A 255,646-nucleotide genomic window follows, 5' to 3' on the forward strand; every position below is an offset into this window, starting at 1 on the left:
TAAAAACAGATTTCTGACCATGTCTATGTTTTCATTTATTGCATGTATTTTTTTTTTTTTTTATCCTTTTCCTCCTCCAGAAACCACACAGTGACTTGATGAATTATCAAGACTCAAGAAGGATTTCTGTTTGGCCACGGAGAGTCAGGTGTCTCTAAAGGTTAGAAATGTGTGACTGACAAAAATAACCCTGCCATAATGTTTTATTTCATTATAATACCGTATTTTCTAATTGTTAAAATATGTTATTTTCTTTAGTTATTTCAAAATAAATGTCTTGATACATTCTCAATCATCCAGGTAAGTAAACCTCCAAAAGTTAGTTCTGTTCATCTGGACGTAGCGTTTTCAGTGGGAGAAAGGTTTCATCACTCATCCAAGTGACTTCTTCAGTCTCAGCAGACTGCAGGTTTCCCCAGTCTGACCTCGGTTTCAGTCATTATGCAAATGTCCTGTTTATAAGACCCGTTGCCCTGACTTCACACCTGATGAAGACCATGGAGAGTATCATACTACACCACCTTCGCCCACTAGTCGGGAGAGATCTAGACCCGCTGCAGTTTACCTACCAGCCGAACATCGGAGTGGATGACGCTGTCACCTACCTGCTGCATCGGGCCTTCTCTCATCTGGAGAGCACCAGGTGCACACTGAGTCATGTTTTTTGATTTCTCCAGTGTCTTCAATACAATCCAACCCTCAGTGCTAAGGGAGAAAATCCAGGGAGCGGGAGTGGACCATCAGCTGTCCTGGTGGATTATTGACTACCTCACCAGTAGACCCCTGTATGTGAGGCTGCAGGACTGTGTGTCTGAGGTGGTAGTCTGTAGCACGGGGGCCCCACAAGGAACAGTACTCGCCCCTTTCCTCTTCACCCTGTACACCGCGGACTTCAGTTATAACACAGACACTTGCCATCTCCAGAAGTTCTCAGACGACACTGCCATCGTGGGTCAGGTGTCGGAGGGAAACGAACTGGAATACAGGGGGGTCATCAATGACTTCGTCAACTGGTGCGAACAGAATAGATCTTTGCATCAATGCCAGCAAGACGAAAGAGCTGGTGATTGACTTCAGGAAGAAGCCACCCCCTATTACACCAGTGAACATGCAGGGTTTGGAGATTGAAACGGTGGAGGAGTACAAATACCTGGGTGTTCACCTCAACAACAAACTGGACTGGTCCACAAACACAAATGCCCGTTACAAAAAGGGTTTAGGTCGTCTCCTCCTGCTACGGTGGCTGAGATCCTTCAGGGTGAACAGGACACTCCTGAGGACATTTTACGACACTGTGGTGGCATCTGCTATTTTCTATGCTGTGGTCCGCTGGAGTGGTGGAATGGCAGAGAGGGACAGGGGGAAACTCAACAAACTGGTCAGAAGGGCCAGCTCTGTCCTGGACTGTCCGCTGAAGTCCATCGAGCAGGTTGGGGAGGAGAGGTTGTTGTCTAAGCTAACATCCATCACGGACAACACCTCCCACCCCCTGCGTGAGACTGTAGGAGCACTGAGCAGCTTGTTCAGCAGTAGACTTTTACACCCACAGTGTAGGAAGGAGCGCTTCCGCAGGTCATTCTTACCAGCAGCTGTCAGACTGTATAATGCAGCTTAACATTCTTTTGGTCATCTTACTCACCAGCTTGTTTGTTTACTGTACATTTTTTCCATAGCTCTGTAGATTTTATACATAACCCTGTACATTTTATACATATCTCCGTACAATTTTTCAATTTTTCTATACATATTCTGTACGTTGTTACCTGTATATACCTGTATATACGAACTTCGGTTGCTTATGTTTATAGGACCACCTTGTGTCTTCCTTTTATATTTTATTTTCCTTTGCTGTAAGAGCTCTTTAACACCGAAATTTCTCATCCGTGGGATAATAAAGGTTTATTCTATTCTATTCTATTCTATTCACACCCCCGTTCTCTGTTTACCATCGGGGCGGGGGGCTGTACGGAAGAGTTGGCCATCTGATTGGGGTCTGGATGCAGGGCCTCCCTGCTGCTGGGGGCGGGGGTGGCCTGCCTGTTTCCACCCCAGGGAACAGGCAGGGCCTCCCTGCTGCTGGGGGCGGGGGTGGCCTGCCTGTTTCCACCCCAGGGAACAGGGTACCATCTCCTGGGTCTAGGTACCATCACCCCTCTGAGGGTGAAGGTGCCTGGACCTAGGGTATAGAATATGTTTAGGGATTGTGTGTGTACAGTGTCCATTTATGTTTGTCTCCACGTTTGGCGAGTGACAAGTATTTGTATATGTGCGCATGAGAGTGGGAATGTACGCTTGTGTCTGTGTGTGCCTGTTTGTCTGTGTCTATATGTCAGGTCAGGTCTTAGACACCACCTCTCTGGGAACATCTCAGGCTCTCCCAGGTGTGGGGGCCTATCTCCCCCACCACACTATCTGTCGTTGGCTGATGCCCTCAGACATTGGTGCATTGGTGGTTCTGGGTGTCCGGGGCCGGGCGCTCAGGTATGTACCAGCTCACTCCCGGTGGCTACCTGGTGCGGCCTGGCCCAGTTGGGCTCCTTCCGGGACGTGGGGGGCCTTCGGACCTCAGGCCTCTGGGCTTGGGGATTGGTCCACTCTGTACCAATGTACCAGAGAGCTTAGGAGAGCCCCAGACGTGGGGTCACCCAGCAGCCATGGTGCAGGAGCCACAGGGGGCTGTGGTGATGAGCCCGCAGGCTCTGCCGGCAGCCGGTCGCGCCAAAGTGGACTGAGCCTCGGCCCCAGAGGTCCGAGGGCACCCCACACCCCAAGGGGACCCCAGCCCATACCTTAGCATTGGTTCAAAATTGTCCTATTGTAACTGATCCGGTCCATTCGCACCAGAACGTCTCGCCATAAGAACAGTTTCTTCCCCTGCTGTTGGACTCATGAACAATAACCATATGACTGTTCCCACCAATAACACATGACCCTACACTGTGTTCACTGCATCATTCCATGTCTGGCACTGATCACCACCTGCACTCATGTACATATCTATCCTCTTAGCACTTTTAATTCTTATTTTTATGTCTATTTAAGCATTGTATAACATTATGTTTGCACTAAGTACCGCAGCAATTTCCTAATGTTGTAAACCTGCTCAACATTTGGCAATAAAACCCTTTCTGATTCTGATTGATCAGGCAACAGCAAAGACGTTGAAAATTCATGGATTTAAAGTTGACCGGGAAATTAATACTATTATCAGTTGGACTGTTCCATCGCATCCCTCTCAAAATGGTGCACTCCATCCGTCCATTATTAAAAATTCATTATCTATGGCTGACCAGGAAATTACATTGAAATGAGGTGGATTTATAGTTGAACAGAAAATTATAAAGTCGTGGCTTTATAGTTGACAGGGAAATCAAAGTTGATATCACTTGGACTATTCCATTGCATCTCTCTCAAAGTGATACATCCCATCTGTTTAATAATCATTTATGTCCTGTATTAGTCGACATTACTGCACCCCAGAGAGCTCTTCTGTGAAAACATCAGGTAAGCCTTCACTTATTTTCTAATATTTGAATTGTGTCAAATGTAAATTTAACCAATTGATTACATTTTAACATTCTATGAGAGTTTATTCATTCATTCAAGTGTTAAAGTCTATTGTGAACTTCAAAGAAAGTTTCATTAACGCTCGCCAGCAGCAATTGACAGTAGCGTTTAGCAACTGAAAAGTTAAGGATATCCTCAACAACTTTCCTTGGTACCAGAAAAGAGTCATTTTCGTTGCATCTTTGTGCTGCCATCCTGCCCTGGTTAATATATCATGATGACCATGTTATCTTGCCATTTTTGACAAAAGTTTCTCATTCAACTTGAAGGTTTTTTTGTCAGAAGATGCATGATTCTTTGGGTTGTATTCCTCCCCGTCTTTTCCAGATACCTCCTCATCTTCCTACTTAATTTTGCCTTGCTGGGGAAATGAAAAAAATCAGCTCTACAGGCTGTTCAGTGGAGAAAAGTGGACTCATGACTTCAGTCTAGAGAAAACTGCGGGTCCTCTCATCTGCAGTGGATTTAGAGTCTCTGAATACTACTATTAGTCAGGGCCTTGATGGTTGTGCCTGAAATTGTTTGAACCTTGAACAACGGTACACCTGCACAAGAAAGTTGTAGTTCTTTCAAAGATCAATCTGTGTGTGTGTGTGTGTGTGTGTGTGTGTGTGTGTGTGTGTGTGTGTGAGAGAGAGAGAGAGAGAGACCTGGGCTGAATCAGAGAAGAAATTTCTGTCGGAAAAGCTACAACTCCCGCTGGAGATTGAGATGGAGAGGACCACTTGCACAAGGAAGCCTGGCAGTCAAAGCTCAAGGCTCATAGTGGTGAAACGCCTGGGGTACAATGACAGAACAGCCATTCTCCAATGTCTCCCACTCAAAGGAACTAAAATAAAGACTTTAGATGAAAGCTGTGAGAGCGACAAGGACGTTGCCTATTTGTGTTATGATAAACTGATTATTTATCCCTGCCATCCCTGCAGCAGTACACCAAAATCAACAGATAAACTTTAATTGTCAATCAGACATGACAACTCTTCCATGGCAGCTGATATTTCACACACATGGTCTGGAACTGATTAGTTTCAAATACACTGCACAGCAGGAACTGCAAAATGACACTGACCCTGATAATAACTCTTTCTTCAACATTAAAATCTGTTTTTATTACTCCCTGGACGACCAGTTTAATAGCACCATCAGGACATAAGATAAATTTTCAATACTTCACGCTTTTACACTTTAATAACAACAGAAGCCTGTAGGCCAACTTTCACAACATCAAACATTACCTCAGTCACTTTGCACATATTTTAATACAATAGCTATATCATTTGAAATGTGTCACAACTGAAATTCTTATATGAAAAAAGAAAAATGTTATTGTAATTTGTAGAACAACAGGCTCTAGTATAGTTGCATTTAATAGTTGGAAGAAAGACCTGGAATAAAATTTTACCAAAAACACCCCCCAAAGTAATGTTTATCTATGGCAATTTCAATACTGATTTGTTGAATCCAAATCAGCACAAATCAACAGATGATTTTATCAACATATACAACATATACAGACTCAGCTTATGTCCTAACCTCATTAGACCCGGCTGAATTCCTTCTCATTGTGTAACATATATTTACTAATAAAGAACATTCTAGAGAATAATATACTGAGTGCATTATTTAAAAAATGATATCAGTTACAACGTACCAGTATTTAAATGAACTGTTTTTATATAGCAATTTTCTACTGTGCTTGAGCACTCAAAGCACTTAGTACAACACATGCACACATCCATATAATCTAACATTCACTCACACTCCAGTGAATGCATTGCGGTTCAGTATCTTGCAGAATGATACTTTGGCATGATTTATTGGCAATGATTTATTGAATCCAAACAAGCACAAATTGACAGCCAAGCATCGAACCACCAGCTTTCCAATTGGCAGTCAACTTGCTGCTAATAAAATAGCAAATCAATCAATCAACAATCAACATTTCATAATTTATGTATATCATGTCAGAGCTTCATTGACTAAAAAAAACCCTAGCATTTTATATATTATTATTTCTTCTTTTAATTCATGCTACCTGTAAGAGTGGCATGGTGGTGAACACTGTTGCCTCACAGAAAGGTTCTGTGTTCAAATCGACCATCTGACTGGGGCCTTCCTGTGTGGTGCTTACTTTTTCTACCTGTGTCTGCATAGGTTCTCTCTGGGTATTCCAGCTTCCTCTCACAGTCTAAAGACAGGCAGTTATTGGGGTTAAATGGTGAATCTAAATTGTGTTTGTGAGTACGAATGACTGTCTATCTCTATGTGTTAGTCCTGTGACAGGCTGGTGACCTGTACCCTGCGTCTCACCCTATTTCAGCTGGGATATAGGGTAAACCTGAATTGGATAAGAGGAATAGATGGAATAGATGGGTATTAGGTGACCATGTCTTTAAAGATTCAGGGTAGCTACGATGTATTTCTAGTGTATCCAAATGCTTTTGTTGCCTCTTTTTACCCTATTAACCTCTGTTCCTCTTCAAGTCTTTCCTCTGCCAAATGCTCCTGTACTTGTGTGACTGGAGCATTTGGCAGGTCAGTCTGTAGGGCAGCTCTGAGGTTAGCCCAGAATAACCTTTGTTTTGCCCTGTCTTGAGGCCACTCCAGATATGTGTGGCGGTTCATCATGGACTTCAGCTGGTAGTACTTGGATGGGATTAGGTATTGAGGCAGAGGCTCAAGCAGTACCAGCACAATGCTGTCTGAGCCCAGAGTGAGACGTTGGTGGGTGGCGAAGTAGAGCTCGTAATGACACCACTCGCTCTTGACAAAGTGAGCAGAGAGGACAAACACAGAGCGCCTGCATTTCTCCACACAGCTGATGATGTTCTCAATGATCGTCTTTCCCGGCACAAAATGTTTCTCGTGATGACAGATTCTAAGCCCTCCTGCGGGGCTTGAGGTTGGGAAGAAGGAATTGCGCACCCAGTCAGCATCGTGCTGGCTGTAAGACACAAACGCGTGGAACTCCAGGCCCACCAGATCTTCGGACCGAGCTTGTTGCATTCTTGCACGATGTTTGGCTCTTGTCCACTGCCAGATCATGCCCATGTACCAGGGGACATCCAAACAGTGACACAAAATCACAACTGAAATAATCAGTGTCCCTGCTGGGACCAAAATTGCGACCACTAGAAGGCCAATGCTGCAGGAAACCTCTGGGATCGAGATGTCTCTTAAAGTTGAGTTTCTAACGTCCTCGGGGTATGTGCAGTAATAGCCCTGTGGCCAATTCAGCAGCTCAATTCCTGATTGGCTGTTGTTCTTTTCAGAATTGATAGCGAGCTTTATGAAACTTCTGAGAGTGCAGATACAGGTGAAGGGGTTAAAACTGACATCTAGGGTACGCAGTTCGGGACAGCTTTCCAATATGTTCACAGATGGGGCATGGAGAGAATTTGACCTGAGCAGAAGCTTGTGGAGTTTGGGGAAAGTGTGACACAGCGGCAGGTCCCGCAGCCGGTTAGCATTTAGATTCAGAGATGAAAGGTTCCTCAGTTTGAAGATGGATTGCGGAACCACAGAAATCTGGTTGTTCTGGAGGTCCAGTATCTGTGTCCCATTTGGTAGACATTGAAAAACCGAGTCAGTCAAACTATTAGAAGACAGATTTATATTGGTGATGCTTGCTGGCCAGATGCACTCTAATGAGTGGTCATACCCTATGGAGTTGACGCTGAGGTCCAGATGTTGCAGGGATGACATATATTGAAAACGTTTGCTCAGTATCTCAAGTTTTTTAAGACTGTTGCCTACCAGAGTCAAGTTCTTCAGGTTACGCAGGTTCTGACATTCTACAAATTTATCATCCACCACACTTGAGAAGATGGTGTCAGACATAGCACAATTAGAAAAATCTAGCTGGCGTATTGGACTCTGTGACTTGGGACAGGTCATGTGTATTATTGGCGTGTCAGTAATCGCAACACTCTCCACTGGCATGCTGATGAAAAAGTTGTATAAAGCCTCCTGTGAGAAGAAAAAACTTGTTACCACTGCCTGTCTGGCTGTGAAAGAAATCACCTGTGATGTTTTGATCACTTCTGTTTCCTTTCGAGGAGGCTCCATTATGCGCACATCAGAGGCATCAAGATGTTTCAAAGTTGTATTTAGAGCCACATTTACATATTCAGTTAAGTCCTGCCATTTAATTGTTATGTTGGTGAGATAAAAACTCGTTGTGTGGATTTTCACTGTCTCTCTTAGCTGCTTACTTAGGTCTCTGTAGCCATCTTTCATATTCATCATCTCCACTTCAGCAAACAGGGACAGAGCATCAGCAGTCAGATTACGGTCAATTTTCTGATTATGTCCAAAGGCTATCTGCAGCCTTTGAGCATGAACATCCTCCAGGCTGCCTGCTTCATAATAAAGTCCATCCTCTAGTAATAACGTCAATGTGCGTAGTTTCACCTTAGCAATGTTCTTGAAGTCACCCACACTGATGTTTTTTGCTCCAACTTTTAATCTCTCCAGTTTTACAAGAGAGCTGAACTCACTCCCCAATGTCATGGTAAGAAATCTGTTAAAGGCCAAGTTTAGCATCAGGAGGTTCACTGTGTGTAGCAGGTATTGTTGACCTGAGAGGTTCTTGAGATTGTTGTGCGACAAGTCCAGATGTTCCAGGAGAGGCGTGTCAAGAAAAGTCTGTGGATCGATCTCCTCCAAACCGTTCCATGACACATTCAGGAACCTAAGGTGAGTGGTCTTTTCAAAGTCTCCATTGTGAAGCTGATGTATGTAGTTGCGAGAGAGGTCTAAAAACTCAGTCGTCTGTGGCAGGTCAGTTGGGACAGAGGAGAGGTTTTGGGATGATCGGTCTACAAAGTTGTCAGGTGATGAAGCGCTCTTCTGAAGTCCCACCAACACGGCTGCTGTCCAGAGTACGGCTGCTGTGACCCTCATTGTTGCCTACATAAAAGATATAAGTATTAGCTTTCATAATATTATTTATTTTTACCATCAGTTGTCAGACTGTTGGATACATCAAAAACAAATGTTCAAAACTCCTACAATAAATTCTACCTTTGTGGTGGGTACAATGCTCAGTAATTGTTGTAGAGAGGTGTGGATTTGACATAATCATGTTAAAGGATTCAGTGTGCAATGCCTTTGAACTTAATTAAACACTTTAAGTTTTTAATCAGGGTAGACAAATTGATAAATGTACAAATTAGGTTTTTATCAACTGAATAATGCAGAAGAATTGGAAACCGAAACCTCAGTAGAGGGTTAGAAATCATTGTTATGTCTCAAATTAAAACATTTTAATTGGTAAATCTGACTTGCACTGTTAGAAAAATCTGTAATTTCAGAGATTTTCATATAAATTTTACAGCATTTTCCTGTTATTTTAAATACATGAAATATCAATAAAATTACAAGAAATATTCTCTGCCATAACATATCTGATTTAATAAAAAATAAATAGAGAAGTGTACTCATGAATAAACATGTTTTTTTTACATGTATTTACAAAAAATGTATTCATTTTTACACACAAAAAGAGTGTAAAAATACAGTTGCAAGCTTAACATGATTCATAGACTAGACTAGAATAGAATAGAATAGAATAAAATGCCTTTATTGTCTCTATACAGTCATAGGATCTCCTGCTCAGTGCAAACATGCTGGGTTGTTTTTTGTGGGGTGGTCATTTCTCTCCTGTGTCTTGCATTTAGTTTTGCTTCCTTTGTATCATTTCCTTTATTCATTTTCAGGTCATTCTTTAACCTCCACTCATGTGCTCCCTGTTCTCCAGATGTTTTTATTTTTTCCTCTGTGGATATTCTGCATACATCCTAATTAAATTGTAGTTTTTTTACTTTCAGTTGAAGTACTGCATTTCCATCCCTCTCACTCGACACTTCATGACAGATCACACATGCATATGCAAATGCTCACCCTGTTACACAATATAATTAACTGAGACTTACCATTTAACCTAAACTCTTTACATACACACTACTCTAGTGCAAGAATAACTCTACAAAAACTTTGCAACTCTCATTGTTTTGCTAGGATATATATTTAAAAAATTATATTAATGTCAGTATCAGTGTAATTAAAGTCAGTGTTTACTTACTAACTACTAATTGTTTTTTTTTTTGGTTTGTTTTGTATTTAACTCAAAAGATGCTTCTTGAAGATAAATCCTAGCACAAGATGATATAGAGAAGAACACTTTCAGCAGGTGACTTGCAGCCATCTTCCCTGAAATTATGTGAACATTTTCTCATCTTTAAGTAGAACTGGATGCTAGTCTGGTTCTGATATTCTTTGGGGAATGTCAGATGATTTGCATGGTGCGGTACTGTGAGCACGAGTCCCACTAAAAGGCTGCCAGCGTTTTTTCTGTTCCTTCTTGCACAAAGAGATAGGTCCTGAGGCTCAGTCCTGTCCTGCTTCACTCATGTAATAACCTCTCCCCTGGTATCCCCTCTACCACACGCAAAGCTTTTAAGAAAAAACTACTAAAAGCACAGAGCTGCAAAAAAAAGAACTTCTTAGCTCACAGGGCTGGCAATACCAAACCTTAAAATGGTGTACATTCACATGCATCTGAGGGAATTTTACCACACGTGCCTAGCCTCCACAACAAGCGACTGTGCCGCCACTAAAGCAAAATCAAACGTAGAAACTGTGGCATACAAAACACCAAACAACTCAGGAAATAAGATATAAAGGAAACAAGAACAAATACACACACTTTAAAGTGCAACTCCTTTTAAAAGCATAATTACAATATAACAAACAGTTAAGATGAAAATACCATAAAACAATGAACCAGTCAATGCCAGTCCATAAATGGCAGCAAAGCAACAAGGCTACAACAAGACAGCAGCAGTGTGTAGGCCTGTAACAAGAGAGGGAAAACAGTCATCCAGGCTCCACCCATGAGGATCCTACTTACCACCCTTTAATAGTTATACATATTAACCAGTTGCCAGGGGAAATGAATCCGGTCTGCAATACTTAACAACAGGCTGTGATCTTTGCCACAGGAACAGGAATGAGTGCTAGAGCTCAGGAGTAGACTACAGTTGTTTCTTATAACCAACCTCTGATTAACAGCTATGGGAGGGGTGAATGTTCATGCTGCATTCACAGACAGCATGTTTAAACCAACATCCACCAAATCTAACCTGCTACATTTACTTTTACAAATTGTTAGAAGTTTTCTGTATTAGTATTGCATTACAGCAGAATTATGAAATTATTACACAAAGTAAAGTTAGTAAAGTTAGTTTTATTTAGCTCAACTCTTTCAATATTCACATCCATCAGTATGTACTAGATAAGATCTGTAATTAACACTATAATGTAATTACAATAACATTTTCTGTATATTTCTAATAGGGTAATTGTAGAATAAAAGTACAAGATTTTAATACAGTCAAACTAGTAACAGTACTTTAATGCAATTTTAGGCCTAATTAATTGTATTAGAACGGTTAATGACTATATTATTATTATTTATATTATTATTATTATTATTATTTAATCTCCGTTTACACCCAAAAGAACTGTATTTTAATGTAATACAATGTAAAAATATGGACTTTTTTGGGTATTTTAATTATAGACAATTTCTGTGTTTTTACATGATGACAAATTTCAGCTATTGTGCAATATTTTTCTGCTGCTAGAATATTACTTCTTTTTTTTTAATAGTTTATGTAACACTTTTTGATTTTAGTCAGTATACTAAAAATATGCCAGACATGTGTAATAAAAGCATCATGGCTTAAAAGAAATTTGGCTGAGAGAAAGTTGAAAAAAATTTAAGGAAGAGGCCAGAGTGATGTGAAAACATTATTTTGAAAGGAACTCACCTGGAACAACACTGGTTACTTTCTTTAAGATCAGACTTACTTTTAATTTTTTTGAACTGGTTTAATTCTAATTGGCTTGGTTTACCCTTTTTTCTGGTTTTTCCTTTGTGAATGTGGCTTGCTATGTGCTTATCTTGGAATTGTTGCTCTGTTTTCTTTAATTCCCGTGGTTTTCTTGGTGTCAGTTTTGTTGGAATCTTCTATCTATCTATCTATCTATCTATCTATCTATCTATCTATCTATCTATCTATCTATCTATCTATCTATCTTGTTGGGGACAACAAAGAAACACAAATAGACATTTAGAAAAACTGCTTTTTCTAAATATCGAAAAACTGTGTGAGCAAAAAGGGAACATCAATACTGTCATAAATATAAAATACTCCCATTTTAATGAAAAACTGATTACATAGCATTAATCATAATGCACTGTAAACCTAAAATGCAAAACAGCTATGTATTGTGCAATGTGGTTGTTATCATGGTATGAGTTTACGATTATTTATGCATTCATAAATCCCACCAAAACATTAAAAGCAGACATTTGAATTTGCCATTTTCATCATCTTATTTTAGATTACTTTCAATTAAGTGTTTTTGTCTTCACTCATGTAATCTAAATATTAAAATAAAAAAAAAAATCCAAAACCACAATAAAAAAAACCCATTAGTTCATAGACGGATAAAAAAGAGAGCACTAACCTGTATTGTGGTCTGATGGTCACGGTTTTAAGTCTCAAGTACAAAAGCATCAGAGTTACAATGGTTCCAAAAAAAGGAAATTAGTAAGACAAAACTGACTGATTGAGAAAGGTATACCACCAAATAAAATTTGGATTAAATGTGACCAAAAGTCATGCGTCAGCACTGCTCCAGCAGTAGCTGCTAATAGTTTTTAAGTTACAGTAAAAACAACATGAAACTGAGCGGAAACAGGCATAGAAATGAAAGCAATTCCCAAACTACTTATGCTTTTCTCACTTCAACATCCTCTTTTCACTTCCCTTTTTATGTAACAGTGCATTTTATAGAAGGAAATTGTGATGAAAATGTATAAATAAGCGGAGCTAGTGAAAGTACTGAAATCAGTTCCTTGGATTTAGTATACTTTATTGTTTTAAGCAAACTAATACTTCATGTTTTTTTTTGTTTTTTGTTTTTTGTTTTGGCACCCTAAAAGACATTGGTCTGTAGTTTGAGAAACATGAACTGATTTTAAAATAGTCTAAAAATCAATGAAATAGGCCTTTACTAAGGAATGCCATGACTATACTGTATCTTTAATTTGTTCTACTATGCTGTGAAAACTATGAATGAGAAGGCTAAACTACAGTGTTTCTGAGGTAGCTCCCTTGTAGTATCATAGCGACCACACTGAGGTCACCTGGGTAGTACATGAACATTTTCCAACTCAATTGACTTAGCCCACTAATGCCTTGAGGCAGAGTGGCTTCAGGTCCACTGTGTTGTTTACTCTAGACACTGTGTTAATGAAGGATGATGAGAAAGGGTTTCTTTTAAAATGGCTTTTTATTGTGATAGGGAAGCTATGTGTTTGTACAGACAGATGGGGCAGACACACACACACACACACACACACACACACACACACACACACACACACACACACACACACACACACACACACACACACACACACACACACACATATGCATGAACCCTCTTTCCAGCAGTGTTTCTAGCCTGGCAGTGCTAATCTTGCCTTGGGTCAGTGACTGCTACGCATACAGCAAGTGGAGCTTAATTGAATATTGTCTTATAAGCCAGTGTCACTAATCTCACCTGGCACAGTTTGATCAAATCCTAAAAGAACACAGCTGATTCGATTAGAAGCTTCTGGCTGTAAGAAAACAGAAAACAGCCTGTTTTTTCAGCGTCACGCTGTAAGATTACCTCTTATTTAATAAATGTGTCAAAATGTGACATTGCTGATTTGTTAGAAAGCTGAAATCCCCTAACGCAAGTGATTACAAAATACAGTGTGTGTGTTTGTAATGTGCAGTAAGTCTTACTTATGAAGCTAAGATCAGAGTACAAGCTAATTATTGACACAAATGTTCTTTACAGCAAAAACAGCATGTGCCTGTGAGCTCTGAGTCAGTCTCTATACACCCTTGGAAAGATAGCTCACTATTATCTTTATTAGCTGTGTTGAATTATGACTCTTTCTTTTTTATTAATTTGGCTGAGATCCAAGAATAATCAAGCGCTTTTTGAAGGACAGGTTAAATTAATCAGCCGGAATGGCCTCGGTAGTAAAACAAGCATGTGAGGACATGAGTCAACCTTTGTATGTGTGAACATTATGTGGTAGGGAGGGGTTGAGTGGGAGCAGAAGTACACTGGGAGTGAGAGATAGGGACGCAGGGTGTCAGATGGAGAGCGCAAAACCTCGAAGCTTCAAATGTTCCACTCTGCTCGCTTTGATCACTTCAGCCTCTTCTTCACCCACATTATGGATCTCTTATCAGTCATAAGGGAATGCATTATTTTCAAACGCGCGCTGACGGACTGACATCAGCTGTCTCATTAAGGTGGATTTTGGAATCAAGGTAGAAACCTTCAGTATGCTGAACCATCCCAAATGTCACTTCCTCTTGTCTTCTCTCCTGTTTTCCTTATATTGCTGGAACAAGGCAACCTGCTCTCTTGGGAAGGGCAGGGATATTTGGCAGCACCCCAAACCGGATCCCACCCTCAAAGGGCAATCTTTCCTACATGACACCTTCCCTCCAGGCTTCCTTTGGGGCTCTGGAACTTCTGCTTTCCAGACAGAAGGAGCCTGGAAGCAGAATGGGAAAGGTGCCTCAATTTGGGACAGTTTCACCCACTCCTTTGTTAGTGGCAGCTTGGACAGAGAGGCTGCCAATGTGGCAAGTGACAGCTACAACAGATGGGAAGAAGATGTGAAAGCATTGGAGTATCTAGGTGTAAGGTCATACTCTTTTTCTCTCTCCTGGCCCAGACTCTTTCCTGATGGAAATGCCAGAGGTCAGCCCAATACTGCTGCTGTGAAGCATTACAGCTACCTCATAGAGAAGCTTCTGGAAAAGAAAATTGAGCCCATTGTCACTCTCCATCACTGGGACCTGCCACAAGTGCTGCAAGAGGATTATGGAGGCTGGAAGAACGAAACTATGGTGGAACTTTTCGAGGAGTTTGCTACTTTTTGTTTCCACACTTTTGGGAGTCATGTTAGGTATTGGCTCACAATGCATAATCCCTACCTGGTGGCTGTGCAGGGATATGGGACAGGCGTGCATGCTCCTGGAGAGAAAGGGGGACCTGCCACCTCGCTTACTGTGGCACACAATCTGATAAAGGTCAGTTACACATGGGGACATGGCAGATTTTGTCAAATTTTTCATGAGAATGTAATTTTTACTCTTCGTGTTCCTCATCTGTTTTGGTTGCAACACCAGCGATATGAAGAATATCTCCAGTTACACACACAAACACAAACTGTGTAAACTTTGAACTCTCACAGCTTTATCATTTTACGATAGACAGTGAATCTTTATATTGCTCGAGTGATTTTAGGTCAGAGGACAGTGACGCGAGAAAGCCCTGATATTTCATTTTAATATAATCAAATTGGTCATGGCATAGAAAACTTGTGCAACCAAGTGCAAAACCTTGCTGCATGCTTTTTTGTTTTTTGTTTTTTTCTCCTAGACGACACGTCAATTTTATTTATATTGATTGGCTTGTGATAAACACGACAGTTAAAGAGACATTGCGGTCAAAGTCCACCACATCAGCACTTGTCTGCTGGAGAGAAATGGTGTGTGTCAGGAAGTCGGGGAGACATGCTTAATTAATAATCACTTTCAGTTTACGCAAACAAGCACAGATGGTGTACCTGCAGCGCCCAGTGAGCAAATAAAACCAAAAAAAATTACCATTTATATGTAATTGTTTTCATAATTACTCTCTTACCTCTCATTTTCCCTCTCCTGATCCAGAATTAACTGTGTTATGTATACCTGTGCTTTTCATAGAGACACATTAAATTTTGCCGAGTCAAACAAGTTTATTTTACAGTGAATATGTTCAGGAAAAAAAAACAACAAAAACTAAAAACATCACACGAATGTATCTGCTGTTATTTCCAGGCTCACGCAAAAGCATGGCACACCTACAACACCAACTTCCGCGCAACTCAAAAGGGTAAAGTGTCCATTGTTTTGGGCTCCCACTGGGTGGAACCTCAAAGAGGCAAAGCCATTGATGCAAGTGCTGAGCTCTGTCAGGAGTCAATAGAGGCAGCTCTGGGCTGGTTTGCCAGTCCCATCTTTGGTGAAGGGGACTATCCAGTCTCTTTAAAAACCAAGCTTGGGGCTCTTCTGCCTGCATTCACCCCTGAAGAGAAGCTCTGGGTGCAGAAGACAGCTGACTTTTTTGCCCTGTCCTTTGGGCCTAACAACCTCCGTTTGGGGCAGAGTGTAATCGGCTATGGGCAGACGGTAACCCCAGACCTAAGACGACTCCTGGGCTGGATAAAGCTGGAATATGGGAATCCAAGTGTCCTAGTAGCTGAGGGAGGCTGGTTCTCTGAAGCCACTGTGGGAAAGGAAGACACAGTGGGCATCTATCTGATGAAAAGCTTTATCAACCAAGTCTTGCGAGGTAAGCAGAAAGCAGGGAAGAACAAATAAATATGAGTTAGACAATAAAATCATTGAGACACAAACATTTGTCCATCTTACTCTATTATACCTTGTTTTCTTTCATAGCCATTAAGCTTGACGGTGTACAGGTGTTTGGATACATGGCCTGGTCTTTAGTGGATGGATTTGAGTGGAATTATGGGTATAGTATTAGACGAGGCCTTTTTTATGTGGACTTCAGCCAACCAAACAGAACTAGGAGCCCCAAGAGCACCGCTCAGTACTACAGACAAATAGTTAATGATAATGGCTTCCCAAGTGATGAAACCTCGCAAGAGGTGAAAGGCCATTTCCCCTGCAAATTTCACTGGGGTATTGCAGACTCCACTTTACAGGTAACAAGACTAAGATTATTTCCACAGCTATGGAAAACGTACAATAATGCTCTAGACACTTAAAGAACACATTTTAATTGTATTTTTTTGTTTTGTTTTTGTAGGTCCACTTCTACCCTTTCTCCCCACAGTTTACTGACCCTCATTTGTACAGTTGGAACCTGACAGGTGACGGATCTTTGCATCAGGTCCCAGGGGTGAAGCTCCACACCAGGCGAGCACAGTGCACAGACTATTTGGCTATCCGTGATCATCTTAACCTACTGGAATCGACACGGGCATCTCACTATCGCTTCGCTCTAAACTGGTCTCTGATTTTACCCCAGGGAGACCTTTCTAATGTAAATACAGAAGCTCTGAGGTAAAGATGCGTGCACACACAGTGACAATTCAAATAACACAATTCATGTTATAGCTGTAACTTTACCTGAGTCACACCCCAGGCTATTGACAGAGCAATTTCGAGTTCATACCCACTTACTTTGTCTGAATCAGTCTCTCTGTGTCTACACTCTTGACTTTTACAAAGGTACTACCGCTGTATCATGACCGAACTCAAGAAGCGGGATCTCGAGGCTCTTGTGGTTATTTATTACCCAACACACCGATCTCCAAATCTGGGTTTACCTATGCCGCTGCATGCCTCGGGTGGTTGGCTCAATTACAGCACAGTGAACGCTTTTCAGGAATATGCAGCACTTTGTTACCAGGAGCTGGGTCCCTGGGTTCAGAACTGGATCACCATTAACGAGCCAAACAGACTTGTAGATGTTTATTCGAGTGGGGAAGACAAGCATCTGGCAGCTCATAACCTTCTTCTGGCTCATGCAAAAGCCTGGAGGTTATACGAGAAGGAACATTACGGTCAACAGCAAGGACTGGTATCGTTAGCACTACATGCTGACTGGGCCAAACCTGCTAACCCCTTCCTGGAGTCACACACATTGGCAGCAGAAAGATTCCTTCTGTTTGAACTTGGTCGCTTCTTGGACCCATTGTTGGGGACTAGACGTGAGGAGAACCACAACATGGGGGACTACCCACAAGAAATGAGAGCGTACCTGGAAGAGAGAGCTCGAGTAATGGGCCTTCCTGGATCACCTCTTCCTAATTTTACTGAGACTGAGAGAGAGGAACTGAGAGGGGCCTTGAGTTTTATCGCCATAAACCATTTTACTACCCGTTTGGTTTCCCCACGTTCCCACACACAGGACAGTTTTCAGCAGAAACCACCTCCTGATCATGATTGTCTGACTCTTTCTGATCCAACATGGCCCTCTTCTAGCCTGCGGCAAGCTATTGTGCCATGGGGCTTGCGTAAGATGCTAAAGTGGGTTAGCCAGAGGTATGGTGGAGCTATACCTATCATTGTCACCGGGAGTGGGATTGATGATCAGGCTCCTGTTGAGGATAAACTCAGGCAACACTACCTAAGGAGTTACCTGCAGGAGGCACTTAAAGGTGGGCAAACATTTTAGACAATTTTCCTCCTCAGTCCAGGATGTGTTGAGTAACAATATTTGGCAAGAATCAAAATAGAGTCTGCAGTGTTCAGGATGTTGAGACAGAGATACAGTTCCACATGTGATACAGGCTTAATGACCGTATTGCTTCCTACTATAAAAAGCTTTATATACTGAGAAACCATGAAAACCATAAAAACAGAAACGAGGGGCGAGGAAAAACAGTGCCATAAAGGCCATATTGCCCTTTATGGCACTGCCCTTTATGACTCACCTGTATTTGCACATGGAAGCAGTGTAGTTTTCTAACACAATAAAAGCTGTGTTTTTTAGATAAAGTATTCATCTTACTTTTCTGTTGTTATATTTCTATTTCTTTGCAGCTTACCATCTCGATGGAGTCAACTTGCAGGGCTTCTACGTGTGGAAACTCCAAGATCGACTCGTACCGCAGTATGGCCTCTTCACCTCAGCCCAACACCAATCCAAAGCCAAAGCCTCCATCAATGTGTACAGAGAAATCATTGCTCTCAGCGGATCCCCTAACAATGACTCAGTTCAGCCCTGCAGGTTTAGCGAGCTGCATGAGCCTTGCTCTATATGTGCATGGATGTTCACAAACAAAGCAATGCTGGTTTTTGGGGGGTGCCTCCTAATAACAGCTGCAATGCTGGCAGCGCTGGTGGTTTTTGTCATAGTCACCAAAAGAAACCAAAGACGTGGCAGAGGAAAAGGGAAGGTTGGGTTGAGCAGGAGGAGAAGAAAGGAAGGAGTGTGTTTGTGTCCACCTGGTGTAAAGCGATAACACTAGGAAAGACTGACTCATTCATGTGTCATAGAAAAAAACCTGTGGCTTACTGACTGGGAAGAGCAGCGACTTGTGTACGCCCCATTTGTGTCTGTTTCTGCTTGTGACGAATGTGTGGTTAGTTGTGTAAAATGTAAATAAAAGCAGAATGCAATGATTTGCAAATCTTGTAAGTCTGCATTTTATTCACAGCAGAGCACAGGAAATATATTAAATGTTTAACTGAGATGATGTACATTTTGAGGAAAATATTATTATTTATTTTGAATTTGAAGCCAGCAACATGTCTTATAAAAGTTGAGACACCATCATGTTTATCACTCTGTAGCACTCACTCTTCTTTTAGTAACAGTCCATTAAGATCTAGAATCTGAGGAGACCAGCTGCTCGTCGTTTGGGAGAGGAATATCGTCCCATTCATGTCTGATATAGGATTGTAGAGGTGCTACAATCCCGCTGGGTGAAAGGTCTAAAATGCAGGCAGATTCATTTATTACACTGACTCTTCCACTAGAAAATCATCCAGTTTAAAGTTTAGCATTGTCTTGCTGAAATATGCAAGGCCTGACGTCATCTGGACGGGAGCATATGTTGCTTAGTGCGTATGTACTTTTCCATATGCACTAAAGCACTTCCATACCATATGAGATGTAGGCTTTTTAAACTGAGTGCTGATAACAATACAATACTATTGGATGGATGAAGCTCACAGACCTTGTCTCTTGTGCATAGAGATTCCTCCAAATTTTCTGAATCTTTTGATGATATTATGTAGTATAGATCAGTAGGTATTCCAAATTTTCTATATTTTACCTTGAGGAAAATTATTCTGAAATTGTGCCACAATCTGTAGACAGTTCTTTTGCAGAATGGTGAACTTATGCCTATCTTTACTTCTGAGAAACTGCCACTCTAAGATGTTCTTTTTATATCCAGTCATGTTACTGAACTGTTGCCAATGAAGTTAAACAGTTGTATCAAGTTTCTCTAGCTGTTTCTCATTAGTAGCACTTACTTTTCTGGCCTTTTGTTGTCACTGTCCCAACTTTTTGGGACATCTTGCATTTTCACAAAATGTTAAAGTGTCTCAGTTTAAACATGGTTTCTATGCTCTATTGTGAACCACATCGGACATTGCCAAATCATTACATTCTGTTTTTATTTACATTTTACACAACATCCCAATATTTTCAGACTTGTTTTTGTGAAGCTATTTTGTTTTATTGTTTCTACATATTTAAAAGACTGTAAAATGGCAACAGATTTAATGAGTGTTGGAGTGAGAAGCTAGAGCATGTGCCAGTGTTTTATAACCTTACATAAGTGATTACGTGAGCTCTATGTTTTATAATAAACAAATATTAGAAAACACATCAATGCAAAACATCTCATAATGATAAAAGCTAATAAAAAACACGATCTCAAATCACCAATCAGTTTTATAAAAGTGTCTTTCTTTTCATAAGACAACATTTTAAAGGCATTCATTATAACATGTTTTTCCATAGACTGATGTTCATGGGGCAATGATGCCCCCTAGTGTGACTGTTTGCCGGTATGATGAAACACTATGAAAGACTTCTCTGTTATTTGTTTAAAAAACATGAATATTTCTCATGTGGGTGCTGTCCTGTGATAAAGCAGCGTGGCTACAGAATTGGGTTTGTGTCTGATTTCTGCACAGTGCAGTTTAACTGACGAAAAAGTCACAAATGTACAGTGGGGTACTTTGGTGTTATTACATATATATATATATACATACAAATTCAATATTATACATGAAGGTTAAAGATAAATATTCCATCCTGATTACAGCATTTAGCCCTTTTAGTCTGTAAAGGTTTGCTGATGCAGATATTTAAGGCTATAAAATATTAGTTTATTTTGATCTGATTGTACTTGGGTTTTGACTCTTTTCTGAAGACATGATGAAAGTCTGATTTGACCAAAAAAGAGCATAGCATTTTCCTTTTCATTAATAAACACAGAGATTTTGTTTAATTTACTTTTATAAAATTTTTTTTATATTTTTGCATTTCTATTTTCAAACAAAAGATTTAACGATCTTGTTTCTGGTAAATTATGGTCCTAGGTACTACTAGACCATTAGGTGGGCTCATTTCAAACAAGTTACATTTGACTGATTGGTTTATAACTTTGGTAAGTTTTGAGTTACTAGTAAAAAGAATATTTTCGATTTTCCTCAGATGAAGCGAAAGATTATTTTCTTCAAGCCACATGTTAACAGATTCTAATTTCTGACACAATTTGTTATCCTTAGGATTTCTTACCACTAACTATAAAAGCAGAATTAGAATACAGCTAAGCAGGATCACATCTGAATGGCCGAAGTGGCTTTTGAGTTGTTTCATTTTTGTTTTGTTTTTTTCTACACTTTTTCTACGCATATGTTTGTGTCATCAAAATGCATATAAGGCCTTTGGTCTGATCATCAGATGAAAACGCCTCCTCGCTTGTCTAAAGTGTTAGAGGCAGTTTTCACAGTGGAGGTGGTGCTTTAACGGCAACAATTACCAACGGCAGTGGTGGCAATATTTAAGTTTTTGACCAAAAGCAAGTTATTACATGTTACTGATTAAATGTAACCTTAAACGCACAACCCCCCCGTACACCTTAATGTATTCATTGTGAGCCGATGAACCAATAGCAGAAGGGATTCGGGATGGCAATACTGATCACATGACCCCTCTCCTCCAGACTGCATGCAGTTTGGTATTAAAATGTTTTCAGTAGCCCCAACCATTGTGTTCTTATACATTTGAGATGACAGACAGACGTTGAGACATTTTGGCAAATTATAACTTTGTATAAATAGCGAGGACTGACGGCGCTCGGCGGCCAGCAGCCTTCCTGTTGTTATTTTTCAGAGTGTATTTAAAACGTGCAGAGCTACTGTAGGCAGAGCAAGCTAGCTTTAGCTTACGTTAGTCAGGTCGGACGGGGACGAGGCCCAAGCCGGACGGGAACACGGGTGAGCCATGGCTAACATCGCAGTTCAGAGGATAAAACGGGAATTCAAGGAAGTGCTTAAAAGTGAAGAGGTGGGTTGTCATGTTTGCCACTCGAAGCTGTTTCTTTAATTTTTTTCCTTTCCTCTTTCCGTGACTGCGGGGGCTGAATGAGAGTGACGCGTCGCTGGCTCAGCTGTCAGATTGCTAATCACCGAACTGCTAGCTTGAGCTAACAGCCTCGCCGATAGCTGTTAATATACCACAGCATGGAAGATAAAGCCAAGAAATTCACTTTTTGCTCCAATTTGGAAGCACGGCCGCATTAAATCATCCACAACTTCTTGTTGCTAGCACTACTCGGTAGCTTACCATGCCTTCTGTGATGGTAAAGCTAACCGGGATAGCCATAGCAAAGAGTGTTAGGTGGTGTCCGCGTGTTTTATTGAAGGTGTTCTTTGCACATTTACCCTGTACAGGCTTTTCCCTATTCAGATTAGTGTTTATATCAAATATGAATCAGTAGGATTTGCGCAACAAGTTGATCAACTTTGTCTAACGCCTGCGGGGGGTGTTAACTTGTGCTGCATAGTCTGGTTTTGTATTTGGTGACTTAAAACCTTGCGTTCTCCTTTTCTACTTAAGCCATAACGCACATTTGGTCTTCCACCTTTCAGACTAGCAAAAACCAGATAAAGGTGGATCTGGTGGACGAAAACTTCACAGAACTTAAAGGAGAGATAGCAGGGCCACCTGACACGCCATATGAAGGTGAGGAACTCTGGGGACACGCTCCCTGCTCTCGTGACTACACGGCTGCGTAACTTTTGTGATATTGATAATCACTGAGAAAAGGTTGATCCTAAAGCCTGACTAACTCTTTAAATGCTTGAATTGTTCTTTATGATTTTCCCTTAATTTCTTCCAGGGGGTAGATATCAACTAGAAATTAAAATCCCAGAGACGTATCCATTCAATCCACCCAAGGTAGGGCTCAATGTCTCCTCCTTCTTATTAATGAAAGAATGAAATACTCTTGAAAGTACTTCTGTACAAAGTTCTCATTTACCGTAAGAATCCAGTAATGCTTTTCTTCTGCATTTTTCTCATCTCAGGTTCGGTTTATCACGAAGATCTGGCATCCCAATATCAGCTCAGTCACAGGTGCAATATGTCTGGACATTCTTAAAGACCAGTGGTGAGTAAATGTGTTCCAAGATTCTTGACATTCGCCATCTGTCAGACATCCATTATGAAATATTTTGTGAAATTTTAAGCCAACTACAGGTAGCTTCTAATGCCTACATGATCAGCAATTGAACAATAGCACAAAGCTTTTAGGTGGTAATTTTGGGAAAATGACTAGATATAAATAGGAGTAAATAAAAGATTGTGTAATGCATTTTGTTTGGTCATAATATTTAGGTTTTCTAAGTAAACTCGCAAGTGTCAGAGGCCACGGTGTGGTACTATGAATAGTGGTTGCTTTAAAAACAGCGTGTATGTGGTTTCAGGGCGGCAGCTATGACACTGAGGACGGTTCTCTTGTCATTACAAGCCTTACTGGCAGCCGCAGAACCAGATGACCCACAGGATGCTGTGGTAGCCAATCAGGTGGGTGTGTATTTATGTTTTCACTTCTTTTCCCGCTCGAACATGATGCATCTCTACTAGCAATTGTTACTAAATGTGTATTTACATGTATACCGTACTACAGATGTGCCTTATTGTGACTAACATTACTACAGTATTGCTATAATCTGTCTTATATATATCCAGTATGTTACATTGGAAATGGGAAAAAATGTGGGGTCATTGTGTAACTTTGTAACAATCTGTTTAACTATTTAGCTACTTACTTTGAAGCCTGGTTAATTCTGCAGCCTCTGATCACTTGCAGTGCAGAGTGTATTCAGAATACATCAGAGTTTTGTCCTTAGCCATTTGTGTTAGCTTCACAGTTTGAGGCCCTGGATTGTTCCCTCAAATGGCTATAGACAGTTTGATGTTTTCTTACTGTTCAGTGGTATACCAATACTGCATGTAGGGTTAGTTTCTTTTTTGTTTGTCGCAGTAAATAAAGTTTGTTACCAAAAACAGATTATTATATAACATGATCATTTTTGGAATATAGTCAAAATTTTAAGTAAAAATGAAATTCTTTCTCCAGAAAAGAGTCAAAATGTGGAGATTTTGTTTATGTGCTAAAAGAAAATAATTTTGTAACTAAAACCAATTCTGTAATATGATTTCACTAACTCTCTAATCCACCTTGTACAGGGTATAGCAGCCATGCTCTAATCTCCACATTTAGACTTTTTCTCAAAATAGTATTTTCTTAATGTGGCCCTAATACTCTGTAATTTACTGAGGTTTTTTAGAGAAAAAGGCATCCAAAGCCTTTGCACTTTACATTATTTTGGCTTTGTATCAAATACATTCATTCTTCATATACAAGGTAAATGGCAGCCAAACCCTGTAAAACTTGGCAGTTGATCCCTTCAACATTGATCGCAGTTTGTTTTTGTTTTTTTTAAGTGTAGGAAATGCATTATTCTGTGATCCTGTGAGAGGTCGGTGGGCTGTGTCTCGTCTTTTCATTTTAAAAGATTTCATTTTCTAGAAATCCGTGTAGCGATGGCATCCAGCCTATAATTTTTGGAACGTATGTTCCTTCACCAGCTATTCCAATTTTATAGTTAATAGCTTTTCTAGTTAACAAATGTAATCTTACTCTGAGCATATTATTAAACCTACAGTTACTAATCACTTATAAAGTTGATTTATCCTTTGGTGAGCATCATGCACTCCAGTGAAACACAAAGTAATGAAATGAGGTTAAAAAGGAGGAGTGGTATAAATGTGTTTGATATGCATATCACAACAGTGAGTTTTTCTTTTAAATTTACACTAAAACGCGTTTCAAAGTTGATCAGCTCTTATAATACATCAGTTTCAGTGGCAAAGATTAACTTCTGTGATGTACAGTAACGGAAGTATCAGTTCTCTGAAATTGTGTATGACCAAAGAAAACTTCTAAAGTGCATTTGGGTAAAGTGCATATTACCATGTGGGATACGTGACCCGTCATAGCGTGTTAAAAGGATATGAATGCGCTCCCTATATGTATTTTATTCCCCGACCCATCTAACAGCCACGATTGCATCAAAAGGACATTCACCAGATGTGAAGTTTGTGGTCTTGTGTGTGGGTTTTTTTTTTTTTTTTTTTTGTTTTTGGGGTTTTTTTGTATTTTTTTTATTTTATTCATGAGATTAAAATTATGGTAATCCTTGAAAAAAGCACGACATACTGCACTGCTTCGTCATGACTACACTCCTGCCCCCTTCACCTTTGCACTATGGTGCATACTGAAATGCTTCTGTTTTGATAGAGCAGCTTAACCTTCAATTTTGAGGAAGTGGAACTGGCAGAGAAAGAAGTCTAGTAAGTAGAGCTAATGGCAAATGATTATGCTGGTGGCCCTGGGGGGCACAACTTGGTGAATGTCAGTACATACACCTAAGGGACAAGTATCCTGATCATACTTCTGCTACCCTAAATCTGCTTTAGAAACTGAAACTTGAAAGCTAGGGACCTGGCTCTCCTCACCAGCAACAATCCTCTACATGTTAGTTGTTTTCTTGCTGTTTGAGGTAAAAGGCGAAAATGCATTTTTGCAAGTCTTGATAGGGAACCTCTAGAGAGCAAGAGATAAATGTCCCCACCATTGTTGGGTATTATCAAAGTTTCCAATCCCCCAAAAAAAAAAAAAAATTGTATTAACAGGAATCTGCATCTAATGTCTTATTCACTCAGCAGCTTCATTGTTAATAGTTTATAGTGATGGGAAATCTACACTCTAAATTTCAGCTGAATAATGCCTAAACAGCATGGAAACCGAGCGCTTGGCAGAAATGGCTACCTGGCAAAGTACAGCTCTACCACTTCCTCTGGCCCTGTTAGTAATCTGTTGTGTACAAAATGGTACAGAAGATTGTGTTCCACCACCCCCAAAAGATATGTTAATTGTGACCCTGAATACTTAATTTCTCAACACAATGCCAACATTGTGCTTTTTAAATGTTTCAAATCTAGATCATTTTTCTCTTGGCATTGATGACCTATATACAAGTGTTTTTGTTATGGAGGGTGGTGTACATTATTTTAACACAAATGTAAAGCTGTTTTTTTCCCCCATTTGTTTTTACCGCGCAGTACAAGCAGAATCCAGAGATGTTTAAACAGACAGCGAGACTCTGGTCTCACGTCTACGCAGGCGCTCCCGTCTCCAGTCCGGAGTACACACGCAAAATAGACAAACTCTGTGCCATGGGCTTTGAAAAAGTAAGCGTCTCCAAATCTTCTCTCTCCCCTGCTTTGAATTGCGATGTTAAACTCTTGCAGAATAAATCAGCATGTGTGACTGGTTTTGTTTTCCTCCGCAGAATGCAGTAATAGTGGCATTGTCGTCGAAATCCTGGGATGTGGAGACGGCGACAGAGCTGCTGCTCAGTAACTGAGTACTTCTGGCACCTCCTTCATCTTCCACTTAATCACAATCTCTCCCTCATACCACACGCATCCTCTCTCTCTCGAATTCCCACTGTCTGAAGGCGTCTCTTCCCTTAATGTATCCTCTGTTTCAAAGTGGACTCCTCACATCTACACTCGCTCTCTTCTCCAGCCCCGCCTTTATCCCCTCTGTGTTGCATCTCTCATCTGCACTCGTCACCGTCTGCTGTACAACACTCCAATCAGCTGCTCCGTGAGCTCTAATCTCTGGTTTCTTAATTCATTCAACATTCCACTCAGAGCTACAATCAGAAATCCAATCGCACCTCACCACCTTTGAAACAAATGCCAGACTTAAGACCCCACCCACATCCGCCAAACTCCCAGCTATTTCTGGCTCTGTGCAAGAAGCAGCTGACAGCAGCTTATCCTTGCCTATGCAGTGCATTTTACTTTAATTTGTGAAACCCTTGGTGGGAGAGAGTCAAGCCATTTAGGGGAGGGGCTCTTTTGAACCTGGTCCTGATTTAACACTTTTGGGGCTGTTTTTCTGGACGGGGATTAAGCTGAGATTTTGAACTTTGAAATTGGAGACTAGGTCAAAACCTTCTTGCACTGTTTCCAAACCATACCTTAATCCCTTCATTATTCCAAAATAAAAACTTAGTAATGTTGGCGTCATTTCTAACAGCATAGATTGCTAAATAGAGAATTTATAATTTGAGATGTAATATTAGGAATTTTTTTTTTTTTTAATTTCACAATGATACATTACTGCAAGTATCTGTCTAAATCCAATCCTAGACATATTTGTTATATTGTGGGAGTTTTCAGGGCAACAACAGTGCTTTAATTGGACATAAAATTGAGGGGAAAGTCAAAAAATGCAACAAAGTAAATCCAGAACTTGTGCATCAGCTTATTCTGTGCTCTGGAAATCAGTTCATCAAGTGTCACAAAGGTGTTCACACAGTAGCCATATTCATTTTCATGCCATGTTTCACCCTCTTCAGCTGTTGGCAATTGACCCAAAATCCAGGAAATCTTCAGTTACTGTCCTCACAACCTGTTCTTCACTTGGCTTACTTCCTTTCTTCCTTTACCCCCACATTTTTAAAAAAAAATATCATGTTTTATTTGGATATGACTTCTACAGGAATACATTTTGATTCTTGTTTTTAAACGGAGAGAAAATAAACACATTCAGCAGTAACACAACCTGTCACAAGTCTGGATAAAAAAAAAATGGTTCAAAATGATAGAAAAATATTGCGTCAACCTACCTAGGCCAACAGATAAAATGTCAATGATTCATCTGTAAATAAAATATTGAAGTCTGTGTAAATTAATCCACCCTCTGTCCTTTCTGTGTTGCCTCTCTCACACACGCGCATACACTCTCACGCACACTACTTGACAATAATGTGAAGTTCAGTTTTTAATGGATAAACATATATTGAAAAACAGGATTTTTGTTTTCCAATCATTTGTGGCGTTTCGAGCATTTGTTCTTGTTTCGCTTTGTGTGAATTTGAATAAAAACTAGACTGAGCCACTAAAATTGCTATACTAATGTCATATAATAGAAATGTAATCTATAGGGATTTAAGTTCCATACTGAACTTCAATATTCAGTGTTTTGAGCTTTCATATTATAGATTATATTTAAGTCCTTGTTCAAGAAGGCAAATTTTCTGTGCAGTCAGAGCTTCAACAAGCAAAAGATGCAGGGATTCTGATAATATTCAGAGCATCTTTCTCATAGTGCAGATAACAGGTGGCCTGCTTGGTACCATGTTGTGCCATGTTGAACCCATCCAAGAAACCCTGGCAGTAATCTGAGGGCTGTTTCAGCCTGCACATTTGCTCCGAAAAGGCAAGAAAAAAAAAAGCAACCTCTGATATGTATGTTTTGTAATCAAAAGAGGATATTGTAGATTTAACTGTACAGCATTCACTGCATAATAAAGCAGCCTCAGGCAAGTAGCTAAAGCTCATTTTCGATCCTTTCATTAAAAGCTGACGTGTCGCTCGCATCTACCATCTGGAACTCTTCATAACATCCCCTAATCGACCGAGCCGCTCTAATCTGAATACGTGACACAGAAATAGTATGCTTCCTTGCTCAGGTAATGGCACTGAGATAATCATTGTGTTATTAAAATGACACAAAATAAAGTAACTTGCTGCATTATTAAAGTCCCGAAGGCTTCAAAGTGGCTGACTTCATCGCAGCTGCGTCACTTTCTGTCAGCCGCTCTGCAATAGATGATGATTGGTGTGATATTCAGGTGCATTGTTAAATATTTTATCATGGCAAAACTAAAGCGCACAGCTCTTAACATCCTGACGGGGTGTTTCAGTGAGTTAAGAGTAGTGTTTCCACTGTGAGCATGTACTTTCAGCAGAAACTGCAGGGGTTTTTCTGTGGTGTATAAAAGCCCTGTGCTGTGCTTTGTGTGGCTGCCATCTTTCTGGAAAAGGGCCATGTTGCATCAAATTCCAATAAAACATTACCAGTGTGATATATGAAGCTAAAGGAAATCCCTCAGCTGTAAAGTGAAAGGTGACACTTTATTAATTGTGGGGAATAGATGCACACTAACAGCACCCTTAATCACAAGCATTTCAAGAGTGTTATAATAAACATGAATAAACATACATATGTTTCTCTAATTAATAATGAAAAATGTATTGTTATATTTGTATCATAAATAATTGTTTAAATTAAAATGAGTATGCCTTTCCTATTTAAAAGCCTGGGCTTTACAAAACCTGCTACTTCAGGTTCAGTCAGCTGATATGAAATGTTCATTTTTTATGAAGTCGATTCTAGTTGAAAAAACACTACTTCTCACTTTTTCATTATGCCTTTCATTAATTTCAACGTTTTACTGCCAGTCTGTCCCTTGTTTGATTGAATGATAGATTTACAATCCCCTGAATTTCAAATTCCCATCTTTCCTCGTTGACATAATGGCAGCATGTTGCAGGAGCAGACCAGTTCCCCACCTGACTTCACAGGCGAATAGCCCCATGTGTGGCGAGGCGATGATTCGTGGGCATCCTGTTTCTCTTGGTCTGCTGCTGCTATGTGATAGCTGGAGTTTTATTCCGTGTCTCAGTCAGCAGACATGCTGCCTCCCCTGCCAAACATTAGGAGCTGGCCTTACAGCAAAGACAGCCAGAGGAAACAGCTTGCTGCTATCTGCATCTGAGTTCAATTGGGGTTGAACGCTCATCATGTAGATCTCGAGGAATGAAACCAAGACCTGTTAGATTACCTGTCGAGGCCACCTTTAATTTCTTCTTTGGAGTTATTAGTTACCAAGAGGCTTGCTAGCAATGTTCCCAATAATCTTTCTGGTGATGCTGCTTCCCAAAGGTGAGTCAAACTTAAGCCTGTCTTCTTTTGGGAAAAAAAGAGACCTCTCCATTTTGCTTTTAATTAATTAGACTAGATTATATCATTTAACTTATGCTTACATTATTTTTCATAACTGTATAAAGTCACAAATGCTTGCACTATTACCACCTATAATAGTTTAAAATATTTTCTTCATGTGGCCTTAAAATGTATTGTTTTAACAAACAGCAAGAAAAAGGAAACCAATCATTGAGACCCTCATTAAAATCTGTGACTACAAGGAGCTATTTTAGCCTCCTGCATGTTGACAGACCGCTTGTGTCTCCTCGCAGTGATTCACTCTGCTCAGGGTCATTATGCCCAGAAACTCCTGAATGATTTGATGGAGAACTACTCCAGCGCCCTGCGGCCTGTGGACGACACAGACCGAGCCCTCAACGTCACCCTGCAGGTCACCCTCTCTCAAATCAAAGACATGGTGCGTGCTCGCTCATCAGCAAGTCTTGTTTCGTGTGCCACACATTCTGGTTAGAGGCGAGTTATAAATGGAAGAGGTTAATTATGTCCACAACTAAAATTAAACACCTCACTGAGAGTCATAGCATTTCTTTTAAATAGTCTAGCTGCAGAAACTTAAAAATACACTTTCTGTTTAGCTGTTAAGGTGATTCATGCACACAAAAGGGGCAACAGCATCTGATTTATGTATGTTGAATAATATGTGGTAATCATGAGTAGCGTGTTCTGCTTACAGCATTACTGTGCAGTCAATAGTTGGCATAAAATGTATTGGCCAATACATTAGCCACAGTGCAGTAAAACTAATGACATCGATTTAGCAGAAAACATGCAAATGCAAAGAACTGAGTTTTTTTAACTTGACGCTGAGCCCAGCATGAAGGAAAACATGGAGGTGAACAGACCTTTTATTCTGAACGTTGTCCATGACTTCCTATTGTACAAACCGACCGGCTGGTGGCTTACTCGGCCGGGTCAGGTTCCCGTTTGGGTTCGGTGCTGCGTCACTCCACAGTGAATTGCTAATTCACTGTGGAGTGAGTGTGCGTTTGGGCGTGCGTAGTTGAAGACACAAAACCAGCTGCTGAATGTAATGTTTCCATACAGTATCTGGGCATTTGTTGTCGTCACTCTGTCATACTTTGGAAGAAACGGATGCGAGCCAGACAGCAAATGAGTGTGTGTGTGCACCCTGGAGTGTCCTGTTACCAAAGCGGTTATGTGTTCCCCCAACCTCCTTTGCTGTGCTCATCCACCTGATATTGACAGACGGGTCTGGATTTCAGCCATTGTGAAGCTTTGTGTTTGTCCACCTGGTGTTGATGAGCAGTGAACCGAGAAGATCTAGAGGGTTTTTTTCTTACTGTCTGTTGTGTGTAGATATACAGTTATAAGACACAGTAACAGAGGCATGTGCAGAAATTCATAACCTCTTATAGACCTTAAAAGTTTTTAGCAGTTGTGGATTTGACATTAGGAATCTGGTGTTAACTGATACCTTAACCAATCATCAAAAATGAGTTCTTCTAAGCATCTGAGTGAAGATGCTGCGAGAAATTCAAAGTTATCTTTCAAAGGTATCTTTGAAAAAAAGAGGAAGTTTTTAATGTTAGGCTTTGGGTTATATGACAGCAAGATGCACATGCTGCAAAAATATGAAACTAAAATAAGGCCATATCCTGTCAGAGGACAGTAACCATAAACAGGCCTTAAAACTCACCACAAACTACTAAAGGAAAACCAAGCTGTAGCTGGTGTTTTTCACAACTGCCATGACATGACCATCAGTGGCCATGTCATTCTTGCAGATTGCAAGCATGCACTATGTCTCATGGTTTAAAAATATCCCAGAGTTCTAAGCAATGTGTAAATATAATAGAGAATTTTTAGATGAAGACGCTGGCAATAACGCTTCTGCAAGGTGTGATATATGTCAATGAGACAAATACCACAGTTCCTCTTTTTTCTGTCAGTGTCTTATTATTTTCATACAGTATAAATTATAAATTGAAATGATCAGTGCAATAACATTTATTTAGCATTGTGAGCTGCAGGGATCATTGTGTGTGTTTGTGTTTTTGTAATATCTTCACACTTAAAGTAATCAAAAAAATAAATAATTCTTCCAGAGGCACCAAAATGGTTGCATGCTACTTTGTGTTTGCATACATTTGCAGGTCCTTTTTTTGTGACTAGTATGACTGTGACTGTGTAGGATGAAAGGAACCAGGTGCTGATTGCCTACCTGTGGATTAGGCAAACATGGCATGATGCTTACCTGAAGTGGAATAAGGAGGACTATGATGGACTGGATGTGATCCACATCCCTAGCAGCCTGGTGTGGAGGCCTGACCTCGTTCTCTATAATAAGTATGCCCACATAGATTAATTTTCCAGAAACACAGAATGTGGACAAATCTTCTTGCTGCCATTAATGTCTTTTATATTATAATTCAATATAAAGTTTATTCACAATGTTTAAAGACTACTTGTGAGATTATAAATACTAGAAGACACTGAATCTGACCACTGTTTAACCAAATCACACACATGACTTGCTAGTTGGTCTCAACTTGTTTTCCTCCTCTAGAGCTGATGATGATTTCTCTGGGCCCATGGACACCAATGTGAGGCTGCGCTACAATGGGGAGATAACCTGGGATGCTCCTGCCATCACCAAAAGCTCCTGCGTGGTGGACGTCTCCTACTTCCCCTTTGACAGCCAGGAATGTAACCTCACCTTTGGTTCCTGGACTTACAATGGCAACCAGGTCTGGATAAATACTCCCCATACTACCATAACTTGTTTAACACAATGTATATAGAACAGCATGCTGTGGAGGATAAACCCATATTGATTCTGTGTAGCTTACATTTCTTTTCAGGATAGGGGCAATCTGGGTCACCTAAATTTACCAGGCCACCTAAAATGGTTAAATGACACAAGACCCAGCTCTTGCTGTGACTCTGACCTCTGTGTTAGATCAGAGAGTAACTGACATTGACCTTTTTGACATGTAGATCAGGTACACATTGCTCATTGTATTTGTCGTCATACATGTGTGTGTACATACTTTTTACTTGGTAAATGTGTCCCTTCTCTCTATTTCTAGGTAGACATCATTATGGGCATGGACAGTGGTGACCTGTCAGACTTTGTGGAAAATGTTGAGTGGGAGTGCCGTGGAATGCCGGCCACCAAGAATGTCATAATGTATGGTTGTTGCTCTGACCCGTATCCAGACATCACCTATACAGTACTCCTGCAGCGCCGCTCCTCCTTTTACATCTTCAACCTCCTTCTTCCCTGCTTCCTCATCTCCTTCTTGGCCCCTCTGGGCTTCTATCTGCCTGCAGACTCTGGGGAAAAGGTTTCCCTGGGGGTGACAGTTCTTCTAGCTTTAACAGTGTTCCAGCTCATGGTGGCTGAGAGCATGCCACCCTCAGAAAGTGTGCCTCTCATAGGTAAGAAGGTTGTTTGGTTTTTTTTAGAAATATATTTAATAGCTTGTTTTTGTTGCATGGTTTATGTTTCTGTCACTCTATAATTTCAAAAAATATACCAGAAATCGTACAGGCATGCATGGTCCAAAAATGACCTATGATCTAGTGATGCATTGGTATATTTTTAGTTTTCAAATTAAATGTACCCTTAAGAATTTTACTGTTAGAACTTGGGCTATATTTGTCTAATGTAGCATAGCTAAAGGTTACACCTTTAACCTTTAAAAGGGTCACAGGGGCAGACACTGAATGAGAGGCAGGTGTACATGCTGGAGAAGTTGACATTCCATAAGTTACAGGACGAACATGTCCAAATAGTTAAAGCACACCCTATAATCTGACCTGGAGTAGGGAATCTTAAAATGTGAACAAAAAGTATTTGCGCGTCTGCTTTCATATGCATATGAACTTGAGCGACATCCCAATGCTAGTCCATAGGGTTTAATATGATGTCGGGCCACTTGCTAGTACCTACAGTGTCTTAATGGTCGCAGACTTTTCTTCCATCTTTTTTTTGTTCCTTCCTGTTACACAGGGAAGTACTATATTGCCACTATGACAATGGTCACAGCCTCCACATCTCTCACCATCTTCATCATGAACATTCACTTCTGTGGTGTGGAGGCCAAACCAGTTCCACACTGGGCAAAAGTCCTCATCATTGACTACATGTCGAAGATTTGTTTTGTTTATGAAGTGGGTGAGAACTGTGCCTCTGCCTCCTCTTCGTCTTCTCACTCCACCCAGGACGAAGTCCGTCACCAGCAGTTCAACACTCACATTCATTCAAATGGTAAACCCGGGAGGCAAAGTAGCCGAGAGGACCGGCATAGCGACAAGTATCCCAGATCCCAGAGCTCCAAGCTGCAGCAGCATCCAAGAGTTCAGCACCACATCACCAGAGATGAGAGCAGCCACATATCTACTTTTGAACCCGGAAAGTATGAAAGCTCTAATGGTAACATTCCGATAAACGACTACTATAAAGAAGACCATAAGGTCCCGTATTGTTCTGAGGACCAGAAGATTCCCTGCTGCCCTGAGGACAAAAAGCCTCTACCTCAGGGTCCCACTGTAACCTTTGGCCCCTGTGTCTTCTGCACCCATGGCAGTGGCTTCGCTGGTATGGACACTAAGCTAGTGCGCAATGTTGAGTACATAGCAAACTGTTTTAGAGAGCAGAGAGCCACGTGCGCCAAGGGGGCAGAATGGAAAAAGATAGCTAAGGTCATGGACAGATTCTTCATGTGGATATTCTTTATCATGGTTTTCCTCATGAGCATCCTCATCATCGGTAAGGCACCATGACCAAACTGTGGTTCTCCAGATTTTTTTTTTTAATTTGCATATTTATACAGAAGGTCAAATGGGACCATTTTCATTTTTTTATAAACAAATGGGACAATCAAACATACTTGAACTTTGCAGCTTTTCTTTATTAATCATCAAAAACAAATTTCAGCTTTCATTCGCTGGTTTGTCCACATGCATTCAAGCCACTCTGCATTCCTTACCTTTAAAAATATGTTTAACCTATTATGTCTTCAACACATAATGATTTCATGTACTGTACATAGTGATATGAGTTTTTTGTTGTTGATCTAAAACACAACAAAATGAGCCAGATCATGACACATACAGTATGTGCAGGCAATGCCAAATAACGGATCTATTGAAACCACAGTTCATGAATCACTGCTTTCAGTTTACTTCATCTCGTTAATACATTCGATTTTACTACTTTGTCAGCTATACAGTCTATAGCATCTCAATGTGTAGCTCGCTACATCCTCCATCAATCATGCCTTTGATGTAGGAGTACTTCATCATCTGACCATTGAATACATGTGAGGGGATCAGCTGTCAAGTTAAAATATGACCAGTGGAGACAGCACATGTCTTATTCACAACTGTGTAATCAGACGCCTGGGGCCGAGAGACGCAGCGTCAGTGCTAGCTCCTGATCGGCAGAATCATTTTTCTGTTCAAAATCATCCAGTGAATAGTTAATGAGCAAGCTTTGTTTGTAGCACAGCCAGGGCCGTCAGGATGTAAGGTAATATGGAGCATCAATTATGTAACACAATGTGCGCACTCTGACACCCCCGTTCTCCCAAAGGCCCATCCCTTTAACTTTGAAAGTCAAGTGAATGTGTTTGTGTGTGTGTGCATGCCTGAACACTGGAAAGCCAAGTAGAAAAGGAAGAAATAAAAGAGGTAAGGGCAAAAGGAATGCAGGGAGAATGAAAAGGAATCAATAAGAGGTTGAATGCAAATAATTGTATTAATTTTCTGAGCCTTGTATAATTGAAATTATTTGCATTTTTGCTGAACAATATAGTTACTCATACTACATTTTACATGGAAATAGTCTCCCAGAGTTCTCACCATAATAAATAGAAGAAGTTTTATGGCAATTCTATAGTTTAATACTTCCTTAAATCAATAACTGGTCTATCTCAGTTTACTTTATAAATGTCCTAGTCTGTCTCAGTTCAGCTCTTCACTATGTGGGATGAAATTAAAATACACACTACAACACTCAAGCTGAATGCAGCGATGCATTATGTCAAATTAATGCCCACTGATAAGTTTTAATAACTTTGGACAACATTAGAGCCTTGGGCCAACACTTTGAAATAAACTTGCACTTTAGTAAAATTACACTGTGATATACTTATTTAGGCGTGTAAATGATGGCTGCTTCTTTTTCAGTATGCATTCTCATAAGTTTTCATTATTCCCACTAGGAACTGCAAATATGAAGAAAAATGAGTCGTATTCTTTCATTTCACATTACCCTAAGCTCACAGTAGAGGGCGCTCACTTCCCACATACCACTGTAGTGGTGGTGGATGCCCCAAAGCTTACTGTTTGAAGCTGCATGTGGCAACAGAAGTGTACAAGATTTGCAGCTCAGAAGCATTCCCACTCATTTTTCCTCTTCTGCAGAGATCTGCTCACATAACTTCACTACTGAGAGGAGGCAAAAAATATTTGGAGAGTATTCATTCCTCTGGTACTCTGGGGTATTGTATGGCAAGTGGCTATAGCTCTGTGTCTTACTCACTTCCATTCTGTAACCAGTTCATTAATTTTAATTGACCTGGAGGCTAATAATTAAATTAATTTTCTAAGTAAAAATGTTTTAGCAGTAGGGGGCATAACTTTTGATTGTTCTGTGGGCTCTGTTCGACAGAATTTGACAGAGGTGGTGAGATAGTGTTGTGTTTTTTCCCTCCACCTCTCCAAAGTGATTGTCATGGTGAAGCGGAGAGAGAGGTGAACCATGTAATCTGGGCAGGCTCAGCAGCTCAGGCACCCTGGGAAACATTGCTTGGGAAATTACCAAGAGCTTGGCACAATTTCACTTGAAAGCATTATTTATCTTTAGGTTGTTCTGTACAAAGCAACAAAAGTATAAAAATGAGGATCACTGTGATACGGCTATTTCACCAGTGAAAAGGAACTACTTTCATGCCATTTTGTACTACTTTGAGACACTTTACAAAAGTCTTATGCATCTAATGCATTTCAAAGACTGCACCATTTTTGTTTAATAGAGCTTTACACAAATTACACACATAAATCCATCCATCCATCCATCCATCCATCCATCCATCCATCCATCCATCCATCGATTTTCTTTTACTTATCCAATTCAGGGTTGAGGGGGGAGCTGAAGCCTGTCACAGAGCGAGAGGCAGGGTACACCCTGTACTGGTCATTAGTCTTATCACAGGGCTCAGTAATGACATATAATAAATGTTAATCATTATTCTTTGATGTAAATTCATCATTTACATCAAAGGAAATAGAAAAGACCAAATACCCCACAAATACATTTAGCAGTTTACATCCTATATGGGCAGCTTTTGGAAAATAGGAGGATACTTTTATTTAATGTATTTGTGTGTAGCAGGGAGGATCTGTTCTGGGTAAATTACAGTAATGTGTCTTAAAATGTTTGATAATTGTGAGGTGTTGTAAACTTGGACTTGCTCTCAGTAGATTCAGATTTAGTGTGTGATAGAAAAAAAATGGATTCTGTCATTGCATTTAAATACAACGGTCCTCTTGGTTATTGTCAGAGCTATAAAAATGAATGGTGTGGACTCCTGTCCTACATGAAGTGTGGAAAGCTCCCTGGATGACAAATGAATGGGCAGGGAGGGATGCTGAGGCTGAGGATCTCTGATGGATGTTCATGACCTTTGACCACAGAGTTTGAACTGGAGTGCAGAGAAAGCGATCAGTTGAATTTAGACAATGCTGACATGTTACTTGTGACCCATCTGGTGCATTTTTTGGGCATTGTCAGCTGTTCATTTTTGTCAAAATACAGAATACTATACAAATCCTTCAAGATAGAATCTGTCTGGCGCCCTTGTAGGTAGCCTATTTAAATTAAATGGAGAGATCCAAAAGTTTAATGGTCGCAGTAGATAAAGATGTCAAGCGCAGATTCACCATTCTAATGTAAAAGAAATAAATAAATAAACTAATAAAATCTTTTAAGTTTGATTGTGTTTGTTACAAAAAAGCTGCATTTATTTGGCATACGACAAAGAGTACTGTGCCAAAGTCTTGATTATTTCTTCATATATTGCAAATATAAACCACTGCACAGGAATGTGCAGTGGTTTAATTGAAACATGTATTCATAAATAGAATGCAGCATGTAAAAACTTGCTGCCATTCTAATGAGCTTGAAAATCCATAATTGGTATGAGCATCTTCATTCTCCAACACAGCCACAACTCTTTTTTTGGCAAGCTTTCGTATCATTTCTTTAAGTAGTCTTCAGGAGTAGTTTTCCAGCCTTGAAGGACAATCAAAGCTCTTCTTTGGATGTTGGCTGCCTTTTGTTCTGTTCTCTGTTAAGATGATCCCAATAATGCTGAAGTCTGCACTCTGGGGAGTCCAGTTCGTGACTGATAGTGTTCCTCTGTGTGTGTTTTCTAACTAGATATGCTTTTTCTGCACTTGTCGTGCATTTAGGAACACTATCATGCAGAAAAAATTGATTCATTGGCAATCAGATTCTTTCCAGATGGTATTGCAATCAAATTTTGGAAAATCTGACAGTACCTTTCTGCATTAATAATTCCATTAATGTTGACAAGATCCCCAACACCAAACTCTGACAGAGCCTCTGAGTACACACTCACTGTTTGTACCTTGTCCAGACTTCCTCCGTACATATTCATGACGATTTGTACCAAAACTTTGCAAATTTGCATCATCAATCCATAAGACCTGTTGCTGCTGATTTTCAGTCTAGTTCTTGTGTAATTTTGAGACAGTGACTCACCATTAAGATCATTCACTGATGAGTTTTCAGAAAATGAAGACCAGATGTGTCTCTCAGGTCCTGTTTCTTCTCTAGAATTTTTTTCCTAATTCTTAAGGCCATGACTTTCAGGTAATGCTCATCTGCTGTAGATATATATGTATATATATATATATATATATATATATATATATATTTTTTTTTTTTTTTTTACGTCTGCCAGATTTTATTTTGTCCTCTATTTGTCCAGTTATTTTAAATTCTTTAAGCACACACTGCATACCATGCCACTAATAGCTCTTTGGGAATTTCCTTGTGTATGTAAATACTGTTTTATGTCTCTCAAAGGTTTTGTGTTGGCATTTTTTGTAGATTCAACTAAACAAATGGGAACAAATGATGTGTTTTTGTGATGAGCTGCTGGTAACAAAGTACCAAAAGATTTACTAAGTTGTCTGTTATGTGTAGACACAACACTTGATTTGAGTGTCTTTTTGTGCTTGAATGAGTCTGTGTTAAGTGCCGTAACAAACAAGCAAAAAGAACGAAAAAGCAGTCAATATCCAAAGAAAAACTAAAAAAAAAGTCCAGCTTCTTGGAAACAAATATAAAGAGATGATTGTACAAAGTTCCCCCCCTCAAGAAAAAAACAGTATACAAAAAAAGCATCATATGAGTTATTAAGTATTAAGACTTAAACGCAGGGCAGCACAGAGGGAAATTGAAGGTGGCAGAAAGTTCCCCCCACCACCTCCCCAGGGGGCAAAGGAACCAGGGCTTTTTATTTACGCCACTGCTTTTCTATTAACTTCCCTTGGATGAAACAACAGCTGCGTGCCATCTGCAAGCGATCTAATATTGTTAGCGGTTTTCTGACATAATGCCCTGTAAAATTTTAACAAGCCCATATGCTCCAGATAGATGGAGGGCATCCAGCGTTAAGGAGACTCTTGATCCGTGAAGAACGGGGCATTAAAATTAGCATGCTGTTGCCCTGGTGACGGAAGCAAGCTAACCCGAAGCTGCACCGTAATGTTGACGTTTAGAAAGTTTGTTTGTAAGTGGAGACTCTGCGGTGTAGCATTTTTATAAATTACACATTCAAGGCTGCCGGGGGGCTAGCAGTAAAACCCGGGGAAACCCCTGTTACTGCTTGGTAAGGGGTCAAGGTTTGTGTGTGTGTGTAGCGGGGAGTTGGCAATTAAAACTTGCTGAGCAGCTAGCAGCAGCGCCACTACCGTTAAGCTTCCTGCGCAGGAAAATACGGAGAATCTCGGATAACGGGAGGTCTTCTCACAAGGTAACGAATAACAACACGAATTTTCCAGCTCTGCTACTACAGAAAGTGAGGTCTGCTTTGTGCGAAACATGCACACGTGTTTTGAAAATTGTAACGGTGAAACATGATGACAATTACTCTATATTATTTATTGGTTCATTTAGGGTCATTTTATTGATAATCTAACCTGTAATCTTTTTATTTAATCTGTTTTAAACGTTTCTCTTTTTAAGGCTAACTGAAACTATTATATGTATTTATATATTCTATACATTATTATTGTTACTTAAAAAACTAAAATAAATTAATAAATTTGTTTGTATTGGCTTACAAACTTTGCATTTGCAATTTAATGTTGCCTTCTTACACTGCAAAATGTCGTGTTTAACTATTTAATTCAACTAAACGTAATATCATCAGGGAAAAAAAGTTTAAATTGATACACTTGTGAGATCATGTCAATAAATCTTTAGTTTAATCATGTCTTTTATTCTGGCTTTATTCTGGCTTTTATTTACAGATATCCTGTTTCACTTAATTAACCATCATATGTACAAAATAAAATCACTTTTTTAGGTAAAGTCGAGTCCATTATGTTTATAAAGCCCCAAATCAGAAAATCTCTGAGCCTCAAGTTTAAAATTTTCAGTGCATTTTTTTTTAACATTAATATAAAGAGAGTCCAGCTTTGCATAAAGACTTCAGAGATAAGACTTAGACAGAAATAGAAAAGGATTCTAATCTATTTTCTTATAACAGCTAATATAACCATAGTCCAAGAGTGAGTATTTGAGTAGGGTAGGTAAGTCTAATTGCCTGAGGGTAAAAGCTCCTCAGAAATCTTTCTGTATTGGCCGCTGGTACGCAGGAGTATCTTCCTGATGGGAGCATATGGCATGATGTTTTTTATAGTGAAGAACTAAACTAAAAAACTAAAATCAGGGGTGAAAAAGTCATTATAGTTAGCTTTAGCTTCTAAATATAACACTTTAAAATGAAACTCTGGAAGTGACTGGAAACTTGAATAAATCAGAAACAAAAGCAACTAAAAATAAATGCTAATTTAAAAAAAAGAAACTACGATAACTCTGCACGGCATGCTTTCAGGTGTGCAAGAGAAAACCTGACCTTAGAAGATGGTGAAAAAAAAAAATGCCACCGGGCGTCACAGGTGCCCTTGCACAGACAAGACACAAAAGTCTGTTTCTCACATGGCAAGCAGCAAAGACCTGATCCAGCTGGATGATGAAGCTGAAAGTGACACCTCTGCAGCTCCTCCACAGCCCCACATAACCATCCAAAGCCAGCAGGGCTTCCCAGACAGAGTTTACCTACTGGCATCAGTTATCTATCAGAATAACCATCTGGAAAAGCCTGCTGCACAACGGTTAGTGAATTATGGCAAAGAAAGAGGACTCCAGTTACCTGAAGTCAAAGATGAGGAGATGCACCGTGCAGCTTATGAGTTGGCCTTCAGCACGCTAAAATGTAAGTTGGCAATTAACTGTTAGCTCAGGGTTATTTGTCGAACCTTTATTATTCCTTTTTTGCATTTCTCTGCCCGCCTGTCATATAAACATAAATCAACAACCTCATATGAGGAGCAGGCAAGTAGCTGCCTGATGTTTCCATTCATAGTTTGTTTTTGCCTTGAGATGATTTTTCACAACACTACCGAAGGGAAAATTTCTTAATAAACATTACTTTCTAGCATCTGATTGTTAGAACCTGACTGGCATTAGATCCTAATGTGGCAGTCTAATTGAGACCATGGGATGAGTCGTTTAAGGGCCCGAAACAATCAAAGTCTCATTTAACCATTAATAAAATAAGTCACTGTTTGTTGTGGGTGGATAACCAGTCTGTTACCTAGAGTGCAGCACAAACCATACAATTTTTTTATGATTAAGAGACTGTGATTGTCCTTTGATATAGTATTAAAAGTCATAAAAATCAATAACAAAATACCAAGATTGCATCTTCTCTGGGCCTCTGCCGACACTTGGCTTAAAAGTGTTAAAAAAACAAACAAACAACAAACCGACAGATTAAAGTGATTCCTAATTTTTGATTTATACCTTTTGGTAGTGATCCGTGGTTTGGGTGAATGTGAAGCGACATCAGGAAACGTTTTCATCAGCTCTCACTTTAAATCATTTCTTTTTCTAGAAATTGCTAGCAAAATTGATTTGATTGTTGGCAAACAAACAGCTTTGGGCAAGTTAATTGACAGGTAGAATTGCATATAGATAGATTGATGAAGGGTGAGTAGAAGAGGGGAAAAAATGCTCGAGTGGCCATGGGGGAATTCTGCGTGATGCTACAAATCAATTTGTCCCTTAATCTGTTTCCTGGGACTAGGGTGGGGTCGGGGTGACCGAAGTCACAGGGGTGTGTAATCACCATGGCAATAATGCAGAGGAGGCGAGCCAACAGCCAGGGCAGGAAGCCGGCTGGAATCGATTTAACGTGTTTTCAGTGGACGCCGAGGTCAGGTTGCTAGAACACCCTCATAGCCATGGATGATTTTTTTCCATCTTCTCACTGTGTGTCCACTGAACCTGGATGAACGTCAGACCTACATGTTAAACAGTTAATGCAGATCAGCTCAAAAATATCCATCATCACCAGCTCCAGCACCTCATCTGAGTAACTTATATTAGATTTGTAGCTCTAGGTCATCATAGCCTGCTTGCATTACCAGGTGAAACTAGGAAGATTGCTAAGGATAATAGAAGAGAAACTAGCAAAATTTAAAGAAAGGAAGGGTGGCTCAAGACTTGTTTTTTTAATCACTCCTTTCTTATTATTTTAAAGATAAATACTGTTATAAGTTTGGACTAGACAAGGTAAGATCATTTAAAGAAGCCATGGAGCCTCACCTCCTTGTGTTGAGTACTTGAGATAGATCAAGTCATTTTTACAGTAGGTGTGTAATCATGTATGTATTTTGGATTCGTGTTCGTATTTTTGTGACGTTTACTGTGTAGATGAAGTGACACACCCTCGAAGCGTCTTAGTCGTCTTTCACGCCAGCTTTTCATGCAGAATTTGATTTTCTCCTGCTGGGAATCACAACAACACACATGCTTCTTGTAGTGCCATTCAATGACTGATCCAAAACTGAACAAAGGTCAGATGTTAACCTAAAGAAGAAGTGCTTCACCAGAGAAAAGCACACATAGCAAAATGTCAGTGAGTATGAACTGGTATTGATCTTTGTGATTATAACTCTTATCTGTTCTAAACAAAAGATTCAGTGAGCTCCATGTCGGTGGCGGAAGATTCCCTTTTGGGGCTGTTGTGAGGAGTGTCGAGCAATGCTAAATGTTATGGGGCTGGTGCTGAGGATGATCTTTACCCTGGTGTAGAATTGCCATTTCATAAACAAAAGACAAAGCTGTTGGGATTTTCTCCACATCTTCTCCTTCTCTTACACTTCATTCTCACTCTTTTCTTCTTCTGTGCCTTCTTTTGTCTCTTAAAAAAAACAATTTTCCAGTGTAGCTCTGCTACATCACTGACCTAAAGGCAGGTTATGTTTTCAAGGTTTCATATCTTATTCAGTGGTCATGCAGTGTGCTGTCATTGCTTGAGGAATACGCTCGTGTTAAGCTGTGTAAAGTAATTTTTGTGGGAATGTAGTAGAAATTCAGTTGACCTTGTCGCTAGCCATAAAAGCCCCCCCTCCTCCTCTTTTTGCCTCTTTCTACTGGCTGCTCCTCTGAGTATTTCTGTCTCATTGTCCACTGGCCAACTGGGCTGCCAGGCTGTCAAATGACTGAGGCTGCTCTTCTCTCTGTGCAATGAGAAAGGGCCACTCTGTGTGCTATGCTGGACTTGGAGCGTGAGACAAAGAGAGAAAGATTTGTCTTTTTTTTTTGTCCTTGACCACAATCAGGGCAGTTATCACCACTATGCCTCAGCAAATATTAAATTGTCCAGGTGCATAATACGTAAGATAGATTGAGCATTTAGACCAAAGGTGAATGTATAACTTACTGCAGGTACCTTCACTGGCTGTTCCAATGTTAGATTAATGTGCAATTGGGTGTACTGATGCAGAACACTGTGAGACAAAGACCTGCTGAAGAGGAAAAAGAGACGCCATTCAGGTCTGGCTCTTGTGCCGCATTTGTTTGACTACAGTCACCATCAGTCACTGCTCATTGTGTAACACCTGGATGGAAGCCACACGACACATAACCTCACTTCTGCATCCTACAGTGCCTCCTGCTGATTGAGAATGCATCATATTTAATTTAATTTTTTTTTTTTTGTTAGACTAATTTTAAGCGGCTTTTGCTTGTCAGACTTAAGAAATTTTCCATCATCCTCCAGGTAAAAACGCAGCGTGGCGTCTGCTGTGCAAAGATGTCTCCTGTAAGTGATTTATAGCAGAATTCCCTCTGTGTTTTGCTCAAATTGCAGTGTGTGATTTATAGCATGTTAAAGACCATGACCTCTGCAGAATCAGGCGTCATGGCCTCCTTAGAGATCTGTTTTGCAGTGTACACTGAGCGGTTATCTCTTAAGAGATTGTCTTTAAGGACTTCTGCAGTAATGGGGACAATTCTCAACCTTATTCGCCCACATCTGCAGTAAATTACACCACTGCTGATGTTGTAGAGCTCTGTTTCCTCAATTAAAGATAAGCTCTATCATGTGAAAACAGTTGTTTGTGTAACCGCTAGTGTGTGTGTGTGTGTGTGTGTGTGTACCTGCATGCAGATGCTTGCCTTGCCCTACACTGTATAGGGGTGCCCAGTGTGAATTTGTGATGTTGCGATAAGTTAACAGCAGTATGTGGTTTCTGTGGTGTCTCGGTGGATAGGGTCTGGGTTTAGATCCTGTTTGCAGTCTTAGAGGTGTGTCTGTTAGGAATAGGAATCAACCAAAAGGCAAACCACCCTTGTGACAGACAAAATTTCAAAACTGTGGTTTCACACTTGAAGAAACACATGCATCTTATTGACAGCTTTCGCAGTTGTCTGTTTCTTCACTAGACGCGCATTCATATTAGAGAAATTATCCTTTTGCCCTATTCACTCAGTGTGCAGAGAGCAAACGCTACCTGCAGAGAAACTTTGAAAGCAGCTGTTCTGTAATCCTAACATGATAGACGGGCAAGTGTTCCTGTCTCTCCATCTCATGCATATCGAAAAGGAGAACCTGCTGTTCACAGATGGGAATGGTAAGGATAAGCCTGTTGGTTTTTATGTATATTTTAAGAGAAAGAATCCTGTTGGTTAGCGAGGCAGTTGCTGCTTTTGTGATACGATAGCGTGGGTATGGGGGTGGAAAACCACTATAAACCGAGGAAAGATATCTGATAACGAGCTCTCACCTTTTAGCAGTTTAAAGTCAGCCCTTTCACAGTTCTGTCACCTTTTTCATAAAGAAGGTCAAGAAGAGTTTCCCTGGACTAAAATGACAGAATTAACTTATTGATTGCACCATAACGGTGTGCAAATAATTTTTATAGGACATCAAAGTATAGATGAGCAGGTACCTCTGTAATATTCTGTATACAACAAATTACAGTATCTCCATAATCAGGGTGTTTTTTAAAAATTCTTTCTTTTTCCTGTTAAAAATTAAATATAATCAGAGATCTTGCTGTCAAAATGAGATGCCTCATTAAGGAATAATTACTATAAAAGCAAAAGTGAGCAAAAGTAATGTTATGAAAAAAAATATGTCCCCACACTATCTTGTGTTATCCTTGCCACATTGGTAAAAAAGTAATAGGAGAATTAGACTAAAAATGTCATAATGACATGCATATAGTTAGATATGTTTGGGATCATAAATTACTTGGTTACTTGAGGGTTAATTAATGGTGTGAATAAAATGGAAAATTGAATCATACTGGCACATACTAGCCTGGTATGAAAAACACGCTCGCGCTTTATGTTTGGCTTCACTGATTATGTCTCGATCTGACCTGTTCATTATTTTATATGTCATCGGTGTCATTGTTCCTCCAATTAAATGGGCTCTCATAGCAAAGACACACTAAGTGAAAGAAAAGAACCAAATGAAGAATCAGATTAGGTCTAATTAAACACCAAATAAGCATTTAATCACGGGAAATTAAACCCCCGATCTAATTGAATTATCTTTTGAAATTAAATTGCCATCATTCGGGGTGCCTCTAGGAGCCTCTTTTGTTCTTTGTCTTCATCTCTTTTAGCTCTTTTTTTTGTGTTTTCATGTTTTTATCATTAGATGTGGATTCATTAATGGATAGGAGTAATTTCTTGTGCCTCCGTCTCCTCCTCCAAATGGAGGAGTCGGGATTGGTTTCGAGGGATAATTAGACATTGATATAAAAGATGCATTAATATGCATCATCGTTACTCACTCACAATTAGTTATTGAAACCTCTGTTATTACATTTCTATCCTTTTAACCTTGTTTTATTATTCCTGCGCAGATCAAGAACTGCTGGAGGACATGATGATTGACAGCTGCTGTTATCTTACTCAACCAATGGTAAATCATTTCATATAATTTTATATGTCTGTAATTTCTCAGTTTACCTTGTTATCCCTCTGTGTATAGTTTTGTTTACCTTAGTGTTTCCACAAACACTCTCCAGTGTTCATGTCTTGCTGTTTACACTCCACATGTTGTTTGTTCTATTCTCTCTGATCTTATAATCAGTAACAGTAATATTGATTTATTGCACTGACACGCTCCTCTCACCAACTCACAAAGCGCCTTGTTTTGTTCATATTCCCTCCTCTAATCAATGACAATGTCTCCCTTTGGAGTAAAAAACATCTAAACGTTACTATGTGGCAGAACATATCTGGCTGTGTATTATCCTTTATTACACCCCATTAATTAGCAATGAAATCAAAACAACCCAGGGGCAGTGAGTTTGTATGTACCATCTGAGTGTATTCTGCACAGTGTGTATGCTGCGTCTGTCCTCTAACCAATTTTTATTTTGTTATGATGCCGTGTACTCGTAAAAGAAAGCTTTGTAGCACAGCCGTGAACCTGCAGCCTTCTTAAATGAAGAGGTATACTCTGGAGGAGGCTGGCATGTACTTTTGCCCTACTTTTAACACACCACATAAAAGATTCTGAGCAAAGAGGAGGGCTGCTTAAGCTGTTTTCTCCGACATTCTGGATGGTGATAAAACATGGGCAGAATACAGAGCGACTGCGTGGCTGGTGAAGCTGGTGAAAGAGACGCGTAATGAAAGCGAGCGGCGATGAATGTGCAAACAGAAAACAGAGCTGTCGTGGAGTTTACACATCGAAGATAGCCAATGTGTATTTCAGTGAAGGCCTAAGCATACATTAATACACATGAATGTATGTGTTTGCAGTGTAATCCCCACAGGCACACAGATGTACACTTGCATCGTAGCCTTGTGAAATATGGCCCTGGGTGAAATGAATGGCTCTCCCTACGGGATAGTGGCAGGTCGTTACTCTGCATTTCTCTAGCTAGACAATAAAGCCCAGACACAATGAGACAGTCTTTAGAGCTCACTCTTACCTTCTTTTACACTCCTGGCATCTATAAAGTTCAACCTTGGTAGAGAAAGAGAGAGACGGGAGAAAGAGGTGAATGAGAGCGAATAGACTGCATGTAAAAAGGGGGTACATGAGGGTATTGGATAAAAAAAAAGAAAAAGAAAAAAAAAGTAGAACGGAAAAATGAGGGTATACATAGGCTTTGAGCCTAAAGCACATTTGATCACAATGGAGGAGGAAAATGAAGCCTAAATCCCACGGAGGATGGCAGTAACCTGAATAAATTCTAGTCAGGAAGACAGAGAAGGTAGAAAGCGTTTGACATGACAGAGTTCCAATCCACGTGTAAAATGAGGCATATGAAACTTTAATCACAGCTAATGTAGTACATGCATTCGGGATATTTCATCTTGAGTTTGTTCGGTTGTGTTATGTCAGTAATACACTACTGAATTGAAATTAGCCCTGAAATTAAACAGAGTGAGATGAAGACAGTCTCAAGAGACGGGGATAAGAGTTGCTAAGCAGAGCTGACATGTTTACTGTTTCCCACCATGGGACACTGTTTCCAGGCAAGCTTAGTGACTGGGAATTTTCCCACACCCAAGTGTTTAACCTTGGTGAAGGACAAGTGGAATTTGAGGTGATGAGGGAAGTCGAGTGAGCTAAAAAGCAAAGCGCCACAACCTGTCTCAGAAATCGACCTTTCAAAAAAAAAGAAAAAAAAGAAATTAAACGCCTCTGTACCGAATAATAAGGACAACCTAATTCCTCGCCCAAAACAGAAACCTTCGTAGCGTTCTAACTTCTCTGCCCATTAGCCCAGTTGTGAGGATGTGGCAAGCTGTTTCTGCAATGGAGCACCATCTGCCACTAATGCGGCTGGTGCCCTCCCACCCTCAGGGGGAGAAAGGTGGGGTTAGAGAGAGGAAAGGACAGGGATATGGAAAGAAGTGGAGAGAGAGGAAGATAGTGAGTTTAAGGGAGAGCGATAATTGTAGGGGAGTGCTGGAAACATAACTCAGACTTCCTCCTAGTTTTAATTAAGTAGCAAATGCTGGGTCATGGCAGGACATCCTTGAGCTACTGTGTGTGTGTCAGTTGTGTAAATGAGAAACAGTTCAGTCACTGAATCAATACAGATAAATAGTATCAGTCCACAGTTCTCCTCATTATGTAACCGAAATAGGGCTATTTAAAAACCACCGAGCTACACCGATGCGGGTGTAAATACTGGACATGCAACATATGCTGACTTTTGAGCCGTTACCACTGAATAAAAACAAGGTTGTTCCTCAAGTTATTAAAATGAGAAATATTTCTATTAGGCCTCTGCTCTTGTTCTTGCTTTTAAATGAAACACGGTGCCTTTTGCTCTTACACTCTAGCCAGACGAACAGATGAGCCTTGTTGCCGTCATGCTCTATGACTTCCAGAACAGGAAGTTCCTCCCTCGGGAATGCAAGGTGGACGAGATCATACAGGAAGTTAGACATGTGGAGGACTACCTCCTCAGGTGAGGAAAAAAACAAACCGAAAACAAACCAAAAAACAAAAGCACAAAAAAGATAAAATCACTGCGGGTGAAATTATTAAAAGACAAACACAAAAAAACATGAGGAATTTTAGATGAAGTATTTTAAATCTACACAGCCTGGCTGGTATTGTCTTCATGTACATCTGCCTGTGTGTGGGTTTCTTATCATATGTTTCTGTATTTTTTCTGTTTTTAAACAAAATCTGTTTCGTTGTCTTCAGAGAGATTTTATAAAAACAACCCCCAAAACAAACCATGATAGCTTTGCAGCTGTGCAAAACACAGTGATAAAACTTTACAGAGCTCAAAATGAAGGTCAATTTGGCAGATGGAAGTAGTCCAACCCATGAGTACTGAGCAAGCGGAGTCAGAAGAAAGGAAACCAAGAGCTCACTGGTTACCATTCACACGTTCTTTTTAATCTGTAATGTATTTGTAACTTTCCATGTAAGGCATCTGGTGGATAAACATAAAAACATGTTCAAAGTTCAAAGTGAAATCTGGCCTGTGTGCTGTCATCATAAGGATACCCCTAGTGGGTTTTTTTTGTTTGTCTTGTGTGCAGGTTTAAAACCAAACTGGCTGCCTCTCTGGCCCGCTGCAGGATCAAACATGATCTCTTGTCCATTGAGTGTATCCTGCCAGAGAGTGTGAAGAAGAAGCAGGAGAGGTCGAGCAACCTTCCGCTTTACGCATGGGTCAACACGCTGAAGAGCAGGTCAGCTGAGCATGCTGAGAGTACACGCTCACCTCCCCAGAAGCAGATAGTACACACTTACACATTTACACCTGTACATAAACACAGACGTGCACTGTAAGCATACCCAGGATGTGTCCACACGCACCTGCATTTACACAGACCTTTAACTTTGGGTGCTATCCAGTGTTTTATGGGCCAGGTACCCGGCTGACATCCAATTAAATGTCCGCCCTACACACTGTGTGTGTGTGTGCGCTAATGTGTGTTCTTGCCTGGGCCTGACAGCCTGATTCAGTTAGGTGTAAATCCTGCTGCTGTAGACAGATTCAATCAGCAGCAACCCTCAGTGAGCTCTGGGTCTGTAAAGGTCACCTGTTGGGACTAATGGTGTGTATGTACATGTGCACGTGTTTGTATGTGTATGTATGTATGTGTGTGTCTTAATGGCTTTTATAGCCCATATTACTATTAAAGACTCTTAAAAGGCCAAATAGCAACTCTGCACACTATTATTATCGAATAATGAGAGATAATAATAAGGAAAGGAGAGAGCCTTCCTCTTTCTGCTACCTCTGACCTTCGTCTTTTATCCCTTCTCTTGGGCTTCCGCTAATCTGCTCTCTCCTCTCTCTTCGCCTTCTTGCTCCTCTCCTCTTTTACTTCCAGTCTTGATGAGATCCAGGGTGTCCTGAAGAGTGCAGGTTTCTCACAGGTCAAATCGATTGGGCAGTTGGAGGGCCAGACCTTCTGCCAGGATCCCCACTGTGGGGATATACTGGTGTTTCCTGCACAGCTGAAAGCTCAGCTGTACTCCACCAAGCTGCTCAGCGATCACAAACTCATCATCCAGGTACTAGGTGCACTGAGAGACGAGGTTTCTGACAACATCAGCCTCCTCTCTAAAGACTCTAATATAGCTGTGGAATCTCTTTAGCTCCATCAGTCTTCTGCGATATTTATGATTTCACTTTGGTAATGGACTTTCTCAAATTGATTGTAAGACTGAAATCGCTTATGCCAAGAAAGATTAGTTTGCCCAGATACAAATATTTCACATCACTTCCACTCATATAGCTGTGCTTCACTTTGAGCCATAAAGAATTATCCTGTTTGGGAGGATTGGACAGTTTAATCATTTAATTTCTGCTCCATAAAAGTCAAGCTGCCACATAAACTGAACAGTACACAGCACCACAACACAAGTAAATCAGATTTTTGTGGCCAGATTCAATCAAATATTCACTGCCTCTCCCTAATTAATCATCTCTCCTTTAAATTTGTTCACTGACTCTCAATCACTCTTTTCATCTTCTGTTTTTCTGCTTTTTCTCCTCCCTGGTTTGCCTCACAGCATTGCTGCAACAAACTAATACTTTCACTCCCTGTGCCTGTAGGATAAGTCATGCAGCTTGGGCCCAAATGCTGTATGCTCCCTGCTACCAGAGGAAGGAGATGTTCTCATGGTGGGCTCCTTCTCCGGCCTCACTGTCTCCCACACTGCCGCCCTAATTGCAGAAAAGTATAACGCCAACAGCATCAATCGGCCCAGCGTCTACGTTTGTGTCAACAACTGCACAGATGCTCAAAGGGAGGAGCTGGAGCTCACTGTCTCTGCAATGGGCTGCACAAGTAAGACAAAACGAGTGTATGTCCTTGAGTGGGCTGTCAGTATCGGTTTGTGTCTGTGTTAGAGACAAAAGAGGCGACGGAAGAAGATAGAACAAAAGAAAGCACCTGTCTGTTACCCGTCTTTGTCTTTAAACGAAGTGAAAACTTGATATAGACCAACAAAGACTGGGTGAGTTCTAGTGAGAAAAATGGATGTTGCTGTCAGCAAAAATCCTAGGGACTCATATAAACTCAGTGTGCTTTAAACCAGGTTATTTTGCTGATAGTGGCTGCCACCTCAGCTAGTCATTAGAGAAATAAAAATGGGGAAGGAACAAAGTTGACATTTTTATGATTGCAAACGATGCCTTCAGGCACAGAATTTTTCTATAAAGAAATATAGTGGGACATCATGCATTTAAGCACGGAGAACATGTGCGTGCCTGGTGCTGGTTATCATTATACTGTCTGTGTCTGGCGCTCAGATGTGAGACTGATACTGGAGGAATTCCAATCTTTGCACACCGGTGACAAGCGACTTCAAAGAGTGCGCGTTATCCTGTTGACCCCCAAGTGTTCTGTGTCTGCAGTCAGCAACCCAGTTGATTTCATACTACAAGAAAATGGAGGTAATGATTTAAGCACTGAGCACTGGGCTTATTTACTATACTGATATAGAGCTGGGTACATGCAGTTGGTTAATATGCACAAATCAAGATGTTGTGCACACTGGATATGCTGTAGGATGTGATATTGCAAGCTTACATTGTTTAAATGCAAATTATTGCTGTTGCTATTCCTGTGCAGTTGTTGCAGTTGTTGCAGTTGCATTCATAAAAATTCAAAAACAAAAGCATGTCCTTAATGTTTTTATGCAACAGCTTTTAGTGAAAAAACTCTAAACTAGCCTTAAAATTAAACATTGAACATTTTCACCTTGAACAAATATCTGATGGAAGTTTTTCTTTGTGGCATAACAATGAGTGGATAACATACTTACTTAAAGATGCTTTTATACCCACTCGAAGACAACAGTTAATAAAGTAAAGATTATTCTCTTCTGAAGCTCCTCTTTGTTTTTTCAGACACAGACCTGCTGCAGGACCTGTCCCAAGGCTCCATAGCCCAAAGCAAACTGGAATCCCTGGTAGCACAGCAGAGGAAGGATATTGATCATGCCTTGATGTGTGAGTGTACAACCACCTGCTCTCATGCACGCACCACATAATCTGAGTCTCAAGCATGCAGCATCTCTGGCACGATGTTGCTTACACTTCCTAATTATCTAATCTCCTATGCCATTAGGCTGAAGTCTGTGGTGGTCCTTGGAGATTCTCTGAGTTTTAATTAAGGACCCTAATGTTACACTGTGCTGGTCATTCGCTGTCTTCTGCAGCAGTCTTTGCATATTTCAAAGTGTTTCGGTGTCCCGCTTTGTGTTGTATAAATTGTCTAGAGGTGATCATGATAGAAGTATTCTGTTTTATGCCGATGCTACTCTTTTAATCTGCTGTCAGTGTGTTTTTGCTCAGTTGTATTCTACTGTATATATTTATATACTGCATTTTCCTCTGTTCAGCAGATCTGTATCAGTGAGTTATGCTCATTAGCTTCAATCCATCTTGTTTTGTTCGGGGATCCTTCTGTCTCTGCTCTGGGTTATGTTCATTGAGCAGGTGGAGTCTGTAGGTTGGGGGAAATGTAAACTAGCTTCTCTAATTAAGCAGCTATTGATCAGCCCTTGTCTGTGGTTTTGCCAGTGTAGATGCTTTCTAATAGGACTGGTAATTAATGGCGGGTATGTATCGAGTGCTGTGACTCAGTTGTGTCGATGGTCTCATTTCAGCGTCTCTCACACTCACACACACCTCCAAAGCCTTTGGTGTCTGTTGTGGAGCATCACATCGTAGGACACCTGAATGACATTTTGGCCTGGTTCTAATCTTTTTGTCTCTGTTTCGCCTCTCTCCAAGTTATATTTCACATTTGTTTGGAGCCGATTTGCCACATCTGAGCAGGTTTTCTTCTTTATCAGCCGAGTGTTAATTATTTCTGTCTGGCTATAATTAGTGCGCAAGAAAGAAATCAAAGCTCAAATGAAGGGAGTCAGACTGCCAGCAGCCAAACAAATCTTCAAGCCAGTCGCTGTTAAATAAAATGAGCAATGTACATGCATAAGCAGCGCGAAGAAATTAATATTCAAGAGCATATTTCTTCAAAGCGAGCGGTTGATGAGGAGGACGGCTCAGCTTGAATAATCAAATGTAATTGTTGTAAAAAGGGATGAAGGGACGCTTTTTAACTAAATGTGTGTGTTTTTGTGTATAGTCCCCAAAGTTTTGGCAGTAGTGTACTCCACATGCTCGTCATACCCAGAGGAAAATGCGGAGGTGGTTAGAAAAGCATTGCAGCAAGCCCAGGCCCGTGCAGACCAGGAGGGGGAACCAAAACAAGCAAAGTTCAGGTCAGCCTCACTCTCTGCACCCCGTTGTACTTTCTGCTTCTGTCTCCATCATTGCCTTTCTTTGTCTGTTTGCATTGCTGTCTGTCTGTCTGTCAGCTTTGCAAGTTGTTTGTCTGCTTACCTTTAAACAGGCTTCTGTCAAAGCCTCAGCACACCTCAGACAGGAACAGAAGGAAATTCGGTGAAAATATAATCAAAGGTGCCATTTCATGTCTCTAAATGCTGTGTAAAGGCCACGGAAGAAACGATTTTCAGTCAGCTCGCCTTCCTGCTTTTTTTTTTCCAGGATTCTTTTCTTTGTTTGTGGGGTTAAGAGCTAAAGTCTGGTTGAAGTTTTTCAGTCCTGTTGACTTGAATGCATCAAGGCTGAATCCTCTCTGCAGCAAGCTGGCCTGTTGTGCTGGCAGTGCCTTAGGCTAGCGTAAATAAAACAAAGGTAGTATTTCTGGTAGGGATCATACTGGTTTTACCCAGACACCTACTCCTGTGTGCAATGTTTGTGGATTTCAAATAACAAAGTAATAAAAAATATTAATTAGAAAATGTTTATGTCAGTAATCAGAAAAAAAAATATCTTCAGCTGTTATTCCAATGTGTTTTCTTAATGTCACTGGTTATGTTTTTTAAACTGTATTTTCCTGTTTTGCTGCGTATGTGTGTGTGTTTCATTCAGGTCAAGCCCTTCCCCATTCATGTCCTCTGAGTATGCAAAGGCCATGGATGAAACAGACAGTTTCTTCATGCTGGAGCCAACAGAGCACACCAATGGCTCCTTTCTGGCTGTTCTTACCAGAGTGGTAAGCATCACTTTAGCAGATGAGCAAAGGAATTCTCTAATAAGCCACAATATACGCACCCTTGTTAGTAACTATATTATTTAACCTGAGAATATACTGATGTACCACAGGACCTCAGTTTTAATAATGTGTTAAGCAGAGTTGTGACCACACAAAATTAATGTACATGTACACAGAAAACACTTGTCATCACAGAGCAGTGCTTATTGCTCCTTGATGAAGCCAGTATGAAATCTTACTAAGCTGCTGTTTCCTTGTTGATCTCTGAGTGCTGCATCAACTGTAAAAAGGTGCATCTGTCTTCGGATGCAGAGTCAACACTTTGTAATGTTAGCTACATTTTGCTTCTTACATGGGATCAGTGATAACTAAGCTCTGTGAAAATGAAATTCCTCCAGGCCACTGCTGCTGCTACTTTTAGGCAGTGCAGCCAAAGAGTTAAGTACAGGCAAATTTAGCTCATTTACAGTACTGTGTAAATGTCTCCAGTCACCCATCATGTCTTATATTTTGTTTCCAAGGAGTCAGACTTTTTTGAGGAGTAAATCTGGAAGCTTAATGGTTAATGTTTTTGGTTCAAATCAATGACCATAAAAGGTCAGGAGGCTCTGTCACGATTTGGGGCTGCATTTCAACCGGTGGTGTTGGGGATCTTGTCAAAATTCATATTAGTATTAATACAGAAAAGTAAAGTCAGATTTTAATCCACTATGCAATACGATATTGAAAGAATCTGATTGGCAACAGCTTTATTTCTCAGCAAACACACACAAATTTAACAGGGAAGGGAAGAAAAGTAACCAACACCCAAAGAAACACTTTGGATGTCTTTCAAGAAGCCTGGAGAACTATTCCTTAAGACTACTTAAAGAAATTAAAGAAAGCTGCCTAAGAGAGCTGAGGCTGTGTTGAAGAAAGAAGGTGGTGATAACAAATATGATAAATTGACTGGTTCTTATGTAGTGCTTTTCTGCTCTACCTGAGCACTCAAATCACATTATACAACATTCCACAATCACCCATTCACACAAGCACGTTTTTTCTATGCTTAGGCAACTTGGTGTTAGTGTCTTGCCCAAGGATATTTGGCATGTTGACTGGAGCAGGCAGGGATTGAACCGCCAACCATTCGATTAGTAGTACTGCTCCGCCTCCTGTGCTACCGCTACCCCAATTATTGGCTCTGAAGCTCGTTAAAAAAATGTCTGTTTTTGCCTTATATACTCTATTTTCTTTGTACATGTTTCAATTACTTACTGCTGCCTTTTCTAATTTTACTAGCAAACCATAAAGAAACAAGGAATGGCTCAAGACTTTTGCACAGCACCATGAAATGATAAACTGTTTAAAAATAAAAGATAAACAGATGAATCAATAATGATAAAAGGAGATGCATGGTGTGGTAAATGTCACTCTGACATTTATGACTGTCTCAGTATCGTGTAATGGACTTTAACTGTCTAAGTATTAACACATACTTGGCCGTATTCCCAATAAGCCACTAAAACACACAGATGAATGTTTTCCCATTCAGGGTTAATATAAGAAACAGTAGAGAAATGGGAACAGTAAAAAGAGGAAATGATAGCTTCCTACAATCTCTACATATATTTCTCATTTTCCTAGCAAACTATAAACACATGAAGGGTGTCTCAATACTTTTGCACAAACTGTAGCATCCGTCACTGGCGAGCTGTCTGGTTTCAAGTGACAGATAAGTTCCATCATTAGTCCTGGACCTGACTGTATGCCTCGCCAGTATGATACCAGGGTGTCATGCTGCTGACTTTTGTAAGACCGGCTGACAGTTTATTCAGCCTTCAAAATGAAAATGCTGTGTACCGACAGAGGTTGTGTGCGTGTGTGGTTTTCACAAGCACAGACAGAATAGATTGGGTGATCCTTTATTTATGTCTGCAGAGAAAATATCTTGTTCTTCTTCCCCTGAGTCAGTCGGCTCTCTCGTAGATAAACACAGACAACGGTGAAATAAGTTTAATTGGCGAAGCTTATTAGTGTGGGGAATTGTGATCAAGTAGATACACTGAGCTGGCTGCAGTCTGTCAAAAACAAGCAACTACCGGGAAACTGAAGCATGAACCATTTGAGTTGTTATGATATTTGGAGAGAAGGCAGGCGGTGCACAGGGACAAAGCAGCAGAAGCTGAGATTGGGTGAAAATGAGGATCACAGTGTGTGACGGGCACTTGGTGAGACCCTTGAGGAAAGGGAAAAAGAACGGGTGGAAGGAGGTCATGGTGCTAGAGGAAATGAGAATGTCGGGTCACAGATGCAGGCGTCTTTTCCTGGTTTACGCGGCATCTAGACCGAAGGTGTGACACGTAGGTGAAGAAAGAGAACATTGCCTGAACACAAACGCATAAGTCTGAACATGAGAGGCCAAAATCAGTTTGAGAGCAAGTTGTTAAGAGTCAAATCTTGGGTTTTGCAGCCCAGAGGAGAAGAAAAAAAGGGCAGAGAGAGGGATTTAGTTTTGTTGCGGGAATGTGTTTGAGAGCAAGCTTTGATAATTTTGGGACTTTTCTGTGAACACTGGTAATTGGGATGCACTCTGTCTCTCTCCAATTCTTTTGTGGTTTCTAGTCACAGGCTTTGATTGCTTAATAAAGACTCTCCCTCAAACGCATCTGCTCTCCAATCCACTTTCATTTTCTTCTCTTTGCCTGTTCTCCCCGTCTTCCTCGCCCTCGTTTATTTGTGTAGGTGTCTCTTTAGAGAGACTCTGTCCAAACTGGCTGCAGGTGCGTTGTGTTGCACTGGATCTTCAGGGTTGTTTTGGTAAAGGTGCATCAGCAATTCTCATCAAGTGTTTGTGACCGTTCTTCCCCACGTCCTCATAATTCACAATATAGACCCCCCCGCCCCATTACCACCACAACATTATGAAATCTGCTTTCATGCTTTTGATGCCAGCGCGAGGTTATTAAGCCATCTTACCCCCACCGGGTGTGACGGAGCTCTCCCGCACCGTTTCCCTCTGACCATCCATCATGTTTTATACCTCCACAGATAGGAATGAAAAGATAATCAAAGTGCTGTAATGGTGCCTCAAACATGATTTTTTTTCTTCTCTCCATACCTGCAATAAACTCAGCTAATCAAAAGTTATTGTGGCACACTGAAAAGCGTCATAAAAATAGCAATTATATAAGTGTTTGAATGCTGTCTGGCATATATTGGCTGTCGTAGCAGTGCGCAGTGAAGTTCTTTATGAGCGGGAACAGCTGGGGACAATAAAGACGTTCAAGTGATGCGTTTCTGGCCTAATTTCCCGAGAAAGCGACCCACATCACAGGTGGACCTTTATCTAAAAAAACAAAAACAAACTGCTGCTGCTGACGGATTAATTTGGACAGTATTAACGGGAGATCCAAAGCCCTCCACTTTTAACATTGTCTTTATTTTCTTTTTTGTTCATAAATTTGGAAGCTGTTGACGAGATTTATTTCGGACGTAAATGTTAACAAAAGAGTGAGTTCGGATCCAGGAACTGCTGTGGCAGCTGAGTTTGGCAGAGAGTAGACGGAAGCGAGAGATTTACAGAGTATGGCGTAGTTGGTTAGTGGAGATGGAGGAGAAGTGAGATTTACAGAGGTGAGGAGGAAGAAAAGGAGGCGAGGGAGAGAATCTGTTGAATAATTCAGCGCCCCCTCCGTCTGTATGAGTTAACGTCAGTGAAGTTCAGGGCGTCCACCAAAGACTGCATTACTGAGGTGCTTCTAAAACTATGTTTACCTGCCTAGAGTGGATCGAAGCACGCGGCGTCACACAGGTGCAAGATTCCCCACCTTGACACAGTGTGTATGCACACATACAGAGAAATGATGTAGACTTATGGACAGCTTGTGCAAACGCCTAAATACATTTGCATTAAAGCACAGGCAAGCGCTCAAAAACTAAATACACACAAAGACTCACGCAGGCTGCATGTCCCTGTAGTGTGCACTGTGCTTGTGAATAATTCAGGCATTGAGGAGAGCAGTGGGCTGCTGCTGAGACAGCAGGTGACCCTGCAGCCAGCAGCAAGGACATGGTGGCTTCCTTTCCTTTCCTCTCTCCTTTTTCTCTCCTCTCGTCTCCAAATATTTGTTTTTACAGTTAAAAATGTACCATTCAGTGCAGTTTCCTTTCTATGCTAATCACTTAAAAGAACAATGTCCATTAACAAATTTTCATTCAACTTTACATTTCATGTCCCTATGCTTTTGTCAATTCTCAAAAGCCTGAGCCAGCAGTCAAAGAGGCACCAAACGAGGTAATCGCCAGGGCAAATGCAAAAGGCATACTGGACAAACTGGGCTCCAACCACCTTACCAGAAAAGAACACCACGAAAACAGCAGCAGGTTGAAAAAAGCAGCCAGTGTTCGCACCACCCAGTCCCAGCTCTCTGTCAGCATTCAGCCCAAGCATCATCAGACCAAGAGGAGTGACAGCGCTGTACTCTGTGGACATCAGGATTTTACTAACATGAAGCAGTCTTCACAAGGTGGGTGTGAACCCAACAGTCATATAACTCAAGTCAGCTGAATGTGCAGTGGAGAGAAAAGATACATACCAATCTCATGTGTCCATTAAAACTAAGCTAATGACATCTAACTTAGAATAAAATGTGGAAATGAGGGCAGAGCTTGCCTACATCTCTAAAAAAGAAAAGAAATAGGCTGTGGATAATTAAGGCTCACTGATTGGTTGCATCATCTATATTTAGGGATTTTTTTTTCAAGCTGGGATTTACAGATGTTGTGTACCAGTAGTAATGTTTAGTTTGATTGGAAGGAGTTCAGCCTTATCCCCTTAGCCTCCTACACTTTATTCCAAAATAATAAATTCCTTTTTTGTCCCATCTTATTGTTTTTATCCTTTAGAAAAACCCAAATCACTGCGCTCGCAAGCCACAAAGGGCACCACATCAAGCTCGTTCTCTTACTCCAGACCAGAATGCAACAGCTCCTCCTGTTCCTCCTCCAAACTAGAAAAAAGCTTACACACTGCTCCTGTCACCACCACTCTGCGTTATTCTTCTTCTTCTGCCACTCCTGCGGTCCCAGCGGCCCGCTCACGTGGACCTCAAAAGGAGGTGCTGAAACCTGTGCTCTTCGTCCTGCCTCCCGTTCACTTCCCCAACTATTTTCCACCCCAGCACAGCCGATCCAGATTCAGCCCCAGCCTCAGCTGCAAGTGGAAGAGACAGACTCAGATCGTTTCCTCCCGCTCCGGCGGCAGTCTCTCCAAAGATGCTCAGGAAATTCCCGTCCTCACACGTTTTGACCTCACAAACACAAAGATGACCATAAAGAAGAGCTAGCCTTTGTATCAAAAGTCTAATAAAATAAAGCTAGCAGTGCCTAAAACCTGCACGAGAAGTTCCGCGTTGTCAATGAACTGCTTCATGACACACAGCATGTGAATGTTGTCTAACCCTAAACATTATTACTTATCGTAATTTCAGTGTCGTTGTGTGCCATAAAGAACAACCTTGCCAGAGTCAAGTCCAGTCAGACTGTATATATTTATATTGTTGTGTCGTGTCGTTTCAATGTCAGTACACGATGAAAGCCTATATTTCTGCACTTCTACTGACCTGAAAAATAAAAAAGGACATAATTTTTCTTTTCTTTTGGTAATGTATTTATTGTCACAACAGCTTACATTTACATGGTGTGGAGATGGGTGAAGAGCAGAAATGAAATGATTTATAGCATCTCTCTAGTTTGTTTAGTGTGGTTTTCATTTAGATCAGACTGCATTCACAGAGTTCACACTGAGTGCAGGTGGTGGCCCCGGGCCAAAAGAGCGCCGTTAAAAACTTTTGACACCAGTGACAGCTGACACTCTTGCTCTCTTTTTTTTTTACTGCTATGAGTGCATATTTGTGTGTGAATATTTGTTTGTGAGTGGGAGTACACTGGCTGGATTTACTGAATTTCTCCTCACCTTATGGCACAAATCTGATCTTTTTTGGTGTCCAGCAACATGAACACGCTTCACATCTGCCAAGTCGAGTTTCTTGCTTCTATGTAAATTTTAGGTATATGCGGTAAAGTTTCCTGAGGAATTTAAGTTGAAAAGAAGCAATGTGACATTCTTTTTCGATAATGTATGCAGGAAAAAAACTACAATCTTAACTGATTTTTAGCTGCAAAACACATTAAAAACTTTCTTTTGCTGATGGACCCATTTGTTAAAACTCATTAAAATACAATCCTTATTTGTGTGTTTGTAAATTGGGCAGAAAGCAAGCTTTTAATTATGTTTGGTAAAAGGCCGGATTATTTTTATTATTTTATTTTTGTGCCAGTGTGTAAATCCAGTTATGGTCAAGTGGAAATGACTTGTGCTGATAGCATCTATTTTTCTTTTTTTTGTCTTCCCAAATCATCAAGATAAAACAAACCCCATCAAGAAAACATGCAAAATCAAACTCCGCTTCTGTCTCATTATTTTTGTCACCAAAATCTTATGTCACTCTAATATCCACAAGCTTTATACCCTAAATGATCTCTTCCCCCATACAATCATTTACATATGCTCGATTATTACAATCACTTCATTCGTCGTTAAAGGAGATGGTAAGTTTTTGCCTTTTCTGTTTTCTTCAAGTTTCTCATTCATCGAAAGGATTGAAACATTTTTATGCCATTTGGTGGGCAGCTGCCAGCTGCAGGATCTTGGTGCTTTTCTCATTCATCTGTCAGATATCCGTGACCGCAGTCCTGGGATGCTACAGCAGCTCATCCAGTTGAGGAGTTCAGAAGGAGACAGAAGTGGAAAGAAAAGCTGGCGAGGGCTTCCGTTACTAGTCTGTAAATAGAAATGTGATTTTTGTTTTCATCTTCTTGGTAATCCCGTATCCTGTCTGTATGATGCGCGATCGAATAATCCATCTGTCTCAGAAATCCACATACAGGAGGAATTATGTTCCACGTGGACAAAGTAGCGTCAAAGTTCAACTGTTGACACCAGCTTTTCCATTCTTTCACACAAAACAGGTGAATTTTCTTTTTTCTTTTTTTTAAATCGTCAGGCATTTTCAAGAATGGTTTTTCTTTCCTTTAATCTGTGTTGATGTTTGTTATACTGTATGTACATCGTTGGTTACCATGGCTGGTACTGATTAAGTGCTATTGTGGCGAAAGTGTGAGTGGCTTCCAGGCTGGGGAGGGGTGCAGTGGTCAGAGGTGACGGTCATTGCTGGGGGAGTTCTGATGGCTGTTTCTTGGGTTTCAGAGTGTCTATGAGAGACTGGACGCCGCGTTTCACGCTGGTGGTCACCCGCCGGGTCACTGAGTCTGCAGACGGTGAGGAGGAAGAGCCAGCACGCTGGGAGGGCGGCCGTGCTACCAGGCACTTCTGGTACCGAAGCTGAGGAGGAGGAAGAGGCTTTTGTGAGTAAGTGTTGGAAAAATTCCAACCAATGACCAATGTCAAAAGTGCTAAACAAAGAAGAAAAAATGTGAAACAAGCTGTAATAAAATCCAACACATACACTTATACACTTCAGTTTCAGTGCTTACCACACAAGCTGCCTGGACAGCCTCGGATACACTGCCTGCATTGGGTTCACACCAGAACACGTGACACTGGAAATGCTGGCTTCCCGTGTCCATAATGAAGGCAAATGAATGAACATCCCGTCCCACGCCCATGAAGGACAGGAAACGGACACGACACTCCACCAGTACCTCCTCTTCCTCCTCCTGCGCAGCCATGAAAGAGGACAGTTAGACTTTGCTCTCTGCCTGACAAGTACATTCACAACAAATATTCCCTTGCCTTTTCTTTGATGACTGCCACCGTGGTATCAGCGATGCTCAGTATAACAGGAGTCCAGTCCTCTTTGCCTGTAGAGGACACGAGGCTGTCTATGGCGCCATTTATGATATCCATACCTGGTGACATAACACAGGAGTCTCAGCGGTTTAGGATCTAAGAATCTACTACACGAGGTCATCCAGTGTGTGTTTGGATTTCAGTACAGGTTTGAGGTTACCTATAGGTCGAGACACAGACGTCATGCCCAGATAGTGCACATGAAACTTTTGCACCAACTCGGTCTTTGGCATGGGAAACTCTGCAGAAAGAAACACAAAAACACAAATTTGAACATTCGCACACACACACAGATTGCCCCCAAGAGATTTAATCACATGACAACATCTAAAGCAAATTTTCAAAAGAGTAGTCCACACATGATAATCGGCTTAAAGTGCAGAAATAAACAAACACTGCTGAATATTTTAATATACTGGGGCACTGTTGACATGATTAGAGCACAAAAAATACACAGAAGCATGCAAGCTTAAGAGAGCTGGAGTGGTTTCTCTATGAAAACACAGCTTTGCCTGCTTATATGATCGCCTGTAGGCAGAAAATAGTGTTGTACACAATGTTGATGTATCACCTGCATCTCAGCTGGCACAAATGTTTGCATCATCTATCTAATAATGTGCGTAATTAGCTTTAAAAGTTATGGAAAACTCTTTGACTGTCAGTACAGACGGGGTTTACATTTGTACACACAGAGGCTTTAATGTGCAGTACTGTACAAAAGTCTTGAGACATCCCTCATTTCTTTATATTTTGCCAGGAAAATGGAAAATATTTGCAAACATACATGAAAATACAGTATAACAGGCAAAAACAGACAATACTAACTGGCTTAAAAGTCAATATTTGGTAAGAGCACCTTTATATTTCTACACAGTCTGAATTCTCTCAGGGAAGGTTCCTTCTAATTTCTGTAAGTAGTCTTCAGAAATAGTTATCCAGGCTTTTTAAAGGACATTCAAAGCTCTTCTTAGGATTTTGGCTGGCTTTTGTTCTGTTCTCTGTCAAGGTGCTCCCACACTGATGACCTGGGGAAGCAACTCCATGACTGATAATGCTGCAATTTATGTATTCCAGTTATGCCTTTACTGCATTGATAGTGTGCTTTTATCATTATCGTGCTAAAAAATTATGCCATTGTCAGAGACTTTCCACATAGTATTGCATGATGGATCAATAATCTGATGATACTACTCGTACGTTCATAATTGCATCAGATCTCCAAGAGGAGCTCAAACAATAATGGATAAAATAGCCTGCATTGTGTTTTACACAGTCCTGTGTCAGGTCTTTGCTAGATATTTCGCTTAATGAGATGATTTTCACATACACGTAACTTCTTTTTTTGTTCTCCCCTTGTCCAGTTTCCTCTTTTTTTTAAGGAGATGCTGCACATCATGCAAAGATATGCAAAGTTTTCAGCTAATAGCTCTTTGGGAATCATGTTGGTGCAAACGTACTATTTTATGCCTGTCAAACCATATTATTTTTGGCATTTTTCACAGATTCAACTTAAGAAATGGGAAGAAATGATGTGTGAATTTAAATTGCTTCTCACATAAAAATTCTTGCATAATCAGGCCCCATCTTATCTTAAAGACCTCATCAGCATATCACCCCAATAGAGCACTTCACTGTCAGACTGCAGGCTTACTTGTGGTTCCTAGAGTATTTAAATGTAGAATGGGAGGCAGACTCTTCAGCTTTCCGGCCCCTCTTCTGTAGAACCAACTCCCAGTTTGGATTCAGGAGACAGACACAATGAATCCTCCCTTAGTTACGCTGCAATAGGTCTAGGCTGCTGGGTGTTTTTCTTCTTCATTCCCCTTTTTTCACTTATTACATGTTTATACACCACTCTGAATTCATTCATCAATTATTATTAATCTCTAGCTCTCTTCCACAGTATGTATTTTGTCCTGTCTTCCTCCCCTCACCCTCAATAGCTTGCAGCAGAAGGCTGCTCTTCCGTGAGCCTAGTTCTGCTGGAGGTTTCTTCCTGTTAAAAGGGAGTTCATCTTTCCCACTGTCAACAAGTGCTAGCTAGTTCATAAGTGGTTGCCTGATTGCTTGGGTTTTCTCTCTATTATTTTAGGGTATTTAAAATACAATATAAAGTGGGCCCCTTGAGGCGTTGTTGCGCTATATACATAACACTGAATAGAAATAGAAACTTTTGTTTCTATTTTTAGGCTGCTAGAAACAAAGTGGCTAAAGATATCATTTGAAATTGGTTCTTTGCAAACTGTCCTATATGTAGAAGCAACACTGGTTCATCCATGGAGTTTGTTGTATTTTATGTTTATAGTTTATGCTTGAATGATTCAATAAACAAAAACATTCCTCTGAAAATGAGTGAAAAACCTTCACAAAAACCTGGAGAACTACTGCTGAAGACTGCTTTTAAAAAAACTACAAAAAAGCCACTACTGGCTACTTGGAAGCGACACAAAGAAATGAGTGCTGACTCTGACGTTTTGCACAGTAGTAACGATAAAAAAATAGTGTTTTAATGGCCTTTGGTTACATGTGACCACACTAAGCAAGCAACTTAATTACAGTAGGAATCAGATAACATGGGAAGGTAGTAATTCAGAGTGTATTGATTTACATAAGCTTACGTTGTCTGTTCCGTTGGGCATCTTTCTTCACCTTTAGACAATAATTCTGATGGCAAAAGAGCCAAACAGGACAGGCAAAAAAAAAAAAAGCTTACGTTGTCTCACCTTTTCAGGGCGCTAAAGCTCTCCGAACTGTACTTACATGAACAATGAATTGTGAAAGGTTTTTCTTACATTAATTCTGTTTTAAAGCAGAGCTCAAACAGGCCTGATCCGATGAGAACAGCGGGGCGATTATCCTAGTGCTGGTGCTCATCCCAAATCATTTGGTGCTAATCTCCTCAATTGTGTCCCAACACAGGATCGTGCGCTACCAGCTACCCTAAAAAGAGATCTAATCCAGGCGAAAAACTATGTTCCACACACAGACGGAAAAATAAAAACCCAGCCAAGTTTTCAAGCTAACAGGCCGTTCTATCCATTTCAAGGGCAACACCTTACACTGTACCAACATTTTTAATGAAAAGTGTATGAGTTCAATCTATGAGTTCACGCAAGTTACAGCTACAAAAGATGTGAGGGATCTTCCACCATGAAGTTCTTTGATCCTGGGTTTGGGATGGGAGCTGTAGAGTACCAGGCCTCGCCTCAAAGAAACACTAATTGGGTTTTAATGAGGTCGACTGCCTCTGCAAGTGAAGAGCCGATATAGTTCTTTTATATTCTGATGCCAGAGCATCCCCCCCCCAACCCTCATGCTCAGCAGATACGCATGGCAGCTGAAGTTATAGCAAAGGATGAATTGTGTCGTGGCTTTTTCTGCTGTCTTCCTATAATTATTTGGGACTAAAAGGAACAAGCAGTGGGAATTAGTGAAATGGAAAACAGTGAATAGAATTATTGTGAGGATAAAGCTCTGTTTAGTGAGGGGTTTATGGCGAGGAGTTATTCTGGTGTCAGCGTTATCTGAATGTAAGTGAACCTAACACTGCTGTCTTTTCTTTTAACAAATGTTCACAGTTGATCCTCAGGCAGTGAGGCCAATTTTAAGAAGCATATACGTGGTTTCAGATGTGGATAAATGCTATAAGACAAGAAATGACAAGCTTACAATTCCAAATGCACATAAATCTCCTTAGAGAGTTACATAAAGTCATGTGGGGACTTTTTTCTCTCTTCTAAGGACAAAAAAATCCTCATCATGTAATGTTTATGTTGAAGGTCTTGGCATTATGGTTATAGTTACCCTAATTCTTTTTTCTAATGGCCTCTGAAGTGATAAACACACGACTGTGCATGCATGTACCTTGCAGGGGTACGTCGGAGCCGTTCTGGGAGGAGCTGCCAGCTGCAGCCTTGGCACTTTTCCTCTCAGCCATGATCTAACGAGGAGAGAAAAATTGAAGAGTGGTTGGGTGAAAACAGGGTGAGAGGAACAGAGTGCAAAGGAAAAAAAGAGGAATCTGAAAAAAGGGAACACAAGAGGACTGCAAAAAAATGGAGGAAAGTGATGAAAAAGGTTTGGTTTTAAAACAGGGACAGGAGTGATAAATATTAATAATAAGACTAGAGCATCTGACAAATCTATTTTTATCAAAGACTTACAGTTTAAACACTCCAGCAACAGACTTGGTATTAGTTAGTACTAGCAGTAAATGAGTGTTTCTACCAAAGACTGTATAATAAAGATGGCTGTAACCATCATGTTTTTGCCGATCAGTTTGTGAAGACTTGTTAACATCAAAAGCAAAGGGATGATCTCAGTGGAAAAAGATAAGATGCATTTCACGCTCCTATTGTAGCTAAAGGTCAGTCAGAAGGTAACCACTCCCTAAATCATAGTTACTTATTTTTTATTCTAAATGTGATCATAAACCACAAAATGAACATCATGCTGTGACAAATAAATTTGAAACCACCAGCTGAGACCCTAAATTAAATGAGAATACGTTCACTAAGCTCATGAAGTAAGTAAAACTTTGACTATTTGAAAGATTTTAAAAATGCATTTGTTTCTGCATTAGCTTCACCTTTGCAACGTCCTTCTTTTATATACAGTCTGTGCTGACAATATACCATGACTCCTTAAAAACAGGCTACAAATATGCAGTTTCATGTCCTTCAAAAGGTAAAAAAAAAAATCTCACAAAACAATGAAGCAGCCAATTTTTTAGCAAAAGGAGTAAGAATGCTATTTGCAAAGGACTATTTTCAGCCTTATATTTGGTGCACTATTCTGAATATTTAGGTAAGCCAGGGGTGTGTGTGGGACTGAATCCAAGTAGACTGCAGTGCTCATTTGATTGCAATGAAAAACGTCACTTCAAATAATAGTGCAGCATATTCCTTCATTATGTTAAAACATAATAAAGGAATCCGCAATGTCAGATTTTTGAAATCAGTATTTTACACGAGTTATATATATATCAGCTGTTTTGTCTTCTCAGTGACATCACCTGTTACTTCTTTCCCAATTACACTTCAGTTCTATACTTAAAGAATGGTCTTTTCTCTCTATTTCCTTGCTTGATCTTGTGCTGCAGTGGACACGCTCTTTAAAGAGTGTTGAATATTTTGCATGGCCCCTGCACTCGAGCTGCTGCAACTCTTTTCCTGCTACAGATACTTGATTAATTGGAGGTGTCATTAATCAAAGTCTGTGGTGAGTCTGCAACTCTGCTCACAGGGGAACATGCAAGAAGGCACACTCACTCCCACCCTCACACACACACACACACAAAGGAGGGCCATTGAGCGTGCTGCGCAGCTGCAAGGCTCAGGTCACCAAGTTTTTCCCCTGCAGTGAAGAGAAAACTACCACTGTGTTTAAAATAGGTGGCGTAAAGGTGTGAAGAGTCATGGTCACATCCAGATGCACTGATGCGCACACTTCCTTCGGTTTGGGGTTCGAGATAAGAAGAAATTAAATCTTCTCTCTAAATGGGTCGATGTGCCTCAAAGGGAGTAGATCTGTTGTTCCGGGTACAGTCATTCTTCACAAGGTCAGCGCTGGCCTGAGGACACACTGATCTCTCTTTGTACATAAAACATTATGAGTCAGTGTGTGTGTCAGTGTGAAATCTAAAGTGTCTCTAAACAAGTGAACTATGTCACTGACTAGGAAAAGTGCTGTGTTAGTGTTGAAAATAGTATTTGCTCTTTATGCATTACACTGCAGTCCACATTGCAAGATAACACACTACTCTCCAACCATACACTCCCTTGTGGATGAGCACACGGACACCTTTGGACATCACAGATGCGCAGTTGTTCTTATTATACTTCTTTCTAGTTGGCTTGGGACACACTTGCACTTGGTGCCCTGTTAGTGAAACAGCTATGCAGGCAGCTGAAAGGTATGCGGACGTCCATGAGGAGTCACTTATTTACCCTCCGAGCTAAAAGTATGATATAAAAAGAGAATTTAGAGCTCTATAAAGTCTCACAACTGTATTGTGTGACGATGGATGTTTACGTAGTCATGACTATGACAGTTATAAGCAGGTTGTTCTTTTTTAATATTTATTTTTTGGCCTTTTTACTTTGTTTTACTGACATATCGGCAAGCAGCAAGCAGGCAGGTCAAACCTGGGCCACTGTGATTGCATGCAGTGCACGTTCTAGAAGATGAGTTAAGTTTTTGTGTTTTTACATGTAAACATTAGCATCCATGGAGTAGACTAAGAGCAGGACTTATGTTAGGCTTTAATTAGGTATAGCTGAGGTATTTATCACTCTTTTATGGACCAAAATGTCCATAAAAAATGTCCATTCCCATCCCACACTTTAGGGACATATATTGAAAACTAGCACTGCACATACTCTGCAACTGCAATCTTATCATCTCACTGTAAAGGCTTTCTGCTATCTCTCCTCACAGGCCTACTTCTCAGGAAGAGAAATCAGAAATCTTATCAGGGCACTGGAACATGCATGTGCGAATATCATCTACGATACAGGGTTTTTATAATGACTCCCCCCCCTTTATAACATCTGAGCTGATTAAAACTTGTAGCTTGTTTCAGAGCAGGAGATAAGGAGGCAGGAGAGGTTATGATACAAACCTTGGAACAGATTTCGTGGAGACTTGTGGCGATGGCTGCGGCAGGGGTATCACATCGGAACACGTGGCACTTCAACACCCGTGTGTTTTTGTCTCTGGCCACATAGGCAAAATCCCTGAAGCACAGACAGAAGACACATGCAGATGTGACACTCAAAGTTTATCTCAAGGCACCCTAAAAGCAGGTGAACCAAACTCTTGTTAAAGGGACAGTATTTAAAAATCTTTTAAGCTTTTTTACAGCTGCTCTCTAACATTTGTGATTATAAGAGAAAGGACAACTTTAAAAAAAAAAGAAAAGTGGGACAACATAATGAAATGAAAAAGGAAGGAGCCACATATCATGAGGTGAGCAACAAAGCCATTAGGGGAAAGAAATAAACCGTGGGATGCAGAATCATTGAATTAATTTCACATGATTCCATCTTTTTGTTTATTTACATTTTTGCTGCAGTGATATTTCAGTCTAACGTGTCTTAATTCCAGATATTTGTATGCAGGAGAGTAAGGTTTTATCCACTTAGGTTTAATGCACTTAATAGCTCCTGCAAGATGGATTTTTATCAAATAGATGATATTTTTCCGCTCAAAGGCGCCTGGTATTATTCCTTGGAGACCCATGTTTGAAAATTGTTGAATATTGTGATCAAACACTCTTTAAGGGCTTCACACATCCCGCTACAGCCACTTAGCTCAGGGACAATATGGATTCATGATCGCCAATTTGTATATTACAGTTCCTTTAGTCGTTTTTGTTTTGTTGTTTCTTGGGTTCAATTTTATCCTCGTCTACAGTGTGAAAATATTTGGATTACTTGCAACATCTAACAGTGTTTCAGCCAATTGTTTTCTCTCATTGTTAACAACCGCTTTCTACTGAACTGGGCTTTACATCTTTTCCCTGTTCTGTGTTGTTAGGAGGTGATGCCTGTCCTTGGACCTGTCCTCGGTTCTGAAACAAAACCTTTTCAGCCCTCTCCCTGCACCTGTTTGCTTTATCTTCTGTTCAGCGATGTAAAAAGGAGCTAGAAAAGTGAACATGCACAAGAACAAAAATCCACAAACGACAGTAACATTATTATCCCCATTTTGCATCATGATGTGTTTACCTCTTCTCTAAGAACTTCCTTTTGGGGCTGTGCTCTAATTAGCTGAGTCACAAACTGCAGCTTCATTATTTGTGTCATTTACATGTTGCCTCGAGCTGTGCAGGCATTCATTGTACAGTATCGGTTTTAATTTAAGAAAAACATAGTACAGCAGTTTTAATGTGAGACATGTGATGTTAGGACCCTTCTCTTCATAGCAAAAACTGTATATAAAAGATGGGAATATATTATGGGGTCTTAAAAGTGAAGCTATTACAAGAAGTGCTTTAAATCTGCATTCTTTTGCAGATTCCGACCCCTTTTGCTTAATGTGTTACATCAGTAAACAGCTTTTGATGAATTTATGATGTCATTCAAGTCTAATTTAATACAGTATATTATGATTTCTGTAAATTATTACTCAACTAAGTGTTAAATTGATGCTAAACCATCGCAGTGTGGCTACCTTGCGATTGACTAGTTGCTACCAAATGCACATGCAGTGTCCACAGTTTTGCTGATCATATCCACACCCTGCTTATAATATCTAGCAACCAAGATGGTGACAAGCAAATAGCTTGCTGTGAATATGTCCATCTTTTATATACAGTCTATGGTTCATCTCCATTCCTGAACTGGAGGTGGTAGTTGCCAATAGGGGCTAAAATGACAAACACTTGGGCTTATGCAAATATTTAGGCAGACGTGTGTATGTGTGTGTCCTCAAGGAAACTTCATGGCAAGAGCTTCTCAGTGGTGTCACTCTGCAGCGTAAAATGAGGAGTATGAGGGTGATATTGAGGGAGGAAGCTCGGCTAAGAAAGAAACTTTATTCAGTGTGGGTGGCAGATGAAAACCAGCCACATGTGGGAAATGCTACATACACACACATACTCGCACATATGCACTCAGACAAGATGAAAGACACATCTCTTCCCCATTAACAGGTGAGACAAGCCGAGGAACAAAAGGTAGGAGGATGTGTTTCCAGCTAGGACAGAAACGAATGAGTAATCGGTGAATACAGAGTGAAGAGGAGAGAAGCCAAAACAGATGGGAGTGTCACCAGACACACACACATACATTAAACACTTCAGAATAACCACATAACCACAGACACAAACAGAAATATGCCAAACACAGCTGGCATTTATCACAGCAGGCTCTTTGTGTTTATGAGTCCATTATCTGGCCCGTCTCTTCTGCTTAATTGTGTGCTCACACACTATAAGTCGATAATGCTCTCTGATTGTGGCCACGAAGGAAAGTGCAATATGATGTGTGACTGAGTGTGTGTGTGTTTGGTGTCCAGTACACTTCATTCAGGGACATTTGAGCAGTGCGTCACCAAAGCAGCATGAGTGGCCTTGCCTCGCATACTACAAATGGTTCTTTTATGACTTCTGTATCCTCTCTCAGGGATCAAAATGCTATAAAACAGCATGCAACTCTTAATAGGAAACAGCCCGTGGCCAGTCTGGCTCGCTGACGATTTGACACCAGTGATTTAGACTTTCAGTAGTTGGTGCTGCACTCTTGTAAAGAGCAACAGTGACTCTAGGCGAAGCAAAGCCACTGATTTGAAGCCTGAAGTGACAAATGTGATTGCACACAAGGGCGGGAGCCCTGACACAACGATTACAGAAAACAGCTGAAGAGCAAGATCGCATGTGAGCACGGCACAAAGAGCAGTTACCTTTCTCTGTGTCCCCGGAAGCAGAAGGAGGTAGAAGGAGGGCAAGAGGGGTTGTTGAAGAGATGGTGGTTAAAAAAATAGAAAGAAAGAAAAATAAGATGATGGTTGTAAAGGAAACATAACATAAGGAATAAGAATAAATGTGTTAAAGGAAGAGTGTGGGACATAAAAAAGACAGAGAGAGTGGTGGGATGGGAAAGTTATATTATGGCAGAAGATGAAAACCAACAAAAAAGTAAAGTGAAAAAGATGGTGAGGATAAGGAAGGCAAAGACACAACAGCAGCGTTAATACACAAAACATACAGAGTCAAAAACAGAGACAATGTTCTTTCGCTTCAGTCTCCGCCTTCCCGTTAGGTGATGTATGTGTGTACTTTTCATTTCAGTGGATTAGCATTCTGCAACATTATAACACAGGAAACCTTTCTTGTGGCTGCATACTTGCATACCACACACACACACACACACACACACACACACACACACACACACACACACACACACACACACACACTTTCATTCAGCTCTTTGCTTCTGCTCTTTAATCTTGCTTTCGCTTCCCTCAGCTGTCTCCATCTCTCACTCTTTCACTCACTTTTTCTTCCATACCAGGAGACATCCACCTCCCAAAAACCCCACCCAAAACAAAACATGCAACATAGAATGATTCCCATCAAGAGCGTAACTCATCACAGCTGCACGCAATATAGGCTGTGATGCTCTACTATCAGAAACACTACAAAGAGGCACAGGCTGAATGAAGAACAGAGGGCTAATTCAAACATTGACTGCCTTTGATTCTTTGATGATCCACTTTGTAAGACGCTGTGTGTGTGTGTGTGTGTGTGTGTGTGTGTGTGTGTGTGTGTGTGTGTGTGTGTGTGTGTGTGTGTGTGTGTGTGTGTGGAGGGTAGAACAGCTGGTAGATTATTTCAAACAGGAATCCTATCTTCATTGTCAGAGCATCAGAACTGCCGCTGCTCTCCAAACAGCCTTTATTCAAGCAGACCTACTAACACACACACACACACACACACACACACACACACACACACACACACACACACACACACACACACACACACACACACACACGAGTAGAGACACATGGAGACTATATCAACACTTGTAGATACTGCCTAAAAGCTCTAACTCACCACATGTAAATGCATCTGCACACGTTTTAAAATGCATTGCTTTCTCGTTGTGTTTGAATTTCATTCATGATTTTTTTCCCTACCCTGTTCCCATTATCTCCGATTCTCCGGCCTTCTGTTCCATTTCAAATTCAGGCTCCCTGCTTTATTCGCTGTCTGTCACTTTGGAATTGCATTTCAGAGTCAGAAATTGTGAATGGCCCAAAAGTGACTGCTCTCCATTTACCTCAAAAATGAAAGCCTGTTGTTCTCGCACCAGAACTAATTCATGTGTCAGTCTCAACTCGTTACAAGTGTTTTATGACTGATGAAAAAACTACATGAAATGCCAAATAGAGTCTCACATTAACAAAACCTACAGTACTGTCACGATCACACCACATATATTTAGACTTTTACAGCCAGTCTGAGGATAATTCAGCTACATCTGGAAATAGATCTTTTTCTTCCTGCGGTGTAATTTCATTAACACTCAGCTGCATTTTAACACACATGTGAATATGTTTTTGTTTTTTTTTAAAACATGTTTTGTTTTTTTAAAGAAGAAAAGATGACATTTTCTGATGTAACTTAAGCCTTTCTGACCCGTAGTGGGTGTTTTTGAGTTTGGCAGGTGACTTTTGGTAACCTTTATAAGCTGTAATCACAGCACTAGTTTTAAATTACACATCTGTTAAACTGTATGACAAACAGAGACAACTAACATGTGAACTTGGCTTTCCTCCAACACTGTGTGAGTTTCTAAAGCTAGTTGCAGCTGACTTTAATTGGAACCCAGTCCCCAGAATTAGCACCTCCAAGTCTGAAGCCGTGGTTCTCAGCTGTTAAATCATGAGTTCTGCCCTAAATTTTAATCACAAGTTAGGAATATGCAGGTCACTAATTAATGCAGTATCTATAATAATGAGGATGTTTAACTAGTAGTGGTGAGGATAGAGTTGGGCGTGGCCAAAATATCTGGGTAGTGACCAAAAAAACAATAAGATTGTGGATTCAAGCAGCAGAAATGAGTTTCCTCCAAAGGGCTTCTTGGTTCGAAGCTCAGTCATTAGGTAGGAACTTAACAACTACTCCACATCGAAAGCTCGGGTGTTTCAAACATGTCAAACTTAGAGGAGACCCCAGGATAGAACTAGGACATACAGGGGCGTCTGGGCATGATAAGACTTTTGGCCCTGCAACCCAGCTGCAGGTAAGTGGTAAAAGATGAATCAGTCTATCCATTTATCTTGTAAAAAGGAAAAGGATGAGGATTGTTGGCTTTTAACTGAATGACACACAGATTTCATGGACGTCGGAGGGCATTTTGGCGGGAAAAGTTAAGCGAGAGGATAGAGAAGTAAGCTCTCAAGAGAGGAGAGTTATTGGCCAGAAAGTCAAAATGAAGGTGGGAGTGGAGCAGAGAGGAATGGAAATAGGGCTGGATGGTGAAGGAGGAGGTGGAAAGGGGAAGAAAAAAAAGAGGTAAAAAAGAGATACGAGATGAAAGGTGTGAAAGCACCAAAGCAGAAAGATGAGTTAAAGCAAGCCTCCCACCACTCGTGCGTTTTTTTTCTCTCTCTCTCTAAGCCGCACACACCTTCAGAGCTCAGTAAAGGATGACTGACTCACTACTACCAATCGCTCTTTGATCCTGATGGCTGCGAGGCAGCCTCGGCTGAAGAGGATGCGTAGAACCCAGAGAATAAATGAGGTCACGGCTGCAGATGTGCGCTGAACCGGGTTTGAGAAAGTCACAAAGAACCATCAGTGTCTGCAGAGATGACAACTGTCACCTCCATCATGGTTCTAAGAGCACGATGTGTAGTACTAGTCTACAGCCGAAGGAGAATCCCATCCTGCCATGGCTAAACATGGCTTAGGTTTGTCATATTAATACTGGGATCATATCTTCATTTTATAAGATTCTGATTATAAATGTAAGGGGAAAAAAGGGGGATCAAAAATTTATAATCCACAACAGTCTAGATCTAGTTCCAGAGGGTGGATGCACAACTCCTGTCTTAGGATACATTTGTAATGGGTAAAAAATTTGCAGTCAATATGGTTATTAATTGGAAGTGTAAAAGTCATACACGTCATTAACCATATTTATTTATTTATACTAATGAGTAAATTTAATGCGACTTTGCAAAGTTTGTGGTTTTGCACACATACGCACACACAAGTGAGGAGTAAGGATGGCGCAACAGGACACATGAAGCAAGAGAAAGATTTCAAATAGAAATCTGCACATGCACAACTTTTGTTATCTCCACACACACACATAAACAGTAGATCAAGTATTGAAGGTAAATTAGCAATAACTGCTTTCAAAAGTGTGGCTGGGAGTATAATTTCTTTAGATTTTTCGTCAAACAGCAATCAAAATGCTCGATAATTTTGTTTTCCCGCTGACAGCAGGATATTATTTAAATTTAAGTAGTTTTGAAAACTTTACAGTAAGCAGCTTCACAATGCATCTTGGGTTGCAGGAATGGTGTAATAAAACTAAACTGTCCCAATCCTGGTGCAGTAAAAGAGGCTGTTTAAGAGGCAGTCAAAACAGCACACATGTAACTAGTCCCCGACCAGCTCTGCAGCTCTTTCTTCTGCTCTGTAGCTCCCAGTATCGCTCAGTAGAGACTCATGTCTCCTCCAAACCATCTGCCACACACACACACACACACACACACACACACACACACACACACACACACACACACACACACACACACACACACTCAAACGCACAGAGCACCATGGCATCACACAGACTTCAATTATCAAACAGCTTTACAGAGTGTCTGCGTACTGCTGGCCGCTATGCTAATGCACTTACATATGCTAATTGCAAAGCCAAATGCTGATTTGAAACGTCTGGGAGGAAGCGCTCCTGTCAGCAAAAAAGTCCACCAAGAGCCAAGGTCCACACCGAGGACCAGGTGTGTGCGTCGCATGTATGTGTTGTGTTACTCTTCCTATTGACTGCAACAGAAAAACTTCCTTTTATTATTGATACTGTTGTGACGTTGGCTGGAGTCCAAAGCAGACGTGGATCTGATCCATTTTCAGCCCCGAACTGTGACAGGTGTGCGACACTGAAACAACAGCTAGATAACGATTTAGAGGATTGCCCTTTCATCATGCTGCAAAGAGAATAACAAAAGAGCTGTCAGGTATATTGATATTTAGAAACAGTTTCCTTCCAATTATTCTACTTTTTTTGAACTGTTGAGTGAGTCTCTTTGTTTGCTAGCTTACTTAAAAATCTGATGCAAGATGAAATCATCCTCAGTAAAGAAATGCACAATTAAACCTGACTAATTCTATCAGTGCGATGTAAGTCTCTGAGCGTTTAAATTTATAAAAATATTCTCGACTTCCATAAAAAAATTGATCTTAATAACTGGAAGACAAATTTAGAGATAACAGTTCTGTTTACTGGTCTACAAATGCTTTCATAGCCATTCTAAGCTGTTTACAGACCATTATAGTCTGCACATATTAGTCAAAACTCAGTTAACTTTCCAGCACAAAAGCTGTTTTTTTTAAATTTTTTAAATTGGACCCCTGAGTGTCGATAACTGTGTTTGCCAAAAACAGAAAATGTGGCTCATCATGGCAGTAAATCGTAGTTTATTGTAATGGAATGCAGAATATGGTGATAAAAAAGGGCATAAAAATCAAAGATAAAAAGCAGATACATGAGGCACAAAGTGCACACTTTACAGAGCCATTAATAGGACTGTACTGAGCTGCTGACAGTAATTAGCTTAGTTTTATTGCAGTATTGATGCTGTGTTGTGGTGCGCAGTCAGGTATTTACTGCACCGACTTAACAACAGAACATCAGCATCAGCTGATATTCGCCTTGTTGACTGCCATTTACTGATGGCAGAGGCCGCCATTTATTTGTTGTGTGTCATCGGTTTTGTAGTCCTCGTGTCCGTCCGGTGTTTTAAATAGTCACAGTCACGTAAAAAGGAAAGTACATCCTCTTTTGATCAGCAGTGATCTTAGAGAAACTGTTGCTGCCCATCAGTCTGGGTAGGGTTATAAGGACTTTTCTGAACAATTTGACTGGAGAATTTCCATAATTCTACAGTAAAAAAGAATTTTCACAAGTGGAAAACATTCAAGACAGCTGCCAAACTTCCCAGGAGTGGGTGTCCCTGGAAACACACCCAAGGTCAGAGTGCAGTGCTCAGAGAAACTGCAACAAACCCCAAGAACTACACCTCAGACTCCACAGGCCTCAGGCAGCATGTTAAATGTTGAAATTCATGATGGTGCAACTGAACAGGTATCGCTTGTTTGGAATTGTAAACAAATATCAACACAGTGTTTTAAGTTATGTGTTCGTCTGAGGTTGAACCATATTTTTAAACCTAGTATGGACTAGATAAATTATTATTATGTCTTGATACATAAAATCTTAGAATTTCTTTTTCACATGACACAATTTATGAGTCGATGAATTAGTTGTGATCAGGATTTGTTTGTTTCACTGCACAAAATGAGAAAAATGGGAAAATCCAGTTGTTGAAAACATGCATCTCCAGTATTTTTAGTTGTATATAGAAGATTACTTAACTGAGTCAAAAAAATCAATCATTGCCCATTTACCCCTTTGATAATTAGCTGATATAATTTTCCATAATGACTTGGATGAAGTGGCCCATTAGATATTTTAATTGGAAATATGTGGTTAATAGCAGCAGTTATATCAGAAGTTTTTTAACAGAAAACTTTGTGCTGAAATATAGCGGAAAATAACATTTATAACGCTCGATCTTATAAGTGTTAAAGCTCCCAGTACGTTTTTTGTTACTACTTGTGTACTTTTCCTTTGTCATTCTTTTTCTTTATGTTGGATTTCGCTGCACTTTCCGCCTCATCTTACCTACAAAATCATATCTCTCAGTTCTTTGGAGAAGACACAACTGTGATTTAGGACAATGTAACTAAAGTTGACTTCCTGATGTGTAGCTACCTCATATATGTTGTTGGCATATGTTTTTGCATATAACTGAAATATCTGAGGTAATGAGCAAACACTGATATACATGTAGCATCGGTCTCCTTATTCCAGAAAACGTGGAACTGCTCCTTTTAATACCAGGCATCAAAGTGATAAAAAATACAAAAGAGAGTCCATGTTTTGAGCTAATTTGGAACTAAGTGAAAGCAGCATCACTTAAACCTCTTCCACAGTTGCACTCCGACACTTAAACCTGTATGCGACAGCTGAACAGGGTAAACCCCTCTGCGACCTGGTGAATTAGTCATGACCCACAGCCATTAGAGCCTAATGTAAAATGTCTGCACGTAATTACCATCCTACACCGTAAACTTGTTTACAGCACCAAGATGAGAAGCAAAACGAGCACCCGGGGCTTGAGTCCCCCCCCCCTCCAACCTCCTCTGCATCAGAGGTACCACATGACACATACTCCTTGTTTCTCTACGCACACATATACACACTCACAGGCAGAGAGACAAGAACACACTATCACCAATATTGCCAGAGGCGGCAAAGAACTGGGACAAAATCAAGTCGAAATAAAAATAAAACTCTTGTCTACGGTGTATTAAGCAGCGAACGTGGCGCACGACGCTGCCTGTGCGAATTGAGCAGCCAGTTGATGTTGTTTACAGCAGCAGCTACGCCTGCATTTGATTCATCCTCAAGCAATCTGAACACATGTAAAACATTTTACAAATGCGCAAATGACAATCTGAATGGTTATTAATATTTTACGCGCAGAACGCCAACTTCACAGATCTTCAGACGGCTTTCTGCGCATACAAACGTCTCAAAATATTTGAGCGTCTTCTGCCTTGGCGGATAAATATGTGCACGCTCACACATATCCAAAAAAGCTGCGTTTAAGTGCTGAATAAAAATCAGGTCATATAGAGTGGATTACAGAGGTGTGTAATTTCTAGGAAGACTTTTTTTTCCCATCTAAATAATAAACATTTTTTCCCCCCTTGATTAAAGCTCAGACATTTCCCCCCTGTATACACTCTATACGGCACTATATACAGTATGGTTTTAAATGACTGAGCACAAGGATAACTCAAAATACATTTGAGACCAATTTCTCTCCACAAAAAAAAAAAAAAATGTTATACTGAGAGGAAGGAAAACACGCAACCCCAGTTTATTTTGATGCAGCTTTGTGACCCAAATCCGAGCACTCGTTGAGGCAGAGAGGCAAACGAGGGAGGGAGGGGCAACATGCAGAGGAAGCACACACAGTACCCGTGTGTCAACACTCGTCATTTTTCATTACATATTTAAGAGTAGAGTTAGGTGGGTGGGTGAGACAGAGAGAGAGAGAGAGAGAGAGACAGAGAGGGGAACAAGAGATGAGTGGGGGCAGGCAAAAAGAGGGATGCTGGGTGGGCGAGAGAGCAGGGGAAAGATGATGTCCTGCTGTTCTCTCTGCTCTTGATCATTTATACATCACAATGCACTGGTGTGTGCAACTATGTGAGCGCGTGCGTGCGTTTTCGTACATGAGCACGATATTCTCGACAAAGCTTCAGTGAGATGTCACATCAGTGAGACGCCCCTCTTCATGTACCCTACCAACATGTGTCACAAAGTGTGGGAGAGAGCGCAGGGATTCGGTGACGAGTGGAGTGGAGTTACTGTGCCGTTTGGATCATTTGCATGTAACCTAATTAGCTGCATGTGCCATAAATCACTACATTTTCTGCACATGCAATATAGTAAACTGGAGTACACTGGATTTGTTGAATTCCTCAATGGAGCAAATACAATGCAGATAGTTGTTTTAAAGATACAGGCTGCTTGTTCAGCTGGAAAGAAATGCTGCTGCTGTTGAATTTTTCAAGTGGATTTTTTTTTTTTTTTAAAGAACGGATCATCACTATTTCATTCCCATCTTTTTTAGCTGCAGGCAGAAATATCTGAGACCTAGCTCTTTAAATCATTGGTTCTCAAACTGTGGCGTGGGCCCCACTGGTGGGGCATGGAGCCACTGCAGGTGGGGCAGGGAAAACCAGAGAAAAAATACAGGAGTGAAGCTAGGTAGTTCTTCTTTTGTTGGCTGTTTCCTTAAGGGGTCGCCACAGTGGATCATCTGCCTCCATCTCACCCTATCCCTCGCATCCTCCTCTGTTACATCAGCCCTCTGCATGTTCTTTTTCACTACATCCATCAATCTTCTCTCTGGTCTTCCTCGTTTCCTCCTGCCTGCCAGCTCCATATTTAGGTTTGGCCGACCTAAGCTGTCCATCTGATAAATTGAATTACTAATCCATGTCCATTCTGGTCACTCCCAATAAACACCTTAACACCTCCAGGTCCACCTCCTGCCTTTTTGTTAGTGCCATCGTCTCCAAACCATACATTATAGCAGGTCTCACTTTCCCTTTCACTTTTACTGCTATCTTTCTGTCACCAGTTACCCGTTACACTCATCTCCGCCCACTCCACTCAGTCTACACTTTTCTTTACCTCTCTCGTGTACTGTCCATTGCTTTGGGTAGCTGTCAGCCTGTCAATCACCACTGCAAACAACAAGAAGCTCAGTAGGGAAAATGATCGATATTCTCTCCATGAAAAAAAAAATCACCTGGATGCTTTTATCAATAGCAGTTGTGAGCAGTGATGTTAGACACTAATACTGCTATATTTTTTGTAATTTAACTAAAAGGCCTAATAGAGGATATAATTGAAATGATTAGAAAGTCCATCTGAAATTGTTTCATATAATATTCAAGTTGGTTTGTTTTTTTGGTTACGCATTATTGGCAGACATCTGAAGACGTCACTGTGAGCATAAAGAACATTTTCCAGCGTTTTACTGGCACTTTGTAGATAAAAAGATGCATTTTAGAAAATAATCAGAATTTTTCATTCATAATGAAAAGAATCGTTAATTACAGACCCGCTGAATTATTTGAGCTGTACAATTAAATGCTGTTACATTTTCAGAGCAATTAAAACTATACTTGATTAGGGTTCCTTTATAGTTGGCTTGTAAAAGTCCACACAAGCAACAAGGGAAACAGACTGTGAGCTTTCAGAGCCGACCAATTATCCAGTTAATGTTCAGCTTAGTGCAGTTAGCGAATCAAGTGGACCGCAAACACGTTTACCAATTAGAGGTTTTAAATCATTTCTTTGAGTTTTTGTGATTAGAGGGAGTTGAGGTAATGTTTCTGAGAAACATTAAATGTGTAAACTTTGAAAGTAAATGACAGGAGGTTAATTTACCACCTGATATAGTCATCATTGTAGACATGACTGCTGCAGGCCGGCTGAAAATGTAATCAAAAGCCTACACAAAACAGTGTTAAAGTATTCAAATATATTCAGCTTAAACAGTCTCTGTAGTCTGAATAAATGGAAGAGCTACAGGCAGACACTGACTGCACAAGGGTCCCGCTGTGTTCAGCCTTGTATGATCAGCTAACATCAGCTCACATCTGTGCCCACCACGGCTAGGACCAGGGAGGGTTTTATCTGTGAGGAGATTTATTGGCTGGCGGAGCCAGGGAGGGAATCTATAGGGGGAACAGGAGGAGTAATCTGTCAGGAAGACAAGGATTACAGCAGGTGTGCCTAACAATGCTAATGTAAGACAGAGAGTGAAAAAGCTAATGTGAGAGAGAAAGAAGGAAGCTTCTTTTGTAAAGCTTATTGTTTGTAATTCTCTGTCTGTGTGAATGCATGCATGTGTGTGTGTCTGTGTGTGTGAGACATTGGACTGTGGGTTGGAGAGAGATGAGGGGACACAACATCATAATGACCCTTTGGAGAATGAGGGTTTCTGGGTGGCTGGGTGGACACATCCTGACAAGGGCTCCGTGTATGTGTGCGGAGAAGTGGGAGTGATGGATTGTGGGTAAATGGAAGGAGCTGACGCAGAGGAGCGATGACTTGCCGGGAAAGAAAGACGGAGGTATAGGGCTCAAATCGGTGCAGGACTGGGGAGGAAAGGTCATCAATCACTCTGGCGTCTATCGAGTGGGTCTAGGTGTTCGGGCTCTGTCCCTGTGGGCCATCAGTGGGGTCTTGCATGTTAATTAAAGCCACAAAGGCCTTGACATCAGCAAACAGGCTGCGGTTACACTGGGGCATCATGACTGAAACAGCTCGAAGAGCGGATATGAAAAGTCAAACACGCACATGCAAACTCATTTCACTGACATAAATGGAGGAGAACGCAAGAGTGTGTTCAGCATTAAAACATTTATGATACACAGGCTCTCCTCTTCTCTTCTCTTCTCTTCTCTTCTCTTCTCTTCTCTTCTCTTCTCTTCTCTTCTCTTCTCTTCTCTTCTCTTCTCTATGCCATGCCTGTCCATAGAAGGTCAAGCAGTGGGGGGAAATAAGTGAGCGCTGGAGGGAATAGGCGAGCAGGGTCTCACTGCTGCCCACTAATGAATATGAATGAAATGTGGAATCAGTCTGCATTTGTTGGAGTGTGTTGGTATTATATGTTTGTGCTTGTGTGTGTGGGTGTGAACTCGAGCATCTGCCGTTGAGCCATTAGTGAAAACAGGTAACATTAGTTCATTTAAATAGTAGTAAAAAGGGACATAGACAGCAGGCTGGTGCAAAGATACTATTAAAAACGTACATTATTGGGTTTTCAACAGCGTTGTCTCAATCCTAACAAGTGTCACATGCCAAGGACACGAAAACAAGAAGACAGGGCCTCTCTGATGCTATAAATCATTTCTCTGTGGCTTTTTGTTCTACGCTTAGTGCTTCCCTGCTCATCCCTCATCCCGCTTTCTCCTCCTCATCCTCTGCTAGGAGAGAGAAAGGGAAATTCCCTGTATGCATATAGTAGCTCCTGCTATGCACACACACACACACACACACACACACACACACACACCTAGGTATTTAAACTAATTAAGGTGGAAGCTCGTGATGTATATGTCTGCAGAATACACACACACAAGCATACACACCCATACACACACATATCAAACAGCTCCAAACAGCCGTGACAGACACTTTAAAAAATCCCTGCAGCATATCCAAACCCGTTAATCCTGTCTTTCTCATCCCTCCTTTGCCTACTTCATCTTTTTCTTTTCTCTTTCGCTCTTATGCCTTTTCTTTCTCATCTGACTCCCTGAATGAATGTCTTGCTCTTGTCTCAGTGACTCTGGCTGCAAACCTGCTGCCAACAGCCTGCATGCCTACACCTGCTGGCAAGCCAGAGAGACAGAGAGAGAGAGAGTGTCAGAGGGACAAGGTACACAGCTTGAAGTCAAACACACAGCAGGAAGCTGAGACATAAATGAGTGAAAAAATCAAGGGAAAGCTAATTAGAAAAAGTAGGGCCAAGAGACGTGTGCTGTGTCCTTTAAACAAACGGAGCAGTTAGAAATCATCAGAAAGGCTAGAGAGGGTGATAGTAAGGTGGAAAGCGAGGTGGTAATGGGTCACTGTAAGTGTATAGATGGCTTTGTGGATGGATGGATGTATGGATGGACAGATGGAGAATAGAGGACTGAATGAACTACAGATCAGAGTACTCACACAAGCAGGCATCCTCGACCCGTTACCGACAACTACTTCTCTGCCTCGTTAGCTCCTTCGCCGCGGTGACATTGCTACAGCCCCTTCGCAGCAGTACCCCAGGGTAAATCTCTTCCTGTCTGCCTCCTCTCTTTTTCTTCTTATCCTTTTTTTTAATCCTCTGGGGCTTCTTCCCCCTTCTCCTCTCCCTCTTTTCTTCCCCTCCCCCTTCCTTCTCCCACTCCTCCACTTTTTTCCACTACACCTTTTCTCTCTCTATCTTCCTCTACAGCCGGCTTCCCTCGCTTTGCTTGCCTGGTCCGGAGAGTCTCCTGCGAGGTCCTGCTGTGTCCAGTGCAAGCAGGGAAGCATGCCTCTCTCCCTTTCTTATTGGCTTTCCATCACACTGATCATTCCCGACACACTCTCTCAAAAGCAGTGCCGCGCTTTATTCCCCGTTCTCTCACTGTGTCTTGAGTATCGTCTTGCCTTCGTCCTATCTTTGTCTCTCCTTCTCTTGCCTGAGTGAAACTGAGAAAAAAAAGGGGGAGGCTTCAACCCCACTAAAGTGCAGCGGCAGGACAAAGAAAGAGAGGCAGAAAGAAGAAGTAGAAGAGGCAAAGCTGTGCAGCCAATGGCACGAGAGGAAAGCAGAAAGAGCGCTGGAGACAAAGAGTGGAAATAGCACAGACAGAAAGATGGGATGGGAAAAGTGGGGGAAAACACATGCACACCCACTCATTCACCATCACACACAAACAGAGCACTCCGGATTTAGACCTATGACTTCATCAGTTCAAGTCCGCATGCATACACATAAATGCAAACAGCGTGCACGCGCAATTCGGGCGTGCACGCGGTCAGACTTGCTGAGTGCTCCAGATATAGCCTCATGACTTCATCGAAGCGCTAACCCCTCCTCTACCATCGTCCCGCCCTGCTTACGAGACGGGGGGACTCATTCATATTGAATCAAGCTGAAGGAGAGCGCGAGAGCGAACATTCGGGACAAGACTGGGAATATTCCACAGATAGATGGTTAAAGAAAGAGACAGCTGATGGAGAGAGAGCAAAGTGCGAGCTATCCTCTATGCATGCTTTCAGAAACAGCCTTTATCCTTCACCTCTGCCTCCTCCTCTTTCCCTGCCAATTTGTGGCCTTTTAAACATAATTAAGAAAGACATTTCTCTTCTGCATGTCTTTCACCGCCTACCAGCTTCAGTCAGTTAACGACATTACCAGTCTGACTTTAAATAAACACACACACGGTGTTCAGGCAATTGAGTGAACCACTTAGGCAGCACACTGAGCTGCCAATCATACAAAACATAAAGTGGACTACCAAAACCTGGCTATTCCTAAAGTTTTTGCTATTACAATCTCAGCTGTATGGAGACTTTTCAAACCTCCCTGCAGGAGTTGCTTCTATACAGAGGTACCCTAATCAGACCTGGCTCCAGTTTAACCACAAAGGGATTAGATGGGGTTGATGTTAGGGTTTTGTGTGGGTCAGTCTTTTTTTTTTAAGAGAGAGCACATAACAATAAAAATAAGAAGAATAACCAAGCAACACATGACACGAAGAAGCTGGCGTCAGCACCATCTCGCCAACGCTTCACAGGATCACAGTATCACTCCAAGACTGTCACAAAATAACTGAGCAAATGAACAAATGCAAAAATATTAATGACTCAGTAGTGAAAGAAAAAGCACACTCATACAAGAATAAATAAAAATCACAGCCGTAAAACAAAATACAAGTTTTTCATTTATCTATTACTGCTGTTTAACAGGCACTGTTTAAAATAATCAAAACGGGAGAAAATGATCATCACAGTCCACAGGAGCTGGGGTGCTCACATATACTTTTGAGGATTCGGCTGCATGAGCAGGCTTTGATTACAGTGCACTCTAGTGGCAGTGACTAACAAAGCAAAAATTCCACCCTGTGGCAAAATCATCTCAGATACGATCGCACACACAGAAACTGTGATGCAGGTTGCTGTAAAACAATTTGCTGCATACATGGAAAAGCTCCATGTGGCTCCACAGCATCAAATATCTTCTGAGTCACCTTGTTTGTTCTCATCTTTAACACCCTGTGTTGGTTTGAAGGCCAAGCTATCCAGTTTTTCACATCAGGCCCCAAACAACTTATCACCATGAGAGCAGCTGCACAAAAATCCCAGCGGATTCATGCTGTCCCCTGGACGACATGCTAAGCACTACATCTTAAATGGATATCGAAAGTATTGCAGAAAATATTCTTTTAGTTATTTATGTATGAACATGTATCTAACAGAGTGAATGTAAATGTTCTGTTTTTGTGATGTATGAGAACAAGAGTCTTTCAGAGTTTTTCATTCTGATTGTAGCACATAAAAAGTCATGAGCCTAAAACCAAGCAGAGGAATGCAAGACTGCACACTGCAGATTTTAAAGAGCTGTTGGGTGAGGTGGGGTGGTGGTGGTGGTGGTGGTGGGGAAGCTGTAATGTTATAAGTGAGAGAAAGAGATGCAGTGAGGGAATAAAGGATAACAGGGAGAGCTATCCTGAGATGACCCTCCCCTCTTCTTTCCACTACACGCTTTATCCATTACCGCTGAGAGAGACAGCCACTGAAAGTTTCTCAATCCTCAGAGATGGAAGAGGGTGGAGGGACTTTCTTTCTTTATTTCACTCTCTTTATCTCACTCGCACACATACAGCTAATGTTGCTGTAGTGTTGTTGTTGAGGGAAGTCAAAAAGGAGGAAGACAGGAGGGATGGAGAAGAGTGGGAGGATAAGAGGGATGCTCTGAGAGAGAAAGAGAGAGAGACTATAGTGGCACTTAAAAGAGAAAGACGGAAATAAGATAGACAGAAAGACACCGAGACAGGAAGAAGAAGGAGAGGGGGTAACAAGCATGGCTGAGTGCGAGTGAGCATTTACACAGATTCTATTTTAAACTCCATTTTCACCCGATTCTTTAACAGCTGATTACACATGTCAGGACCTGACTGTTTCTTGGACTGAAACCTCCAGCCCCTCTTCTCGTTTGATTTCATTTGACACATCTTCAAAGTAAATCCTCAAAAAAAAGCTTTAAAGTACTTAGATTTTTAGCATTTCATGTTCACAAGACTTTTGCTCTGTCTGTGCTAAGCTTCCAAATACACATACGTGTCTCATACACATGAAATTCATGCATGCCATGCATCGGCGCTAACGTTTCCACACGAGTGTATAGGTTAATATGCAGGTTAATGGAATCCCGGAGCGGCTCATATCAATGAGGGCTTGGCCAGCTCCCCTCATTAGCAGCTACGCTGCCCTCAGCACACTGTCAGCTCAACAGTGAGACGTGAAAACCAAGACTGTGGGATATTGTCAAATGACTAAAGGCCCCATAGGTCCTCAGTGTGGAAGTGAAGCATTAGGAATAATTGTGGAGTTTTAGGACAGTCTGTGAACATACAGACTGAATAATAACGAGGCTGATGCTGTTCTCTGATGATTAGTTAAAACTCCTGAATCCGCAGCAAATGTTTTACACACATGCAGTTTATAAGGTTCCCATTTAAAACTGTGTGTTTGCTCATTTACAGAAGGATTATCTGCTCAACATGTATGTGTGGGTTCTTGTCTGTTTCATTAAGAATGTCAGTCATTAACTCTTTACTCATGTCTATTAGGAGTAACCCTTGAAGCTCTATTTAAATGAGCAGTTTCTGTCATATTTCACGGCTGCTTATACAACAAAATGACTGGGTTTGCATCAGAAGTGAGTGAGGGTGGCCCTTGCCTATGCAGCTACCCTTTGAAAAACCTTGAAAGTATTCCAATGGCTGTTAAACCACATGTTTATTGAAATTCATCATTAAGGGTACAGGGAAGGTCATCAAAATATCGCCTCCACAGGGGAAGAGTTATAAAAACAGAACAGCAGCAGCATGGTTTTAGTAAAGATTTCTGTAATGTCCTCCCTACCTGTCATGGTCTCTGCCAACACCCCAGACACGGATGCTGCTGATTGGCTGAGAGTGGAGCAAGCTGCGATCATCAGGGTCAACAAGAGTTAACATGCGATCCTGAAGCACTAAAAGCATCCCTTTGCCCTGCAAGATAGCAACCAAGGATACATCAGTGCTGTCATCCACAAGCCAGCCAGAGGTTTTTGTGAGGTAAGTTATATAACTTGTTGCGACATGATTTAAAAAAAAACAACTTGACAGTACTTTGAAAACTACAGGGAAATATTTTAAATGAAATATAGCCAGGAACAACAGTTCACTGACTTCACATATACATCAGAGGTTGTGCACTCATAAACCTTCTTCCTACATTTGTATGGCTATGTGTGCCTGCGAGCCATTTTCAGTTGGACTCAAGGAACTATTATGATTTCATGGTCAACAATCACATCACACACACACACACACACACACACACACACACACACACACACACACACACACATCACTATAATTTAATTAATGCACTATTTGTGACATCATTTCAAGCAAATGTCTAATAGCACAAAATTATAAATTCATGGAACTTGATGTAAGCAGCCGGCAGTAACACTGGTTCTCCACTGACACGCAGCAATACTGACTCATAAACATGTAAACAGTGGCATACTGTATGTTGAGCTGATCTCTTTTGGACTGACCTCTCCCCAGACACCGGCTGAGTCTCGTATGTCCCTCCTGCAGTAGGACAGCTGTCTGATACAGTGGTGGACAGCCACGCTGCTCCTCCCTTCACACAAATCCTGCTCGGCCATCTCCACCCAGCCCAGAGATCTCACTGGAAATGACTGAAAGAGACACAAACACTATCGCTAATAATCAGCACAATAAATATGTGTACGTGTGTGCATAACTAGAGCACACGAGTCAGGTCCAGGATGTCACTCCACAGACTGTCATGATCGAGTTTACTGGATATGTTTGGTGATCATTTTAAAATAGGTTTAAGCACCCTGGTTGTTTATTTAAAACCTGCATAAGTGCTCGTGTTTCTTGTTGAATGCTGCCATGATTAAAGATCTCAGAATGTAACATGATGGTTATAATCTTATTATAAATACAAACAAAGGTGCACAAAACACTTCAATAATTGCTGTTATCATTTATTTTTATTTTAACCAAGGTACACGAGCCCATCCAGCGCATGAATATGAGACACACACAGAAGTTTCACTTTTAATTTAATAATGCTTACAGTGGGAGAGCGTAGCGTGCAGGAACAACTCGCCACAAATGAGCCATCAGAGACGTAACTGAGGGTTGTTTGACGTGAAAGGCAACACATGAACTATGAAAGACTGTGTGTGTTTGTGTGTGCGTGTGCGATTTTGTGTGGACTGCCTCAGGTCAGCAGCTATCACCATCCTCTCTTCTCTTCCTCGCTCACTAACATATCAAGGAGTTTTTTTCTGCTGAGAAGAGGAGGCATTTCTTAAGCTGTCACACACACCCACACACACAATCTCTTTTCCACTGGCCATAATATTCTCTTTGGGTTTCTTCCTCAATAAACTTTCACACTTTCTAAGTTCATATCTGAATCCCCACAATTCCCTCTGAGATATCTAAATGGAGTCGGGGGGGATCCAGACAATACGAGAACATGCACACAATATAAATAATTTTGCTGTAATATACTCAATTTTGTTCCATCTAAGCGAACAACTTCCACTCAAAAGACTGCTCTCTCTGTTGTTCTTTATCTGAATGTTAAGTAGCGTCCCCTTCCATTAGACCATTAGGCTGCCTGCTCTTATATTCAGTGATCACAGCTACTCTATGCTTAAGCATGTGTACATAAAATTCGTCCACAGGGGGGCAGTTAAAAATACTTTTGCTGTGGATGCATTCACCATCTGTCAGTTCACAAAGTGACCACTGTGTGGCACTGCAGCAAACAGAAAGAGAGCGCAAGGAGCAGGTGCATTACATCATTGCATGAACTGCCTGGTGACTTCCTCTCATCAGCAGTATTTTCTTTTCTTTTTTTTTTGAAAGGTTAAAGTTTTTAAACTGTATCATAAATGCCGGTAACTTTGTCCCTGCTGGCTATAATAAACCACAAGAAAACAAATAATCAAACTATAAAGAATGCTCTCTATTCAGTGAGCACTTTTATTTAGTAAAAATCCCAGCATATTATAGTAATTTAAGATGTCATTATTAAGCCTGTGTTATTATATGTTGTTGTTTTGAACTTACCATTGCCTCCGGATCAGAGAATGTGCTGTTAAGGTCCACTGTCTCTAGCTGGGCAGGAGGGCTGCAGAGAAACATCAGGGATTAAAATAACAGCCACATTAAAATAATATTTTACACTTGAATACATGCAAAATATCACGACTGAGGCCTTGCTACACAAGAAGAAAGTCTGTAGCACTGAGTGTGAGTATGTCTGTGACTATTACTTGAGCTTGAGTGAAGCATAGCGGAGAGTAGCTCCTTCAAACGCCTTAAGACTGGGATCAGGATAGACTGGATAGTCCTTCAGATCCTGGAGCATGAAAAAAAAAACAGATATTCAGAAAGGAAATAAATCTTTGTTTGTATTTTTAAACAACCCACTTCTCCTCAAATAAAAAAAGAGACAGTTTCAATAAGTGCGACTTACGTTGGCTGTGCAGGTGGTGGTGGTGTTGAGACTTTGTACAGAAGAGGTGATGTCATTGAAAGGGGTAGAGGAGGAGGATGAAGGGGAGGGGGAGGATCCAGAGGGCGAGGGGACCGGCTCCACGGAGCTGTCGGATATCAGGCTGCTGGGGCGCTGTGGGAGAGACAGATGGGTGACGACAGAGAGACCGTGAGCTGCACAAACAGACTGATGATGGAAGGTACATCATTGATCATCAGCTGCTTTCAGATATGGAGGATTCTTTCTGAACACAACACAGAAGATGGTAAAGCCTGTCTTTTCATTTGTGTTGGGGTTTTTTACAAGCCACTTCGTGGACTTTTTCGATAAAGCAACATTTTTTTTAAATAAATTTGTAAATTGAAGGTTTTTCAGACCTTTCAACCACATCTTACTGTTCATCAGCATCTGCTTGTTGTTATGTAGAAGGATGTGGATCGACATCTCCAAAGGAAGAAAATTCCACATAGCGAACATCTAAACATAAATTTCTCTCAAAGAAAATGCAGGGAACCTTTTAAAAGTATCTGTATTAATACATTACTTTTATACATCTGCATCTACATCTGTTTGCTGCGGTTAACATTCAGCAGAATTAAATCCTGACTGACTGGGGACCGAGAGCATTAAGATACATAATGCTGTGAAGACCTTATTCATAAAAGATCTCATTATACTTTTAAAGGTGCTTTTAATCTTTAGGTCTGTTTAGTTCTCTGGGTCCTCTCACCTCATTGGGTGGCTTAAGCGAGTCCTGTGTGACCTGTTGTGGGTCATTCTCAGCATCATTGCTAGAAACGGTGTGTTGGTTGCTTGAGGCAACAGGTCGGTCGTACTGCGTAGTGCCGGTGGGCACGTGCCAAAAATAGACCTCTGATGAGTCTGAGATCTCCCGCCAGCCTGGGGGCAGCTCCCCTTCAACCCATACATCTGCTGCAGGATGACAGTGACAAATAAACACATACTATCATTCAGATAGTATTACACAGAGATGGGCTCTGCAAAAATAAAGCAAACAAATAAACAAAAAACAACAAGATAAACACACATATATAACACACAAACTGCTGTGGCCAAGATAGATGTGGTCAGCCTGTCCCTGAACTTCTCCTTTATCCTCTACAATGATACTTTACTACAGCCAGCCCTCGTCTTCTCTTCTTCTTTTTTTCTCTTCCATTTTCACAAACTGCTATCTGCACTATCCTGCCCTTATGCCCATCCTAATCACGCTCTGCACCACATGGGGCTTACAGGGGGCTTAAAGGTTCCAGCAGTATTTCACTGGAGTAAGTGACTTGCTTGCTTAATGTGATGCTTTTGGTAAATTTCCAGATCAGACAGTCTGTAGGAGGTAGAGAGATGGAGAGAGAGGAGGAATGAAAGGAGGGTGTAATTGAGGCATGATTAAAGGCTGACACAGATATGCAAATTTTTCAAGGGAACGATCAGATGGAAAGATAAACACACACACAGATATATATACTGAACCTGTCTCTTTTGGAGTCTGTGGAGAGGGTGACTCCTGAGATAGGGTGGTCCAACTGGAGTCTTCATCTTCTGATGGAGTCTCGGGAGTCAGATCCATTCTTAAGCCCACTTTTGGAAGGCCGGTTTCTGGCTCAGGCTGAGGAGGGGGCGCCCGATTCCTGGTAGGCGTGGTCTTCTCTGCAGCTCTGGCCTGTTTAGGTGAAGAGGGTGGGTACTGCTGAAGAAACTGGTTCTCGTTGTTGGGGTGTAGCTCCACCTTGATCACCCGGGGCTGGGTGCTTCGGGGAGGCTTTGCAGGGCTGCGTGGGCTAGCCTGAACCTGGGCGCAGAGCTCCTCTTTGACCTGGGCTGGAACTTGATTCTGCAGGTGGTTGTGGTTGTCTGGAACCCACTCTGGGCTGTTGCTAGAAGAAGAGGAGGTGGAGGAAAGAGGGGCTTCGACTACCACAGGTAGCAATGGCTGTCTTGGTGTCGGTGTGGGCTCATCATTTTCTTCATCCTCCTCCGCCACCGGCTCAACCTCCTCCTTCTCTTCCGGGCAGGTTTGCTTGCTGCTGGCCTTCTCCTCCTTCTGACTCTCCCTTTCTTTCACAGGACTAGCCTGTTCCTTCTCTGGGGAGGGCTGCTGCTTCTTTTCCCCCTTGTCCTCTTTGTTTCCCTGGTTTAGGTCCAGATCCCAGCCCTTTCCATGGTACTCCAAGAAGCTCTTGGTCCTTCTTCGAAAGGGCGGAAGCTGCGAGTTATCTTTCTCAAATTCTAGCCAGTCTGAAGTGGGATTATTGATGAGATCATTGTCAATTTTTCCCTCTGTATTGGCCCTGCTGAGCTCCAACTGCTGGCTCTCAGCTCGTCTCTGCATGTTGGCGCCATTCTTCGCCAGTTTGGGGTTAGTTGTATTAAACAGCGAGGAAGAGGAAGAAGAGGAGTAAAGGGCGGAGCTGGAGGAGGACTTGGTGGGAAGGCCGCGTCCTCTGGTTACAGGTTGGTTTTTAGACAGCAAAGCCAAGTTGTCGCTTATCCCCATGGCGCTGCGCACGCTGGTCATCGCGTACCTCTGGCGGCTCTTCGGCAAGGTGGCCGAACTTCCGGTTTCCATGGACTCCTTGATAACATCTCGTCCAAGCAGCTGATTGTATGATGAGCGAAGGCTGAGAGAGGTCGGAGGGGTGGCAGAGGCCCCACTGCGATTCGCTAGACCAACGGTGGAGGGCGAGGAGCCAGAGCGGGAGAGGGGAGGAGTTTTTACTGACATCATGGCTGACTGGAAAATCACTGCAGAGATAGAGCTGATGGGAGAAGAGATGCCCTGTTAGAGGTTATGTAACACATTAAAACCTGACCTGCAGCTTTATATCTAATTATTTTTTTTGCCAGTATTGATTAAGCATGAAGAGGAGCTATTTTCGACTTCTGCCATGTTTGCCACAGCAGATTTTTAACACCGGATGCTCTTCCCGACCCAACCCCAAAAGGGTTCACTGACTATACTACCTTAAAAAAGTCTTGGTGATGTTTTGGTCTTTCCAGATGAGGCACTTTGAGCTATGTAGTCTAATTTAAAAAAGGTTTATTGAGTCAAATAATATATGGATTGACAAAAACATTACATAAAACCACATTTATTGTACACTTATTTAACAAATGTTTTTAAAATGAAAGATTTATAAATATCAACCAGCCCTGAAGCCTTACTGCTCACTCACTTTATTCTAAGAGCTTTTTTTGTGGTTGCAAGATTATTTTACGCCCACTTACTCTACAACTGCCTATTGTTTAGTCACTGGGTTATTATATTTTTAAAATCCTTGTTTCTCTGGACTCTCCTGCTTGCATGCTTTTCCCAAATGATTACTTTTACATATTACATGATATAATATTGCTTTTTTAATGCTGCCTGCTTGGAATAACTGCTCCCTGAAATCATTCAATGTGCAACATTATCAGGCTGACACATTTCCCCAGCCTCACAACTGATCATCTCTCTTCCTGTGGCTTGACCAGTCTCAGAGGCTTTGATCAATGCACGATGGTGCAGATCCTCTTCCAGCCTCACACCCCTTTTAAATACAAGGTGTCACTTCTGAAGTGTTAAAAAGAAACACTGCATCAAAGTCATGTAGCTGGAATGCATTTGTATGATATCTGGAGTGAGTCAGACCCTCAATGTATTCAACTAGGACTGACATTCAAAGCCCGAGCTGAGCGGTAAGCTGGTCTGTGGGGAGGAGAAGTGCCAGCCAACTCCTGCTAACTAGCTAGCTGTGTCTCTTTTATCTCTGGGTGGATCAGCTTTGTGATGCAGAATGCAGACAGATGGATAGAAACAAAGACAGCGGCAGAAAATCACCCTGCTCTTAAGATGTGACACGTAACACGGCTTTTTAGATAATTTAATTAGGCTACCACCCTGCAGAAAGCTGGTAAACAACTAATAGAGGCAGGGAAAAACATGCCCAGACACGCAGTCTTAATGTATAAACATCTTTTCACAAATGCACGCATCTCAAACAATGCTGGAGTCATCACTGGCAACTCTACTTAGAAACATGGAAAAGTCAGACACAGCAGATTTCAAAGCCTGACAAGATCTTGGGAAAAGATGGAGGCGGTAAGTTAAAGAGAGCAGATTCCCAGGACAGTGCACTTTTGTCCATGCGGGGGCCCCTATCTGCTCTCCTCCCGCTGGGTGGCTGTTGTCGCCTCTGTAACCCAGTTTGTGCTGAACCTGCACTCCTCTCTCCACGCCTGTGACTCAGACATAAACACAATCAAGTCAGGTCAACAGGTGCAGACTACCTGTGCCATGCCATGTCTCAAGCAATGCTCTTTTTCTACTGTCATGTAAAGATCCTTAAAGTCACATTTTAATGCTATGTCCTAAATTCTGTTGCCTGTAGTTTCACATACAGACGCACTAATTTATGACTAAAACACACAAAATGGGACATCTGAGCAATACAAGCCTTAAATTAGATGGCAACAAAATATGCTGCAACCTACTGAATATAAAAATCCTAACAAATACACTGATTGAATCAACACAACTCCAAATCATCCCTTTCACCCATATTTGTGTCGGGTATGAGCCGCAGACAAACTGGATAATCCTAAACAGAGATAACGGCCTTTTCTTTTCCTTCTCCTCTTCCTCTACAACAGCGCAGCCAGGTCTATGCCGCTTAAATAAAAGTGGAGCAAGGAGAATATGTGAAGGGAGTGTGTGGAGGAGAAAGGATGGTTATAAGAGGGATAAAGCGGGGAGGATGACACAGCAATTTGCTGGACAGTGAGGGCACAGTTAACGCACAGAGGTAGTGAAACTGTTGTCCTCAATAAATCTGTTGTGCTGTGTAACAGCAGAGGTCATTCATGAGATGCACAAGATGTTAGCAACGTGGATCCTTATTAAACAGTTGAGTCTCAGTCTCAGTTCATGCTGCTGATACTTGGCAGGCGCTGCATTGTCTGTTGTGATGATGCAAAATGTGAACGTGACACCAAAGTTAGTGAGGAAATGAGCAGATTTACATGGAGACAAAGAAGACTGCTAAAAATTTTAAAAAGGTATTGACAGGAAAAGCATACTAGTACTAGTTTTGGAGGTAAGTGTTAGATTATGACTCTTTTTTGCTCATTTGTTGCCTATAGTGGGGATTACATAAAAGTATTTTCACCTAAAGGTCATCAAAAAAGGAAAAGATCAGTTTCTTGTGTGTTATAGCTTTAGACATTAACACATAATTTCTAAATATATATATATATGTATATATATGTTGGGAAACCAACTTGTTATGGTGGGCCCTCCTTTCCTCAGCGCAGAAGCAAGTGCAACAGATGAAAGCTCAAGCAGGAGGGGAAATGAACTTGAAAAAGTCGATGATGTCATGGGTGGAGTATTCTAGCTCCCCGCTTCTTGCTGCCTCCTTAATAAACTCCCCTCACTGACAAATCGGAGGCACCCCATCTTTAAATCTAGCGAAATGCGCGGATGGATCGCCGTAAATGCCATTATTGCGGAAGATAATCTGTCAATACGTGAACAGACGCAGTGAATCTTTAGCATCCAGCCTCCCCTCCTCTCTCTCTCTAGCCCCATCACCACCACCAGCACCACCGCCGCCGCCGCACTGGGAGGGGAGCGCATCCCATCGAGAGCATCTATTTACATCCACTCACCGCTTCGGTCAGCCTCCGGGGCTTCTGCGCTTGCCTTTCCGCCGACGACACAGGCACACACTAGTGAGCAGGGCTGAAGTCAGCGGCCGCTTTTTAACTGCCGAGTCCGCCCGTAACAGCAGCCGGCCGCCCGTATTATCATATCACATCACATCATAAACCCTCCCAGCCCGGCTCCTTGCTCGCAGGCGGCCAAGCTGCGCTTTCTCTCTGCGCCAGAGGATCCCGGAGTGGCGTGGCGCTGTGGAGCTCTTCAGCCAGCCGACCAATCGGAGCCGAGAACGCAGGACGCTCGGGTGCACGGAAGGAGACGCAATCGCAATCAATATACCGGTGTTATTTTGCGACTCAGGTAATGGAATCACACATCATCCGACTCTTACGTCATACAGAAGTCTGAGGAAAAATGCATGGCTTCTGGTGCTCGAGCACACCTGACTGTGATTAAAAAAGAAAAGCCATTTCCAAGTCTGACAAATGTTGTTTTGCAACACTGAATACAGAGAAACTACCATTTGAAGCCAGTTTTGTGATGAGTGAGTATTAAAATAATGATTAAAAAAAAAAGCCAGGCAGCCTTTGAGATCGTTTTTTTTATTTAAATGTGCGCGTTTGACAACACAACATCCTCCTCACAGTGCATTCATTTTCCCTTTGGTTGGTTTATCACAAGCATGCAGTCTTTCTTTTACAACGGCAAGCCACACTGAACCGTTTAACCTAAAGACATAATTATATTATATTATTTAAGGTTAAAATATAACATTCATGTGAAACACTTTCTCAGTTTCAGAGGTTTAAAGTTGGCATTATTGTCTGCAGTAGACAGAAGATATCAGATACCTCTCTGTGTGTGATTAATTCCTTATTAGCAAGGAGGGAAACTAGTAACCACCTGATCCACCCAAAAGGCATATACTGGAGAACTTAGCAGAGGGAAGCTTGTAAGAAACAAAACTGTAGTGTACAAAAACAAATGACAGATGGCTTCTTCTCCGATTCCAAGACCTTTTGCTCCACAGCTCTTTCTGACATAAAAAAATAACTCACATCTTTTAAAAACTAAATAAAACTTATTTCTTTTTTGAGTATAAAAGCAATTCACTCCAATTCAGACCTCACACACCTAACACACTTTGACCTTTCCCAGGTTTCTGAAAACTCATTCATACTTTGAAATACATTCCTCAATCTGTCATGCGGCTGGCTCGCGGTATTTATCCTATTCCTACAGTCCACTGGCAGCTTCTTCTCTCAGTGCTCGGAGAATGGAGATGGAGGGGTATGGAGGATAACGATGGGAGCCCGCTGAGGTTCCCGGTGCTCCAGGAGTGAGGCAGGGGAGGGAGGGTGGTGGGTTGACTTGTGGAGGGAGGGACACAGCTTGGCAGAGGAGAAAATGTCTTTGAGAAACATGGAGCTGAATGGATGGACCGCAACACTGATTCTTCTGCTACAGATGGAGACAGAAAAGGAAAAATAAAAGTATTATCACTGTTGTTTGGCTCACTGAAACTGTACTACAAAAATGCAGTGATTAACACTAATGCACATTTTTTGCATCCTTACTATAGGTTTCATTAGGAGGCCTCAGTAATCTCTCAGCTTGCTTGTTGCCCGCTCGAGCGGCTTGTTTGTAAAATTTGATAGCTGTCCTCAAGTTCTGCTGCACAACAAAGCCGCTCTCATAGCAATTTCCCAAGAAGAGCTGGGCAGTGTCATCCTGAGAACACAAGGAAACATGCGATTCAAGTAGGTAAACCTTCCAGGGCAAACTTTAAATGTACAGTCAGCAAAACTAGCCCTAAATGAATTGTAAAAACAGTAACTGATTATAATCTTTAACACAACTGCACCAGAAAGTTGCAAAACATTTGTAACTCCAGATTCTTTTAATTATCAAAAACCAGGAGACTGTCGGGATCTTTTCCTATCAGATATCCCGACAACCTCCAGCATGATTGACTCTAAAAGGGGAGGCGATCTGTGAGATAAAGCCATTGATTAAAGTCTAGAAACATCTAAAGGAAGCACTCACGCCACTCTCTGCCGCCATCTCCAGGTTCTGGATGGACTTACAACCATATTTCACTGTATCCTGGGCGTAGATGGAGGCCAGGCAGAGCTGAGCCTGAAGAGGAGAAATGGAAAGTTGATTTAATTCAATAAGGAAGCGCCAACATCAGCAAAAAAATAAAAAAAATAAAAAATAAACCTGATACATGCTGATAGCAGTGAATGTGCTTGAATAACAATTAAGAGATGCTTAAAGATAGAAGGAAAAAAGACTCCAGGTGGAGTTTGAGCCAGTTGTTTGATGCTTTCAGCTTATTTAATTTTAAAAGGCAAAAATCTTGGAATGTAAAAAAAAAAAAATATTATCTCTCAGTGCTGAGATAATAGAGGTGGAGAGAGCCAGCAGAGGTATCAATAACAGTCTGTAAACAAATGCTTTACTTTCTCAGAGAAGTTTTGTTCCAGGGAAAAAATATGAATGAAAAATTGTATTTGCATGATCAGCTATTTGATTTCTACATTTTTCAAATGTAACTCTAGATAACTGACTACTTTTCCAAATACAACATGCTGAATACTTCCATATTGAATTGTTGTTTTTTTCAATTACACAATATATAAATGTACTAGAGTTGCAATGGTACTCTGGGAGAAACTGATCATGACTCTTACCTTGGTCAGCCCAGCTGCAGCAGCTTGTTCCAGAAGGTCGATGGCTGTGCTCAGCTCCTCTGGACTCTGGTGCCCTCTGCTGGTCAGGAGCAACTTTGCACAGCGGTACTGAGCTTGTCTGTGGCCACTCACGGCTGCCTGCCTATAATAGTGCAGAGCCTTAAAGAGACATCACAGGAGATATTACAATAATGCAATTAGGAAATTAATATAATAAGAAGTAAATAATTAATGCTTAATTTTATACATTTACATGGTTCACAAAAGCAAAATTTTGCTATAAAAGTGAGGGCTGGGGTCTCACCTTCTCCTTGTTCTTGCTCACTCCTCTTCCTTTCTCATAGCACACTGCCACGTTAAACTGGGCTTTGCTGTAGCCCTGCTGAGCTGCAGCGAGAAAACAGGTGAAAGCTTCCTGGTGGTTTTCCCTCTTGGCATTTTCTAGACCTGTTGTACACAAGGAGATATAGAACAGGAAATAAGGGAACATACAGGAGGAAAAAAATAACCATGCAAAGGTCATTTCATTTGACTCCAACAGCAGTATGTGTTAAGTTTATAAGTGCGCTGATAAATAATTACCAATTATGTTGAGGACAACAGGAACGGCGACGTCTTCCACACGTCTGAGGTTCAGTGCTGCTGCTGCCAGCCTCTCTTCATCAGACAACATTTCCTGGAAACATTAAAGAGGATAAAAACAGAATAATAAACATAAGACAAAAGCTCAAGTCTGTTTTTTGAAAGTACAAAAAAAAAACAACCTTTCTTTAAAGTTGACAAACTAAATGATGAAGATTCACCTCATCACTGGTGTCGGGTTTCTCTGCCTTGTCTTGGCTGGCGTCATCCTGCAGCGGACAGGAAGCTGACAGGAGTTCATCCTCTACAAGTCAAGAAGTACTTGATTGATTTTTCTATTTCATAAAATATAAATTAATAAAATGTATTTTTTTTTAAAAAAAAAGATACTTTTAAGCAATCTTTAAACTATGACAATCACAGAACCAACCTGGTATAAGTGCATCGTGGATCAGGAGTTCCGTCTGGTGGTCAGAGATGGCAGTCAGATGGTCCTGTGTGCTGCTGCTGCTGTCACTGTCACTGCTCTGAGTTGGGGACTGATCTTGGTTCTGTCTCTCTAGCACCCCCTGCAGACACAGCACATTCCTTCCTCTGGGCAGGACATCATGTCTTGATACTGCGCAAAGAGAGCAAAAGCAACAAAATAACCAGGACACAAGTTAAAAGATAGAAGTGGTTTTTTAGTGGAAACAGTTACATGTCCACTGTATGAAACGATTTTGCCACGTGATCTGCTTCATGTACATCTACTCCAAAGCTACAACAATGCAGAAGAACTCACAGATCTCTAGTAGGATGTGGTAGCCACACTTGTGTAGAGTGGAGGGTGCTGACAGGGCTCCAGGGCTTGGACTGGGCTCTGTGCTTGAGGAGAACTGGGAGTGGATCCTCCTGCAGAGCTGCATGAACAGAACTGCTGCTGCACCCTGCAGACAAACAAATGAGAACATCTGATGTAGGAGTAGTGCACCCTTGCCTGGAACGGCCAACCAAGTGTGACAGAGAGGTTTCTATTTCAGCTAAAACTCACAAGTAATCGGTCCATGTGAATAAAACATGAAAATTTCAGAGATAGTGGACATCCGTCTTATGACAAAAGCATAGTGCAGCTATTGTTTTGCTTGCAGCAACATGAGAGCAAAATGTCCTCTGGGGTAAATAGCTGGGTCTGACCTGCTGGCCCACTGATGTCTGCCCTTGCTGTATCTTAAAAAGCAGTTACAAAGTGAAACCACTGAGCTGTGCTAAAGGAGTCAGAACACACTGAATGCAGATACTGTGGATTTCAGCAGTGTGTGCAGCAAACTGTGCAGCTCTTGTGTTGATGATGTTGATGTTTAGCAGTCATTTTAGTGGCTTTTGTCTTGAAGAATGTTACCATCTGAATATATTAAATCAATAGCAGCCGTCACATGTGTCCTGACAACTTTCTTATTAGAACATGAAGGTAATTCCTGATAAAGTTAATGACACAGAAAAAGTGATGCAGGACATGATAATAAATATGTTTGGTTACATGTTTGTATTTCAAATGCAACAACACATTACGTACCCATCCCACAGCATCCAGGGCCGTGTAACGTGGAAACTCAGCATACTTGGACTGAAAGGACCTCTGCTTCCTCCTCCTCTCTCCATCCTCCTCTTCCTGAGATCTGCGATAAACAAAGCAGAGAGTAATGAGAAAAAGAGGATTTGCACAGGATTCTGTGCAGCAGTCAGGTGAAAATATTAGTACACCCTTTCAACAGCTAGTACAACCACCTTTAGCAGCTGTAACTTGAATTGTTTTCTGTATGACTTTATCAGTCTCTCACATCTTTGTGGAGGAATTATGACTCACTCTTCCTTCTCCTTCTGCTTCTACAGTTCACTGCATTTATTTTTGCACACCTCTCTCACGATCCCGCCACAGAAGCAGTTAAGCAGTTAAGGTTTTTTTCCATAGGACTGCACAAAATCCTGTGAAAACTTTCTTTTCCACATGTCTGTATTTCCAGTCTACTGTATTAAGCCACTGCATGAATTCTGTGTTTAAGGCAGGCAGCTTTGTTTCTGTTCCCTTGACTTGCACTGTTCATACACACACACACACAAAGCAGAAGCTTCTGGATGATGCAACCAGCTGAAAGGGCAGCAGCAAGGGCAAAATAGGTTCAAAGTGGGGCTAAAGAAACAGGAAAGGACAGCAATGAGGGCAGAGTCTGAGGTTTTACCCTATTTCAAAGGTTCTTTTTTCGTAACCTGATGATATGGCCTGCATTTTGAGGGCAATAAAGTTTGGACATCAAAGGGAGATGCTCAAAGCTCGCCTTGTATATTTCTTTCCCCTTACTTTCTAGTCTTCCATTGTCCTATTCCACAGCTAAAGTGAACAGGTAAAAGAAGAAAGGAGGCGTGGAGAGGAGGAGTACCTGTTGTCAGGGGGGTGTCGAGAGGTGGAGAGGACAGCTGAGCTGTTGATGACCTCGTCCTCCACATGGTGGTTTTGGGGCAGTCGCAGGGTGCTGTTGCCATGATATCGATGCAGAACTGAGCAAAAACGGCAGAAAGTTAGACAATGTAATTAGGAGACAGCCTCCTCAGAACTACAAAGCATTCTCTGTAACTTACTTATCACAGCCTAATTACTTCAGTTGTTTATAACCATTGAGAGACAGAGATCATTTTGCACCGCAGCTGGACCGCTATGCACTGCAACCACAATAACAATAACAACAACGCATTTCTAAAGAACCGACATTGCCTTTAATAATTATTCTGAAACCTTTTTTCTGAACATTTAGATCCAATAATGAGCTAAGACGTGGGCAGTGCAATCCAGAGGGGAATCCAGATGTGTTGGCGTGTGGCACACACGACAGGTAGTGTTGGTGTATGTTAACTCTGGACTCTGTGAAGTAGGTCTCCGTGCCATTGACAATGAATGGATTAGCAAGTTTTGCAACAGGAGCTAACCCTAGCTTTTAGCTGCGTACAACAGATTAGTAACTTTAATAACCCGAGTTTTCTGTTAATAAACGCGTGGTAAACTCCGAAACGTTGATAATAATTAACTTCAGTGTAGAAAAAGAAAAGAAAAAAAGGGGCGTTCTCGACTTTTCTCTCACCTCTTCCAACAAAACCGTGGAGCCTCCACATGGTGTGTCTCTAACGGCTCCTTTATATGAAAGGTTATGTCCGCACTGGCCTGTTTAAGTTATCTGGGGTCCGTACGGCTCCATACCGCTAACGGATTTCTTCCAGTTCTGGTGGTAAATAAAAACCCGTCACGAGTTATGCCGTAAAAATACCGACCCGGAAGTGGAGGGTGGCGGGTTTACGCAACCGATGCATCTGCAGTTGCATCTTCACAGCACCCACTTGCGGTGTATGAGGGTATTACACGTTCAGAGCACTTAGACGCTTAGGTTTCTGGAAATTTGAGAAGTTTATTGTCATGTGATAAGTTATTTCATTTAGTGAAGAGAAAAACAATGTATATATTTTTTGTTTTCATGAACTGAGTCACCCACAGTTTTTTGTATTGTAGGAACTGTGCACTGATGTTATCATTATTATTATTATTATTATTATTATTACTGGATATCTCCTAGGTACTACATGAAGACTGCAGATTTGTATGAGGCCATATTATTGTTCTTCTTTTACACCATGTGAATATACTGGATTTTTTGCGCATTGCTGTTCTGTGTGTCTTAGTAGTTATGGACCATCTCTTTATTTCTCCTGTCGTTCCACAAACAACGATCGCTTTTTATCTGGGGATACATGAAGATAAAATTGAATTACATTAAGTGATTTTAAGATGTTTAATGCCAAGGCAAAATTATTACTTAAACAAATGCAAATCTGTGATCACTAAAAATGATCTTCTGTTGTTCCTAACAGATGTTTATAAAAGTTTATCATTTATTGGTACTAGTTACTGTTGTTTCTATTGTTATAATTATTTTTGTTTTGTCTTTTTTTCTTTCTTTTACCTTTTTTTTCATATTTTTATTGATACGTTATGACTTCAAAGCCTAGCTATGGTCAAGATCCGCATGTGAACTGTGGCTAGAAGTCCTGTGTACAGTGCAATGCTTGATGGTATATTATAGCAATCTTATTATATCCTCACTGAATACAATGAAAAAAATGTTTTGACACTGTGGGTAAGCGAAGAAGGCTCAGGAGTAATCTGAACAGATCTAGATCTGTTCTACTTTATTTAGCTTTAGATTTGAGATGATTTTCTGCACAAAGACAATGTAGATTGAGACCAGCTGCAATGTTTAATCCTGGTGACAGATGACATTAATGCTTTTCTTGTAGCAGATCATAACACCATCCAAGAGACAGAAGAAGAAATGTTACTGCAGAATCCAGCCATTAGTGAGTAAATGAGTTAATCATTTACCACAACTTTAATTAAAACGCCTCCAATGAGTTGTGAAGTTAACTGACAGACCAGAGAGGACACGGGGGGAACACAACCAACAACAAAAACTCAATTGAAAGACACCCCCCATAATGTCACAGTTCTTGGTAAAGTTTTCTTTAATCTTAAGGTTCAGTGGCAACAAGACTTTGTAGAAAGACTATTATCTTTGCAGTACACTGGCAAAAGTGTGAGCTATATTTCATATTGCATCCACAGCAACACACTGCTTGACTTTTAAATACGAGGGCACACGTTGAGATATTGACTGAATAAATAAGCAAATGCATGTGATACAGTCCATACTTCACAATTTATTAGTTTATTATTGCAGCAGGGCTTAAACAGTTTTTAAATAATTCTAAAAATTACAAGTTTTTTTAAAGAGTCTGCTCATTAGGAAAGCAAAAACTGACTTTTTAATGAAGTCCCTGCATAACTGATAGTATCTGATTAAGGATTAACTGCACTATGGGCCTTTTTTAATATTATTATTATTTTTGCATCTGTAGCACTTCTCTCACACACATCAGCACTCGTAAGACCTGCTTAAGATTTCCAAGGATCAGAGTGCCCACTTGGTAAGGTGGTCTCACGAATAAGGAGAATAAGATGCTCCTGATCTGAATCATTGATGAATTGAGGGGCTGATCTAAGCAACCATCCAGAGCTCATCCTCATCAGTCACTCTGCTGGAGCGTTTGGCCTTCTCTGCCCTCCATGTTGATCAAACGGTGACGCACACCCCTGTGCTTTACTGGAAACCCACATCCTTCCCGTCAGATGGGACTAAACAAGGGGCGGGAGGTAAGAGGTCTGCAATTGTAAAGACAGATTAAACTTTGAATAACTCACTCCCTGACCAGTTGCCATGGTGACAAAGGCATCATGTCTTTCATTTACGATCCTCCTCAGGCAAATAAGTCTAGCCTGAAGTAGTTTGTAACGTTAGCAAGATCGCTGCACAGCCAGATAGTGTTTGCTGCTTCGCCTGGGGCCAGATTTGTCTAGGCAATATGGAAAAACATCAGGGTGAGCTGGAAGCACAGTCCCACAAGTGCTGACTAATTGAGCAGTTTGTTTTTGCTCATAATACAATCTGCACTTCAGCTCTCAAATGTGAGACATTTAAAGCTGTGAGGGGACTTAATAATAAGTGCTAAACAAATTCAGAAATCTCATTTGCTCTTTTATTTTGTCCATTTTAAGCAGTTTATGACAGCAGAAACTCACTTCACCGCTGTTATCTGATAGCTACATTTATTTTTAGAGATTCATGCTTTGTGTTACAACAGTCCTTAGTATTTGTAGTGGTTCAAAGACTAATCAGAATCCGACTCATATGAGTAGCTAATAAAGAAAATACAGCACTGTGTAAAGGTTTTGAGCCACCCCCTCAATACTTCATATTTTGCTTCCAGTGAGCCAGATTTCATTTTTTTCCAGGTGTTTGACGGTCTTTCGAAGTTATTCTTTGAACATTGGCTGCTATTCCTTCATTTTCAGCCTGATCCCACTTGTTAAGCCACTTAACACAGACCTTTGACTCATTCGAGCATGAAAAACGTACCTAACCAAAAAATGAATAAAGATTATTTCTATACATAACAGACAGATTAGCAAGGAAGCTTTTTTTTAAACTGTATCTTTAGGTTTGTCACAAAATCACATAATTTGTTCCCATATCTTTAGGTTAATCTTTGCTAAAGGTCAAAGATAATACCATTTGACAAGCATAAATCAGTAATTTTACACCAGCAAGGTGATTCCCAGAGAGCTGTTAACTAAAATTGTGCCATATTTTGGCATGCTGTGCAATATGTCCTCAAAAGAAATTAGGGAAACAGTATCTGAAAGAAAATAGGACAAAATCCAACAAAAACCTGATACATGATCTGAGAGATACATATGAAGTAGTTACAAATGTGTTACCTGGAACAGTAAATGACACTGCTGACACTACGATGTGATCATACTTTGATACAGTATATATGTTTTCATATTTTACAGTATTCGGTTGGTAGGGTTACAGATAGTAAGACTTTTTCCAGTACAGACAGGAATTGAAAGCTTTTTTTTGAAAAATCGCTGCATTACACCCCTCTGATCGCTTTCACCCCGACCTCTGGAATCTGAAGCCCTCTGTGTCTCATTTAGAGGACGGGGAGGGAGTGCAGACATGATCTGAGGTGGCTGGAAGACCTGTTTATTTTGTTAGCTGTGTGTGCTGATGTGAAGCTGAAAGTCAGGATGTGTGCGTGCGCGTGTGTGTCTGTGTGAGTGAGTTTTGTGTCCTGACTTATCATTGGACCTTGACTATCAATCCAGATAATCTGTGGACACTGAAGTGAGGATTACTGAGGATTTGTTCTGAGAAAAGTGAGCCTTACTTGAAGTTGTATTGTCTTAGCCTTTCTGCAGTCACTACGATAGAGAAGACACTGTGTGCCGGTGCTACTTTTATCCATCTGTGCAATGAAAGCCAAAGAGGCAAGTCCTTCAAGGCTCCTAAAGCTTGAACGGGCAGAGAAAGAGTTAGATTTGTGTACCAAACTAAGTGAAGGGGGCGGGGGATGTTTTTTTAAAGAAAAAAAAAAGACGCAGGGGGTGTTTCTTGCCCCTCTCTCCCTTTTTTCTGTCCCTGCTGGTCTCCTTGGTCACACACATGCACACATACTCCTCAGAAACACACACACACACACACACACACACAAAACCACTGACAAGGGCTCAGTCCTGCTATGGCCACCACTACCACAGAGGAAAGCTCTCCAGTCCCGACCACTGTAGCACCCCAGCAGCCTGACTTGGAAGACAGCCTAAAACCCAAATCTGAGGCAGAAGCTGAGCTGGGCGAGACCCAGTGTGACAGAGAGGAAAAAGAGGATGAGGAACATGAAGAAGTGGGAAGAAGCTGTGATTCGGAGCAGGAGAATACAAAAGGGAAGAGTTTGGACCCAGAGTGGGTGGAGGAGAGGTTCAGGATCGATAGGAAGAAGCTGGAGACCATGTTGTATGGTGAGTTAAATGCGATTATCAATTTTTAAGGATGGAGCTGTCAGCGCTATGTGCCTGAACTTCAGGGCTTTCTTATCGACTTCATTCTCACAGTCTGCCTTGAACTCTACAACATCTGAATTTTGTGTTATTTTGATACCTATCCTATCCTGTGCTCCTCATTGACCTTGTTACCTGACCCTGTGCGCCTGTGGGGCCCTCCAGCCGCCTGTGCCCTTGTTGTCGCCATCAGTAACTGCCATCCACTAAACCCCTGTTGCTGCATCATTGTGATTTATGGCCTGCAATTGCTTATGCATTCGCAGGTCCTTTTGGCTATTATCATTCCCGTCTGTGAAGCTGAGGTAACTGCCTCTGTTAGTTATAGCTGCTTGGTGGGTTTATGACAAATGCCTCCCCTGTGTCGCCGGGGAAACTCTTTCTGACAGCGTGCCACTGCTGTAGACACAAGCTGATGTTTGCGCTTGATGGGAAAGTGCTTCAGCTCTGATAACTGCGGCTTGGTTTTTAATGCGCGCGCAGCTGGGACTTCTGCTTTCACTGCTGTTTGAGCAGCCTCAATCAGGCAGTAAACATCCCATCTCAACCCTTTAGGTAATAATCTGTCACACCGTATTCAGGCCTTCACACTGATTTTTGTACACCCCCCTCCCTCCCCTTGGTTTTGTACTTTAAAACTTTTTTTTCTTTTTGTTTGGGTAAAGTGGGAGGTATTTGCGTCAGCAAATGCCATTGATGTGATTAGTTGTCTCCAGGCTAATTTGTGGCTGCCTTTCCTAACCACCACCTTTTGCTCCACCCCACACTGTTTTCTTCTCATTCCTCAGCTCTGGCCAGCGTAACCCGTAGTGATAAAAGGAGGGGGTTGAAGGCGTTCCTGGGGCTCCCCCTGAACCCTGTAAATGTCACCATGGAGCAATGGCCTTTTAAAATTGTTTATGTTCCCAGCAACCTCTTGTTCCACTGGCTTGACAAATTTCAGCCAAGTCAACATTGAAATGCAGACTTTGTGTTCACATGCGTCATATTGAACATTGCGTGGCGACCAATACAACCTGACAAATCGCTCTGCGGGGTTTTATTAGGGGTTTATTTTATCTTTATCTGCCTCATTTTTAACATGCCTACTGTCTTTCAGCTCCAAAGCATGAGGGTGTTGAGACGGGAGAGGAGTTTTTTGAGAGAGTAAGTGGCTCTCCACACATTCAAGCACTTTATTCCTAAACCAAACAACTAATAATATTTGGCTGTTTTCCTTTGTAAAAACCACTGACAGTGTAATCACTAGTGTTTTAGAGCCTCATGGTTAAATTTATCTTTGACCAGTGAAAACGTCCCTGCTGCAGTTTTATTACTTGTTGGATGCTCTTCATTCAGTGATTACAGATTTTATGGAGGTGATAATTGAAGGTGGAGGCAGCTTTGTATCCTAAGATCTGCTGTCTTCTCTGAATGTGTGTGTTCTCATTGTAACTGTTACGATTTGCCTGTGTGTATCTTTCTTGCATAGAGTGATAGCAGCTTCTTTGTTTCTCACGCTCTTCTATTGTCCGTGCTTTCACAGGTAATGAGAGAAACTAACACTCAGGTGAAATGGCCATCCAAACTGAAGATAGGAGCCAAGTCAAAGAAAGGTGGCAAATTCTTCATGTTCCGTTCACACCAAAATCAGTGCTCTTTGTTTTGTGCTTTTCCCACAGCTTTGTGTGTGTGTTTGTTAACAGAGATTTATCATTTTCCATCTATTGTTTCCACCTAGATCCACACGTGAAGGTGGAAGGGAAGAGAGCTAATGTCCTGGAAGCCAAAAGGAAGATACTAGAAGTGTTGGAAACCAGGGTGAGGTTGCTGGTGCTTCATATTTACAATGTCAAGAATCCATAGAGGAATGCAAGCTTATAATAAAAGTAGTTTTATGTTTTTTTTTTTTATGTTAAAGCCAGTATTGAACTGAAATCTGCTCAAATAACCAGCGTTTATATAAAACCAGGTAAACAAGGTGACTCTAAAAATGGACGTGGCCTATACGGAGCATTCTCATGTGATTGGAAAAGGCGGAGGGAATATCAAAAAAGTGATGGAGGTCACATCCTGTCATATTCATTTCCCTGACTCCAACCGTCACAATGCTACTGGAGAGAAAAGCAACCAAGTGGGTGGCATTTTAATTCCACTAACCGCTGCCACTATGACAGGAAACTGAAAACAAATTCGTTTACATGCTATTTATTTATGAATTATCAGGTGTCCATCGCTGGGCCCGTAGAAGGCGTAGAGGAAGCCAGGAGGAGGATAAGAGTGAGTTGTCAATGTGTAATTTGAGCAAACTGCACAGAATAGATTTTTATTTGTCTCAACACTCAATATTTTCACTCCTGTCAGACGCAAAGATCAATAGAGTGATTAAGAGGATGGCTGACACAAAAAGGACAGGTATATCTGTCAAAGCACTGCCTGTCTTGTCTCTGTCTTTGTTTCTCTCCCACCTCTTCATTATCCCTCCCTTCTGTGTCTCCTTCTCATCGAACCCTTACCCTTCTTATCCCAGGACCTCCAGCCGCTATCCTTGACCTTTGACCTGCCAGTGAGTCTTGTGCCGCAGGCGCTGCCAGATCCAGGTTCACCACTTATCCAGCAGGTAGTACAGACTCTGGGGGTCAGTGTGAGCTTCAGGGCCATGCCACCCCAGCCTCAAGCCCAGCCGCCCTTTTATGGAAGCTGCTGCACCGTCTGGGGTCTGCAGGGCAACGCAGATGTTGTCAAGGTTAGCATTAAAGATTAAGGAGACTACTGGGTAATGAGGTTTAAGTATCATGTCGTGACTATATATATCATAACCTCACAGAAGGCGACCTGCATCTTGATGGACCTCCTGCTGGGAGCAGAGGTTGCAGGTGGTATAGTCAGCAGCCAGCTGGACGTCACCTCCCAGCAGCACCTATTCCTGCTGGGACAGAATGGTGCTCACTTCCTGAGCGTTATGCACCAGACCCAGACCCAGATCATCCTACCGGACCTCAGCGCCCCTCAGAGTCCTCCCTCGCTGCTCATTCAGGGCAGCCCTGATGGGGTTTGTCTGGCTCGGCAGCAGCTCATGGTACAGCAGGGCTGTTTATTTTGTGTGTGCATAATTGCTAAAAAACAATGCTGAGAAAACTTTGCTGCTTTTAATGTTTGATACTTTTACAATCTGTGTGATGTTTGCATATTTGTGTACACAATAGGACTGTCTGCCTGTGTGTTTGATGTTTGACATGCGTGAAGATGGGGAGGCCGATCCCTGTAAGCTGGCTCAGATGATGCAAAACCTTGGAGTCTTCATTAGTGTCAAGCCCAAAGTAAAACAGACCAGCAAGGTACATTTTACCTCGCGGCTCTGATGCTTATTGTTTGAGACACAACTGAAAAAAAATGCTAATTAGATTGTTTAATTGGCTGTCAGTCCCACCTTTCCAGGCACTAATCCAGGACTGCACTGTAGAGTTTGTGATTGTTTATTTCTTAGGCTTTGTATTGATAAAAACCTGCCCTGAAATATTTCTTTGATTTTGAATGCAAATTATTCTCCCTGTAGTTTTCTGCTGAGTTGAGTACTGATCTAAAAATCTGTGTTGGTTTATAATTGTCAGTCAGTTGTGGTGAAAGGTCTGGAAAGGAATATTTCCTGCCTCTATGAGGCCCGCTGTCTGCTCCTGGGGCTGGATTCCTCTGAGACTGTTAAGATAGCTGAAATGACCCCTGGCTCTCTGCTACCTAGCAGTGGGCTGACCAGCTACTGGCTCAATATGTTGCTGCAGCAGCTTCGCCTGTCTGAACAGGGTGAGAGCATTAACACGTGATTTGTTTTTGCAATCAGAATAATTCTTTTTTAAAGTTTTCTGCTTCATACTGATTCATTCATATCACCCTTCTTCTTGCTGATCAGGCTCCGTGACTGTTCCTGCTACAGAGATGCCAAACAGTACAAAGCCACGCCCCTCACCTCCACCAGGCCTCACCTCTCCCACTGAGGAGGCTAGGGCAGGGCCGAAGGGAACAGATGGTCGACCTCTGGAGAAGGTGTTTCACTGTTAATGTTCAAAATGACAAAACACAATGTGAAATTCTTCTGAAAATTTCCAATTGTCTTTTTCAGATTCTGGAAAATGAGGACCAGTTTGGTCAGCATGAGAGCTCTGAGGTTGTGGCGATGTCATCGTCTGAGACGTGTGACGCTTTGAAGAGCAGCATCAGCAGGATCGGACTGAATGGTCGGAGGGGGAGCCTTCAGGGTCCTGAAATTGCCAAGGTTTTCAGCCAGGGCAGGCGCCATTCAACAGGGCAGGTGTTAACATACAGGTGAGCGTTTTGCAGGTACACACACCTACTCTCTGATGACTCTTCATAATCTTTAAAGTCTTAACTTCCGGAAAATTCTCAGTCTTTTGTTGTTGTTTATACTTGCTCCGACTTTGGTTTCTGTTTGTTTTGATATAAATCAGCTCTACAGAGCGTGCAGTTTTAATGATGCAGCTCACATTTAACACACTCTATATTTAAACTGCACGATGACACTTTGAAATCCTCCCGTAGAACTGCTGCAGCCAGGTGAAAGACAGAGTTAATAAGAACTCAAAGATTGCACAGAGCCATCACATTTTCACCTAACCTTGCTTTACCATCTGTGTGTGCGTGCGCACACGTGCGTGTTCCTCCTGACTGTGCCAGATTGCTGAACGCAGACACTGAGGGGGGGAGGAGTGAGCGGAGGAACAGCCTGAGGAGAGATGTGACTCTAGCTCAAAATGTTCGCGCTGACTCATTCAAGGCTGAGGTGAGAAAAACAGGAGCTGCAGGTCTCTTCCTTGCTTGTTTCTTCACAAAGTTATGCACAGAGTCTGTGGCAGACATTTTGGTCATGGATAATGCTCAGTGGACAGATAATCACATCTCTGTAGGACAGTGGATGAGCGAACGCTGAAAATGTCACGTTAAACTGAAAACGGGAAGATCGTTTTCTTTGTCACGGTCTATTATCTATCGATTTGCAGTTTGATTTTGAAAATTGAGTTCTTTGTTTGTTTGTCTCCCCTCTTATTTCCCCCCCATCTCACATTCGCAAAGGTTATGCAAAGAAGGATTAACAAGTTTACTGCCACGGCAGCAGGACGTGTTTTCTTATGCAAGTGTTTGTTCCTGCTGTAAATTAGGTTCCCGCTATCCTCCTATCTCTCAGTAACCAAAGAAAAAAATTCAATTTCATGCATTATTTACCTACTCCATTTCCTGTTTGTACTTTGTAGGATTATGACTATGAAAAGAAGAAACTGCTGGCAACCAGAGGTTAGTCCTCCTAAATGTTTAATATTTCTTCCTGTCTTGCTGCGGTTTCAGAAATGTTCTGCAACAATGATTAGCACTGCTAAGCAAGCATTCCTTCTTTTTTATTGATTCACAGTTGCTGCGCTGCAGATAGTTGCACGAAAATAGATTTTGGTGAACTATATTGTTGTTTTGCTCATCAGCACACTTTTTTGTTTTGTTTTTGGAGCTGAACGGGAGCAGGAATAATTTAGTTTTGCTGTTAACAATCACATGTTTTGCTCACATCATTGCTGGAAAAATACTTAATGTCAGTGGATTAAGCCAGATGAAGTAGGCTTTTAAGTTTATTCAAGCATGCTATAGGGGAAACACATTAATATCCCAAGCAGAAGTAGGGATTTGATAAAGGGGTCCCATTTCCGCAGTGCTCACTGCCAAGACAACTGATGAAGGGGGCCTGTTTATGGGCTGCAGTGTGCCAAAGTTATAATAGAGTAGCACTGGCACTCCCACTTAATTCACCAGGGGTAGATACACAATGCAGACAACCCGCGCACACATGCATCCAGGAACTGTGCGTGCGCTCTCATACACAAGCGTGCGTGGACACACACGTAGCATCCCTCACGCAGAATGAGAGATACTGAAGAGATCTGCAGCCAAATGGTACCAAATTCCCTCAGTGTTCCTTTATGGGATTATGAATTAGCAGTTTGAATGGGCCATCTGCCTCACAGCCATTAAGACACCCGTATGCCAAGATATGAATGGGACATTTACGCCACAAATACACACAAAGACACCCGAATGAAAACCTACAAGTAATAATCCTGTTGATATTGCACTCTTTATGGAGTACTGTTGCAGTTTTTATCACACATTCACACATGGAAGAGGCCCAGGGTCACTTGTTTGTCGATTGAGTGCGTATGCCAGTCTAAGTCTTAGCGCTCTGAGTTTTATTAAGTATGCCACATGCTGGCAAGAGAAGTAACACTGTTCGTGATTCATTATTTAACACATGAACCCAGCCCGCTCACATCAGAGTACCAAAGAAGACGTGGAAAACCTGCAAAGCATTTTTATGATAGACAGACTGCGGATATGAGTATTGATGCTTGCTGCAAAATCCATTTATGTGAATTTAAAGCTGTAAAGCTTTCTAAAAGTGTTTCCTTATTCACTTCTTTTGCCACAGCACTACTACAGTCAGACTTTCCGCATTGAACATGCAAAGTCACATTTTCTAACTCTGTGTTTATGTGTATTTATGTTAGCCATGCAGAGGAAGCCTATAGTCACAGAGGTCCGCACGCCCACAGACACGTGGAGTGGCCTTGGCTTCTCCAAGTCTATGCCAGCCGAGGCCGTAAAAGAGCTTCGCAACATCAGCAGACGCAACTACAAACCCTACCTGAGCACCGGTAATAACCAGCAACAGGTACAGATGAGGCTACTGCTTACTTAAAAGCTGAAAAAATGGTCTCACAGATTAACATTTTGAGTTTTCGTACAAAGTTATAGGTAGAGTTCATGATTTATAGCTACAGCTACTTTTGTTGGACTGAATTCAGTCGAAGGTTTTACTGCAGTGCAGCGAAACAAGCGCTGCCACGGTGGCCCTCTAACACAGTCTCATTTATTGGTATTGCCCCCTAACAGTCTCGAGCATTTATCTCACTGTGTGGTAAGCACTGCCAATTTGTACGCTCAATTACCTGGCGTCTGATACCATCGGTGTGGTCAACACAGGCACTCCTTGGCGACCTGTTTACCTGAGCTGGTTCAGCTCATCTCCCCTGCTCTTTTAAAGCCTTTTGAATAGCTGCTCTCTGACTGCCCACTGGCCATTGATGTAGAAGCAGACTCACTTAGGATAATGAAAGCAAGAGGCATTTCTCCAATGAGTTCAATTTTCCTCTGAGACCCAGGCAACTGGGAGGAAGCATTTGCTATGCCCGCTGCATTGATAAATTCGAGTGAAGGACTTTTACTGTCACAGATCAGCCCACAGTGGCAAATAAGCTGGTTTAGAGACACGCTAAATGGATTTGGCTAAATCCTTGGATCTACAGGCATTAGAAAGTTTATGGCCACTTGCAGCTATTTGTCTCTGGGACAGAAACAGGGGAGAGATGACAGTAGGGGATGGTGGCAAAATTACACGATCACGCTATTGTGCAAAACGCTGTCGGAAGAAAGCAACATTAGCCTGTATAAGGGGACTTATTATAGATTCCCATATTTTCAGTTTGGATATGAGAACAGCAGCAACATCCACCTGGTTTTCAAACCTGTCAGAGAAAGTGTCAGAGCAATACAAGAAAAAAAAAAACAGACAGTGGATGAACTGAGGGGCTGCACCAAGACCCAGTAAAAGATAAATAAGGAATATCTTTAACCTTGCATCATGCAAAGTTAATAGAGTCCAAGAGCAAAAATAGGTCCACTTTAATGCTGTTACTATTTCCCTTTATCTCCTTCTAGTCTTGGGCTGCTCAGACAGGAAAGGTGGCTAATGGAAGCGACTCTGAGAACTGGAGGGACAGACGTGGATCCACATCTTCATCCCAGCCCATCTGTTCCTCTTCTTCCTCATCCTCATCTTCCCCATCCTCACCTCTGACTACTTTCTCCTCATCATCTTCTTTTCCTGCGTTTGCCTCCTCAATGAACCGCACCAGAAGCGACAAGCCCTGTAAGTCTGACCTCTGTGCACTCAGCTAAACAGAGATCACCTGCTCCCTGCTACGTTTAACCTTTTCCTCTAAACTTTGACCTCTGGTGTTCAGCGGAGAGCTTTGCGAGCAACGGCAGCAGCTACTTCGAAAGTGTGTGCTCACAGAGGAGGGGGTCGACCTGCAGTCAGCGGAGCCCCAGCCCCCACTTGACAGATGACCTGGCCGAGCTGCTCGGTCAACTGGGCCTGCTCAAATACATCGATGTGTTTGAACAGCAAGAGGTAAACTCACACAGAGAGTCGCACTTGATCATTTTGTGAAATCACTTTTTTTTTCCATCAGCTTGCAAACACAAGCCGAAAGAGTTAATGCATTATAAATGAGCATCATGATGCAACTTCGGTCTGCACTCCTCTAGATCGACTATCAGACATTCCTCACTCTGTCTGATGAAGATCTGAAGGAAGTGGGTGTATCTACCTTTGGAGCCAGGCGCAAGATGTTATTAGCAATCTCAGGTGAATCTCGGAAGCCTCATCCGGGATTTATGCCGTATCCGCTTCTCTCTCTGTTTTGGCAGTAGCTGTGCTCATCTCCTCTTGTAAAATTGATTATTTTTCCTCTGATACAGAACTGAACAAAAGCAAGAGGAGGCTCTCGGATACACCTGCTGTGAAGCCTGGCTACCTGGAAGGTGGTGCTAGTGGTAGACTTCCACGAATCATGGATGTGGAAGCTGCAGCTCAGAGTAACCGCTGGTGAGGGGAGACGGCAAATATGTGGAGATATTCTAAGATTTCTAAGATCTAAGATTTTCTATTCTGAAAATATACAACAATGATGATGCCAGTACAAAAGTCTTACCTGCTCATTTACTACAAAGGGAGAGGTGCGAGATCATCCTGATAAACTGCAAAAATTATGTAAAATATTTAAACACGGTGCCTTTCTTCTACAGCGTAACCCAAAGTTTTTTTTATATAATAATTCAAGACAAGGAGGCTTTCCATACAGAACTCAGTTATGACAAGAAACGAACTACACAAAGCACACAGGAGAAAATGTTGATTTTTTTTTTTTGTCATAAAGTGCCTTTCTTATGCAAACTCTATATTTTGACCATATTAACCATAATCTTTATGCAACTGTAACATTTACACAAGAAAAAATTCCATGTCATAGTGATGATAATTAAAAGGTTGCTGTAAAAGACTGTTTTCTTTTATGAGAGTGAAAAAATAGTGAATGATATATTAAAAACAAACAAACAACACGTCTATGGCCGGACTCAGTTAAGTGTTCAACGCCTTAAATTGGTAACCTCCTATGTCATCTGTGGAAATGTGTGACGCAAGTAAAAACTGGGAGCAAACCACAAGAGGGCACTAGTGTCACACACAGTCTTCTTTTCACAAATTCACGTCACATTTGTGCTGCATGGAAAATAATGTAATTTGTTTCAAAGTGACAGCAGCATCACAGCTCCTGCTGGACAAGGTGGGGTTTAGTTTTGAAATATACAGGGCCTAGTATCAGATAAGAAAAATGAATTAGAAACCATAAATACATTTATTTGTTTGAGGGTAATATAAAACTCCTATTATAGTGGCTTACATGCGTCTTCTGACTTCTCGACAAAGAATTTCAATTCGTTTTATCACTACCACTACTCCCTAGAATGAAGCCAGTGCAGCCACTTTTTGTTACCTGTTTATATTATTTGCAGAAGGCTGCATGCAGCAAAATACGTGCCATGAGGGAGAGGACACTGACAGAAATGTGCAAATTTGGAATAGCAGTGCTGGTTATCACATGGAATTGAATGGGCCAAGATAGCTCCACTGGAGGGCATGAGGGGGTCTGATCTGTCTCAAGGCTCGACAAGCTGGTTGGTACAGTGGCAGCCAAGCATGAAAGAGAGCGTGAGTGGAAGTGGTGGGCTGTGACAGATTAGGGAGAGATGATCCCTACTTATTACAATGTGTCTGCCAATTACATAGGCAGGCTTTAGACCGGTGATCCTCAAATCTGGTCCTCGGGCTCTGGAGGGCTGCTGAATTTCTGTCCTGTCAGGTAGTTAGTTGCAGTCCCCTGGGGTTGTGAGCGTAAATTGGTCCTTGATCACACAGCTAGAATGAAAACAACCTGGGAAAAAATGAGCAGTGCTCTCATTCCTGAGGACTTTGGAGATCCACTTTGACTTTTAACATGTAAAGTGGCAATCTTGACATATGGCCCAGTTAAATATGTAAAATGAAGGTATGAGTGACTCCAATCGCAGCTTGCCCATTTTAGAGAAGTCTGGTTTAGTACTGGACTTAGCTTGTCGATATTAATAACTTGTAGTATACCCTGCAGCTATTAAATGGAAGCCCATGGATTTAACTGACGAGGGAACCTGATACCAACAAACAATCTAATTATTTCACTATGAATGCATTCAAACATCACCACATCTTTTACTGAGCCACAAGCATCTCATCAATTAAACTACATGCATGACGCTACATACAGTGAGCTTCCTGTCATATTTTCCCCAGTGGGAAACTCCAAAACTGTGCAAATCACCTTTAAAACTACCAGTCTTTATTGTTACCAACACATACAGCATACACATACATGGCAAAAGATGGTGACATATTAACCTGCGCTTGAGCCATGATGACAGCCTTACCTGTTTTCTTCAAAGCCATTAGATAAAGACAGAATTTAGAAATGCATCTGTGCTGCACTAGTGAGTTTTATAAAGTGGAGCAAATCCACATGTAGGACATTGTCTCCAAATGTGGGATGAGGGAAGAAAAATGCCGTGCAGTCCTACATAAATGATGACCCCTTGTCACTGTGGATCAGTCACATGGCCATTTACTGAATACATCTCGTGTGAATGTATGTATAAGGGAAGCAGTTTTGGAAAATATGCTTTGTTATTTAACACTTGGCAAGAATGTAACAATCTTTCAACTTCAATTCGAATCTCCATGCAAGCATCTTAATAAAAACTCACAAATTCACTAACACAAAAACTACATAAAGAAACAAAGTATAGGTATAACATTATGTGTCGGACAAGATCCTGACTTAAAGAAATTATGTTTTTTTGCTTTAACACTTTAACTCCACCCAGCAGCTCGATTTCCATATGTTAACTGCAGCCAACTGCATAAAGCCCCACTTGTGGCAATCACCAGTCTCTATGGAGACCCTGGGTGGATACGAGGATCCACCCAACAGGAAAAGTCATTTGGGGATAATAAAGAAGCAGCCAATAGAGAAACGAAACAGAGCAGTGAAGTGCCCTGAGGATAGAATGCAACCAAGCTTTCCCTTTTCTGAGATGAAGACAGAGCTCGCTACAAGAGGAGTGAGTTTCAGTGGGAAAGCAGAAGAAAACAGAAACAATAATGAGGCAGCATGTGAGTGGCTGAATGTGAGCCGTGGTGAGCAGTACACCACGTTAGCTGAAGTTACTAAACAACCTTCCGTGTGTTCAAAATATCCATCATATTCCTGAACCCAGTGATACTTTGTCTGATTACTCCTTTTAGTAAAATGGCATCTGCACGAGTTGGAGTTCTGCTGCAGGTGGCTGGACGAACCCATGCTGTGACAAAAATTTCATAACAAAGATGCAAAAAGACAACTCGGTAGACCGAGATGTCTTCAAGCAAAAGCACAGAGTGAGAGGAAAGATGAGGAAAACAAACCAATGTCACCTTAATTCTGAATAAACAAACCATTTACGTGTATTTCCTCCTAAAACCTCACTCTGAATAACAGAAATTAAACACTTTATGTGACTGCTCTAAAGAGGAAGAGATGTTTTGCTGAAACTGCAAGGTCTTTCTCCTGAAGATAGACAAGCATGGCCTCGGTGCCACAGATGCTTCAGTAGATGCGTTCCTACTTATGACTATATTTAAAGGTTACCTTGGAGACCTTATCAAGGAGAGGAATCCCTGCACACAGGCTAGCTGTTTTGCATTTATGTGAAAAAATGAGCTATTATAATTCTATTTTTAATAGGAATTTGAGCAAAATATATTTTCCCAAACACGTTTTCTTTATGATTTGATAGGCTGTGTTATCACTAATTATTATTAAGGATCCAGTGAAAGGAATAGCTGAGAGCCATATAGCACTGCAACTGGGAATATAGGCGGATACAGTAGAGACACAAGAAGCAGACATTTTCTTTCCAACTTTTCTCATGTAGCCTGATGACAGCAGAAGACGCACGAGCCAGGGTCCCAGAATCGGGTGATTATACACCCTCCACAGCTTCCAGCATAATTTGATGCACATAGTTAAGCCCATTGTCTATTCTGTGTGACAGAGAGTGCTGTGAACTGCTGAATAGGCTTTTTCAAGCCAGAAGATTCAGTTGTCCTTTTAGCTTCTGATTGTTGGTACAATGTGTTTTCAAAGTGCTGCGCAGGCTGTTTCAAGCCAGTGGGGTCAGCTGTCCCATTAGCCACTGATATTACAAAAACACTCATTAAGCTTTTATGTTCTTATGGGCACCGCTAGCTTTGTGATTCTCCTCTCTCAAAGGCAAGTGATAAGAGTATTTTCTGCAGCTACCATTTATGTCTGCTTCTAACAGGGACGATGCTTTCTCAAGGTTGGAAAAGGTCAGTATTGATGGAGGGCTTTGATTGTAATACTGCAGCGAAATCCGGGCTTCAGAAAAAAAATAAAAGCAAAAAATCTTATGCAAATGTGTTTGTGGTTTCAAAGAGAGGCAAGAGATGTGATTTTATTCATCACTTTTTTTTTATCACGATTTGGTGAAATAAGATGAAACACATGACGCCCGGCCTAAAAAGTTTCATCACGGGGGAACAAGAGACACATGGACGCAGACCTGTAAGGTTCAAAAGACACCCAAAGTGCCACTTTACTTAAATTCTCAAAGTTACAAATAAAAGTTCACGTAGTTGACATGGTGAAGATTTCAATTTCAAATCACTGAACATATCCAACGCTTTGACGCACAACTGAGCCTCTTCTTCTGCATGACTTCATGTGTCTTCCCAGCTCAGGAGCAGCTTAGTGTCCATGCGCAGTCAAAAATCCTCAGCAGCCCTATTGACCAATTAGTAGAAGAATAGCTGGCTGAGAACCAACCGATTTGGACCGTAGGTTTTGCAGTTTGCTTTTCTTAACTGCTATCACACTTTGCAATGCAACTTCCTACCTCCTGAGATTGGGAGAAGAACCAAAAAGACACTAGACAGCATCAACATAGCAACAAAGTATTGTAGCAGCCAAATAGGCATCACTTTCTGTTTGAGATGCATAGAGCTAGACCTGGCCAGGTAAATCTCTCTTTTATAGAAACACGATGAGAAACATGCAACAACAACGACAATACATCATTAATCTCATTGTTTCCTGGGCTTCCTGGAACATTCAAGATCAACAAATATTTTACAATCCTCCTTAAAACAACAGAGAGTGAGAGAGAGAGAGAGGGAGAAGGAGCATCTCAGAGCCTTAAACTGTGGCAGCAATTTGCAGAAACATCATTGAACACCGGAAGGAGCCCGACGGTGGAACACAGAATATGAGAATGAGCCGCTGATGGAGCAACAAGGAAGGTAGTCCATAGCCTGGCCTCCCTTCAGGAAACATATTTACATCCAATACATCAGCTAACATATCTGGGCTCATAGACTGACCAGAGATTCTGATATGGACATACAGTGATAGGAGAAAGAGAGAACGACTGAAAGAAGATGGAACGAGTGACAGAGATAATAGAGTCCCTGTTAGAAGGTGTTTAAGATCACAGGTTTGGGGGAACGTGGAGGCAGAAAGTGGACAGCTCGAGCAGAATTCTAAAAGGGGCTTGACAGTTGTTGAAATCTAATAGTCTCTCTGTTTTCTGTCTGAGGACAGAGTGAAACGCTTGAAAATGAAGAGGTCAGATGAGGTTCACTGAAGAGAGAGAGGTTTGGATGAGGGACAGAGATTGCAGTAGCAGGTTGAGGGGCCAGGAGATGGACTGCTGCCAAGGTAACTGGAGGAAGAGACATTGGAATGGCTTTAGATCTGTGCTGAGTTAACGGAGTTTCCTGGTCAGCTGATGGCAAAGGAAAATGGAGCGGAGCTACCAAACGTAGCCGATTTCGTCATCCTTGTCCTCTTCCTCGTCCTCGTCGTCCTCGATGGTCCCTCGGGGATGGATGCGGCCCCGTCTCTTCTTCTGCCGGCTCCGACCGGTCTGTGATGGCTCCTCTTCTTGATCGTCGAGGAGTATGACCGCACCACCACTGCCAAAATCCCCCGATGTCTCCTGATCCTCATCTGTAGAGAGATGACCAAAAAAAACATAATAAACTGACTACACAGATATCCCCAGATTAACATTAAATATGATATATTAATGATTTCCCAGATTATAAATTCTTTGCCAGTGGGCTCCCTCAAACTTGAAAGCCCACTGGAAGTAACCCTTGCAGCACTTTTCTGAACTGAGAGGTTTCTGTCATATTTCAGGCCTGCTTATATAACAAAATTACTGGGTTTGCTTCGGCAGTTAGCAAGGGTGGTCTATGCTTCTGCAGCTACCTTTGGAAAAAACCCGGAAACTATGCTAATGGTCATCAAACCACATCTTTATTGATATATACAGAGGTGTCAAGACTTATTAGAGGGTACAGGAGGTCATGATGCAAAACAAAACATTCAGTATAACACTTCACACCCAAATACCTTCAGGACTAATTCCACTCCCATTAGCTCCAGCCTTATTTTGTTTTGCTCTAATTGCTAATGTTAGCAATTAGCCTGCGTGTAAACTCTTGAAATAGGGCACAGAATCAGAGTAGGCCATCATGAGCTAACTCTTTGCCTAACCAATACATTCTTTTCAGGGGAGTAAATAATCTACTAGAAAAATACATAAAAAAAATAACTTGTGCCTTCTGTTAATTTACCCAACAAACAACATGCGGCTACAGGGAGCTGATTATACTGGATGGTTTTAGTGGTGTTTGGTTAATGGGAGACTAATGCTGAATCCAGTGGAGCTACAGTGTGAACAGGAGTCATTATCAGCTTCTGCCTCAAGCATTTTTTTTGAAGCTCGGACCTCGAAATTAGTCTGTGTTCAAAACAGCCTATTTACACCTGGGTACAACTGTGCTGTGGTTGAGTGGCTCTTACGCTGTTAAAATCAGTTTGGTGTCCTTGTGTTCAAGCTATTGAGTGGAGAGCTGCTGCATTGCTACCTGTTTGTTCTACGCAGGCCAGAATGGGAGAACTCCAGGCAACCCCTGCCTGAGGCCACTCAGCCAGAGCTAGATGAGCTTGTTAGAAAAGAGACAAAGGGCTGGTGCTGTCTACGCGTGTGCATGTGTGCATGGAGGCTGGACGGACATCAATACTGGAACCTGCATTTACTGGTTTTCGACTAGACTGGCATCCGTGCGAGGTGCAATCTGCCAGTGAGTTGGCTGTTTGATTGGTAATCAGTATGTCTGCCTGGATTCTTTCCTCCTAATTATTGTTCTTTTTTCCACAGTGCAATTGATTTGCAGCAAAGTGCTTTTATTGGCTTTTTGACCATTTCATTTGAATTTCCATGGCTGGCTTGTTAGCTATCACTATAACATGTCAAAGAACTTAATCTTGTATATTCTTTGTCAAAATATAATGTCAGGCAGTAGTTTATTTGTTTATTCTCCCCTGTGAGGTACGCCTCAGCACTGCTTCAAATTCATATTCATAACAGATCTTTTGACATTGCTCCCTGCTGACAAGTGTGACAAATTTTCTGTCTTGACTTGCAAGATGCTGGTGTTTTATCAGAGGTACACGAGCAGGATATCAGAGGCAGATAGAATCAGGCATATTAGAAACAGCTGAATTGGCTCCAGAGGCATGCCTAATGTTATCTATTTCCTAAATGATAACTGATCCGTAGATACCAGTACAGATAGAGACACACGGGGAGAATTACTGAGCAAAGAAAGAGAACAAAGTTGCAGCTGCAGTGCTCTCTGTGTTTCAGTGTTGTAAAGAAGAGATCGGCAGCCTTTCTAATTTGTAGAAGATTACAAATGAAACAAAAAAGACAGATGTTCAAGCAGACAATGTGGATCAAAGCACTAACACAGAAAGAAGGTCAGAGACATGGAGAAATAACAGAGAAATAAAGCTACTGTTTTTCTGTAGCAAACTGAAGAATATCTACATGTGTGGCTTGGTCTTACCACAGTTGGGGTTGCCTTGTTTTCTAGAGCCAGCTATCTCGTTGCCATATTTGTCCACACACCAACACTGGCCAGTGCTGCCGTGACACTGAGTTGGTTTGAAGTAGCCCTCATCAGTACAACGGGGAATGTAAGTGCCTGGAGACGAGCAAAGAGAAGCAGGAGGAAATGAGAAGGGATGCTGAAAAGTCACAGAAAGTTATAGAAAGCTGCTGGAAAGGATTAAACAGACAAAAATTAAAAATAAAATCTGAGCAGATAATGCGAACTCTGCTCATCAGAGGTTACATGTACACGTCCTCAAGTTGCAGCAAAAGTTCTTGTGTATTCACACAGGGAGGGAGATCAACAATCAATTACTGCTGTGAAGGTTGCAGACAGGAACCATACATTCTGCTTAAGGAAAAGCAGTCGCTTTCGATAACACACATCCACAAACGCACACACCTATTTTCTCTTACCTTCATTTGACCCTGTCCCAGCTCATTTTTCAAGCTGTTTTGTAGTGAGCTGAAACACTACACGATCTGCTCAATGGGTACAGATGACATGTGTACAAAGTGCCTGGATGTGCTTTATAGTGCTGGTGCAATATCTCCTTTTTTCCCCTACTCGAAACTATTTATTAAAAGAAATCCAACTGCCATTTCACTCTGCGGTCGTGAGTTTTCCTCCAAGGGCATTCAAAGGAGTGAGCAACTGACAGCTGCCACTTCAGACTGACCTATGAGGCTCTTTCTTCGACTCTGACTCTGGATCCTGCTCTTCTCAGTTTGACAAGGCAGTCCTACAACAACAGAAGAAAGTCAGTATCATTAAATTGAAAACTGAAACAGCCCTAGTTATATCTTAGCTTATAGTTAATAGTCACCCAAATCTGTTTCCCTCCACTAACAGCTTAGTGACATCTTATATTGGAGACATCCTCCTTTGCTATCAGGCTCTATACCCATTATCCTTACATTCACTACTGATTTACAGTCTTTGAATGACCCGACTATTAATTAAAAACATGTTTTTATTAGTAGTCCGTTACTAACATTTAGTTTATTTCATTATATCAGAACTACTGTAACTGGTCTTAAATGAGGTAATGCAGGCAACTCGTATCCCTGTTCTCCATCCATTCCCTTCCCCATTCATATGTTCCCTCCCTCTTTCATCCCCCTTTCCTCACCATCGGGCTTCTGGAAACAGTAGCACCACTCGTTGTTGGAAAGCTTGCCATCCTTGAACGAGTCACAGGAGTTGAAGAGAGGCTTCATGCACAGTTCATACTTGTCAAGGTAGATGGCACTCAGCTCCGACTGGTCCAGGAGTAGGTCAAAGTTCATGTCTAGCTTGTTGAACATCCAGCCCAGTGAGTCCTTACAAATGGGCAGGATGCTTGTATCAAAGTCTAGAGAAGAAAAAATGGAGAGGCAAAAAAGAAAAAAAATCACATCTGAAACAGCAGAACATGTCCAAGTCACCGACTTGTGTTACTTTTTTTAAAGTAGCACACTGAGATTCGAGTTCGAGTATGTGCGCAAGAGTGTTTTCAGTGGCAGAGAGCTGAGATGTGTTCAGACATGTTGACATTACAGAGAACAGAGCGGGGTCACTGTCAACATCAGTGCTAGCCCTCATGAGAACTGGAAAAAAAGCATGACTTTTCAGCAGCTACTGGGTACACACACACACACACACACGGCGTGGGGATGTACTCACGTCCAGTGGTGGAGTCAAAGCTGTCAGAGGATTTGAGGTCTCTGTTGGCATCGAGGTGGAGAACTCCGAACCAGTCCTTCAGTCTGGCAGCGAGACTGTGAAGCTCTGTATCAGTGCAAGCTGCAGAAACACACACACACACACACACACACACACACACACAAAATAATGAGGAAAAGGGAAGCTGTCAATCTACTGCTGTCATCTGAGTTAAAAAAACAGCTCTTTTTCTTGCTTCTTATCAAACTTTCATTCCATTTCTGCTGTGTACTTTTCCTTTGTATTCTTTCCTTTCTTTTGTCTCGTCCAACTTTTCTCCTTGAGCAAACACAGTGGGGTGATAACGCATACTCAAATACTGGTTACCATAGGAACACAATCTGACATGCACATATGCACATACACACATGTACAGTATACATATTGGTATTTCCATGGCTCTTGGCATTTCTGTCCAGTTTCATTTAGCATTCATTCAGAGTTCAGATGAATGATTTTATCTTTGCAGGAAAAGACACAATCTCACACACACACACACACACACACACACAATACCAGTGGAGGTCTGTTAGCAGCTCATGCCACTTTGCCTTCATAGTAAAAAAAAAGAAAAAACAAAATAAAACAAAAGAATAGATGTGTCTGCGTTAGAGGCCACTTGATTGTTGCAATTTTAAGATAAATGCATGTGTTTCTATCTTTGTGCATGATCGCTGTCATCTGTGCAAATGCAAAGAAAGCTCACCCAGCACTGTCATCCATTTTGATGCTTTCATGACAGAGAGCACCAACTGGATTTCCCTAATTTGAGTCATAAACAACAAGAAAGAAATCTCTCGTTGCTTCAGCCCCGTGGGACAGACATGGTCGGACTGCAATTCAAGCAGACCTCTGCCTCTGCCTGTCTCATTCTGCATCTCTGTGTGTCAATCTTCTGCGCCTGATTGACACATTTGTTTCTCATTTTCTTTCTTCTGAGAGTTTGATAAATGTGCCTAGAGGACAACAGCCGTTCGCCATCTCGAACCATTATTACCGATCAAAATCCTTCAGCTTTGTCGTGTAGCACAGATGGTCCACAGAGGAAGGTTGTTGACAATCCTGTTGCACTCGGTTTTCCTTTGATACAATCTTTCTGTTTCTAGTGTTTACATCTGAATATATAAAACTGAGAAAATCTTCTAAATGTTTGAAATGTGAACACCTAAATGGACTGAAATCACTCATCCGCACACAAGGAATTGCACTTAAATAAAGAGAAGACCTGAATCACACTTTGCTGTCAGTGGATTAAGATGTCAGCAAACATGGGATCAAAAGGATATGAGCACATCACACATAAGCAAAGTGTAAACACTCCTCAGCATCAGTGGTAGTTTATAAGCACATATTTCCATTCTGCACCGAGAGATGTTGGCATCTTGCTTTTAACTGAGCCACACTCAACATCCTGCATTCATGCATTCTTGTCAGGTCATGCACACATGGAGATACACCTGTACATACTGCATTTTACAGTAATAGTTTGGAATTGTGCACATTTTCCTCCATAAAACATGTTCTTAGTAACAGAGGATGAAAAATACTTGTCTGACTGGCTATCCGTGTGACATTACCTGTAGAATTCATGTGTACATGTGTGTAACTACGTATGTGTGAGTGTGTGCCTTCAGGACCAGACAGATAACATTTCACAGCACTCTTCATTTCCACAGTCTGGAAAGAGAGAACAAAATACCAACAGCTAAACATTATCTCTCTTCAGCGATTCTCAGTCGGTAGCACGTCGCCCGTTCGAAGCTCAAACCTCTGGAAGGTTTGTCCCTGCCTGATCATTTATGTGACTGCACTGCATCCCTACATCATCTCTGCCCTTCATCGTCTTGCTTTCTGTTCCCTCTCATTGCTTTTTGTATCACTCTTTGCTTTTGTGATTCTTTTGTTGCCTTTGAGGACTTCTTGCTCATTTCCCTCGATTGCTTGTTCAATTCCAATTCCTCTCTCTTCTCTAACTCTGTCGATTTTCAAGATTCAATATAAGCCACTTATCACACCTGGCTGTGGCTAACCCAGTTTCTTTTTATGACGAAGAAGAAGGCCACTTTGATATGTCCGACTCTCTTTATTTCTTTCTCTCACCTAATTTGCTTTGAGTGCTTCATTTCCCATTTCTCTCCTTGTACATCCCCCTACAGACTCCAAAGATTTAAGCGTTTCTTTAACAGTTTTTACCTTTGCTATCCACTCCCTGTATCACTTTCCTTCTTATTGTACACTTTTTCTGACTTCACTACACGCCTCATCTTTTCCTCTCAAAGTTTCTAGACTTTGCGCTATGGCTCAGAATGAGTCTAGATGGACTCTTATCTCTTTATTTTGTCTGCATTGTTGAAATAGTTTCTGATAGTTCCAGCACTGCTGAGTGCATAAGGAGCCCTTTCAGAGGGCGTTAAGTTAGAAAGCTGAAAATATTCACATACTTATACATCCGATGCAGAGAGTTATAAAGGCCTGTTCTCACATCCTTTTATGTTAACAGAATACATTACTGTGCAAAAGTCTTGAGCCAACCCTCACCCTTTCTTTATATTTTGTTAGCAAAATGGGAAATAGGTGCAGCGACGAAGCATGTGCAAACACAAATGGAAATACAGTATATAAGGCAACAACAGAGCCTGCACACTTCTAATGATGCTTGAAAATCAATTTTTGGCCTCCTTTATTCTTCAACACAGCCTAAACTCTCTCAGGCAGCTCTTCAGGAATAGTTCTCCAGGCTTCTTAAAGGGAATTCAAAGCTCTTATTTGGATGTTTGCTGACTTTTGTTCTGTTCTCTTTCAAGATGATCCCACACTGGTTTAGTAATGTTGGGGTCCGGGGACTGGTGAGGCCAGTCCATGACACTTATCACTCCATTGTGTAGTTTTTCTATCCAGGTATGTTTTTACCGCACTGTTGGTGTGTTTGAGGTCATCATCATGATGACAAAAGAAACTGTTGCCAGTCTCATATTTTCTAGATCAGCGGTCCCCAACCTTTTTATGTCTGACAGTATTTTCACGGACCAGCCTTTAAAGTGTCGCGGATAAATACAACAAAATAAAACCAGTAACAGAACAAAAAAAAGAAGATTTATTGATAATACACGGGAAAAGACCCAGGGAAACCGAGTTAACGATAAAAATGATAAAAAAATAATGATAAATACCGATAAAAACCCTGAAAACCATACATTTCACACCCGAGCCTCAACTCTCGTGGCCCAGTACCAAACGATTCACAAACCGGTACCAGTCCGTGGCCCGGGGGTTGGGGACCGCTGTTCTGGATGGTATTGCATGATGGATCAAAATCTGCCACCTCTTCTTTTATCCTCCACTTGTAGATTTTCCTTACATGTTTTAAGGGCATGTGGTACATCAGCTTGTCAGTGTAAAATACTATTTTATGTCTAACTATGTGATCGTGCATATTTTTCATAGATTTGACTAAAAAAATTGGGACAAATTATGTGTTTTGTGCCAAAAGATACAATTTAACATTTGTCTGTTATGTTTAGAGACAACACCCATCCATTCCTTGAGGTAGGTCTATTTTAAAGCTTCCATTCCTCTGTAAATGTCAGCTACAAGGACTGAAATTGCAACAGAAAGAAAGACAAGAAAGTCTGGGTCTATGAAAGCAAAATATAAAGAAATGATGTGTGGCTCAAATTTTTGCACAGCACTGCACATCATATTAAGATTAACATTTGTATAAAAGCTAACCTTTAATGGGTTGTTCCTGTAGTCGTTGTATTTACTTCTTTTCACTTGCAAAATCAAAAGCCATGTAGGCCCAATCTTTCCCTGGATACTTTATAACTGTCTAAGGTTCTCAGCTTTCCCCCCTCTTTTCATTAAGTTGTCAGGATTTTTTCATTGTGCATTTTCATAAAGAAAGTTCGCTGACAGCATCCATCAGTTCACTTAGTTTCCAAAGAGTTTTGTATGTGATACTGCAGAACTATGACTAAGCAGCAACACAGTCCTTGATTTCCTTGTGAAATCATAACTGATGCAACAGGTGCGAGAAAACAAAGCTGAAAAGTTTTGCACCTTGTCAGCTTCAAGGAACTGGAAGATCTCTTTGGTGGCTTTTATATTTTAGCAGCAAATTTAACTCTTACTTATCACAATGCAGAGTGACAAAAAACGGCAGCAGTGGCCAGAATAAAAAGAAGCCTTTGGGTAAATAGCTACTTTGTCAAATCTCAACAACTAAGAGCAAAATGTGCACTCTACTTTAAATAATAAACCAAACAACTGCTTTCCATCTGTTCTTAGGTGGTGGAGAGACTGCAGTGTCAGATTTGTCAAAGCCCCACTCTAACCTATCAAAGAGAGTTTGACAAGGAACCTTTACACGGGATGACGCAGAAAGAGGCAACAAGCCAGCCAGCCAGACACTCTCACACACAGACACACGCACATATATAGAGGCAGCGTTCTCACATGAGAAGCTATCGATCATAGCTGTGGGTCAAATATCAACCACTGAATCATGGCTTAGAATCACCATCTATCCTTCTTCCTTCCTTCTGCTTTCCCTCTCACCCACCACCTCCTCACATCTGCTGTCTTTCATCTCTGCGAACCTGGATGAGCAAAATCTGGCACCTAAATAAAAAAAAAATATCACAGTCTACGAGTCCTTCACAGATTGATACAGAGGAAAACTACCTGCTGTATGTGGAAAAGCAAAGTTAAAACTGAAATCCATCACAGAACTCTCACTCTCAGTATAAAAGAATATAGTTTGTGAAATATAGTTTGTGTAATTAGTCGATTAATGTCACAATGCCCATGACTGAATGTTACCCACTTGAAGACAAATGTGCTAATTAACTAGATTTTAAAAAAAAGTTTAAAAAAGGGGAAAAAAGTCCTGCATGAGTGCTTAAAATTTCAACATCTACTGCCTTCAGACTTTAATCTTACAAAACAGATGCATGAAAATGCAAAATACTGTATGCGTTTTTCTCTGCTAAACAAGCCCTTAAATGTCTCTTATGCAATGACAACAGTGAAGACTAAGGCGAGGCAAAGCTATTGAATTTAGTTCAATTCAGGTTTATTTATACAAACCACAACAATCACCTCAAGGCGCTTTATACTGTAAGGTTCTGAAAAAAACCCCTAACGATCAAACAAACTATGAGCGAGCACTTTGTGACAGTGGGAAGGAACAACTTCCTTTAACGGGAAGAAACATCCACAAAAGGAGAAGAGAAAAGACAAAGAGAGCATAGTTCTCCTAAATCTTCTAGAAATCTTCTCCCATTCTCATCTGTGCCCTTTTGCACTATCACCAAATGTTACAGTTGTTACTTTCATTAGGAGGAGATTGAGCAGAACTTCCCCAAATTACATATGTCAAGCCCTCCAGGGCAGTTTAGGTCATGAGATAAATGTGTGTGCCAGACGTTCTGATATACAACTCCAAATATCAAGAGAAATTAGGCCTTGAGGTCCTCTGTGGGTCTCCTTTATCACCTGTAAATAATTAACTAAGCGTCTCACTGGCTCCAGACAAAGGAAAAAGTAGGTGGTGATCACCTTGAGACATCGAGACTAGCGTCTGATTGAATCAAAATTAAAGATAGATGGAAAGCAAGAGAGGATTGGTGAGAGGCAGTGGAAGGAGATGGCATTTCTTAACAAGGTAACAGAAAGAGAAAGAAAGGAAGTGCGACAGTAAGGAAGGAGATACAAGGAAGATAGAAGGTCAGATTCATTAAAAAGATACAAAGGTATGTTTGATTTCCTTTGCCCCGAGCTATCAGCGTTCCAGAGTGATTTCACTGGCACTGAGCTAAGTTTCGCCCAGATAATGATCAGTAATACAGTGTCTACACAGGCAGAGAGACAGGTAGAGATAGAAATTGGCCAGATACACAAACAGCGGAAGGCAGACAACCAATTCAGGTTTAGCCTTAAGAGTAATTTTATTTTGGCAAAATCAGTATCTCTTCTACTTTTTTAAAGCTCATTTTTCAAAACGGACCTTTTCTGTGTAATACAACACTGGATATAAAACAGTCTAGAGAGAGTGGAGGGGAATGTGTAGGGATTAGGGAATTAACACAACTAGCAAACCAAAAGTAGAATAGAATAGAATAGAATAGAATAGAAAGTAACCATTTCAGTTACCATTTTATTGGCTATTTAAATTTATGGCGTGGCCTGGATATGATAAGGCATGTGAAACTCCTTGTTTGATACCATAGCTATACAAAGACAGCAGAATGCAGAGATTCCTATTATCCTGATGTTGGATTGTCCATGCATCACTCCAAACAGGTTATTTCCTCTGTGATCCTTGTGGTAAAAAATACCCCTTTGCTGTGTTACATATTCAAAGCAGTCCTACAAAACAAATAAAAACAAAGAGTGGAGAGTCTTATTAAACTTCTAGAAAATGCAACTATTTTCCCCAATTATAACTAATCATTCTTGTAATTATTATCTCCAAATGTGAGATATCGGAGCAGCCACAAGTTCTGGCATATCTTAGCTGTTTATGTGCATGCAATTCTATTTTTTCTGCCTTAGATTAACTGTAATTTAGGCCTCAATTACACAATGCAAAAACGACATGCTTAAAGTTGTAACCACAAAGTTGTACGCTAAGCCCTGCAGATGACTCTCAACATGATGCTAATGGAAAAATCATTAAGGAATTATGCGTCAACGTAAGAGCAAGGTGTAGAGTCAGGAAAGACCAACATAGACTGTTTGAATAAATGATGAATCCAGCCTGTGTTTGAAAGTGGTGAAGACAGTCTCAACAAGAAATACGAAAACACTCTTCACGCTGGTCAAGACTCTGGAAAAAATCCCTGAGCAATTGGCACACGTTAGGAGAGGATAGGAAGTGTGGAGGCAGGAGAAAAAAGAGCACAATCTGTCCTCCTGTGTGCTCTCAGTAGAACTGTGAGACCGAAATGCCAGGGAAAATTTAATTTAGCGAGGGGATTTAGCCTGTTCAGCATCTTACAGTGCTCTTTGTTTTGTCAGTGTCTTTTTTTCCAGTGACAGCTGACATAAAAATGAACTATTATTACTTTAAAAATCTCATTGACCATAACCAGCGCTGACTTACGCCGTTATAGAAGATCATCTGCTGGATCGCTTCATGTCAGGTCGAGTCATTGTTTTACAGGGGAAAGTAATGATGTGCAATGTCACAGAGTGCTGCCTCAGGGGAGATGACAGATCAAATGAAACCTCAGCACCCCTGTGTCGATGTGTTAACCTTCTCTGACAAACAGGCAAACAGCAGCAATGGATTTCTGAGCACATCAGGATTAAATGTTCATTAGGAAAACTCAGGGAAATTACCGGTTAACGCATGTAATTAACCTGCAATTATGGCCTAATTCTTAAGATTTTTCTAAATTCTCTGTTGTAGACAATTTATTTTCCCAGAGCTTTTGTAAGTTACAATACTGCAGAGACTTTCTATCATCCATTTATGCCAAGCAGACACTAATTTGTCCCAATATAAACGCAGTTCAGAGATGCATGTGTTTCACAGTCGTCTAAACAATCCAAAACCCCCCCAAAAACAAGAAACAACAGCAACAATGAGAAAGACAAAAAAGCGGAGGTGGAACTTTAACCCAACACTCTGCAAAATGATGGAGTGGAGGCTCGAGACAGAAAATAAATGAGAAACTGATAGAGTTGGGAGAGGGAGGAGGAGAATGAGGAGACAGAGGGAAGAGTGGGAGTGATGTGACTGACAAACACACATGTTCCCCATAGGCCCGCTACCACTCAGTGATAAATAAAGGTTATTAGTGTGGTTTAGGGAAAGGTATACTCGCAAACATGAAATCTGAAGACTACCACTCTGCCTTGTCAAAGAAAAACAACAATATTCACCCTGCTCTCCAAATAAATTGCATGCTGCAGCATAGAGTCTTTCACAGCTATCATTCAAAATCAAAGGAGTGTGCAACAGACAGAAGATGCAAAGACTGAAATCTACGTACAGAAACTGTTTGATGCCTTTGCATAGTCATATGACAGGCAACAAATTCATTTATTCCCAATCCTCAGACTATGTGGCCCCTTGCGTGCCCCATTCCGTCTGTGTATATATTTTCTATCTCGTAAAAGCCTTTTTATGGAAGTACAGACTTGAAGATGAACTAAAAAAATTGTAGCTATAATAAATATACATTCAATGTTCACTTTGCCATTCAAACCGAGCGTCCAAGTGGAGAAGAAAACTGATTTGAAGTGACTTTAAAGCTGGCTTGATTGTTTGTGCCAGATAGGCTGGTCTGAGTATTTTAGAAACTGCTGAGCTGCTGGGATTTTCCCACTTAACCATCTCCAGGGTTTACACAGAATGGCCTGGAAAAGAGAAAATATCCAGTGAGAGGCAGGTCTCTAGGTGAAAATTACTTGTTGAAGCCAGAAGTCAGAGGACAATGGCCAGAGTGCTTCAACCTGATATGAATGTAACAGTAACTAAAATAACCACTTGTTACAGCCACGGTATGCAGAAGAGCATCTTTGAAAGCACAACATGTCAAACCCTGAAGCAGAAGACCACACCTGTCAGTAAAGAACAGAAAACTGTAGGTACAATGTGCATGGGCTCACTAAAATTGGGCAACAGAAAATTGGTTAAATTTCGGCTAGTCTGATAAGTTTTGATTTCTGCTGCAACATTCAGACGGCACGGTCAAAACTTGGCAATAACAAACATGAAAGCATCCATCCAGCTTCATATCAGGGGCTGAGCTGCTGCTGGTAGTGTAATGGTGAGGCGGATATTTTCTCGGCACACTTGGTTCCCCTTACTACCACTTAAGCATTGTTTAACTCCCACAGGCTACTCAGTATTGTTGCTGACCATGTCCATCCCTTTATGACCACACTGTACCGATCTTCTGATGGCTGCTTCCAGCAGGATAAAGCATCATTTCACAAAACTCAAATGATCTCAAATTGGTTTCTTGAACATGACGATGAGTTCACTGCACTCAAAAAGCCTGCACAGCCACCAGATCTCACTCTAATAGAGCACCTTTGGGATGTGGTGGAACAGGACATTCTCATCATGAATGTGCACCAACTGTGTGACGCTATCATGACAATATAGGCCAAAATCTCTCAGGAATGTTTCCATCGCCTTGCTGAATCAGTGCCACAAAAAAACAGCTTAGAAAGCAAAAGTGGAACCAACCTGATACTAGCACAGCGCAAATAATGAAGTGACACCTAATTTAAGAGTTCAAATTCTTTGAAAAACTCCAACAATATAGCAAAATGTACTGCTTTGTATTCTGTTACTTTTAAGCTTGAATACTTCATTACATTAGTGTACAAAAAAGCAAACAAAAAAAACAAACAAACAATAAATAAACAAACAAAAATCCAATGAATAATAAGTTTACCTCTCATTATACAGGAAATGAATGGAAGCTTGTTACATAAGGAATAGTGGGTGACTGTTTAAACATGGTTAATCAGAAAATTTTTAATTAGATCTCAGGTTGGAGAAAAAGTGCTAAATGTTGCCCTGGCAGCAAATTCTAACGCATCTATATTCAGTGTTTACTTAATGTAATGGAAAGGAATTTAAAGTGTCTTGTTTACTGGGTTTACTGCCAGTTATATAAATGTTTTAATCATTAGACTCACCTTAACAGTCTATGTGCTCATTATAAATAAACGGTATAAAATGACTACAGGAGTAAATTTAAGTATTAGAGCGTAATGTGTTTTCCAGCCTCAGTGTAGCCACACAGTGTTTACAGGAAGATATGAAAACATGCACATTATATTTAAAAACAGAATATCATGTTTGGCTCATTTAAGCACTTCTTGTAAATGTAACAAGGTCAAATCAGTGATATTAACAATTAGAATAAATTTGTGTCATTTTATAAGCCTTAAAATAGTGATATAATCATATATAGTGCACTTATGTGTTGAACTTGATATCATATAAAAGTAAAAGTCTATTTATGATTTTAAATGATGTGTTATATGTTTTTAAAACTTGATTTCAGAGCATCTAATACCTCCAGGGTTGCAGCTGAAACAATCAGGCACACACTGTCTTACAACACTATAACAATATACATGCAAGCATAACATCGGTTTAATGGAATATGCTATTGTCATTGTAGCTGGATATACCGGAGCCTTAATGATGGTGCCACATACTGATAAGTCGGTGTAATTGAAATGGTGTGCTTCTTTTTTGCAGATATGCCTCCTGGCTTTAAATGGACTTGATCCAGTGCTTTTACCTTGTTACGAACGACTTAAAGTCCTTAGGGCACACATGCTTAGTGGTTTTTTTCTGTTACTTACATACTGCTTAGCACCCGGTTGGATTTAGGCACTTAACCACTGTGCATTTTTCGAATATAATAGTTTGCTCTTCCTTTAAAAAACATGCGGTTCTTCTGCTGTTTGTGCTTATATGTTGCAAACACCACTAATTCCCATTCATACATAAGTTGTATGAATGGGAATTAGTGAAGCCACGCAAGGAAAATATAAATCCTATATTTGGTGAACTTGTTTCATGAGGTTCAGCACAGACAGATGTGGTCAAAGTGATTCCTTAGTCACTGCTGCAGTAAAAAGCTTTGAAGCAAAACTCTGCTGTCTGTCAGGAAAGGCACTGCATGGTAATTTTATACCAGTCAAAAGTAATAAGCAATCCCATTTGATTTAATTACTGACACTTTCATGCTAAAAATAGTGGATTTCCTAAGACTGGAGCCAACTAAATGAAGTTTGGCAAGCTACTTCTTGCTGCTCCCTTATTCCACACCACAGCAGGTAGTTTGTGTTTGATGTGGCATGGCCTTCCCGATGCAAACGGATCCTGAAGTCAAACTTATACTATACAAATATTATGGAGTCAATAACAAAACTTGTAAGCAATTTTAACCAAAAAAGTAGACACTTGAAACTTTTTAAATGTGACTGATTGTAACAATCAGAAAAGTAAAACAGTCAAATCAAACCAGCTACAGGCCAGTGTCAAGCTGAAGCTCACACATCGGTCAATTAAACCATCCAACGATATGACTTCTGCTCTTTATAGATAAATAATCAATCCATGACACTCAAGAAAAAGACAAAAGTCTCAATAAAAGCACAATCAGATAACATCAGCATGGATTTATCAGAGTGGAAATGAGAAATTTTCCTTGAACGACAGCCGCCGATGCCCTTTCTTCCCCACACGGCTTCACAGTTTGTTTCAAAGTTTGAATCAATAATTGCTCCAAGACATTCATACGACTGAACACATTCCACCGTCTGACCCTTAATGGATGTGATCTCTTGTGTATGAGTACATGTTCTAAAGCCAGCGATCACATATTACTATTTAACAAAATCATCAAGGACTGTAACACGGTTGGGCTCATTATCCTGGAGCTGACTAACAATAACAGAGTCATCTTGATACTTTACAATGAGCCTGCTTTCATACCCAGCTCTGACACATATTTGTGTACAGAATAAATAATAGATAACAGATAATAAATAAGGGTAAAAGCACACATCCCTGTGGGATACCAGTCGCCTTCTGATTAAAATGTGAGACTGAATCGTGTTGAAGGTCAAAGAAAACTCAACAAAAAGTAGCTGACCATGAAACCATGAGAAGTGTTTCCTTCTAAGTGTTTAACAGTTAGGTTCAACAAGTTTATTGTGGCATCATCTACTCCTTTGTGTGGTTTATAAGCTAACTGCATGGGATCAAGCATATGCTCAGTTTTTATTTTCCTATCAACTGATGTAAAGATAATTGATAACTGGATTTAGGAACAGGGACTAAAACAGCTTCTTTCCATGCAACACTGTGCCTGTGAAGACTTATTAAAAATGCAATGAAATACAGGTCTCAGCTGTTAAGCACAAGATTTAAATAAACAACCATAGAAATTGTCAGGTCCATGACATATATTTAGTCTTATGGAGCAGAAAGCCTTTTCATCACTCCTTAGGGGCAATGTTAAAATACTGATTATTTCCAAGCTTACAAGCAGTTCCTGAATCATTATGGGGGGAAAAAAAAGTATGAAAATGATTTTAAAGATGATAAAGTATATTAGCTAACCTAAAGTCAGAACAGAAGCCATCCACAGTGACCTGACTGCTACTCTTTGGGTCTTTTTTCATACTGGACCAGTCTTAATCAGGTTTATTTGCAGCCATTTTATTCTTTAAATAAAAATGAGAGAAGCCTGAAACCTGAAAAATCCATAAAAGTACCCATAAAAGCAAAACACTTAAAACGCACAGAACATTTATACTAGGATGCCAAACTCTCACTGCTGGTGGCTGTGTGTGCACGCGCCATTATCTATAAAACATCATATTTCTAATGATAAGTGTGCATTTTCCTGTGTTTACAACTGTGCATATGACAAACCAAACAAAATGAAAAAAGAAAAAAACCCTCTATCATTTATTCCTTTTTATTAAATCTAATTAAACGGAATATTAAAATAATAGCCTGCAGGAACAGTTGTACAGGTACACTTTAGAGTGCACACCATCTGTCATTCTTCCTGTGTCTGAATCTAAGCGGAGAAACAAAATGGAAACAAGCAAACACAGAGGGGCGGTAACACAACAGCACTGTTTACTGATAAAGTGATGCTTATGGTCCTGCAGTTACAGACGCAGGTGTAGTGCGAAGTGAGATATTTACTAGTCTGGTACAAATGTTCAAACTCAGTAAACACAGTCAAGTGACTGCACATATCAACCTGATGCAATCTATTGACTGTTACCACAGGAACACAATCTCACACATACGCAGAGTGTTTTCCTCACCTACTGCCACCCCCATCTGTTTACCATTTTATGTTGCTGATCTAATGAGAGATTCTATCAGGTTGGGAGACGACAAACATTTCAGTCATCCCTGCCACCTCTGAATGCACAAACATTTGGACCTGCTATCTGACGGATGGTTTTTAGGACAGGCTGTGCTGAAAAGGACGGTGAGATTCATAAAAACGGGAAGACAAAACCATAGATGAACTCATTTAAATGACAAATAGGAATAGAAAAAAACAAACCTTAGTGAAAAGAGTCAAAGCAGAGAGCCAGACAGAAAAAAAAAAAAATGCTGCATGCTGACAGCGTCCAAGATCTGGAAATAGATTTCCTTTTTTTCGCACAAACTCATCTACTCTGTTCCATATCAGAGCCAGACTCTTAGCAAACCAAACACATAATTATAGTTTTTATTGAGCAAAGACAGAAGGGAATTAATTAGACAGCAGTCAAGTTGTTAAAACACTTCTCTGTAACCGCATCACTTTCTGTTCCCGCCATTCATTCAGGCTTAAGCTAATGGACGAGACTGTAAGATAAAGAAAGATTTGTCATTAATTAGCAGACACTTTCCTTTTTTGCCTGATGAACCTCGGGAGCTTTATAAATGCTTCACAATCAAAGAGTAATTAGATAAGACCTCTGAGAGTACAGTACGTTTTTTATTTGTGTATGAAGTTTACATAGATAGATAGATAGATAGATAGATAGATAGATAGATAGATAGATAGATAGATAGATAGATAGATCGATCAACACTAAACAAAGTAAAACCATTCCACCAATCCCCTATTTGTGAGAGAGGAAGTCTGTAACGATAACAATCCATCCTTTTCCTTTGCTGCTTTCCTTTAGATTGCATTTCTCTACCAGAATCTCTCCATCCATCTGCTGAAATCCTATTTCCATGACAAACAATAAGACACACACACACTCACTCCATCACTGATCCCTGCAGCTGTCAGAGAATGGGTGGGGGTGATGGGACGGTAAGGAAAGAAAATAACATAAGTAAGGAGAGAGGTGACAGGAAAAGGATGGAAACACCTTGAATCACCAGAGAGTTTGAGGGATTACCAGTGAAAGGATTTTTTTTTTTTTTGTGTGTGTGTCTGGTGAGATATAGTGGAGCGCTTCTGAAGCTGAAAATTGCTAAAATGCAGATAATCTTCTTCAGCTCTTTGTCAAAAATCTAGCTTTATCCATCCCTTAAAGCTCAAATAAAGGCAAACAAGACTAACTACGTAACCGCCTAAATAAAAAGGAAGCAACCTTAAACCTGATAGTTAAAGAAAAAAGATGACTATCAGGTTAAGTACTCACCAGCCTTCTCGCCATTGTGCAGTGGTTTGCTGAGCTCCTGACCGGGCAAGCAGGGACATAGCCCATCACATTTCACTGAGATTTTCTTCCCAGACAGGCAGCTCTGGAACTCCAATTTACACTGTAAAATACAAACCACAAAGGCCTTTTTCAGGGTCTAATTCCCACAATCACTGGTGACAAGAGCAAAAAGGAAACACTAGTTTGACAAGTTTTTTTGTTGTTGTTGTTGTTTTGCATTTTGAGAATGATGTTAAAACTTAACACTTAAAACTAGTTAAATAAATAAAAATAAATTCATCTGCCTGTTGTATAATGTCACCTGTGGCCTTGGAAGCGCTGTGTAGAGTGTAAGACATCAAGCTGTCATTGACGAAATCATTGACGAAGTTTGCGGGAAAGAAATAAAAATAAAAACCAGAGTGTATGAGTGTAGTAAAGAGCCCCATGATTTACTGCAGTGTAAGGAGGCAACATTTTGACCTCACTAGCACTTTCAGTCCAAAATATTGCCCTGAATCTACACCTTTAACCTGACTGAACTGAAAGATGGTAACTATGAGCAAAAACATTTTTCTGCAAACCATGCAAACAAGTGTGAACTTTGGAAGATTTGGCAAGCATCAGGAAGTGAGTGTTTACTATAGAATTTGTATTGAGCTGCATTATGTGGGAACTGGATGTTACCTGAGGTGAAAACAAATAATGGCTGTCCTTAGCTGGTATGTTTAAACCATGCTGGTTTATTATTCTATATATGAAATTACAACAAAACAAAAATGTGAATATTTCTTATTTGAGCTGATTATGGACAACATTTGCTGATACAGGATTGGTCATTTATCTTTGATGAGCAGATATGTCCGTTAGGCGATCATGTAGACACGCCATTAGAAACCGAGATTCCCGTTGACATTCTATTATTCACTGCAGTACAAACCTAATGCAACACAAAAAGCAAGATGGACTACTTCTGAATGTAATTTAACAGCATAAATCTCATTTCAGGTAAGTGAGGGGTAAGAAATTGTTTGGACTAGTTGGAGGGAAAAAAAAATCCAATTACCAGACCCTTCCAAGAGGAATAATGAAAACTGAAATGAGATATGTAAATTCTGTTTGCGAGATGATGACGACAGGATTTGTCAGAGTGGGACCATGACGGTGCATAAACATCTATACACATATCACGCCTTACACAGGCTTAGCCTTATCCTTCCAGCACTTTCATTTCCCACGTTCTAATTCAAATCCATCATTTCCTCCCTGTCACCTCTTTGATAGTGCCGCTAATGTTGCTTAATGAAATTTGTTGACAAAAGAACAGTGCTCTGTCCTGTTTTCAACATATTGAATTAGCTGTCTGCGGATGGGAGAGGGAGAAAGAGAAAGAGAGAGAGGCGGGTGGGGATGGAGGGTCGGGGAAATGGATGTCCTCCCCCAGTCACTGTCAGAGAGAGAGAGGCACCATGAATCTTTATGTTTGTCTCTCTCCTGGGGTTAATGTGGTTTTGATGAAACAGTATTTTAACACCTGACTTGGTCAAGTAAAAATAGAGGTGAGGTGAGGAGAGGAGCCGAGGGGAGAGGAGAGGAGAGGAGAGGAGAAAGGATGATTTAAGAGGAAGTAAGTAATGGATTTAACTTAGTGGGCCGAAGCCTCTCAGGAGATAAGAGCACTGTCCTCTTAATAGGATATTGAGTGTGTGTGAGAGAGTGTGTGTGGTTATGATGAGGGAGGCATGTAATGTAATAATAAAACATGAATAAGCTTGAGACCAGCAGCTCACTGGTGAGCAGAGTTTAAGTTGGGCCACAGGGACCCATCACTCCAGCAGCTAACTGAACCCCTCCAACTAAATTACCACAGAGAGCAGAGGGATTTCCTAGCCCTCCCCCGGCTTTTTGTTCTCCCTCTTGTTTCGCCTTTAACATGTCTTCTCCTCAGCTCAGTCCCAGCTCACAGGCAGGTAGGTCATTAGCGAGGCCTACGTCCCGACTTCTGCGGATCAGGGCACAGACCTTGATAATCGCAGTTTGTGTCATACTGATTGGTTGGAGGTGCAGTTGTGGATTTGGCTGGCGCAGTAAGGAGGAGGTCTGGGTAGGTGCATGGCTCAACAAAACATAAGGATGCACATGAAAATGTTTACTAGCTGGTTAGCATTATTTCTTCTTCTTCTTCTTCTTCTTCTTCTTGTTCTTCTTCTTATTGTTAGTTTTGTACTCCACCTTCTACCCTATGACCCTAACCCCCAGCAGGTCATGGCAGACCACTGCCCCTCCTTCTGCCAGAGATTTCCTCCTCTTACAAGTTTTTGCTTGCCAAGGTTGCCAAGTGCTTGGCAACCTTGGCATGTGGTTGTTGTGATGTGGTTGTTGTGATTTTCTCTGTATTATTGTAGGGTCTTTACCTTACAATATAAAGCACCTTGAAGTGACTGTTGTTGTGATTTTTTGTTATATGAATAAAATTTAATTCATTTGAATTCTCCCTTCAGTCCTGAACTGGAATAGTGTGGTTAAGAAAATGTATAGATGGATGGATGTTCTCTAACTATAACATAATTGGAAGCTTATGGAGGCAATTTGAATCTACAGCACACTTCAACCACAGTGACACCGTGCTATAATGATCAATGTGTATCTATGTATGTGTGTATGTATATATGAGTGTACGCATGCATGTTCCCTTCTCCTTCTAGACGAGTGGACCAATCTTGATGAAACCTTGCACTGAAATTGCCTAGGGCACCGTGAGTGCCAACATCTATATAGCTTATACAAAAATTCTATCCAAATCTCACAATCGTACATATTTGTAAATTTGACAGTTCAATTGAGCAGCCAGTAGAATGTTATAGTAGAGAACAAAATAGGTGTTTTATACTATAATATATCAGACAATCATACTATAATGATCGTAGTATACTGTATGTGTATACATATGTTCCCACAACAGTTTTTCAGAAGCGATATCAGAAAAACACTTCTGCCTCTCCATTTTAGGCAGTATTCACAAACAAAATATTGTATTATTACATTTCAATTGGGATTAGAGTATGTCTTGAAGTGAGTTATCTTCCAAAGAAGCTGAGGAGATTAACATGCTTGATGTTGGGATGTCCAACAAATTTTCCAGCACATAAAAACATACACTGCTCTACTTTTATTGATTATGTCTCATCAGACAAAATTGCGCTGTTAAGGTAAGTTCCTGACTGAAATGTTGGAATACATTACAGCGAAACTGACAAAAAGTCTTCAGCTCCCAGATTGCTGCATTTTGCCAATAATTGTCATTAAGGCTTTGAATTAGCTGTGTAAGACAGTGAGGTCTTATGCTGTCCATTATGTTTTACGGTTTCTGTGTATTGGACTGTGTTTCACCGCTGACAACCAAAGGGTTGAATACAAGGACAAGAAGTTAAGATGAACATGGACGTCAATAAGAATCTACAGTGTGTTATACCAGGGACGGAGCCTCACTTCTTTACGACATTTTCTGCCCCTGGATATCGATCTTCACCTCCCCCAGCCCTAACTTCTTCTATTCACTTTCTTCTTGACTTATCACAAAGGTTAAACCGTGAAACGTCTTTTCTAATTACATGGTGAGTTTGTGGCTATGTGCGATTTTATGCAGCTCAGGAGGCGCTTACAGGTAGGAGTTAGAGGCTAGAAAGAATCACACGGGACAATGGGTGAACAGTTTTTCCAAAATGCCCAGTGACATTACAGGCAATGTGATGTTCTGAGCTATTTGCCCAAAAGACTATAGGGATCCTGCAGCTCAAAATAAATCAATGCAGTGGAGGCATCTGGGTAGGAAGAAAAGGTGACAACTTGAAGAATTTGATGAAGAATATTTCAATGATGTTAACAGATTATATCTCACCTCGGAGGAGTAAGTGTGCCCATCAGAACCACAAACAGGAGTTGACTGGAGGGCTGAGCAGAGCCTGCATTTCCCATGAGCACCAGCTTCAAGTCTATGTTTGTGGCCTACACTGCCTTTCCTGGGTTTCACACTGATGGAGAGAAAAAACATTAAAAACTATGTTTTAGACAGTTATATGTTTGACTTTTGACATACAAAGTAAAAGATTGCACAGAGCCAGAAGCCAAACTTTTAGTAGTAGATACAGTATATGGCATAACAACATTTATGTGCAGAGAGAAATTATTGTAATGATTATAATTCTTTTTTTTTTTTTGTCAGAGTCAGAAGAAGCAGATTTTCATTGTTCTGAGAAGTCCCTTTCAATAAGCAGTATAATTATGTTTGATCCAAATCTTGCAGCAATTTCTATCTAAGTGCTCTCATTGAACACCCGGCTGCCTCCTGATCTATCAAGCAGATAATAAAGCTGAAGAGACTCTTGAAAATTCTGTAAATTTCTGTAATTTTTCTCAATTTGGAGAACGCCTCTGACCAAGTGAATGTCTGACATGTATAAAATATTCAAGAACATAAAAATAGTAAAAAATACATTCCAGAAACCCCCAAAACCAAACCAAACTAAAAAAAAAATTATAATTTCCCACTGGAATATTAACTCACAAACGTTTTCACAAATATTTTTTTCTGGTCAACAGTTTCATGTACAGTTATGTAAACTGGTATGTTTTACAGGATACACAGCAAATAAATAATTGTTGGCTAAATTATCCAGTACAGAGACTCGTTTATTAAGTGAATTAAACACCTTAATCAAATATACAGACACGCATTACAAAAAAGATACTAAATATGAAAAAATGGTTGGAAAATATCCTTAAACATGCAACTATTTATCCAATATTTTAAAATTTAAATAAAGAGCACACAGCTTTCAAATGAAGTGAATAATCCAAAGGTCAAAGGATAAAACATGGAAACCATTTATGAACCCAATGAAAAAAGACATTTAAAAAAAAAAAACCCAAAAACACAACAAACCACCAAATAAGATCAAGATAATAAAAGGAGAAGATTAAGGTATTACAATCTTGAATCACCCCACATTTATTAAAACATGTGCAAACCTACAGTGCAGTATATAAGACAAAAAACAGAGTTTGTACAATTCTAACAAGCTTGAAAATCAACATTTGTTATGACCAAATTTATTCTTGAACAAAGCCTGACCTCTCTGAGAGAAGCTTTTTTTCAAATTTCTGAGTTTGTAAATAGTCTTCACCTCCACAGAGCCTCCATCGTGTTTCACAGATGGCTGTAGACACTCACTGTGGTATCTCTCTCCTGACCTCCTCCGTACATATTGACAAGAATCTGAGCTAAAAATGTCAAATTTGGATTCATCACCGTGTGTTACCACTGATTTTCAGTCCACTTCTTGTGTAATCTGGCATACCTCAGCCTTTTCTCCCCATTTTCCTTCCTTAAGAATAGCTTCTTGACAGCTATCCTTCCACTGAGATCACTTCTGATGAGGCTTCAGCGAACAGTAGGTGAAACGACTGAAGGCCATATTCATCTCTTAGGTCCTGTGTCAGGTCTTTGCTGGATTTTTTTACTGTTTCATAAGGATCATCAGTTCACCTGCTGCCTTTTTTCAGGCCTGTGACTTCTTTTGTTCTCTACTCGTTCAGTTTCCTAAAGTAAAAAAACCCTGCTATTTCATGCCTATCAAATTGCAGCATTTAAAACAGGTTCTCTGCTAAGCTATCTGTGTGGAGGTGCATTCTTTATGTTTGAATAATTCATATGTCAGTGTTCAGGGGCTTAAAAAGTCCTGAAAATCTTAGAAAAATAGTCAGGTAGAAGGATTGGATTGAAAATGAGTGAACAAGGAGCCAATGTCCAAAGAAAAATGTAGAAAAATCTCAGAAAACCCTGATTACTACTGATTACTTACTGCATTATAAGATCATGTTAAGAGTGCACCAAACTGAGCAACAGTTAATGCTCCCAAAGTGCAGCAGGCATGCACACAGCACTGAAAAACAACCCATACCATCAGCTAAATTAAGACAAAAGCTCATCACAAAGGCCAACGCTTCCCCTCATCTATCTCCCAATCATTTTATTAGAAGACAAGACAGTAGCGATATTTCCATCTCAAACAGACAAAAGAAAGTGATCTTTATCTCCCTCATCTAGCAATGTATTTCAGCTACCCACTGAGAGTTTTCAAGACACTGTAGTCTGTAAAGTTTCTGATTTGACATAAGTACAACCCGTCACAGCAGGACAGAGGGGGCGAAAAATTATAACCGAGCCTCCATAATGGTTTTTGAATTACAGCTTGGTTGCTAATGTAGACGTTCAAGCCTGCAGCTAAATATTATCACCCAATAAGAAAAGTCAGTTCTGTACTAAAATCTTTCAGTTTGAAGAGGAAGACGAAACAGTGCTTGGGATTTTTGTGTCGACAGCTGTTTAGAAAAGGAAATTAATTTGCATAAGGATTTTTGTGTGTGCTGTTTACAGGGAAGCAGTGAGTAAAATCTAGATAAACAGGACGTACTTCATCACTGTGTAAATTATTACACAATATGTGTTTGCAAATGTCTGGAGAACCAGAAAGTTTGGATTTGGCCTCTGGGAGGACACTGAATCGGTTTTATGCTAATTAGCGCAACTAGTTTAACTTAAATAGATTCAAAATAATATACATATCATTGTCAAAAGCCTGGGTGAATGATAATACTTGGAAAATTCACAGTCCAGGTGAATAATTTGTCACATTAGAGAGAAAATAGCACTTGTAATTAATTTAATACAAAAGGAGGGAAAGGAAGGATTATAGTCGAGATTCTTAGGAGCTAATGACTTGAGGAAATCAATTAAACCCAAGACAGAGACAGAGAAATATTCTGATGTCTTCTTGAAGAAATGCTTCTTGAACTGAAAAATTGAAAACCCTTAAAATTGGCACTGGTTGAAAACACAAACAAATTGGGTGGTGACAGAGCAAACAGATAGTGTGATTAAAATTAATTGGTGTTGGGAATACGTAAGCCAATGTCTGTCACCGAAGCACGCTGAGTTATTACACAGTGCTAACACACAAAACACAAAACGATACTTGTTTGCTTTTGCCTGATGTAATTTGTTGAAACTGCCTTGCAGGTAGTTAGGATATTGAAGTTGAACTTGGCATAGGACTTTAAAAGATATAATAAGTTCTAGCTTTTCGCTCTCACTAAATAGCAAGAATTTGATTTAAAGAGTGAGAAAAGTATTAATCCAAACTCCTGCGCTTGCTCTTTTGTAGATGTTAGAGACAGTAAGTGTTTCGAAACTGTTTCGAAACTGCTCAAAAACACAATTAACGTTGCATTATCATAATCATATTCACAAACCTGTTTCTAATGTGTTGTAAAGACTGCAACAGAATATGTTGGAGATTCACATCGTCATAGTGTGTTCCTTTCATCAAAAGGTACAAGCTCACTCCAGTATTTTTCTCTATATTAAGATTTCTTTTAGCTTGACATTATTCTTAGGTGCAATTTAGATGCTGCCCAAAGACAAACTTAAGTTATAACTTATAAAGTTATAACAAAAGTTTGACATTCATTTTTCATGCTTTGTTTTCAATGAGCCAGACTTTCTTATAATTTTTAAAGTGGTCTTCACCTTTCTGAAGGTCTTTCAAAGAATTTCTTAGACATTGGCTGCTTTTTCTCTCATTTTCAGTCCAGTCCTTGTATCTGTTTCTGTGTTTGTTAAAACAGTTAACAACAAAGTGTTCAAGCATTAAAAAGGCATCTAACTCAAGGAACAAACCACTCTTGTGTCTATACATAAAAGGTAACTTAGCAAAAAAACTCTATTTAAAAGTAAAAACACATTTTGATCCACCATGCAATACCATCTGGAAAGTAATTGGGAACTGCATGATTTTTCTGCAGTGACCTGAAACACTCCTAATGTAGGAACAGCATACCGCATACTGTTCCACACAAAGTGGAATCATGGATTAGCCTCCCCAGAGCCAATGTGGGATGTGGGATCATCTTGGCAGACAACAAAACAGAAGGTGGGCAACATCCAAAGAAGAGCTTTGAATTTCCTTCAAGAAGCCTGAAGAACTATTTCCAACAATTGCTTAAAGTACAAGAAATCTTGCTCGAGAGAGTTCAGGCCGTGCTGAAGAACATAGGTGGCTGTACCAAATACGACTTTCAAGTTATTTCCTTTGCAAAACATGAAGAAATGGGGAGTGGGGAGTGGCTGAAGACTTTTGCAAAGCACTGTAACTGACTCTTACCTGTGGCCTGGCTGCTTGTGATTGGTGCAGATCGCTGTCTGGTAGTCATGACTGACACAGATCTTGTGAGGAGGACAGCGAACCTTCAGGCATGGATCCTTGGTGGCATCTGGTCCTAAAAATGAAAAAGCAGAAACAAACTTTATTTCTGAGCTGCAAAGAATAAGTTATCAGAAACACATAGAACAGGAGCATCAGCACAATGCAGCGCTGGGGTTGAAAACTGATGCAGCAAAACATCAAGCTCCTCTTTTGGTTTTACAGTTGGTGGGCTCTTATGTTCTACTAACTGAAGCAGGCAGAAAAATAATGAGTTGGAGAAAACGACAGAGGAGAAGAATGGTAAAAGGTATGAAGTAAACGTTGAGTTTTCTGCGTTGTGAGCTGCTTAATGAGGACTATTCTCTCCGAGCGTCAACCCCATCTTCCTCCAAATCAATCTCCAGTGTGACATTATTGCCGTGGCAGCCAGGCACAGCTGGCTGGTGTCCAAGATGACAAAGGATCAAAGCAGCTCATTGACTCTGAGCATTGTGTCATTTCACACTAGGCTAACAGCACAAACCCGCTTTCATTTGACAGACTGAGGAAAAGGGAAAAAAAAACAAAACATAGGAGGCGTGTGAGGTGAAAGCGACAGTGGGAGTAAAAGAAAGAGACAAGAGCTTTTAGCACAAATGGAGTGAGAGAGGCAGGCCAAAATCAGCCACTGCACTCTGGACTAGTGGTCATAGTAATTCTGTCAATTACACAGTCTGTACCAGATATGTATAAAAGAAAGATGAAAGCCCTTAAAATGGACAAATCCGAGTGACAAGACAAAGCTAATAAAATGAGATCAAAGACAGAGCGGGTTTTTAAACCACATACAGAGACCGCATGCTGTCCCCGCAGTGAGTGGACAAAAAATGATTTCAAATCCTAAGTTAATTAAGAGTGAGTACAAAGTGTATAGATCAAAGCCCTGCATTATGTACAAGTCATTACCATGAGGCTGCTAACATCATAAAACAAGAGTGGCCTTGTCTCCATTAGGAAACTAATGGGTTGTGTTTGAGCCACAGCTGGTGTCTGATGCCAACATCAAGTAGTTTCTGACCTGATCACACACCGCGCTACAGTTTCGTTATACTTTATCATCATTAAATTGTCCAGAAGTCCAAACACGGTGCTGCAATCTCAACAATCTTCGGCGAAAATATATAAAACAGCTATGTATATAAATTGTAAACATGTGCTACTGTGAATATCTGGAGCTGTCAGATAATATGGAAGAGCTTTCTTTATCTCCGAGGAAAATGTACAAACCAAACACTAAAGATGGTGAAGCTTAGATAGTCTCAAGGAAAGAGATTCATAGTACCCTGTAGACATCTGTCATAAATGAGCAGCACGCTTTTTTTCCCTCCTTACAATGCGTGAAACGCATACACAGATGCAAAAATACATTTATAAGCCTGCATGGCATCTCGTAATCTCCAGAATGCAGAGACGGAAGGTCAACCTCCCTCCTGATAGCTGTCTGTTGTGCAATGTGCTTCTTTTGCCTGCTGATTTGGGGGCCTGTCCTCACCTCCATCTATCAGCGCTGGAAGAAACCCATCTTATTTCACTTAGCTGAAAGATGGCATTACCACCGCAAGGAAATGAGAGATGAAGGAAACGAGGAGAAAGTGACAGAGGAAGGATGGAGGAAAGAGGGGGTGGATAGGTACCTGGTTAACAGAGGATTGGAGGACAATTTGGGATCATTGGTCGACCTCCACTCTCAGATAAATTGGAAAACAGACACACACACACACACACACATACAAATAAGGGAGGGAGAGAGTTTATTCACCTAAATACTCCCAATCACACAGCATATGTAAGTTTTATGTAGTAAACAGTAAGAAGTCACTTTAGAGAGATAATGATAGTCCAAATGAAATTTTTGATAGATATAGGTGAAGAATTACAGTAGATAAAAATGAAGTGAAACCAGGACGAGAAAAAACAAGGGAAGAGAGAAAAAGGGTGAAGAAAGTAAGAGAAGGTGGAGGAAAGAGGAGCCAAGATAAGGATCAAAGTTTAAGGAAAGGAAAGAAAAAAGATAGCAAAAGAGAAGGGAAGATGACAGGATAAAGAGGATGGAGAGAAGGCAGAGAAGAGAAGAAGCGAATAAAAGAGTGCTGGGTGACAGAGAGTTTTATCCATCTATTTAAAGCTTGAGTGAGCAGCACTGGTGGTTAAACCAGCCAATCAATTGTAATGCAGGAGCACTGCAGCACATTTGCCACCTCTCTTTCACTTTCTTCAATACGAGTCTCTCCTCTGCTTTTCTCAAGTATGACTTTAGAGAGTAAGTCGAAATGCACAAGTAACAATCATATTGCACTTAGTTAAAGTAATTTTACTTTAAAGTTTTCAATTTTTACCACATTTTTGTAAATAAACACACTATCTGCTGCGGATACGATTTTTTCCATAAAGAAATAGAAAGGGGAAAAAAACTGGTCCTCGTCTGTGAGCATGAAGTAAATATGATTCATTATATGACGAGCGCGGTGGATAAACCATGCTTTGCTTTACAACTGAGAGCTCATAAATGAGAAAATATGGAGCAAATCATGTGTGTGTTCTTTGTGTTACGCTAACCGTTTCTGCAGAAGAGCAACAGTCTTACTCACAGACACCACTACTAATTTGTTTAGCCATTGTCCTTGGCCATATGTAGGGATGACTGATGACCCTCGGGTGAAGGGTTACCAGCCTGTTGGGGTGAGACAGATGGAAGAGCTGGCAGAGCTGTAGCTGAGGGTGAAGAAGGCACAAGATGCCTGCAGATCATAAACAAATGTCCTCCGTTTGAATTCAAGATGGGCATATTTATTTTTTTCCCTGTCATTTTCAAACATTTGCTGTATATAAACAATAGTTTGTGTTGCTCGTGGCGTTGTATTTTGCCATATTTGCATTTTTCAATCCGTTGAATTTGAATGAATACACTGTGATCCATTTTTTGGGGGTATTCAGCGTTTTAAAATGTACAATAATGGCAAAGTTGAGCTTCCTCAATGGACAAACTCTATGACTTTTAATAATCTGCCTTTGAGAATCTCTTGGCCTACACATACATAAACAATGCATGGCTGTTGTAGCGCTTTGAACACTGCAAACCCAACATCAACCCCACTCCCATCTGGTCAGATCTGCTTTTATATAGTGTAGTGAGGATCAATATACTCCCTGGTTGGTAGCTCACGCTCAGAGAGCACAGCAAACACATAAAAGAGAACACATTCCCTGCTGAAGTCAAATGTTGTGCTGCATCTTAGTAGGAAAGATAAGCTCAACTGAGTGAACATGAAGATCAAAGTCAACCTCTTTAAGCTCATGTATAAATAATACCCATATATGTCTATCTGTGAGAGATTAATAGGCTCTCAGCATACACATAAATCATTGTGTTAATGTTTTGTCTAAGCGGCACGTCTTTTATGAACGCTAGTTTCAATAAATGCCTCACGCATTAATTTTCAGGAGCCATAATAATAAAACCCAATACTTCTGCCACTATGTTATATATTGTTACAGTATATTTCTAAAATACCATCTTTCAGCTCTTATATAACTGACAAAAGAATTGAATTATGACTGTAGTGATTCACTTTGTGCTTATATGGCAAGCTTTTAAAGATGCAGTATATTATTTTTCTTTTTCATACATGTGTGTTAGTCTATCTATATCCATAACAGTGGGTCTCATACTTATCTGTCATATTTTAGTAAGTTCTAGTGCTATAAGCCATTATATCAAATAACTATAGATTAGATGCATAATGGTTTATTTGCTTATAAAAACAGACGATAATTAACCTTTCCCGATATCTCAAGAAAGGTGTCCAATTATAACAATACGTCTCAGTTTTTCCACAGTCATTCAGTCCACTGTGATACTACTCTCTGCTGATGTAACTCAAAGAAATGCTTGGCACTGTTTCTTGGCTCAACCACATTACTTCGGCGTTGTATGGCAAGCCATGGATGATGCCTTCTTTCAGTAAGAAGGCTGTAATACTACCTGCATGCTGCTAATAATTCAGACCTCTCTGTCTCAGATGAAGTAGTTTGGAAAACCAAACTCATGACTTTATGCATTTTTAAAACACAGGGAAAAGTTAAAAAAAAAGGAAAACAGACTGCTTTTTTAGAGTTCTCTTTTACTTTTATCCACCCAGCAGTTATTACTATGCATACAGTGCTTTTCTCAGCACAAATTCTTTTGATGAACATACTTTTAGAAACCTGTACCTTTCCCAAAGACACTTTGACCAATCCTCTGATTAGTGGAAAACCTGCTCTACCTTTTGAGCCATAATTGCTCTAAATTATTCCCTCTTTTTCTGCAATTTTCACACTTTGCAAAGCATTCTTGTGGTCCAGATTGTGGTCCACAGATCAAACGTTTGACATCCCTGGTTTAGAGGAATATGCCCAGTGGGATACAGGAAGAGGATTTCAGTGATTTTAAACTCCCTACTTTTTTTTCAGGAGATAAAAACTGGCAACTGCAGTAAAGTGATGGCATTGTTATAGTCATTATTTAAAAATGAAACTTGCAGATATGGAGGTTTAATGTCCTCAGTCTCCTCATTTTCCAGGAGATCCAATCCCATACATAAATTTTAGCCATTTAATTGCTTCAACCCTTCCTGGCAGAAAAGCACATTGTACTTGTGGCTGTAAAATTTTATCACAATTATAGCTGACAGTAAATGACCCTACTTGTTCACGTTTTTGTCTTCGCAAGACTTTTTGTCCCTCTTTTTTAAACTTTAATGTTCCTTAAGAGGCAGGTAAAACTTCCTAGAAAAGAAGCGGTGGAAGATAAAACACTCCTCTTGTGTCCTCTAATACTGGATGAATGCCAGGGTGAAGTGCAGTGATTGGGTAATAAAGATAGAGTCCAATAGTAGAGGCCACAATCCCAGCAAGCCCTGCCAGAGAACAGACTGTGACCTCAATTTAATTGCTGTTGAGCTTAACATGGGTCAGCCAGATATTTTTAGTAACCTTTGTGTATGGATGTGTATATTCCTTTATCCATTCCTTCTCAATTGCTCGCAATTGTTTGTGCTCCTCAGATAAACGGCTTCTTTCGGCTGCTCACTTATTCATTAGAGGTCACAGCAGGTAGCTCTGCATATTTGATATGGCAGATATTTACATGAGATGCTCCTTCCTCATGCAACCCCCGAGTCATGTGTTTCCACCCGGGGTTGAACCAGGGATCTTTGACTTGTTAGGTAAACGTGTTAACCACTTTTTTTTTCTAATAACAAATAAGCTTGAAATTAAATAAACAAGAGCTCCAAAAATCATTCCCAAAGGACAAATTCACAACTCTTATTAGAAATATGAGCACCACTTTTAGGCTTTGATACACTAATTAAAAAGGTGTTTCTTCTCTTTTGCCTTAGAGGGTTAGAAATAAAAACAAGACAGGGAGAAAAAGAGGGAGATAGACGAAACTGAAGACAAACATATCAATAGGAGATTAAAATCTTCCCTCTATGCTTTGTGAACATCCCTCGGGATCTTACTATTTGGCCTCAAAGAGGTTCTAGAGCAAGGGATGTCAGAGAGGAGTGATAGAGGGATGAAAGCAAGCACAGAGAGCCTCGGGGACAGCACAGGGAAAGAGCAGAATCACCATCCAGAAAATTAATTATTGAAAACATGGGGAAATCATATTATTGTGGATGTAACTGAGGAATGGAAAAGATAAACAGGCTGTTACAGTTTGAATGTCAGAGATGAGACCATATTGGCTTACAGAAGAAAAATATCTAGAGAGAGAGGCTATTGACTATCACTTACAAGCTGAATATTCATCACTGCCAAACAACCATTATATGCACACACACATATACACACTTTATTGTGAAAATCCCTAAAAGAGGACGCTTTGTGAAGTTGTTGCTAGCAGCAAAACAATTCTAAAAGGACACCATGAAAGAAAATAATCAAAGAGTCTTTGAAGACAGCTTCAAAGAAAAGGCACAAAGATGCTTTTAAGGACAACATGCCTACTAGAGGACATTAATTTCTGGTGGAAGTTGTTAATAGTCACGGATGAAACAAAGTTAATGCCAAAGCTACCTAGCCTGTCTTGCTTGAAGCATGTTTATAGTTTTTACTGTCGGTGTGAAGAACAGAGCAAAAATAACATAGAATATGCATGAAATTGTCTAGTTTGGAACGGAGACACACTTTTAAAGTGTTCAAACAATGCTCGATGTAGAAGCTGGGGGTCATGTTGCATCCCCGCTGAGAAAATAAAGACAGGACGTGAGCTGAAGCAAGCTGCTGATAACAGCGGTTAAACCAAGTTATTGGTCATTATAGCTATGCAGAGATAACTTCAGCAGTTCAGGCCTGTAGTATGTAGGTACAGCAGGCTATTGTACAGCTTATCAAGTATTTTTTCAAAAACCAATGTAATATATAGAGTAGAATTTTGACCAGGATAGTGGATAAAAATTGATAGCTTAATGTAATCTGAGGGACCTGTGAATTACTAAATATGTCCATTGACTCCAAAGTTCAGCCATTTCCCTCAAAATCACAAATGTGAACCTCAAGGAAGTACAAACATCCGTGACACAACAGTCAAGGATTTATCCTCTGGGGACCATCATGTTTGTAACAATCTTTTTCCAATGTAGCCTCAAAATTTATTTTAATCTATTTTGTTTTTTAAATATTTTAGTATGAAACCTGGGATGAACAAGCATTTGCATTTATTTTGAAGCCCTGCATCATTACATAGTTTTGTAAAATGCAGTCTGTAATTTCCTTGTTCCTTTTCTTCAAAGCAACGTAAAAAAAAAGAAAAAAAAAAGAATGATTATAGGCATTACACCTGTGGGCACCGGATGCTTGAATGGCAAGGAGCTATTCAGGAGGGGAAGTTTTTCATTTTATTCACTCTAGAATTCTCTTTTTTTTAAAAATGCTTGTACAATGTCAAGTGGTCTCCTTTCTTCTGCTTTAAAAAGATCCCCAGGCACTTAACTGGCCATGTGTTGCTGCCAGACAAGTAGCTTGTGTCAGCTTGACCTTTAGTCAATTTCAGGAGAGGTCACAATGAAAGACCACAGGCTTGACTTACAGTGTGATTTTTGGCTCATTGACACACTGTGATCTCGTCCTTTTTTATTCTGTCCGCACACACACACAGACACACACGCACACACATACATACGTGCATACACAAACATGCACGCATGCACACATGCACAGAGGACAGATCTGACCTCTTGCCTCACCCTTCAGTGTCAGAGATAATTAAATGTTTCTGCACTGTCCTAGACTGTGGCATTCATTAATCTGAAGCTGAAGTGTGTGTTTGTGTGCGTGTGTGTGTGTGCAAGCATGAATAATCTCACACAGATATAACCCAGTTTTTCCCCTGCTTTTATCTCGTCTCCTCTCCTGTTATTAGTAACTAATCTCACCATCTTATTATTGTTCCTAGAAAAAATTACAAACTGCAGTCAACATAGCCAAATACCGTGTCCTTTATATCAACTTTGCATAAAGTGTGTAAACATCAAATAATGATTTTGCTCCATTTAAAGGGGAATTCCGTGAAGTGTATTTTCCCAGTAGTCCATACAGGGTCAGCACCAGTGAATCACTTTGTTACTCACAGCCATGATCATTCTGTTTTGAAGCTAATATATAGCCAATCAAAAGCATGTTTTAGGATACGCAGCATTGCATTGTTATACAGTGACACTGCTTTCATCATCAAGATGACATCAAACACAAGAAAACCTGTAAATAACTAAAAATAACCAGAGGTCCAGATGCATCTGTGTGAACTTACAGAAAATGTACTGAAAATGTATCCAGGCTTTCGCAACATCACAGGTCTTTTTTCGTAGAAAGTGCGGCTTACTATGTGTTACCGTGTTATTTATCTCGCACTGAATTACAGATGAAAATATGTGTAACTGGATAACAAACAGAAAAGAGCACGTAGTCACTGACAGGATGCATTTCAGTTCGCATTTGGATTCACAAATTTGTTCCAATGTTCGCCTTTCTGCCTTGCAACTCTGTCATTTAAGGTGCACTGTGCATCTTTGGTAGCACAACAAATCCTCCACACAGCGTAACAAGCACTCTCAGGGGGCGGTCATTACAACTTGCTCCCCTGGTGCATGCTCCTGAAATGATTCTGTGAGTTTCGTGGTTATGCCTTGTCAATACCTTCTGATGAGTGGACATAGGAGCACTTATATTATGAAACAAACTGACCTTGTGTTTTGCACAATGCTGGTCTCTCTCTAAGTGTATGGTAAAGATAATAATTATTATAGTTTTAAAAAGCTACTTAGAAGTTGTGTTTAAATTGAGTGATGCTCAAAAATATTAACATTTAGTGAAGCTTAAAAGTGTGAAAAACAATCTTTACATTTAAAATTATTTGTCTGAAAATGAGGGGACAATGTATAAAAATGGCTGTAATCACATATTATTGATTATTTTATTCACAATCTACTGTGGTGGTGCACAGAGGCATAACTGGAAAAATTGCACCCAACGTATTAAAGATCTAACTGCATGTAAGAACTGAAGACAACCCTTAAAATTACTATACGTTAGGAAAGAGGCTAGGCTTGATCACTCTGTGTGAATATGCAGTGATCCATCTAGTTCAGATGAAGCAATTAGCTGTGTTTATCTTTTATTTACCACCATGGCATCTCTGTAATCAACCTGAACAGGGCTGGGGAACTAAATTAATTAAACACTTTTGCATTATACCCGATGTTATTCACAAACTTCAGCAGACACATCAGACCAGTTTAAGCTCAATGTAAAGTAATGCCACAGTCTATTGTCTAAATCAGTGCCTGTCCACAAAGCACCCGATAATCAGTGATCAGTCTGTATAGCTATATGACAAGTAACATCATTCTAACCTAATAATACATACACAGCAAGTCAGATAAATCTGAATAGGCAAATGAACTCTATATACAAGGACAGGATTGTTATAGTATCAACCAAGTACGAGCTCAAAGTACCTCAGAGTACCTGGAACAATAGAAAAACATATATTAACATAGATTTAAAAACAAACAAACAAACAAAAAATAACAACTCACCATCTTGTACTGTCTTTTTGGCTGAGCTGGAGTGGGCTTTAGTTCTTGGATCTCCATATCGGCCAGGTTCAGCCACTCGCTCTGAATGAAAAAATCAAAAATAAGACAAATTTATGTTCATTTATGTTTTTGCATTGTTAAAGTAATAGTTTACCATATTCTTTAGCCACTTCTTTGTTGCCTTGGCGGTATATTTTGGGTCACTGTCATGCTGGAAAAGCCATCCATGACCAATCTTCAGTGTTCTGGCTAAGGGAAGGAGGTTCTCTTCCATAATGTTACAGTACACAGCCCCATCCTTGAACCAAAAAAGCCTCAAAGCATAATGTTTCCATCTCCATGATATGACCTAAAGAACACCATCCCCACAATGGTGTTCTCGATTTCACACTCATAATTTCTCTTCCTCCAAAGATGCCTTGTGGAGTTGATGCCAGAAATCTCAGTTTTGGTTTCATCTGAACAACACCACCTTCTCCCATGTTTACTGGCCAACTGGTTGATATTCTATCTCTCTTCATTTAAGTTAAACTACCATAAAATTAGAGACACTTTGTTTCTTTTTAAGTGAGAAAACTTAATTATTCAGAAGGAGATGAAATAATTATTTTCCCCACTATAACATAATTCCCTCCATCTCCAGTTCTGTACTTAATGGACAAACATGTCAAACTCTCAGAAAGAAGGCAAATACCACTGTGTGCCAATATTTTACACCCCTACTTTGTGTTTTAGCGTAATCAATTTACAACCCGACCAAAAAGTATTTCCTCACATAATGCCTCTTAATCACTAGAAATACATTCTAGAATCCATTGGCAAATTTGGCAGAGAGGCAAAGTGACAGAATTCTTCTCATTATAAAAGAGTAATTGCTACACTATTCTCGCTCTTACACACTCACAGCACTACAACATCCCATATGGAAGGAAGCCAGTGGCAGCACTACCTCAGGGAGGAAGCAGAGCAGCCAAACACTGAGGTACAGGGAGTTTGTCATGTCTGTCTGTAGGCTGTGACATTAACACCCAGAAATGATTAACTCTCCGAACTCATCCATCTCCTGTATTTATTAGCGAGCAAGACTTTTGAGTGGGGACTGACCACGAAGTGTATATAATGATCAGCAAAGAGGGTGTGGGTGTTTGTGTGTGTGTGTGTGCAAAACTTAGTCCAACTTTTGTCAATATGCCCTCTGTTCATTATTCCTCCCTTCTCTCCCTTTTGCCAGGCTTTCTCTCCTCCTCATTATGGGATAACTTTCTTATCTCTGAGTTATCCTCTCTGCAGGCACTCTCTCTCAAGTGTTCTCTGTAGGCCTCATGTCTATATATCTTTTGTATCCCCCCCTGCCTTCTTCCCTCCCAATACTCCCTGATGCCACTGTCACTTTTGCGTGCTGCCGTTTAGCTCGAGGGCTCCTGCTATGATCGCTTGCAACAACTGCCTGCTCATATCCTCTGAAGTTTATTTATCCTATAATTTACAATTATCATCAGAGGCTCTAGTGGCCACGGGGCAAGAAGGGCAGAATCAAAACACCAACATACCCATTCACTCGACTCTCAGTCTGCGTGATCTACTACTGTGCGCAACTCTCCTTGAAAACAGCTTGTTCAGCACCGTTCAAATACTGCAGTTCACTTTATTTTGTTGTTGATTTTTGTGGCGGGGGGGGCAGTAAAAATTCACTCCACTCTGTGTGGTCTGCTGACATTTGTCCTTTCTTAATCACCGCTTTAGCGCCTTCCATACCTTCACGTCTTTCCATCTCAGCTGCACAGATATTTAATTGCTTTGTTGTTATGATTGGCTTTGTCTCTTCATTAAATTAACAATACCCTCGGTGTGACTGTGTGTATTTACTTCCTCTGCATCTCAGCAGGCTCCAGGTATCATTGATTACCTCCACTGTGTACGTATTTGACTGGTTAATTTGCTGTGTATGCCTCAAATCAGTGTAGCATGTATGTGTGCTTTTTCGTTGATAATCCCTTTTATGTGCCGAGGCTCAACACCGTGAGAGCTCACTCCTCTGAAAGAGCGAGATAAGGGCTGAGCTGAGGGTCGTGGATATTGAGTCATTTTTTATGATGTGGCCAACAAGCCATTAAAATCAGAGCGGTAAACAATGTTTAAAGAACGCCTGGTGAGCGAGCAACAAACCCTTAGCACATTACACCGAAATGAGATATTTGTTCTTGCTCCAGCACACACTCCATTTCATACACAGAGCTGAGGTGCTGACTGTTTGTTGTCCTATATGTCTCTTATCAGTTTCCCTCTTTCTAATTCTTTTAGCTCCTCCAGGCGCAGATCAAAGGCGGGTTTATGAGAACGTATTAAGAGGCAGTGACAGAGTTAGAGAAGATTAAAGATGGACCAATGAGAAATGGGAACTGACAGACAGAATATCTTCAGAGAGACTGCGACTTAGTGAATTGGAGAAAGAGCTGATGAAATATATAACAACGACGAACAGTCTGCTGGGAAAGCGCAGTGTCATGTCTAATCAGGCCGATTGGCAATTTGGAAGCTCCAGATTTTCAAGGCTTTGTTTGCCGCTGGTACTGCCAAACCCGAGTGCTTCACAAACGACTTTGGGTTCTGCTGCCAAAACGGTCCCCATAGCAACCACTAATTCATTATGTAAACTAATAAGAACAGACAGAAGTAGCAAACACCTGAAAACTGACAACTTGAATTGTATTGTTTTTTTCTGCGCTTGCATTGCATCCTCTAGTTGTATCTTGGTGCCAGTTTGACTCTCCTGTGCTCCTCTGGACTGGCTGTGATAATGGGGCCCTGTCTGGCATTTGTAATCTTCCCTTTGACTCCCCTCTCTGGATAATGCATTGCAATAACAAGCTCACAAATCTGTTGGGCAAGCCCATACGGAGGAAGCCAGATTCAAATAACCAGAATACTGTTTCTACCATTGGTCTCGCTGACAGCACATCCGTTATCTGCTGCCAAGGACTCTTCCTCCTCTCCTCTCATCTCTCTGTCTGTCTACTTGGGCTGAAAAGCCTGTTAAGCACAACTCTCCAACCATTACTGATGGGACTGAAATTAATGCACATGTAGAAAGTTATAAATAATAATTCAGTCTGACTTTGGAAGAAGTCTAAGCTGCCCTGGAGGACATATAGGATTCAGGTTTAACTGGATGGATTCTGAAGACCAGGCAGTAATATGTAATAAGTTGCAACATGGTACACAGGGTTAAAGTGTGTTACAACAAGGCGAGAGGATGTTGAGACACTGGTTAGTACAATGGTTCAGTAAAAGTAAAACACATGCCTAAGTTAATGTAAATACGAAAACATGTGATCCATATTTTAAACTCTCTAACAGAATGTATTTCTCCTTCCTTGTAAACTGCAAAATTAAATGTAAATGTCAGGACATGGCTGATATTCTAATCACTGTAGTAGGCCGTCACTCTTTTTCCAGGTCACTGCAGTCGTGCTTGAAAAGTAAAAACAATAATTAAAGTGTGTGCATGTGTTTAAGCGTGTCTCTGACTTCATATGCCTCTGTACTGTCACCGTTGGTGCAAAAAAAAAAAGAATATATATATATATATATATATTTTTTACTAAACTCACATTCTTTATGAGATGGAGTTTTCTCAGCTGTAAATTAAAGTTTCTGAAAATGATGCTACAAATATTCTGCAGCTATGGCTCAGGAGATAGAGCAGGTTGCCTATCACTTGGAAGGCTGGTGGTTCAACCTATAGTATGTATGTTGATGTATTCCTAGGCAAGTTATTGAACCCAGGTTTGCCCCAAATGCATTCATCAGTGTGAGTGTGTGCAAATATTTGGTTAAAAGCACTGAGGCATAGAAAAAAGCACTTGTGTAAATAAGTGAACGAGGCCTGTAGTGACAAAACACTGACTGGCTCAACGAGAGTATGAAAACATTATACAAGCGTGAGTCTATTTACCTTTCTGATAACCGATTAACTGTGCTAGTAATTACAAATGCATGCTTTGGGTTCGTACCTGTCAAAATAAAACATCAATTCAAACTATTTTTCTTAACAACAGAAGCAAATGAACCAATATAATAACAATAAAAACATTATTTTTAGACACAATCTTTGTTAAAACTCTGGAAAGAGAAGCTTGAGTTGAGAATATTTTGGCTAGTTATTTTTGTAGTTTTAATAACATGAGCTTTGGTTTCTGTGGTAAAACATTTATCTTGCTTCATATTCAATAACCTCTTCCTGGTTGTTCCTGGGCCATTTTGGGGCAGTTCTGGCACGCTATGAAACATAAGCCCTGATGTGAGTACAGCAGATGTCTATGTAATCCACCTACAGGATGAGCTGAGCTGTCTGGGACTCAGGCCAGTGTAACCCACACAACCCTACCTCCTCAGAGGGCTGTAGAGTTTGGTATTAAGTGCAACACGTAAAGAGGCAGTTTTTAACAGTTTTTAACCATCCATGACTAGAAAACAGGCAGGTCAACGAACTGTCACCATGGAAACAAGTTCATGCACAGAAAAAATATCTGGGCACATGGACGAGGGAGACTGAAGGGTTATAACATTTAATTGCTGTGTGGGATTTTTCCAAATTTTGCTTTTTAAAGACACATTTAATTGCAAATTTAATTCCTATCTTTTTGTATCATGCTACGTGCATTTTGATCAAGAACATTATTTGTTTTGCAAATTCAAATTTGCATTTCTCATTTACTTTTATGAGCACTATTTTAATAAAATTTTTTATCATAATTATTTATTTTACCTGTTAGCAACTCAACATTATCTGTTAAAAAAAATTAAATTAAAAATTAACGAACTACTAACAAGCAGGAGGGGTGTTCAGTTGGTGAGTTTTTCTTTTTAACGATTTCATTTAAAGAATAAAATAAAGTGATAAAACACGAGCACGAATAGTCATGACTACAAGAGCACATGCACAAAAATATAAGAATAGCAACCAAATGCCTTAAAAAATTAATTAAAGGTGCATGAATAAAGCAACCAATGAACTCTCACAGGCTTTCACAGCGTGTGTGTGTGTGCGTATTTACGGCACTGTGGCATGTTGATTAACAGTAACCCATTGTTCATTATTATGTAATTTCCATGTGATGAACTCAATATGTCAGAAATAATAGAAAACTGTGTAGAAACAATGAGCAGATACACAGGGCTGTGAAGTGAAAAGGACGGAAGAAAGAAGGAAATTATCTTGAATATATGAAAGAGAACAAATAAAATTGAAGGGACAAAACAAAACGAGGGTAATGTTTAAAGAAAAGTCAGTGAATTAGAATTCAACTGCTTTAGTAAATTGCCTTAAACTTAACCTAAACTTAAGTAGTTAAGCTTGTGACTACTTTAGTCTTTTAGAAAAATCACTTGTGAGGTTTGAAGAGCTGAATGTTTAGTTTTAGCTTTAGGATACCAACATCTATATGATCTAGCCAATTTACAAATGGGTTTATACAATACATAACAGGTTAAAAAATCAAAAACTATTTCCAATTTTGCAGCATTAGAACCTCAAGTAAGGTACTAAACACATACAAACAACAGATTTGGAGCTTGAAACGAGTTTGATTTAAGAAATTGTTTGCTGAAATTAAGTGGAAAGAGGTACTTAAAATCTCCTTGTAACTGTATGAGGGGCCGTACAAAATTCATTCTTTCACTCTCACACACATACATTCTTCTTTCACACACATATACTTTCACTCTCACATAGTTTTATTTTAATTTTTATATTTAGATATTTTTATTCTCATGTTTACACATATTTAACACACACATTGCAATATTGTGCTCTCTTATACATGTATTTTAATGTACATATTTACAAATTTTCACTCTAACATACATGCATTTTCATTTATGCATTCCTACATTTTGCTCTCATTTACATGCATTCAATATGCATTTAATCTCACAAATAATATATGTATGTAAGAAGAGAATGCATACATGTCTGAAAAAAATATATGTATGCAAGATATAATGTATGTGAATGAAAGAGTATAGTGGAAACGGAAGGAGTTTAATGGAAACGGAAGGCTGGGTGTCTGTACCGCTGTGATTGGCTGAGAAGCACGTGTGGGTCACTTTCAAGTGTCTGACAGCATTGAGGGGGGAGAAGAAACTTGAGTTCTTCAGCAAGCTATCGGGGTGTTAAGAAATATTTTATCATCTCCTGAAACGGAGTGTGTGTTAAATATGTGTAAACATGAGAATAAAAATATCTAAATATAAAAATTAAAATAAAACTATGTGAGAGTGAAAGTATATGTGTGTGAAAGAAGAATGTATGTGTGTGAGAGTCAAAGAATGAATTTTGGCTTGTACGGCCCCTCATATAACTGCTTAAATAATAGAGAAACTTGAAAAAGTGCAACTGTAAACTATTCCAGTACTGGTCTATGTGTGGGGAAGTGTTTTAAAGCAAGTGTACATCTTTTATAGAAAATTATAGGTGACCACGGCAACTTGCTAGGGACCAAAGCAATCTCAACAGGTTTTTAGTGCAGCCCTGTATATCTCTTTGCAGTGAATTTCACTGCAAATCAACTGCCAGCAACCACTTCGCAGTTAGTTGGAGAATACACATTTTTCTTTTGTGGCCTTTGGTTGTCAGGGAGTCACTCACTGGTCTCTAGGCTTGTGTCACTGTATCCTTAATTGGACACAGTTTTTTTTGGATATGTAAAGAAGCCAAAACAGTTCATCCATGACTAGAAATCAGGCAGATCAATGAACTGTCACCATGGAAACAAGTTAATGTACTGCCGATCTAAGCACATGTAAGATGGACCCAGGATGCATTGTGGCATTTTAGGTTTCAGTTTCAGCAGTTTTTTTAACCGCCTAACAATAAATAAATACAACTGCCAATGTGAGGCTGGTACAACTGATCTTTGATAGGAGAGCATTGTCTTGTATCCTGTGACTACAGCACTAGCAAAGGCACACTAACAGCAAAACACAACGAAAATCATACTATCACTGCATAGAAACAAATATGCAAACAGCTACAGGAAATCATGACTACATGCAAAATCTATCAACAATGCAGTCCCATCCTAATTCTAGTTACTGATTTTAATGTTTTTGAAATCTTTTGAACTCAAAAACATTTTGCCTTAAAACTACTCATCTGTGGGAACTCATTAGGCACGACATGTCTGGAAAACAGATTTAGCACCAGTGGATTTGATCACTCAGCATTACAAACAAGCCATTTGTGATAACACTAATTTCATCCATGCTACCCATGCTACGGAGGTGAACATTAATTGCAGAGTGATTCATCAGGGACTGGATTTTCCCCCAATCAACCTTTCTGCTGCTGATTAGTCTCCAAGGACGACCTGTGATTCATTAGTCAAAGTGAAACCTGCAGGTGCATGGTATTGTTTTTCCTGTACTGACCTCCAATCAAGTGCTGTGGTCGCACATGTCATTTCAGTATCATTAGCAATCTGACCACACACATTAGATTATATAAGATTTAATCATTTTGTACATATTTTTTTTTGCAGTGGTTCCTCACGTTTACTCTGTGTTACCTAGAATCTTTATTGTCTACTTTTCAGTTTAGGCAACTTTAATTCCTCTTTTTAAAACTTAAAGTAAAACTAAAATGCCTCTGAATACTAAAAATTGTAGATGAGTCAGTTTTGCATAGATCATGAGTCATTCACATCCAATACTCTGATTTGGTTCGAAGGTGAAGTTTACAGTAAGAAATGAAATGCCTGCAGTATCAGCTGGGCGAAAATGTAACCGACTGGAGAAGCACGTGATAACAGCAAATGTTCCCAAAAGAGGACCAGATTGTTAGATTGATTCCTCATACTTATTTGGTGCCTAATCATTTAGCCATCCATTACACCCAGCTGTGCTGTTTGTGTGGGAGTAACTGCAGAGTGCAGTTTGAAGGAGTGCAGAAAGCGCAGGCTGTTTCGAGCTCTGCAGCAGGGGAGCAGTCATGTTGCAGCTGATGTGCAGCGCTGCAGGAGAAATGATATGGCACAAAAAAGTATGTGCTGTATTTAATTGGCATGAATATGACCTGTGCTTCAGCTGCACCCAATGAGTCTCCAGATAAATGCACAGATGTCACATTGCTGTGTCGAACCAGAATGACTCACATGCATGGAGTGGACAGTTTGATGTTAGTGTTCTCATCAAGGAGCACTTTCGAAACAAAATGTAGCAAATGGTAAAAGACAAATGATGTAGTCAGTGAACTTTACCGACTCTTGTTGCAATTAAAGGAAAACTACACCTTGGGGTTTTTTTGTTTTGTTTTTTTCAATCTGTCTTTTGGTTGTAGTATGTCCCTGTTGGTTAAATTTAAATGAATGGCTGGACAAATAAAAATTAAAACCCCTGTTATAATTACCAGGAGCCAAAGGCTAGCAGGTAAAGAGTAACACCTTGCTTGAGTGTACATGCGTAACCACACAGATGCTGAATGTCTTTAGTTTGCCAGTGCAGTAAGTGTTCTTTCTCTTCGGGTATACTCTGTCAGCACCAATGAAATGAGAAATGAAGCACTCTTGTGTTTATTGTGTTTGGTCTCCGGCCTAATTTGGTGAAAGATGTTGCAAATAATATACAGCTGACAACATCAATATTGAATCCTATGAGAGGTTAAATCAAACCAGAGCCTCCAGGTATAGAAAGAAATGTGACACAGATGTTGTGGCACTACAGTACCTTTTTTTGCCAAGTATATAATTCTTTTAGCACCTAAATCTGGCCTTACTCCTCCTGGATTTTGGCACAAAGAATAATATCCATAATGCATCATGCACTGAGTCCCTAGTTAAGAGAATGAAGCTCTGTTTACCTTTTGTTTTTACTTATCTCTGAGAAACTAGAGTAGCACCAAAATTTGATGCACTGAGGCAAGGCTGTTCTCATTAGGCTCAGTATCCACGAGGAGCTGGCCCAGATAAACCTGCTCAGCAAGTCTTTCCCTGAAGAGTTGCAGTTACTGTGCTACATATGCAAAACCAAGCCAGCACAGAACAGAACAAGCTCAGTGGTAGCAAGATTTCTGGTGTGCTGTTCAAAAAGCTGCCGTCCAATTAACCCCACAAACTGCCTCGGTGTGAGAGTGTGTGTGTGTGTCTGCATACGTAAGTAAAGCAAGACTGTGAGTGTGAATGAAAGTGAGTTAGTGTTTGTAATAACTGAGGTTAGTCAAGAGTTACTGGGGGTCTAAGAGCATTACACACTTGACTGTGACTTATAAAGTGGACTTGGCATTATTGCCATACTAGTCCATAAGCAGCACGTACAGTGCAAAAGAAAAAACATTTGGCCAGACACATGCACACAGTCAAAGAACAGCAGAACTACCGTAACTTTAAGAATTAGACACCACTTGCTTTGCATTCCTGCTAGAATGCTGCAAATCACATTATGGAGACTTGCTTTTAGAAGACAAAAGAAAGATGAGTACACATAAACTAAAGGGATTTTTGTCTGCACAATAAGAGTATTACATAAGGGAGATTATTGGGTTGTTGGCAGCAAATCACTCAACAGTGCAACTCACTCAGAGTCCTTCTAGCATCTTTACTGAAAAATGCTAAAATACAAAGGTAACATGTAAATGTGAACATCAAACACAAGTCACACAATAGAGTTTCAGTGATGTAAATTATCTCTTTATAACACTCGACATTTACTGGTTTTGAACTACTTAGTTCTAGTTGTCGATGACCTTCAGTTTTAATTTCTAATTTATCAAACATTTTATATATTTAATACACTGTCTACATACTGTGTCATGGTTTGGGTGTTATTTCCGGTTTCATTTTTAATAGTTTCCTCTGGTTGTCTTCATTGCTTCCTCTTTTGTTCATAATCAATGTCTAACTTTCATTTAGAGATTATGATTTATGTCTTTTATGCAGCCTCTGAGTATAGCAATTCAATGTCAACAGCTCCCCAATAAAAGGACCCTGAGTATAGGGTCCTTTTATTGGGGTGCTGTTGACAGAACACAGTGTGTAATTTTGCTTCTTTTAAAGCTCATCAGATGACACCAAAGTGGAGATGTCTGACCACGGCGCCACATTTGATAAAAAACAAACACAACAAATCAGCACAAACACCTCATATCAGTTGCAAAGCACGGTGGTGGAGAGGTAATGATTTGGGCTTGTTTTGCTGCTAAAGGACCTGGACACCTTCCAGCCACTAAGCGGATCATGAACTCCTCTGTATACAAAAGTATTCTAGAGTCAAGTGTGAAGCTGTCTGTCTGAGAACTAAACCTACATAGGTCCAAACTGGTTCATGCATCAGGACCATGATCCCAAGCAGAACAATAAATCTACAAGATAATGGCTGAAAAATTCTTCTACAACGATGAGAGGGAATAATGAAGTTATACAAAAAATGATTATTAGGTAGTTAAAGGTAGGTATTCATAGGTAGTTATCCTGCTACAAGCTGCTGAATCATGGGTTGGACTGCATAGAATTGTCTATGGAAACTCCTTTTGGACATGACTGTATGTGTGCTAAAAGAAGGTTAAATATACTATACCTGCATTTTAGCACAAATATTTGAGGACTATGCGCTTTTTATATCTGTTTGACAAAATCTGACAAACCTTTCCCAGTACTCCCAGTATTTATGTTTCTTAGACTTTCTGATTGGCTTACTTGGATTATTTGATCACATAAAACGGTATACTGTAAAAGGTATAGCATCAGGCATCATTTACTAGTTTAAATAAAACGACCAAGAACTCAACTTAGAACTCAAAGCAGCAGTGGAGTTTTCTATTCCTACCCGTAGTTTCACATACAGCTTACAGTAATACAAAAATTAATAGTAACACAAAAAGAGCAAAACTCACCTTGATCGAGAGACTTTGCAGGTGCCCAGCTTTTGAAGTAGTCATCCTGAGTGGAAACACAACACAAGCGATTGGGTTATGAAAAAACTTTACATGGGGAGAGTGGACAGATTATTTTATTGAACAGAAAGTGAACAAACCAAATACTAAATGTCACTACTGAGAAATCCTGTTTCCATTCTTCTCTTTTTTTGTTCGTCTCTTTGTTGATTTTAATAGAAAATATGTATGGTATGAGCTTGTTCGGATAATAAAATAATGCACAAATGTAAATGGAAACCTGCAGTAGAAACACTCAAGCGTAAAGAAGGTTATATGCTCCAAAGAGCAAACAAAGCAGCATAACATTTAACAGCCATTATGAATTAACACTGGTCAAATATGATTTCCACGACTCTATTTGAACAAGTCTTTGTTCCACTACAATTTTGTTTACAGTTAAAGGGAAAGCTTCATGAACTGAACATATTCAAATAAAAAAAATAACTGGCTTCATTTAGTTAAGTTGATAAGGGATTTGGATTTTTTAATACTATTTGATACATTGGTTCAATTAAGAGCAGATTTCCTGCTTAGTTAGAGACATCTTCCGCTGTGTAGAGCAATTAAAGTAATAAGCCTACTGTGGGAAAAGTGATGACTTTGTTTAGTCTCATGTAATGTGTATTACATAAGTAAAGAATAAACAAAGAATGGTCTGACATATAGATGAAAGAAAAAGTGGTATAAGTGGTGTCCTTTTGGAGCACCCACTTGTAGAAAAAGCAGCAGATTTGCATTTAAAACATCTGATCTGTGAAGCATAAACTGATATTTGTACTTGATTGAACTTTCGTAAACACTTTATGCTTTAACATACATGATAACGGCTTACAACACACTAAAACGTCTGTGTTATTTAAGGACATTTTTGTTTTTTTGTAATTGAAGGTGTTTTTCAATGATTTAGATTTACCAACATTTTAGTTTATTGTAACAGTTTTATTACCAAGACACCATGTGTGGGTACTTAAAGGAAGAGCTGTAGTTGACCCCTCCTGTCAGATTTGGTTTATATTTAATAATAAAGATAATAATATTACATAAAGTACTAATACACACACATATATGCACGCAGAGGTGTGTAGCGGTGGTGTCTTCTAAATGATTTCCTTGGGTGAACCATATGTGTGTCAGCAGGAAGTGAGCCTGTGTCAGTGACATTTGTGAACCTGCTGGGTCTGAAAACAGGATCTCTATCTCCTGTGTTATTGAGTTATAGGGAGAGAGAGAGAGAGCGAGCGAGGGAGAGTGAGTATAAAAGAAAGTGAGAGAGACTAAATTAGTATCAGTAATATGGAACAGTCCAGTGAAAATGGACAGCTGACCCACTCATACAGTCCTTGTTCTATAAATGACAACCGTCAAAATTTGAGCCAACGCAGAAGTTTGAAATCAGGAGACGAAACCTAATTAGCCTCTCCCTTAGGCGCTTACTTAAATCATGTCCTCACATCATTTTCTTTCATTTATTTTATGTCCACATCTCCTGCTCCGTTTCAGCATTAATAGTGTCTTCACCGTTGAGCAGCTTTCCCGTTCCTTGGACAGTGATACAACCTCAACCACACTGCAGATGCTGTCTTTCCTCTCTGAACCAGATCAGTCATTCAGTCAGACATGCACAGATATTTCCAGATTCTCAATAAAAAAACACTGCAAACACAGACATGCTCTCATACCAATAAATGTAGATATGCACTTATGTAAAACATGCATACTCGAATTTAACTTTCTTTTTGGATGCCACTTTTATGAAAAATGTTTTTTTTTAATAACTAGTAGTTTTTCTTTATTTACTTTACTACAAATTTTGCCGACATCTTTGGGATGAACACAGACAGCCCATATAACCCAGCTGCATTAATGCTCTGTAGCAAACTGCCAGAGAAGCCAGGTTAATTCAGTTTACTTCATTGAAACATAGTAAGCTTGCTTGAGAGTGTGAAACCTACAAGCACAACTGCAGAATTTTAATATGCTGGACTATAACATTATGCCTGACTAGCCACCTAACCTGCTGTGCAATTAAATCAGCAACACCTATCCAGCAGTTTGTAAGTGCACTAAAACTTTACTAAAGAATTGCAATGAGTTTCAAAATAATGACAGTTACAAAAACAGTGACTCTACTTACCTCTGCTTCCTTTAGATGATTGCAGAGGACAGAAAGGAATAGAGGGGAGGGAGAAGAAAAGAAAAGAAAGGTCAGTGATAATGGCACAGTATGCTATGTCTATCAGATGTATTACAACCCTGTATTACTCATTCTGAATACTGAGTTGAACTCTAGAGTTTCATTTAATACGAATCTGAAGGTGGTGGAATACCCAAGGACCCGCACACACGCACACTTGCACCGGCGCTCGCAGCATTATGAGATAGCCTTATTTGATGTGGCATGTAATTTGAAACACATTGAGGCCAAATTGTACACGCAGAGTAACAGGGCAGCATAAGGGAAAGGAGAGAAGAAAGAGAGAGGGAGAGGCACGGAAGTTGCGCAGAAAAAAGCAGCAAATTATTTAACTGGGGTCCTTTTTACAAATGCCAAAATGCCATCTGAAAAAAAAGAGAAAAGGAGGGCATGTAAAATTGTCAGGGATGGAGACTAAACAAAAGGTTTACTGTTATAATCTGGATCTAATCTGTAGATGAAAAATGTCCATTAACTAATTGATGCTGTAGCTAAATCCAGTCCCAACTGAGAGGAAAAACAGCTAAAGTGACATGCAAAAACAACATCAGCAGCAGCAGCAGCTTTGAAATGCAGTGGAATCTGTAAAAATCTGTGGTCCAAGAAATAATATGTAAGCGTCTCAGTGTAAAAATAATAGCTTCATAATTGTTTTTGTGGCACACTGACTTTTAATAGGCTATATGTAATCTCTATGGATGCCATCCTTTGGGTAAATGGGTACAATCTTCTGGGAGTAGACATAAGATCTTGGAAAGCAAGTTCTTGGTGAATATGATGTCGCTGGCACAGAAGCAAGAGGAGTAAGTGGTCTGGTCAACAAACTAAGCCAAAGGCTAGCTGGGTAGTCCTGTATTTTCTTTCTTTCACTAAACTAAATTTGGCCTGCTGTGGCTGGAACCGAGCGCACAGAAGGACACGATGAGCTGCTTGCTTTTCTTTTGATTCTTCTAACAACATTTTTGAGTGGACTGAGACTTCTGGTCGGGGAAAAACAGGAGGTAGACAGTAGACATAGGGGTCGGTACGCAAGCTGCTCTCTGACTAACAGCAGTTGTTGAGCAGCAAAATAATGTATTATGGTCAAATGAAGATTGCTTTCATGTTTTGTTGGCTGCCTGTGTTAACAATGCTGTTGAGGGACTAGTTTTATCACAAGCAGAGCCCATTTTTACAGTGTTTCTCCCTTGCTGGACATCTTGCTGGACATATCTTAATGCACTGAAACAGATGGTCAGTTAGAATCCTTATAGACTGTAAAGTTTAATTAAAGACATTTAGTTCAGATGAACAAAAAATTTGAAAGAGATTGAAAAAGTTTATTTTAAAATTCCTTCTTTCGCCTAAGACAGGTATGTCCAAAAATAAGGACCAGGAGTGAGAACCAGCTTGAAAAGAGTCAAATCCAACAAACATGAAGGAGGGCATAGATTTTGGATTTTACATCGTTTACATCTTAACTCTTTTTATTAATAAACCTAATTTTAACATGTAATTTCACACATTTATTTCAATTTAAGAGTTATAATTTACTATAGAGGCATTTCTTTATCATGTATCATGCACCTTTTTACATATCTCAGGGATTAAATGTGTAGTTAAACATAAGTTAAAGATCTTTACACTGGTCTTGCCCACTTAAGGTCGAAGTGGGCTGTACCATGATATAAAATGAGTTTGACATCTGTCTGGCTCTTCAGAGACTTCAAATAATCCAGAAGCTAACTTGTGATCTGTAATAAATAAAATGTAAAACTTGATTAAAGTTCAAGACATTTTCTTATTGTAGTTAATGTCACAGTGTTTTCTCTTTTCTTACACCTGTGTACAAAAAAATCACATAAACACTAATCATGATGGATTATAGCGCCTCTTTACAATGGGTTATTTACAGTCAGTAACACTGTAATGGTTTTCATTCGTTTTTCTGCAGCTTTGGTAGAATCACTATATTTGTTTTCTTGTTGTTTTCTGTACCATCTTCAATTTGGAACTCTGTATTTTCGAGTGAGACAAATTTTACCTGTGACTAAAAAAACAAACAAAAGTTCACACCAGATAAGAGCATTAACTGTATCCAACAGAGGACAGCAGCTGAGCTGCTGTTGCCCGAGAAGAGCCTCCACTGTTTTCTAGCTGGTGTCACTTAAGGTTCACAGTGTTGCTACTAGCTCTCTTATTATTCAGCTTCAGTCACAGTGATGACCTTTCCTTGCCCAAGACCCCCATTAATATTTTATTGTGCTCATCTCAAAAGCATTAACTGGCTGTTTAGCTCGCTGCGACACTGCCCCAATGTCATTCAAACCCTTTAAAGTGATTACAAGGACATAAAACTGTGTCGTTATTATCATATCGTCTTTGTTGGAGGTGATGGTGGAACTTTCAGGAGCGAGTGTCAGGAAAAAAACCTGTTAACCATGTTGTGTCCAAACTTGTGAACACTGCAGAAGCTCTGACACACAAATACACACACACACACACACACACACACGTGCACACACACATATACGCACACGCACACACAAAATATCTGTAATTAAGTCTTTTTTGAGGTGTTCAATTAAAAATCAATTTAAAAATGTAGCATAACAGCTGTCACTGAAAATTGGATTCTTTTATTATACACCTGTTCATATTACAGTTTATTTACCGCCTCTATTTTAATTATGGTTAACTGACTACATGTCTGTGTGCAAACACCTTCAAATTGCAGTGAGTAGTTTCATTAAACATTGCTGCTTAGGAGCTAGAAGATACATTAAGACGTAGCAGCAGTGTTTGAACTGTCTTTCCAGGGAAAGACAAGGGGCACCATGCCAATGAGGAAATGCAACGGATATAGTGAAAACAACAAATTAGGATATTGTAGGTAATACATATGTATGTATAACTGTGCTGTGTTTATTCTGGGTCTCATCTCTAAGTCAGATTTCAGTCAGGAATATGGTTTTTTTTTTGCATATATTACGTACTGAAAGAACTAGTTTCTAGTTCCTCATTTTGAATATACAGTACTACTGGAGTACTTTGAGAAATCAAAGTGGCATATAAACACTTTAATGCATGGAAAGTGGGATATTTGTCAGTTAGCCACACTGTAAATTGCTGCAGAACTGCAGTTTAACAAGTCTCTCAACAGGATTGTGGAGGCAAAAGAAATTCCCCTGGCACTTCACCCCATCTGACCCTTGACTTAGAGGAGACTTTTATGGGATAGCTGTTAGGTATACAAATGAAAAACATAATATTATGAAGGGGTCACAGCTAAAATTTACTGAGCTCTGCTGCCTCTGCTATAAAATATTCAAGCTTAGTATGATACATGGTGCAACAGGAGAAACAGTGAAACAAAGACAATAAGACAATATTAACAACAATAAGAAATGGGATTGTGAACATGCTGGTATAAAAGTTAAAGGCTGAGAATTGTTTCACCAATGTGACACCAGATTTTTATTCTCACTTTTGGTCAAAGTCATTTCTATTTTATTAGTTATTGTACAATCATGAAGTCATTGTGGGCTGCTGACTTTTCTTTTGAATGGCCTGGTGCCTCAAAGGTTTATTCTACACAAGAAGTGTCACATTCATTTACAGTCAAATTGGGCTGTACGCACCCCACTTTGATCCATATACGCTGACTAAGTATAGCCATTGCATAACAATCTTTAAGTATACTTTCTGAAAGTCTCCATATTCAATAAAACCACATTGCTGCAAAAGCAATCCGTCTTTTACGCTCTACATATACTGTTTAACTACTTTTAGACAGTCTGATATGAGACTGAACTTGGACTACGAGCAGACTATAGACATAAAACAGAATGCCTCCAGCACCAAAAATCTCGTTCTTCATCTACAGAATCAATATATGTAGAGTGCTGTGAAAAAGTATATGCCCCCTTCTTTATTACTTTTTACCTTATTACATTGGGCAATTACTTTTTCACAGATGGCCTGTTAGGTTTGGGTAACTTTTTTCTCTTAACAATTGAAATCACAGTTTAAAAACTCAATTTTGCATTTACTTGGGTTTTATTTTTGTAATAATAAAATTTGTTTGATCACCTGAAACATGTAAGAGCGACATATATGGAATAAAATGAAGAAATCTGGTAGGAGGCAAATACTTTTTCACAGCACTGTATACGAAGATGGAATCCAGTTTCAACAACTTAAAACACAAAGTGCAAAAACTGACTAAATAAATAAAAGCTGTCTTTTTGTTTGTTAGGCTCTGACAGATTATCCAGTGAGCCAGACTGAATCCTTTGGTGAGCCAGTTGTAAAGCGCCCTGTAGGCTATCAGCAGGAACTATTAAAGCTACATAAACAGTGCTTTTGGTCTGCTTCTGAGGAAGATCTGAAATAGTCTTTCACTGTTATGATGACCTCACAGTCAGTCTAGAAGGACTTCACCAGGTCAGCTCATTTTCTTTTTCTCAGTTTAATGTGATGTGCCTGATATTATCTGATAGGAGGTCCCTTAGGAAGTCTGTGACAAGAAAAGGGACAGAAGGAACCAAAGCGGGAATGGTTTCAGCCCGATTAGCTTCTCTCAGCAGAAGTAACCTTCTCTGAAAAGTGTGTGTTTTGTGTGAGTGTGTATGTGTGTGTATATGCCTATTCTCACAAGCGGGTAATAGTGAATTTGTGCAAACGCTCACATTAACATTAAAATGGGCAAAGCCAAGCCTGGAGTGCTGACTGAAGATGTCATAATCAGGGGATGAGGATGCAAATCTGGCCTCTCAGTGGAAACTAAACAGCATTAAAAATTTACTGTGTACTTTATGCATTTTATTCATGGCTCTGGAACCTTGCCGAATTCCCACCCTCCCACCCTCATCTTTTTCCCCATAGTCTCTAATTCTCCCCCTCCTAGTCTTCCTTTCCCTCCCCACCAAGTCTCTGCTCTTTTCCTTAGGCAACATTCTACTTAGAGACAAGGACTGATCTGGTATCTGATCAGTGCCTTGTGAAGCTGATATATGAGCTTTGTGAACAGATAGCACAGAGCAGTGAGTGGATTTCAGGGATACACTACATCAGATTACTGTACTGCAGGAATGAAGAATGCTGAATAGAGGCAGCAGATGTGCTTTACCAATATTTTAGATACTCCATGCTCACATTTGGAAAATCAACACACTCATTTAGAGTGAGAAACTGTGCAACTGATAAGCCTGTTCACACAGTGAAATGTTGCAGTTATTAGAACAAAAGATTCTTGGTATCAGTAATATTTATCAAAGTGTTTAACATTTCAATCAAGTCAATCGAACCATTTTACAATTCTCCAAACTATACAAAAATATCAACAACACATATAAACAAATAAAACAAATAATCTCTACATTTAAAATGTTACATGACCTTCCATTAACAATTTATATCACCTCAGGTGGATTTATAATGATTATAGGGGCTTATGAAGCCTTCTGGGTCATTATCACAACAGTGATGAATTAATATAAAAACTAATTAGCTGTAACACACTTAACAAACTACTTGGATTAAAAGTTTTAAAATGGAGCCCAACCAATACAAGCATTTTAAAGACACATACATTTAAGACAGAAAGCTATTTGCGGACATACTTGGAAATAGCCAGTAGCTTATGTTGACCGCGGAGCTCTATTTTTCTGAATAATAAATACTGAAAGACTTCAATCCGTGTTATTAACGTTATGACCAGCACTTAAACCAGTTGAGCGATGCAGCCCTGGCTGAACTAAGTGACATGAGCAAATTCTAAACTGATAGCACCACTACTTATGCCGCGGGATGGGTCATTATGAACACATTTAGGTAAGTTTTGCAACTTATTTGGACCTGGGCCAGCTAGCAAAGACTGTGTGCTGGCTGGAGCACTGTTAGTGTTCTGTTCAAAATATAAATTTGAGAATTCAAAGAGAATAATTAAAAAGAGATTGTGTTGATCATACAAGTTTGACTCCAGTTTAACCTTTTTTACACTCGATATCGATATTTTTAGCAGGGCAGCAAAGTGAGAAGGTCGTGGGTTTTTAAATCCAGCCTGGGGCCCTTCTGTGTGGTGCTTGCATGAAATTGACCATAACAGTGAATGTTGCCTGTCTGTATGTGTTAGCTCTGCAACAGATAGACAGTCTGTTTCCCCCATGACAGCTCGGTTGGGCTCTATCCCCCACCCCGCCCGACCCCTATAGTAATGACGAACTGGATAAGCAGAGGAAAATTAAAGGATAACTAGAAAGTTTTAGCACGTTATGAAGTATATTATATACCGTCTCAAAATTTCTGACAAAGCTTGTTAAATTGTTTTTTTCTTAACAGGCAATAGTAGCCTCCACAAGTGAAAACCCTAGTTTGCATATCCATTCAACCTGAATATCTCCGTAATGGAGCTATGAAATGGACGATGCGAGAAAATGAAGATATAATCAGGAGAAGAGGAACAAAAAGATGTACTGGGCAAATTGAGGATTTAAAGCACATGCAGGAAGAGAAAATATGAAGGCAATTATGAGATGCCTTGCAGGAGGAGAGCAGGAGAGGAAGCAGAATAGTCGACGAGGACTGAAGAAGAAAGACGACGAGACGAGAAATGGACAGACAGGGAAGAGGAAAAAGGTTTGGAGCACAGAGTGAGAAGGCAACGCAGTGAGAGGCAAAAAAGAAAGAGGAGAACAGAAGAAGAACAGAGAGGAGGATTTGCTTTCCTGTAGCGAAGGTCCACCGGAGTCCATCCAGTATTTGAGTCTCCAGCCTTAAGATTGACAGGCAGCATCTCATTGATATGAACACATGGATAACACTGAATATTACATGTGCTGCTCAGAAGATGATGGAGGAGGATACCCCACATGCACACACATACACACACATAGACGCACACACACACACCTGCCTTTATATTACTGCAAGGTAGTCAGCCTTTACTGCCTCTCTTTCTCTCTCACTCCCTGTTTTGCACCCACGCACGCACACACAACTCAACTAAAATAAACATGGCTTCATCATTAGAACAATGATTTCTGTCCAGCCTGTAAAATTATGTAAGACCTGACCGACCAGTGATAACATGTGCATTCACAGCCAGTCCAGCTCCTCTAAACTGAGACAAACAACTTCTTTTCTCTCTGCGTACTTCCCTTCCCTTCTCCCTTTGGCTTTCTATTTTTACAGCTTCCCTCATTCATCAACTCTCTTCCTCTCTACTCTTGTGCTATTTTTTTTATACTGCTGAGCACTATCCCCTTCAGATCCAGAAACTGAACAATATGGCTGGAAGCAGACATCAAAAATCTGCTTCCTCTTCATTCTGTCCTTTCTTTTCACGTTAATGAGAGGAAAACCTCACTGAACAGTCTGTTATTCAAAATATCTTGCCATCTTCTCTGCAGATTTATCTCCTCCTCCAACAGTCCTCCCCCCAAAAAAGCTTCATTCCATTTCTCCCCATATTTTCTTTCAGTTTCAGGATATTGAACATGAAAAGGATTCAATTATGATAGAAGAAGTGGAAAATGGAAAGAGAGGAGTCAGTTTAACAAAAAAAGCATTGAGCACTGAGTAGAGTGAGAGGAATAAGAGGACAACTAGTTTGAAGTAACAGCGAAAAAAAGGCAAAAGACGGATGATGGAGCCCTGTGGAAGAGCACTCTTTGCATATACCTGCTGAGAGCAACCAGAACAGAGTGACAAGCACAGAACACAGTGGCAGAAAGGATGATTGTTGAGAGGAAAAGGGTTGCTTTGGATGTAGGAAAATAACTGGCTATTAGGAAACTGAAAACGACCACACATAATAAAAATGTTCTTCTGTATGTACGCACACACTCACTTTAAAAACGTGCACATTCGTAAATCCAAAATGTATCCTATTTGATGCCAAAAAAGTTGAAACAAATTTGATCTGAGGATATGCTAAAGGCTGTAACTGCATTCTCTGTCAGAACGAGTTTGTACAAAATGTTGTTGAAACTAATCAGAGAGCAGAAACAGTTTTAGCTGCACCCGAAGGCCTCACTCGAAGGCAGGGAGAAAAAAATCTGAGAGTAGCTGTTCACAAATGGGGAATAGAGCTGCACATTTTCTAACAGTCTTTCCTCACAGTGATTAATACTGTTGTTTATGCCTAGTATCAGATTCTATTTATGTGATATTCACACTGTAGTTCTGGTGGACTCAGTATTTTGAATACTCAGGCTTGCGTTAAATAGTAGAACTGATCTATTTTCCTGCTATGAGTGAAAAAGATAATGGAAGGAATGTAACATAGGTTCAGCTGGAGTACTCGAGTGCCTTTATCTCTTGCTATTTAGCATTGTCATGCAAAATTAGATCAATTCAATAAGGAGAGATCATTTTGAAGAATTGAACATGATTTGTTCAGATAGAGAAATTAATCAATGTATTTGGCGATTAGACTCTGATGACCCGTCATGGCAGAACAGAATCCCAGCAGTAATACGATTTAGGACAGGACCCCCTGGAGTCTAGACGCTGGTGCTAGTGAAGATGGATACTGAGGCTTGGATGGAGCTTCGAATGACTTGGGTGAGGCAGAGATGGGGAGGAGGTGGGTTGCATAAATGAGAGTCTGAAAGGGAGAATGGTGGAGAGCATGGATTTAAACCACATGGGGTAGAGGCTGATTGGCTCAAAGAAGGCAGGCAAGAAGATGATTGGATGTCAGTATTGAGTTTGACAGCGTGGGAAAGTGGAAGGGATGAAAGAACGGGCTAACAGGCGAGCACCCAAGCAGGCAGTACAGATCCTTATTTAATTTAAACATAAGCTTCGTTTGGCTCAAACACCATCTTCTTGTCATTTTTGTGTCTTTCACACAAAAAAATGTCCCATTTTGTAGAGAACATGAGCTAAATTCAGCAACTAATTTTCCTTATTGATTATTTTGTGATACTCGTAGCTAGGATAGGCTCCAGCCTCTTTACGACCCTGAACTGGATTAGTGGAAGAAAAATTAATGGATAGACGGACGGACTCCACAATTTTGTATTGTTTCTATTCAAAATCTAAAAGTTTTAAAAATTGCCATAATTTCCTTGTGGTGATGTATTTGTTTCTATACAATGTTCAGAATATAAAATGGAACAAAGGAGCTGTTCTGAGATTTGACAACGAGGAATGAGCAAGACATTTTTCACCAGTAAATCTCTTTATCAATAATCGTTTAATTTCATTTCGGTGCTGTTTGATATTATATTTTTTCAGTCGTGTCTACTTATGTCTGGTACAGCATGTGCCAACTTTGAAAGCTTTGTGAAGAAAAAGCGGGTATTCGTGCGTCCCCATCACTAAGTTTGTAAAAGGACAAACAAGTGACTGCCCAAAAAATTGGCAGTCAGTAAGTGACAAAGATAAAAGGAAAAAGGCTGAGGCTGAGTTTTGTGTTAAACACAATGACAGAGGAGTATTAGATCAAGGCAAAGGCAGAAGGAAACTGACAAGGAAAAAAACAAAGTCTAAATGACTTTGCTGTGATCCAGAGATTTTCTCCACATGCCTCGCTAAGTGTCATGCCATGAACTGTTTCCATGTCACAGCAGCCAGCATGTAAACCACAGGTATATCGAGGTTGACATAGATCTGAGTCTAGGTTGGTCTAAGTGGAGGGGAGATACAAGCTAGTGGACACAGTTCAATAAATAATAAATAAGACAGCATCTTAGTAAATTAGCCTGACACTACCACGGATCTGCTGTCCTTCATTTTCAGAGGAAGCAGGCAACACAGAAGCATTAAGGGACTTGTTGTTTCAACAAGCCAGAGAGTATGTCAGAACAGATTGTTTTCAGTGAAGGTCAGAGGTGCACAGATCGATAGGCTGGTGACCAAAATCTTTAATTTTTCCATCATAGATTGTGTAAGCTCTTAACTTTAGTGCTTACAAAGAAAGGAAAACACAATTGGCAAGTCAGGCTTTTGAAAAACTGAATTGCGATCGGTCCCTAACTTGTGTGGTTCTTTGATTTTTCTTATCTATGAAGTGAGCTCCACTAGTGAGCGTACAGCCATAAGCTAGATGATGATGATGAATTACTTCCTCTGCCGCGGTCTGCCATGCTTCCATAACCTCTTCTCGGTGTGAAAAAACAAAGCAGTAGCTGCATTTTCCTTCAGCTGCTGGATGAAATTCTCTTAACACCTTGCTGTGATCATTTTGGTTTAATTTTTCAGTGTTTTACTCTAACTCACAGCTGTTACCTTAATATTACCATTACACTGGATATACAGCGCAATGATATATAAAATTGTAAGCTGTTAATAGCCCACCTGCTTCTGTTTTGTTCGGGGAGAGTTGTCTACACCACATCTAAATACCCAGAGCTGAATAATTTATGTGAAAGTGATATTTGGAAGGAACAGCGGAATTTACAGACAGATCGAGAAGACAGCAGAGCAATGCTCGCTCTTATTTGGTTTCTACTAGAAAGCTTCATTTTGTCACATTAGCGCGAGCCTGTTGTAATAAAAAGCCATAGTGGCAGTAACTGACGCCATACATTTGCACTGATGGGCTACAGAAAGGTTCCAAAGTAAAAGATTCAAAAGTTTACAGCAGTCATAATGAAGTGATATGGCAACTCTGTTTTTCACTCTCAAAGAGAGATAGTGCCATAAAGGGAGATCTATTCAGTCTCACAGCAAAAATGTGTAAAAAGTCGAGGAAATTATGCAAAAAAAAAAGAAAAAAGAAAAAATAGAGAGTGAAAGGGACCATGATAGGAGGCTTACATCTGTGTGTTTTGGGCATTTCATGTTCCAGCTCAAGTTCACACGCAGCATTCAAATACGCTGATTCAAATTCAGTCAGCTAACTTGCTGTACAAAACTATCCGATCTTTTTTAAACACCATCCCATCTGACAGAATCCCTCAGCTCCTGCTGGTATCCCACAGTGATAGCGCAGCAGTGGCATAGGGCCAAGTGTTAAGCCAATCATACACAAACCCTCTTATCTGTCAGCTCCACTGGGGAAACAAGGGAAGAGCTCAGGAGGACAGAGAGATAAATGCCCTTCCTTTACTCCAAGTGCATTACTCTGCTCTGTTTAATCCTTTTCTCTTCTTCCTCAGTTCTACTCTGTAAGTTTGCAGAGTTTCCTCCTCCCTTAAGATGTTCGAGCAGTACTGAACCAGTCAGAGGATCACTGTGCTCATCTTCTACTTTCCTTCGTTCCCCATCTTTTTCTCATTTGCCTTCATTCTGATGCTTGCTGTCTTTTTTACTGTTTTATACTGCGTGTTCACAGAGTAAACGGCAGGAGAAAGTTCAAAGGAAGCCCACGGGAAGGAGCGCTTACATCTCACTGCGTGTGACTGTTTATGTGTACGTCTTTGTGCTGATACTCACCTGTCTCTGAGGCTTTGCCAAACTAAACGCAAGTCAAATAGCCTACATGCAGACAAAGCATCCACGCACGGCCCCAGACAAATTCCCACAATGTTTTGAAGTTTGCTGCATGGGAACAGAAAATATCTGTTGGTTCAGCACTTTGTTAAAATAATAAAATCTGCAATATTTACCCTTTGGGTCAGCCAAATTATTTTTACAGTAAACACTGCCTAGGCACTTTTAAATAAGAATTATTAATGCTATCCTTCCCCCACTTTAACAGTCAAAGCACAAGGGTTGTGGGGGTTTTTAGGGCTTATGTGGATTTCATGAACACAAAGTGTGATACTTTTGCAGCATGAACAAAAATCTTGTTGTTAATGCTGAATATAAAAATGCAAGGCAGATTTTTTACACAAAGTAGTAGTGCAAGTGCACATAGTATTTTTTTATCAGTATATGACTGAGCTCTTTGATCTGCAAAACACATTTCACAGAGTCCCAAATTATGCGTTTTGTTTAATTCTTCAAATTTCAAAGATCAGTTTACTATAAATAAGCCCCTTATCACTATGGTAACAATAAAAATAAAACATAAAACAGGCTTCATTTGTGCATTTAAATTTTAAAATATTGCCAGACAGTTTGTTCTATTGAAGTAAATACCATTCCCAAGTTCCCACTGACATTCTTACTAAATACCATATTTATCACCCCTGAGTGTGTCCTGTACAGGAAACAACACTGCACTGGGCTAAAAACACAGGACACTCATCTATACCAATAGATTTCTTATCTGTGCAGAATGTTTTTCAAACAGCACTGCTGCTGCTTGAGGTAAGGAAGATGGGCTTCAAGCAGGACAGCACTTTGGAAAACTATTGCACTCCTTTGCTTTTATATCAAAACACAGCAGAAAAAAACTGCAGTGTGCCTTATGTCTGATCAAAGTTAGCAGTAAAGAATACCAGGACTACTCACTGACACCCCCACCATCTCACACAACACAGCTCTACGACTCCCAGCAGCCAGGAGCTAATTTCACACAGTCTCACGGGAACTGAAAAGGCTTACTCAGGAACAGAGTCAGTGAGGGAAACAAAGAGAGAAGAGGAAAAGGTGCTGATGTAGGAAAATGAGAAGGAGAACGGGTTGGAAAGGGAATGCAGGATAAAAACCACGGAAAAGGTTGAGCGGAGAAGAGCGGTGCGGGGAGAGATGAAGCAAACACAGTAGCAGATTTAAGATGTTGTAGATAACGGCAACTTGAGGTTTGCTCGAGCTGACAGACGTCTTTATCTCAATAAGCGCGCTCCTTCAAAACCAAAGCCTGCACAAACAATGCACTCGATCCTTTCATATTTGAGGATAAATACATCACTTATTGTTCTGTCAACACTTTCGAAGGCTCCTTTCTATCATGTTTTTTGTTAGAGTACTGCTTAGTTTATGAAAACAGAGTTTAGTTCTTTAGATAATACCGGTGTGTTGGGCATTACTTAAAATCTGGTATACAGTAAGAGCACCTCAAAAATAATGACACACAATCTACAGCTTACTGCCAAAGCTAACAAAATACCAGTAAATGCAACTGTTATTAAACTGAGGCATTTATTATTGATTAGTTGTTTGGTATAATCAAATAATCAATAATGTCCCTTTGACTGCTGGTAAGACGAAACAAGTGTTTCCAAATACATCATGATGGAGTCTAATAAATAGTAATGACTATTTTTCATGATTACGCCACTTTTTTTGAATAGACAATTAATTAATTAATTAAAGTTACCGTGTTTGAAAAATATATCAGACCATCACCCACTGTAAGGTTTATGTCACAGCTCCCCTAAATTAATTGTATTTTTAATTAATAAAAGTACTTTTTATATTCCTGTAATGATTAATCCACCAATATGTACAAACTTTTCAATCAGAATCATTTTTTGAATGCTGAAATATTATTATTATTGTTTTCCTTGAATTGTATTTATTTATTTATTTTACAAAAAAGCAGAATAAACAAATAAAAAGCAAATCATTACTTTTAAAAAAAATTAAGGTTCCAAATTACAGTTACTTGTTTTAGTGGTTGAATGTTATGTTTTATGTCTAGTGTGACGGCTCAATTGCGGGTATAAAAATGGGAATTCAGTTTAAGGACGTCAGTAATTTTTAGTTTTTGACAGATTTGACAGTCTTGCATTTTCTTGTTTGTATGACAAATGGTCTAATATGGTAATGTAATAACTTTGTTAAGCATTGTATATGTTAATTCTACCTCTGAAATGAACAAAACATATGATTAGGCGAGTGATACTAGAAACTGCAGCAGTTTTACCCTGAATAAAAGGCATGAGATGTACTTTCATAAAAGCAGCAGAAGAATATTTCCATATTGGAGTCATTAAGTTCGCTTTAACTGGAGTAAACATTTAACAATAGAGAGATATTTAACCACTGCGGTCACTTGACATTAATGTTTTTTCTTTAAATGAATCTTCAACCCATGATCACTTCATACCTTCCTATTTGCTCCAGGTGCTGCTAGCAACACAGCATTTTTGCTTAAACTGTTAGTTGTGATTTTAAAAACATGGAGGGGGAGAGGCATCTGAGGTCAAAAAATGAAGCCAAGGAAACACAAGGTATGAACACAGAAACCAAAGAAAAGGAGGCAGAGTGGAATAATAATGACATCAAAAGGAACCACAACATCACTAGGTCAATTAATTCAAAATTAAACCACAAATATTACAACTACGCAAAGACACAAATAAAAAATTAAATCGAAACTTGTAACCAACATGCGAAACCTGAACAAAACCCCAAAACTCAATGTCAAAGACCCAGGATCATGGCAGTACCTACAGCAGCTGCTATGGTGGCACACTATACCACATAATGACAATTTTAATTTTTTTTGTTCAAAAATTCAAAATTTGACAAAAAAATCAAAGAAAAACAATTATTAATCCAACTGAAGTACAGCTACATCAGTGAAGTTCATCTGTCTGCAAGTCCATCACAGAGTGATTCAGCTAACAGCCATGTCTTTGGACACTGGGAAGAAGCCACTTTGATCTTCCACACATTTGAGCAGGAGGTTCAAAAAAACTTGCTGTAACAGTGCTAACAATTACACCACTGTGCTGCCCATATTCCGGTATTTAGCTTTGATGTTTTTAAAATTATTGCAGACATTCTTATATTTAAACGGCAGCAAGCTTGCGAAAAGGTTTTGCACCAACACACTGTACAGAACACAATGCTACCCCTTGTTTTTATTTATTTAGAAAAATACCGATTCCTACCATTAGTTGGAGAAAAAGGGGATGACTGATCACGGTCTTTCTCTAGACTTACTGTGACAAAAAGACTTTGCATATTGGAACAGTGTGTACAGGACTAACCACTGTCTTCTTAGATATAGAAAGGAGGACAACAACCTCTATTATGTGAATTCTCTCTGCGAACAAACAACACGTCCCTAACAAGACCACAGGGGGATTGGTCCTTCCACCTGGACGATCTGTGCACTGACTGACGTTCTCACACCTCTGCAGGAGTGATATAATAATCCTCCTAAAATTATGATATTCTGTCAGACCCCAAATGATGCACAACTGTATCGGGTAGGGACGTATTACTGTAACTCCAATCAGAGGCACATCTGAGATGACATATAGGAAAGTCTTTCTTCTTTATTCTGACTTAACAAAAGTAAAATCAGATTTAATGAGCCCTCCTGGGAGAAGTGTTCTCTCTCAGCTTTCACCATTTGATGGAAGACTTATTTTCCTTTTATAGGTAAGACAAGGATTTTCAGCAGTAACAGATCATATTTAAATACATTAAGGATCATATATTTTAAATACAAGTGTGTTTTATTGACATACTTTTTGACTGAATCCAGTGTTCTCTCACCAAAATGGAACCATGACTTAAAAGGATACAGACATCAGTACATGACAAAGGTACTGTAGTAATAGTGTATATTAAGACGATAATCCTAAATTCATATGCAAAACAAACATGACACATTCAGTGTAGCCAGTCCCCTTAATAGCTGTAATTGTTTAGGAGGATCAGCTCCTACCAAATCCTAAAACACTGTTTATTTCCCTCTAAATACTTAACTTAAATAACCAAAAAGCACTCATACTGCTAAACTCACTCCAAAATGTGTCCCATTAAACATCTTGTGGTTGAGGCTGATGCATATGTCAGCAGAAAACAGTGCTAGCTTACAAGCACTCACCAAGGTTTGGAGATCAATCACCTTTCTCCTGTGCGCCATGCTATATGAGATGTCTAACACGCAAGGAAAACACAGCCTGTTTATGTCACTCCATCTCTGAGGCACATGCTAAATTTATACCAGTGTCCTACTGCTGTTGTTGCCTTTCGGGGCAACTGGGACCTGTTTCATGCAAGTTGCAACATGCAAAAAGAGATCTTTTTCTCTCCTGTTAATTTGGTACTTTTAAGCCATTAAAAGAAACATCACATGTGACACATGCATGACCGTGGGAGAGGATTTTGGAATTTGTCAATTTGCAACTATCTGAAGGAAACAATTGTTAAAGGCTCCATTTGCAATCTATGTGGAGCCTAATTAGTGCAAACTAATCACGATCTTAAGAGATGCTCACTGGGGTTAGAACACAAGTCTACAAACCCAGTTTTACCTTGAGCCATCATAGCTATCCAGTCAATCTGAATCAACTGGACCTGTTGTTAACACCACTACAGGATATCAGCCTTTTGCTACCAGCTAAATCATGATTGGTTCACTTGTCACACTAAATACTGAGGATACAGAAATCCCTGAATGTTGGCTTTTCTTTTTAAAATCTGTGTTATGCAAATTGAAGCTTACTGACCAGTTTGGTGATTGGTTCTTTGAAGGGCACCTTCTCATGTGACTGGTTCCTTCCGGATGGCATGTCAAAGATTTAGGGAACAGAAATGTGGTGTCTGTGTTTACTCTTTAACGAACACAGTCGTGCTGACTGTTTGCGACTGCACTGTTGTATTTCAGAATGTTATAACTGTGATGTCACTGATGTATTCCAAAGGAAGTAGCTAAGCTCTCTCCAGCTGGCAGGTTAATAGCTGCCCAGTGCTCTAATCTGAAAATTCATGTCGCAATTCTTCAGCCATTTGCGATGTTAATTATACCGAATTTTACATGCCCTTTAAAACGGCGATGGGGAACTTACTAGCACGACTCGAACATCTTATTTCACTCTCTCTCTTCTCAGTTCTGAACCGCAATATGAGTGTAGTCGCTCGTCTTTGAGCCGGGCTCCAGAGGAGGTGCTTTTACACGCACTATCAACTTGAATCTTACCAGCTGCTCCCTGGAAAACCTCATATTTCAACATGTGGCAGCAAAGAAGTTCAGTGGCTTATTCTCCATTTTATATCCACTTAGATCGGTCAAGGCAGCCTTAATGCTTCTATTAAAATCCTTCTTTCTCACTGTGTAATTACAAGATCAGTATAATTAGAGCGAAAACATGAGAGTCATGCTTAAGATACTGAGGCGATAGCGAGGCTTGAAGAAATCCCCTCGCTTAAAGCAGTGACTCCTCAGAGGAACCTGAGTGGATCTTTACATTCATATGCTTAATGCTCTCTGCAATTGCTCTGGCTGAGAAGGGTGGAAAGAACACCGACATACCTCACACACTCTTCCTGCCATGCTGTTGAAACAGATTTAGTAAGGGTGATGGAGGAGCTTAATAACATTTCTAGAAGCCCTGCTGTAAATGCAGATTTGTTTTGGTTGAAGTACTCTGAGGCAGGAGCCGTTCTGTGAGGTCCTATGTGTTTAGAGAGCAGCTGTGAATAATGAACGAGATCTACATCATTCACCTAGACAGGCGGCTCTTCTGCCATTCAAAACGAGGACTGAAACGTGCTGTGTAGACCTGTCAGGTGTGCTATCTGCAGACACTCGATCAAATAAAATCCACAAAGAATGTGTGATGAGCCAGTCTTTGTTTTGTCTATTTTATTGGGCCAATTTGATGTTTTTTGGCCACTACAGAAAGAAGAAAACACTTACAGGCACATTTCCACAGCTACTCATCATTGCTGTCATTTAGTTATTCTCCTTTCCCTTCCCTTCTGGAAAGCCAACTGAGAAACCCACCCCCCACCAAAAAATGCGTCTATTTATCATTTCATCTATTCTTCCTCAAATTTCTCCTTAATTGCTGTTAAATGAGATTTGAGCTTCTGCATACAGAGGCAGTATTTACTGTTATTTCTCCTTTGTTTTCCTCGACTGTGCTTTCATTTCCTCCACAAATTATTGTTCTGATTATATGCCTTAACCTCTGCCTATGTGTTTGTTGGCGTGAGCATATAAATCCTTACTTAGAGGAGTGCGCTTGCAGTTATTCACACCCAATTCACAAAGCATCATGTGTGAAACAAGAGGAATATTTTCCGTACGGGAGCTGCTGTTTTCTGATTATTTCTCTCTCTCTATTCTCTCAACACCCCTCCCCAGGTGCCCTGTCTTTGGCTTTTTCTATTTCTGAATCGCTCCCTCTGCACAGGACAGTAAGCAAGACCATGCCACTTTGGAATAAGGAAATAGGACATTCTTCAGACTATAAATGAAACGTTAAATTCGCAAGCAATGAAATGCACCCTTGATTAATTTAACAGTTCTGCTTGTTTCATTGCTTGAACATGGATGACGATTTTTACTGTTAGGATTTACCTGTAATTGTCTCTTGTGGCTTCAGATGCTACAGCGGTCTCACTTTAAACATATATTAAAAAATAAAGGCAAAACAACAATAATTCAAGTTTATTTTTTTCTTTTACCTAATAATAAAGCAGGTGAGCTGTTGAGGATGATTATTGTTATTTTTTTCCGCACCTAATCACTGACTAAATTGAAACCCTACACAGATTTACATCTCCCACATGCCCGTACTAGTTAAAACTCCCGGTTTTCTCCTGCAGACAGCAAATTCCAATCAGAACAAGCTACAGGCGATAAATGAATGTACCAGAGACACAGCCACAGTCAATAAGGAGAGTAATCACAAACACAATCATCATCATCACCACAGTAGTGATCAACAAAGTCGGCATCATAATCATAAAGCTGACAGGGATGCTAATCAAAAAGCTGATAGTAGAGTGGAAAAGTAATTGGAATGAATGTGAAGGTATTTATCTCCAATTTAAAGCTGGATGGATTTTTTTCCCCTTGACTTTCAAGACTTTCAAATGTGACGGTATCACTGGAGCCTGTGTTCCACGTGTGTGAATACTGTGAATATAAAAAGGACAAAAATATGCATGCTTGTGCAGCAGTGAAAGAAAATTGTGGAAATTAAAAGGTTGCAGAGGGGAGAGAATAAAGGAGAAATATAATACTGAAAAGAATGGTGAATAAATTATTGCTAAGAGAAAGCCAGGTAGAGAGTTGGAGGTTAAAGGTGAGGGTATTAGTGTTTTCATACAAGATTTTTTATTATGGGAGAAAAGGTCGCGTCTAGTCAGAATTAGATATAGAGCTGTTACTAAAACACTACATAACTACTGCAGGTGTGTTTTTTTCTGTGGCCAAGAAATAAACATGATATATACATATATATATGTATGTACATATATATATGTATACCGTAGTTTTCGGGTCATAAGCCGCTACTTTTTTCCCACACTGTGAACACTGCGGCTTATTCTGATGTGCGGCTAATGCATATTTTTTTTCATGCAGCCAAAAACATTTTGCCTGGTCACAGTAGACCAATCAAAATGATAAGTAGTATATATATGTTTTTATCGGTTGTTAAGAGACGTTGTAATGTTGTTTGTGCACTGTTCCGTAAAAAAACCATAAGCAACGTAATTTGTGTGTTACCGATTCGTACGTATACTTAAAGGTAGCCGTGTTACAGGCGCTGTTCGAAGAAAAAAAGCATTTGCAGTATGTATTTTTGTATGTTACCATAATGTTTATGTTACCTTATGGATTAAATTAAACGTTAAAAATCCTCATGTGTAATATTTCTGTGTAAATATCTCATATTACAAGTGAAATGCATACGGCTTAAAATCCGGTGCGGCCTGTACAAGTACAAAATTGATTTTCTTTCTACAATTAGAGCATGCGGCTTTTAATCAGGTGCGCTCTGTAGTCCGGAATTTACGGTATATATATATATATATATGTATATATAGTGTAGTTGAAGGGAAAACATGGGTTGACTCTGTAGACTCTGCAGACTTAAAAACTTTGTTTAAAAAGGCCTGTTGATATTTGTATTGATTTATTGTTTATTTATTTATTTTTAAACTACCTGCTTATTTTTCTGTCATATTGTCTTTTTATTAGTTATTATGGCAGTTAATTTTTCTATATATTTTGCTCTTTTTCTGTATAGTGCTTAGTGGCTGTCTGTGAAAAGTGAGTAACTAGTCCTGTCAGCGTTAATTTCGATAAAATGACGTCAAAGCGTTAGCGCAGTTAGCTCGTTAACGCGTTAGCGCCATGCAGCCCCATGCACCGGGCGATCCGTGTTAACTCGCTAACGGAGATTTGCTGCGTTAATGCGGTTATGGCGTTAACGTAATTTTAACGAGATTAACGGTGACAGAATGACTTAATACATAAAATTTTTTTACTTACTAGCTAAAGCAATGTTTCTCAAAGATTTCACCAGCTGTCAAGTTAATCATTCTGCCTTTGGAGAAAATTAGCCAATATGAGTCAATATCTCCAGATGCTTCACCTGCATATCTACTTATTCCGGGATATCGATGCCCACTCTTCAGCCAACCCCCCTCCTATGTCTTTAGTGCCTGTAATACAAATAAGCCTGCATCTTGGTGACTTTAGGTTGACCCATAATATTCCTTCACTCTGGGTTTCACTAACAGTAATTCTCCCTCACCCTGCTAATCAGTAGTTATTCTCCTGTGCCAAAGCCACTTCATACAGTCTAAACCAGTCAAATATTTTCTTGAGGACTGTAAATAAACTTGGACCTGCCTTTTGGGTCCAACCTGAGCCTTGGTAATGACATCTTTAGTGTGGTTTGTGCAGATGTGAACATGGTATTTGCACTCAAGTATAGACCAAATCAACCACATCAAAACTCTTTGGAGGAGCTTTAGTCTAATTCCAAATGAACTCCAGAGTGGTTTTTTAATGGTGAACATGATTCGACCCAATCCTGGTATAATGTATGCTAGAGTTTGGACTAAATGCTTTCTTAAAGACAGATAATACCACAGACGTACAAAGCACACAAACTGTAGCAACTAGCTGAAAATAAACTAGTCCAGAACAGAGCACTTCCTTCTATTACTTACCCATTTCCTTTGGTTGCTGTGACACATTTTTATTTTCTTGGATTTAAGTTGCTTTGAGTTTCCTTTGTTATAACAATACACTGAGGACAGAAAACTGGAAACCTGTTGTTGAAATTGCACTCATTTTTTCAGTCATCTCAGTACTCTGATCATCGATTTGGCCAAAAGGATAGTTCATTAAATGAGAAGGTTTTCTTGTGCTCCTTAACCTTAAATGAAAGAAAAAAATGTTTTTTTTTAGTTTATTGATTATTTTTTTTTAATAAATAAAGTTTAAGCGTATTATGCACCGGTTTTACTGGTCAGGCCTGTTGAAATTAAATTGGGCTTCATTTCAGGAGCTAAAATGAGTCTGACACTCCTGCTTTATAGTTTTTTAATGTGGCGATTACCATGTGTATGAGATTACATTACCACCACATTTTTCCAATGAGCAGCTGAGTGTGGGCCAATATTTTTTTTTCCATTTGTGCTGATAACTCTCTGTCCTATGAGGTGGAATCTCAGCCCGTCTGGGTGACATTTTGAGCTGAGCTGGATGCTTCCCAACACCTGAATCTCAGCCTGCGCTGCCAAAACTGAGCTGCTATTTTCCCATGTGAGTCTTATCTCCTTGAAGACCTTTCCATCAGCACTGACAACATGACAGTGAGTCCTGGCCAGACTGCCAAGTGTGATGTTACCCAACCCACAGCTGACATATCCAAGCTCTTATCATCTTGGATCTTGACTACTGTAACCCTCCACTAGCTGGGCTGCCAAAACTGTCACTTCAACCACATTCCTAAGTCAAAGGTGCTTTAGTCTCAACAAATGTGGAACCCAGTGTGCCAGTGTAAAGCACAATCCACTTCTAAGATGAAAAGATAAATCAACAGATCCTCAACAATTTAGAAAACAAGACTTGACAACAGAGGTTCAAGTTCACACAGTGACTCTAGGTTTGCTGTACAAATTGAAAATACTGAATAATTCAGTACCGCAGACAAAAAAAAAAATGTCAAAAACCATTTGAAAATGTTTGCCAAAATTCAAGCATGTATTGTGCAAGAAAGGGATTTGTTAAGAGATGAAAGAGTTTGCCATTTCTCTGGAGTGCACTTGTTAAAAGTGTAGATAAGTCATTGAGCTCACTTTTATCTCTCTGGAAGACAACACATTAAGCTCCATATGGCCACAGGCTGACGACATCGTGCAGTCATGTTTTGCATTATGGATGCATATTCTAAATACAGATTCCAATCCAGATATATCGTAGCATTCATCCAACAAACAAGTGATACAACCGGTTATACACTGACAGTTTGCCAGTCCATTACAAAGGTAACACAGAGAGACATACAACCACTAAAACACACACATCTACACTTATAGCTAAATCAGAATCACCAATTAATCTTTCAGTTCATGCCTTTAGGAATGCAGAAGGACATCAGTGAGGCACACAGGCTTTTAAAGCAAATGCCTTTACTTCCCTCATATTGTGTCTAAGTACCATTACAGACAGTGGAATGACCGGACTTCAAAAGAAGATGAAGCAGACAGAAATGTACACCTTTAGATATCTGAAATAATATACGAACGGTGGTTTTATACAGTTGGATTAAGTGGCGATGTGATGTTAAGAGGAACTCTGTGTTTCTGTGTTGCAGTGCATCACAAGCTCTCATAAATTCCTCCTATTTACACTTACTGTATTCACTCTCACAATGTCACAAAATGTTCCAGACATCAGCCAACTAAAAATATCTTGACGGTTAAAAATGACTGCAATTACAAGGAGATTTTATCAGAAAAAAACCCCCACAGCTGCACTTGCTGTGCTATTTCAACAAATACCCCTAACACAATGTCTTTTCATGTAATCGAGTCATTTGGCTTATGTATTAGAGTTTATTGGTGAAAGTGGTCACCAACAAAATGTAACTGGTTCTGTAAAATATATTTGGCTAAAAATTCTTGTTTCTATAGGCGGAGAGAGCTTAACCAATGCTACTCACTGCAAGGTCAAAATCATATGATATCGTTTGTCATTTTGATTGGTTACCAGTTGCTGATTTGAGCTGCCTAAAGAGCAGAGACTTTCTGTCCATCTGAGCTCAGTGCAGGGTTAGTAACACAAGAAAATAACCAGGTTGGCCGGACCATGCGACGGGTGGTGCAACTGTTGAAATTTATTTATGCTCACTGTGGTTCAGATTGCCTTGGTGGCAACAACAGTTTATAAAATGTTCTTGACTGTTAGTAGCTGGTATGACATAAAGCGCAATGGTAATTAACCTCACCCCCCCATACCTACCGACAAAGAGATCTATTTCCCCTCCCCTCAAAATAAGTCTGTGCAGTTGCACTAACTGCATGTTTTTCCATTCTCAGATCTATGGCAATGTATTGCAGACAGCAACAGATAAGCAATAAGCAAATCAAAGTGAGGCTTCCAGCAAATTCCACATGAGGTCAGAGATCAAGGCACAGTTAGATAAAAGTGTCACCAAATAGCCTGGGAACTATAAATGTAGCGGGTGAATAAGGAATCTGCTGTGTAACACTGTAATTTCAAGGTTTCTTTATTCACAGAAGGGATTTTTGTTTCATTCTGTATTCATCCATTTTCATTTATTTTAGAATTTATGATTCAAGTAATACCCAAGTCATTTGAAAATGAAGGGCAGCAAAGGACACGAGTGTACACACACACACACATATACGTGCACACATACACACACGAGTGCGCAAGCTCCGGTGAAAGACCACGATTAAATCATTTTTTTTATCAAGGCCTCGGGCTCCCCAGTGACACAGAGGCTGATGTGGGATCATCACAGCAAGCAGGCAGACATATAGATGATAGAGAGGGCCTACATGAAGATAATTTTGGATACCTGTCTAAAAAATATATTGTACAATATAAAATGCAGAAAGAGAAAGCACAGTGCTGCATTCATGGACTTTTTTGGGGGAAGGAAAAAAAACCTTAGTTACTTTGACGTCTAGATCCTGGCGGAACAAAAATTACAGTTATACAAACACGGCTGAAAGATCGCTTTCACTGGATGGAATCTTTTTTTGTGCTTTAGCGTATTTTCTCAAACTGTGGCCTTAAACGAAACTGAGGCAGACAGACACAAAGTTTATGCAAATCTAGCATAAAAGTGTATTTTCAGTTCTCCATTTACCATGAAATTGCAGTTGTGTTACAGCTCGCACAGATCACCTCTTAATGCAAATGCAAGCACAAAGCATTTTTGCAGCTTTAATTGGCAAGGGCACACACAAAGAAATGGACAAAAAAAATATGGATGTTACACAAGCCTTTGTCGCTCTGACTTTTATTTGCTTTAATGGTTAAATATACATATTAAAATCTTCCAACAAGTCTGTATCAATTAGCATTTTTCAATGTGATTAAGTTGAGACAATTGGCAAATTCATACCAACTAAGTAATCAAGAAATCTTTATATCTCCTCTACATGACATTCCTCTCAGCTCACTGATCACTTTAGCAATTATACAGTAACAATGTGATTCTCTGTCTTCTGTGTACTTTAATTAGTTACACAGGATCAAGATCTAAAAAGACTTGTACACGTTTTTGTAAAACACTTTGAGGAGATTTAAGATTGAAGTCTGAAATTAGCTGTAGAAAAAGATCATTTGTATAGCTATGCATCTCAACCCCTCATCAAACAGAATATTTATACTATTAACAAGACCTCTTACAGTGGTACGCGTCCTCTAAAGTACTCATATTTTGCCTGTGAAGCACACTGAATAATTATAAACGTCTTCAAAAAGGTGCAACTCTTGCTAATCTCAGAGTTTCTACAGTAGTAGGCACATGTCAAATATAGCGGTTACAAACAACTGCATGGCTACTATATGTTGTAAATACTTCATTAAACAAGAAAAACAGACTGGCTTAATAAGGCACACGTTACTATAATTGTACTTTCACCACCACACAGAATTTTTTTCTTTCTGATGAGAACCTGGCCTGGCCTCTCCTCCCGGCTCATTAGAAAACTGCTGCAATTAAAGTGGCTAAGAGGAACCAACGTGATTGTCCATTATATAGCTCCCTCCAACTCCACCTTCTGACACCGCATTCCTCCTACTCATAAAGTGCTCATCACACTCAGTGCTAAGGCTGCACTTCTGTATCTGGTTACCCATTTTTTAAAAGCTATTTGGTCACATCAGACTTTTTCTATGTGCGTCTAAGTGTGAGTTTATATGATGAACACACCGTAATAGGGCGGGTGGCTGGCTCCAAACAGAAATCCAATACAGACTTGGCAGTGCAATCGAAGAAGCCAAGACAGCAGCTGTGCATTTGTGTGTGTTTTTGTTGCGTTTAAGCATGTGTGAACTGTATATGAATGTTTACTCAATTAGAAGCATCCTAACTTGTCAGCAGTTTGGGTCTCAGGACATCATCAGTGAGTGAAAAGTAATTTGAATGTGCGTGACACTATTGGAGAAGAAGAGGTATATTAATCTGTTTACACCCTCACATTGTGGGGATTCAACCCAATCCCCATAATAAGGTCAGTGATTACATTTTAGCCTGAAGACCTCCCGTGAGCAACACCAGATGGTTGCCCCTCCCTGCACATGGCTCTATCGGAGATTTCTTCCTGTTAAAAGGAAGTTTTTCCTTCCCACTGTTGCCAAGTGATTGCCCATAGGGAAGTCTAATTGCTGTGTAATTGGTTTTTCTCTGTATTATTGTAGGGTCTTTACCTTACAATATAAAACGCCTTGAGGCTACTGCTGTTGTGATTTGGTGCTTTATAAATAAAATTGAACTGAACTGAATCGAAGACTTGGTCTATAGTCAAACTAAGGTTTCAAACAGGAACTAGGATTAGTTGGCTTAAAATGTTGGTTGCATTTGCTTTTATGATTATATTCCTTCATAAAATTTTATCCTCCATTTTCCTTTTGCATTATATTGTTGAATTTATTGCTTTAAATTTTACTTCTGGGTCTAAGCATATTACTGTTTATACTGCAAAACCCAGTGTCCACATGAAGATCAATAAAGTTTTATATTTTCCATTTATCATCTTATAAAGAAAGCGACATCTGCAGCCTTAGTTTGGAGCTGTTGTTGAATTTACTGCCATCGATTGGCATTCGCACAGACACACCCAAGCAGCTTGCCTGCAGGCACAGAAGGTATATTTGAAGGTTCTGTCCTTGTCCATCAGCAGGATTTCTGTTATTGTACTCCATCAACTATTGTATGCTCTCCTTTTCAAAGACAAAGAAAAAGACAAATAAACACCTGTGGGAAGTGTGTTTAGTATGGGTCTGAGAACGAGATGAAAACAGAAAAAAAAGGTACAACTGAAAGATGGGCTAGGAAGTGTGAAGACATGGTGAGAGAGCAAACAGGCATTCCTTTCTGAAATGTGATTTGTTGATTTCACTGTGGAATCAATGCTGCAAGAAGGCATGCAGGACAGACCACAGACCGCTTCTTTCTCTTTCTGTCCTTCTCACAGTTTAATTACCATTCATCACAAACACATATAGCTGCTGATTGGCATTCTGTTTGAGAGTCGACATCGGTGCTATGTTTGTTTGTCTCGGTGCCACAAAGATTCATTTCTAGCACTAATGACTTAGCTGGCTCCTCACAGATGATGGAAATAACAGAGCCATCACTGCCCAAACTAAGATAAAAAAATTTCTCAAGCAGAAATCACAGGCACTTCATTTCATTTTCCTTCCCTTTACTCTCTTTTGCCTCATTTACATTGCTCCATTTGATATCTTTAGCATCAATTTCTGTGAATTACATCTACAAAACCCCGACATGCCCGTCAGCTTTTTAACTGTCTGTCACAATCTCTTACCATATTTTCTTTTCTGTACACTTTCCTCTTTCTCACCACTGTGACCTCTCTGCTTGCTTTCCATTCCCCTCATTTATGTCGGGCTATTGACACTCTGTTCGAGAACAGAGATTAGCAATGTGTTTGTTTGTCTCTGTGAGCGCCTGGATTCATTTCTCAAACTAATGACCAAGCTGGTTATTAATGGATGAAAGAAATAATGGACCTGTCACTTTCGAAACTCATACTCCTCTGTTTGGTTGCTTTCCCTTCTTACTCTGCTACTACGCTCGACTATTTTCTACACTCCTATCTCTCCCACTGTTTAGTGTACATATGGCAACATAAATATTTCACTCTTCTTCATTTACATTTGAGAGTTGTACATTCCCAGGTATACATACTGGGATATGTGCTGTTGTGACATAAAAGAATATGAACACAATACACTCAGCATGACCTTTTGAAGTTAAAAGAGGAATGGATCCAGATGTACTGCTTCACTATTACAATCATCCATTTTTATTTCAATTACAAAAAGCACCTTTGAGCTTCAAAGGTGGTAATTTAAATTATGAGCCAATTAGATTAAGGTATTAATATAATTTAGGCAGTTTTTGCTGAGATTGTAGAAGAAGCACAAGAAAGGAATTGAAGAAAAACCTAAAATGTGGTGAATCCAGCGATATATATGCATGTGGCTGTATCAGGTATAGTCACTATTCTAATTTAAAAAGTGTATGGTGTAGTCAAAGTACAATAAAAAAGATGTAAATAGGGTGAAAATGACAAGTTTATTTAACTTATAATTAGTTTTGTAGAATAGATTTCACTCATATTGGCAGAGCATCTTCAACAAAGCTAGATATAATCACTATCTAGGGTAAAAATGATATCATGACTTGCTGAGTGTGATTGGCAGAGGTCAATTTAATTAATTTTAAGCTATTTAAAACCATGTTCAAGTTCTAATTTGACCCGTTCCCATTAGCGGCTAGCTGCAAGCTGTTTTTTAGGAGTATGGCTCACTGACTCCACTTCTTTGACTTCAGCTAAATGCAAATGATGCTTAATTTCCTCCTCCTCATTCGAGTCACCTTAACAACTTCTGTGTTCTGAATCTGTGTGATTTTGAAAACTAAGCAAGGTACTTTTGAGGGTCATCCCTCTAACCTAGAAGGCAATATAGTCTCTAACATTAAAACCAAACAATTTTTTTGTCATTTAAAAACCATTTACATATCTGGTACTTGTTAATTATTTTACATGGTTTTCCACCCACAAAAGCTCGAGGCAGTTCGATGTTTAGTGCACACCAAAGAAGTTATGGTGACAAACTTTACTGCCAAGAAGAAAACTGCACACACATTGAATCTGAATTGGAAGGCAAAGTTAGCTTTAGTAATAAACAATAGGTCCTACTATCTCCATTTAAAAGCAGCAGCAGCAGCAAAAAAAACAAACAAAAAAAAAACTGAAGGAAAGAGCTTAGGTGAGAGAGAACAAAAGCCCAAAAAGAGCAAAAATATAGAACACCCCAAATATTTATATCCTTCGTCCTATATACTGCCAGAAGTAGAATAAGCAGGCTCCTATGCTTGTGCTTCACTGCAGAAAAAGCTGCTGCAACAATTCTTATACTTCTACTGGTTAATATATTAAAACTCAAAGCTTCTTACCTTCTCCTGCATATTTACAGAAATACATTGATATGTATTAAATAAAAAAAAGAATCTTTATGTAAAATGTCACCATTTGTCTATAAGAAAAAAATAAACAGTAGTCTCATCCTTTGAAGATAAGTTATTTTTCAGAAAAGTGCACAAAGTAGGCCATCATTAAAGACAAATGTACCCAAGCTGTGCTATGTAATTATTGAGTCTACACTGTACTAGAAAAGTTTTAAGTATACAAGAATTGGTATAAGGGATGAGTGTCAGCCTCCATCTACTATTTATGCGCAGAACGCACAAATAAAGAAGCAGCAGAACTTAAGTGAACTCAGTGCACTGTAAACTCCAAGGGTGTGTTTACCTCCACAATATTAGCCATCCTGCCCAACAGCACTTCTGAGTCTTAATCATTGTACAGGTTTAGGTTTAATATTAACAGGGCGAGTTGGGTCTGAAATTGATTTACAAATAATAGCAGGGTATATGAGCATTTCTTGTTCCAGTCAGGAAAAGGTAAGGGACTGCTGAACCTTTGCAAACTTGACTTCAGTGGTCCAAAAAAATAAAATCCAAAATAAAAAGAAAGTGAACTTTTTAAAACTGTTTTATTTGTTTACCTTGTAGTGTTACTGACGACTTCCCTTGACAGGAAAATGAAAACTACTCCATTTCTTATATAAAGAAAAACAATTACCAAAGGTTGCTATGTGGCAGCCATCCTGGTAGCGCCTTGAGGTTCAGTTATTTTGAAGCTAAACAAGTAGCTTTTAAAATGTAGTAAATGAATAATAATAAGAGGTAATTTCAACAACAGGAAAAAGCTACCATTCTAAAAGCGTATATGCGTCAGATGGTGCTGACACTAACTGCCCTCCCTCAAACACACCTTAGCCACAGCTTTCTAAACACAAATTAGAATAAACAAAATGATAACAAAATGCAAAGAAATCTATCTGAAAGACCGCAGTGAAGAAACTAAAGGCCAAAGCAGATTATCAAGCCCAAAACAGAGATTATTATTTGGCAGAGATAGAAAGCAGAAGGTTTGTAGTGTAGTGTAGTAATAGTAGGGTTACTGTGCTGGAAGACCTGGACTCACACACATGCGTGCATGACTTATACTTGCTTACATAATAAATTAAGTTGAAATGAACTGGATAATTAATATGTATTGATCTGTGTATATCTTTTATTTCATGATAAATTGGATTTTGATGCTTTGACTTGTTAAAAAAATACAATTAATAAACAATATTGTCATTACAATAAAGCATCTTTGAATTTGAATCTGTATACACACACACATAATTACCATATGCGTTTAGGTCAGTAAGTGACAGTTACAATTAGCCATTGCCATGTGAAGTGGATACCTTCAGTATGGAGACCTGACGTTAAGGTTAAAAATATAATCTACCTCAAGACGATGTTGATGCATTTTGCTATATATAGTTCTATTTTTCGATTCCTCATATCCTTATATCTTAAACCCCAACAATAATACTGGCTGTTAATTGTCTTAGGAGTCATGGTTCAATATTAGAATTTCTGGGCTTTCTTCTGACGACGTCAGTCTAACCAATATCACTTATTCTGGCATTGTGAAACGTATACTTGTTACGGAGCAATATATTTCTATTGCAAATGAAGCAGCTAGTGTTGCCATAATACAGTAAGACTGCATGAAAAGTGTAATTTTATGCACCATCAGCAACCACAGCATTGGATAGCGACTTTCTATTACTTGGATTGCATACATCGACCAGGATAGAAAGAAGTTTTTACTGAGGCAAACTAAAGAGGTTCCACTTGATAAATAAACCTAACAGCCTGCTGGCTCAGTGTTTTAGAGGTAAACGCCGCACTCATAAGGAATTGTTATAACAGAACTGATACACAGTATATTTCTTTTTTTAATGTCTTTACTTACAACACTACTTCCCCAACTTGTTTAAAACTGTGTAAGAACTGACCTAACATCACTGAAGTATTCTGAAATAACTACACTGAATACTATCCTGGATTTTGTTATAAATTTCTTAGTGCCATACTTTACACTGCAGCCATTAAGTTTAACTGAGTTTTTAATCACTCTAAGCATATCAGTACACTATCTTACTGAATTTTTGAATTATTATTATGTGCAACATGCTAAATTGTAGTCTGTGTCCAGATGTACCTTAAATAATGGTGCAAACATCTGTTTGCCAGTTGGCAGGTTTTTACCCTCTAGTCAGAAGTGGAAGAAAATGCTGTGAAAACTATATCAGGATAATCATTCCCACAACAGTGGTATAAAATTGTACAAGAGGGCTACATTTCCACATACATCAGTGAACCGCAGTCAGAGACTAAAGGCAATAGAGTTTTCCCTGCTTTTTTGTAGTGCATTGGCGCGCCATCAAACTGTGGTGAAATGAAACTATACCGTGTCTGTGGAGATGAGCAGGGTTACATATCTCAGCTGTCACACTCGAGCCTAAAGGTCTACACTGCAGTAACCAAAGCTCTACCTACTAAGACACATAACACACAAACACACTGACACGCTGAGAGCCACAAACCGTCTTGCCAGCGGCACAAATCTCTGTAGGTACGTGTTTATATAACCCAGCTGAAAACACATGCCACAATCCCTCGAGTCACAATTACTCGCCAACCAGAAAATAAACGTAATAGCACATGCTGATAAACATAGTCATTAAGTTTTGTGCTGTACCACTTGTGTTTATTCTTTGACGGCTATCGTATATTTGTTTTGATGATCTCAAGATTAGAGCTTAGCAAACATTTGTCTCTGTGTTACAATAAAGAAAGAGAAAATACAGACTTACCTGACAGAAAAACAACAAAATTATCCTACGATTCAAGAAATTATGCTACATTTATTTTAATTTCCTATCCAAATTGACATAAACTCTCCAGTTTAATGTGAGCTGAGTGTGTTTGTCTCCCCTGAAAGATGTTGTTGCCTTAAATGGGAAAAAAAAAATCCCAATCTTGTGTCAAGCTATCTATAACTTTTACTTTATTTCTACTTTTCTATAACTGTGAACATCTTTCACACTTTTTGTAAAACAAAGCTCTTTAATGAAAACAAATCTAAGTTACCTCCACTTCAAAATTCTGTTCCCTGCAACCACGGTTCTCTGTCACAGTGAATAAAGTTAGGAGAGAAGGACAAACATGGCAACCACAACAAATAGTTTTATATATGGCAATAAAACAAGGCAGACTTTACCGCCACAAACTAAATGAAAAAAGTAAATCTGTCTATGACTTAGAATAACGATACAACAACATAAGGAGTTCAGTAGTTAATAGTTCTAACAAAAAGGAAAAAAAATGGATTTCACCAGATGTTCTAAAATGATGAAATCTGTCTATATGATGAGGTTCAGGTAGTTATCAAAACATTGGACCTTAAATATGAAATCATTGCTCTCCCATAAGGCAACAGCTAGTAATCGCACCATGTAACATCTGCTGTATTCTCACTTGCGCTGCTCTACCAAGATGTGTAGGCTCAGTTGTACTGAAATCTTGTTTTTCTTTTCTTTCTTCTTTTTTTTTTTTTTGCACTGCGGTAATTTCAGTTAAAGTATCAACACATTTTTAGCTCCAAGTACATTATGATCTGCACAGCTCAGTGAGTATTGTCTGAAATAAAGTTCAGCACAGTGGCAGGGAAATCCCACCTCTACATGTTATTTTAAAGGTTTAAATACAGAGCAATGCAGGGATATGTCAGATAGTGTTATATACCATAGCTCTTTTTTTTCAGATTGGTTTTATTTGTACAAACAAGCTCTGCCCTTTAAAACCGGATCTCTTTTCTTCTGCCTCCTGGTGCAGTTTTGAAGAAAATGTCAATGTAATTATATGCATTGTATCACTGCTGGTTAGAGACAATAAGGATAATATTATAGTGATGTAACATATTTTTTATACATTTATTTACTATATTATATATGTCTTTGCCTAAACCTAAACAAAAAGTTTGAAAAAGTGAAAGTAAATATGTACACAAAAAACAAAAAACCCACAGTGAGTGAAACAGGAAACAAACTACGGTCTTCATTCCTACATCCCAGCTGTCCCCACCAGCCTGCTTATAAATTCCTAATTACAAATATCATAAATATAATTTACTGTAGCCATACACATAATGGGCCTCACTGTATTTATTCACATTTTACAAAAAATTATCAAATAAAACTTTAAAATACTAATTCAGATAATGTTCAAAAAGAGTTTTACACATAAACACGTTAACGGTGCATTAACGATAAAACAGTATTAACTAATGCTTAATACAGTATTGATTGCATTTTTTTTATAACAGTTATTAAAAAACATTGTTGTCTAACTTTCCATAAGCAAATCTGAGTTGGCAAAAATTGGAATCAACAGGCTTGAAATTCAAAAACTGGAAACTGTAGTTGGCGAGATTATAAAAAAATTGTTACAGTGTAGAAACAGGTGACAATTTGTTGGTTTCTACAATGCAATTTCAGGTTAACTGTGGCAGAATCTGCATTTGAATTTGAGTCAACCATGAATCAGCCAATATCTGACTGGTTATTTATTCATGTAAAAGGATTTACAGTAGAAAATAATATTTTCCAACAATACTGCATACATGTATTACAGTGTAATTCTTTTCCAATTACAAAGAAACAGTTACAGTTTAGGCTGGAACAGGTGACACATTCTTGGACTCGTTGTTAATATTATTATTATGACAATCAGTTATCGCCTAGTCTAGAGTGAATCAGCAATAGAATCAGTTAATTGGCTGAATTAAATCAGGGTATCAGCTTTGATCAGTATTAAAACTCTTAAAACTGTTTTCCCTAGAGATCCAACAGTTAACAGTAATACAGTTTCTGAAATCCAGAAAGTGAAACAACAGAGGTTGGATTGACAGAATTTCAACTAAAGCAGGCAGTGTCGTTCTTGCCCTTTGGCTACACATGGTACACACATGCCACATACATACAAGTACACACAAATACAGGTAAAAGCATTATGATTAATAATGCTTTCACTGGAAGTGAGCCACGGAAATTCTCACCCACTCTCTCTTTCTGAGCAGCCAGTTAGAGAAAGTCAGAGTGGGTTGATACTGGCCATTTCCATTTAAATGTCAAAGCTCTCACCATGAAAAGTTGCTGTAATAAAAGCGAGAACACATACAAGCAAGGGTCATAAACTTTTTCATCTGAGTGTATGTATGCATGTATACACAAGAGTAGATTAATACTAGTGCAAATCAAAGTATTTTACACTGTTGTTGAATACTTCAAAAACAATCTACTTAAGATCATTAAACAGAGCACTTAAACCACATGAAATGTCAGCCTGATTGGATCTTGTATTAGGTTGCAAATATCTCTGTGTGTGGTTGTTTGTCTGTAGGTGCACTTAATTACTTATGTACAGTCCAACAGTTTCTTTCCAAACTACCTGCATTAACCAGTAACACTAAGTGACACTTGATTAACACACCTTTCTATGGGCAGCTGCAACAGGCTTTATTAGCTCTATGCAGTGTCGCCTTGACTCTAACAGGGCAATTAAAAGAAAATATTAATAGGCAAACAAGAGTTAGATCCCATCCAAGAAGCTGCTATGCACAACATCAAAGTAACAACTTAAAAAATGCCTAGTATACCAACTGATACAGCGCCAGTTAGTGTCACGTTGTTCTATACTATTGCTCCTAGAACGCTCTGGTAGTATCTAGTATGAGCAGCAGACATTTTAAATATAATGCTGAATCATTTAGTGATATCAGATCTCAGGGTGAAAAGGGACAAACTCTGATGATGCTTTTTTTTTTTTAGCAATGCCAGCACTAAGGGGTGGCTGTAGCTCAGGTGGTAAAGCAGGTCATCTGCTAGAAGGTTGGCGGTTCGATCCCTGGTTGCTCCAGTCTGCATGCCAAATGTCCTTAGGATAGATACTAACCCCAAGTTTCTCTCTGAATGTTAAATAGAAAGCACTTCTGCATAGAAATAGTGTTGTATAAAGGGCTCTGGGAAAGCAGAAAAGTGCTCTATAAGAATCAATCCATCTCTAATCTTCTAACATACATGCTGGTTACAACATATCTGTGATAAGCCAACATAAGCTGATAATATTGGACCACCAATATGTCAGTGAGGCTCTAATGCTGTGCAAATAAAAGGTTTTGGCAAAGCAAATCTCTTAATTGCAGCAATTAAAAAAGCCCCGTCCAAAGCGAAGCCATGCCTGCCAAAACTGGCTGGAAAGGACCATTTTTTTTCTGTCAGTTTGAGAAAAAAAGAAGCTCCTCGTATTGATCAGCAGCATCTGAGTACACCGTACTATCCAACTGAAAATCCATGAGGAAGTCACTGGGAATAAGCCAAAGGCTTGTGCTTTCACAGGAGTGCGCTCACATGCATGTACACACTCACACACATGCTTAGTTCTGTTCCCATAATTTCATGACTTTAGAGAACTTTATTGACTTACAATCATGTTCTTAGGACTTACCTTAGTCGTAACTACTACCTGCCAAAACCTAAACTCTGTTTTCATCTTAAAAATTAATGTTTCACGTAATGGGGACTCCCTTTGTAAACAAACACACACAAGACAGGCAGAAAAAAAGAGGGAGGTTTAAAGAAATGCACCTTATTCCGTGTGGGCTGCTGGATGTGTGGCTCATTAAAATGTGATTGAAGTCGCAGCTCAGCCGCCTGACTCAGCTGAGTTTAATTAAAGCTGTCAAACAATTCTTGTGTCAGCCTCCAACATGCATATGCATAAACGTATTCATTTTTACTCCCACATCCATCTCACTCTGTCTCTCTGTCATCAAAAGTGTGACATACGCATAATCAATCTCCCTTTATTCAGCCAATGCATATGACCATTTTGCTTCACTATTCTTCCTGTGTCTTTCCCCAGCTAACTGCTTGATCACTGGGACTGCCGTTGTTAGCACATGCGACATGCCAGAGTCAGTCTATCATACAGAATTAGGGGTGTCACAAAGGTGACAAAGTGAAGAAAATGATAAAGGTAAGTCCATCACACTACTGTTTATTAAGTGGGAACATCCAGACCCTGGAAAAAAAAATCTAAAAGCATGGCTTAAGATGGGCAAAATGCTGCTCATCTACATTTCCTGCCATATTTTCTCCCGAATTTTTATTTTGAAGCTGGTAGAATTCCAAATGAGGATTATATTGATTGTATCTGTTTAGCTTTTGATGCGTTGCCATAGTTGGCAATTATTTTATACAACTGCTCTGTAATTAGTTCCATAATTTGTTGGACAGACACCATTTTTGTAGTTTTGCCTTTGTACACTACTACACTGGATTTTAAATCTAACAATAAATATGTGACTGAAGTGCATACTTTCAACTTTAATTCCAGGAATTTTACAACATTTTGCAATAATTGTTAAAGAATTAGAGCCATTTTTATACTCTACATTTCTAGAAGCAATTGGACAACTGACCGGCCAACAGTTTTATGACCAGGTGAGGCCTGCTCCTTTGTTATTTTATGACAAATGAAGCAGACATAATATTCAAAAGTTGATTCAGTGTTGTTATTTAATGTAACTTTAAATGTGAAACCAAAGAGATGTAAAAAAACCAAAAAAACAAACAAGCAAAATAAACCTGTCAAAGAGATAGCAAAACCTTTAGGAGTGTGCAAAGCTCCTCAGCAACAGCAAAAGGCCTAAAAGACAACTGAAGTGCATGATGACAGAATTATTTTCATGGTTAAGAAAAACAACTTCACAAGATCTAACCAAGTCAAAAACACACTTAAGGAGGCAGGCACATCGCTGTCAAAGTCTACAATCAAGAGACAGCTTCATGAGTGCAAATACAGGGTTTACAGCCAGGCACAAATCATTAGTTACACTCCAGGAAAAGAAGATGTTTTGCCAAATTGTTTAAACAGCATATTTGTCAAAAAATATTTGGAAAGATGAAACTAAAATGAAACCATACCTGAATGATGGGGAGAGAAAAGTATGGAGAAGGAAAGAGACAGCTCATGATCCAAAGTATACAACATTATCTGCCAAATATGGTGGAGACAAGGTTACGGTATAGGCATGTATGACAGCAGGATGCATTTTTTTATTTATTTTTTTTACTTTAATTTTTATTAGTTTTAGTTAACATTGAAAACCATACAGTAAAGAAAAACACAAACAAACAAACAGTCTGGAGTTTACATTTCTTTTTTCTTCTGTCACATGCAAATTTCTTGTTATGTTGTGTTTTTGGTGCCACTTCGGAATGCTTTCCACTTCCTCCATTGTCTATCGTATTTACATCCCATCAGTCTAATATTGAATGTTATTTTTTCTATCTCTGAGATACGCTCTACAATACTAATCCAATCTCGTTGAGTGGGAGGGTCTGGGTGTAACCACCTCTTTGTGATTGCTTTTTTGGTTGCGGCTAGAATTATTTTTGCTAGATATAAGTCCTCCTTTTGTATCTGTTCCTTCATGTTTCCAAGATACATCACTTGGCAGGTGTTTGGAAGTGCATAACCCAGAATATTATCCATGGTCATTTTAAAGTCTTCCCAATACTTTTTAATTTTTATGCACTTCCAGAAGACATGTGAATGATCTGCTTCTGTTTCTCCACACAGTCTCCAACATTTCTGTGGACTTGAGGTCTGTTTACTTTTAATTTTGGGTGTGATGAAAAAACGTGTCAAATTTTTCCAGCAAAATTCCCTCCACAACGGCGAATTCGTTGTACTATGTTGTATTTCACACATACTGACCCATTCCTTCTCTGTTATAGTTATGGCCAGTTCAGCTTCCCATTTCTTTTTAAGGTAAAAGGTTGTGTCCTGTCTATCTTCTTCTAATGATCTATAGAAAGTGGAAATTGCTTTGAATTGTTTATGTTCATAGCAATTTTTTACTATTCCAATAACACCCAATGGTTTTTCAAGCCAGTCAGACTTTATTTGCTTTACGCAATAATCTCTAACTTGCAGATATCTAAAAAAATCTCTATTTTCCAATTTGTATTTAGTTTTTAATTGTTGGAAGCTCATTAGTGTTCCATTTTTTATTAGAGTACAAACTGCTGTAATCCTTTTAACTCCCACCGTTTGAATGTTTGATCCAATTGTCCCGGCTTAAATTTTTTATCATGTCTAAACCATCTCAGCAAAAATAATTGTTCTTTTAACTGATGTTTTTCTATTACTGTGTGCCATATGTCAAATGTAAATTTCACAATTTGATTCATTCTACTTTTGTAAGAGGTCATTAATTCTTTGTCAGAGATAAAAATTTGAATTTTGTTTCCCTCAATTTCTTTCTCAATTTCCTTCCACCGTGCCTCATATTCCAGTCTACACCAACCAACAAGAGGTCTACATTGGGCTGCGTAAAAGTATTCCCTTAGGTTAGGCAAAGCCATCCCTCCCTTACACTTCGGGAGTTGCAATGTTGTTAGCCTTGTTCTGGGCTTCTTCCCATCCCATATAAACCTTGAGATCATCTTGTCCCATATTTTAAATTTTCTTTGTGGTATAGGAAGTGGGAGTGATTGAAACATATATAGCAATCTTGGGAGAACGTTCATCTTTATTATTTGAATTCTAGAGTAAAAGTTTATAGGTGTTGTTGACCACCGTTCTAGATCTTTTTTTATGTTACCCTCCACCTGATTGTAGTTTGTGTCAAACATAGCAGATAATGATTTTGTCAAGATTACGCCCAAATATTTCATGGTATTCAAGTGCCAATTTAGTTCATCTCTAATCTTTTGAGAAGGTGTATAATTGAATGATAAAATTTGTGTTTTGGATACATTAATTTTGTAGCCCGACAAGTGTTCGAAGGTATGGAATAGTTGCATCAAAGTTGGAAAGCACTTGTCAGGATCTCGTAAGAAAACAATGACATCGTCAGCAAATAATCCAACAAGGTGTTTTTGTCCGGCAAGAGTTACCCCCTCCAGATTTGGATGCTGCCGCACTGCTTGCGCTAGTGGTTCGGCGTATAAAGCAAAAAGAATTGGTGACAAGACACAGCCCTGTTTTGTACCTCTATGTAGCCGAATTCTGTCACCTTGATTCTGGCTGTAGGTTGATTATAAATTGTCCTTATACATTGTATTGAACTGTCCTTAAACCCAAATTTTTTCAATACTTCAAATAGGAAGAGCCAACTAACACTATCAAATGCCTTTTCTTGATCTAAACTTATTAACACAGTACTGATATTGGTCTTTTCCGCATTGTCAATAATGTGAAGGACTCTCCTTATATTATCCTGTGCCTGACGTCCCTTAATGAATCCTGTTTGGTCCACTTCTATCAAGTTCGGTACAAAGTTTTCAAGTCTTTTGCTAATAATCGAGGCGTACAGTTTGTAATCATTATTAAGAAGGGAAATGGGTCTACAGTTCTTGCAATACTCTTTGTTCTTGCCTTCTTTAGGTAAAATTGTGATGATGGCTTCTCCCCATGATGGTGGGGCTATTCCCTGTTTCAGAGTCCAGTTAAAGCAGGATAGAAGAAGTGGCTTGAGTTCTTCTTTGAACACTTTATAAAATACAGACTGAAAGCCGTCACTTCCTGGGGCTTTGTTTGTTTTCTGCTCGACAATAGCTGTATCTAATTCCTTATCAATAATCTGTGAGATCAATAATTTGTTTTGGGTATCCCCTATGGAGGGCAAGTCAAGCGGATCAAGGAAATTTTTAATTGTCTCAAGGTCTGCAGCAGCCAGTTGTGAGTACAATCTCGTGTAATATTTTTTAAACTCATTTTCTATCTCATTAGGCATATAATGTAGTTTGTTACTGTCTAAGTTTCTTACTTTGTTAATAATCATTGATGCCTGTTTTTTACGCAGTCTTCTTGCAAGTATTTTAGTTGCTTTGGGCCCTGATTCGTAATAAGTGTGATGCATAAACCTTGCCTTTTTTTCTACTTCTTCTTTTAGTAATTCATCAATTTGGTTTCTAATATCTGATATTTCTTCTAGAATTAGTGAATTTTTAGATTGTTTGTGCTTCTTCTCAAGATGTTTAAGTTTTTCTGTTAAATTTTTATATAAAGCCAGTCGCACCTTTTTTGTGCTGCTGTTAGAGCTATTAGTTTTCCCCGTAAGACTGCCTTTAGTGCATCCCAAAGTATGATTGGGCTCACATCTCCAGTATCATTGTCTTCTATATACATTTTAATGTACTCTTTGATTTTCTTAACATATTCATCCCTATTTAGAATACCCAAATTAAGTCTCCATGCTGTATATCTTTTCCTATTATTAAGGCTGAGTTCTAAACTAATCATACTGTGATCTGAAACATCGGCCACACCAATTTTGCATTCTGTAACATTATGAATTTTCAATAATACTAATTAGAAATAATCAATTCTCAAATATGTAGCATGAGGGACAGAGTAATGGGTATAGTCCCTAGTTTGAGGGTTGCGTGTTCTCCATACATCAATCAATCCCACCTCCTGTAATATTGTGTTCATAAAATTTGTCAGGCGATGTTTACATGTTGCAACACTGGTTGTGTCGATGTTCCGATTTAACACAACATTATAGTCCCCTGCACATCCACCAGACCTTCAGATTCTTATGTCACTAAATTGAATAAATCTTTGAAGTCACTTTTCTTACATTCAGCAGGATGCATTTTGGAGTACATAGCGCTTTCACAGTGCAAATGTACAATTACCCAAAACAACCCAAGAGTCTCCCAAAGGAATTGGATATTCCTCAATAGATACATCATCTCACCCCAACAGGGCATGCTTTTCAGTTATTAAAGTGATGCAGATAGACACACAACAAGCAGTAACTGAAGATAGCTGCAGACCATTTCAGTGAAGGAAACATAGCAATTTATAATGTAAACCCCTTGAATTAAAGTGGAAAGTTTGCACTTCAATCATATATTGGTTGTTTTTATCGATTTAAAATCCACTGTGGTGGCATAGAGACACAAAAAAAGAAAAACAGTATCTTTGTCCAACAACTCACGGACCTAACTGTTATATGACTGTTTTATACATTATGTGCCATGAAGACCACACACTAAAATAATTACCATTGCATATGTGACAGTAATAATCTTGTTTATGTTGTGTCAAACTGATTTACATATGATTCTAATTACCATAATCCCAAACCAATCAGCAGCAGTGCAATGCATTTTTCTCCTTACATACAGTACATGTGACTCAAATGACCAAACATCTTTGTTATTGTATCATAATTAAAAAACATGGTTCTACCTGAACAACTTTTTCAGTAGTGTAGTGTAATTCAGTGTAGATCCAATGGCTTTATACAGAAATGAGCACATAAACGTATACAATCTGAGCTGATCAAAATAAAAACTGCACTAATGCAGTATCTATTTTGGTCAGATTAACTGTAGTATTCCATTCGTTCTTGTAAAGCAATTTCACACTTCGTTTTGAACGGTGCTTAATGTGTAATCAGTGATACAAATCCCTGTATGAGCACATGCTATCCTCTAGTGTGTAATGTAATTTATCTGGATTATAACTATGAATAAAACAAACCTTATCAGATTCCACATCCCAAAACATGTGCATAAATTTGCTTTGCAGATTTTGTAATAAACACATCAAAAGCCAAAAGAGGGTGAAAATCTAGACTTAGTATTAACTGTTTGATGCTGAAGTAGCTTTACTGATAGTGTCTAAATACAATGTAATAAAGGTTTAGATTAAAAAAAATACAAACTCTACAACTAACAATGAAAGGACTCCACTTTAACTACATTACACTGTTTAAAATAATAAAAACTGAACTTCACCAAATGACTTTTAAATGAGCGGTTTCTCCTTCAAACACATGTCTATATCTTCAACATTAAAAGTTTAAATAACATACAGCATAAAAACACCATCTGGCCTAAATCTGGTTACTCATGTCTCTCTGGGTTTGAAAGTCAGCCTGAAACAGGACATCCGCCCAGCTGTTACTCTGACAACACTGTGACATCTGATTGGAGAGTGGATGTGTAACGCCTCACAAAATGGGTCTAAAGTTGGCAGTGACATACTAGAAGTATCTCCAATGTCTGGAATAACTTTAAGAGTTATTGTGCTCAATATGGTTTTTATCCACTTCAACTTCCATTTCTGACCCTCAACACAGAGCAGAAAATACTCACAGCCATTCCGAGAGCAGATTCCCACCAACACAGAGGCTTACAATAAACTGGATTCTTCTCTATTAGGACTTCGCAGCAGGAGTACGGTGCAGACTGCGTTGCTGAAATGTAATACCTGAATTCCAGTTGAATGAATCCTGTACAGGAGCGGTTTTCCTACTATATGCCTTTATAGTATGAAATGGCAATGGCCATGTCTGTCTCTAGATTGGTTAGCCCTATGCTTTGGTCAAGACAGGCAATATCTCAACAAGCTGTGGGAAATTGTATTGGACTCCTGTGGTCCCCAGAGGGCAAATCCCGCTGACTTTTCTCCATGTGCCACCAGGAAGTCCACTCTTGTGGTTTTGTGTGAAATATCTCTACAACTGTTGGATAAAACAGTATGCCCACAGCTTCAAAATTGGATGTTTTTTTGTCTGTTGTAATAACTTTGGTGACTCCAGAAAGCAAAATTGCAGTCTTTTTAAACCTTGATCTTATTTTCAGAGCCTTCTGGGTTTCAATAAATACAAAAATGTTTGGAAACATAACAAAGCCTCATTCAAGAAAAAGCCTGAACTAGTATTTTCTACTCGATTTAAGCGCTCAAAGCTCTTTCTCACCATAAGCCTCATTAACAAATACACACAGGGTGTCTTTTCTATACCTAAATGCTTTTAGCTTAACATCCAGATGATCAACGGGACCTGGCATTTCAATTTCTTGCCCCAGGAAGTTTCACATCAGGCTACAACAGCAAGGGTTTGAACCACTAACTTTCCAACTCTACGTCCTGAACTACAGCCATCACTAATCTTGAGGGAAAGTGTGCTACTGATTCTATTATGCTATTTGAGTGAGAGTTAAGGAAAGATATTCATGGAAGAGTGTAATTAAAGTACAAATACAGAAAACAAAACAGAATGTTTAACTTACTGAGGTAAAGGTTAATAAACACATAAAGGTTCATGGTTTGTGTTTCCAAATTGTGACCAAAAAATGGCTATGCTATAGTTTGTAAACGTTTAATAGACTGCCTTTAGAGATGGGGACATGTTGAAAATGTGCCTAATTTTTCCTGTATTGGATTAAAACACTCTATTCTGTATGCTGGTCCTTGCATACCACTGCATGCACTGTCAGTTTTATCAAAGATGACCACTACGAGTCAAATGGGTCAAACTTTGCTGCATCACTACATGCATAACATTGTAAGAATAAAACAAACTGTAACATCAAAACATTCTCAGACACTTAGCAATCTGCTATAATAACCCTCTCAAAATTCAGAGAATTGTTGCTATTGCTTTGATTTATCATAGATGAAAGTGTTGCAGGGACTTATTTTATTTTTTTAAACTTCATCAGTATATGAATATAAAATAGAATCCAACATTGTCACATAATTAAGCATGTATAGCCTAATCTTAGGCTAGATAACAAGCATAGTAGTAAAACCACATGTTCATCAAGGAAACACGTATGAGAAAAAATACATGTAAAAACGTGCACAAAATGCAACATATTTACAGTAAACCAAATCTGAAAATTGGGATAACATAATAGTTTTACTGTAAATTTATTATGATTTCTGTTACGGGCCATTTTTGGGGAATTCTTTATTTCTGAACTTTTTCTACTAGAAGAGTTTATAAGCAGTCTTGGTTTTAAACCACACACCGAGCAATGTTTGGCTAACCTAGACAAAAGATTACCATTGTGTAAGAAATATGATATCTTAAATCATGGCTCCAAATGAGCAGTCATAAATCAAAAGTCAAAACTTTTCTGTTTTCTTGTGACCAAACACATCCTGAGACCACAATTCTGATACAAATACAAGCCAACCAATAGAAAAGCAGCATGAAATGATGTAAGTCTATCTAAGCCGCAAATGGACATTCTGGATAGGTCACCAGTCTATCTCAAGTCTCTGTTTAGCATATTGTCTCTTAATTTAATAAACATTTGCTTTCTGGAAGAAAACCAAATTGCCACTGTTTCCTTAACCTTGAGTGGAAATGATGAGTTTTTAAAACATGCTGTAGAAAGTGATGCAGTAAGAGATATGGAAAATCAATTACAGCTACACAAAATAAAATCTGTCAGATCTCGGTGTTAATGCCCCTCCATTCCCGTCTTCCTCTCTCTGCCTCTCTTGGTATCTCCCCTTTACTCCCTCCCCCTCGAGCATCACATGAGCCGCAATAGCAGAAACCTGATGAATTATTGAAGGAGACAAGACATCTTTCAAACTCACACACGCGCTCTAACACACAAACAGTAACTGTATCCCTCTCCTCAGGGGAAAAACGAGATAATGACCAATTCAATCTGACATGGTTTTAGAGACTGTAAACATCAGAGTGAGAGAAGAAGAGAAAGAGTGAGAGAGGTGGAGAAGAGATGCTGACACTGATCTAAAACTAAACTGCGAAGGTGTGAGAAAGAAAAAAAAAACAGAAACAGACTTCTCACAATTTATTGCACATTTTGATTCTCAGGTTCGGAAAGGCTTATTTTGTTTTTCAAATGTGGTAAGCCAACTTGCATATAAAATCTAATGAATTACAATAAGTTATTATACTGCTGCCAAAACACAATATGTAGCCAAACAATTCATTCCAGAGGCTGATGTGTAATTTGAGTGCTGTTTGTATGATAATCTGCATCAGTTATCACGATGAGAAAAGCGATGCGTTCATCATCTCAGTAACAACTACTGTGATTACGGGGAACAAGCAAAGGAAGACACTTATAATCAGTCATAGCAAGAAGCCGGTTTATAAATCACAAGATATACCTCATTACATGACGGTGGAAAGAGGAAAATGTTGGTCCGTGCTGTGGCAGCAACAAATTGCACAATACAAAAAGTGATTATTATGACTGAGAAACAGTTGAACAGTGAGAATTATCTTTCTCTGCCTCATGCTCACATTTCTTCTAATTAACCTTTACCTCTTCAGATGTCCAGCAGCTTTTTTCAGTCACATAGATTTCACACTGCATAATTATTATATTATTATGGTTTATTTTAATGCCTTCCACAGAACTACTCAAAGTTTTTCTGTATGTCAAGAACCAGGTAGACATAATTTGACAGCTTGACTGCCAGAAAAAGTTCTGAAGTTTTCAATATCCCAGAGGAAGGAATCATGCAAACTCTATGATAACTGAATGTTCTACACCGTCAGCTTTTGGTATGAGCATTAAAATACTCAACAGCTATTCAGTGGGGGTAACTTAGGTGACTTGGGGTGGGCAGATTTGAACTACCCCTGAGGATCAGGTCTAATAAATTTCCCTTGTCTATGACGATATCAGGTCAACATTTCATTTTGAAAAATACTATAATTTTTGACCACTTACTTTGCTGTTTGCCATAAACTGAGGTCATGAACATTATACCTGCTCAGCACAGTCATTGTCAACATGTTGAGATGCTAAGTATTCAATAGAACAGTACAGTCTAGCACAACCCCTAGCACAGCTTTCAATTTTACAATTTTATTTTATAAGACTCAAAGTAATAGACACAAAATTAAAGGTGAAAGGTGTGTTATACAAAGCATATTTAATAACCAAAATTCAATTCAATTTTATTTATATAACACCAAATCACAACCACAGTCACCTCAATGCATTTTACATTGTATGGTAAGGACCCTACAGTAATACAGAGAAAAGCCAAACAATCACATGACCGCCTTTGAGCAAGCTTTTGGCGACAGTGATAAGGAAAAACTCCTTTTTAACAGGAAGAAACCTCCGGCAGAACCAGGCTCAGGGGAGCCATCTGCAACTAGTTGCCAGTCCAAGCACAGAGAGCCAATCTGTTCATTGTTCAATATCAATACATCCAAAAATACCCTGACAAATGCCAAACCTAAGGAAAAATGTATACTTCAAGTCTGTAAGAGTTTTCTTTCAAAAAAGGACACAGAGCAGCCTAATTGTGGCAGTAATATTTGCTGCTGTTGTTGTGTACTTCATATATATTTAATTAAGATTTCAAGGATGAAAAAGAGCAGGAGGTATGAACCCAAGGCCTCACACTACAATACTACAATGCAATTGTTGTATTGGAGTTGGCAGAGTGACAAGCATGCACATAAGGTTGCTATAGCACATCTGTACTCATAGAGTCAACCTATAAAGCAGACTAACATGCAGAGAAATCAAACACTGGCATATGGAGAGATGCAGAGAGAGAAAAAAACCCACAGGAAAAGACATCTGATCACACTCTAAAACAGGTGCACAGTGAGGATGACAGCTTCATCAATGGCAGTGGCAACAGATTCAGTAAGAGACAAGCAGAACAACTGTGACGTTTATCCTTTACTCTATCATTAATATAATCCAGAATTTTAAAAAACAAAAAAACAACCATGGCATAAATCAATGAAAATGAAATATGGTTAAAAAAAATGAAGGGAGAACAGCTCAAAGGTGTATGCATAAGTCCTGCATGCATTGTAATCACATGTTAACACTGGTCATTTAGAATGTAGATTGAATCTGTTGTAGTGCTCAAATGATTAGTTGAATTATTAATTAGATGGAATCCTGCTCAATACCCATAGCCCAAAGCATTATTGAATTGGTAAGACTGTGAATCAACTAGCCAATCAAAACTGTATGTGAAGAAGAGGCAAATGAAAGCAGAGAAAGCTCCACTGCTGATAAGAGAGCCTCTTTTAATAGGTGATAATGCTTGTGTGGTTGCTAAAATTACTTTTGTGACCCATTTTCAATGATAATGATCCCAAATTTTATTTTTCAGATGTAACACTCAAAATAATGTTCAGAAAAAAGCAGATTTAATTTAATAAAGGGCAGAACTGAAGAGGGAATCCACCCAAATTCCATCACGTTGTTGCATTAAGGGATGGTTTGATGGCATTCAATGAGTTTGTTTATGCAGCGATATAATTACTGCTAATGCTTTTACCTAACATTCAGAAAATGGTAAATTCACATTTCAGTCTCCAGCCTGTGAGATTTTTTTTAAATGATTATATTGCTAGCTAATGTTTGTGAAGGAAATTTCATTACATTTTTGGCACTTAGTGGAAAAGTTCTATAATCTCTTTGCATATATAACTGGCCACATTTGACAGTTGTGGCAATGTAATAACTCATTATTACATCATCTATTACAATGGTACCAAGGACATGGGTTCTAAATGCAAGTCTTTTAATATATTGCTTAAAGCAATAGATCTAAATGCAGATCTGGTGGAATTACAGTCTTTTGTTGTTTTTTTTCCATGGTCTGGCAGTAGTCTGTCTAGGTAAATCTTTAGAGAGAAGCAGACTAACCAGACAGCATCTCTTCAAAAGAATCAACAGCTTAGTAGGAGACCTTCATATCTGCACCAAATAGACCAACAGAAAGACAATCCCCACAGAGAAAGAATGGAGCTTGGAGGGGCTGCCGTAACAAAGCTGACTGAAACACACGCACACACACACACACACACACACACACACACACACACACACACACACACACACACACACACACACACACACACACACACACATAGATGATCGATTCCACATTTCTCCTGTCCTTCTGTGTTTGTCCATCTGTTCTGCCGGTGCTCATAGGCTTCACATTAAAGCTCCTCCTCTTCCTCTCTTCTCCTAGCATCTCTCTCTTTTTTCTATTTCCCCTTTCTCGTCTGCAGCCAAAATTACGGCCAATCCTTTAGCCCCCCTGCTTTGTCTATCTCTCTGTTGTACACTCCAGTATTGAGTGTACACACATGTGTGCACACACCCACACCTCACAATCAGTGTGTCCTGGTCATAAGGGACAGTGACCTTTGTCTTTCCTGTGACCGAACTGCCCTTAGCTGGCTGTGTATGCATGGTGTGTGTGTCTGTGTGCTTGTGTGTTCCTGTATTTTTCACTCTTATTGATTAGATCAAGGCTCCAATCCGGGTTACCCTGCCCTGTGAATTCAATAATTGATCTCACGAAAAGCCTCGGGGTGGATGGGATCATGTGTTTGTGTGTCAGTTCACACAGGCAGAAACATCAGCAAGACAGACACATGGAAATTTTAGTTTGAAGAGGTACTAGACGACACAGAGAAATGCACACAACCACAGTCCTTCAGAACAGAGATTAGAATCAGAATGTTCTCATTTGACATCAATGGCTCAAAGTGAAAAATATTCACACAGAAGTAGAGCATGGAAAAAAAAAAAATCATGGGTTGAAAGGAGCAGAAAGCATGAGAGAGAGTGGGGGTTTATTTTGAAGGGCACTGTTTCATCGGGAATTAGTGGAATGTAAAAATGAGAATGGGATGAGCCAGGAGAGAGGGAGAGAAGAGAGGATAATGAAATGCATGAAGAGAAGGTATAGAGGCAGCTGAGTAGGAGAAAGAGAAATGGAGGGCAGAGCAGAGGGGGAGATAAGAAAGAATGACAGGTGTTCAGGCAAGTCTTTGCTTAATTGACAGAAATACTGTATGTGTGCTGGGGAGAATACACCCAGAGGGTTTATGTATGTGTGTGTGTGTGTGTGTGTGTGTGTGTGTGTGTGTGTGTGTGTGTGTGTGTGTGTGTGTGTGTGTGTGTGTGTGTGTGTCAGAGAGAGAGAGAGGGGGAAGGTGAAGGTGACTCCAGGGGTTCGTCTTTTCTAAGCTGCCTCTCTAAACCTCCCCACCCCTCCCCCTCGGCTGTGCAACCGACCAATCAGAATGCATGCGTACACAGGACAACACAAACCCAGACACACCGACCAATACCATTTAATTTGGATTCAGAGGGGCGCATCCAGGTATAAATGTGTTGACTGTGAGGCAGTGTGTGGAGCTAAAAAAGAACTTGCACGCTCAGCAAAATGTTTTCCTCCATAAATGCAAAAGGACAAAACATGTAAAACAAGCTACCAAACAAACCATTTGTGAATTTAATAAATGATAGTAACTCTTCAGGTGCTTCTGTTGCAGACAAAACTACGCCACAGGCGGGATCTTTGACTGACAGTCCCGAAAATGCTGGCATCTTGGAAAACAGAATACGGATGGCATTTAATTCTCATTGTGAGAATGAGCTGAGACAGGTGGCTCTCATGTTTAAATTACAGGGCACCTACACAAGCACATACACAGGTGTTCATCATGTCTCTCCATACACCGACTAATGAATAGACAATCTGAAGATGGAATGCATTTACACAAATACATGAGGTAATACACAGCAGACATCCAATGTCCCTCATAAATTTGACTTAGTGGATTTCTGTAAACCTGACAGCACACCAGCAGGGTGGTAGACAGGATCTCACTCTGAAAGGAATGAAAATAGTGGAAGTGGACAGGTACTAAAAAGCCTCCTTTAGAAAAGAAACAAACAACCGGCTCAGAAAATTGAAAACTTCTTCTTTTTTTTCCCTCTTCAGTATAAAAGATTCCAGAATAGAAATGACAGTTATTCTGTCAGGGGAAAAAAGCTGGAAGAAATGGTGAGAGCAGATGACATGGTTGAGATGTAACTCTAAGTATATTCATCCATGAACCAAATGTTCAGATCAGTATGCATTCAGGTTAGTTTGTCCCACAAGTCTAAAAGTTCAGAAGTCTATGTCAACATACTTCCTCTACAAGATGGCATTTTTAAAGCTCTAACCAGAACTTGTTGCCAGTCAAAAAGTTATTGTACATTAGCTATAGCATGCTAGCAGGGATTATATTGAAAGCTAAGGGGCTTTTTTACTTTCCACTATAGGGGTCTATAGTGACTTGTGGCCATGAACACATCAACTATAGGCACTCTGAACACATGTTGTTTCAGATGTTATTTTCTAGTCTGCTCGGAGGACACAGTTGCAGTTGGTGTCTTTGTTTCTTAGTGGCAGTGCAGAAAAGTCTGTGGTGTGCTGTCAAAGATGACTAATGCCACAGGTATGCTTGCCGTGACGGTCTTTGCTCACGTAAACTGTGACGTCAACACAACCCTCTAACCATTTTTTTGTTGCACTCAACTTAATGCATTTTGCTACTAAGCCATAAGGTCTCGCAAGTCACCCATCAGCAGAAGATGTCATATAAACTAAACAGCTGTTGAGTTTTTTTCTACTGCAGAATGCCTTATCTTTTCCAGTTCTTTCAACAATCTCTCATTCTGCCATCTGGGGATCTCTAAGCTCATGCACTGATGTTTCATTTCAGATCAACTAAGCTCATGCTCACAATATAAAAAGGCTCTTCAACTGTAATGCTTAGAGTACATTTATTTCAATACAAACTAACCAATAAAATCCACCGGTGATAGACTCGCTTAGTCCAGAATAGCAGAACTGACCCAAACCGGCCAGCCCAACAATGTACACACTGTTTGTTGATAGATTTCAATATTCTATAAAATTTGATTATAAAAGGATCTTTTCAGTTGCACTGTATATCTCCAATTGCACTATTTTATAAAATGTTATAAATAGATTATCCTACATAATTCCTCTGTTCCCTGCAGAGGGCATCTAAGATTGTGGTCAACAAGGTGAACGCTGCTGTAATTAGCCAAATGATTTAGAAAGAAATGAAGGACTGTAATTATCTGCTAAAAATGTGTCTATTGACAACACTTGAGATAAGCGTCTGAGGAGAGATAGAGTGGATGAATATGTGCCACCAGTGTGATGGAAGTGTGAATATTGGTGCCTCTGCTCCAGGAAATCAGCGGGGTTGCTCTTTGATGCTCTGTGGCATCATCTCTGTCACTAGGTTTGGATTGGTTAGTAAGGTTTGCAGTTTTTGCTGCTACTAATTCTACCACTGCTCCAGCTGGACCTCTCATATTCACTTTTGTCCTGACCAGAATACTTTGATGTAGCCAACAACAGAAGGCAGCTGCAGGCTTACAACAAAGTTGACCCTGTCTGAAACAGAAACACAGTTGAACCCTGTGTTGCATACAAATGTGTGTATATTCTCCGCAGCTATAGTTTATTTGCATAAGAGCTTATGAAAATTAAAATGGTGATTGCAACCTCAGGACAACTCAAAAATAAACAACAACAACGACAACAAGTGATTTGGCAAAAGTGCAACAAAGGAGCTTTAGCAAATTTAAGGATTAATAAACAATTTAATTGGTTGAGAACATTTCGGTATCCTCTAGCAAGATGAACCACATCTTCAAAGCATACATACGGAAATAAAAGTACTGCAGCAGAAAAAAAACAACCCAACAAACAAATTAAAGCAATTTTTCACAAGACAGCTAATCACAATATTGTGAGTATTTGAACTAGCTCTGGCAGCAAGTCTTTCTACAGACTTCATTCTGAACATTGAATGCCATTTATTCCACAAACATGTTCTGTTGTCTGCATAAACAGCATAAATTAACGTTTGCATCATGAATGCAACTAAGGAACAAAGACACTGGAGCTGCTATTGATTGAGAAAAATGCTATTAAAATGTCAAACTGTGCTGGTAAGAAACACAATTTTTTTTCGACCGCATGTCGTTTGACAAAAGAAGGACTAGATTAATCTGCAGCACACTTATCTCCCTACACGTTACACCTCAGTTATTAGTAATGTGAGTATGAAATTGAATAACTCAAATCCCGTGTTCCTTATTTTTTCAAGATAAGCCACCTGGACATTGACTATTTAACTATTGCACCAGCTCTGCCAAGAAATGGACACTCATGCATTATGCAGAAGGGAGCAAGTGGCTCATCAACAGGGATGCAGAGTGAAACATGGCAGGCAGAGGAGAACAGCAGAGAGGAGGAGTCATGGGCAAGGCCAGGGGAAGAGAAAGGGGGAGATAGGAAGGGCTATGGTTGAGGAAGCACAGGGTCATTCGCTGCTCTGCAGACAGAGGGAGAAAATGACAGAAATGGAGAAGCTTGGAAGAAAAATGTTGACTTCATCACTCAATAAGAATTGATGAAAGAGGAAAGAACTGATAGAGAGACAGAGAGACTGACGTGCTGCTATAAACAGAAATTGTTCACAAGATTAATAAGTGGTGGTAAAATTCAGTTGGAAATTATGAGGATCGGGATAATTCATAGCTGATACTCATTGTTATAGACTAAACTTTTTCCAGCAAGGCTATTAAACCTTGAGATATATTTTCAGAGTGCAGCTAATACATCTGTTAGCTGATATCAGCCTATTAGAGATATATTGGTATTGGCAGCTATGCTGTCTCTTAGAGATGTTTTACAGAACTCAGAAAAAGGTTCTTAGGTTAAATTATAAACATCACCATCATCATAGTTTTCCCTGCAGAGCGACTCCAATACTGTCATTAATGACTGCAGCAAATGTACCAAAGTATACATCAGACGAACAAGTAGAAGAATATTGGTCGTTATAGCAATATATTTTCAGTATGAGCATCAAATCCCCAAAATCCAGTACTGTTGGGTTCTACTGTTCACAATAAAGTAATTATTCTTTCTATACTTCGCTTACCATCTGTTTTCACTGTGATATGTTCAATTTCCAAGTGCCATCCTGTAGAGAATAATCATCTGTTGTTTTTAATAATTGTGTTTTTCAATAATGTACAATATTTTTTATATTACTCACTACAAGGAAAGGCACAGTTTTTTTTTCATGTTACAATCTGCATGTTATCTTCCTTCCACACTATATCAGCTCTGAGGAATGTCAGATGACAGTGCTATGTTTTTGACATACTGCCTTCACCCCACCCCAAAATTAAAAAAAATCATGAGGAGAAAATGGAGAAACCATGGAGTCATGGTTGGGAAGAAAAGGAGGGGAAAAAAACAAAGTGAACTGGAATCATGTCAATCTGTGTTTTAATTACCTGGGTTGTAAACATGATTCATAGCAACAGTCACACTGTGGGACTGCAGTGCTATGGCTGGGGTCCTTTTGCTTACTAAAGACTTAAATAAAATAATTACAGACATTACACATAGTTTAATTTAAGACTATCATTTAAGACTGATGATTATGCCAAACATTTTTTCACAGTTTTAAGCCTCCTTAGATCACTTGATTGCTGTCTTGGACCAAGTAGTTATGGTAAAATTAATCACAATCACAATTACTCTGATGAAATTAAGATTGTGCAACACGATTACTCATTGATTTGGGAAAATGTGAATTTTTCAAACTTTGAAAAAATGTCTTTGAATTGATTCAACAAGATGCTGGAAGCATTCATCGGAGATTCTGGTCCATATTGACTTTCTGGCATTACACAGTTGATGCAGATTTGTCAGATGCACACCCATGATTTCAATCTCCCACTCCACCACATCCCAAAGTTCTGGTGACTGTCGAGGCCATTTTGGGTAAAGTTTAAGATGATTTGAGCTTTGAGCAGCCATCAGAAGATGGTGGTGCACTGTGGTCATAAAGGGGTGGCCATGGTCAGCAACAACACTCAGTTGAACTACTAACCTTCTGATTAGTCTTTGAACTGCTCTGCCTCCTGAGCTACAGCCACCACAAGCTTAGAACACCTGGTATTCCCAGGCAGTCTCCCATTCAAGCACTAACTAGGACTGACCCTATTAAACTTCCGAGATCAGATGAGATCAGGCACACTCCAGGTTGTACGGCCATAAGAATTGCAGCCTGGGTTTCCAGTTCTTAGCTGACTCCTGCTGTAGCTCAGTAATGCTACAGACTACTCTGCATAACCTTCTGCACATGCCTTGGTTATAATGAGTGGTTATTTGAGTTACTCTCGCCTTCCCATAAGCCTAAAAGCATCTGGCCATGCTCTTCTGGCCTCTAACATCAACAAGGGATTTTTGCTCAGAGAACTACCTCTCACTCAGTATTTTCTCTTTTTTGGACCTTTCTTTGTGAACCCTAAAGATGTTTGCGTGGGAAAATCCCAGCAGATAAGCAGTTTTTGAAATACTCAGACCAACCCATCTGGCTTCAACAACCATGTCACATTCAAAGCCTCTTAAATCACTTTTCTTCCCCATTTTGATGCTTGGTTTGAGCTTCAAAAAGTTATCTTGACAATGCTTACATCCCTAAATGAACTGAGTTGCTGCCATATGATTGGGTGATTAGATATTTGAAATATTAGCTAAACACATGTACCTAATAAAGTGGCTGCTAACAGTATAAAATAACTAGAAAAATGAAAGCTAGATAAAACATTTGAGCCTGACTGGGAATGTTATGCTGTAAAGGAGCTGTAAAAGCCACTGCTGTAAAAAGAGGGATGTGCTCATTTTTAACACAAGACAAAACGAGAGCATCATAGCAAAATGGATTGTGGCACAATGTCATTTTATCTCTATTATTTTGTTTTCATAGTTGCTAGGACCTATTGAAGTTCAAACATATAGCTGAAAATAAAATTGGATTTATTGCCCAACCCTAGTACTGTCCCTGAAGATCAGAATTTCCGCAGTCATCAAATTTAGACAGTTGTTTTATAGTTTGAAACTGATTCATACAGAGCAGTCTTCTTACTGTCTGTGATATTAAAGAGTTTGGTGCCAGACACAGGAGGAGAGAAATCACTAGGAATAAATTGTGAAGGAAAGAAGACACAGTTGGACAAATCGCAACCAGCAGGTTTCCCAACATGATAGGTGTGACAGTACACTCACACACAGGGACACAAAGACACACGTAAACACTACAGCAGCTCCCGCATTTGGTTAGTAGCGTTGTTTGAAATATTAACCATACAGTAAATGTCACAGCCTTTCCCCCCTATATATTTGCTCCTCATTTCCCCTCCTTTCCTCCTTCTCGTCTCCTGTCCTCAGCTCTCCACTGACAGTTTCCTGTTAATGACTTTCAATTGCACAGGAGACCAGAGAGGGGAATAAAGTGGACACACACACACACACACACACTGCAGGTAGTAGAGCTCAAACTGAGTGTATACTGCAATGACCACCTCTCACATCACAGTAACAGTACTATGTGGGGAAGGCCAGCTCTAATAAGGCCAAAGTTACCCCTCTGTCTGCTGAAATCTCTGGGGAATGCAGAAAAGCGCATCATGATGTTAAGAGTATGGCAACACTGCTGTCACTATTAGTCTGGTGATGTGTGTTAGTTCACATTAGGCCAAACCTAAAACATTGGTGGAAAAGTTTGCATCTCAAAATACTTAAAGAGGAGCACAGGCTTTTCCTAATTATTTGAAGAACACGTGTCATGCATCAAGACGTCTGGGTATTCAGATTTATTCTCACTTAAATTATTAAAGATTGCTTGAGAGGTATCTTAACCCATTTAGGGCTCCCCCAGCAGACAGCTGTGTTACACACATAGAGATGGAGGCCAAGCACTTTCCCATAATAGGATGCTTTAGAACTGTTTGATCATGCAGAGTTGATAGAAGATCAAGACAGAGTCCCAATACAGTAGGAACACAGCGGGTTATAGTTGAGGTGCATTGTATACACTTTAATATCTGTTTTAGCAGCTTTAAAGCTGGTAAATTCATGCTGTCAGATAACACTGCAAACATTTATTTTCAGGTCTGTGTTGAAGATGTGATTCGAACCAAAGACTGCACATTTTTATGGCTTTGTCTTCCATGAAATGAGAATACCATCCAGGATTTTCACCTTACCCTTGAGGAAACATGCCCCTTTGATTCATCGTTTATGTGCACAGCTTAAGAACACACATACCTCTACATATAATAGCTGCTATATAAAGTTTGCATCAAACATTAATATTGTTTTAGGTAAACAGAAAAGGCTTATGGACAAAAAAAATAAACATTAACTGCAAAGGTGTTCTGTATGTTAAAATCACATAGCACACACCCATGTCTTCTGATCCCAACGGAAACTGAGATTAATTATTGTTAATGAAAGCCCTATATAACAGAATGACACCCTATGACTTCGTGACAGCATTACCAGAAGAAAAAAAAGGCAGTTCAGTGGCAATATCGTTCAATCAATCAAAGCAAAAGCTGGCAAGATTTCTTCCCCATCATGTACAGAAGTGCAATGTCTGTCGATAAGTCTGATTGGCTTTCAGCCGGGGTTTGAACCTGCTGAGTTTCTACAAGGTGGATTATGCCTGCTGGCAAGTGCTCAAGTACTCACAGGGTGTATCAAGGGTGCAGTGTGCTCTCTCTCACACACACACAAATCCAAACAGATAAACACAAACACATGAAAAGATTCGCATTGAAGCTAATTAAAACGCCGCTTTTGGCTAGATGTTGTGTTTCTCAGAGCAACTCACATCTCTGAATCTGTTCCAGGATCTGTCCTTATACTGAGCCACGGTTCCCAGCCATTTCTCATTATTGTTAGCGGAGACCACCGTTTCTCTGCTCAGCAAGAGAGCCACGACAGGTAGCAGAAAGAAGAACATCTTCTGAAAGGAAACACAGAAGAGAAGAGAAGAGAGAGAGAGGAGAGAGGGGGGTAAGAAAAGAGTGAGAAAACACATGGGGAGCGGAGGATGCTGCAAAGTGTAGATGAAGTGAGATGGAGCACTTTAGAGAACACACAACTCTCACGCTGTGACGCATCATGGGTCAGAATGTCACAATGAAGCAACAAACGGACCCACACTGAAAGACTGCACGGGGCGCAGAGTGATCATTTCATCAAACTGCTGAGGCTCCATCTAATCGGATTATAAACACTGGAGAGTTGTTACCGCGGCAGATGGGGCACAGCATAACATTAGCTCGCGAGCTTCCCATCCGCTAATTAAAAAAAAAGAAAGGAAAAAAAAAAAAAGCAATTATCGGCGTCAACACAATTGCTGCCCCCACGGACCTTTGTCTTGGCTTTCAGCTGCTTTCTCCCTATAACACTTCAAATTTAGATTTCTTTTCAAATTCACACCAGCGACGAGACGCAGTGAACTGCCCACCTGGAATAGTTCGTTGGTGTCCACTTCTGATTCCCGGGGTAAAATAAGTCCACAGCCCCGGGCACACTCCGGTAGAACCCGACTGCTTGTGGGATTGACGGTAAAAGCGAGCAGCGAGGACTAGAGGACCGGGCGCTTTCTCCGCCTCCTCTGTCAGCAGACACCGCCTCCTCTCTCTCTCTCTCTCTCTCTCTCTCTCTCTCTCTCACTAACCGTGTCATTGATTTTCATCAGGGGATTTTTTTCTGTGTTCACAGTAGAGCGCAGGCAGGATTTGGGAGGCATGTCAAAGCGCTGTTTTGGGTGTACATTACAAACACAAATTTCCTGTCAGTCGCGCGCATTTGTTGTGGAATTCGAACTCGTGTCCCCGTAGTTAATACAATTAAATTACATAAGCCACAACTGAGCAGTGTTATGTGTGTCTGAAGCGTTCAACGGCTTCATTTCCTATGGAGGATGGGCACAGACGCTTTTTAGCACCACGGACAGAGGCAGGCCCCTCTTTTAAAATGAAAGTACACTTCATAAATAGGGCGCATAACCAGGGCTTTCATTTCTCGGGTATGTGACAGTGTATCTGTAAATTATTAATCGACTACTCTGTTGTGCCTCTCTTTGTAGGCCTCTGATGTCTGTGTGAATGTGTTTGGTTCAGTGAAAAGTTACTGTCGGGTTCTGTACCTGTGCTGATGTGAGTAACAGAAATACTCTCCTCTCTGTGTGCTCTGTTCTGTTTAGAACATATCTTTTATCTCCGCAGATTCGCATACTCTTGCTGATGCTGCAGTTGTTTTCACGAAATAGGCTGCTACGAGGATTAATAAGGTTGTCAAGCAGTAGTCAGGAGAGAAACTTTTCCTTTATTTTGCAACGCATTGCTACCGTCTGTTTGGGTCTAGGTGTTTCAGGTGCTTTTTTTTTTTCAAAGGACGTCTAAGAAATCGGAGATTCCTATATTTCATTTTCTAATGTTAAACATGTGGAATTTAGAAGAAATTGTATATCATACCTGATGTTACATATGCTATATTTATAAAGGCAGTTATCCAGTAGCAATGTGCCATACTGTAAATTTTGGTATGATCTGATACCAAGTAAATACAGAGACAGGATTGACGATACCAATACCAATACTTTTAACTAATAAAGGCAGCTTATATAGGGGAGATATCACTGGTTTACTATAGCACACCCCACCCCAAAATTAGTTTACCATGTTAGTGGTGTTTAATACTGTAAATATCGGTATCAATCTGATAAGTAAATACAGAACCAGTATTTCTGATACCAATACCAACACTGAAACTTTTAACTTCTAAAGGCAGGTCATGTAGGGAAGAATCATATTCTGTGTCACATTCTGAATACATTTTCAGGACCATTTAATAACTGTGATTTTTACTTTTCACAGTGCAATAATTAACTAACACAGAAAAAACACCTCTCAGCTTTTCATGTATTTTGAAACTTTTTTTTTTAGACCTGGAATGTAAATGTGCCTGTCTTTAAAGCACTTTGGGTCAAGCTCTGTTGTTGAAGTGTGTTACATGAATAAAACAGACTTGATAAAAACAAATGTTCATTAGATTCAGGCATTTTTCATATTTGTGTTAACTAATAAAATATGAATAAAATAATTTATTTAGCACAGTTTCGTAGACTGAATATTTTATTTGAATACCTTAATATAGTCTATAGGCAATCAGTCTGCTAAAGTAACAATTATGAAGACCAGTGACACTTTAACACTCCTGACTGAAACATGACTTTCACCACTGTCTGAGCTACCTGGATATTCTTTGCCTCTCTGAAAGGACTGTGACAGTGACCTCTGTCTCTGGGCTGGGTGTCTGGGTCTGTCTGAAGGATTTCCTTCCTCTTCTCTTCATTTCTTTTGCTGCTTGTTCCAGGACAACGCTCTCGTTTTGGTCTTTCATTTATTTATATAAGTCGGGGTTGTTGCCACAGTAAAGAATTTTCTTCCAACACGCACCACTGTTTTCAGGATTTTCATTTACAGTTGTAAAGTGCCTCTACATGATGCTCCACTTTCTCAGTCACTGTATAGCCAACATGTTGCTGCTCAGTGCTGCTGAGTTACATGACTGCAGGACATCTAAACAGTAGTGAAGGGAGCAGGGGGTGGAGCAAAGCGTGCTTGCGTGAGAGGAGATTTATTTGCACAGACATATCTCCTGTGTAATGAATGACTAAACGTAGAGGAGGCAAACAAACCGAAGCATCAATCTTATCATGCTAGTATCAATCCAATATCAATACCAGCGTTGATACTGATACTACTGATATTTGGACTGAACTGCCCACACCTATCATCCAGTCATAATTAAACTACACTAATGAAACATATTTTCTTAGAAGACCCAGCTATGTTTTGGGGATCATTGCAAATATTTTCCAAAATGAAGTCATTGTAAAGCATAAACAATCAAAACAAAGAATACAAAAAGTAGGAGCAGAAGAATCATATTGGAATCCAAAAAATATTACTTTTTATATGTAAAGCTGCTGACATTTAAGTTTTTTGAGTTTTTCTGTTCTTTATTATGAAAAGCAAGCCCCTCTCGAAAATCCAAGCCTGCCATTCTCCATCATATGAACTCTTATGGAGGTTCAAGAGACATAAATTCTGAATAAGAACATTATAAATGTTCAAAATTGTCTCAGTGTATGACAGGACAAAGGTGAAGACATATGTAACGCTGGTTCTTAAGATATTATCTTTTTTTATTATATTATTGAAGTTTTGTCAGATGTAATATGTAAAACTTTAGACTCGTTCAAACAATACAAGAACTTTGTGAGAAAAAAAAAAACATAGTCATCAGTACCTTCTCATGTGGATTCACATTTTTTATACATAGTGCATTTTCAAAAGTCTCAAGCCACTCTGCATTTCTTTATATTTTGCTAAAAAATGGGAAATAGGGTGCAGCAATTTATTTAAACACATACAAACATGGAAATGCTATATTTAAAGTAAAAATTGAATTTGTAAATTCTAACAAGCAGTATTTGTTATGCGATTTTATTCTTCAACACATCCTGAACTCTCCTCGGCAGGCATGCTTGTAATTTCTTTAAGTAGTTTCCAGAAAAAGTGAATCATGCTCCTCAGCCTCACTGGAAATATCTTTGCTGTTTACTGGAGAATAGAGTATATCTGTTAGTCGAACCTCAGATTCTGGAGTGGAGTGAGTGAGATGGACCCAGGAGCAGACAGAAGTGAGGAGGCGGAACTTGAGTTGCAAACCAAAAGCGAGCCTTTATTGTGGCTGAAAACATGAATACAACTCAAATGAATGCAAACATGGGTGAGAGCTAACTGAAAACCTACACTGGGAAAACTAAGATAACACTGAGCCAACAGTGACAATACTGAGGAACTATGAACACAGGAAGACTGAGGACTTAAATACACACATGAGGTGATCAGGAGAACTGGCGACACATGAGGACACAGCTGAGTCGAATGAAACATAATGACAACACAGGGGAGCGTAACACTGGACACACTAACATGAGACATGGACCTTCAAAGTAAAATAGGAAACATGCAGGCACAGACTAGACACTGAACTAACCTAAGAACAAACTCTTAACCAGAATAACACTGAAACTTAGGATTATAATATTCAAAATGGGAAAACTAAAGAATCAGAAAATAAACGATAATACAGAAAAATACCAAAATACAAGAAACTGAAAATGCTGGGTCAAAATGACCCAGAACCGTGACAGTGATGGGCACATGGTATCTGGTTCATTGGCTCTTATGATCTCGTCTCTGCTTTTAAAGAATGATGTGGTTTGTGGCTTCATTAAAGAACAATCTCCAATACACACTGGGGCAGCTTTCAGCCAAGTGTGAAGGGGCCGGGAGGAAATTCGCACCTCAAAGTTTGACACCATGGTCCTCAGTTACAAAAGGGTTTAGTGCCCACTTCAGATTGGGAATGAGTTACTACCCCAGATAAAGAGAGGAGGTTAAAGTGAAGCTGGCAGTTTACTGGTTGATTTACTCTCTTGCCCTCACCTGTGGTCACAAACTCTGAGTAGTGACCAAAAGAATGTGATCAGGGACACAAATGGTGAAAATGAGCTTCCTCTACAGAGTGGCTGGCTTAGAGTTTTCAATTGGCTCATAGTGGAGCTGCTATTCCTCCACACTGAAAGGAGCAAATTAAGGCGGTTCAGGTATCTGACAAGGATGCCTTCTAATCTTCTAGGTGAGATGTTCTGGGGATTCCCCACTGCGAGGAGGACCTGAAACAGATCCAGGACGTGCAGGAGAGATTTCGTCTCTCAGCTGGCTTGGTTCTTGGTGTCTCTGCTTAGATTAGTGGCTTTACAACCCAGACCCAGATTAGAAGATGGATAAAATGATGGCTCATTTTTCTGGTGTAACTTGAAGTCTTTAGTTTTAGTTAACTTTATTAATAATATGATCTTCTTTCAAAACACATTTCTTACTCTTGCATTGTGTACTGTGAAACAGTATGTGAATAGCTGAATTGAAAAGTCCAATAAGCAGCTTATGAGCTAAATGATTATGAGACACTTGAGTTTGACATTTAGGAGCTCATACAAGACATTTATGCGCAGTATAAATTAATAGTTATGTAGCTTGTGTTAAATGGTACTCTGACATTTACAGTAATACCGGGTAAAGTTGGAGCAAGACTTGGAAATTAGATTAAGCATTTGTCCTTCAGCTGCCAAATGTTTATCTCCATTTGCATCTATTATTTAGCCTTGTAGCTTACACTGAGAGAGTGTCAACAAGGTACACAACAATAAACACCAATAAAGATACATCTCAACCAAAGTTAATTATATTGTTTACATTAAAGTTGGCTTTTGCAATACATTGTAACATTTTCCATTAAAAATACTGATGTCAATGATTGCACATTGTAGGTATGTTAAAAAAATACTAAAAGAATATCTGAAAGATGCAAAAGAAACATGGTTGAATGGATGAATGGGTAACAGATGTGAAAAGGCTTTTACCAACCCTTTGCTCAAACACATGCTTGGAAATAAAAGCCATGGAGACATATTCACTATTTTGACAGTTGTTCATTGTTATTGAGTTGTTATACCAGATTAGTCATGTCACCCCTCTCTGTTTTTAAAAGATACAGTCCAGGCTCACTTGAGTCAGATATTCTTCTGACCCCCAAACTCCGTTGTGCGAGAGGCAGGAGCAACTGGGAGATAAAGTACAAGAGCGGCAGTAGGAGAGCCAATTTTGAATAATAAAGATCAAAAAGTATGAAACAAAGCAAAGGGAAGCAGGGTGTCCCAGCAGTAAGTTTACAGTCACGCAACCCCCACACAGTAGCTGCAGATGGTGAAAGAAAAAGAAAGACGGTGTAGAAAAGGAAAACAAGAATGATGAAACAAAATTAAGCTTCTGTGTGTACGTGCGTGTGCGCACATAGGTATGTTAGAGGCAAGTGGGAAAGAGATGAGAAGGGGAAGCGTGCAGAAGATGTTTAAAAGTAGGCAGTGTGGTGTGTTTCTTAATGAGCTTCGTGTCTGTAACATTGGCAGGGAAACTCAGTTTCACTCAAGTGACTCCAGAGAAAGGCTTTGTCAGTCTGCCTGAGCACAGACCGTAATCATAAACCCTATCAGCTTCTGAGATCCTACCTGCCTGGGTTGTCCCACTGTGTGAGGTGAAAAATGTTAGCAAATATGGCATTTCCATCACACAACAATTCACATCTCTGCTCAGGGCTCTTGGGGGCATTTATAAATCCAATTACACCTCTGACGTTCCACATAGGATGAAAAGAGAAAACTCATAGAGCATGAAACATACCAGCAAATTGGATGAGAGTATAAATGTCTCAGCATCCCAATAGATATTTTTATATGCTATATACATATCCTAATCAGTTCCTCATCAAGACTTCACTGCCAATACAATGTGCATGCTGTTGACATGCCCAATGAGAACACAAGTAATTTAGCATCCAAATAATAATGAGATAATGTTCAGCATGTAAGTACATGAAATTACCATAGACTCTTTTAGAAACAACCCCCAGTCAGCTCTCATATTTTGCTCTGTCATGCAGGCACTATTGCAATTGCATGTTATCTTTTTCAAAGCAAAATTATGGATGTCTCTTGTTGTCACTTCCCTCAGAATCTGAGTGGAAAAGTGGGTTTGTCAAGGCTTGAAAACTCCTTGACAAACAAACATCAGAAAAGCACATTTCTTTGTGGAGATGAAAAGTAGTTTTGGCCTCAGAAATAATAAGGGAAAATTTAGGAAATTAAAGAAAAAGAGTTGTGAACTTCGTTTGGCCCCAGCAAACAATCCAGATATTGGATTGTCAAGGCAACTGTGGAAAAAAATTATAATTTAGAAACCAAGTTATTGGATTTTAACCAACTGGTTTTACATTTCTAGATGAAGACATCTGTTATGTTACTTTCAAAATATTTAAATCACAACCTCACAGAAGAACTGTGTGACAGGTAAACGCTGCATGTAAGGCAGCTCCCCATGGTGCTGAAAGTTGCCAGCTCCCCAATCATCTACTTAAACTAACAATTAAACAAAGATTACACATTGATCATTCAGTTTTAGAGATGCTGGGAGGTGGATTTTATTTACCTTTGTACAGAGCTAAGTTGGCTCTCTGATCTTCCACACTTTGTGCTAATTTAAATTCATTTGCTGCTAGAGGTAGCTATATGTTCAACTTTCTCAGTGAGCAGGGAACTGCAGGCAGAGGACTGCTTTCCATGGTGCTGCAGGCCAGTGAATCAGAGGATTATTGACTGACATTCAGTGGAAGAACAATGATGACCTGAAGTATTGAACTACATTTCAAAATTTGTCGGTACTATTTATCCAGCGACACTATCTGAAAAGATATTGTAGACCTGTGTGGGAGCCCAGCAAAGGAGCTCACAACATGACACCAGATTACTGATGGCTTACTATTAAAAAGAAACTACCTCAAAAAGGTATGTCATCATCATTACTGTCTTACATTTCTAGCTTGACATATTATACTAAGTCTGGCAGTGACAAATGTAGATGATAAGAAAACAAATCAGGTATGAGAGAAACAAAACAAAAGAAAAAGGATAAGTAAACAGAAATAAATTTTTGCTCAATTTTAACCTAAGTACAGCATAATATAGAACACTAGCAAGCAAGACAAGCCACAGACGGTAAGGCAGACAGCATGGCTATGGTCAAGGACAAGAAGGCTAGTAGTGAATAGGTAAAGAGCCACCTTAATGGCATTCAGTAAAAATACAGAAAATACTTAAAAAGCTTTAATAGCACTGCAGTCTGTCTGGTATTAAGGGTTCAAAGATCCCCAAATGGTTGAGCTGATATTCCACGAGGAGGACACAACAGAGGAGAAAACAGTATAGTGTTGCCAATAAGTCATGGAAGAGAGAAGTTATCTTCCCACTGCAGCCCTCTGTTCGGACACAACAAAAAGAGAGGTGCACTGCAATGCAGCACAGCATCGAAAACTACTGGGCCTCCCTCCAGTGTAGCGGTGAAGAGGTGACACACAAGGTGACCAAGGTTTCTTGACTCGGGCAGTTAGAAGAGTCTTTCTCAGGAGAAGTTTCTCACTAGAGAAACAGCAGCACCCTAGAGAGGCATCTTTGACACCATTTACTGCACTGGATGAAAACAGTACATTTTCTATCCCTCTTCACACACCTCTTAGAGAAGTTTCCTCCTATCACAAGTTTGAGTTCAGGTAATAGAAAAGTTATATTTTTAGTTTATTGCTATGTCATGCTCCTGGATGGACTGTGTCTTTAGACTTGGATTATTGTTTTTTGCTGAATTAAACCTAACAAATGGTCCTTCATTAATGCATTTTTTTGTTCAAATGCTGGTTGTCAGCATGAAGTCACACAGGACAGCAAAAGTATGGTGTGATATAGACCTAAGAGATAAACTAAACTATGTGTCAGACTTGCCGGGCAATGTTGATAATGATTAATCGTTACTGTTAACAAGATACTTTTAATGTCTCTCTTTCTTTTCTCCAACCGTGCCTAAAAAAGTTAGATGTGTAAATGTTCTGGAGTACATTTCACAAAAACACTCCTTTTTTTTTATTATTTGGCACTACTTCTGATGAAGGATGACAGGCCATTACAAGACTTCAGTTATTAATGTGTTCAGGCTTTATGCATTAAAACTTTTATAACAAGGCAACATGAGATGCGCAAGTTTCTGGTATGAGGGATGATCCAACATAAAAGCGAGAACACGCCCGCTGTCATTACTGCAAACCGCCCTGATAGCATACAGTGCTTCCACTACCTACAGTGATAGAGGAAATTCTGCAGCTGGCTATAGTGGTGGGCTCAGAGCTGCCTCAGAGTGGGAGGAAATAGATTACCCTTATCAAAGTTTTCTCAAAGGAAAGTTGCAGCCATGAAAGCTAATTACACTCTGGCTCCACAGGGAACAACTACAGGATCTACTGATTTCCTACATTTTATTATCTCTAAGCTTTGCTGACAGGATTATGTGCACAAAGTGCTACTTGTGGTCATATTTCATATGTAGTTATATTACTTTATGTGTGATAGCATGTGCAGTGTGCTTTCACGGCAAATCTTCACTGCAAGCACAGGATTTGGTGTCCTTATTATGGATCTACTGAGCTGCTGCCAATATTTAAAAGAGATAAACAAAACAAAGAAGAAAAGAAAGGAAATAGAGATTGTAGGGAAGAAGGAAGGTCCACAAGGAAGACATGAGCAAAAAGTTTATCTGAACCAGAGACTGTATATAAAATCTGGATGCAGCCATCCTTACATTGCTGACTAATGTTTTGAAACCTTGAGTTCATGATCTGGATGCTGAAGTCGTACACGGTAGAGAACTGTTAGTTACACTGTAGCTCGCTTTTTCATCTATATAACCCCAATTGACCATAAATTTGAAAATGAATGTAATCTTTTTTACTACACATGACATGAAATTAGAAATTGAGATTATAAACTTATTGGAAAATGGTTTACCAAAGTTCCAGTATAATAGTAATGAAAGTTGAAGATTTTAACCATCTTTTTTTGTTTTTTGTCCCCATCAGGAGGTGGGTAGGGACCCAGGGGACTCTTCCAGCCAGTAGAAGCAATGCAGCTTAGAGGTACTTGCACACTGGATTTACTTTTCAGACCCACATGATCTTTAGTCTGTTGTCCACACACCATCCCTGCAGAGAACTAGTTAATTATCATCCAATTAATTTTCAGAAAAAGTTCTCCTTACTCCTTCAAATCTGTCTAATATGTGTGAACTCAGCTCTAAGCTGTCTCTTTCACCACTGAATAAATCAGTCATTCCTTCAAACATTTGACATTGACAATGATTGACTACCAATTAAAAAGACTTTTTTCTTTCTCTGTCTATCAGTCCATCTCTACATGTCTTTCCCTTCATTTTCCTTTTGTTCAGGTCAAAATAATTCCAGCAGAGCACTCTTAGCATTTTGCAGTCAATCTAAAAGACAAAATTTTGTCATGCCTGATGGAAAACGTATTAATATTCCAAAAGGAGGCATCTGAGAACCGACCGGCAAAGTTCAAGTGCAGCCTGACACACTGATCACTTATGCGAGACAAGTGATAAAATTGTAGATATGCATAAAAAAAGATCATTAGATTTTTTAAATAAAACTATTTAATAGAAAAAGTAAGTAGAGAAACCCCGTCCCTTTGAAAAACTGTCTCTTATCTCATCCTAATGCTATATTTGCAGTATATCTAAAGTAGCTGCACTTGTAAATCCTACCTTAGTTGCGTGACGATGGTTGTTGCACAGGGGAGTGGATCTTTTGTTTGTCTTTTGCTTCTTTGCAGCTGAACTACATGGGAAATCCAGGAAAAAAACTGGTGGATCTTGCATTAAAAATTGCAGTAATCACTGTGGAAGAGAAATCAGATTTTACTCCAGTGCAAGTGGAGTTTTTATGTGGAGCCATGTCAACGTTTGGTTTACGTTTCTATAATGGTTTGACTTGTAAATCTCTGTTATCAGAAAATGGGCCCACAGGGGACATAAAATCAGCTTATAGTCTTGTTTTTGCGCAGTCTCATCTCATTTGTGGAAAATGAAAAATGAATGAATGAAATACACAGCCCTCTGGGTATTTTAAATGACTTCATGTCTTACTGTATATTAGAGCACACCCTTGGTGATGCTGCTGCCCCGTGACAACACTGTATCTAAAATAAGTCAGCTACTTTTCTCACTTTATGAATCATGTTATAATAAACTTATTTTTTCTTTTTCCTCTCTCTCTTTTTTATGTTTCCTTCCTCCTTTGACTGCAGTGATTTTACTTTACAGTATATTCTCACTTTTTGTCGATAGCCTTGGATTCACTTGAGCTTTTCTCCCACTTCAGTTATATACCTGCACTTCTTTCAAGTGGGCGATCACACCACCCTGTCATCTTCCCTCTTACTTATCTTTTGCTTTATTTACCCTCTTTGGCCCATTCTTTGTCTCTGTCAGAGTATTTAATTTTTTCTTGCTCCCATGACTTGAAGTTTTTTTTCCTGTCCCCTTTTCACCCATGTAAACACTTAACAATATCTCAAGTTTATTTCATGTACTTTCCATCCTAACTTTACATCACATCCCCTCATTTTAATCTCTTTCACCTAATTCTCTGTAGACATCAAATAGAGGATAATGGCTCCCAATATTTCTCAGAACCCCCTCGTATCTGTTTCTCTGGGTGTGACCCAAATTGTTTTGGAGAGGCACGACATGGCTACTGGTGCCAGAGGTCCTTTTGTTGGGCAATGATTCAGAAAGCTGTAAACATTCATGCACTGAAACACACACAAATAGTCAGAGAGACAACACAGCCTTTTTTTGTGCTCCATAGCAGGCTGAGTCAATTGTTGGCCCTGTGAGCGTCATCAAATCCTTTCCAAGCTAGAGGAGCGATTACACAGTCACAGCAGAAATTACAGCTGCTCAGCAGAGACAGCATCACTGTTGACAAAAAGTTGAACTCTCTATAAGATTATTTGGAAATTTGCAACAGACTGGTCTCACGAGAACGTTAAACATGGCATGTCCTCTTAAACAACACAATGCCCTTGTTCCACAGAGAGAGAGAAGGAAAAAAAAGACATGACCAGATGAGAAGTGGACTCCGCTATACACTATGAATAACCTATGTTTTATTCAGATTTAGGGGAAGCAATAAACTCTACCCGAGGCACTCACTTAGATGTTCTCTATTCTCTTATCACACTAAGAAATAACTTTCTATACACGCACAAACATACACATGGGGTGTGAAATCTAATCCCAGCCTTCTGTTGCCACAGCAGCCACCTGTGACGGCTTCCTCTTGCCCTCATTGCTTTCTACAGAAAAACAAATGAATCCCAGGTGAGGGTAGAAGAGACAAAAGGAGAAAAACACGGAAAACAAATGAAACACAGCCAGGGGTGCCAGGTTGGCAGCTTATCAGCATGTAGTAACTTCAAAACAACGCACGAGGCCCGAAAAAGACACAAGATAATACCTAGGACAGTAAAGCAACTGCTAAAACAACAATAAACAACTGACTTTTTAACAGTGTAGCAGTAGTTCACATAAGGCCACAGTAAAACGTGAAACTCAAATACCGTACACACTGTTCTTTACATCCTTTTTGTGTTATTTTCACACTACTTCTCTGCAACATTCAATAATCTGGCAGATTATTTTGTGAACCTTTGATGGAGGTTGACCCTAAAGCTAAGGCCTCTATACTAAACTAACCAAAAGCGTTAAGTGTATAAATGAACTAAAACAAGTTCCACAAACAGCTAAAACACTAAAATAGCAATTAAATGTGTTGAAAGTTCTTTTACTAAAGTGGTATTTCTGTGTGGGGAATTAAGTTGAACAGAAGTATTTTCACATTGCTGTACTGGAGCTTTTATTTAAGTGAAGGATTTTAATAAAGGTCAAGATGGTATAAATCAGACCACAGCTCACCTCTTAAGAGATTTACACTTTAACTAAAGCAAATGGAGCTACAATAAAGCATCAAAAATGATAAAGGCTAAAGCAGTAATCCAGCTTCAGCTACCAGCCTCGCTCTTGCTTTTGAAAAAAAAGAATAGAAAAGAAAAGATTGCTTCTGTAACTCAAATGAAATAATGACTCTGCCTATAAAGGGACTGGCTGTAACAGCAAGTAATAAACAGCAAGTAGCATGAAGGGCAAAGAAAAAAACCCCCCAAGCTTCAGACTCGGAGGTTGCTGCTACTCTTATGAGGATGTAAGGGGAGGAGGGTCAAGTTATATCTGTCCACCGTAATATCAGGGGATGGTGCTGCAGAAACCTCGAAACTTTTTGACAGGTTTGTTTATAAGAGCAGGTGGGAAACTCAGGGCTGTTGATGTGCATTAAAGCTTGAAAAATTATCTCTGACCAGTGTGTTCTTTGGAATAAATAGCAACAAGTCTTAACAAATCTGTTGTTTGGTATATAAAAAGTCTGTATAATTAGATTTGGAGATTAAATCCTGACTAAATCCTGAATTCATGCTTCCATCATGTGGTAGTCTGCAGGGGTGCCACCAGGGATTTGGGGCCACGTGAAAAAAAAAAAGAAAAAAAAAGGCAGCGTCACAGGCTGGCTGGATTTTATTCTTTGTTGCCAAAAACAAACAAACACATTTATGAGAACCATGTGAAAGCAAACATTATTTTAAGGTGATAGGTTAATAATTTTCATTAAAAAAAACTGACTGTTCTACTGCTTTCTGGGGCTCCTGTCAGTCATGTTCCCTTAGAATCGTCATCATCGTTTCTCTCCCTTAATTCTCTCCCTTCTCTCCCTTAATGTGGCCCCTGGTAGTCTACACACGAAAAGGCAATGTTGAATCTTAAGAGTTGATGTATTTGCTCTCTTTTGTCAGGAGTGGGTCACGAGAATCTATTGATCTGAGCCAAAGGTCAAATCTCAAATACTGGATTAAATTAAACTCAGATCAAATGTGAAATACAAACAAACAAGCAATCCATTTTTTTCTCAGACACTCTGGACTGGAGTTGGTGTGCCTGGGAATTCCAACAGCCAATGCTAGATTAGCCTGTTAGAGTGCCCTGGATGTGCTATCGAGCCCCTTCTGTAGCTTCTGGCTCCCAGTATTTGGATTTATATGTTTTGGACACCACAGTCAATACTGCCTTACATGAATTTAATTTGTTCCTGATTCAATCATCTATGTTTATAATTTTACCTGTTACTTAATGCTACATCAAAAATTTTAAACAAGTGTTTTACTGAAATTCAGCCAAAATGTCTTGTTTGTAGAGAGGCCTTTTGGAAAAAAGGTAGCAGCAGGGCATTATGAGCACTTAGTTGTTGCCCTGGTAACCTTTTTTTTCCAGTGGCTTTTGCTGTTTTAAAGGGAGCAGAGATATTTTACTGTCTTGATTTCTTTAATATTTTGCCTAAAGACTAAAACTATTAAAAACTATAGTAGCAGTGCTTGCCTTTCTGTTTTTATTTCTTAAACATCACAGCATGTAATTCATTCAAGATAAAGCACTCTTATGACAGTCTAATGTTAGCCTGGTATCATGTGTCTTAACTAAAAATTACAGTAAGAAATTTACAATTTTGGATTAAGTTAACAAACGAACTTTGCTGCACTATAAAGCTAGCTGAAATGTAACCAGAACTGTGCTACAAGTATGCAAAATCATACATTTGGTGTATTTTCTTTGGAACATTCCCCTGATTGGTCATTAGAAGGTAGCAGAAAAAATGGCAGAAGCTGCTGACAGCAAATCAAAGGATGAGATAGAGAGAAGAGTCTGAAACACAAGTCTGGGAAATTTGACTGACAAACACGTCCACACACAGTGGGTGTTTTCAGCAAGCATGAGGCAAGAATATGCATGCAATTTGACAGTGTCAACCCTCCCCTGAGAGAACCTCATGCAGCATGTAAAGCTTGTTCTGTAGACATTAACCTGGTCGAAACATTTTGATTTTTAACCTGAAGTTTAATATATATTTTCAATAAAAGTATAAATAGCCACAACATAAAGAGCATTAAAAAATAAATTTTCTAAGTGAAATTAAAACAAGGTTATAACATTCCAGCAAGACATATTGGTTTGTATGTATCCTTCATCCTGTGGTCACCTAAATATAAGATTTTCAATCTGGACTCGATGAAAGAGGATTACAGCTGAGTTTTCCCCCCAAATGTGATATTTGTCCCCAGACGTCTGTCAGAAATTATATGCTTTAAAAAAAAGAAGTCAAAAGTCAGAGGGAAAAAACATGTCTGAACTATGTAATTAAAGTTGTAAAAGTGGAAGAATTTTGACAGTAATCGCAGAATTCTGAAGTTTTCCATAATTCTGAGGAAAAAGGTCAAAATTCTGAATTTTGGGACAAAGTCAGAATTTTGAGATTAAATTCTGAATTCTAAGACCACCCATAAATCTTTTCTGATTCTGAACATTTTCTCAGAATTCGAAAGCAAGCAAGTGACAAACAAATCAACCAACCAAAACAACAAAAAAAAATCCAACCAAACAAATAAACAGCAAAACAAAAAGTATATTTTTTGAATGCCAAAGAGTGCTTCTATTTTTAAAAAATCTTTTGTCTTTTGAGATTCTTTTTTTTGTTGCCCTAATCTGTCCCTCATCTTCTGTATACTTACCATCTTTCTATCAATGTTTCATTTCAGAATTCGGACTTTATAGTTCTGAGAAAAAAGTCAAATTCTGAAAAAGTCATGATCCCAAACTATTTTTTTTTCAGTAGCACAAATCATCATCTGTACACTGTCCATCTTTTCATTATCAACAAATCATTATTCCCTGCAGTGAATGAGATGAGAGATGAAAAGAAGATAGTACTCTGAATAAGGAAGAGAGATAAGGCTGTTTTGTAGGCACTGCTTCAACTCTGAAAAGTAGCACAGAATGTTACAAACATTTTTATCTTCTTCTAATCAGCAGCACCAATCATGTATGCAAAAAAAAAAAAGTTTTTAAAAGTGGGAGGATGAATGGAAAACAATGACTTATTCATCAGACTCAATTCAGCTAAGAAAAATCGATTTAAATACAATAGAATCTGAAAAATAAAGAGAGAAACAAAGGCTAACATTGTAAATCAGTGTAATGCCACAAATGCAGTCCAATATATGACAATAGATCTTGTTACTCTACATTCAGACTCTTCCACTCCCTTAACTCCCATAGCCAAGGTTTCAGCAAAACAAACACATAATTATCCTTTCTACAGCACAAATAAGGGGAGGAATTAATTAGGCAGCAGTCAAGTTTCCAAAATACTTCTGTGCATCATTTAGCCCTAAACTAATGAATGAGAGGATTACATAAAGAGAAAACCATCATTAATTGGCAGATTATTTTTTTGTAAGAAGTGTGTGTATTAATTCTTTCTTATTAGAGAATGACTAGAAAAAAAAAATGTTAAGGCTCAATATGTCATGATCCTGGGTTTTGTACCCAGCGCTTTCTGCTTTGGCCTGGGTTTTCTGTTTGATATTTTTCCATTTGACTTTGTTTTAGTTTTCAGTTTAAATATTCCCTTTGCTTAGGTTAGGTTTTCATTCTGATTTTGTATTCATTGTTTTCTTTGTTCTATGTTCCCCATATCTAGTCTGTGTTTCTGTTATATCTTCCGTTTTTAGTCAGTTTTGCTTTTGTTTACTTTGGTATGAATGAGTCAATCGAATTAATTATCAGAGACTCGAGAAAATTTTGTAAATCGTCATATACAATGTAGTTTGTAAACTATTAATATAGGTGTGAATGATAAAGCACCTTGAAACTGGCTGCTTTAGGCTAAATTCTCTCACAGGCTTGGTTTAAAAAGTGTGAAAATATAGTCAGAACAAATGATCCCAATACTAGTTAATGTCTGGCAAAAGTCATATATACCATGAACACATCTGGACCCACGTGTTTGAGAAGCACGGGACTCGTGGATGACTGCATGGTCAAGATAAGTCCCTTTGTAACTGCACAGGAAGTCAAGAACTCTCTTGAGTATGCTGTTCATGAGACATGTCCAAAAAGAAACTGAGTTGGGGAAGAACACTGTAATGAAAAACCACTCAAAATCCATCAAAAATGTTGACAAGTGGACAGTGTGGAGAAATACACAACAGCTCATGACCCAAAGGAAACCTTCTCATCTGCCAACAATGGTGGAGCTGCTGTTATGACCTGGACTCTCAGTAGAATAGTCACCCTGGCATTCAGTGAGGGCTGCAGTGCTGAAAGCAGAAACAGGAGAATGCAGTACAGGAGGAGACAGTGTGTTCAGATTTCACAAAATGCATCACAACTCACTGGGAAAGATTTCATCATTTAGCAAGATAACAGCGACCAACGAGCTTTACTGCAACAAAATGTAATGTAACCTTTAGTGGCTTGAGTCAATGACCTGATCTCAGTCCACTCCCAGTGAACCTGTATTATACCAGATTAAAAGCAACAGCGAAGGTCTGAGAGAGCAAAACAGCAAACATAACTAATTATAGCTTTGAGTTGTTTTTATATTTGCATTGTAAAATTAATCAAATCAAAACTCAAACTAGACCATACCATACAAAAAAGGAGGATAGATGCATTAGCAGATTGTAATTAACTTTTTGACATGAAATTACCAAATGACAAATCATTTAAGACATAGAATAAAATACGTCCATTACTTGAATTAGTGAAGTCTCACCAAAACCATCACAAAACAATCCATAGATGGACCAGTGAACATTGATACATTTGTGGAAAATCATTTTTGTCATTCTTAAAATGTAGAGAACATCCTATCTAAAGAGAATCCATATTCATGAACTAATACGATGAAAATCTAAAAAGATGAAACGATATTAATATGGATCAAACAACATGAATAGTTTATAAACCCCTTGGGAAAATTTGCTCATCATCTCTGCCTCACCCAGCATCTCAGAGGGAGGCAAAGGAGAGCAGCGCTGGGAAATATCCTTTCATCCTCTGCTTTCCACTTTATCAAAAGTAATCAGTTATGCATCCACCAAATAAGATAATCTATCCCTGTCAGTGTGTAGGTAGCAATATTTACTTGTGATTACAAATATCATGTTGAGGTTCATTTCCTTTTCTATCTATATCTACAGGGTGTTCCTTTCTTTTGTACAAAATATCTGGTTTCGCCATTTTCCTCCCACATGAGCCAAACGTCAAGCACACACAAGAATACAAATAATATTAGGATACATGCCAGCACATATCACAGATACCACACAAGTGTGGGGTCATACACTCATGTATACACACACGCAGACAAAGACTGACAAAGGAACATTCAAGTCTGTTAACCCCCCACCATGTTTGAGAAAGGAAACGGGTAACCATAATGATTCTTTCTTTCTGTATATACTTTCTTTGAGATTGTATTTCTTTTCCAGAATCTCTCCATTAATCTGCTGAAACCTGATTTTCATGACAAACAATAAGACACGCAGACTCACTCCATCACTACTGCCAGAGAGCCAGATGGAGGAGGAGGAGAGGGGAGGAAGAGAAAGGCACAGGGTGGGGGATGTGACAAAAAGGATGGAAACCATTTAAATTTGAACGGTTACCAGAATCTGCAATTATGTTTGGTATTGTGTATCCTGCTTTCCAGTCTTTAGGCATGAAATATATAGGTGTTAAACATGCCACTCAGTGTTCAGTGAATGACGGTCATGAAAAAGGGTGATACTGTCGGTGCAATTAAAAAAAGAGTGCAGAAGTCAAGGTGTTAATAATTCCTTCATCCAGGCCTATTCAGATTTTTTTATTTTTAAAAACAAACCTGGTGATACATTTAACTATTATGCAGCCAGAACCCATTACATCTGCATGAAGTGAGTCTAAACCACTTCAGTAAACTGCAGCAGTCAGAAATAAAACCTGATCACAGATCATCCACAGCATAATGAAGATGGCAGCTTGTACTTGTGAAGGAAAATAGCTAGTTACAATTTCTTTGCAGGTTCATAGCTTTACACTTACAAATGACCAAATGAAAACATTAAAGGGGAATATTGATTATAATGTGAAAGGAAATGTTGTCACCATTTTTGCTTATCCATAGATAGAACGGCTGGAATCATGAGACACAATGTCCTCACATGCAACATCAACTCTCTGTCGTTTTATGTCTGTATCTGTATATGACACACTCTGCTTCAAGTGGACAGATGTGAAGTGTTAAAAACAGCTGGGGGCTTCCAATCATTATTAGTGTATCAGATGCTGCGTGAACGTGTAGTGTAATGTGTTTATACAGTCTATTTTGTAAACTGCCACTTTGTTGTTGTGATTATTACACAATACAAGACGAGATAATGCACTCTGTCAATTTTTTTTTCCAAGGACAAGTTGGCTTTCTGTGTTTTTTGGTTGTATATGTAGAGTGCTGTGCAAAAGTCTTGAGTCACTCCTAATTTCTTCATATTTTGCTTCCAAGAAACCAGACTTGGCCTTAAAAACTAGTTCTCAAGGCTTTCCTGAGGTTTTTCTAGGTTGTTCTTTGGACATTGGCTGCCATTTCCCCCTATTTTCAGTCCAAGCCTTGTACCTAACCATTTTCAGAGGAAAGTCTTTTTTTCTTTTTAATAATTTGCTTACCCCCAACCTATGACTCATTCAAGCATAAAAAAGGCCCCTCACTTAAAGGGTGAATAGTGTTATGTCTACTTAGCAAAGAATCAATATATAATTCTGTCTTTAGGCATTTTGTTACTGGCAAGTTGTCGCAAACATATCATTTGTTTCCATCTCTTTAGTTAAATCCAGAAACACAATTTGACAGCCATTAAACACTATGTTTGCACCAACAAGGTGATTTTTAAAGAGCCTAAAACTTGGCATATCTGAACATCTTTAAAATATTTTAAATTCTGTCAGCAATAACGCTGCTTTTGAGTTTTATGTTTGGTTTTGTAAGTTCTGTGGTGGACTCAAGCTGGGTCAAGGTGTCCTTGAAACTTTTTGTATTATACAGTATTTCCATTGAAGTTTGCATGTTTCAATAAATTGCTGCACCTACTTCTTCTACTTCTATTATCCTAGCAAAACATAAAGGAATCAAGGGTGGGTTTTGCACAGTACTATAGGTTTAATGTGACTATGAATAAGTGCACTGTTACCAAATCACATTTTTGAATGGAAAGGGACTTTAGTTCATGTCTGGGCTCTTTCTCTTTCAGACATAGCAACGTTTATTATTTATCACTTTTCACTTTCAGAACAATTTGCAGCACTATATCAGTGTTGAAGAGAAAGTGTGCAAAAAGCACAGTTTTCTAAAGCTATCTTTTCTCCTCCCTCATCTTCTGATTATATTTGCCAGTTGACTAAAAAAAAGAAAAAAACAAAAGGAAAATAAAATGCAAATCCCACAACTGAACCATGACTGAAACCCAAGCCACTGTTAAATAAAGGCGGGTAAGGCTAGCAACTTAAATCACAGTACTCGTAAGAGGGCACCGACCATTGCTGCGTAACAGAACAATGAGCAATACCCCACCCCCTATGTATCCCAGCTGGGGGGAGGTGAGAGAGTCAATGGGAAGACTACAACATTACAATGGTAACAGCTACAGCAAATACACTGACTATGAGACAGTGAACCCAAACCACACTAACCAGGGGAGTGCTGGAAGTTAAGCACCACTGCAGAAAGATCTTTAAAAATGCAAGGGGACTTAAGAAACATCAATCCATGCCCACCTGTGAAAGAAGCGAGAAACAGTTGGAGCGCACAGCTGGACTGGCCATCGGGCATATCGGGCATTTGCCCGGTGGGCCGATGGTGATGTTTCGTTTTTATGGGCTGAAGTTTTTTTGTTTTTGTTTTTTTTTGTAAGGGTATAAACAATGAAAGGTGGTGGATTGGCCAATTGGTCATGATCGACTCTGGGTAGACCAATTACATTACATCCGTGTTGAGGTGAAAAGGAACGCGATTTGTCCCGTACTTCAGCTAGAATGATAAAACCCCACAAAGCTGGAGTTATTCTGTGTCTTTACGCTGCACATGTGCCTATTTTTCTTTCATTCTCTCCCCCTCCCTCTCCTGTTGCTACTTCAATCATGAAACTGATCAATGATCAGCTGATCGGCTTTTCTGACGCAAGTCCCGTCTCTCTTGTTTGTTTATCGCCCACTTTGCACCAGAAAGAGGAAACCAGCGGATGTTACGGTGGCCCTGAGAGGCCAAATGGGCTGCAACTTAAGAAAACACCAGCAATAAGACAAACGCTGCAAAAGCACACAAAACACAATGGAAATAGGAAAAACGACAATGGAACTAGGAAAAAACAAAACAGAAATAGGAGGTTAGTTTATAGTTATGGTCTTCAGCACTGTTCAACATGCTATTTATCGTGCTGTTCTCCTTCAGCCACAGTCTATTTAATGGAATGAGAACTACATTTTAGCATTGCTCTGTAATCTCACCAAGTGATAATTTGGCAAATATTACAGCAAATTACACACACAAATATGTGAGGATGGAAAGTAATATCAAAACGTCTCCCTTTTTAGTAATAACATTATCAGGACAGAAAATTTGCAAACCACACCCAGCTTTACTTCAAAAGACAGACTAATACTATAGATTCCTTTTATTTTCTGATAAATGTGGTCTAAGAAATTCTGCGGGAAAAAATCCAATTACAGAATCCTTCCCAGAGAAATAATGAAAATTCAAATGGGTTATGTAAATTTTGACTGTTAAGTAGCTGGGGACAAGTGTGGCAAGCAAGAGATTGTGCACTCACCCACACATACATTAGCCATTTTGCTTTTCCAACACTTTCCATATTTTCATTTGAATCCATCATTTCCTCCGTGTCAGTTCTTTGATAGTACTGCTAATGTTGCTTAATGAAATATGTTGACAAAGGAACTACGCTCTGTCCTGCTTTCAACGTCGCTGTCTTGAGACGGAGGAGGTGAGAGAAAAAACCCAGGAGATAGATGACCCCCCCAGTCACTGTTAGCACACAGAGAATGCAGGAGAATCCCCTGCCTCCCCTACCATCAGGTTAAATGGCTTCAATACACTCCTCACTGACTTAATGTAGCATAAAACTAGGAGTGGAAAAAAAGAGGAGGAAGAAAAAGAATGTGGGGGAAGATTAAGGAAAAGGATTGCACTGTGGATAGGCGGTGGATGAAGAGTGAAAACAGCAGAGGATGAGGAGCAGGGAAGAGTAGCAAGGTGGCCTAAAGGAAAACAAAGACACTTGGAGGGAAGAGAAATATAGGGGCTAATGAGAGGCAGAATCAGAATGAAATATGAGGGAAGGATGTGAGAGATAGCAACCACAAAAAGTGGAGAGTGATGCATGAAGTTTAGGGGAAAGTGCCAGGGAAAGACTTGGAGGTAAATGGTTTGGAAAAAGGGCCATGACGTGAAATAAAAAAGAACTATTGGGAGGGGGGGCATGAGAAGAGAAGGAGAATGATGGTTAATGAGAAGGAATTCATTGGACTGGGTGTGTGAACACTCTTGAGATTAGCGCACTTTCTTATTAATAGGATCTGGGGTATGAAGGGTCAAGCTTGCAGGTCTACATAATCAAAACTGATAAAATAAATCTAGATCTGTCTGTCTTCTTCATGAAGAACAGCTTGCTAGTGAGCCCACTAGTTATTTTATCAAGGACCAGGGGGACTCGTTTGGCCAGTCACTGATGAGGACTGTCATCACTGATTCCACTGGAAGACTTTCTGACCTTGCCTTGCTATTTATTCTCCTTTTTTTTCCTAATCCTTCTATGGGAGAAGTTTAAGCTGTGATTCAGTCCTGCGCCTTGCTTTTTTTTAAACCACAATGGTTCTTAATACTTCCATCATTTGCCTTTCCTTTCTCTTTAAAGAATGAATGAGGATGAGCGTATCAAGGATTTGTTTTTAATAGTCAAACTGACATTCATCTCTCACCTTAACACATCGGCAGCAGCAGCAGTAATGGCACAAACTGGTGACAACATACTTTTTTTTTATTTCTTTATTTTAGAAAGAAAGAGAAATGAAAAACAGTTACTTGGAGGGACTGGGTAGAGCAGGTTGTGTCACAATACCAGAAATTTGTTGTTGTTCCTATTACCAGTGATTCTCAGTACCAAATCTGATGCCTTGCAACCTTTTTAAATTTCTGTAAAGATTCTCTAATATTTCTGTACGCTCTTTAATCAAAGTTAGATTTTTAATGCTAAAATATAATTCGAGTTTTACTTGAATTTTTAAATTTATTGTTTTCAAAAGAAGCAGAAAAAATAGTGAAGCACATGATTACTTTTTCATTAAGATGCCAGATTACAGTTATTTACATGCATTACTGAACAGAAAAATTCATTTCAGTGGCCGATTAATTTTGATTAATTTTTAATTTGTCAGAGAAGTCCAGTGTGTCAGTTTTAAACAAGCTCTTGGTAGATTTGTATAATATCTTTTTCTTTTTTAATGACATGTTGGTCTAATACATTTGTTAAGCACCCCAACCCATCATGGCAGCTGCCCTCGCCTGGTTGTACCCGAGGTTTCTTCCTGTTAATAGGGAGTTTTTCCTTGCCACTGTTACCAAAGCACTTGCTCAAAGGGAGTCATGTGATTGTTGGGGTTTTCTCTGTTGTATTATTGTAGGGCCTACCTTACAATGTAAAGCACCTCGAGGCAACTGTTCTTGCAATTTGGTGCTATATAAATAAAACTGAATTGAATTGAAGTGAAGAAAGCAGTGTATAATTTTATTGTAAGCCCTCGCAAACTATTCCAGTGACACAGGATAATATATGGACAATAAGATAATCTTAAATTTAATCTTTAATCTTAAAGCCAGTGCATCATGTGAATTTTCTTATTTTTTTAAACACTTTTCCGCACTAAAATCCAATCTTTGTTAAAATATTAAAAGTTTCAGTGGAGGCAAGGAAAGATATGATAACCGAGTGGTTGATGGAAGATCAGAGGAGTAAAAGCAAAATCATTAAAAAATAATGGAGTGAGAATGAGGATAAAAATTAAAAGGATTAGCAAAAGTCATTGGTGAAAGTCAACACAGAAAGTATGATTCTACTGTATTGTGTTTCAAATGTAGGAGTGCAAGTAAAAATGAAAAAAGACAAAATAAGGAGGAAAGTTGAGTACAGAATTTGTTCACACCTCTTCCAATATTCATTTTTATCTTTGCTGTAATTAAATCACATGATTTTAACACGTAAAACCAAAATCCAACATAGCTTTATATTTTTGGTTGGTGGCAGGTGTGGAAACCTGGAAAGGATGCAGTGTCCACAGCAGAAGTCTAAACATGTCCAAGGTGTCACGGTTTGCGGGGGCAGACCGTGTGTGGGTGTGTGAGGACCCAGCAGCAGACACAGGCGAGGAGACCAAGGCTAACTTGAACAAAAAGCGAGCCTTTTATTATGGCTGATAATCAGGTCAACAAAACCAGGCAGTAAGCACAGAGGCAAAACTAAACTGGAACCTAAACTGGGGAAAACTGAAAACAAAGAAAACCGAGACTTAACTATGACAACTAGGAAGACAATGACAAGGGGACTGTGACGACTATGAACAGGACTTTGTGCAGGAACATGAAGGAACTATGAACTCATGCATGAACAAGCAACATGAACATGACCTGCACAGAGTCCTGAAACCTGACATGACATGAGGGGTGGAACACAGACGACGCAACAATGAACAAAGGAACACTGAGGACTTAAATACACAAATGAGGTGATCAAAGGAAGTGGAGACACATGAGGACCAATGTTCCCTCTAATTTTTCACGTGTCTGAGCAAACACACAAACTCCCTGAGCGGTCCCTTGGACCACTGTGAGCAACATCAGACATGTGCACTGTTTTCACGCCAGCATTAATCTTGTGGGATTAATAAAGGTATATCAAATCAAATCAAATCAAATCTAATCTAATCCATCCAAGTTACATGGTTTATTAAGATAATCAAATTACAGCATTTACATTTATGTTAGACTACTTATAATTAACTGCTTTAGCCCACTTACAATGAAAATTAAAAAAATATATAGTCATTGACCTGTGTAGTATGTTAACACTATTGGAAGTAAAAATAACTTGAACTCCAATTTCGAAAACACAACTTTCTTTTTTAATTTTTTTTTATAAAGCTCTGACTTGTATTATGAGTATGAGTCTGTGGTCTGGGAGAGAGTCCTATAACTCTCTGTCTGCAAAATACAATATATAATGACCAATGTTGGGCAATTAATTATATAGTTATTTATAGTTATAGTTTTTTGCAGCTATTTTTTTTAAATGCAGCCAAGGCATTTTTAAATAAACATTTCAAACTTACAGCACAATCAGCTGTTCTGCATCAAATCTGATGCCACATAAATTATTTGTGCCACTCCAAAAAATAATTTCTGTCCACTATGAGATAAAGGAGAACAACAGCCTGATACCTGCAGGCCTGACAACAGGAGATGTATCACTCCTGTAACACCTGTAACATTCAGCAGTCGCCTCATTGTTCTGACACACACAACAAAACTATTGACTACACTACACACTAACTACACAAGATTTGCGCTAAAGGTCTCAAATCTCTCACATCTCAAAACACGCCGTCACTCCTAAAACTTCCCCCCGTTTCTTAACAATAGATGCCACGTTGCCATATCACTTTTTGATTGGTCGACATGGTACTTTTTTGGACGAATAGGAAAGGCAGAGGGGGGTGGGGTTTGTTTTTGTTGGGGTTTGTTGCTTTCGAGCCTTTTTTCTTATAAAACGCCGTTTTTACCGTTTCTTCCTGTAGTAAATATAAAGAATGACAGTATTCAGGAAGAAAACCAAAGATTGCATTTTTTATCACAATTCTGGTTGTGATAAAATATTATTATATTAAAATATTATATTGTAATAACGTGATATTATGTTGTTCAAACGTGAAAAGTATATTGTTAGAAGAATAAACTTTTCACCTTATAACGTGATATACTTCTATTTTTCTTTTGCCTGGGTGGCAGCTCTACGCTTCCGTACCTATCAACACAATTTAAAAACTGGTATAAAGTCAACACTTTTTCCGTCCATTGTTCCGTCTGTCCTGCTCACATCTCCAATGGTTGTACACGTTGTCATTATCGTGGCTTCACTCCACATCAGCCACGCCGCTTTGCCAACTAAAACACTGGTGTCGGCACATAAGGACGCTGTCATAGCCTGTCAATGACGTTGATTGGCTGCGTATATACGCATTATTAGCTGAACTATGGGATACGGTGGCATCGTTCTAATCCCATATGGGAGCAGCCAGTCACTCACTGACTAACACTGCAAAACAGGATTGTTGAAGTATTAATTTTAATTTCAATTCAGGTTAGATTTTTTTTGTGCGCAATGCAGATTTTCTGTGTGCAGAGACCGTCCCAGCAATGCGCAATTGCGCACGTGCGCAGCTTAGAGGGAACATTGATGAGGACACAGCTGACTAGAATGAAACATAATGACAACACAGGGGAGAGTAAAAAAAACAACAACACATTAGTTCATAGAAACACGAAACATAATAAGACAGACATGACAACACAGGCTTGACAACATAAGACATGACACACATGAAGGGCAAGGGAGACTAAAACACAGGGGGAGAAGACATAAGGGGATCTAATAAACAGAACTAAAGGCTGAGCAACTTGGGAGCTTAAGAAAACTAGATGAGCTTAACATAAACAAAGAATAACAAAATAAAGGGATTCAAGTCCTAACTAATAATCACAATAACAAGAACTTAACATTTCTACAACGATAATATAGGAAATACCCAATACATAATGAATTCATTATGACACAAGGGTTAGATGTTCAATACCTGTTACATTAGAAGGAAGTGATAAACCTCAGCTACAGCCTTTGCAAACCATTACACATGCACTAACAGAATTACCACAGCTGACATGTGTCACAACATTACACAATATCTATGTGACTGTTCTGTGCTGACTACTAAATTTAAATTGATTAAGAAAATTGCCACCTACAGATTAATATCTGAGAATGAAAGAACAACACTGCATTAGGAGTCAGGAGGAGTAGCTTTTGCATAAATGACATTAACATGCTTTTAATGTTGTGTTTACTCATGGTTTCCTTAAGTTTCCCTTCAGATTTTAGACACAAAAACTACTCGTGTTACTTTAGAATTATATAATTTTACCTTGCACAAATGACAATTGATTAACAAAATGTGTTTGCATGTAACGCAAAGAGATCATGAATGTGAAAGTAAGACCAGTCCCATCTGTAACACCAACTGTAAAGGACACCTGGCCAGTTTTTTCTAACAAAACTGCAGTACTGCATACAGTGCTACTACATTTATACTATATTTTTACTGGTAATTACACAAACAGTGGGTTTCACTCCGACTGTGCTGGGAGAGTACATGTGCATCTTCATGTACTTTAAACAGTGGGGACCAAAACTGAGCACATTACAGTTGGAGCTAATAAATATTTAACAGTAGGTACTTTTATTGAAATGACTGCAACACAGATGTGAGGAATGCCGAAACCAGTGGCGCCAATACACAGCTGGAGCCATAAAAATGAGAAAATGGCACAGGATTCCATTGAAAGAATATTGACTACTGTGTTTGCATTAAGCCAGACGCAATTACAGGCTTTTACATATTACATTTTGTTTCACAGAACCATTATCTATGTGCAAACCGGGCATATTGCTATCAAGTGGACATATTATGGGTGTTGAGGTGTGTAAGTAATTACATTTCTGGGCAGGTACAAGTCAAGCTAAACAGAAGAATAAATCACAGTTAATCTGGATACCAAACAATGTGGTTCTTAGCCAAACAACCCCAAATTCGTCACGTTTCCTGTCTTCTTTGCCTCTCTTTGACTTGTTCTCTCTTGTTCCACTTTTCTGACTTCAATCTCTCTCCTCATTCAAAGTCATTAGGCTTTAAAATCTTGAGTCGGCTATGAACTGCATAGTGCCAGTCAAATTAACATGCGTTTTCACATTTTTCAATACAGCTCTGCCTTTACACCCTTTTTATACTCTTTCTTTACTATATCTGTCTCTTTTTAATGGACTTTCTCTCTTCTCAGCTTCTGCCCTGTTTGTTTTTGTCAAAAATGCTTCACTGAAATCTGAAAATCAGCATCTGTACTAGTCTACTCAAAAAGTTGACTTCAGTCAGAATAGCAGACTATAAAATTTGAGGGAGACAGCAAAAACAAGGGGAACAGTAAAAGGGATTAACAAAAAAAATAAGACAGACTGAAAGCAGAAGCAGTAAAAGTTTGGAGTTGCACAACTGACCAAATTTCTTGAGTGAAAGTTGTTCTTCATCAGTAATCTTGTAGACCGTCTTTAGTAGTTAATCACCTTGCAAAGCTGAGCTCCAAATGCTGGAGAGGCCTTGTGAAGTCATTCTTTCCAGTCAGCATGTGATACATTGTAGCTCATTTCTTTCTGTTTGTAATACCAGAACAACTGGATGTGTTTAGCCCACTCTTGTCCAAGGAGCATCAGTACTGATCATAAGCTATAAGCTGCAACACAGGAAATCACCAAAAGCACCACTCTATTTAAGGGCAGAAATGCATTTTTTAACAAGAACAGATTAAAACTGTGATCTTCCATTCATCCCCAAACAGAAAAACCACACTCTTGAATAAAGATAGAAATATATATTCATATTTATATTTTCATCAACTCTGCGTTTTACACTCTCTGCTTTCCTTGATCACCTGAAAACAAGCATAGACAACTAAGTTGATAGGGAGGGCTTTACCTCTGCTGTCATTCAACAGCAATTAGTTATTCAGTTTGTCATGTTAATAGTGGGATGGGGCTGTCCAATAATAAATAAACTGGTAATTGAATCCATACATTTGCATTGATTAGCCTATAGCACTAATGCAAATTTCAGAATATAGAGATAAATGAATGTGTTGCCATCCAGTTTGTGGAAGAGTGATTCCTGTGGTTAGTTACTTGTTGTTCCTAGAGTATTTAAAAGAAGAATGGGAGGCAGAGCCTTCAGCTTTAAGGCCGCTCTTTTGTCGAACCAGCTTCCAATTTGGATTCAGCAGATAGACTCGGTCTCTACCTGATCCAGCCCTAACTATATTTGCTAAAGCATTTAGTTAGGGTTGGATCAGGTGACCCTGAATTCTCCCTTAGTTATGCTGCAATAGGTGTAGGCTGCTGGTGGATTCCCATGATGCACTGAGTATTTCTTCTTCAGTCACCTTTCTCACTCACTATGTGTTAATAGACCTCTCTGGATTGGATCATTACTTATTATTAATCTCTGCCTCTCTTTCACAGCATGTCTTTTGTTCTGTCTTTCCCCCCTAACCCCAACCGGAAGCAGCAGATGGCCGCCCCTCCCTGAGCCTGGTTCTGTCCAAGGTTTCTTCCTGTTAAAAAGAAGTTTTTCCTTCTCGTTGTTGAGAAAGCACTTGCTCATAGGGGGTTGTATGGTTGTTGGCGTATTGTAGGGTCTACCTTACAATATAAAGTGCCTTGAGGCGACTGTTGTTGTGATTTGGCGCTGTATATAAAATTGAATTGAACTGATTTTAAGTTCCTCTATGAAGCCACGTTTAGTTGATTTAATTGATTGGTGGACTGCAGTAATATATCACAATGATCATCCTTATTTGGGTTTGTTTTTAAACCAATTTACAAGCAGAGTTTTAAAAAGAATTAAATGTTTGAACTAGTCCTCACCCATGCTGGGACTAAAATGCAAATGAGCTGGTGATTTTGCACCATTGGCTGCCAAAGTTAGTAAAACTAGATAGATAGATAGATCTTCTTCCCCTTGACACGTTGCCCTTACATTTTTTTAATCTTTCAATTTGTGGCCGATCTGCTCATTAAAGCTTCAGTTCAATCCACCACTCTTTTTTCTTTCTGACTTTTTAGCCACAGAGAGCAAATGTCAGACATAGAACATTCAAAGCTGTCAGTAGGGATGAGTGTGTGTATGTGTGTGTTTCTATGTGTGCGTGCATGTGCGTGTGCCTCAGAGATATTTTATGTCAATCTGTCAGCCTCTCACTTTATCAAGTAAGAATTTAATAAATAAAGAACATTTTCCCAGCCAAGATGTCGCTACATTAAAGAAAAAACATGTATTTACGTAGTTAAAGTTTAATGTTAATTCACTGTCTTGGTGGCACTAAGATACAGGATTGTTAGTAAGGAGGTGTTGCATCTTTTTTACCAAAAGAAGTGCAGCTATGTTTTTTTTTAATAATAACTGGGAATGCTTTTGTTTTCTTTGCTGTATTTAACTTAATTTGATACCTTATAAATGGCATTCAATTATCAAATTCATTGTCTTTTATATTCATAACTATTCAATTCTCCTTCAGCTCCAAGCTATTTCTGTGAACACATAAGATCCCAAAACACAGACAGCTATAGCTCATGATTTAAAATCTCATGTTATGATCTCATTTCAGTTTCTTATTACTTTATTATAGACAGTGCAAGTGGGCGTACTTCAGTGTCTTCTAATAGGCTTAATTTGCTGTTAACACCTCATTATGAAGAGGATTTGCCATGCTGCCTAAAAGACATACATACGGAATTAAAGCCTGCATAAGCAAGCATGTGATAAGATCACTTACCAAGAAATTACATTACTCATATTTGAGTGCATGTTTCGCTCATTGTTTATTTTCACTTTCTATTCAGTTAAGTTTAGGCAAAGGCAATAATATGTGAGGATCAGGGCTTATGAGGTTGCTGGGATGTCCACAGGACTTTTTTAGGGGGTTGAAATTTGGCTGTGTGATCTGGTTTACTTTGTGTTTATCAGTGACAACAGTGGATGATAAAGCATCTCCTGGTCTATAATGATAACATGAAGGTGCCTACAAATAGGTCTGGGCAGACAACCAGAAATATTGATTAATTCCATAGTTACATAAGATACTCAATAAGAAAGTACTACAGTCATTATATTGAATACACTAAATAATGGCTATGCAGATTAGCATTCATAGTAAATGCACTTTTAACGCAGAACATAACATCACAGGAAAATTATCCACAGCTGGATACAAATGAAAAGAAATGGCACATATATACCCCCTCCATGAATTGCTTCTTTATCGTGGTGGTGGGGCTTGTGTGTCCCAGGGACCCCAGAGGCTATGTTGTTGGGGGCTTTTTGTCTCCTGGTAGGTTCTCCCATGGTAAATTGGTGATGGTTGAGGGCCCAGACAATGAGAGACTTAAAAATCCCTATGAGCAGAAGATCCATGGAATAGTTTACCCTGCCTTTGATAGGGTTACAATGGACATGTCCTGGAGCCAGGAGACCAGTGACTGGGACATGGAATTTCACCTCTCTGGTGGGGAAGCCTTAGTGCGTGAGGCTGAGTGGTACCGGCTAGATAAAGTCTGACTCAGCTCAACGCACAGCTTGAGCTCTGGAACCAGTCT

General features: G+C 39.7%; 9 protein-coding genes across 15 annotated transcripts; 5 read left to right on the forward strand and 4 right to left on the reverse strand.

Annotated features, from left to right (window-relative positions):
• Nucleotides 1-4,807: 4,807 nt before the first annotated feature.
• On the reverse strand, nucleotides 4,808-12,324 carry LOC116324118 (toll-like receptor 1). Of its 2 annotated transcripts, none has more exons than XM_039617978.1 (2): nucleotides 12,106-12,324; nucleotides 4,808-8,478 (listed from the first exon to the last, which is right to left on the reverse strand). In XM_039617978.1, exon 2 carries the CDS (start codon nucleotides 8,470-8,472, stop codon nucleotides 6,022-6,024), a length of 2,451 nt encoding a protein of 816 aa, XP_039473912.1. In that variant the 5' UTR covers nucleotides 8,473-8,478; nucleotides 12,106-12,324; the 3' UTR covers nucleotides 4,808-6,021. The 2 variants fall into 2 exon arrangements, with proteins under 2 accessions (XP_039473912.1, XP_031600531.2); XM_031744671.2 differs by lacking the exon at nucleotides 12,106-12,324 and adding an exon at nucleotides 10,481-10,610.
• A 1,367-nt stretch (nucleotides 12,325-13,691) lies between these two features.
• Nucleotides 13,692-20,340, forward strand: klb (klotho beta). Its single transcript, XM_031744662.2, has 6 exons — nucleotides 13,692-14,747; nucleotides 15,540-16,053; nucleotides 16,161-16,429; nucleotides 16,534-16,790; nucleotides 16,959-17,890; nucleotides 18,276-20,340. The coding sequence occupies exons 1-6, from the start codon at nucleotides 13,992-13,994 to the stop codon at nucleotides 18,695-18,697; spliced, it is 3,150 nt and encodes a 1,049-aa protein (XP_031600522.1). The 5' UTR covers nucleotides 13,692-13,991; the 3' UTR covers nucleotides 18,698-20,340.
• Nucleotides 20,341-21,393: 1,053 nt separating this feature from the next.
• Nucleotides 21,394-27,534, forward strand: ube2ka (ubiquitin-conjugating enzyme E2Ka (UBC1 homolog, yeast)). Its single transcript, XM_031744657.2, has 7 exons — nucleotides 21,394-21,762; nucleotides 22,347-22,440; nucleotides 22,598-22,656; nucleotides 22,785-22,867; nucleotides 23,184-23,283; nucleotides 25,888-26,016; nucleotides 26,118-27,534. Exons 1-7 carry the CDS (start codon nucleotides 21,700-21,702, stop codon nucleotides 26,190-26,192), a joined length of 603 nt encoding a protein of 200 aa, XP_031600517.1. The 5' UTR covers nucleotides 21,394-21,699; the 3' UTR covers nucleotides 26,193-27,534.
• Nucleotides 27,535-29,852: 2,318 nt separating this feature from the next.
• On the forward strand, nucleotides 29,853-34,563 carry LOC116324121 (neuronal acetylcholine receptor subunit alpha-9-II). The gene is made up of 5 exons (XM_031744673.2): nucleotides 29,853-30,029; nucleotides 31,785-31,939; nucleotides 32,160-32,340; nucleotides 32,683-33,034; nucleotides 33,609-34,563. The coding sequence occupies exons 1-5, from the start codon at nucleotides 29,853-29,855 to the stop codon at nucleotides 34,379-34,381; spliced, it is 1,638 nt and encodes a 545-aa protein (XP_031600533.1). The 3' UTR covers nucleotides 34,382-34,563.
• A 4,665-nt stretch (nucleotides 34,564-39,228) lies between these two features.
• LOC116324106 (putative methyltransferase NSUN7) lies at nucleotides 39,229-59,625 on the forward strand. Of its 3 annotated transcripts, none has more exons than XM_031744655.2 (13): nucleotides 39,229-39,666; nucleotides 40,753-41,133; nucleotides 46,085-46,143; nucleotides 48,531-48,658; nucleotides 49,245-49,397; nucleotides 50,046-50,229; nucleotides 50,774-51,008; nucleotides 51,473-51,616; nucleotides 52,073-52,174; nucleotides 53,316-53,451; nucleotides 54,125-54,248; nucleotides 58,492-58,756; nucleotides 59,136-59,625. In XM_031744655.2, the coding sequence occupies exons 2-13, from the start codon at nucleotides 40,782-40,784 to the stop codon at nucleotides 59,573-59,575; spliced, it is 2,322 nt and encodes a 773-aa protein (XP_031600515.1). In that variant the 5' UTR covers nucleotides 39,229-39,666; nucleotides 40,753-40,781; the 3' UTR covers nucleotides 59,576-59,625. The 3 variants fall into 3 exon arrangements, with proteins under 3 accessions (XP_031600515.1, XP_031600516.1, XP_039473934.1); XM_039618000.1 differs by having other exon boundaries at nucleotides 39,666-39,716; XM_031744656.2 differs by lacking the exon at nucleotides 40,753-41,133 and having other exon boundaries at nucleotides 39,307-39,666.
• Nucleotides 59,626-59,772: 147 nt separating this feature from the next.
• LOC116324104 (amyloid-beta A4 precursor protein-binding family B member 2) lies at nucleotides 59,773-95,748 on the reverse strand. 2 transcript variants are annotated; one of them, XM_039617995.1, is made up of 14 exons: nucleotides 95,481-95,748; nucleotides 91,305-92,590; nucleotides 90,544-90,743; nucleotides 89,793-89,945; nucleotides 89,590-89,675; nucleotides 89,384-89,444; nucleotides 87,823-87,969; nucleotides 87,138-87,265; nucleotides 68,723-68,837; nucleotides 65,965-66,040; nucleotides 62,261-62,341; nucleotides 62,044-62,159; nucleotides 61,785-61,967; nucleotides 59,773-61,632 (listed from the first exon to the last, which is right to left on the reverse strand). In XM_039617995.1, the coding sequence occupies exons 2-14, from the start codon at nucleotides 92,557-92,559 to the stop codon at nucleotides 61,456-61,458; spliced, it is 2,778 nt and encodes a 925-aa protein (XP_039473929.1). In that variant the 5' UTR covers nucleotides 92,560-92,590; nucleotides 95,481-95,748; the 3' UTR covers nucleotides 59,773-61,455. The 2 variants fall into 2 exon arrangements, with proteins under 2 accessions (XP_039473929.1, XP_031600514.1); XM_031744654.2 differs by having other exon boundaries at nucleotides 90,544-90,746.
• A 307-nt stretch (nucleotides 95,749-96,055) lies between these two features.
• dele1 (DAP3 binding cell death enhancer 1) lies at nucleotides 96,056-102,075 on the reverse strand. The gene is made up of 12 exons (XM_031744666.2): nucleotides 101,864-102,075; nucleotides 101,168-101,285; nucleotides 100,306-100,408; nucleotides 99,535-99,679; nucleotides 99,181-99,369; nucleotides 98,972-99,054; nucleotides 98,751-98,844; nucleotides 98,473-98,615; nucleotides 98,169-98,327; nucleotides 97,519-97,611; nucleotides 97,050-97,203; nucleotides 96,056-96,933 (listed from the first exon to the last, which is right to left on the reverse strand). The coding sequence occupies exons 1-12, from the start codon at nucleotides 101,892-101,894 to the stop codon at nucleotides 96,698-96,700; spliced, it is 1,548 nt and encodes a 515-aa protein (XP_031600526.1). The 5' UTR covers nucleotides 101,895-102,075; the 3' UTR covers nucleotides 96,056-96,697.
• Nucleotides 102,076-105,917: 3,842 nt separating this feature from the next.
• bicc2 (bicaudal C homolog 2) lies at nucleotides 105,918-115,438 on the forward strand. Its single transcript, XM_031744672.2, has 19 exons — nucleotides 105,918-106,194; nucleotides 107,333-107,379; nucleotides 107,759-107,828; nucleotides 107,954-108,033; nucleotides 108,185-108,346; nucleotides 108,439-108,492; nucleotides 108,743-108,958; nucleotides 109,040-109,291; nucleotides 109,419-109,550; nucleotides 109,824-110,013; nucleotides 110,120-110,253; nucleotides 110,330-110,532; nucleotides 110,902-111,007; nucleotides 111,477-111,516; nucleotides 112,776-112,939; nucleotides 113,986-114,196; nucleotides 114,291-114,460; nucleotides 114,598-114,697; nucleotides 114,811-115,438. The coding sequence occupies exons 1-19, from the start codon at nucleotides 105,918-105,920 to the stop codon at nucleotides 114,939-114,941; spliced, it is 2,739 nt and encodes a 912-aa protein (XP_031600532.1). The 3' UTR covers nucleotides 114,942-115,438.
• A 3,611-nt stretch (nucleotides 115,439-119,049) lies between these two features.
• Nucleotides 119,050-225,207, reverse strand: spock1 (SPARC (osteonectin), cwcv and kazal like domains proteoglycan 1). 3 transcript variants are annotated; one of them, XM_031744631.2, is made up of 13 exons: nucleotides 225,068-225,207; nucleotides 224,426-224,557; nucleotides 168,758-168,766; nucleotides 166,582-166,627; nucleotides 155,697-155,777; nucleotides 146,533-146,647; nucleotides 142,209-142,341; nucleotides 138,311-138,431; nucleotides 124,112-124,231; nucleotides 123,579-123,800; nucleotides 123,126-123,188; nucleotides 122,402-122,539; nucleotides 119,050-120,491 (listed from the first exon to the last, which is right to left on the reverse strand). In XM_031744631.2, exons 2-13 carry the CDS (start codon nucleotides 224,555-224,557, stop codon nucleotides 120,295-120,297), a joined length of 1,377 nt encoding a protein of 458 aa, XP_031600491.1. In that variant the 5' UTR covers nucleotides 225,068-225,207; the 3' UTR covers nucleotides 119,050-120,294. The 3 variants fall into 3 exon arrangements, with proteins under 3 accessions (XP_031600491.1, XP_031600492.1, XP_039473955.1); XM_031744632.2 differs by having other exon boundaries at nucleotides 224,426-224,560; XM_039618021.1 differs by lacking the exon at nucleotides 168,758-168,766.
• Nucleotides 225,208-255,646: the final 30,439 nt, after the last annotated feature.

Source organism: Oreochromis aureus, linkage group 2 (assembly GCF_013358895.1).
Source record: "Oreochromis aureus strain Israel breed Guangdong linkage group 2, ZZ_aureus, whole genome shotgun sequence".
In the NCBI taxonomy this organism is placed as follows: Eukaryota; Metazoa; Chordata; class Actinopteri; order Cichliformes; family Cichlidae; genus Oreochromis; species Oreochromis aureus.

Excerpts from the sequence above, each read along its gene's own strand:
- ube2ka (XM_031744657.2), top strand. The coding sequence starts at position 21,700 with ATGGCTAACATCGCAGTTCAGAGGATAAAACGGGAATTCAAGGAAGTG. Across the intron at positions 22,657-22,784 it reads ATCCATTCAATCCACCCAAG|GTTCGGTTTATCACGAAGAT; the intron begins GTAGGGCTCAAT and ends TTCTCATCTCAG. Across the intron at positions 22,868-23,183 it reads GACATTCTTAAAGACCAGTG|GGCGGCAGCTATGACACTGA; the intron begins GTGAGTAAATGT and ends ATGTGGTTTCAG.
- spock1 (XM_031744631.2), bottom strand. The coding sequence starts at position 224,557 with ATGTTCTTCTTTCTGCTACCTGTCGTGGCTCTCTTGCTGAGCAGAGAA. Across the intron at positions 155,778-166,581 it reads TGCAAAGTCTCTCGATCAAG|AGCGAGTGGCTGAACCTGGC; the intron begins GTGAGTTTTGCT and ends TTTTTCATTCAG. Across the intron at positions 124,232-138,310 it reads GCACAATGGCGAGAAGGCTG|CTTGCACTGATACAGAGCTT; the intron begins GTGAGTACTTAA and ends GTGTTTCTGCAG.
- LOC116324118 (XM_039617978.1), bottom strand. The coding sequence starts at position 8,472 with ATGAGGGTCACAGCAGCCGTACTCTGGACAGCAGCCGTGTTGGTGGGA.
- dele1 (XM_031744666.2), bottom strand. The coding sequence starts at position 101,894 with ATGTGGAGGCTCCACGGTTTTGTTGGAAGAG. Across the intron at positions 101,286-101,863 it reads CCACGGTTTTGTTGGAAGAG|TTCTGCATCGATATCATGGC; the intron begins GTGAGAGAAAAG and ends GTTTTTGCTCAG. Across the intron at positions 96,934-97,049 it reads GCCTCCTAATGAAACCTATA|CAGAAGAATCAGTGTTGCGG; the intron begins GTAAGGATGCAA and ends CTCCATCTGTAG.
- LOC116324106 (XM_031744655.2), top strand. The coding sequence starts at position 40,782 with ATGGTGAAAAAAAAAAATGCCACCGGGCGTCACAGGTGCCCTTGCACA. Across the intron at positions 54,249-58,491 it reads TGGCTGTTCTTACCAGAGTG|CCTGAGCCAGCAGTCAAAGA; the intron begins GTAAGCATCACT and ends AATTCTCAAAAG. Across the intron at positions 58,757-59,135 it reads CATGAAGCAGTCTTCACAAG|AAAAACCCAAATCACTGCGC; the intron begins GTGGGTGTGAAC and ends TTTATCCTTTAG.
- LOC116324104 (XM_031744654.2), bottom strand. The coding sequence starts at position 92,559 with ATGATGTCAGTAAAAACTCCTCCCCTCTCCCGCTCTGGCTCCTCGCCC. Across the intron at positions 66,041-68,722 it reads TCCACGAAATCTGTTCCAAG|ATCATGGCTGAGAGGAAAAG; the intron begins GTTTGTATCATA and ends TCTCCTCGTTAG. Across the intron at positions 62,160-62,260 it reads GTCTGTGTCTCGACCTATAG|GTATGGATATCATAAATGGC; the intron begins GTAACCTCAAAC and ends TTATGTCACCAG.
- bicc2 (XM_031744672.2), top strand. The coding sequence starts at position 105,918 with ATGGCCACCACTACCACAGAGGAAAGCTCTCCAGTCCCGACCACTGTA. Across the intron at positions 107,380-107,758 it reads GAGAGGAGTTTTTTGAGAGA|GTAATGAGAGAAACTAACAC; the intron begins GTAAGTGGCTCT and ends GTGCTTTCACAG. Across the intron at positions 109,551-109,823 it reads AAGTAAAACAGACCAGCAAG|TCAGTTGTGGTGAAAGGTCT; the intron begins GTACATTTTACC and ends TATAATTGTCAG.
- LOC116324121 (XM_031744673.2), top strand. The coding sequence starts at position 29,853 with ATGTTGACAGACCGCTTGTGTCTCCTCGCAGTGATTCACTCTGCTCAG. Across the intron at positions 30,030-31,784 it reads TCTCTCAAATCAAAGACATG|GATGAAAGGAACCAGGTGCT; the intron begins GTGCGTGCTCGC and ends GTGACTGTGTAG. Across the intron at positions 33,035-33,608 it reads AGAAAGTGTGCCTCTCATAG|GGAAGTACTATATTGCCACT; the intron begins GTAAGAAGGTTG and ends CCTGTTACACAG.
- klb (XM_031744662.2), top strand. The coding sequence starts at position 13,992 with ATGCTGAACCATCCCAAATGTCACTTCCTCTTGTCTTCTCTCCTGTTT. Across the intron at positions 14,748-15,539 it reads TGGCACACAATCTGATAAAG|GCTCACGCAAAAGCATGGCA; the intron begins GTCAGTTACACA and ends TGTTATTTCCAG. Across the intron at positions 16,054-16,160 it reads TATCAACCAAGTCTTGCGAG|CCATTAAGCTTGACGGTGTA; the intron begins GTAAGCAGAAAG and ends TTTCTTTCATAG.